This window comes from Zalophus californianus, chromosome 12 (genome assembly GCF_009762305.2).
Source record: "Zalophus californianus isolate mZalCal1 chromosome 12, mZalCal1.pri.v2, whole genome shotgun sequence".
NCBI classification, from domain to species: Eukaryota; Metazoa; Chordata; class Mammalia; order Carnivora; family Otariidae; genus Zalophus; species Zalophus californianus.
In genome coordinates this window covers 15345240-15633597 of record NC_045606.1, presented here as the reverse complement: position 1 = coordinate 15633597, position 288358 = coordinate 15345240, and the positions used below count along the sequence as shown (strand labels likewise).

The 288358-nt window shown below is 38.4% G+C and overlaps 1 protein-coding gene, 1 long non-coding RNA gene and 1 gene segment (V, D, J or C); 1 reads left to right on the top strand and 2 right to left on the bottom strand.

The window, feature by feature from the left end:
• Positions 1-101995: 101995 nt before the first annotated feature.
• On the bottom strand, positions 101996-226347 carry LOC113911471. Of its 2 annotated transcripts, none has more exons than XR_003516482.1 (3): positions 226293-226347; positions 224097-224220; positions 101996-102424 (listed from the first exon to the last, which is right to left on the bottom strand). It is a non-coding gene; the product is annotated as an uncharacterized LOC113911471 (long non-coding RNA). The 2 variants fall into 2 exon arrangements; XR_003516483.1 differs by having other exon boundaries at positions 226115-226303.
• Positions 226348-226585: 238 nt separating this feature from the next.
• Positions 226586-285055, top strand: STARD3NL (STARD3 N-terminal like). Of its 3 annotated transcripts, XR_003516481.1 has the most exons (11): positions 226586-226722; positions 227418-227472; positions 263178-263445; positions 268109-268186; positions 270832-270909; positions 273259-273312; positions 273426-273543; positions 273751-273846; positions 276253-276348; positions 283053-283128; positions 284296-285055. XR_003516481.1 is itself a non-coding variant. In XM_027574143.1 (9 exons), exons 2-8 carry the CDS (start codon positions 263221-263223, stop codon positions 283109-283111), a joined length of 708 nt encoding a protein of 235 aa, XP_027429944.1. In that variant the 5' UTR covers positions 226596-226722; positions 263178-263220; the 3' UTR covers positions 283112-283128; positions 284296-285055. The 3 variants fall into 3 exon arrangements, 1 of the variants encoding a protein (XP_027429944.1); XR_003516480.1 differs by lacking the exon at positions 227418-227472 and having other exon boundaries at positions 226596-226722; XM_027574143.1 differs by lacking the exons at positions 227418-227472; positions 276253-276348 and having other exon boundaries at positions 226596-226722.
• Positions 285056-288080: 3025 nt separating this feature from the next.
• The window catches only part of LOC118356123, a 15296-nt gene continuing 15018 nt past the window's right edge, over positions 288081-288358 (bottom strand). The window contains 1 exon segment of the C gene segment in view: positions 288081-288358. This exon segment is cut by the window's right edge and continues 330 nt beyond it.

The window sequence follows — 288358 nt, the reverse complement described above, 5'->3', positions numbered from 1 at the left end:
CTGGGACATGGGCAGTGGGCTATCTCTTTCAGTTCTTAACTGAACTGTTGGTGGGCTATTTAAATCAAATTCATGTATGTGCAGGATGGGAGTGAGCCCAGGAGTTCATAAATTTCCAGGGGTCACTTACTCAAGCTCCTCTACCTCCATTACCTATCTGTCACATTTTGGTTTCCTGTGGCTCCCTTTTTCAGTCTTCCAGACAGAAATCTAGGGTTTTATCCTCACTGCTCTGCTGCACACTTTCCATAGCCATACCTGTATTTCAGCTAAGAGGCAGGAGAACAGAGAAGAAAAAAAAAAGCAATGGGAATTCACCTCAGTCTCTTGAAGCCATGGGTCTTCTCATTGGAGAGTTAACATCCTCTTCCCTCAGAATTTAAGGCACCTGCAGGTCTCTGCTGCTGTGGCTGTCCTCACTGCCAATGCCATAGAGATGGGAATGTGAGAGAAAAAAATAAGACAAAAAGAAAGAAAAGTAAGGGATTTTCTCAACTCCCTCTGAGCTCTCAGACATCCATTTCTCATGTCTTAGACCAGAACTAGAGGACTTTTCCTGTAGCTCTCTCTGTGTCAACATCCACCTCTGGGTTTCAGGCTGTCTTGAGTCCAGACTGGGGGATAGTGGAAAACAAAAAATGGTAAACTCACTACTGGTTTTGTAGTGTTTCAAATTCTGGTCTTCCCCAATCTCCCTGCTATTTTCTACTTTCAGTATCTTCAAATAGCTGCTGCAGACATTCTGTACAAGTTTTATGGGTGCATTCAGTTGGAGAGATAGGGTGGAATGTACTCTGTCTTAGTCCAATATTTTTTTAATAACATGATACAACATAAAAACAAGAATGAAGTGAACAGTGTTGTATGCCAGAGTTAGTTGCAAGTAAAAAATTGACATTTTAGTTCTAGAAGCTAAAACTATTTGAATGTTTTGCTTTCTGCATGGTAAGTAGTGACAAGAGACAGATCTGGATTTCCTAGTTCCTCAAGGTAGTGGAATTCCCTATAAAACCCAGCATTCATTAGGTTAACTAAATTAACTTACCTGCTTAGGTATCCTGAGCAGTTTTGTCTTGCTTTGGATTTGCTCTCTGCTGGGCACTTTCTTTCTTTCTTTCTTTTTTTTTTTTTTTTGGTTTTTTGAAAGGATTGACAAAGTTAGGTTTGTTAACTAGGTTTCTTTTCTTTTTAATTTTTTATTGTTATGTTAATCACCATACATCATTAGTTTTTGATGTAGTGTTCCATGGTTCATTGTTTGTGCATAACACCCAGTGCTCCACGCAGAACGTGCCTTCTTTAATACCCATCACCAGGCTAACCCATCACCTCCCCTCTAGAAACCTCAGTTTGTTTTTCAGAGTCCATCGTCTCTCATGGTTAATCTCCCCCTCCGACTTACTCCCCGTCATTCTTCCCCTACAGCTATCTTCTTTTTTTTTCTTAACATATATTGCATTATTTGTTTCAGAACTACTGATCTGTGAGTCAACAGTCTTGCACAATTCACAGCGCTCACCAGAGCACATACCCTACCCAATGTCTGTCACCCAGCCACCCCATCCCTCCCACCCCCACCACTCCAGAAATGCTCAGTTTGTTTCCTGAGGTTAAAAATTCCTCATATCACCGAGGTCATATGATACACGTCTTTCTCTGATTGACTTATTTCACTCAGCATAACACCCTCCAGTTCCATCCACGTCGTTGCAAATGGCAAGATCTCATTCCTTTTGATGGCTGCATAATATTCCATTGTGTATATATACCACTTCTTCTTTAGCCATTCATCTGTCGATGGACATCTTGGCTCTTTCCACAGTTTGGCTATGGTGGACATTGCTGCTATAAACATTGGGGTGCACGTACCCCTTCGGATCCCTACATTTGTATCTTTGTGGTAAATACCCAGTAGTGCAATTGCTGGATCGTATGGTAGCTCTATTTTCAACTGTTTGAGGAACCTCCATACTGTTTTCCAGAGTGGTTGCACCAGCTTGCATTCCCAGCAACAGTGTAGGAGGGTTCCCCTTTCTCCACATCCCTGCCAACATCTGTCATTTCCTGGCCATTCTGATGGGTGTGAGGTGGTATCTCATTGAGGTTTTGATTTGGATTTCCCTGATGCCAAGTGATGTTGAGCACTTTTTCATGTGTCTGTTGGCCATTTGGATGTCTTCTTTGGAAAAATGTCTGTTCATGTCTTCTGCCCATTTCTTGATTGGATTATTTGTTCTTTGGGGGTTGACTTTGATAAGTTCTTTATAGATTTTGGATACTAGCCCTTTATCGGATCTGTCATTTGCAAATATTTTCTCCCATTCTGTCGGTTGTCTTTTGGTTTTGTGGACTGTTTCTTTTGCTGTACAAAAGCTTTTGATCTTGATGAAATCCCAATAGTTCATTTTTGCCCTTGCTTCCCTTGCCTTTGGCGATGTTTCTAGGAAGAAGTTGCTGTGGCTGAGGTCGAAGAGGTTGCTGCCTGTGTTCTCCTTTAGGATTTTGATGGACTCCTGTCTCACGTTTAGGTCTTTCAACCATTTGGAGTCTATTTTTGTGTGTGGTGTAAGGAAATGGTCCAGTTTCATTCTTCTGCATGTGGCTGTCCAATTTTCCCAACACCATTTGTTAAAGAGACTGTCTTTATTCCATTGGACATTCTTTCCTGCTTTGTCAAAGATTAGTTGACCATAGAGTTGAGGGTCCATTTCTGGGCTCTCTATTCTGTTCCATTGATCTATGTGTCTTTTTTTGTGCCAGTACCATACTGTCTTGATGATGACAGCTTTGTAATAGAGCTGGAAGTCCGGAATTGTGATGCCGCCACCTTTGCTTTTCTTTTTCAGTATTCCTCTGGCTATTCGGGGTCTCTTCTGGTTCCATACAAATTTTAGGATTATTTGTTCCATTTCTTTGAAAAAAGTGGATGGTATTTTGATGGGGATTGCATCGAATGTGTAGATTGCTCTAGGTAGCATTGACATCTTCACAATGTTTGTTCTTCCAATCCATGAGCATGGAATGTTTTTCCATTTCTTTGTGTCCTCTTCAATTTCTTTCATGAGTGTTTTATAGCTTTCTGAGTACAGATCCTTTGCCTCTTTGGTTAAATTGATTCCTAGGTATCTTATGGTTTTGGGTGCAATTGTAAATGGGATCAACTCCTTGATTTGTCTCTCTTCTGTCTTGTTTTTGGTGTATAGGAATGCCACTGATTTCTGTGCATTGATTTTATATCCTGCCACTTTACTGAATTCCTGTATGAGTTCTACCAGTTTTGGGATGGAGTCTTTTGGGTTTTCCACATACAGTATCATATCATCCGCAAAGAGTGAGAGTTTGACTTCCTCATGCCGTTTTGGATGCCTTTGATTTCTTTTTGTTGTCTGATTGCTGAGGCTAGGACTTCTAATACTATGTTGAATAGCAGTGGTGATAGTGGACGTCCCTGCCACGTTCCTGACCTTAGGGGAAAAGCTCTCAGCTTTTCCCCATTGAGAATGATATTCGCTGTAGGTTTTTCGTAGATCGCTTTTATGATCTTGAGGTATGTACCCTCTATCCCTATACTCTGAAGAGTTTTGATCAAGAAAGGATGCTGTACTTTGTCAAATGCTTTTTCTGCATCTATTGAGAGGATCATATAACTCTTGTTCTTTCTTTTGTTAATGTATTGTATCACGTTGATTGATTTACGGATGTTGAACCAACCTTGCAGCCCAGGGATAAATTCCCCTTGATCATGGTGAATAATCCTTTTAATGTACTGTTGGATCCTATTGGCTAGTATTTTGGTGAGAATTTTTGCATCCATGTTCATCAAGGATATTGGTCTGTAATTCTCCTTTTCGATGGGGTCTTTGTCTGGTTTTGGGATCAAGGTAATGGTGGCCTCATAAAATGAGTTTGGGAGTTTTCCTTCCATTTCTATTTTTTGGAACAGTTTCAGGAGAATAGGTATTAATTCTTCTTGAAATGTTTGACAGAATTCCCCTGGGAAGCCATCTGGCCCTGGGCTTTTGTTTCTTGGGAGACTTTGATGACTGCTTCAATTTCCTTAGTGGTTATAGGTCTGTTCAGGTTTTCTATTTCTTCCTGGTTCAATATTGGTAGTTGATACATCTCTAGGAATGCACCCATTTCTTCCAGGTTATCTAATTTGCTGGTATAGAGTTGCTCATAAATATGTTCTTATAATTGTTTGTATTTCTTTGGTGTTGGTTGTGATCTCTCCTCTTTCATTCATGATTTTGTTGATTTGGGTCCTTTCTCTTTTCTTTTTGATCAGTCTGGCCAAGGGTTTATCAATCTTGTTAATTCTTTCAAAGGACAAGCTCCTAGTTTCCTTGATCTGTTCTATTGTTCTTTTGGTTTCTAGTTCATTGATTTCTGCTCTGATCTTTATTATTTCTCTTCTCCTGCTGGGTTTAGGCTTTCTTTGTTGTTCTTTCTCCAGCTCCTTTAGGTGTAGGGTTAGGTTGTGTATTTGAGACCTTTCTTGTTTCTTGAGAAAGGCTTGTATTGCTATATACTTTCCTCTCAGGACTGCCTTTGCTGTATCCCAAAGATTTTGGACAGTTGTGTTTTCATTTTCATTGGTTTCCATGAATTTTTTAATTCTTCTTTAATTTCCCGGTTGACCCATTCATTCTTTAGTAGGATGCTCTTTAGCCTCCATGTATTTGAGTTCTTTCCGACTTTCCTCTTGTGATTGAGTTCTAGTTTCAAAGCACTGTGGTCTGAAAATATGCAGGGAATGATCCCAATCTTTTGGTATCGGTTGAGACCTGATTTGTGACTTAAGATGTGATCAATTCTGGAGAATGTTCCATGGGCACTAGGGAAGAATGTGTATTCCGTTGCTTTGGGATGGAATGTTCTGAATATATCTGTGACGTCCATTTGGTCCAGTGTGTCATTTAAAGTCTTTATTTCCTTGTTGATCTTTTGCTTAGATGATCGGTCCATTTCAGCGAAGGGGGGTGTTAAAGTCCCCCACTATTATTGTATTGTTGTCAATGTGTTTCTTTGCTTTTGTTATTAATTGCCTTATAAAAGTGGCTGCTCCCATGTTCGGGGCATAGATATTTACAATTGTTAGATCTTCTTGTTGGATAGACCCTTTAAGTAAGATATAGTGTCCTTATTCATCTCTTACTACAGTCTTTGTTTTAAAATCTAGTTTGTCTGATATAAGGATTGCCACCCCAGCTTTCTTTTGGTGTCCATTAGCATGGTAAATGGTTTTCCACCCCCTCACTTTCAATCTGGGGGTGTCTTTGGGTCTAAAATGAGTCTCTTGCAGACAGCATATCGATGGGTCTTGTTTTTTTATCCAATATGATAGCCTGCGTCTTTTGATTGGGGGCATTTAGCCCATTTACATTCAGGGTAACTCTTGAAAGATAGGAATTTAGTGCCATTGTATTGCCTGTAAGGTGACTGTTACTGTATATTGTCTGTGTTCCTTTCTGATCTTTGCTGCTTTTAGGCTCTCTCTTTGCTTAGAGGACCCCTTTCAATATTTCTTATACGGCTGATTTCGTGTTTGCAAATTCCTTTAGTTTTTGTTTGTCCTGGAACCTTTTTATCTCTCCTTCTATTTTCAATGATAGCCTAGCTGGATATAGTATTCTTGGCTGCATATGTTTCTTATTTAGTGCTCTGAAGATATCATGCCAGTCCTTTCTGGCCTGCTAGGTCTCTGTGGATAGGTCTGTTGCCAATCTAATGTTTCTACCATTGTAGGTTACATATCTCTTCTCCCGAGCTGCCTTCAGGATTTTCTCTTTGTCGGTGAGACTCGTAAGTTTTACTATTAGATGTCGGGGTGTTGACCTATTATTATTGATTTTGAGAGGGGTTCTCTGTGCCTCCTGGATTTTGATGCCCGTTTCCTTCCCCACATTAGGGAAGTTCTCTGCTACAATTTGCTCCAATATACCTTCTGCCCCTCTCTCTCTTTCTTCTTCTTTTGGAATCCCAATTATTCTAATGTTGTTTCGTCTTATTGTATCGCTTATCTCTCGAATTCTGCCCTCGTGATCCTGTAGTTGTTTATCTCTCTTTTTCTCAGCCTCTTTATTTTCCATCACTTGGTCTTCTATATCGCCGATTCTCTCTTCTGCCTCATTTATCCTAGCAGTTAGTGCCCCCATTTTTGATTGCACCTCATTAATAGCCTTTTTGATTTTGAGTTGTTTAGATTTTAGTTCTTTTATTTCTCCAGAAAGAGTTTCTCTAATAACTTCCATGCTTTTTTTCAAGCCCATCTAGTATCTTTAAAGTCATGATTCTGAACTCTAGGTCCGACATCGTACTAATGTCAGTATTGAGTAGGTCCCTGGCAGACGGTACTACCTCTCTTTTTATTTGCTGAGGTGATCTTTTTTCGTCTTGTCATTTTGTCCAGAGGAGAACAGATAAATGAAAGAACAAAATGCTAACAGGTTAACAACGTCCCCAGCAAATATACTCTATACAAATCAGAAAAGGCCTGAAACCAGGGGTAAAGAAAGGGAAAGAAAGAAAAAAGAAAGAGAAAAAAAAGAAAAAGAAAAAGATAAAAGCAAACAAAACAGAACAAAACAAAACAAAAAAACAGTATATAATCAAATATGATCAGGCTAGTGTATAGATCAGTGCCACACACTAGATTTTGGGTGTATTTTGGTCTGTTAGAAGAAAGTGCCTCCTAAAATTTTAAAGGAAGAAAGACTTATATATGTACAAAATAAGGGTTGATACAATGAAGGGATGGAAGATGACTGTAAAGATGAAACTTATAAAAGTTTTATAAACAGAATTGATAAGAAGTTGTTTGAAAGAAGAAAGAAGAAGATTTAAAAAAAAGAAAAAAGAAAAGAAAAAAAATGGGAGAGACTGTGATCAGGCAGGAGACTAGAACAAAGCCATACACTAGTGATTTAGGGTATATTTTGATCTGTTAGAAGAAACTGTATATCAAAATTTTAAAGAGAGAACAACTTATATATATATGCCAAAAATAAGGGTTACTACTATGAAGGGATAAAATATGACTCTAAAAATGAAAAATAAAAAAAAATTTTTTTAAGGGATTGATAAGATGTTGGTTGAAAAAATGAAAAAGAAAAATTAAAAAAAAACCCAAAACTGTTAAAAAAATTAACTTTGAAAAACTAATGAATCATGGTAAAAAAGCCATGAATTCTATGTGCAGTATTCCCCTAGCGCTGGAGTTCTCCCGTTCTCCTTGTTCTCCTTGTTTGGTAAACTTGGTCTTGGCTTGCTGGCTGTTCCTGCTGATCTTCTGGGGGAGGGGCCTGTTGCCGTGGTTCCCAAATGTCTTTTCCGGAGGCGGAATTGCCCCGCCCTTGTCCGTCTGGGCTAAGCAAGCTGCTTGGGTTTGCTTTCAGGAGCTTTGTTCCCTGCAAGCTCTTGGTATAACTTTGGAGGACCAGGGTGAAAATGGTGGCCTCCCACTCTCTGCCCGGAGGAGCCGAGAACTTGGGGCCCCACTCCTCAGTGCACCCCCAGAGAAAAGCAGTCACTCCCGTCTCCCCAGTCTCCGGCCACACTCCGTGCTCACCCGGCCTGTGACTGAGCGTTTCTATCTCTGGCACCCGACACCATGTGGAGTCTCCAAACCCAGCAGATCCCTGCGGTGCGCTCCCACGCTGCTCCTCCTTGGGGGGGAGGGGAGTCTCCCTGGCTCTGCTGCTTTTGGGTCCCTGCTGGAGGTGCAGTGGCCCTACTGGGCCGCGGATCACAGTTTATGGCAACCCCGAGCTGGGAGCCCGCGCCTCAGCTCCATCTCTGCAGCCGGCTTCCCCACTCCGATACCTAGGAGCTCTGCCACACTCAGGCACCCCCGGTCTTTCTCTGACCCCGAGGGTCCTGAGACCACACTGTCCCATGAGGTTTCCACCTCCCGCTTAGCCACTGGAGCGACGTCCCTCCGTGGAGCCGACTTCTAAAAGTTCCGATTTTGTGCTCCGCGGCTCTAGCACTTGCCAGAAGCGGCCAACGGAGGCCCCCTCCCCCGCCGTCTATCCTCCCGAATATCGCCTCGGATTCACTTCTCCGCACGTCCTACCTTCTAGTAAGTGGTCGCTTCTCTGTTCAGAGAGTTGTTGCTACTCTCTTCTTCGATCTCCTGTTGAGTTCGTAGGTGTTCAGAATGGTTTGATCCCTATTCAGCTGAATTCCTGAGACCAGACGAAATCCAGGTCTCCTACTCCTCTGCCATCTTGCTCTGCCCCCCGCCCCGGGCACTTTCATATACCAGAAATCATTTGATAATCACAAATCCCTGATTAGGTGGTGGGAATCACCTTCAGATTAAGTGACTTGTTTATTAAGTGGGGGTGTGTGATTGACCTACTGAGTGGAAATCTGGGAATAGAAGTAGGAGGATCACTAAGCCTTTTTCTCACCCATTGAATTAAGTGGGATTTACTTATTGGCATTTATTTTCTATAATAATGGGCAGTCTATATGCTGCAAACAGTATAAATGGATAGAAAACTAACTACCTCTACCGGATCAGAGTGCACTGACCTTGCTCACCACCCCAATTTTTCCTTGGACTTCTAGACTCTAAACTCTCCATGTCTGCTAGCTTCTCACTGCCTTAACTTGATCTGCTGTTTAAGATGATCGATTTCTCTAGCACTAAATGTTACTCAGTACTTAGTATTTTTTCATGGTCACTTTTGTTTAGTGTTTAACAAGAAAAAAAAAACTACTCTGGGTTAGAATTAAGTGCTTATGAAACCAATGAAAGCCTAAAGTAGAAAAAGTCAGTGGTTTTAGGTTTGATGCTACAGAGAGAGAGTTGCTGCCACCCAGTCAGCAATCTGCAGAAATCTTCCACAGGTTTCAGAGCTGCTTCATGGCATCTAGAATGGTGAATGGCAGTAGAATGCAGAAATTGCTACAAAAACTCATGCTTGGGAAATCCACACCTTCACGCATGCTCACAGAGTACAGCATGAAAATATATCTCATTGGTGGAATCTTGTACAAATTCAATACCCTGTTGGTAAGGGAGTCTTGGAAGTGTAGCTCCCTCCCAGGGCCCCTGGCCCTGGCCATATAAGAGAACTAAAGGGGAATGAAGAATATTGAGTGCCAGCAGTGAATAAAACTAGTAGTGTTTAATTCTAGGATGCAGCATTCTGTTTTTGGTGTTAAATGATCTGTCTGCTACCAACTGGTGTAGAAAACCCCTAAGATACAAGGAGTCTATAAATGAAATTAAATATCTGGAAAATAGTGGGAAACATCTGAATTGACTGTAAATTGAGTTAATGTGGATATTTGTGATAAACAGTTTTATTTAAAGTCAGTTAAAGAATAAAATTCACCCAGAATTCAGAGTAAAATATGCTAATTATAGAATTACCACAAAGAAAGCATGATGCATGTGTGTGTTTTTTCTGTGAATAAGGACAGTATTTTTTTTCAATTTTAAAAATCTGAGCAAAAATAAAGGAAAAGTATTTTAACTTGTGGGTATTTTATTCCTATAGCTGTACAAATTCCAGTGGTTTTGAGTAACACTCACTGCACACTTGAATTTAACCACTTAAAATCTATTATGATTTAAAATCTTGATAAATTAAAAATAATTAAAAATTATTCTAGCAACCTCAAAATAAATATTTAGATACTTTCTCAGTCTACTAAAGTAGGACAGTACCTCATTTTCTATTATATGAGAGAATTACTGGAACATTTAGTACAGAATGGAAGATGTTTATATATATATATATATATGTAATATGCAGGTGATTTTGAAATTAAAATACCTTCTGGAGGAATGTTAATACTGAAAATAAGATGTAGTGATTTCACTTCAATTAGAACAGTATAAAATAACATTTAGAAAGAATGGATATCATATTACTAAATTTATATGTACACTGATTTTTTTTAGGCTTTACATATCTTTATTTTGTTTACAGTTTGCTTCAATTTAGGGTCAAGGACTTCTACAGAAATATTTTTAGGGGTCCATGTAGGGGAAAGACTTCCGCAGAGATATTCATGTACTTTTTTTTATTATTATGTTATGTTAATCACCATACATTATATCATTAGTTTTTGCTGTAGTGTTCCATGATTCATTGTTTGCGTTTAACACCCAGTGCTCCATGCAGAACGTGCCCTCTTTAATACCCATCACCAGGCTAACCCATCCCCCCACCCCTCCCCTCTAGAACCCTCAGTTTGTTCTTCAGAGTCCAGTCTCTCATGATTCATCTCCCCCTCTGATTCGCCCCTTCATTGTACATTGATTTTTTATTTTTTTTATTTTTTTAAAAAGATTTTATTTATTTGACAGAGAGAGACACTGCGAGAGAGGGAACACAAGCAGGGGGAGTGGGAGAGGGAGAAGCAGACTTCCTGCCGAGCAGGGAGCCTGATGCGGGGCTCGATCCCAGGACCCTGGGATCACGACCTGAGCCGGAGGCAGACACTTAAGGACTGAGCCACCCAGGTGCCCCTGTACATTGATTTTTTAAAAGGGACTATAGCAACATGAAACATAATTTGTGTCTCTATAGATCAAAATAAACTAAGCAATGGACAAAAGTGTAAAAATTTTATTTTGGTGCAAATAGGTTCCTAGACTTTAACTTAAATAAAACTATACACAGCTTGACATTGTCTATTATATCTTGACTTAATTGATCTTGGCAGTTTGTTTATTCAATATGATCTTCACAGTAAAATTGCCTTCTGGAGTCATTTCATACTGTTTGCCCTAACCACTCTACAGCAAGTGTTGAATGATCATTTTCTACTCTGCATTACTAAAAGTCTAGGTGAGCCATACCTTGAGCAAATTGCTAAAGACCATTAAAAAGAAATTGTTACCCAAGTTAAAAAAAGCCCTTCAGGATACAACATATCAACCAAGACCGTACTAACTAAATGTGACCTATAAAAAAATTTCTTAAGTTAGTATGTCATATTTCACATTTTAAACTTCAGCTTATGCATCCCAAATCTTGCTACTGTGGTTATAGCTTGGAAATGAGGTTAGCAGAGTTGTTAAGATGGCATACAAAAATTAACATATTAATTCACAGAAATAGTCTCATATTCAAAATAGAATCTTTTGGATATACTTAACTAGAACTATTTTATGCTTCATGCTTCTTTAGTTCTCCCTGTGAAAAGGTCTATACATGCCATATCCACATGACTTGTGTTCTGTCTCTACTCTTCAATTTTAGTGGGTGGTCCACATCTACTAGGGTTTCAGAGCATGAAACTCAGAATTGAAGGGACTGGATCTGAAGCTAAAAGTTCTCATATGGCAGTCCAATAAATGGTGGTGGTAATCATCACTATTCCTTTAGGGACTGTTGGACTTCATGGAAAAAATCTAGCATGGGCCCAACCTATGGGTTGTGGTGTCAGTGCATCCACCTGACAATCATTATGCCCTCTGATTTATTGCTTAACCCAAAGACCTTCCTCCTTAATTTATAGATCTTAGTCCATCCAGGTAGGCAGAGCCCCTTGTAGCCTTACACTATAGACTTCTATAGCCTCAGCAGACCTAGCTCTGCCCCAGGCCTCCCAAAAGTTTGAAAACTCTGTTAGCATTGGTGGTGACAAAGAAAACATTTCAGATGAAAAGTGTCCTGTTTTTGTTTTTTTTTTTTTCAGAAATATGAGCATATAAAGTTTCAGTTAGAGGAGCCTTTTCTTCCCATTGATTCTAGAGATTCTGTGAGGCAAATGTTTACCTGATAACTCATCCAAGAAAGGGCGATAACTTAATTATCTGACATTAGATAGCAAATAATGGTTGGTCTTGAACACAGAGCTCCTAACTCAAAGATCTCATGATCTGTCCACCACTGATAGTGATTTTCAGATCTTGTTGCCATTTTGCTAACAACTCATATTTAAATCCACTGAAAGAGGCATTAATATTTCCCTACTCTACCTTTAAAAAATTCTCCTAAGAATTTCTTTTAAGAATACATGAAAACTACCCACAAGTCACAACTCCAATGAGGAATGCTTTTCTATCACATGAGGATGCCTCTAATCATGTTCCCAGTAGGGCTTGGGGAGTTATTTGGAATGTGTGTATAAAGCCAACAATCATGGAATTACTGTGGCTAGCCTCTCAGTCTTGACACATGATGACCTTCTACTCTACTCTGTAAACAGTACTTTGCTAAATTCCTGAATGTTACCCCTTTCCTTTGTACTTTTAGAAAGCTGTGGAGAGTTCACAGAATCTGGTTCAATGAAAATGAGCTCCTCAGCAGCAATGTAATTACACGATCAGAAGAAGCTGGCACTTCTAATTACCTTCCAGTTACCTTCTAATAACATAGTGATTAAGAATCCACGAGTTCTTCAGAATTCCCAGACCCAAATCAAGTTTTAGTCATGGCCTGCATTCATATTTTATTCCAACCTTCAATGGGAATATTTCCAATATTTTATTGTTAAGGATAATATTAAATGTTGACTGGTTCTTTATCATGTTAAGAAAAGAGCTCTCCATTCATTTTGTATAAAGTTTACAAAAGGAATGTTTGTCTTATCAAAGGCCTTTTTAGGATCTTGACTGACTTATACATTGTGCTAAATTCCTAATCCTAAACCATTTTAGTACTAAACCTTTACATAATCATATTTTCATTATTTTTTTAAAAAGATTTTATTTATTTATTAGAGAGAGAGAGTACGAGTTGGGGGGCAGGGGCAGAGGGAGAAGGGGAAGCAGACTTCCCACTCAGTGGGGGCCTGATGCGGGGCTAGATGCCAGGACCGCAGGATCAGATCAGAACCGAAGGCAGACGCTTAACCGACTGAGCCACCCAGGTGCCCCTCATATTTTCATTCTTTTAATATCCAGGTTCCTTTATGTCATTTGTGCCAGCTTCATGAAATAAGTAGGAAACTTCCAGATTTTTATATTCAGCAACATTTTCAACCTGAAATTTTTTTTTAAGATTTTATTTGGATGCAGTTGATATCAAAAACTAATGACGTATTGTATGGTGACTAATATAACATAATAAAATTAAATTAAAAAATAAAAGATTTTATTTATTTGTTTTTGAAAGAGAGAGTGTATGCGAGCTTGAATGGGGTGGGGCGGGGAGGGGCAGAGGGAGAAGGAAAGAATCTCAAGCAGACTCTGCACCGAGACTGGAGACTGATGCAGGGCTCAATCTCATGAACCTGAGATCATGCCCTGAGCCAAAATCAAGGGTCAGATGCTCAACTGACTGAGCCACCCAGGCGCCCCTCAACATTGAAATTATTGCATAAACATTACAAAGAATTCATCATTAAGTCTAACCTTGGTGTATTGGATGTGCTTTTTTGCTATTAATTGTCCAATTTACATTTTCATCCTTGCTTATTATTCTCCTGTATTCTTGCCTGAGTCCCATAATACTTTTGTTTTCTGAACGTTTTATTTATGCCTTAGTTTTAGGCTCTTCTTTTGGGGGAATCCAGTCTAAAACAGTATCTTTCAACCTAGCAGGAGACTGGATATTTTTATTCTTTAGAAAGAATGAACCAAATATGTTTTAGACCATACAGAGAAGGAGCAATATAGATAGTGTGAATAGAGATAGGATGGAAATAGAATGGGGTGGGAGAAAGAATAAGAGAAGAAGGAGTCAGAGAAATGTGGTTAAACAGAGAAAAGGAGAAAGAAGGAGAACATAGGGATGGGAGCAGAACAGTGAGGTAATGAGGGTATAAATCTACAGGGAAGAGAGTAGAGAAATTAAGTGAGGTAGAGAAGTAGAGGAACAGAGAGACAGATGGAGGAGCAGTAACAGATGTGGGAGAGACAAGAAGGGGAGTCAAAACAGGAAAATGGGCAGAAACAGAGACCAAAACAGGTGGGAAGCAGAAACAGATATTGAAAAAGAAAGTATTAAAAGAGAAAGAAGCAGGGAACCTGGGTGACTCAGTTGGTTAAGTGTCCAACTTTTGATTTTGGCTCAGGTTATGCTCTCAGGCCTGAGATTGAACCCCACCTCAGGCTCTGCACTGGGCTGGAGCCTGCTTAAGATTCTTTCTTTCCTTTATTCTCTCTCTCTCTGACCCTCCACTTGTGGGCTCTCTCTCTCTCTCCGTAAAAAAAAAAAAAAAAAAAAAAAAGAAGCATGGAAACAGAGTAAGAAAAACCAAAATAAGAAAGGGAAATCAGAGAGGGGAAGAAAACAAGCAAGGAAAAGAAAAAGAGGAAAATGGAAAAATGGGAGGAGGGGAACACATTAAGGGAAGAAACAGGGAGAAAATAGATTGAGGAAGACAATTTCAAATACACACACATATATATTCTACTAATAGACTAAGGTATTATTTTTTTAATAAACAGAGGGTTGGAAGATGAAGTGGAGGAAATTTTACAAAATGTACAACAAAAAGACAAAGAGAAGTAAAATAGGAGACAATATTACAAAAGCAACCCATGAAGTGCAACATTTGAATAATGGAAGTTCCAGAAGAAAAAAATGTGCAAAGGAGACAGGGAAATGAAATTATCAAAGAACTGATAAAAAAATATTTTCCCATAATTGAATGACATGAATTTCCAGATTGAAAGGGACCACCAGGTGCCTGATATGATAAATGAAAAATTACTAATAACCAGGAATGAATCAAGTAGATCCTCAAATCTTCCAGTGAGATAAAAGAGGTCTGTTTCAGAGGATCTAGAATTAGGATGGTTTTGAACTTAACAGCAACCCAGGAAGTAAGAGGACAAAGGACAAATGTTTGAAAATTTATACAAGCTAGACCTAGAATTCTAGCTTGTATAGAATCAATTCTATATCCAGCCACATGATCACTCAAGGGCAAGTGTAAATTAATGATATTTTGAAATACACACATTTAGAAATATTTACCTTCCATGTACTCTTTATCAGAAAGCTACTGGATAATAAACCCCAACAAGATGAGGGAGTAAACTAAGACAGAGAAAGGACACAATCCCGGACACTGGGACTCCAAGAAAGGAAGCAGGCAGAGGGAATTTCCAGGATGTGAATGAAGGGAAGCCCTAGAACAAGAGCTGTCTAGTTGGGTTCTGGTTAAATCCCCCCAGTGAAATTTCAAATAGACTGTTAGAAAAGTTTTAGACTTACAGAAAACTTGAGAAGAGAATAAGAGGATTGCCATATATCCTAGGGCCAGTGTTCCCTATTATTAACATGTTGCATTAGCATGGTACATTTGTTATAATCAATGGGCCAATATTGATACATTGTTACTAAGAAATGTCCATACTTTATTCATATTTCCTTAGTTTGTACCAAGTGTCCTTTTTCTGTTCCAGGGTACCATCCAGGATAGCACATTACATTTAGTTATCATGTCTTTTAGCTGTGGCAGATTCTCAGATTTTCTTGTTCTTGATGATTTTGACAGTTTTGAGGCATACTGAGTAGGTAGGTATTTCATAGGATACCTACTATTGGAATTTGTCTGATGTTTTTCTCATGGTAAGATTGAGATAATGGCTTACTGGGAAGAAGACATCAGAGGTAAAGTGCCATTTTTATCACATCATATCAAGGGTATTTATTACCCTACTAGTATGTTTATGTCGATGTTGACCTTGATCATCTGGTTGAGGTAGCGTTTTTCAGGCTTCTCCACTGTAAAGTTACTACCTGTCCCGTTTTCCAACTGCCCTCTTTGGAAGGAAATCACTATGTACAGCTCAGATCTAAGAAGTGAGAAGATATACTCTCCCTCCTTGAAGGTGGAGTATCTTCATATATTATTTGGAATTCTTCTGCATGGGAGATTTATTTTTTCTCCCACATTTATTACTTTATTTGATCACGTATTTGTATCAGTTCTGATTCATGGATGTTTATTTTATGCTTGGGATTATAATACAATACTCCTTTATTAACTTTGTTGCTCAAATTGTTCTGGCTTTGGCCATTAGGAGCTCTTTCAGTTGACTCCTGTGCATCTTTGGCATACCTCTGTCAATGTGTGTTTCAACATTTCCTTACTTTCTGCCTCTAAGAATGCTTCAGGCATGTCATGTATATTTTCTGCCCTATTCCAATATTCAGTCATTTCTCTAAGGAGCCCTGGTTCCTTTTATTGGAGAATGGTATTAGAACACAAGATCTGAGCACTGGGTGTGCTTGTTGCTAATGGGCTATCATTTATTTTGGGGCCTTTCAGCAGTAGCAAAGAAATATATGTATGTATACTAACCTGTGTATATATGCATATCTGTAAGTGTTTTATATGTAACTAATTGCATTTATAGTAAGTTAAACATGAGCTCATTCTGATGTCTCCAGCTCTACTCCCTTGCCACATGGATTGTTCAGGCCTCTTCCAGTTACTTATCTGTAAACTTCCATTCCAGCAGTGAAAAATCTGGCTCCCACCGTCTGCTATCCATTTACTCAGTTGTGTAATTCCAGGATATATGGGTAGCAGTATCAGAATTGTTAACTCATAACCCAGTGGAAAAAACTCTATCAACTGGAATACAGTTGTGTGCCTTTAGTCTTACAGACTCCTCTTGCTACCAAAGTTACTTATATCAGTACCTTTCCCCTCCGTCCCTGCAGTGAGATTGTTTCATATATTTTAACACAGTCAGATGCTCTTGTCACAGTCTGAATTCCTAGCATCCCCCAAACTTCTTATTTTTAAAAAATATTGTATATATTAATGTTCACTCTTTGTGCTTTAAAGGTCAATGGATTTTGACAAATGCACAGTCATGTGTCCACCTTACAGTATCACACAGAACAGGTCTATTGCCCTAAAAATCGCTTGTGCTTCCCCTATCCTAGAACCCTTGGCAAATACTGATTATCTTACTGTCTGTACAGTTTTCTCTTTTCCAGAATGTCATATAATTGGATCATACAGTCTTCCTTTGTGTGGTTTGCTTTGTTTTATTGCTGAATAATATTCCATTGTACAGATGTACCACAGTTTATTCATCCACTCACCTATTGAAGGACATCTTTCACTTTGGGGCAATTATATATATGTATATATATATAACATATATATATATATTTATAGCAAGAGACTGCTATAAACATAAGCATGTGGGTTTTGTGTAGGCATAAGTTTTCAAATATCTAGGCGTGTGATTGCTGGACTGGATTGTAATGAAACTGCCACACTGTCTCCCAAACTGTCTTCCCATTTCCAATAGTAAAGAATGAGAATTCTTTGTGACCTGCATTCTCACCAGTATTGTCAGTGTTTGCTATTGTCCGTTTTTAAAAATTTTAGCTTCTAATGGGGTGTAGTGTTATTTCATTGTTGCCTTAATTTGCAATTCTCTCATCACATATAATGTTGAATATCTTTTCATAAGTATTTGCCATCTGTATGTCTTCTTTGGTGAGGTGTTAATTCAGATACTTTGCCCATTTCTTAATTGGGTTGTCTGTTTTTTTATTGTAGAATTTTAAGAGTTCTTTGTATATTTTGGAAACAAGTCCTTTATCAGATATGTGTTTTACAAATATTTTCTTCCAGTTTGTGGCTTGTCTTTTGATTCTCTCTTAAAAGTATCTTTCACAGAGCGGAAGTTTTAAATAAAAAAAAGACTTTTATTTATTTATTTATTTGTCAGAGAGAGAAAGAGAGAGAGAGAGAGAGAGCACAAGCAGGGGGAGTGGCAGGCAGAGGGAGAACCAGGCTCCTCGCTGCACAAGGAGCCAAATGTGGGACTCGATCCCAGGACCCTGGGTTAATGACCTGAACCAAAGACAGATGCTTAACCTGCTGAGCCACCCAGGCATCCCAGAAGTTTTAAATTTTAATAAAGACAACATTTTATTTCATGGATTGTGGTTTTTGTATTGTATATAAAAACTCATCATGAAACTCAAGGTCTCTGAGGTTTTCTTCTAAAATTATATAGTATTGTGCTTTATATTTAGATCTACATTTTTAGTTAATATTTTGTGAAAGGTCTGTGTCTAGATTATTTACATTTGCATACAATTATTCATTGTTTCAGCATTTTGTTGAAAACATTATCCTTTCTCCATTGAATTATTTTTGCTCTTTTGTGAAGGATCAGTTGACTTTATCCATGTAAGTCTACTCTGAGTTCTTTACATTCTACCACTGATTTATGTGTCTATTCTTTTATCGGTACAATCTGACCTAAGTAAGCTTTGTAATAAGTCTTGATATTGGGTAGTATCAGTTTTCTGACTTTGTTCATCAGTATTATCCTGGCTATTCTGGGTCTTTTAACTTTTCTATATAAACTTTAGAATCAGTTTGTCAAAATACACAAAATAGCTTGATGAGATTTTAATTGTGATTAAAATGAATATATAGACTGAGTTGGGAAGAACTGACATCTGAATAATATTGAGTCTTCTAACCCATGACTATCTTTACATTATTTAGATCTTTGATTTCTTTCAGTAGAGTTTTATAATTTTCAGCATAGAGATCTTATACATATTTTGTTAGATTTATATCTAAGTGCTTCATTTTAGGGTGCTATTATAAATGGTATTGTTTTTAATTTCAAATTCCAATTGTTCAATGCTGATATATAAGAAAACAATTGACTTTTGCATATTAACTTGGTACCCGGCAAACTTGCTATAACCAGCTCTTAGTTCTAGGACTTTACTTTCTCTCTTCTTCTTTTTTTTTTTTTGGATTTTCTACAGAGACAATCATGTCATCTGTGAACAAAGACAGTTTTATTTCTTCCTTCTCAATAGATATACTTTTCTTTCTTTCTTTGTGTTATTGAGCTAACTAGGACTTCTAGTACTACATTGAAGTGGTGAGAGAAATTTTTTACCTCATTCCTGATTAGGGGGAAAACATCTAATTTCTCACTATTAAGTATGATATTAGCTGTAGGTTTTTTTTTTTTTTTTTTTGGTAAATTGTTTTTAATTTTATTATGTTAGTCACCATACAATACATCATTAGTTTTTGATGTGGTGATCCACGATCTTGGTAAATGTTTTTTATCAAGTTGGGGATGTTTCTGTCTATTCCTACTTTGCTGACAGGTTTTATTGTTTTTGTTTTGTTTTGTTTTGTTTTACTGAATGAATGCATGTTGAATTTGGTCAAATGCTTTTTCTTCATCTATGAATATATTATATGATTCTTCTTGTCAAATCTTCATTGTGCAAAATTTGGGGAGATCCTGGAGTTAAAACTCCTGAAAGTGTGGGGGAAGCCACTAAGACTGGACTGCCAGGATTTTTTATTTTTTTTAACTCTCAAGCTAGTTCATACTCAGCCTCCAGCAATTCATTAAAATTAACATTTTGATCTTGTTACTAGCATACAGCTGTAGCAGCTTCTGTTCTTAGAGAGTTGGTTTCAGCTATGATTCTTTATGTTCACCTGTCTCTCAAGATTTCTGTCTTAGAGTGGCAGTCTGCTCTGTGACCTTAGTTCTCTTGTGAGTCTAATAAAAGTCACTTTAGGGATGCCTGGGTGGCTCAGTCGGTTAAGCGTCTGCCTTCAGCTCAGGTCATGATCCTGGGGTCCTGGGATCGAGTCCCACATCAGGCTCCCTGCTCAGCAGGAGACCTGCTTCTCCCTCTGCCTGCTACTCCCCCTGCTTGTGCTCTCACTCTCTCTCTCTCTCTCTCTGGCAAATAAATAATTTAATCTTTAAAAAAAATTCACTTTGGTTTGTTTGGATTTTTTTGAATAATGTTATCACTGGTAAATCCTATCAAACATTTAAAGATTAATTCCAGTCCTTCTCAAACTCTTCCAAAAAATAGAAGAGGATGGTTCAATATTCATAAGTCAATTTGATATACCACATTAACAAAATGAAGTATAACTATCATATGATCATCTCAATAGATGCAAAAAAAGCACTTGACAAAATTCAACAGCCATTTATAATAAAAACTCTCAACAAACTGGGTATAGAGGGCACATACCTCAACATAATAAAAGCCATTTATGACAAGGCCACAGCTAATATCATACTCAACAGGGAAAAGCTGAAAACTTTTCTTCTAAAATCCAGAACAAGACAAGGATGTTCACTCTCACCACTTTTATTCAACAGAGTCCTGGAAATCCTAGCTGGAATGATTAGGTAAGAAAAAGAAATAAAAGACATCCAAATTGGAAAGGAAGAGGTAAAACTCTATTTGCAGATGACATGGTTTTATATATAGAAAACCTAAAGACTCCACAAAAGAACTGTTAGAACTAATAAATTCAGTAAAGTTGCAGGATACAAAATCAATATACAAAAATCAGTCACGTGTCTATACACCAGTAACTATTGGAAAGATAAATTAAGAAAACAATCCCATTTACAATTACATTAAAAAGAATAAAATCCCTAGGAATGAATTAAACCAAGGAAATGAAAGGTCTGTACACTGAGAACAATAAGACATTGATGAAAGAAGTTAAAGAAGACACAAATAGATGGAAAGATATTCTGTGTTCATGGATTGGAGGAATTAATATTGTTAAAATGTCCATATTACCCAAAGCAATCTATAGAGTCAGTGCATTCCTATCAAAATTCCCATGGCATTTTTCATGGAAATAAAAAAACATAATCCTAAAATTTGTATGAAACCATAAAAGACCCCAAATAGCTAAAGCTATCTTGAGAAAGAACAAAGCTAGAGACATCACATGTCCTGATTTAAAACTATACTACAAAGCTGTAGTAATCACAACAGTATGATTTTGGCATAAAAATAGACACAGAGATCAATAGAACAGAATAGAGTCCAGAAATAAATGTATACAGATAGGGTCAATTAATTTATGGCAAAGGAGCCAGGAATATACAATGGGGAAAGGATAATCTCTTCCACCAGTGTTGAGAAAAGTGGACAGCCACATGCAAAAGAGTGAAATTGAGCCATGATCTTACACCTACACAAAAATCAACTCAAAATGGATTAAATACTTGAACATAAGACCTAAGCCCATAAAACTCCTAGAAGGAAACATAGGAAACTCCTTGACATTAGTCTTGGCAATGATTTTTTGGACTTAACACCAAAAGCAATAATAAACAAATGAAGCTACATCAAACTAAAAAGCTTTTGCACAGCAAAAGAAACCATCAACAAGATGAAAAGGCATACTACCAAATGGGAGAAAATATTTGTAGACCACATATCTGATAAGAAGTTAATATCCAATATATGTAAGAACGCATATAACACAATAGGAAAACAAACAATCCAATTAAGAAATGGGCAGAGGAACTGAATAGACATTTTTTCCAGAGAAGATGTACAAATGGCCAACAGGTACATAAAAAGGTGCTCAACATCACTAATCATCAGGGAAATGCAAATCAAAACAATGAGACATCACCTCACTCCTGGTTGAATGGCTATCATCAAAAAAAAAAAAAAAAAAGACAAGAGGTAACAAGTGTTGGCAAGGATAGAGAGAAAAGGGAACTCTTGTACACTGTTGATGGGAACATAAATTGATATAGCCTCTTTGGAAAGCAGTGTGGAGGTTCTTCAAAAAATTAAAAATGGAACTACCATATAATTTTGTAAGTCCGCTTCTGGATATACCTTCAAAGGAAGTAAAAACAAATTATTGAAAATATATACCATATTTATTGCAGCATTATTCACAGTAGCTAAGATGTGGAAACAACCTTAGTGTCTGTCAACAGATGAGTGGCTAAAAAAGATGTGGTATATATAATGGAATATTATTCAGCCATGATAAGAAGGAAATCTTGTCATATGTGACAACATGGTTGGACCTTGAGGGCATTATTCCAAGTGAAATAAGCCCGACATAGAAAGACAAATACTGCATGATATCAATTATATGTGGAGTCTTTTTTTAAAAGATTTTATGTATGTATGTACATATGTATGTACGTATGTATTTATTTAGAGTGTGCAAGCTGGGGGAGGACCTGAATGAGAGGGAGAGAGAAATCTCAAGAGACTCCAGACTGTGTGCAGAGCCTGACAGAGGGTTTGATCTCAGGAGCCTGAGATCATGACCTGAGCTGAAATCAAAGAGTCAGCTGCTTAACTGACTGAGCCAACCAGGTGTCCCACATGCGGAGTCTTAAAAAAAATAAAAAGATAAGTGTATGAGGTGATGGATGTATTAATTAACTAGATGGGGGAATTCTTTCCATAATGTATACATACATCACCATGATGTACACTTTAAATATCTCATAATTTTATATACAATTATACCCCAATAAAGCTGAAATTTAAAAAAGAAAGAAGAGGGGCACCTGGGTGGCTCAGGTGTTAAGCGTCTGCCTTCGGCTCAGGTCATGATCCCAGGGTCCTGGGATCGAGCCCCACATCTGGCTCCATGCTCGGTGGGAGGCCTGCTTCTCCCTCTCTCACTCCCCCTGCTTGTGTTCCCTCTCTCGCTGTGTCTCTCTCTGTCAAATAAATAAATAAAATCTTAAAAAATAAATAAATAAATAAATAAATAAATAAATAAGAAAGAAGAGAAAATTAGAGAATCTGCAGTGATAATGCTTTTTAGAAGTATTTAGGAAGAGGTCCAAAAACTAGCATAAAGGATTCGTTAGATACTCAGTGTCATAAAGGAATTCTTTTAGTAGACACAATAGGGTGGTGTATCAGTCCTTTGTCTTCATTTCTAAGACCCTACTATGAATAGAGAAGGACTTCACAGTCTCTATGGGTGGCCATGATTTTTCCCATCTGGAGCTGACCAGAGCTGATCATCATGATCTAGAGATATAATTGTGATGTTTCCTGGGCTGTAGAGCAGTGAAAATTACACTGTTGTTAATGAGCAGTCAGGAAAACACCAGAGAACCAAGAAACATGTGTTTTCTCAGGCTCAAACCTCTGGAGAATCCTCCTAGATCTATAATGTAGTGATCATTCTAAACACCCCAATATGCTGAAACCTCTGCAAAAGTGGGTAGGGGCACATAATTCACATTTCTTGATAAGGCTCCTGGAAATCTAAAGTCATGATAATCTTATTTAGCTCATTCAGATGTTAAGCTTTTGTCCTGCCATACCTCTTTTATCTAAAATACTGCTGTATCGCTGCTCATTTCCTTCTTTACCTTTGTGTTACCTGGTGTGGTATCTTTTTTTCCTTAGTGTTAATCATGTAAGGAAAGTTTAAAAAGCTAAAGTAAATCTGTAGACATTGCTGCTTCCCCCAAATAAAAATCCCATACAACCCTAGACACCTCCATTATCTGGTGTCCCATCTATTCTTCCCAAGATCTTAATATATGTCATATATTGATCTCTGAAGATCTGCGTAAAGGCTCTTCCATATGAGGTAACATTTGCAATTTGCTTGCTCATTTTACAGCTTCTACATCTTCTTGCAAAAAACTAACTCTGGAAGTTTGATGAGATAAAATTTAAGAATCCCAAATCCAATCCTGTCACATTCTTTTTTTATCATATCTAGGTAAATGCCCATTTTGGCCTATCTATAATAGAGAAGGTAGAATATTTTTCAACAAAGGTGACATTATTTCAAACCCTTTATCTTCTGTGCTGTCTTCCAAAACACCACTAAATCACCTGTTCACACACATCTCTTCTTATGGAAAGAAAGTTATGATACAGGGCAGCATTTTAAGTGACTATTGAATTATTTCCTCAGTGTTTGATATTTCAATAGTAGTTGGCTTCAATATTCACAATGCTTTATCAGTGTCTCAAGTTATGTTTGAAAAAGAACTTGTCCAAATTCTCCACTCGCCTCCACATCATGCAGCTGGTGGTGTCATGGAAATTCTCTTCCAGGTAAACATGAATAAACACTAAGGGGATAATACTTGCCCTTCAGTTGGAGTAATTACCTGGCCTTTACCAATTGTAGACCTTTGGGTGTTGAGAGGAATCATTCGACAGGTTCTTTTTAAAATAGGCAATGATCTTTAAAGGATGAAACCCCATTTCATAACATGCAATTTTGTAAACCACTCTGTTTAGAAAACCGGGCTCCCTCTGATTTCCCAGCGCCGGTAGCTTCGCTTGACGCATGAGGCTGGGGCTGCGTCGGTCATGCCACTTTAGATTACTGGATCTCACAGGATGCTACAAGGCAGACACACCCCAGGCTGACTCACTGAGTGGGAAGTTTAAAAAGATGGTTTTCCTCAGCCATCAATTAGATAAACCACATTTTCCAGGAGAAAAACAGCATCTTGAGAAGTTCTTTACAAACAAAGCTCTCTTGCTCATAATCCTTTTGGTCATGTTTTCTTGTGAAGGGAAGTATGACTTTAACCTTAATTGCACTTAAAAATTAGCAAGTAAGATATAATGCCACCCTTTCCCCTTTCCTTCCTTCCTTTTTTTTTTTTTTTCCCGCAGCAGGAGACACTTTCATGATTTTAGCCCTGGTAAAATTAGAGCATTCTTCCTCTTTGCCTTTCTCCTCAAAGCTGTGGTTTTGACCAACCACGTGGTGAATAAGTTATAGATGCAGGCCCGGGTTCTGTTTCTTCTGTCCTGGTTACTCTTCTTTATATGTTTTCTTTCTACACTTTATTGCAATATTCTTGAAAAGGCATGCGGAGAAGGCATTTATAGACTGTGCCTTTTTGAAAATGGTGATTTGGATTTAAGATGTATGTCAGGTAGAATCAAGAAGCAAATAGTGATTTGAATCTTCTTGTCTCCTGTTTTTCCAGTGCTGGCTGCATGTGTGGAAAGTACTGGGTAAGACTCTTCAGGTATACTATACGATTCTCAAGGATATAGGACAGACATATTTGTGGTTTCTATCTCCTGGTGTACAATGTACCTAATGCACATTGAGTGACATATTCAAAAGCAGACCTTCTTTGTCATGTAAAAGAATAAGAGAAAAACCATGCACTCAAATATTTTGCACAAAATAGGACATAGGAAGCATTGTCCTCTTGGACAATAAATGGGCAATATAGTCACCTTGCAGTGGGTGCTTACCTGAAGGGAAGGATGACCCGTGGACATCCTTAGGTCAGCTCACAAAGGACTCCATGGTGCTATATGGTGCTGATAGAGCAAAGGCTGAGCAGACTTTAGATACTGATTTTGCTCCTTTCCTCCAAGTTTTGAAGGTCCGTCATAGGCATCCATCCTACCTGCCTCCATCTTTTTCTCTCTCCCAGCTAAGATATTCTACCAAATACTTACGATTAACTGATATGCTCTTCCAGGCAGCTGTAGGAGTCTGTTTTAGAAGTCAGTGCTGAACACTGTTTTTGATGAATGTTTCATCACAACCATCCTAATATTCTCCAAGGTAATAGATGGATTGGGGAAATTCATGAACAAGGAAAAGCAAAGGAAAAAAAGAAAGTCACATTAATAGGTTCTAAAATATCACAATGTACCCACGACTTCAGAGGATCTAACATAAGCTTTTTTCCACAATACATTTGATTTTGAGTAACATGATGTTAATCTCATGTTTTCAAAAATTGTTAGCTTCCCTTAGACTCTCTCCTGACTTTTGGGCCAGCATCCATAATTGGTTAAGACATCCACTAAGAGGTAACAGGTAGGTTTTTAAAAAGTAACTAAGGTGGTTTAGCAATAAATGGCAGCATTATTGGGTCCTGGACCCCAAAACAAAGACCTATTATTTAATGTTATGTCAAAGAAACAGGTGACCTTGATGAGGGACCTAGCTAAGACCTTAAATAGCTAAGACCTCTGACTGGGTAACTTCTCTTGCTAGTCAGTTAATGGTTACCTTTTCTTCCTAAAATGTTACCACTCTGGGTCATAACCTATTTTGAGTTGTCTATAGACTAAGTTTTCATTTTTCTTCACAATAGAATTTTGAAGTGTCCTTGAAAAGCACTACTGGATAATAAAGTGGGAAGAATGAAACAACTGACTGCCCATTCCCTTCCTGGGAGTTCCCTATACAGACCCTCAACACTGCTCACTCTACCATCCCAAATCTCAGATCCATCCAGTTGTGTGCTCCTGGAAATCTACATAATCAAGACAACTTGGCCCATTTAAAGCTTGTTGTCCAACTGCAACTTGATCCTGAATACTTTTGGAAACGATGTTCTACTCCGAACTTAGCATTCCTCCTTAGCCATCCTACTTGCCTGTCATCACTGTCATTTTGTTTGTCTTTCAGAATGAAGTTATAATATGACTTCCTTATTTGTTCTGGGTAAATTGATATAGATAAGATATATTAAGCACTTACTATGTTCTAGTAGCTATCATCAAAATGATGCTTGAGATAGGAACCATTATTATCCATATTTTACAGATGTGGAAGCTAGTTTCTGAAGGTCACTAGTAAGTGGCAGCTGGAAGTGGCAGAGTTGGCTTACTAACCATGGTTGTCCCTCTCTAGGATCCCAAGCTCTAAAGCACCTATTAACTATATGTATCCTTCTTTATTCTCTTCTAATAAAAAATAGATGTATCTTGAGGGCACATGTGGTGGTGAGCACTGGGTGTTATATGCAACTAATGAATCGTTGAACACTGCACCAAAAACTAATGATGTAATATATGGTGATTAACATAACAATAAATAAAAAAAAGAAGATTCAAAAAAATAAAATAAAAAAAACAAAAAAAAACCTAATGATGTATTATATGTTGGCTAACTGAACATAATAAAAAAATAGATATATCTTCTCTGAGCCCTGTATGTTACTTATATTTTTATTATATATTTGTTATCAGAATCCTGTTCCCTGAAATTCTTAGTAATTACATTTGTCTTTTGTTATGAAGTGATTTTTTTTTTTTTTAAGTAGGCTCCATGCCCAGCATATAGCCCAATGCAAGGCTTGAACTCACCATCCTGAGATCAAGACCTCAGCTGAGATTAAGAGTCGGACACTTAGTGGGCTGAGCCACCCAGGTGTCCCCTGTCAAGTAATTTCTAATAAGATGCTAGGAATTCTGCTATAGAAGCAGAAATATTCGGTAATCTCTAACCACTGTTGGTGGAAATTCAGTAAGTATATTCTCCCCCATAGATAATGATGTTGGTATAATTTGGTAAAGTAAAAGTACTATGATTCACCTGTCAGTGAATTAGTGTCTCAGAAAATACCAATTTTCCTTGAGTAAAGATGATTCAGAGTCAATAAAAATTTTTTCACAAAGAAAACATCAGACCCAGACAACTTTACAGAATAGTTCTACCACACATTCAAGGGAAAAATAATTTCAGTCTTTCACAAAACTCTTCCAAGAGAATAGAGAAAGAGAAAATACATCCCATCTCATTTTATGATGAGCATTTGGATGTTCAAGCCTGACCAGGACAGTCAAATTATACAAATGACATAAGAACTACACTTTTGAACAAAAATGCAAAATATTAGTAATTAAATAAAATATTAGCAATCTGTGTATAGTAAGATAAAGAAGTTAAAACGGGGGGGCGGAGCAAGATGGCGGAGGAATAGGAGACCTAGATTTCGTCTGGTCTCAGGAATTCAGCTGAATAGGGATCAAACCATTCTGAACACCTACGAACTCAACAGGAGATCAAAGAGGAGAGTAGCAACAACTCTCTGAACAGAGAAGCGACCACTTACTGGAAGGTAGGACGTGCGGAGAAGTGAATCCCAGGCGATATTCGGGAGGATAGACGGCGGGGGAGGGGCCTCCGCCGGCCGCTTCTGGCAAGTGCTAGAGCCGCGGAGCACAAAATTGGACCTTTTAGAAGTCGGCTCCGCTGAGGGACGTCGCTCCAGTGGCTAAGCGGGGGTGGAACCCTCGCGGGACAGTGGGGTCTCAGGACCCTTGGGGTCACAGAAAGACCGGGGGAGCCTGAGTGCGGCAGAGCTCCCAGGTATCAGAGTGGGGAAGCCGGCTGCAGAGACGGAGCCAAGGCGCGGGCTCTCAGCTCGGGGTGGCCATAAACTGTGATCCGCGGCCCAGTTGGGCCACTGCTCCTGCAGCAGGGACCCAACAAGCGGCAGAGCCGGGGAGACTCCCCTTCCTTCCCGGGGAGGAGCGGCGCGGGAACGCACCGCAGGGATCTGCTGGGTTTGGAAACTCCACACAGGGTCGGGTGCCAGAGATAGCAACGCTCGGTCACAGGCCGGGTGAGCACGGAGTGCGGCTGGAGACCGGGGACAAGGGACTGACTGCTTTTCTCTGGGGGTGCACTAAGGAGCGGGGCCCCGAGTTCTCAGCTCCTCCGGGTGGAGATTGGGAGGCCACCATTTTTGCCCTGGTCCTCCAAGGCTGTACGGAGAGCTTGCAGGGAAAAAAAGCTCCTGAGAGCAAACCCCAGCAGCTTCCTTAGCCCGGACCGACAAGGGCGGGGCAATTCCGCCTCCGGCAAAGACATTTGGAAACCAGAGCAACAGGCCCCTCCCCCAGAAGATCAGCAAGAACAGCCAGCAAGCCAAGACCAAGTTTACCGATCAAGGAGAAAGGGAGAACTCCAGCGCTAGGGGAATACTGCACATAGAATTCATGGCTTTTTTTTACCATGATTCATTAGTTCATCAAAGTTAATTTTTGTTAACTGTTTTTTTTCTTTTTCTTTTTCCCTTTTTCAACCAACATCGTATCATCTCTTTTTTTAAAAAAAAAAATTTTATTTTTCATTTTTAGAGTCATATTTTATCCCTTCATAGTAGTTACCCTTATTTTTGGCATATATATATAAGTTGTTCTCTCTTTAAAATTTTGAGATACAGTTTCTTCTAACAGATCAAAATATACCCTAAATCACTAGTGTATGGTTCTGTTCTAGTCTCCTGCCTGATCACATTCTCTCCCTTTTTTCTTTTTTTTTTTTAAATCTTCTTTCTTTTTTCAAACAACTTCTTATCTTATCAAGTCCTTTTATAAAATATTTTATAATTTTCATCTTTACAGTCATCTTCTATTCCTTCATTGTATCAACCCTCATTTTGTACATATATGTCTTTCTTCCTTTAAAATTTTAGGAGGCACGTTTTTCTAACAGACCAAAATACGCCCAAAATCTAGTGTGTGGCATTGATCTATGCACTAGCCTGATCATATTTGATCACATTCTGCTTTTTTTGTATTGTTCTGTTTTTGTTTTTACCTTTTTTTTTCTTTTTTTTTTTTTGTCTTTCTTTTTTCTTTCTTTCCCTTTCTTTTCCCCTCGTTTCAGGTCTTTTTGGATTTGTATACAGTATATTTGCTGGGGACGTTGTAAACCTGTTAGCATTTTGTTCTCTCATTCATCTATTCTCTGGACAAAATGACAAGACGAAAAAAATCACCTCAGCAAAAAGAACAAGAGGTAGTACCGTCAGCCAGGGACCTACTCAATACGGACATTAGTATGATGTCGGACCTAGAGTTCAGAATCATGACTTTAAAGATACTAGCTGGGCTTGAAAAAAACGTGGAAGTTATTAGAGAAACCCTTTCTGGAGAAATAAAAGAACTAAAATCTAACCAAGTGGAAATCAAAAAGGCTATTGATGAGGTGCAATAAAAAATGGGGGCACTAACGGCTAGGATAAATGAGGCAGAAGAGAGAATCAGTGATATAGAAGACCAAAGGATGGAAAGTAAAGAGGCTGAGGAAAAGAGAGAGAAACAACTACAGGATCACGAGGGCAGAATTCGAGAGATAAGTGATTCGATAAGACGAAACAACATTAGAATAATTGGGATCCCAGAAGAAGAAGAAAGAGAGAGAAGGGCAGAAGGTATATTGGAGCAAATAATAGCAGAGAACTTCCCTAATGTGAGGAAGGAAACAGGCATCAAAATCCAGGAGGCACAGAGAACCCCTCTCAAAATCAATAATAATAGGTCAACACCTCGACATCTAATAGTAAAACTTACGAGTCTCACAGACAAAGAGAAAATCCTGAAAGCAGCTCGGGAGAAGAGATATGTAACCTACAATGGTAAAAATATTAGATTGGCAACAGACCTATCCACAGAGACCTGGCAGGCCAGAAAGGACTGACATGATATCTTCAGAGCACTAAACGAGAAAAATATGCAGCCAAGAATACTATATCCAGCTAGGCTATCATTGAAAATAGAAGGAGAGATAAAAAGCTTCCAGAACAAACAAAACCTAAAGGAATTTGCAAACACGAAACCAGCCCTCCAAGAAATATTGAAAGGGGTCCTCTAAGCAAAGACAGAGCCTAAAAGCAGCAAAGATCAGAAAGGAACACAGACAACATACAGTAACAGTCACCTTACAGGCAATACAATGGCACTAAATTCATACCTTTCAATAGTTACCCTGAATGTAAATGGGCTAAGTGCCCCAATCAAAAGACACAGGCTATCAGATTGGATTAAAAAACAAGACCCATCGATATGCTGTCTGCAAGAGACTCATTTTAGACCCAAAGACACCCCCAGATTGAAAGTGAGGGGGTGGAAAACCATTTACCATGCTAATGGACACCAAAAGAAAGCTGGGGTGGCAATCCTTATATCAGACAAACTAGATTTTAAAAGCAAAGACTGTAATAAGAGATGAGGAAGGACACTCTATCCTACTTAAAGGGTCTATCCAACAAGAAGATCTAACAATTGTAAATATCTATGCCCCGAACATGGGAGCAGCCAATTATATAAGGCAATTAATAACAAAAGCAAAGAAACACATTGACAACAATACAATAATAGTGGGGGACTTTAACACCCCCCTGACTGAAATGGACAGATCATCAAAGCAAAAGATCAACAAGGAAATAAAGACTTTAAATGACATACTGGACCAAATGGACTTCACAGACATATTCAGAACATTCCATCCCAAAGCAACGGAATACACATTCTTCTCGAGTGCCCATGGAACATTCTCCAGAATTGATCACATCCTAGGTCACAAATCAGGTCTCAACCGGTACCAAAAGATTGGGATCATTCCCTGCATATTTTCAGACCACAATGTTTTGAAACTAGAACTCAATCACAAGAGGAGAGTCGGAAAGAACTCAAATACATGGAGGCTAAAGAGCATCCTACTAAAGAATGAATGGGTCAACCAGGAAATTAAAGAAGAATTAAAAAAATTCATGGAAACCAATGAAAATGAAAACACAACTGTCCAAAATCTTTGGGATACAGGAAAGGCAGTCCTGAGAGGAAAGTATATAACAATACAAGCCTTTCTCAAGAAACAAGAAAGGTCTCTAATACACAATCTAACTGTACACCTAAAGGAGCTGGAGAAAGAACAGCAAATAAAGCCTAAACCCAGCAGGAGAAGAGAAATAATCAAGAGCAGAGCAGAAATCAATGAAATAGAAACCAAAAGAACAATAGAACAGATCAACGAAACTAGGAGCTTGTTCTTTGAAAGAATTAACAAGATTGATAAACCCCTGGCCAGACTGATCAAAAAGAAAAGAGAAAGGACCCAAATCAACAAAATCATGAATGAAAGAGGAGAGATCACAACCAACACCAAAGAAATACAAACAATTATAAGAACATATTATGAGCAACTCTATGCCAGCAAATTAGATAACCTGGAAGAAATGGGTGCATTCCTAGAGATGTATCAACTACCAAAACTGAACCAGGAAGAAATAGAAAACCTGAACAGACCTATAACCACTAAGGAAATTGAAGCAGTCATCAACAATCTCCCAACAAACAAAAGCCCAGGGCCAGATGGCTTCCCAGGGGAATTCTATCAGACATTTCAAGAAGAATTAATACCTATTCTCCTGAAACTGTTCCAAAAAATAGAAATGGAAGGGAAACTTCCAAATTCATTTTATGAGGCCACCATTACCTTGATCCCAAAACCAGACAAAGGAGAATTACAGACCAATATCCTTGATGAACATGGATGCAAAAATTCTCAACAAAATACTAGCCAATAGGATCCAAGAGTATATTAAAAGGATTATTCACCACGACTAAGTGGGATTTATCCCTGGGCTGCAAGGCTGGTTCAACATCCGCAAATCAATCAACGTGATACAATACATTAACAAAAGAAAGAACAAGAATCATATGATCCTCTCAATAGATGCAGAAAAAGCATTTGACAAAGTACAGCATCCTTTCTTGATCAAAACTCTTCAGAGTATAGGGATAGAGGGTACATACCTCAATATCATAAAAGCCATCTACGAAAAACCTACAGCGAATATCATTCTCAATGGGGAAAAGCTGAGAGCTTTTCCCCTAAGGTCAGGAACGTGGCAGGGATGTCCACTATCACCACTGCTATTCAACATAGTATTAGAAGTCCTAGCCACAGCAATCAGACAACAAAAAGAAATCAAAGGCATCCAAATCGGCAAAGAGGAAGTCAAACTCTCACTCTTTGCAGATGATATGATACTGTATGTGGAAAACCCAAAAGACTCCACCCCAAAACTGCTAGAACTCATACAGGAATTCAGTCAAGTAGCAGGCTCTAAAATCAATGCACAGAAATCAGTGGCATTCTTATACACCAACAACAAGACAGAAGAGAGACAAATCAAGGAGTCGATCCCATTCACAATTGCACCCAAAATCATTAGATACCTAGGAACCAATTTAACCAAAGAGGCAAAGGATCTGTACTCAGAAAACTATAAAATACTCAGGAAAGAAATTGAGGAAGACACAAAGAAATGGAAAAACATTCCATGCTCATGGATTGGAAGAACCAACATTGTGAAGATGTCAATGCTACCTAGAGCAATCTACACATTCAATGCAATCCCCATCAAAATACCATCCACTTTTTTCAAAGAAATGGAACAAATAATCCTAAAATTTGTATGGAACCAGAAGAGACCCCGAATAGCCAGAGGAATCTTGAAAAAGAAAAGGAAAGCTGGCGGCATCACAATTCCAGACTTCCAGCTCTATTACAAAGCTGTCATCATCAAGACAGTATGGTACTGGCACAAAAACAGACACATAGATCAATGGAACAGAATCGAGAGCCCAGAAATGGACCCTCAACTCTATGGTCAACTTATCTTTGACAAAGCAGGAAAGAATGTCCAGTGGCAAAAAGACAGTCTCTTCAACAAATGGTGTTGGGAAAATTGGACAGCCACATGCAGAAGAATGAAACTGGACCATTTCCTTACACCACACACAAAAGTAGACTCCAAATGGTTGAAAGACCTAAACGTGAGACAGGAGTCCATCCAATCCTAAAGGAGAACACAGGCAGCAACCTCTTCGACCTCAGCCGCAGCAACTTCTTCCTAGAAACATCACCAAAGGCACAGGAAGCCAGGGCAAAAATGAACTATTGGGATTTCATCAAGATCAAAAGCTTTTGCACAGCAAAAGAAACAGTCCACAAAACCAAAAGACAACCGACAGAATGGGAGAAAATATTTGTAAATGACATATCAGATAAAGGGGTAGAATCCAAAATCTATAAAGAACTTATCAAAGTCAACCCCCAAAGAACAAATAATCCAATCAAAAAATGGGCAGAAGACATGAACAGACATTTTTCCAAAGAAGACATCCAAATGGCCAACAGGCACATGAAAAAGTGCTCAACATCGCTCGGCATCAGGGAAATCCAAATCAAAACCTCAACGAGATACCACCTCACACCCGTCAGAATGGCTAAAATTAACATGTCAGGGAACGACAGATTTGGCGGGAATGTGGAGAAAAGGGAACCCTCCTACACTGTTGGTGGGAATGCAAGCTGGTGCAACCCCTCTGGAAAACAGTATGGAGGTTCCTCAAACAGTTGAAATTAGAACTACCATTCGATCCAGCAATTGCACTACTGGGTATTTACCCCAAAGATACAAATGTAGGGACCCGAAGGGGTACGTGCACCCCAATGTTTATAGCAGCAATGTCCACAATAGCCAAACTGTGGAAAGAGCCAAGATGTCCATCGAAAGATGAATGGGTAAAGAAGAAGTGGTATATATACACAAGGGAATATTATGCAGCCATCAAAATGAATGAGATCTTGCCATTTGCAACGACATGGATGGAACTGGAGGGTGTTATGCTGAGTGAAATAAGTCAATCAGAGAAAGACATGTATCATATGACCTCACTGATATGAGGAATTCTTAATCCCAGGAACAAACTGAGGGTTGCTGGAGTGGTTGGGGGTGGGAGGGATGGGGTGGCTGGGTGATGGACATTGGGGAAGATATGTGCTACGGTGAGCGCTGTGAATTGTGTAAGACTGTTGAATCACAGATCTGTACTTCTGAAACAAATAACGCAACATATGTTAAGAAAAAAGAAAAAGAAGAAGATAGCAGGAGAGGAAGAATGAAGGGGAGTAAGTCAGAGGGGGAGACGAACCAGGAGAGATGATGGACTCTGAAAAACAAACTGAGGTTTCTGGAGGGGAGGATGGTGGGGAATGGGTTAGCCTGGTGATGGGTATTGAGGAGGGCACGTTCTGCATGGAGCACTGGGTGAATGAAGCACAATGAATCATGGAACAGTACACCAAAACAAATTATGTAATATATGGTGATTAACATAACAATAAAAAAATTAAAAAAAAAGAAGTTAAAACATCATCAGTAAGGAAAGTTAATCTTTGGGTTGCAATGTTGGTTTAATAATAAATCAATTAGTATAATTTATCAAACTGTTCAAGGGAGAAAGACAGATAATTACCTTAATAGATACAGAAAAAGCATTTAAGAATTCAATATCCATAAAGACCTAAATGTGAGTGCTGATATCACAAAATTTATATAATGTAATATTAATCTGCTATAAAAAATGAGATTTTGTCATTTGTGACCAGGTGGATGGAAATAGAGGGTATTCCGTTAAGTGAAATAAGTCATACAGAGAAAGATAAATGCCGTATGATTTCACTTATATGTGGAATCCAGAAAACAAAACAAATGAACAAACAAACAAAATCCAAAAATGTTCCTAAATACAGAGAATAAACTGGTGGTTTCCAGAGGGGAGGTGGGTGGGAAGCTGAGCAAAATAGATAAAGGGGATTAAGAGGTACACACTTCCAGTCATAAAATAAATAAGTAACAGAGATGAAAAGTACAGCATTGGGAAAGTAGTCAATAATACTCTAATAATGTTGTATTGTGACAGATGACTACATTTATCGTGGTGAGCACTAAGTAATGTATAGAATTGTTGAATTGATATGTTGTACATCTGAAACTACTATAACATTGTATGTTAATTATACTTTGATAAAAATGTTTATTATGCATACACAATTTAAAAAATATTTTGTAGCTATAAAATAGCTATAGATGCAGTGAACTTCCAATAAATATCACAAAAATAATTGTAGACAGCACTGTGGGGCTGCAGCGCCTAGTCAGCATGTATCAGCAGGAGGTGGCAGAAGACCCATGGAACTAGACTCTGCAGGTGCTGGATCAAGTGAGTCAGATTATAAAATTTGATAAGAGAGTTTTTTGATTTGCGAACACATTTCTACCTTACACAACCTAATCCCTTAACAAGGACTCTAGGAGACAATGTTAATACACAGCTAGGATAATTCTTGGATGCCTAGAAAAACCAACAGCACCTACCAAGTGAGGTAGACGTGCCAGAATTGCCATAGCAAGAAGTGGAGAAAGTGGTCAAAAGTTCATAGAAGTAGACACTCAAAAGTGGATATAGTATAAAGACCAAAAATCCTATCAGCTGACTATTTTACAGGACGGCCTATAGGACACTCCATTTATTAGAACAATAAAGAATGTGCTAATGAGATAGACACCAGAATCACTGAGAAGCTCTTTCTCTTTAAGTTTAAAGTTGTCATTACAGACCTGGGCTCACAGATAACAATGGGGATGATCCCAAAATACTAGAGGCCAGGAGGTGCGGCTTAACCATCAGAATGGAGGTGGGCACAGTTGTCACAAACAATGGCAGTTTACAGTGACAGCCAGGAGCAGCCGCAGAGATATTTAATAGAATCCAGTCTTCCTAGGTGCCCAAGAGATGGACACTACTCTGACCCAGACATAGTGGGCTTAAGTAGAGGCTGGGTGACTAGAAGATAGGATCCTACATCACCACAGCACTCAGTAGTCATTTTTCTAGTCTTGCCTCAAAAGATGTAAAAGCCATTTACCAGTGGGGTAAGGAGAAAACCGAAACATATAGAGGAATGTTGGGCACAGGGACTGAGTTGATATGAAGTGGTAAATAGTTCTCCTCTTGGGATGAGGACATATAAAAGTTAAGTAATAAAAGGAATCCTGACCCAGGTCCAGCTCACAGAATGTCCACTGAGTCTATGGATTCAGTCAGTACCCATTTCTCTCAGTCCTGAATTTAAAATGGAAACAGTGTACTTGGTAGTTGGCATAACCTTCACTTTGTTTTTTGATCTGTAGAAGGCCAAGGTGAAACCTTTGAATGTTCTCTCCTTTCTCCCACCAAAATAGCAAGTTACAAACAATATTGTGTCTTAGAGTTGAGGGCGGATGCCAGACATGAGTGCTGCCCTTAAAGTCCTAAAGTGTGCAGAGTTGCTGGTCTCTGCCATACACTAATTTTTTAAAGATTTATTTATTTATTTTATGGGGGGAGGGTGAGAGGGAGAGAGAGAGAATCCCAAGCAGACTCCCTGCTGAGAGTGGACTCCCATACGGGGCTCAATCTCACAACCCTGAGATCATGACCTGAGCAGAAATTAAGAGTTGGACACTTAACTGGCTGAGCCTGCCAGGCATCCCTGCCATACACTCATTTAATTCACTTTTGTGGTCCTTACAAAAACTAGATCGATCCTGGTGGATGACAGTAGTCCACTGCAAACTCAACCAAGGGGTACTCCCAGTCACAGATGCTATGTCAGATGAGGCATCTTTGCCTTAGGTACATGGTATTTTTTTAAAAAATTTTATTTTATTTATCTTTTAAAGATTTTATTTATTTATCTGAGAGTGAGAGAGAGAGCACAAGCAGGGGGAGCATCAGAGAGAGAGGGAGAAGCAGACTCTCCACTGAGCAGGGAGCCCAACTTGGGGCTTGATCCCAGGACCCTGGGATCATGACCTGAGCCAAAGGCAGCCGTTTAACTGACTGAACCACCCAGGCACCCCTGTATGGTATTTTAAATTCACATGATAACACCTATCAGTGAGCATTTCCAATATAAGAAATGCTAATGGCCAACAGATGAATGGTGTAAACAACAGACCCAGCCAGACTCTGCTATTGGTCACCTCAGTGTTAGCACAATGGGCTCAAGAATGAAGTAGTTTGTGGTGGTAGGGATAGAGGCTGTGCATGGGTCCAACACCAAGTGCTCTTACTCACCAAGGCTGGGCAAGCTACTGATGCTACCAGATGTTCAACCTTCTAGCAACAGAGAGCTATCCTAAACCCCCCAATTCATGGAGAACATATCATGGAGAACAAGCAGCCACTTGGAGGCAAATTGATTACAGTGGATCTGTTGTGGCTTGAATTGTGGTTCCCAAATATATATGTTGAGGTTCTAACATGTGGTATCTGTATATGTGTCCTTGTTTGGAAATATGGTCTTTGAGGGTGTAATTAAGATGTAAGATAAGACGAGGTGGAGTAGAGTGGGTCCTTAACCCAATACGACTGATATCCTTATAAGAAGAAACGAAGAGATACAGAGGCAGACACAGAGAGGAGAACACATGCGAAGACATAGACACATGGGGGTAAGATGGCCATGTGATGACAGAGGCAAAGATTAGGAGTTATATAGCTGTAAACTAAAGAACATGAAGGACTGCTGACAATCACAAGAAGATAGGAGAGAGACTTGCCACTGTTGTTCAACATAGTACTAGAAGTCCTAGCAACAGCAATCAGACAACAAAAAGAAATAAAAGGTATTCAAATCGGCAAAGAAGAAGTCAAACTCTCTCTTTTTGCAGATAACATGATACTTTATGTGGAAAACCCAAAACACTCTACCCCCAAATTACTAGATCTCATACAGCAATTCAGTAATGTGGCAGGATACAAAATCAATGCACAGAAATCAGTTGCTTTCTTATACATTAACAATGCAACTATAGAAAGAGAAATTGGAGAAACGATTCCATTTACAATAGCACCAAAACCCATAAGATACCTCGGAATAAACCTAACCAAAGAGGTAAAGGATCTATACTCTAGGAACTACAGAACACTCATGAAAGAAATTGAAGACACAAAAAGATGGAAAAACATTCCATGCTCATGGATTGGAAGAATAAACATTGTTAAAAATGTCTATGCTACCCAGAGCAATCTATACCTTCAATGACATCCCAATCAAAATTCCAAAGACATTTTTCAAAGTGCTGGAACAAACAATCCTAAAATTTGTATGGAATCAGAAAAGACCCCGAATCACCAAGGAAAAGTTGGGAAAAAAAAACAACATACAAACAAAGCTGGGGGCATCACGTGGCCTGATTTCAAGCTATATTACAAAGCAGTGATCACCAAGACAGCGTGGTACTGGCACAAAAACAGACATATAGACCAATGGAACAGAATAGAGAGCCCAGATATGGACCCTCAACTCTATGGTCAAATAATCTTCGACAAAGCAGGAAAAATATGCAATGGAAAAAAGACAGTCTCTTCAATAAATGGTGCTGGGAAAATTGGACAGCCACATGCAGAAGAATGAAACTCGACCATTCTCTAACACTATACACAAAGATAAACTCAAAATGGATGAAAGACCTCAATGTGAGACAGGAATCCATCAAAATCCTAGAGGAGAACATAGGCAATAACCTCTTTGACAGTGGCCACAGCAACATCTTTCAAGATACATCTCCAAAAGCTAGTGAAACAAAATCAAAAATGAACTTTTGGGACTTCCTCAAGATAAAAAGCTTCTGTACAGCAAAAGAAATGGTCAACAAAACAAGGAGGCAACCCACAGAATGGGAGAAGACATTTGCAAATGACACTACAGATAAAGGGCTGGTATCCAAGATCTATAAAGAACTTCTCAAACTCAACACCCAAAAAACAAATAATCAAGTCAAAAAATGGGCAGAAGACATGAACAGACACTTCTCTGAAGAAGACACACAAATGGCTAACAGACACATGAAAAAATGTTCATCATCATTAGCCATCAGGGAAATTCAAATTAAAACCACATTGATATACCACCTTACACCAGTTAGGATGGCAAAAATTGACAGGGCAAGAAACAATAAATGTTGGACAGGTTGTGGAGAAAGGGGAACCCTCTTACACTGTTGTTGGGAATGCAAGTTGGTACAGCCACTTTGGAGAACAGTGTGGAGGTTCCTCAAAAAATTAAAGCGAGAGCTGCTCTATGACCCAGAGGTTGCACTTCTGGGTATTTACCCCAAAGACACGGATGTAGTGAAAAGAAGGGCCATATGCACCCCAATGTTCATAGCAGCAATGTCTGCAATAGCCAAACTGTGGAAAGAGCCGAGATGCCCTTCAACAGATGAATGGATAAAGAAGATGTGGTCCATATATACAATGGAATATTACTCAGCCATCAGAAAGGATGAATACCCAACTTTTACATCAACATGGATGGGACTGGAGGAGATGATGCTAAGTGAAATAAGTCAAGCAGAGAAAGTCAATTATCATATGGTTTCACTTATTTGTGGAACATAAGGAACAGCATGGAGGACATTAGGAGAAGGAAGGGAAAAATGAAGCGGGGGAAATCGGAGGGAGAGATGAACCATGAGAAACTATGGACTCTGAGAAACAAACTGAGGGTTTTAGAGGGGAGGGGGATGGGCTATGGGTTAGCCCGGTGATGGGTATTAAGGAGGGCACGTACTGCACGGAGCACTGGGTGTTATATGAAAACAATGAATCGCGGATCACCACATCAAAAACTAATGATGTATTGTATGGTAACTAACACAATAAAATAAAATTTAAAAAAAAAAGAAGGTAGGAGAGAGAGCCATGGCCCTGAAATACCTCGATTATAGACTTGTAGCCTGCAGAATTGTGAGAGAATAATTTTCTGTTGTTTTAAGCCATCCAGTTTGTGATAATTTGTTACTGTAGCCCTAGAAAACTAACACAGGATCACTTTCACCCTTGGCAGGGGCAGCAGTTTATCTCATCTAGAATTGGTATATATTATGGGTATAGTTTACCTTTCCTGCCTGCAGGACTTTCGCCAGCACAGCTGAAGGCTCATAGCGACTGACCAACACAGAACAGAGAATACTACCTAATACTGTCTTGGATCAAGGGCTTGACTTTACAGCAGTAGACACATGTCCATGGGATCCACGGGTCCTATCACAAAATACACTCTCCAGAATAGACTTGTCTAGTAGAGCAACTGAATGGCCTTTTGAAGGTGCAGCTGAGGCATGAGCTTGAAGTTGATATCTACAAATGATCGAATGCCATCTTCCATAATATATCTCTGCAACTCGTAGGTCTAGAGTTTCTGTTTCCCGGAGGAGGAGTTTCCATTACAAAACAAACAGCTAGAGTTCAATTCAACTTTAAACTATGGCTACTGCCCAGTTCCTGAAGACTTCTTGTGTCAAGACAAGAGCGGACAAGAAAAAAGCATAATCAACTTTAATCATATTCAGAAGGAGGTAGGGCTGCTGTTATACATTCAAGAAAGAACAAGTTTGCACTTAGGTAAAACACTTTTGCAACCCCCTTACCCAGTTTTGACAGTAAATGGACAAGCATAGGAGCCACGTCCTACAAAGGCCTTGATAATCACAGTCTCAAATATTTATGGATAAGGGTCTGAGTGATGCTTTCTGTAAGTCACCTAGACTAGCAGAGGTGCTAGCAGAGGAGGACAGGAATCTAGAAAAGATGGTGGAGAAAGGGAATTATTAAGTTACATCTTCAAGTAACTTAAGTAGTTGAGTAATTAGCACAGTCTATAGTCAATTTCATTAGTCTTCCTTTTGGGAATTCCCTCAGAAAAGGGGACAAGCAGAATCCTGAAAGGGCTCAGCTATAGTGGATGTTGAAGTATACTACCTAAAACCACAAAGGCACTCATTCTCCACGCTGCTGGAGTATTGACAGCTGACAGTTTATAACTGGATCTCTCTGTAAGAATTGCTTTTGGCTTAAGGGAACTGCCTTACCCAATGTTATATTCCCTTTGCATAAGTAGTCTACATGTAACATTTGGTAATGTGGGCATTAAAAGGCTTGGTTCCTTTACCTCAATTGGGATAACTCTGAAGGACACCCTAGCTCCAGGGCTCCCCATGAGATCCACTGAGGCCTCTAACAAGCTGAACCACAATTAAACTTCTTCCTCTGCCCCATCCTGCTTGTCTTGCACCTTCTCAGGTATAGACAGCAAGGCATAAGCTCCTGCACATGAATTCCCATCTCAGAGCCTATTTCCCAAGAAAACCCAGGCAGGCCAAGATAAGATTTATTGTGTAGGAAAGATATTCCATGCTGATAGATTGGGAGAACAAATATTGTTAAAATGTCTATACTACCCAAAGCAAACTATAGATTTAATGCAATCCTTATCAAAATACCAATAGCATTTTTCACAGAACTAGAAAACATAATCTTGAAATTTGTATGGAAGCACAGAAGACCCTGAATAGCCAAAATAATCTTAGAACAAAACTGGAGGTATCACAATCCCAGATTTTAAGATATATTACAAAGCTGTAGTAATCAAAATAGTATGGTACTGGCACAAAAATAGACACATAGATCAATAGAACAGAATAGAGAGTCTATAAATAAACCCATATTTATATGGTCAATCTATGACAATGGAGGCAAGAATAAGCATTGAGAAAAAGACAGTCTCTTCAATAAATGGTGCTGGGAAAACTGGACAGCTACATGTAAAGGAATGAAACTGGACCACTTTCAGGAGGAGCAAGATGGTGGAGGAGTAGGAGACCTAAATTTCGACTGGTTCCAGGAATTCAGCTAGATAGGGATCAAACCATTCTGAACACCTACGAACTCAACAGCAGATCGAAGAAAAGAAGAGCAGCAACTCTCTGAACAGAAAAGCGACCACTTTCTGGAAGGTAGGATGTAAGAAGTGAATCCAAGGCGATATTCAGGAGGAGAGACGGCGGGGGAAGGGGCCTCCTTTGGCTGCTTCTGGCAAGTGATAGAGCAGTGGAGCACAAAATCGGAACTTTTAGAAGTCGGCTCCGCTGAGGGACGTCGCGCCAGTGGCAAAGCGGGGGGTGGAACCCTCGTGGGACAGTATGGTCTCAGGACCCTCGGGGTCACAGAAAGACCGGGGGTGCCTGAGTGCGGCAGAGCTCCCAGGTATCGGAGCAGGGAAGCCGGCTGCAGAGATGGAGCCAAGGCGCTCGCAGCTCGGGGTTGCCATAAACTGATCAGCGACACAGTCGGGCCACTGCTCCTCCAGCAGGGACCCAACAAGCAGGAGATCCGGGGAGACTCCCCTTCCTGCCCCAGGAGGAGCGGCGCGGGAGCGCACCGCAGGGATCTGCTGGGTTTGGAGACTCCACACGGGAGCCAGAGATAGAAATGCTTGGTCATAGGCCGGGTGAGCATGGCATGCGGCCAAAGACTGGGGAGACGGGAGTGATTGACTGCTTTTCTCTGGGGGCTCACTGAGGAGTGGGGCCTCCCAGTTCTCTGCTCCTCCGGGGCGGAGATTGGGAGGCCACCATTTTCACTCTCGTCCTCCAAACCTGTACGGAAAGCTTTCAGGGAAAAAAAGCTCCTGAGAGCCAATGCAAGGGCGGGGCAATTCCGCCTCTAGCAAAGACATTTGGGAACCACTGCAACAGGCCCCTCCCCCAGAAGGTCAGCAAGAACAGCCAGCCAAGACCAAGTTTGCTGATGATCAGTGAGAACGGGAGAACTCCAGCGGTAGGGGAATACTGCACATAGAAGCCATGGCTTTTTTCCCCCTGATTCTTTAGTCTTTCAAAGTTAATTTTTTAAATTTTCTTTTTAATTTTTCTTTTTCCGTTTTTCAACCAAAATCTGCTCAAATGCTTTTTTAAAACAATCTTTTTTACTTTTCATTTTCAGAGTCATATTCTATCCCTTCACAGTAGTTAACCTTATTTTTGGTATATATATATATAAGTTGTTCTCTCCTTAAAATTTTGGGATACAGTTTTTTCTAACAGACCAGAATATACCCTAAATCTCTAGTGTATGGCTTTGTTCTAGTCTCTTGTGTGATCACATTCTCTCCCCCCCTTTTTTTAAAATCCTCTTCTTTCTTTTTCAACCAACTTCTTATCAATTCTTTCTATAAAATCTTTTATAATTTTCACCTTTATATTCATATTCCATCCCTTCATTGTATTTACCCTTATTTTTGTACATATATAAGTTTTTCTTTCTTTAAAATTTTGGGAGGCAGTTTCTTCTAAGAGACCAAAATACGCCAAAATCTAGTGCATGGCACTGATCTATTCACCAGACTGATCATATTTGATCATAATCATTTTTTAATATTTTTCTTTTTTCTTTCTTTCCCTCTCTTTCCCCCGGTTTCAGGTCTGATTTCTTTAGTGTATATTTTTCTGGGGTCGTTGTTACCCTGTTAGCATTTAGTTCTCTCATTCATCTATTCTCCTCTGGACAAAATGACAAGATGGAAAAAATCACCTCAAAACAAAGAACAAGAGGCAGTACTGTCTGCCAGGGACCTAATCAATATGGACATTAGTAAGATGTCGGAACTGAGTTCAGAATGACGATTTTAAAGATACTAGCTGGGCTTGAGAAAAGCATGAAAAGATATTAGAGAAACCCTTTCTGGAGAAATAAAAGAACTAAAATCTAACCAAGTCAAAATCTAAAAGGATATTAATCAAGTGCAATAAAAAATGGAGGCTCTAACTGTTGGATAAATGAGGCAGAAGAGAGAATTAGTAATATAGAAGACCAAATGATGGAAAATAAAGAAGCTGAGGAAAAGAGAGATAAACAACTACTGGATCACGGGGGCAGAATTTGAGAGATAAGTGATACCATAAGACAAAACAATATGAGAATAATTGGGATCCCAGAAGAAGAAGAAAGAGAGAGAAGGGCAGAAGGTATATTGGAGCAAATTATAGCAGAGAATTTCCCTAATTTGGGGAAGGAAACAGGTATCAAAATCCAGGAGGCACAGAGAATCCCCCCTCAAAAGCAATAAAAATAGGTCCACACCCCGATATCTAACAGTAAAACTTATGAGTCTCAGAGACAAATTGAAAATCCTGAAAGCAGCTCGGGACAAGAGATCTGTAACCTACAATGGTAGAAACATTAGATTGGCAACAGACCTATCCACAAGGACCTGGCAGGCCAGAAAGGACTGGCATGACATATTCAGGGCACTAAATGAGAAAAATATGCAGCCAAGAATACTATACCCAGCTAGGTTGTCATTGAAAATAGAAGGAGAGATAAAAAGGTTCCAGGACAAACAAAAACTAAAGGAATTTGCAAACACGAAACCAGCCCTCCAAGAAATATTTAAAGAGGTCCTCTAAGCAAAGAGAGAGCTTAAAAGTAACGTAGACCAGAAAGGAACACAGACAATATACAGTCACAGTCACCTTACAGGCAATACAATGGCACTAAATTCATACCTTTCAATAGTTACCAGGAATGTAAATGGGCTAAATGCCCCAATCAAAAGACACAGGCTATCAGATTGGATAAAAAACAAGACCCATAGATATGCTGTCTTCAGAATACTCATTTTAGACCTAAATACACCCCCAGATTGAAAGTGAAGGGGTGGAAAACAATTTACCATGCTAACGGACACCAATAGAAAGCTGGGGGGGCAATCCTTATATGAGGCAAATTAGATTTTAAGCCAAAGACTGTAATAAGAGATGAGGAAGGACACTATATCCTACTTAAACAGTCTATCCAACAGGAAGATCTCACAATTGTAAATATCTATGCCCCTAACATGAGGCGAGCAGCTAATTATATAAGGCAATTAATAACAAAAGCAAAGAAACATATCAACAACAATTACAATAATTGTGGGGGAATTTAACACCCTCCTGACTGAAATGGACAGATCACCTAAGCAAATATCAACAAGGAAATAAAGACTTTAAATGGACCAAATGGACTTCACAGATATATTCAGAACATTCCATCCCAAAGCAACAGAATACATATTCTCCTCCAGTGCCCATGGAACATTCTCCAGAATAGATCACATCCTGGGTCACAAATCAGGTCTCAACTGGTACCAAAAGACTGGGATCATTCCCTGCATTTTTTCAGACCACAATGCTTTGAAACTAGAACTCAATCACAAGAGGAAAGTTGGAGAGAACTCAAATACATAGAGGCTAAAGAGCATCCTACTAAAGAATGAATGGGTCAACCAGGAAATTAAAGAAGAATTAAAAAAACTCATGGAAACTAATGAAAATGAGAATACAACTGTTCAAAATATTTGGGATTCAGCAAAGGCAGTCCCTAAGAGGAAAGTGTATAGCAATACAAGCCTTTCTCAAGAAACAAGAAAGGACTCAAATACACAACCTAACCCTACACCTAAAGGAGCTGGCGAAAGAACAGCTAATAAAGCCTAAACCTAGCAGGAGAAGAAAAATAATAAAGATCACAGCAGAAATCTATGAAATAGAAACCAAAAGAACAGTAGAACAGATCAACGAAACTAGGAGCTGGTTCTTTGAAAGAATTAACAAGATTGATAAATCCCTGGCCAGACTTATCAAAAAGAAAAGAGAAATGACCTAAATCAATAAAATCATGAATGAAAGAGGAGAGATCACAACCAACACCAAAGAAATACAAACAATTATAAGAACATATTATGAGCAACTCTATGCCAGCACATTACACAATCTGGAAGAAATGGATGCATTCTTAGAGATGTATCAACTGCCAAAACTGAACCAGGAAGAAATAGAAAACCTGAACAGACCTATAACCACTAAGGAAATTGAAGCAGTCATCAAAAATCTCCCAACAAACAAAAGCCCAGGGCTAGATGGCTTCCCAAGGGAATTCTACCAAACATTTCAAGAAGAATTAATACCTCTTCTTCTGAAACTGTTCCAAAAAATAGAAATGGAAGGTAAATTTTCAAACTGGTTTTATGAGGCCACCATTACATTGATCCCCAAACCAGACAAAAACCCCATCAAGGGGCGCCTGGGTGGCTCAGTCGTTAAGCGTCTGCCTTCGGCTCAGGTCATGATCCCAGGGTCCTGGGATCAAGCCCCGCATCGGGCTCTCTGCTCCGCGGGAAGCCTGCTTCTCCCTCTCTCACTCTCCCTGCTTGTGTTCCCTCTCTCGCTGTGTCTCTCTCTGTCAAATAAATAAATAAAATCTTTAAAAAAAACATCAAAAAGGAGAATTACAGACCAATATCCTTGATGAACATGGATGCAAAAATTCTCACCAAAATACTAGCCAATAGGATCCAACAGTACATTAAAAGGAATATTCACTATGACCAAGTGGGATTTATCCCTGGGCTGCAAGGTTGGTTCAACATCCACAAATCAATCAATGTGATATAATACATTAATAAAAGAAAGAACAAGAATCATATGATCCTCTAAATAGATGCAGAAGAAGCATTTCACAAAGTACAGCATCATTTTTTGGTCAAAACTCTTCAGAGCATAGGGATAGAGGGTACATACCTCAATATCATAAAAGCCATCTATGAAAAACCCACAGCGAATATCATTCTCAATGGGGAAAAACTGAGAGCTTTCCCCCTAAGGTCAGGAACATGGCAGGGATGTCCACTATCACCACTGCTATTCAACATAGTACTAGAAGTCCTAGCCACAGCAATCAGAAAACAAAAAGAAATAAAAGGCTTCTGAATCGGCAAAGAAGAAGTCAAACTCTCACTCTTTGCAGATGATATGATACCTTATGTGGAAAACCCAGAAGACTCCATGCCAAAACTGCTGGAACTCACACAGGAATTCAGTAAAGTGGCAGGATATAAAATCAATGCACAGAAATCGGTGGCATTCCTATACCTCAAAAACAAGACAGAAGAAAGAGAAATGAAGGAGTCGATCCCATTTACAATTGCACCCAAAACCATAAGATACCTAGGAATAAATCTAACCAAAGAGGGAAATGATCTGTACTCAGAAAACTATAAAATACTCATGAAAGAAATTAAGGAAGACACAAAGAAATGGAAAAGCTTTCCATGCTCATGGATTGGAGGAACAAATATTGTGAAGATGTCAATGCTACCTAGAGCAATCTACACATTCAATTCAATCCCTATCCAAATACCATCCACTTTTTTCAACGAAATGGAACAAATAATCCTAAAATTTGTATGGAACCAGAAAAGACCTCGAATAGCCAGAGGAATGTTGAAAAGAAAGGAAAGGCATCACAATTCCAGACTTCAAGCTCTATTAGAAAGCTGTAATCATCAGATAGTATGGTACTGGCACAGAAATAGACATGTAGATCAATGGAACAGAATAGAGAGCCCAGAAATCGACCCTCAACACAAGGGTCAACTAATCTCCGACAAAGCAGGAAAGAATGTCCAATGGAAAAAAGACAGTCTCTTCAACAAATGGTGCTGGGAAAATTGGACAGCCACATGTAAAAGAATGAAACTGTACCATTTCCTTATATCACACACAAAAATAGACTCCAAATGAATGACAGACCTAAATGTGAAACAGGAGTCCATCAACGTCTTAAAGGAGAACACAGGCAGCAACCTCTTCGACCTCAGCCGCAGCAACTTCTTCCTAGAAACATCACTAAATGCAGAGGAAGCAAAGGCAAAAATGAACTATTGGGACTTCATCAGGATAAAAAGCTTTTGCACAAAAAAAGAAACAGTCAACTAATGCAAAAGACAACCGACAGAATGGGAGAAAATATTTGCAAATGACATATCAGATAAAGGGCTAGTATCCAAAATCTATAAGAACTTATCAAACTCAACACCCAAAGAACAAATAATCCAATCAAGAAATGGGCAGAAGACATGAACAGACATTTTTCCAAAGAAGACATCCAAATGGCCAACAGACACATGAAAAACTGCTCAACATCACTTGTCATCAGGGCAAGCCAAATCAAAACCTCAATGAGATACCACCTCACACCCGTCAGAATGGTTAAAATTAACAAGTCAGGAAACGACAGATGTTGGCGGGGATGTGGAGAAAGGGGACCCTTCCTACACTGTTGGTGGGAATGCAAGCTGGTGCAGCCACCCTGGAAAACAGTATGGAGGTTCCTCAAAAAGTTGAAAATATTGTTACCCTACGACCCATCAATTGCACTACTGGGTATTTACCACAAAGATACAAATGTAGGGATCCGAAGGGGTACGTGCACCCCGATGTTTACAACAGCAATGTCCATAATAGCCAAACTATGGAAAGAGCCAAGATGTCCAATGACAGATGAATGGATAAAGAAGAATTGGTATATATATATATATATATATATATATATATATATATATATATATATATATATACAATGGAATATTATGCAGCCTTCAACAGGGATGAAATCTTGCCATTTGCAATGACGTGGATGGAACTGGAGGGTATTATGCTAAGCGAAATAAGTCAATCAGAGAAAGACATGTATCATATGATCTCACTGATATGAGGAATTCTTAATGTCAGGGAACAAACTGAGGGTTGCTGGAGTGGTGGGGGTGGGAGGGATGAGGTGGCTGAGTGATGGACATTGGGGAGGGTATGTGCTATGGTGAGCGCTGTGAATTGTGTGAGACTGTTGAATCACAGACCTGTACCTCTGAAACAAATAATACATTATATGTTAAAAAGAAAAAAGAAGAAGATAGCAGGAAGGGAAAAATGATGGGGGGAAATCAGAGGAGGAGACAACCCATGAGTGACTATGGACTCTGAGAAACAAACTGAAGGTTGTAGAGGGGAAGTGGGGTGGGGGGATGGGTTACCTGGTGATGGGTATTAAAGAGGGCACATACAGAATGGAGCACTGGGTGATATATGCACACAATGAATCATGGAAGACTACATCAAAAATTAATGATGTAATATATGGTGATTAACATAACGTAATAAAAAATAATAAAACCTTAAAAAAAAAAAAGAAACAGGACCACTTTCTTACACCACACCAAAAATAAATTCAAAATGGATTAAGGACCTAAATGTGAGACCTGAAACCATAAAAATCCTAGAAGAGAGCACAGACAGTAATTCTCTGACAATGGCCATCGTAACATTCTTCTAGACATATATCTAGAGGTAAGGGAAACAAAAGTAAAAACAAACAAACAAAACCTCTTGGGACTACAACAAAATAAAAAGCTTCTGAACAGCAAAGAAAGCAATCAACAAAACAAAAAGACAAACTACTGAATGGGAGAATATAGTTGGAAATGACATATCGGTTAATGGGTTAGTATCCAAAATATATAAAGAACTGATACAACTCAGTACCAAAAAACCCAAACAATCCAATCGAAAAATGGACAGAAGACATGAACAGACATTTCTCCAAACAAGACATACAGATCACCAACAGACACATAAAAAGATGCTCCACATCACTAATCATCAGGAAAATGCAAATCAAAACTACAATGAATTATCACCTCGCACCTGTCAGAATGACTAAAATCAAAAACACAAGAAACAAGTGTTGATGAGGATGTGGAGAAAAAAGAACCCTCGTGACTGTTGGTGGGAATGCAAACTGGTACAGTTCTGTGGAAAAGAGTATGGAGGTTCCACAAAAAATTAAAAATAAAATTACCATATGATTCAGTAATTCCACTACTGGATATTAAGTAAAGAATATGAAAACACTAACTTAAAAAGATATATGCACCCCTATGTTTCCTGCAGCATTATTTTCAATAGCCAAATTATGAAAGGAACCCAAATATCCATTGATAGATGGATACAGAAGATGTTGTATGTACGTTTGTATGTATATATTGAGTTTTATATATTTACATACACACACACACACACGCACGCACGCACACACTGGAATATTACTCTGCCATAAAAAAGAATGAAATCTTGCCATTTGCAACAACATGGATGAATCTAAAGGGTATAATGCTAAGGGAAATAAGTCAGTTAGGGAAAGACAAATACCATGTGATCTCACTTATATGTGGTATTTAAAAAACAAAACAGACAGACATAAAAGAGACAAACCAAAAAATGGACTTTTAATATAGAGAACAAACTGGTGGCTACCAGAGGGGGGTGGTTGGGTGCATAGGTGAAATAGGTGATTGGTATTAAAAATTACTTTATTGTGGTGAGCACTGAGAAATGTACAGAATTGTTGAATCATTATATTGTACACTTGAAACTAATGCTACTGTACATTAATTATATTGGAATTAAGTAAAAAAAGAAGAAAATATGGGACAATACATATGAATAAAAAGATTTACTGTGGAACTTGAGAAACTGATCCTAAAATTTATATTAAAGTGCAAAATCCAAGAATAATCAAGAAATTCTTAAACATAAACAAAATTGGGAAATGGGTGGTGGTGTTGAGGGGGACTGCACTATCAGATATCAAAACTTACTATAAAAATGTAGGAAATAAGACAGCTAATTTTGCTACAAATAAAATCCAAGTGGATTAATGATTTAAATGTGGAAGACAAAGCTATAAAACTTTCAGATGACAACATGGAGAATATCTTTATGAATCAGGGTATGGAAGAATTTCCTAAATAAGACACAGAAAAGCACAAACCATAAGGAAAAGATTAATAAGTTTTACTATATTAAAATTAAGAACTTCTTATTTACAAAAGTCACATAAAGAAAATGAGAAATTAATTCACAAACTAGAAAAACATAGTTGAATTCATACAACCTCAAAAGATTAGTATCCAGGATATATATACATAAATAAGTGTATAAATATATAATATTATATATAATATATAGATATATTTATACCTATAAATATATATTTATATCTCTCCAGATTATATATATCTATATATAATCGTATATATAGATATATTTATATCTATATTATATATACAAGTATATAATTATATTTGTATAATTATATCTATTCATATAAATATATTATATATTACATATAAAATATTTATAAATTTATATATAAAAGCTCTACATATATACATATATACATACATATAAACTCTACATAAATATATATTATATGTAATATATATTTATACATTTAGAAATTTATATATATAAACTCTACATATATATGTATATATAACATACATATAAAACTACATATATATAAACTCTACATATATGTATATATATATAAACTCTACTCTCTAGAGATACATAGAGACATATAGAGATATATCTATATAGAGATAATATAGATATATCTGTCTATATTATGTATATAATATATATATATTTAGAAATTTATACATATAAACTTTATATATAAGCTTATAGACCAATAAGAAAAATGAAAACCTCTATTTTGGAAACAAAAGACACGAGGAGGTATCATTTACAGCATGAATACAAATCTTTTAAAGATAATTTACAATAGATTGATAAGCATCTAAAACTTCTTATACCACCAAGATACATACAAGTTTAGCAAGAAAAGGTGTTTGTTGGTTTTCATACTCTGAATATAGACCACCACTTACATATTTTGTTTATCTATGTACCTTTCTTTACACTTTTCCCATGATTTCAATCCTCATTAAAATAGCCATCAGGGAAATTCAAATCAAAACCACACTGAGATACCACCTTACACCAGTTAGAATGGCAAAAATGTTGGAGAGGTTGTGGAGAAAGGGGAACCCACTTACAATGTTGGTGGGAATGCAAGTTGGTACAGCCACTTTGGAAAACAGTGTGGAGGTGCCTCAGAAAATTAAAAATAGATCTACCCTATGACCCAGCATTTGCATTCCTGGGTATTTACCCCAAAGACACAGATGTAGTGAAAAGAAGGGCCATATGCACCCCAATGTTCATAGCAGCAATGTCCGCAAGGTGTGGAAAGAGCCGAGATGCCCTTCAACAGATGAATGGATAAAGAAGATGTGGTCCATATATACAATGGAATATTACTCAGCCGTCAGAAAGGATGAATACCCAACTTTTACATCAACATGGATGGGACTAGAGGAGATGATGCTAAGTGAAATAAGTCAAGCAGAGAAAGTCAATTATCATATGGTTTCACTTATTTGTGGAACATAAGGAATAGCGTGGAGGACATTAGGAGAAGGGGGAGAATCAGAGGGAGAGATGAACCATGAGAGGGAGAAATTGGAGGGAGAGATGAACCATGACAGACTATGGACTCTGAAAAACAAACTGAGGGTTTTAGAGGGGAGGGGGGTGGGGGGATGGGTTAGCCTGGTGATGGGTATTAAAGAGGGCACGTACTGAATGGAGCACTGGGTGTTATATGAAAACAATGAATTGTGGATCAGTACATCAAAAACTAATGATGTATGGTGACTAACATAACAACAAAATAAAATTAAAAAATCATCTTAAAAATATTTGTAATATATTATTTAACTATTAAGCAAAATGTGGCTCCATTTCAACTAGATTTCAAGCACCATTCTTAAAAAATTAAAATGAATCAAAATTAATTTAATTACAATTCTTAGTCTTTATTGTGCTTAAGAATCATACACACACATGTGTGTGCATATAATGCGTGTATAATAGCTGTGAAAATCTATTTTATATGTTTATAGATTATAAATATTGGAATGGTTTTTAAAAATCAGCCCACAAAGAATCCTTCATTCAGTGGATTTCATGTATGGTATAAACTACCCAGAAATATCAACTAGATATGAGGTATCTGGCCATACCCCTCTCACTTCCCATTAGTCTAGAAATATCAAACATGTCACATATGTTCTGACTCTCCTCTCACACTCAGTCTGGGGCAGTTATCACGAATATTTAGCATCTTTTCTAGCAGGGTACCAACTCTCTGTCACAATTCTTTTCCACAGAGTGCTCCAGGCAGCCACTGTTAATTCCTCAGAGCTGGCAAGACAAATGAAACTTGTCATCTCTACTCTAGACCAAGCAGCATGAAAAAACAGACATTTTTCATTTTGTTTTTTAGAAACTGTTCTTGCAAATAACAGAGACAAAGTATTTGTCTCTCATCCATGTGCACCCCTCTTTGTAATCTTAAGCATCAAACCTGGAATCGGAAGGACTCCGGATGAACACTGGCACACACTGCCATCTTCGAATACTAGAAGAGTCTGTTTTTGTAAAAGCCAGTCTTATTTTAGTCCTAGTCACTTTAGTCACTGTAACCAAAATTATGTAAGCTTTCTAAATAGGCTAAATATTCTAAAAATACAGTGAAACACCAGCCTCCACACCAACCAAGTCACAATATGGGTGTCCGACCTAAACCCACAAAATGAGGATGATGGGAAGGTCATTTATCAAACTGCAGTGACCATCACATGCTCCCACCACTGTGTTAAAAACAAAGGCAACCAAATGGCTGTTACTCAAAGTTATCCCATTATCTTTGGGAAAGTATTTCATCCCTGCATACCCTCAAGGCTTATCATATTAGACCTACTACTTAAGTTCCATAATTATATCAACATGTGTTTTGAACATCTCCCCATAGTTTGAAAAATGGTAGAACTATTTCTAACTTTGTTACTATGTTTTCAGACTCTCCCTTGAAGAAATATGAGTGTGTTCCATGGAACAAGAATTTGTCCAAGATATTTGTTACCACTTATAGTGCAGCCTTGAGTATTCTGAACCCTAAATGAACTGCTTTGACCATTAGGAGTTGTGAAGATAAATACGTCAAACATTACGATGCAGGCACAGTTTGTCCACATTTGCTGCCCACCTGCAAATATAGGTTTCCCAAGGCCTTTTCTCTAAGCATTAATGCTATACACACATGAGCTTATGAACATATCCACTCAGCTGCCATATTCTGGCTGCTGTCTTTCTTTCTCCTCTCCTTCTATAGTCTTGGCTAATGGAGGCCCCATGACTGATGCCTTGAAATTACTGAAGCATATTCAGGAAAATAGAAAAATGTGTTTTGCTTTTTGTTGTCACTTGCTATTGGAAAAGCAGCAACATCAAGCCGCTGCCTTATACCTGCTATACTGTATTTACTTGACAATATTCCAGTTTGGATAATATGATGTATGTGTTAAAGTTATATGTAATCTACAATCTGGAGAAGCTGGTTAACATTTGAACTTCCCTACTCCTGAATTCACACTTTATGGTGGTCAGTTAGCCTTTGAGAAACCCTATCAAGTGTCCACTCTCCAGAAGACAATAAATAAAATACTTTCAATTGTAGTCTAAATCTCCATTATTGCATTTGCTGACTAGATATGAGTTTTCATTGGTGAAATGAGTGATCAAGATGTGTGATCAGCAAGGAAATTAATGTGGGCTCCTTTGCCCTTTCACAAATAGGGTATAAGAATCTGGTGAGCCCAACATACTAACACTTCCACAGCAAACAGAACTTTAGGGCTATAACTATATTTCCCACCACAGCCCCACCCTTCCACCACAACCACTTAACGGAGGATTTTGTCATCTTTACTGATTGAAAAAGAACTGATCTTGTTGCCAAAGTTTTTCCTGCATCTCCCTTGAGAAAACCTGTAAAGCAAGGTGCTCTCAGAGTGTGGTAAGGACAGAGAGTAGAAATTTTAGACTGTCTAGAGGAAGAACTAAACTGTTTTGGTGACTGTTAATAAAGGCACATGTGAAAAATTCAGTTTAAGATGTTTTCATTGTAACAGATCATTGTGAGGTTTGGAGGAAGGAGTCTTAGTTCACTCCCATCTCTAGCTGTTAAAGGCCACTCATAGTTATCAAAGATTAAGAAATTGTGACAGTTCTCAACAGCTCCTATATGACTATAAAAATAGAAAATGAGTGATATCTATTATTGATGCCATGGACGTGGTGGAAATATAAACAGTTACTATTTTTTTGGAAAACAACTAAAAATATCTATTAAAATTAAAAATTTGCATACACTTCAGCCCAATAGTCTGACTTTTGGGACTCTATCTTATGGGTCTGAATGTCAGAATATAGAAAGGAAAATGTATAAAAAATTATTGCAGCATTGTTTAAAGTGGCCAGAAAAAAGGTAAAATGTAAGCCAGATGAATGCCAACCAAATGGAAAACACTTAAATAAATAGTGCATGGAATGGTTATGCAACATTAGCAACTATTATTAAGGAATAATCAAGCTATGTGAACTGACCTGGGACTTGGAGGTATTCCAAAATGAGCTGAATGAGGAAAATGACCTGTAGGGAAGAGTATTTAATATTCCACTTTTGTAAAGTAAACAGTGACAAAAAGGTGTATGGAATGTGCAGCTACATTAAATTACAAAAGGATACAGAATGTGAGTGTGGGAAGGGCCATGAGAGCAAAGGATAGGGTAGGGAAGTGAGGTAAGCAGAAAATCAAAGTCGATGTAGTGTTCCATGACATCAAAAACTAATGATGTAGTGTATGGTGATTAACATAACATAATAAAAAAAAATGGAAGAAAAAGTAAGAAGTTCTACCAAACATATCATTTGCTAAATGAGGGAAGAGAAGGAAAGGAGGGAAAGAATACAGCAGAGGTAATGTCTGAAGAAACAAGTCTGATACTTTTTTTTAGAACTGGTGAAAGATGAATTCAGATTCAGAAAGCCTAAAGTAAGACAAAAAAAAAAAAAATGAAATCCAAGTTTATCCACACCATAGTGAAATTGCAGAACATCAAAGACAAATTCAAAATCATAAATGAACCCAGAAAGAAAAGAGTGATTACTTTCAAGAGGGGAACAATAAGGCTGGCAACTAACTTCTGTCAAAATGTATTAAGGAAACAACCCAAACCTGATTCAGAAAGCCATGAAGGGAGGGATGCCAAGCATGCACCACTCATCATGTCTTACACAGTCCAGCAGGAAGAAGGAAGATTTCCTCTAGGCCAGGCAAGAGCAAGCTGCCCTCACAAGCAGCCAATGAGAGGCCACCACCACTTTGATCACCTGCAGCCAATGAGAAACCACCAATACTTCAAACTCTCATTTTCCTCTAATGAACTTTTGTTCAAAATAACTCCCCAAATCTCCCCCTTTTCTCTATAAAAGGATGCTCCCCTTCTTTGTTCTCCAGACTTTCCTATCCTCATTTCTCTGCTATTGTTGAATAAATTTGATTTTACTGGCAAAAAAAAAAAAAAAAGAAAATCAAAGTTGAGGAAAGACTACTAATGAAGAGTCCATAATAGGATATGATGTGTATGAAATTATATGTGTATATATATGCTTACAAAAATTAGAACAAGATGGGTCTTTACCTACTGACTTATGAGGATGTCCATTATGTATTAAACAGAAAAAAGAAAGAAGTAATGGGTACTTTCTGGTTCTGCTTCAGGATAAAGGAAATAAACCGTACCTCTATACAGATATATCTATGGCTATATGGGTTTGCCTGAGAAGAAATAAGGGTGTGGAAAGATACGCAATAAGATCTTCAGGGGCTGACCTTAGGATGGGGTGGGTTAATAGGATTTGGCTGCTCGGGTGAGTGATTGCAGCTTTGCCCACTTTTGAACTGCATTATGTTATTTCACTATTACACAAAAGTATTACTTTTGCAGTTTGAAAAGAAAAGAGCCAAATGGTGGAAAGAGCCAAGATGCCCTTCAACAGATGAATGGATAACGAAGATGGGGTCCGTATATACAATGGAATATTACTCAGCCATCAGAAAGGATGAATACCCAACTTTTGCATCAACATGGTTGGGACTGGAGGAGATTATGCTAATAAGTGAAATAAGTCAAGCAGAGAAAGTCAATTATCATATGGTTTCACTTATTTGTGGAACATAAGGAACAGCATGGAGGACATTAGGAGAAGGGGGGAAATCAGAGGGAGAGATGAACCATGAGAGGGAGAAATCGGAGGGAGAGATGAACCATGACAGACTATGGACTCTGAGAAACAAACAGGGTTTTAGAGGGGAGAGGGGTGGGGGGATGGGTTAGCCTGGTGATGGGTATTAAGGAGGGCACGTGGGTGTTATACGAAAACAATGAATCATGGATCAGTACATCAAAAACTAATGATGTATTGTATGGTGACTAACATAATAAAATAAAATTAAAAAAAAGAAAATATGCAAATAATAGATTCTGGATATTTGAACAATTTTCTAACTAATTCTTGGGGAAAATAGTTCTTAAATATTTTTGAATAAATTTTTACTTAAATAATTTATTTTGAACCATTAGAGCTTCATTAAATTCACCCATGTGCTGAATCCTTATTGGAAACCCCTAAGTTCCTTATTTTGGTCAAAAGAGTTAAAGTGAATTCAAATATCGCAATGAAATTCTTAAACAATGACTTAAGCTCTCAAAGTAAATCATGTTCATTGTCATTTAATCTTATTCACTGTCATTTTTGCATAGGAGTAATAGTTCTGGCTTTTGAGAGCTATCAAAAATAGCATTTTATGGAGCTGTTAATATACGGCAGGCACTATGCTTTTTTTTGAGCTATAATTCACATACTATAAAATTCACCGGCTACTCCCCAAGAAACAGATGCCAAGATGGGAATAAGTATGCATTATATTAGCAAATGTTGTTGTTGTTTTTAATTTTAGCTCTTGTAATAGAAGTTTAGTTGCTTCCCATTGGTATCTTTTACATTCAGCTACATGAACAGCCCTATTCAGCAGGTGGGATCTGTACAGCAGATTTATGTTAAATAGCTTGCCAATGGCAACTCAAAGCTGGTTTGATCTTTCAAATGCTGCCTGTAACCACATGTGACCTATTGTCTCCAGGATCCTGAGTCTTCCTTCACTGATGGTTGGTTGTGCATGTGGTTTACTTAAAGGCTATGAGGCATGAAATATATTTCCTGGTTATTTCCTCAATTTAAGGAGGTGATCAATATCACCAAACCTTTTGAAGGCTTTTGCAGGCTTATCTTCGGGTAGTGGGATGACAGAAAATGTAAAGAAATAGAAAATAGAAGTGAAAAGTCATTCAAATCCTATTTAGTAAGCATGTAAGTTTAAACTGAGTTTGATGGAGGTTGAGGGAAAAAAATTACTGAAAAATAACATCAATAGTAAGCTGAGTGAGACTACTATAAAATGAGTTAAGTTTATCGAAATTTTCTCTTATGTGCTTCGTATGTAGTGATGACACATTAGCAAACATCCGTTTTTGTGTTTTAGGAGTATAGCATAAAATGCAGAAGAAACAAAGATGCATGAATGATGTTCAATCCTCTATCTTTATAATTCTGATTTTTGTTAAATTAGAAAAGTTCTACTGAAAACTAGCATTATTAATCATGATGTGACTTCTAAGGAATTTGTTTGATGGAAAGTGGGGTGGAAAGGAAGTTAAAACCTCTGTGGAGGTTTTCTTTGATGTCATTTCTTTTTTTGGTCTTTTGTTTTTGGCAGGGGTTAGAGTGCAGTTAGGGAAAATAAGTGGTAGAGAAATGGGACTGTGTGATTTAGGAATGAATAACCGAGTAATGTGGCCCCAGTGAGACCCAGAGGTTAGGGTTGGAGGGTGGGTGTGAAGGGATGTGAACTGAAAGCGAGTCCATTTTTACTTTGCGTATTTTTGCTTTTTTAATCTAGGGTTACATTTGAGGCTGTATTTATCTCTCTAGAAGATTATCAGTAGAATACAGAAACAAAGAATACAGAAACTAGGCTTTATTTCAGCCCTCTTGTGTGTGTGTATGTGTAAACTGGCAAGCTATAAGCTCTAATGAGCTTAGAAATGGCATACCAGCTTCTATCTCACCATAGCATCAATGTTTATCTACCTCTCCCACAATTAAAATCAGATGTCTGACCACAAGCAACGAGTGAGGCTTTGCTTACCTTAATAATGACTGCTTGTAACCTCGCTATGTGGCCACTTAAGTGCTACTGGCCCTGTGAATCAAATAAGCAGGGAGGAAGAAAAGTGTCAGTGTCAGAATCCACTTCAGCCATTTAAGCTGACTCCACAATTTACAAAAACATTCATATAAACAAATTCCAACCTCAAATATTTTTCTCCTACTTCAAGTCCATCAGATTGCAAGTTAATTACTAATTCTAGTTGACTGCATAACTCAACAGACCAAACACGTGTAATCATTTGCTTAAAGGGCAAATGATTTGGGAAATTTCACCTAGATGTTTTTATTCATGTCATGCAAAATTATGTATTATTCAGCATGTAATCATAGCCATTTTCTAAATAGTTTGAAATATCAAGTCAAATCTAAATTCTCTGTATTTTAAAGTGTTTAATTCCACTAGGAATAACAAAACAGGAAGAAATTATTCAGAGCTAATTTTGTAGACCATTGCAAGGAGAATGTAAACCGTATTTCCAATAGGTTTAAAATCAGAAGTTAATTTTATTTCTCAAGTGAACAAAACTTTTTATTAAAATGCCAATCTGTTCACAGAATCACAAACTTACTGTATGCTAGAAAAAGGCTTAAGGAATTAACACAAACAGTTAAAAGTAAATAGTTGACAAAATACAAAATGATGCATTCTAGATAAGTGATTCCATTCAATCACACATTTAAAATTTAGACACTTTGGATTCCCAAACATAAGCTTAATTTTTCCCTCCGATGTTTGGTCAACTTTGATTTAATAAGTACTGCATGCCTTATTCTACCTTTTCACCCTACTCGGATAGATATCATATTAATGTAAACTTAGTATTTGTTTTAATTCTGTAACACACCCTATCTTATAATATCTTTTGTCTTTATGCATCAAGCAAGAGAAAATTTGCAGACCTTAATTCTTGGTTAGGTGGATGGAAGCATTTCTCCAGAGATGTCTGATTTATGGTAACAAGCCCGTGACCAATTTGATAAATATTCACCAAAATACCTCAAGACATTTACCCATGTGGAAGAAAACACAGTGCATTATAGGAGAAAGAGAAAGAGAAGAAATAAAATGAAAGTAGCTCAGGGACACCTGGGTGGCTCAGTAGGTTAAGCGTCTGACTTTGGCTCAGGTCATCATCTTGGAGTCTTGGGGTCCTGAGGTGGAGGCCTGCATTGGGCTCCCCGCTCGGCAGGGATTCTGCTTCTCCCTCTCCCTCTGCCTCATCCCTCACTCATGTTCTCTCTCTCTCTATCTCAAATAAATAAATAAAATCTTAAAAAAAAAAAACAATTTAGGGGTCCCTGGGTGGCTCAGTTGGTTAAGCATCTGCCTTCAGCTCAGGTCATGATCCCAGGGTCCTGGGATTGAGCCCTGTGTCAGGGCTCCATGCTCAGTGGGGAGTCTGCTTCTCCCTTTCCTTCTGCCCCTCCCCCTGCATGTGCTCTCTCTCTCTCTCAAATAAATAAATAAAATCTTTAAAAAAATTAAAATTAAAATTAAAAAAATGAAACTAGCTTATATAGAAATAATTACTTTATTGAAGAAGTTTGTGTCTCGACCTATTTGGAAGACACTGGGACACTGTTTAGAATGATCGTATAGGAAGCAGCCTTCTTTCTAAAGTTACTGAACCCAATATTTGTAAAAACAGAGCTTAGTGTTTTTCTCCCTTTATTACATGATCTACACTTGTAAATGGCATCACTTCATTTTCAGTGATTGAGGTCTGTACTTAAATTCATCAGTTCATTATTAATTATATTTTGTCAAGATAAAGAAAAGCTTAGTATGATTCCAAAAGTGAATAATTCATTTTGATGTAAATCACTGAGAGTTTAAAATTAATCTAGAACAGAAGCTTCTGTTTTATTAATGAAATGATTAATAGAGGAACAATAGTTTTCACATTCTTTTTGCATCACAGATCATTTTTGGAATCAAAATCTGATGAAATGTCCAGACTTTCCCAGAAAAAAAAAAAAAATATATATATATATAGAAACTAAATTTTGTATACAATTTCTCTGCAAGCTTGTCCTTTGACACCAAGGTTTAAAAACTTTTGAAGTAAAAGCTGGGGCCTAGTTCAAGAATACATGCGTGTGTTAAGGATCCTGTCATAATTATGTTTATTATTACAAGACTGAGCCACAATTTGGCTCAGATTTCCTAGCAGCCATAAGGGTTATGGTGACTATCATTAGAAAAAAGAAACATAGGTCTTAGGGAAAATAAAGCTTTGCCCAGCAATGAATTATAAATAATTTCACCTGGAACTATTTTGTAAACTTTAGTTTAGTAACTGTGCATAATCTCAAATGCAATCATAAATTTCATATAATTTCTTATTTTAGCCACTTAGGAAAATAAGAGAACATAAGATTACATGTAGTCTGTTGGTTGTCTGAATCATAGGAGAATATGCATTCGATTCACCTGGTAATCATTCTATCTTTAGACTATGTTCCTTAACATTTTACTGCTCACTTAAAGTTGGGCTTTTAATAGGTACAGTTCAGGTAGAAGCCCTCTGGAAATCTCTGATACATTCAGCCTTATGAAAGATAGGAAAAGAAGAAACAACACATGTATAATAAAAGTCCCCAAAGAAGAAAACCAAATAATAGAACAATAAAACAAGAGAGATATGCTAAAAATCTATAATGAAAAAAAACTTTCCTAAAATTAAGAATATATAGAAAGTGCACACTGTGTACCTGGGAAAAGAGAATGAGAACAGTGAAGAAAGCCTACTGAAATTATTGGTCATTAAAGAAAGTGAGTAAACTCTCTTGACATCTGGAAAAAAAGTCTAAGTCACTTATAACTGAAAGAAAATAAAATTGTGAAGAATTTTCAGTAACAACACTGTATGCCTTCTAGGGTAAACCAAAAAAATAAAATCCAAGCCATGTGTTCTATATTCAGATAAGCTGCTTTTCTTTCTTTTTTTTTTTTTTAAGAATCACTGTTCTTTTTCTTTTTAAGTATTTTTTAAATTTATTTTTATAAAAGAGAGAGAGAGAGAGACCAAGCATGCATGAGTGGGGGGAAGGGGCAAAGAGAGAAGCAGGGAGCCCAGTGCGGGCCTTGATCTCAGGACCTTGGGATCATGACATGAGCCGAAGGCAGATGCTTAACTGACTGAGCCACCCAGGCACCCAATAAGCTGCTGTTCAAGTATAAAGTCAAACTCTTTTCAACATCCCATGAATTATTCCTGGGGTATCTATTAGAGAATAAACTTCAGACAATTAAAATGACTGGAGATATGTCAATAAAGGACTGTTGGTGGGCATTAGCATATAGTTAATTATAGCACTATGGATAAATGAAGGTAATAAGGGAAGAAATATAATATGTAACAGTTATATGTGCCAATCCTAAAGCTGACATCTCTCTTAAGGGTACAGAGTGAATAAGATGAATGAACAGGGATAGAAGGTAGACTTCTTTGCATTTATCTTGCTCTATGGAATTGACTTTGAAACTATGTAAGCATTTTATATAATAAAAAAATTAAATCCCTAAAAATTGAATTAAAATGAGACAAGTGAATCTAAATAGGTAACTAGTGCTGTCATAACCACCCAGAAACTAATCCAAATACCTTTTAAAAAACAGCTTTTGATTGTACATCTCTAATAATATATGCCTTAAGGGCAAAAAAATAAAAGCTAGAAAAAAATCATAAAGTTTTCAGTAATCCATAGCATAGGTGGAAGCAATGGTTTTGTAATTCAAGAAATGTTGTATTCATGAAGTTTAATTCTGCAATATTATAATATCCAGTGTCCTTCACAAGCAAGAGTCTTGGCAAGGGAGAAAGGAAAAACTGATGTTAGAAAGAAGAGATTAAGAGCTTTTAGTCCTGAATTTGAAGTATCAATATAAACTGACATTTTCTGCTTAAAAGAAACTATTTCTAATTTTTTCAACTGAAAAGTCCTAGAAACACTGATGCACCTAGTAGCAATAAGTACTTTTAGCACCCAGACTTTGGTGTTGAAATCCAATCTCCTTCTGAAAGGAACAAGAACTCCTTGGAGAAATGGTTCATTCTAGGTCCAGATCTGGGACAAGAAATATATGAGATTATCTTGGAAACTCTTGTCACATCAAATAATGAGGAAGCTATCAAAGATTAGTAACTCTGCGTCAAAGGCTTGAAAATCAACTAGCAGAGACTGCCAAAGATGAAGCAATATGAAGATCAATGAGGAAAAAACTTCAAAAGACTGAAATTCATCAAATAAGTTTAAATCCATGAGTTCACAACGATACTTAAAAAAAAAATTGGTCATCCATTGGAAGATGGTAGTGAACACATTATTTTGAAAATCTGTAAACAAAGAACCACTGGGTAATCAAACAGTAGATAAGAGTAAGATTTTCTTTATTGTGGTATGTCAGCAAATAAATGAAAAAGAAATGATAGAATTGGGATATCATCTGTTTGTAACCCAAAATGAGTTAATGGATCTAGGCATTAAGCATCAATTATTGCTAATATCAAAGAAAGATAACCAAATATTAGATGTCTCCTGATAGAAGAAGGAGTTTTTTTTTTCAAAAACTGAATCTGGTCAGTCCTCCAGATCCAATTACTAAATTGCAGACAAGTCACAGGAAAAAGGAACACGTAAAACTGTCCTATGGAGATGTAATCAGGACAAACAATCCTACAGGAGAAACAATCGAGTTTCTTCAGCAAATAAATTAAAAAGAGGAAAAGAAAGATGGAGGGGAAACCAATAGGTGAAAGAGACTTTAAAAGAATGTATTAAGCAATCATTACATGTAGGCCTTGTTTGGATCCTAATTCAAACTGGAAAACCTTGTGACATTAAAGATATAGTTGGAAATGTAATCACTAACCAAATATTTGATGACGTTTAGAATTATTCATTTTTAAAGATACTATCATGGTACTGTGGTTATGTAGAAAGAAAAGAGTCTTCTTTTAGAGTTACACATTGAAACATTTGTTTATAAAATTAAAAGTCTGAAATTTGCTACAGAATCATCTGGGAAGGCAAATGTGGGTGGGTAACGGTACCTATGAAATCATTTTGTTGAAGCTGTGTATTGGCACATGGGGAGTTTATTACAGTATTCTGTTTTATTTTTAAAAATAAGACATTTAAAATAAAAACATGCATTTGGTAGCTTTGCCGGCATGGCATCACTATGCCCTGAGGGCCCTTGAGAGACTTGATATTTTCTGTATCAGGAGATATTTCTTTTCCCTCTGTGTCTGTGAAAAGCAGTCCAGTGAGAGTTAAAGAGAGCTAGCAGCTGATACATCTGGGGAGCATTAACTATATTAAGGACAAGCCAGCATGAAAAGGTAACCGGAAGAAGCAGCTGAGTACTCTCTGGTCAAGCCTTGAGGTCATCTGAATTAAGGGATTGTGGTTCCCAGTCTAGCAAAGGACATGTATCATTTCAGCGCTCTGTTTTAAGCCCCAGCACAAGAGTTCCTTTGGTTTGGAGTTGGATCAAAACAGAGTTAAAGACTTGTCTATTTTCAATAAGCAAGTTTAAATGTCTTGTATCACAACACCTTTCAGGAAGGAATAGACAGGATTTACATTTAGAGTAACAAAAATTCCAGGTCTTTGGATTTTTCTGTTGCAAAATCTTCTATTAGCCATATACGTGTTAAACACTTCTTTTGACTGTCATATCAGCCAAAAGATACCTAAGTATTTATTATGTGGTGGTACTGTAGAAAGCATAAGAATTCCTATAAAGGCATGGTAGAATTATAGGGCTATCATAGCTTCAGGAAAAGCAGGACTTTAAAACCGAACTAAAATAGTCTTAAATCTGACTCTGCCATTTCTCAGCTTGTTGGGTTAGGCCATGTCTATACTTTAGTTCTCTCACTTGCCAAATAAGACTATAATGACGTTTAAAGATAATACAGAGTACACATTCAGTATGTGGAAGAACTGTCATTTGCACACTTGTTTTCTTACGAGCCACAGCTTCTGCTACTTGCCTTTGGGTAAAGGCATGTTTGAATATCAGACCTCTTTCACACTCATCTAGGCTACCAGCTCAATCTCTTTTGAAGAAAAAACTCAAACAGGTAAATAATTATTACAGATTAATTTTTCTTTTATGGTAAAACAATTTTTATTAAAAGTTAAAGGTTGTTGGTATAACAATGTGTCAGAAAGACTCAAGTACTGGTTTTAATCTAATACTAATTTAACTAAAAGAGGTGCAAAAGTAAGTGTAGTAGATTATGCTATTAGAGAAAACATAGTTCTGCCTCAGTCCTAATAAACACAGAATACTGAATATGCTACACTTCAGCCATCTATAGTTTGAACTAGAAGATGATCTCTCTTCTGGGTCCCGTCTTTTACACTTAAAAACAGCACTGAATATTTTAAACTTTTAGGCCATTTTGATGTAGTATTAATGCACATAACCTCATGTCATGCTTATAACCAGCCATATCTATATTGTGAATTTCATTTTGAATATATGATAAAATGAGCCCATTTCACTGTAAAAGCTAAGGCCAACAAGAGTTTTCCATCAACTAATCTGGCATTTGATATAGGACATAAGTTTCCAAAGCAAGAGAGTTGGTAGTTCAGACAACAGTAAGAAAGACCGTGAAGCCACTATGTAACACTGTGGACCTAATTCCCTTTCTACTAGTCATTTCTTTGACTAGAAGCTGGGACATTGGGAAATATACTTTCTAGTGTAGTCAGCATATTTAATATGAATCAATCCAAGTCCATTGCAGAAAAATTAGAAGTAGTAAAGAAAAACAAAATTGCCTAACGCCCTACCATTCATTATTATTACATATTGATGTATCTCTATCTAGATTTTGTATGAATATGTAAATATATTTTTATAAAAATTTGATCAAACAGGTGTGTTCCATAACTTTTTTTTCACTTGGTATTCTTTTGTAAATATTTTATGTAGTATTTAGTAAAGATCTATATTAAGAAGTGTGATAATGCAGTATTCTATTATATGGAAGATTCCTGTACTTAACCAACTTTCTGTTGCATATATGTTTTTGGTTTTTTATTTTTCTCTTATAAATGTGTCTTGAATATATATCTTTATACTAAGGAAATACCATGTATGAAAATTTCCACAAGTGAAATCTTAGTATGTTTTAAATTCCACTTCCTAATATCCCAGCTTGTGCTCCTTATAAAGATTAGTACTTTATTCACTTTCCATAGTGGACTTTCTTATTTCTATAACCGACTTTTCTATGTTAGCAACACAGCATGTTAATGGGAAAGGCCACAGAATTTTGATGGAAAGGGTATTTTTTTTTTTTGTCCATAATTCCTCTTGAACAGTTTCCTGTTAAATGAGAAAATATTTCTTCAAATCTATAGTGTGGCCACTGGTGACGAAGCTAGGGAACATACAAGAACATTGGGAGGAGATGCATGTGGTCTGGAGCTGTGGCTTCACAGGTGCATCTGAAACCATCTCTGTGCTTAAGAACGAGTCCATTTGACCAGGCATTTTAGCAAACTTTTCAGCAGCCAAAAGTTCAACTCAGATATAGCTTAGTTTTTACAAAGCCAATGAACCCTTTAGCCATCTTAAATTATATATATTAAATTTGATTTATCAAACATTGTAATTGGTACTTTGTGCATTATACATTTTTGGTTCTTATTCATAAGCTTCTAGCTTTCTATTTCTACTCTACCAAAGTCAGTCATTTCCCATGAAGAAAACCAGAATAAAATGTCTTGTTTCAATTTCAGAATCAGGTTACATTTCTGGTTTCAGTGATTATGCATAAGAAATACATTTTGGGTGACTGAAGCTCTGTAATTTTTAGTGACTAACTATAAAGAAAATATTTACAAAGAAAAGTTTTAGTGAATGTCTAAGTAGCTTATATACACTGATATCTCCCAGGATCTATTCTATGTGTGTTCTCATTTTATATTACATTATTGGCACTACCTACTTCAGGCACCAAATTCAGGAACAATCCACATGTCAAAGGAGTCAGTTTGTGGCCAAAATCAGGATGAGGCCAGATTCTCAACAGGCCACTCGTGTGAGCATCTCTGCTCATGGTTTGGATTCATCTGCGTTTGACAGGAGACAGTGCCAACCCTGGCAAGTGAGGAGGTAAAGTAAGAATCCCAGAGTATAGAAGAATATCAGGGTACCAGAAAATCAGGACAGGAGAGAAATGCAGAAGCACACACAAACAAGGTGGATGCCAACGTAAGTGTACTCTGGATCTGGTATCAGAACAGCTGCCTCGATAAAGAGTATCCTTTTTTGAAAAAGGCTTCAGGTCTGCCCTGTCTTGTTACTGCGACATGTATGCTCAGGGAAAGTTCAACCAACCATTTGCTGACCATTTGTTAGTTGTGTTAAAATTGATGACATATGTGCCTCTGGCAATACTTGGCTGGGGCACAGCAGGAAAGATGGAAGCATGACTAAAACAAAACAAAACAAAACAAAACATCAGTACTCCTGCAAAGGTCAGGCTCCTTTTCAATCCTGATTGGGCAGTGCACTGGTGAGCAGCTGGGGACATGGTTTGCTTGGCTATGGGAGTCTCCAGGGGCACTGCTGGTAGGAGTTTCACCAGGAGGAGGAGTCTCAACAAGTTAGGTGGGTACCTGAGCAGCCCTTGCAGCAGACAGCCACTGGTCACACTGTCACTGCTGCTGGCCTCACTCTACCTTGGTAGGAAAGCAGCAACTTGTGTTAAAGAAAAGGTCAGGAGAGATTTGATGTATCAGCTGGGTGGGTGTGCTTGAAGGAGGGATGCAGTCTCAAAGCAGGCAGGGCCACAGGTGCCTGAACTGAGGGCCTCGGGATCAAGCGCATGTTGAATCCATCAGTGGCATGGACCCACAGTGGGGGAAATCCCAGTTAGCTATGGGACTGGAAGCTGCAGCCCCTGAAATCTGATTGGTTAACATCATCCTAGAATTTGCTACTAGCATAGAGAATGACAGTTTCATTATTAATACACAACATCATGTTGACCCAAGAGAGGTAGTTAAGGGCCCAAAGAGGCAGAGGTAGCAACTAGGTAAAAGCATGGGTGAAGGATTTTGAAACTGACAAATAATCCAGGCAGTGCCCCTAAAATATGTAATGAACTGGTGTACCAAAACCAGTCAGGACATACTGTGCCTCCACTCAGCCCTGATGTCAATTATGGATCTGGAAAATTCCCTGGGCCCTCCAGGGAGGGAGTTTTACTGCCAAGGTAACCACCTGCTGGAATACAGAGCTCAGGCTGCACTGCAGGTCAGTCCAGGATGACCCAAGTGAAGAAGAGTGGTGGAAGCATACGACAGGGCTTTATAGAGACCAAAATCCAGGCTGCCCCATTGGATGGGAATAGATTTTGCACTGGCATCGCTGTGGTGGTGGTGAGAGGACTGAATACAGTCCAGACGAAGCCTCTGTTAAGGGCAAGCCCCTGGGAAGCCAAAACTTGTCCAAGCAGAAGAGGCAAAGTGGAGCCCACTAGTCAACCCTGAATTATAGTGGAGATGGAGGAGTTAAAGAAAGATCTATTTTTGACAATGAAAAAGTGAGGATAATCTGCCATATGACAGTGGTTACACCTCAGTGGGATGGTAGAGCCACCCAAGGACATTTTGAAAATTTTAGGAGGCTTTTTTTCCCTTTGTCACACTGATTGGGAAACACTGTGGACGTTCAGTGAGAGGGGTCAGGGATATGAGGTGTCCTGCAATCAGATAATTGTAACAGCTCCTGCACAACTTCTACTCTGTCTTTCTGGATATTTACATAGATGAAAGTATCTACCTAGAGCCTACCTTCCTTTATATTAACACAAACTATTTCTGTACAGTTTGGATATACATTGAATCTTCCAGTAATAACTGTAAATGGAGAGAAGATTGCATTTGGTTTCCCTGGAATGATTCCACAAACTGTTCATTATCTCAGAAAACCACAGCACTGACAGCAATGTTGTGCACGATTTTGAGGCCACCTACACAACACACCTGCATAGTCAAGAGTCTACAGCCTTCACATCCATGATGATTCTGCACATAGTTACAAATATCTGGATCCTGAATTACGTGTTATGGTGCCATCATACCTGAGTCATTATCAATTAAAAGTAATTCAATTAAAAGAAACAAGTAGGTAAAATAAAGCCAAAAGTTAATTCTGAGAAGAGATGAGTAAAATCAATAAACTCCTAGCAGGACTGGTGAAAAACAGAGAAAAGGTTCAAATTACCAATATCAGAAATGGAAAAGGAGACATCACTAGAAATCATGCAGGCATTAAGAAGGTAATAAGAGGCTATTATTTAGAACCCTTCATCAATTAATTTGAAATTTCATTTTTTAAAAAGGTCAAATTTCTAGATAATTCAAATTACCAAAGTGTCACATATAGAAAAAGAAGACACAAATAGTTCTGTATCTACTAAAATTTGAAGTTAAAACCCTTCCCACACTATAAAATAACGTTTTACTCAAGGTCTTCCAGAGAATAGAGAAGAACCCCTCCCAACTTCTGTAAAGAGCTGAGCATTTCCTCGACCTCCATAATCTATCAAGGACTTGTCCTTTTCTAAAAAGGAAAACTAAAACCTAAGCTCTCTCTTCAAGTTACGTAACAATTCTAAACAAAATAATTGCAAACATAATCAAGTTCTGTATACCAAGGATAATGTATCATAACCAAGAGGGAGTTATTCTGAAAATATAATGTTCGGTTAACATTTGATAGTCAAGCAATATAATTTAGCAATTAACAGAAAAGGAGGAGAAAAATAATATGGTCATCTCAGTAGAGACAGAAAAAGCATTTGGTAAAACTCAACACCCTTTTAAGATAATGACTTATAGTACACAAAAAATAGAAAGGTCTTCTTTATCTGATAATCTCACAAAAAAACACAAACCACAAAATTGTACAAATACAAACCAAAAAAAGAATCTTATCAAATTTAGAGCCACAATATTGAAAGCTTTCATCATGAGATTGCGAATGAGACATGGGTGCCTGCTATCACCATTTACAATATCAGGCAATCATCACAAACCCCAATGTCTGTATGGTTCATGGCAATAGGGAGGAGTGGGGTCTACAGAATTTGAGAAAGAATCTTCTGCCAAAAGTCATTCAAATTCAATTACAAAGCAAAACCAAACAAAACCAAGACAAAACAAAACAAAAATCACTGAGCCAGCCAAATAAAATATTTGCAGTCTGCAAACTGGTGAACTTTGTTGGGGTTGTTTTGGGCCCAGCTGATAGGATAACAAACTTCATGTCCTAAGTGAAAACAGTCATCAAGTATATTACTACCTGAAGGAGACCTGGTATTTTAATAGATGTCAAACCTCAAGCTAAACTTTATGTAATTTGGAGGAGAGAGAGCTGAAAAGGCAAGTCACACAATTGTCAGGGAGAATAAACAATACTAGGGGTGTAATATGGAAAGAGAGGCTTACACTGTGGGACTTCAGGAGGAGCGATATAACAGCAAAACCACCTGGTTATGAATTATTCCAAGAAAACCCCAGGGCACCTCTGTTTGAATTTGTCACATTGTACAAATATGAAAGAAAGACAGATTAAAAAATGCATTTGTGAGATGACTGGTTTTGCTTGTTAAATCCTCTTCTATGCTTTGCTATTAGAAGTACTTTGCATATAAGAGCCGCTGGTGAAGTCTTTGAATTACGAGTTCTCTCCTGATAGCTGCTATCTTAGATGCCCAACAATGAATAGGAAAGGTCCTCCATGCCCTTAGACTGATGTCATCAGCTTGCTCCTGGACTCAGAGTTGCAAATGCAGGAAGGCAGAAGGCATGCAGGCCATTGTGCTCTGGAAGAGCCACCTCTTGGGTGGTCCATTTTGCACATGTGTTAAGAAATGGCTTGACCCAGAACTGCCTGCCTCATTTCTGCAGGGAGAGGTTTATGGAATTTTGGTGCAGTGATTTTCTGAGTCTAAACTGACCTTGGGTTTTATGTTTCCTTGGATAACTGTCTGAGCTTTGCAAAGCAGATGAGCTCTCTGCCTCCTTCCCAGAATGAGGTGGAGATTGGAGAAGATAACTAAAACTTTAAACCGGATCCCTCTCTGGTGCCTTTGCTGCTTGGTGTGGGTTTCCCAGGTCAGCCAGTTAGACAGCTCCAAGAGCTCATCCCAAGGAAATCTTAGCTCTGAAGAAAGACTCATGTCAGTGGAGCCTCACAGAATGGACTGTCCACACAGTGGTCAGTCTGGCTGTCACCCACATGCCCAGTGCCAAGCGTGGCACCTGGATATGCCTATTTTCAGAAATGCCAGGGTTTGGGGAGTCCTTGACTGTGTTTGTATTTATGATCACAACTCTATATTTTAGATGATGTGGCTTGGATTCTTCTTTGTAGTTGTCTTCAGGCTTTCTTGCCCTTCAGATAACTAGGAACACTGGCTGCCACCGAGAGCCTAAGCAGGGGATACCAGGAAAAAAGGGAGAGAATTAAATGCTATTTCCTACAAACTCCAACTTACCTTTGGACTCAATCCTTGTAAACCGCCTCCAATCGTCCCTAATTAAGTTGCTTTTTGCTTCTTCCTGAAAAAAAGGGATGACTGAAGAAAACATTTTTTCTTTTACTGTAAGTTGTTTCAAGAACAGCGCCTGGCAGCGCCACGTGGGTTAGAGTTTCTGACACAGGCTAGTTTTAAAGATTTTATCACATTCACTATTTTAATTAAGTGGCCGAAACCATGCCTGGGTGTCAAGAATTCCTATTCATGTTCTGTTTACTAAAACATGACTCGAAACTGCAACTTTCTTGCTCTTTGTTATGAATGGTATTACTTGTATCAGACCACGTTTACTAGTATGTACCTTCAAATATAGCTTTGTTACCATGAAATACTGAAGTTGTGTTGATGAAATTTAAATTTCCTACATGGGGGAAAATCTAAATGAGGTTAGGGAGCGAAGAAATAGACCCCAAATTGGGGAAAGTTCAGAGACTCTAATTTACTTATTAATTAACATACCCTGTACATAAATAGTTAGAGCTTAACTGGCAGGCACTTAGTAAATGGCTGTCCAATGACGTTAGTGGTGGGGATCTTTACTTTTGGAGTTAAGGTATCTCATAAAGAATACTTTTGGGGATAAAAGTAGCCCAAAACAGGGGTGCCTGTGTGGCTCAGTTGTTAAGTGTCTGACACTTGATTTTGGCTCGGGTCATGATCTCAGGGTCCTGGGATCAAGCCCTGCAAGCCCCACATCTCAGCGAGGAGTCTGCTTGAGGGTTCTCTCTCTCTCTCTCCCTCTCTGCCTTCTTACCATTGGGTTATTGTGTCTAAATCTGTCATCCTCTGGGACAAGATTGCCACACTGAGCAAAAGTAAGTGCAGAATAGCTCAACACAGCTTTCCTGGGTCCTGGAAACCCTAGTCAAGATACTGCCCATGCAAAGTGGAGTCTAGCCAGATCTGAGAGCTTTACTTTGGAGGTCTGTTTCAAACTAGCTTTATAATAAATTTTGGTATCTGAGAATTGGTCCTCTTATCTTATGTTTCTTCTTTAAGAAAGTCTTGACTCTCTTAAGTCCTTTGCATTTCCTTATAGACTTTAGATTCTCCTTGTCAAATTAAAAAAAAATCCACAAGAGTTTAGATTACAATTGATTGAGCGTTCTAATCCATTCATATTTTATAACACAATTTAGATTTAGTTTTTCTTCAATTTTTTTTAGTGCTTACAGTTTTTTTTGTATAGAAGTCTAGCACAACTTTGGTTAGATTGATTCTAGGTATATGGTATCATGATGCTACTACATTTAATAAATTTTATTTCCTAGCACTTTCTAATATATAGAAAAGAACTAATTGCGAAATATTGATTTCCTATATAGCAACCTTGCAAAGCACTCTTTAAGTCTCGTGATATATCTGTGAATTATTTGAAATTTTCTTCATATATAAGCATATTATCTTCATATAGAAGTTCACTTTTATTTTTTCATTTTCAAACTTTAAATCTTTCATGTCTTTTTTGTTGACTTACTGTTCTACCATGAACTTGAGCAATTGTTGAATAGAAGTGATAACATCCCTGCCTTATTCCCAATTTCCAAGGGTCTAATTTCATTATTTCATCACTATATATGTTTGCTGAAGTTTTTTTGGTAGATATTCATTATTAGATTATTAAAAGTCTGTTCTAATCTGGTTTGCTAAGAGTATTTGTATTTTTAAAATTATAAATGAATGTTAAATTTCATCATGTACATTTTCTGCATCTGTCAAGATTTTCATGATTTTGTCCTTCAATTCACTAAAGGACATGTTACTAGGAGCCAGAAACCACTCAAGTGCTAAGGGTAAAAAACTTAAAAAGTTCTGCAAAGGGGCAGGGCTCAGTTTTGTCAAGGAGATGTCATATTGTTTGTACTAATAGCAGTTATAAATAAGTGCATATAAATCAGAACATAGGTTACAAGGTACTTTTCAAACACACAAGACCTGGATATAGTTGTTGAGAAGAAAAATTACAAAAAGCAAAGGCAATGGCATTTTAAAACATCTTATGAGAGCCTTAGTATTATTATAACTATTAAGTACTTACTACATGAATTATCTGTCATATCCTTAAAGCAACCCTATCATTTCCACTTAAGAGAGAGGAAACTGAAGCTCATTGTGGTTAAATAATTGCCCAATGTCACACAGCTAATATATGCTATTGATGGAATTCCAACTGGTTCCAAACCCAAACTCTTAAGTTTCTTTTGGAGGAAGCAATGTCATATAGTGGGTAAGGATTTATACAGGGTTTGGTTTTGATAAATAATGTTTTTATGTGACAGTCTTATAGATGGAAATAATCAACAAGAAGGAATTGTACTCTGAACTATTTTATAGAAATTATTCATGGAGCACTGGGTGTTATATGAAAACAATGAATTGTGGATCACTACATCAAAAACTAATGATGTATTGTATGGTGACTAACATAACATAATAAAATAAAATTAAAAAAATTATTCAGGTGAAGAATTATAAAGTCTGAAATTCTTTTATTCTGGATATTCTCTCATAAGTTTCTTGAAATGAAAGAACTTAATTGTGTGCCTTTGGGACTGTGGGTGGAGCAAAGTTGAATGCTTGCATATCTTGTGGTGAAATGAATTCTTCACTTCTCATTCCTTCCTATGTGAAAACTCTAACTGTGCTCTCAATATTCCTTAAAATAGTGTCACTTTGGACACTGTTAACTACTCCATACTTTGATGATTCCCTGTGATAACACCACATTCTTCTATTTTTCTTCTGCACTCTGTTCCTTCTAACTTCTTTGTGGGCTGCTCCATCCATCTCTTAAATTTTGATGTATACCTTCACTTCCTGGAAACCTTGTATTTTGGAATCTCAAACCTTATCTATCTAGTAGTTCAAACCAGAAAATAAAAGTGATGAAATTTACACATCATTATACATATGTGTGTGTGTGTATGTGTGTGTGCATATCTTTTCGATCCATATGGTTGTTTATTCTAAAGCTGGAAGCTACGGTGCCTACATTTTCACCAGAATGTTTTAATGAGAACAGGAAAGGAAAAAGTTACAGATGTAAACAATGACACAGTTACTTTAAAAAAAAAAAGGTAAACCCTTTTTACTAACCACTTCCAAGAATATTTACAGGTTATGCAAAAGCAATTTACAGTCTCCATGTGGTGTTTGTTTTTCTCATCTACTACAACAGCAGCAGATGTCTGATAATATATGTATTATATTTTACAATTACATTATTAATATTATATTACATATTGTAATATATATATAATCAGTATATATTTTTATATATAATAATACTGTTATGTACTGATATATTACATGCTGATATTATATGTATTATACTAGATGTGATCAGTACATAATATTATATATATATAACCAGTATTATAATCAGAATTTTTTTGCTAATCAGGCTTAATTTTTTGACTTAATTGTTTTAACTAAGACTTCATTTTTAAAAATTTTTTTATTGTTATGTTAATCACCATATATTACATCATTAGTTTTTGATGTAGTGTTCCATGATTCATTGTTTGTTCATAACACCCAGTGCTCCATGCAGAAGGTGCCCTCTTTAATACCCATCACCAGGCTACCCCATCCCCCTACCCTCCTCCCCTCTAGAACCCTCAGTTTGTTTTTCAGAGTCCATCATCTCTCATGGTTCGTCTCCCCCTCTGACTTACTCCCCTTCATTCTTCCTCTCCTGCTATCTTCTTCTTTTTCTTTTTTCTTAAAATATGTTGCGTTATTTGTTTCAGAAGTACAGATCTGTGATTCAAGTCTTGCATGATTCACAGCGCTCACCGTAGCACATACCCTCCCCAATGTCTATCACCCAGCCACCCCATCCCTCCCACCCCCAAACACTCCAGCAAAACTCAGTTTATTTCCTGAGATTAAGAATTCCTCATATCAGTGAGGTCATATGATACATGTCTTTCTCTGATTGACTTATTTCACTCAGCATAACACCCTCCAATTCCATCCACGTTGTTGCAAATGGCAAGATCTCATTCCTTTTGATGGCTGCATAATATTCCATTGTGTATATATAACACTTCATCTTCAGCCATTCATCTGTCGATGGACATCTTGGCTCTTTCCACAGTTTGGCTATTGTGGACATTGCTGCTATAAACATTGGGGAGCACGTACCCCTTCGGGTCCCTACATTTGTATCTTTGGGGTAAATACCCAGTAGCGCAATTGCTGGATCATATGGTAGCTCTAATTTCAACTGTTTGAGGAACCTCCATACTGTTTTCCAGAGTGGTGGCACCAGCTTGCATTCCCACCAACAGTGTAGGAGGGTTCCCCTTTCTCCACATCCCCGCCAACATCTGTCGTTCCCTGACTTGTTAATTTTAGCCATTCTGACGGGTGTGAGGTGGTATCTCATGGAGGTTTTGATTTGGATTTCCCTGATGCCGAGCGATGTTGAGCACTTTTTCATGTGCCTGTTGGCCATTTGGATGTCTTCTTTGGAAAAATGTCTGTTCATGTCTTCTGCCCATTTTTTGATTGGATTATTTGTTCTTTGGGGGTTGACTTTGATAAGTTCTTTATAGATTTTGGATTCTACCCCTTTATCTGATATGTCATTTACAAATATTTTCTCCCATTCTGTCGGTTGTCTTTTGGTTTTGTGGACTGTTTCTTTTGCTGTGCAAAACTTTTGATCTTGATGAAATCCCAATAGTTCATTTTTGCCCTGGCTTCCCATGCCTTTGGCGATGTTTCTAGGAAGAAGTCGCTGTGGCTAAGGTCGAAGAGGTTGCTACCTGTGTTCTCCTTTAGGATTTTGATGGACTCCTGTCTCATGTTTAGGTCTTTCAACCATTTGGAGTCTATTTTTGTGTGTGGTGTAAGGAAATGGTCCAGTTTCATTCTTCTGCATGTGGCTGTCCACTTTTCCCAACACCATTGTTGCAGAGACTGTCTTTTTGCCATTGGACATTCTTTCCTGCTTTGTCAAAGATAAGCTGACCATAGAGTTGAGGGTCCATTTCTGGGCTCTCGATTCTGTTCCATTGATCTATGTGTCTTTTTTTGTGCCAGTACCATACTGTCTTGATGATGACAGCTTTGTAATAGAGCTGGAAGTCCGGAATTGTGATGCCGCCAGCTTTGCTTTTCTTTTTCAAGATTCCTCTGGCTATTCGGGTTCTCTTCTGGTTCCATAAATATTTTAGGATTATTTGTTCCATTTCTTTGAAAAAAGTGGATGGTACGGTATTTTGATGGGGATTGCATTGAATGTGTAGATTGCTCTAGGTAGCATTGACATATTCACAATGTTGGTTCTCCCAATCCATGAGCATGGGAAGTTTTTCCATTTCTTTGTGTCTTCTTCAATTTCTTTCATGAGTATTTTATAGTTTTCTGAGTACAGATCCTTTGCCTCTTTGGTTAAATTGATTCCTAGGTATCTTATGGTTTTGGGTGCAATTGTAAATAGGATCGACTCCTTGATTTGTCTCTCTTCTGTCTTGTTGGTGTATAGGAATGCCACTGATTTCTGTGCATTGATTTTATAGCCTGCTACTTGACTGAATTCCTGTATGAGTTCTAGCAGTTTTGGGATGGAGTCTTTTGGGTTTTCCAGATACAGTATCATATCATCTGCAAAGAGGGAGAGTTTGACTTCCTCTTTGCCGATTTGGATGTCTTTGATTTCTTTTTCTTGTCTGATTGCTGTGGCTAGGACTTCTAGTACTATATTGAATAGCAGTGGTGAGAGTGGACATCCCTGCCGCATTCCTGACCTTAGGGGAAAAGCTCTCAGCTTTTCCCCATTGAGAATGATATTCACTGTAGGTTTTTCGTAGATGGCTTTTATGATATTGAGGTATGTACCCTCTATCCCTATACTCTGAAGAGTTTTGATCAAGAAAGGATGCTGTACTTTGTCAAATGCTTTTTCTGCATCTATTGACAGGATCATATGACTCTTGTTTTTCTTTTGTTAATGTATTGTATCACGTTGATTGATTTGCGGATGTTAAACCAGCCTTGCAGCCCAGGGATAAATCCCACTTGGTCGTGGTGAATAATCCTTTTAATGTACTGTTGGATCCTATTGGCTAGTATTTTGGTGAGAATTTTTGCATCCATGTTCATCAAGGATATTGGTCTGTAATTCTCCTTTTTGATGGGGTCTTTGTCTGGTTTTGGGATCAAGGTAATGGTGGCCTCATAAAATGAATTTGGAAGTTTCCCTTCCATTTCTATTTTTTGGAACAGTTTCAGGAGAATAGGTATTAATTCTTCTTAAATGTCTGATAGAATTCCCCTGGTAAGCCATCTGGCCCTGGGCTTTTGTTTGTTGGGAGATTTTTGATGACTGCTTCAATTTCCTTAGTGGTTATAGGTCTGGTCAGGTTTTCTATTTCTTCCTGGTTCAGTTTTGGTAGTTGATACATCTCTAGGAATGCACCCATTTCTTCCAGGTTATCTAATTTGCTGGCATAGAGTTGCTCATAATATGTTCTTATAATTGTTTGTATTTCTTTGGTGTTGGTTGTGATCTCTCCTCTTTCATTCATGATTTTGTTGATTTGGGTCCTTTCTCTTTTCTTTTTGATCAGTCTGGCCAGGGGTTTATCAATCTTGTTAATTCTTTCAAAGAACCAGCTCCTAGTTTCGTTGATCTGTTCTACTGTTCTTTTGGTTTCTAGTTCATTGATTTCTGCTCTGATCTTTATGATTTCTCTTCTCCTGCTGGGTTTAGGCTTTATTTGCTGTTGTTTCTCCAGCTCCTTTAGTTGTAGGGTTAGGTTGTGTATTTGAGACCTTTCTTGTTTCTTGAGAAAGGCTTGTATTGCTATATACTTTCCTCTCAGGACTGCCTTTGCTGTATCCCAAAGATTTTGGACAGTTGTGTTTTCATTTTCATTGGTTTCCATGAATTTTTTTAATTCTTCTTTAATTTCCTGGTTGACCCGTTCATTCTTTAGTAGGATGCTCTTTAGCCTCCATGTATTTGAGTTCTTTCCGACTTTCCTCTTGTGATTGAGTTCTAGTTTCAAAGCATTGTGGTCTGAAAATATGCAGGGAATGATCCCAATCTTTTGGTACCGGTTGAGACCTGATTTGTGACCTAGGATGTGATCAATTCTGGAGAATGTTCCATGGGCACTCGAGAAGAATGTGTATTCCGTTGCTTTGGGATGGAATGTTCTGAATATGTCTGTGAAGTCCATTTGGTCCAGTGTGTCATTTAAAGTCTTTATTTCCTTGTCGATCTTTTGCTTAGATGATCTGTCCATTTCAGTCAGGGGGGTGTTAAAGTCCCCCACTATTATTGTATTGTTGTCAATGTGTTTCTTTGCTTTTGTTATTAATTGCCTTATATAATTGGCTGCTCCCATGTTCAGGGCATAGATATTTACAATTGTTAGATCTTCTTGTTGGATAGACCCTTTAAGTAGGATATAGTGTCTTTCCTCATCTCTTATTACAGTCTTTGTTTTAAAATCTAGTTTGTCTGATATAAGGATTGCCACCCCAGCTTTCTTTTGGTGTCCATTAGCATGGTAAATGGTTTTCCACCCCCTCACTTTCAATCTGGGGGTGTCTTTGGGTCTAAAATGAGTCTCTTGCAGACAGCATATGGATGGGTCTTGTTTTTTAATCCAATCTGATAGCCTGTGTCTTTTGATTGGGGCATTGAGCCCATTTACATTCAGGGTAACTATTGAAAGGTATGAATTTAGTGCCATTGTATTGCCTGTAAGGTGACTGTTACTGTATGTTGTCTGTGTTCCTTTCTGATCTTTGCTGCTTTTAGGCTCTCTCTTTGCTTAGAGGACCACTTTCAATATTTCTTGGAGGGCTGGTTTCGTGTTTGCAAATTCCTTTAGTTTTTGTTTGTTCTGGAAGCTTTTTATCTCTCCTTCTATTTTCAATGACAGCCTAGCTGGATATAGTATTCTTGGATGCATATTTTTCTCGTTTAGTGCTCTGAAGATATCTTGCCAGTCCTTTCTGGCCTGCCAGGTCTCTGTGGATAGGTCTGTTGCCAATCTAATATTTTTACCATTATAGGTAACATATCTCTTCTCCCGAGCTGCTTTCAGGATTTTCTCTTTGTCTGTGAGACTCGTAAGTTTTACTATTAGATGTCGGGGTGTTGACCTATTATTATTGATTTTGAGTGGGGTTCTGTGTGCCTCCTGGATTTTGATGCCTGTTTCCTTCCTCACATTAGGGAAGTTCTCTGCTATTATTTGCTCCAATATACCTTCTGCCCCTCTCTCTCTTTCTTCTTCTTCTGGGATCCCAATTATTCTAATGTTGTTTCGTCTTATCGTATCACTTATCTCTCGAATTCTGCCCTCGTGATCCTGTAGTTGTTTCTCTCTCTTTTTCTCAGCCTCTTTATTTTCCATCATTTGGTCTTCTATATCGCTGATTCTCTCTTCTGCCTCATTTATCCTAGCCGTTAGTGACCCCATTTTTGATTGCACCTCATCAATAGCCTTTTTGATTTCGACTTGGTTAGGTTTTAGTTCTTTTATTTCTCCAGAAAGGGTTTCTCTAATAACTTCCATGATTTTTTCAAGCCCAACTAGTATCTTTAAAGTCATGATACTGAACTCTAGGTCTGACATCGTACTAATGTCCGTATTGAGTAGGTCCCTGGCTGATGGTACTACCTCTTGTTCTTTTTGCTGAGGTGATTTTTTTCGTCTTGTCATTTTGTCCAGAGGAGAATAGATGAATGAAAGAACAAAATGCTAAAAGGTTTACAACGTCCCCAGCAAATGTACTGTATACAAATCCGAAAAGACCTGAAACCAGGGGAAAAGAAAGGGAAAGAAAGAAAAAGAAAGAGAAAAAAAAAAAAAAGAAAAAAAAAGATAAAAACAAAAACAGAACAATACAAAAAAAGCAGAATGTGATCAAATATGATCAGGCTAGTGCATAGATCAGTGCCACACACTAGATTTGGGGCGTATTTTGGTCTGTTAGAAAAAATTGCCTCCTAAAATTTTAAAGGAAGAAAGACATATATGTACAAAATAAGGGTTGATACAATGAAGGGATAGAAGATGGCTGTAAAGATGAAAATTATAAAAGATTTTATAAAAGGACTTGATAAGATAAGAAGTTGTTTGAAAAAAGAAAGAAGATTTTTAAAAAAAAAAGAAAAAAGGGAGAGAATGTGATCAAGCAGGAGACTAGAACAGAGCCATACACTAGTGATTTAGGGTATATTTTGATCTGTTAGAAGAAACTGTATCTCAAAATTTTAAAGAGAGAACAACTTATATATATATATGCCAAAAATAAGGGTAACTACTATGAAGGGATAAAATATGACTCTAAAAATGAAAAATAAAAAATGTTTTTTTTTTAAAGAGATTGATAAGATGTTGGTTGAAAAAGGGAAAAAGAAAAAAAAACAGTTAACAAAAATTAACTTTGATGAACTAATGAATCATGGTAAAAAAAAGCCATGAATTCTATGTGCAGTATTCCCCTAGCGCTGTAGTTCTCCCGTTCTCCTTGATCGGTAAACTTGGTCTTGGCTTTCTGGCTGTTCGTGCTGATCTTCTGGGGGAGGGGCCTGTTGCTGTGGTTTCCAAATGTCTTTGCCGGAGGCTGAACTGCCCCGCCCTTTTCGGTCCAGGCTAAGGAAGCTGCTCGGGTTTGCACTCAGGAGCTTTTGTTCCCTGCAAGCTCTCAGTACAGCTTTGGAGGACCAGGGCAAAAATGGTGGCCTCCCAATCTCCACCTGGAGGAGCCGAGAACTCGGGGCCCCGCTCCTCAGTGCGCCCCCAGAGAAAAGCAGTCACTCCCGTCTCGCTGGTCTCCGGCCGCACTCCATGCTCACCTGGCCTGTGACCGAGCATTGCTATCTCTGGCACCCGATCCCGTGTGGAGTCTCCAAACCCAGCAGATCCCTGCGGTGCGCTCCCGCGCCGCTCCTCCCCAGGGAAAAAGGGGAGTCTCCCCAGCTCTGACGCTTGTTGGGTCCCTGCTGGAGGAGCAGTGGCCCGACTGGGCCGTGGATCACAGTTTATGGCAACCTGGAGCTGAGAGCCCACGCCTCGACTCCGTCTCTGCAGCCGGCTTCCCCGCTCCGATACCTGGGAGCTCTGGCGCACTCAGGCACCCCCGGTCTTTCTGTGACCCCAAGGGTCCTGAGACCACACGGTCCCGGGAGGATTCCATCCCCTGCTTAGCCACTGCAGCGACGTCCCTCAGCAGAGCCAACTTCTAAAAGGTCCGATTTAGTGCTCCGCGGCTCTATCACTTGCCAGAAGCGGCTGGCGGAGGCCCCTCCCCCGCCATCTATCCTCCCGAATATCGCCTCGGATTCACTTCTCCGCACGTCCTACCTTCCAGTAAGTGGTCGCTTCTCTGTTCAGAGAGTTGTTGCTACTCTCCTCTTCCATCTCCTGTTGAGTTCGTAGGTGTTCAGAATGGTTTGATCCCTATTCAGCTGAATTCCTGAGACCAGACGAAATCTAGGTCTCCTACTCCTCCGCCATCTTGCTCCGCCCCCCAAGACTTCATTTCTTTAGAGCAGTTTTAGGTTCACAACAAAATTGAGGGGAAGATACACAGATTTGCCATATACCCCCATTTCCACAAATGCACAGCCTCCCCCATTATCAGCATCCCCTACCAGAGTGGTCCATCCATCAGAGTGGTCCATCTCTTACAATTGATGAACCTACACTGACACATCATAATCACCCAGAGTCCACACTCTGGTGTTTTACATTCTATAGTTTTGGACAAATGTAAAATGACATAAATTCATCATTATGGTACCTTATAGAATATTTTCACTTCCCTAAAATTCTGTGTTCTGCCTTTGAACCCCCAACCCCTGGTAACCTGTGATCTTTCTGTCTCTAGTTTTGCCTTTTCCAATATGCCATATAGTTGGAATCATATAGTATGTAGCCTTTTCAGATTGGCTTCTTTTACTTGGTAATATGCACTTAAGTTTCCTCCATGTCTTTTCATGGCTTGATAGCTCATTTCTTTTTAGCCCTGGATCATATTCCATTGTCTGGAAGGACGAAGTTTATCCATTGACCTACTAAAAGACATCTTGACTGTTTACAGTTTTTGGCAATTATAAATAAAAGTACTATAAACATTCATGTGCAGGTAAAAATCTGTGTGGACATGTTTTCGACTCCTTTGGATAAATACCAAGGAGCATGATTGTTGGATCCCATTGTAAGAATATATTTAGTTTTGTAAGAAACCACCAAACTATCTTCCAAAGTGGCTGTTCCATTTTGCATTCCCATCAGCAATGAATGAGAGTTCCTGTAGCTTTATATCCTTATTAGCATTTGTTGTTTTCAGTGTTCAGGATTTTGGCCATGCTAGTAGGTATGCAGTAGTATCTCGTTGTTTTAATTTGCATTTCCCTGATGACATACAATGTGGAGAATCTTCTCATGTGCTTATTTGCCATCTGTATATTTTCTTTGAGGAGGTGCCTGTGGCCCATTTTTTAAATTGGGTTGTTTGTTCTTTTATTGTTGACTTTTAAGAGTTCTTTGTATATTTTGGGTAATAGTCCTTTATCAGATGTGTCTTTGGCAAATATTTTCTCCTAAGTCTATGGCTAGTCTTCAGTATTATTTTTTAATTCTTCATTACACAGAATTCAGAAGTTGCAGAAAATACAAGAATTACAAATAGAAAAAAGTTTAAATGCATGAAAAATAATGTCATACACACATTTATGGATAATTAAATATGACTTAAAAGCATTAAATCATATCTGGAAATGATAAACAGCAAACTGAGAATGGTTAACTCTGAGGAGAGAGACAGAGAATCAGTCAGTGAAGAGTACATAGGGTTTTAAAATTCAGATTAAAAATTATTGAATAAAATATGGTAAAATTTTATATCAAGAATGTTGGATTATGTTCTCCATTCTTTTCTATGCATTTAAAATAATTCATAATTTAAGGAGGAAAAACTGAAATCAGAATAGTTTCTAGTGTTTTGATACTGATGACATTAGTGAATCCATTACTTCTGTCTAATCTATTTTCAGGGTCAATTTCTTTATAAGATTCCTTTCTATTCTAATATTCTGAGAACACTTTTATTATGGTATGTTTCTTTAGTTTTTTTGGTATATCCTAATTAACAAAATATGAAACTTCAAAAGGTTTTCTTTAAGTCATACATTCGAATTATTTTATAAGAGGAATGCAAACACATTGTTACTGCAATATTTATTGTGTTGAAACAAGTGCCCTCATTGAATTTGGACTCTTCTGTTAACTTAGTAAATGAACTCTAAATATAGATGTGTTACATCATATCCAGATTGGGTCAACACTAAAAGGAGGTACGTACTAAAGAATTTTTCCCACTTGTCTTGGAAACACATATTTCCATTCGGCTCATAAGTCAGGGTTTTCCATATGTAGTGCACTTCACCCCAAGCTAAGATTTCTAGAAAATGTTTCCAAAATGATTTAGAAAATCATGACAACTACATTTCTAAATGGCCCATGGAGTGGACAAAAGAGAAAACATGGGCATCTGGGCTCTTCCTGACCGAGGCCTCCAGCCATAACCCAGGGCAGTTGGAGCAATTAACTGGGCTAGAACTTTCTTTCCCAACACTGACCCAAACTAGAACCACCTACAGCAATTGAGCCCTTTAAAATATTTCTGAAAGTGAAAGTTTACATAATGAAGCTGGGATGTGAAATGTTCTCACAGGGCCCAGATAGGAGGGACTGAAGAACTTCTGACACTGCTCAGTTTCTCAGCGAATAAGCCAGTCTCAGGGCATCCTGATTATCCTAGTCAGAACTTGCTTTCCATGGAGACATGAAGGAAATGATAAGACTCTTTTAATTGCCTACATGAAGGGAATCATTGAGGGCACTTGAGCTGATAAAAGGGAAAATGAGGGAAAAGAGAAAGACAATGGTGTGAGAGTTAGAATAAATCACTGGATGCTTTTTCTCTGTCCCCATGTTCCCACTCACTCCCATATGGATCCAAGATAGTTCATGTGTTGACCTCTATTGTTTGCTCATCGTCTCAGCAGGAACAGGTCCTTTTGAGGTTTTTCTTTGTTTGCTCTTTGTTCCGTCTGTCATCTCATCCTCTACCTCTTAAGTTCTCTAAACCCTAAAATGTTGACTCTCTTAGAAGTTTGGAGTGCCATAGCAGTTTGCATACGTTAAAAAAAAACCCAAAACACTTTAAATACAGTGACACAGTTGAGGGTCCTCAACAGATAGAGCAGGGAGAGTTTTAGTTTAAGAATAAAGCACAAGGGTTCTAAGCTACCACTTTCCATGATTTTTGCCAAGTGATGTTACTTAATTATTCCCACTTTGCCAACCTACGCTGTATACCTCATGTAGCTTTAAAGATGATAGGAAGTGAGGCCTTTAGTCAGCACTATTGTTTTATCCTTCCGTGCAAATTCAGGTTTCCCTTCACATTGGCACTCTATTCTCAATGACCTTTAGTAAATTGCTCCATTGTTTTCTTCACCGTGCTCTCCTTAAGAAACAAAAGGTTAATTCGGAATTTTTGTAAAATAGTGAAAAAATAACTTTGGGGATTTTATGAGGTGGCTTTCAAATCCAGGCACAGGACCCCAGTCTGAGTCTTTGTTTAGAGAGAAGTTTTTCACAAGTGGCACTTTGGTCCACAGACGGCACTTTGGTCACTTTATAGTGACCGGACCTCTCTCTGTGGGGAGACGATCATGTCGTGGCTCTTCCAGCCAAGCAGTTACATGGCTGTTCTTCCTGTTGATTTCAGGGAAGGAAACTCACATTACAGCTCAGTGTTTTCTTTTCAGTCTCAGCTTCCTACAGTCCCATCACGTGAAGTCTAATAACAAAGAGGGGCTGTTAGTTCTGGAATGTTAATTGTAGAAGAGCTAGAAAGCACACAAGCAAAAAGTTAATCACCCAAATTCAGCCACTGGGGTAATACTCTCTTATAGTGTTGGCGACTATGAGATAGCTTTCTATATATATATGAACTATATATATAACAATCTGAATCTCAGGCGTCCAAAGTGTATTATGTCTCTGTGAGATAGACACACACACACACATACATATACACATATTTGAATGTCTTGTGTGTTTTACAAATAGGAAACCCACATGACCTATCTTGTGTCTTTTTCTTTTCACTTAAGAACATGTTACATATTTCCTAGCCCAGGTGTCTGTAAAACAGGAGAATGGATGAAGAAACTGTGGTGCATTTATACAGTGGAGTAATACAGTGGAGTAGTACTCAGCAAGGAAAAGGAATAAACTACCCATATACACAAAAATATGGATGAATTTCAAAAAAATAATGCAGAGTGAAAGAAGTTTCCCCCAAGAGTATATATGTATGAGTTCATTCATATGAGTAGGGAAAGCTCATTTGTGATGAAAAAAATCAGGAAAGCGGTTGCCTTGGCAAAATGGGGCAGGGAGAGAGGAAGAGGCAAGAGTGAAATTTTGGGGTGGATATAATGCTCTATATCTTGATAGAAGTTTGGGTTACACAGTTGTATACATGTGTCAGAACTGGTCCACTTAATGGTCCACTTAAGATTTGTACATTTCATTGTATGCAAATTTTTACCTAAGGAAAAAACAACAAATATTGAACTCTGGTTAATAATATGCATGCTATCAGGGAAATCCAAATCAAAACCTCAGTGAGATACCACCTCACACCAGTCAGAATGGCTAAAATTAACAAGTCAGGAAACGACAGATGTTGGCAGGGATGCGGAGAAAGGGGAACCCTCCTACACTGTTTGTGGGAATGCAAGCTGGTGCAACCACTCTGGAAAACAGTATGGAGGTTCCTCAAACAGTTGAAAATAGAGCTACCATACGATCCAGCAATTGCGCTACTGGGTATTTACCCCAAAGATACAAATGTAGGGATCCGAAGGGGTACATGCACCCCGATGTTTATAGCAGCAATGTCCACAATAGCCAAACTGTGGAAAGAGCCAAGATGTCCATCGACAGATGAATGGATAAAGAAGAAGTGGTATATATACACAATGGAATATTATGCAGCCATCAAAAGGAATGAGATCTTGCCATTTGCAACAATGTGGATGGAACTGGAGGGTGTTATGCTGAGTGAAATAAGTCAATCAGAGAAAGACATGTATCATATGACCTCACTGATATGAGGAATTCTTAATCTCAGGAACAAACTGAGTGTTGCTGGAGTGGTGGGGGGTGGGAGGGATGGGGTGGCTGGGTGATAGACATTGGGGAGGGTATGTGCTATGGTGAGCGCTGTGAATTGTGCAAGACTGTTGAATCACAGATCAGTAGTTCTGAAACAAATAATGCAACATATGTTAAGAAAAAAGAAAAAGAAGAAGATAGCAAGAGGGGAAGAATGAAGGGGAGTAAGTCAGAGGGGGAGACGAACCGTGAGAGACGATGGACTCTGAAAAACAAACTGAGGGTTCTAGAGGGGAGAGGGGTGGGGGAATGGGTTAGCCTGGTGATGGGTATTAAAGAGGGCACATTCTGCATGGAGCACTGAGTGTTATGCACAAACAATGAATCGTGGAACACTACATCAAAAAATAATGCTGTAATGTATGGTGATTAACATAATTAAAAAAATAAATAATATGCATGCTAAAGTACTTAAGGAAAGGGAACTGATGTCTGTATTTTACTTTGAAATACATTCTTAAAAAAGATCAATGCATACAGAGATGGATAAATATGTGATAAAGCAGTAAAGTGTAAATTACCATATTTAGGTGGTAGTTGTGTGGGTGCTCTCTAAACAGTTTGTTCAATTTTCTGTAGGTTTGTAATTTTTTCATATTAAAATGTTAGCAAGAGAAAGAACATATGACATTTTCCCATGTCAAATATGCTTCCACAATGTTTTTTTTTTTAAATATTTTATTTATTTATTTGACAGAGAGAGACACAGCAAGAGAGGGAACACAAGCAGAGGGAGTGTGAGAGGGAGAAGCAGGCTTCCTGTGGAGCAGGGAGCCCGATGCGGGGCTCGATCCCAGGACCCTGGGATCATGACCTGAGCCAAAGGCAGACGCTTAACAACTGAGCCACCCAGGCGCCCTACTTCCACCATGTTTTAAAGGACTGATTAAATTGACATCTATAGATTGGAATATAATTCAATCACTGTTAAACATTTAGATTGTTTACATTTTTATAGTATAAACTGTATTATAATAATTATCCTTATACTTGGATATTTAGATACCTGTCTTATTAGATACTTAGGATTAATGAGCATAATTGCTAAATCAGTTAGGATTTAAGGACTTAGGTTCCTATTTTCATCCAGAAGATTTGGGACAATTTTCTCTCCCCTACTAAAGAGATGGATTCTATTTCCTTATAAGATTTCCAGTTACATAAAGATTTGGTTTTTGTTCATCTTTGCTAATCAGTTTGATATCTTTAATGGAATATTCTTATAATATATTTTCTGGTTATCTCCATCAGCACTTTAGGATCAAGGGAAAAACAGAAGAGAGAATTTTTTTCCTTAGTCAATCTAGCTGAAGTTTGTCAATATTTTTGATCTTTTTGAAGAACCATCTTTTAGTTTTTAGTTTGATTTTTTTCTATTATTTTCCTATTTTCATTTTATTTATCTCTGCTCTAATCTTTATCATTTTCTTCCCTTTGTTATACTTGGGCTTAGTTTGTTATTTTTTTTTTCTAATTTCTTAAGTTGTAAATTTAGGTTGTTGATTTGAGGTTTTTATTTTTATTTTTTATATTTTTAAACTTATTCAGTTAATTAACATATAATGTATTATTGGTTTCAGAGGTAGAGGTCAGTGATTATATATTATCCAGTGCTCATTACATCACATGCCTCCTTAAATTTCCCTCTCAGCAGTGCTCTCACTGCATTCTATAAATTTTGGTGGGCTGTACTATTATTTTCATTTGTACTTTAGTATTTTTTTAATTTCCCTTGTGATTTCTCTTATTCACTGGTTGTTTAAGAATGTATTATATTAATTTCCACAAATTTGTGGGCTTTACAATTTTCCTTCCTAACTTCATCTCATTGTAGTTGGAGAAGATGCTGTGGAAAGAGCCAAGATGTCCATCAACAGATGAATGGATAAAGAAGATGTGGTATATGTATACAATGGAATATTATGCAGCCATCAAAAGGAATGAAATCTTGCCATTTGCAACGATGTGGATGGAACTGGAGAGTGTTATGCTGAGCGAAATAAGTCAATCAGAGAAAGACATGTATCATATGACCTCACTGATATGAGGAATTCTTAATCTCAGGAAACCAACTGAGGGTTGCTGGAGTGGGGGTAGGATGGGAGGGATGGGGTGGCTGGGTGATAGACATGGGGGAGTGTATGTGCTATGGTGAGCTCTGTGAATTGTGCAAGACTGTTGAATCACAGATCTGTACCTCTGAAACAAATAATACATTATATGTTAAAAAAAAAAAGAAGAAGATAGCAGGAGGGGAAGAATGAAGGGGGGAAAATTGGAGGGGGAGATGAACTATGAGAGACAATGGACTCTGAGAAACAAACTGAGGTTTCTAGAGGGGAGGGGGGTGGGAGGATGGGTTAGCCGGGTGATGGGTATTATGCTTTGTATGACATAAGTATTTCTAAACCCACTGAGATTTAATTTGTAGCCTAATATGTTATCTATCTGTAAAATGTCCCATGTGCATTTGAGAAGAATGTGTATGCTGGTGTTATTGGGTAGAGAGATCTGTATGTGTCTGTTAGATCTAATTGATTTATTGTGTTGTCAAGTCCTCTGTTTCCTTATTTATTATCTCTGTCTTGTTCTATCCATTATTGAAAGTGGAGTATTGAAGTATTCACTTGTTATTGTAGAAATGCCAATTTTTCCCTTTAATTCTGTCAATTTTTTATTTATACATTTTGATAATCTGTTTAGTAGGTGCATTAATGTTTATAATTTTTATGTCATCTTGCTGTATTGAAGATTTTATTAATACATAATATAGACTTCTATCTAGTCCTTCTCTCTGTGGACATCTGATGAATGTACACAACATACAAGAATATGGGAGGTGTTTACTCTTCATGCCATGTCACCATTATGCGTCGAAAAATTATAATTTGGAGTTGTATGTTCTAGCACCTTTGGGTTATTAGCAAGCTGTATAAAAAACCAACAAATGTCAAGGTTGAATCACTCATATTTAAATGATGATTAGAAGCCCATAACTGTGCAGCAATTTGGTATGCCAGAAGGGGCAGCACATAAACAAAACACTCAGTTGGCTGCTCTTCTCATCCTGCTTATTGTGGTGTGGATTACAGTCCTGTTTTATTCCTTTCTCTTGGCTCTTTCAGCAATAGATGAAACCACTGAAGCCACTCAGCAGATAAACATGCCAGATCACGGGCCAGAAGACAATTTCCTTTTCCCAGCAGCAGCTCGGGCCCCTTCCCTGGACTTTCCAGATGACCTTTATAGCAGCAGCTGACTTCTTGAATAGTTTTTATTTTGATGGCCTAGAGCAAAATAACAATGTGATGTTGCCCAGTGAAAAGCTTGAGATTCAAATTTTAGGTTTCTCTCTCTTATGGCTTTGATTTGAATACAAGAGACTTTAAAAAGTCAGTAACAGTAATATATATGTGTATTCACACCTTATGGAGGTTTCACCAATTGGTGAGCAACAGGTGCCTTTTACAATTTCCAAAAATGATCATCAAGTGTCAAACAAGTTCTTAGTGTCAGTTATATCAGCTTTTAAATGGGTCAGCCCATTTCATCCATTTGAAACTCAAGTTAATTGATTCTTTATAGAAGTTGATACTGTTGACATACTGTTGGAATTTCATTTTCTGAAATCTTTTACATTGAACTTTTGAGTTTCCCAGCTACTTCTTGCAATGTGTATCTTGACTAGCTTATTTCATTTATTGCAGGACTTATAAATAGTTGCTACCCAAACTTCAGTCTTTAGTTTTATATTCTATATCTACTTTTTCCTATAACATTGGTAGAAAAAAATGTTTTTTGGATGGATTTGTAAAGGTGGAATTAAAGTTTAAAATTATGATAATATGTATCTAAATTGGTATAACTTGTTGATTTCCCACCACCTGCAGATAGTAGCAGTTTCCTTACATAGTTTTCAAACAAGTCCCTCCCATGCTCAATATTGTGTAGATTGATGGGTGAAAAAATGCTATCTCATCCAACCAGTCATATGGATGTTCAAGTTCTTTGTCCATTTTTAAATGGAAATGTTTATTTTTTTTCTTATTTATGTCTATTTTATTTATAATACAAATAAACCTTTGCCTATCATGGATATTACAAATCTTTTTTCCAGTTTCAATTACATTTTCATTTTCACTGTGTTGTTTTTGCATGTGAAGAACGTTTAATATAGTCAATTCAACTGAGTGTCAATTTCCTATGTAGTAAATGATGCGTATAGGGCCATGATGAGTAAGAAACTTGATGACAGTGATGAAGGCATAAAATAAATATTGTGAGTATGAGAAGAGTTAACTGGAGAAATATGAAAGAAATGGCAAGACAGTATTGAGATCCCAGATGACCATGGAGACACTGAATTGGGCACTAATCTGTATGGATTATTTTTAATCAGGTAGAGCCAGGGGTCTAGGTGTGTAATTACCAATTGTAGACATTTGGGTTGATCTAGGCTTGAGTTTTTGGAGGAAAAAGGAAGGATCAGTAAGTGAAGTAAGTGAAAATGTTAGTAAGATAATTTATATAATAGGTTATAAAGGCAATAAAAGTCACAAGATGTATATACAGAAATCCATATTATCTTAGTGAAAGACATATCAAGATTTAAGCATATGGATATATTCTGGGATTGGAAGAATTGCCATCATAAAAATGTTAATTTACCAAACAATATAAAATGTACTAAGATTTCATTAGAATTCTGATAAAGTTTCTTATTGGAATTGGATTAAGTTATCCTAAATTTTATTTTATTTTTTTATTTTATTATGTTACATTAGTCACCATACAATGCAGTTTTCCTAAATTTTATATGGAAAAAACTTCCAAGAATAGCCATGACAATTATAAAAAAATAATAGAAAAGGGGAGACTTGTTTCTGAGACTATAAGAACTTAGTACAAAGATATAAGGAAAACAAATATGATATTGGCACAGTTATGGACTGACTTATTACTCAAGGGGACAGAACACAGCCTCCAGAGATAGATCCCAGTATCCATAGTATATATGATACCTTAAATATTTGACTAAAGTCATTTTAGAAAATGACAAAAGGTGGGAAATTTAATACATAGTGCTATCACTACTAGCTATCAAAAATGAAGAATATTGGATCCCACTCTTAACCATTAAAAGAAACTTTCTGGGCATATTACATACACAAATGTAGTAGTAGTAGTAATAATAATAATAAAAATGATTTTACAATACAATCTATGACACTATGTATATAATCTAAGGAAAGGGAGATCTTAACCAGTATTGGAAACCCAGAAGCTATTAAAAATATATACATATATTTGAGCTTTCAATATTAAAATTTTATGACACTAAAACCAAAGATTAAAAAATAATGTAATGACATTTCAGTGATTAATATCTATAATTTAGAAAATGAGCTCTAACAAGTGGAAAATAAAAGATAAATAACTCAAAAGAAAAGAGTAAAATATGTAAATAGGCAATTTAAAGACGTTCAGATGACCAAGAAACATGTGAAAATATTAAATTACACAGTAATATGAAAATGCATATTAAAGTAATAATAAATCACTTTTCTCCAAACATACTGCAAAAAAAAATTGAAAGCTTTATCCTTGATGGTTAGCATAGATGTGGGGAAATGTATACTCTCAAATATTGATGATGGTAGAAAGAATTGCTGTAAATTTTTAGAAACAAACCACTGAATACTAAAATTAGTACAGGTGACCTTTGAGCAACACAGGTTTGAACAACATGAGCCCACTTACATTGCATGGATTTTTAAAAATAAATACATTACAGTACTGTAAGTGTATTTCCTCTTCCTCATGATTTCCTTAATGACATTTTCTTTTCTCTACCTTACTTTATTACAAAGAATACAGACTATAATACACATAACACACAAAACATTTGTAATCAACTTTTTATGTTATTGGTAATGCTTCTGGTCAATAGTAGGCTAGTCATAGCTGAATTTTGGGAGAAGTCAAAAGTTATATGCAGATTCTTCACTATCCAGGGAATTGGAACCCTTAACCTCTGAGTTGTTCAAAGGTCAAATATACATATATACAACTATAAATATAGATTATCTATACATATAGATACTGTATTTGTAAAGTTCAAATTGTAATTTCCTGTATAAATTATACATTTATATTTGTACTTATGCATTTTTGAATATTTATAAGGTACATGAAAAAAACCACATGCAAAGCAAAACTATTTACACGTACATTGCAAGGTAGGCACACTGATTTGGTATTCAAAATCCATGTCACTATCTTTCTAGTGTGTATTCTGGTTTGCAGAGTTTGTAAAATTAAAAACTACATTTTCACATTCCCTTACCAAAGCTAGATCTTGAATATGATTTACGTTTAGCCAATCAACTGTACTTGTATAAAAGATAGAGGGCAGAAGTGATTCTTCTCATGATGACATTGATTTTCTCTGTCTTTAAGTTTCAACAGTTTGCATATTATATATCTAGGTGTTTTAGTTTGCTTATTTTTGGTATTTACTCTGCTTGTTGTTCTGAGATTCTTGAATCTGTGTTTTGGTATCTGTCATTAATTTTGGAAAATTCTTGGTCATTGTCTCTTCTAATATTTCTTCTGCTATGCTCTTCCCCTTGTCTCTTTTTGGAAATACAATTACACATCTTAGATCATTTGATATTTTTGCACAGCTCTTGCACATGCTGTTGTGATCTTTTGATCCTTGTTTGTCTCTTTGTGTTTTCTTTCCTTGGCTATTGTTAAGCCTATTGAAGACATTCTTTATCTCTCTTACTAAGTTATGTTTGCAGATACACAATGTACAAATATGTAATTCTACGACATCAGTAACTGAAAAGGATGAAGACTATGGTATACATGAGTCCAGTTTTTTAAGTTTTTGAAATTAAGATGCTATAAATTCAAATTAGAATGTTATAACTCTATAGGATTTTAAGTGCAATGGTCATAGTAACCACAAGGAAAATAGAAAATACTTATAGAATACACACCAAAAAATTGAGAAGAGAATTAAAACATTTTACTATAAAAAATCAACTAAATGCAAAAGAGACAATGATGCAGAAAGAGAGGAACAACAACAAAATATAATGCATATAGAAAACAAATAGCAAAACTACAGAAGTTCCTCAATATCAGTAATTACTTTAACTGTAAATGGATTAAACTCTCCATTAAACTGCCAGAGGTTGGCAAAATGTATTTTTTTAAGTTGCACCTATAAGCTATTTACAACATTCTCATTTCAGATCCAAATGGAATGAAAGTGAAAAAAATGGTAGAAGATATCCAATGCAAATAGTAACCAAAAGAGAGCATAAGTGGCTATACTAATATCAGACAAAATAGACTTTAAATCAAAGAAGTTTATAAAAGATAAAGGATATTATGTATTAATAAAATCTTCAACACAGCAAGATGACATAAAAATTATAAACATTAATGCACTACTAAACAGATTATCAAAATGTATAAATAAAAAATTGACAGAATTAAAGGGAAAAATTGGCATTTCTACAATAACAAGTGAATACTTCAATACTCCACTTTCAATAATGGATAGAACAAGACAGTTAATAAATAAGGAAACAGAGGACTTGACAACACAATAAATCAATTAGATCTAACAGACACATACAGATCTCTCTACCCAATAACACCAGCATACACATTCTTCTCAAATGCACATGGGACATTTTACAGATAGATAACATATTAGGCCACAAATTAAATCTCAGTGGGTTTAGAAATACTTATGTCATACAAAGCATCTTCTCCAACCACAATGAGATGAAGTTAGGAAGGAAAATTGGAAATCCCACAAATTTGTGGAAATTAATATAATACACTCTTAAACAACCAATGAATAAGAGAAATCACAAGGGAAATTAAAAAAATACTAAAGTACAAATGAAAATAATAGTACAGCCCACCAAAATTTATAGAATGCAGTGAAAGCACTGCTGAGAGGGAAATTTAAGGAGGCATGTGATGTAATGAGCACTGGATAATATATAATCACTGACCTCTACCTCTGAAACCAATAATACATTATATGTTAATTAACTGAATAAATTTAAAAAATATAAAAAATAAAAATAAAAACCTCAAATCAACAACCTAAATTTACAACTTAAGAAATTAGAAAAAAAAATAACAAACTAAGCCCAAGTATAACAAAGGGAAGGAAATGATAAAGATTAGAGCAGAGATTAAATAAAATGAAAATAGGAAAATAATAGAAAAAAATCAGTGAAACTAAAAACTAAAAGATGGTTCTTCAAAAAGATCAAAAATATTGACAAACTTCAGCTAGATTGACTAAGGAAAAAAAACTCAAAATCATACTAAAATAATAAAAGAAAGTGGTAATATTACTACAGAAATAAAAAGCATTATAAGAAGGTACTATGAACAATCATACTCCAACAAAGTGGATAACCTAGATGAAATGGACATTTTTCAAGAAACACAAATCCTACCAAGACTGAATCACACAAAAACAGAATATCTAAATTGGCCTATAACCATTTAGGACATTGAATCAATAGTTAAAAAACCTTCCAATGAAGAAAAATCCTGACCTTGATGACTTCACTGGTGAATTCTACCCTTTAAAGCAGAACTAACACCAATCCTTCTTAAACTTCTCAAGAAATGTAGAGGGAACCCTTCCTAATTTATTCTATAAGGCCAGCATTACCCTGATACGAAAGCCAAGCAAAGATGCTACAAGAAAAAGAAACTATATAGCAATATACCTTATGAATATTGTTGCCACATCCTCAAAAAAATACTAACAATCTGAATTCAACAGCATATTAAAAGGATTATAAACCATGAGCGAGTATATTGTAAGCATATGAAAAGATGCTCAACATCACTAATAATTAGGGAAATGCATATAACCATAATGAGACACCATTTCATACCATTAGGATGGCTACTATCAAACAAAACAAAAGAAAAACAAAAACAAACCAGCGTTGGTGAGAACGTGGAGAAACAAACCCTTGTGCACTGCTGGTGGAAATGTAAAATGGAAAAGAATATGGTGTTTCTTCGAAAAAAGTAAACATGAAATTACCATATGATCTGCAATTCCATTTCTGAATATACACCCAAAAGAACTGAAAGCAGAAACTCAGATATTTATTTGTACAGCTATGTTCATAGCAGCATCATTTGCAATAACTAAAATGGGAAGCAACGCAATTATACATCAACAAATGAATGGATAAACAAAACACCACATATGCATACAATGGAATGTTATTCAGCTTTGAAAAGGAAAGAAATTTTGACATGCTACAACGTGGTGAACCTTGAGGACATTAAGATAAGTGAAATAAACCAGTCACAAAAAGACAAATACTGTATGTTTCCTCTTATGTGAGATCCTAGAGTAGTCAAAAAGTCACAGAATCAGAAAGTAGAATGGTGGTTGCCAGTGGGGAGGGGAGGAGAGAATGGAGACTTAAAGTTTCAAGGGCATAGAATTTGTCTTCCAAGATGAAAAGAGTTCTAGAGATGGATGGTGGTGATGGATGCACAACAATATAAATTGTACTTATTATCAATGAACTGCACATCTTAAAAGCATTAAGATGGTAATTTTATGAGTATTTTATCACAAAAAATTGAAAAAAGTTTCACTAAGAATTGCATATTTCAGTTGCAAAGAAAAGTTTGGTTGTATTTTCTCTGAGAATAATATGGGTGGTAGAGGGATTGGGGAGACCTTAATCCCATAAAGCCAATCCCCCATTCTGAATGGAATCATTACCTAGCCCTCTAGGTCTTGGTTTCTCTAACTTTAAACTCTGCATAACAGAGTTATTTAGAAGATTAAATTAGAAAGTGAATGAACATTCTAAATACAGTGTCTGCCTAGAGAGGGTAAAGTAGCATTTTAGTAACTAGAAAAATTTTTATTTCATGTATTTAAATAGAATGCTTTCTTAAATTTTTTTTGTTTGAGGAATATCCAAATATAGAGAATAATTTTCCATAAATAGTGATTGGCTTAACATGTTAGGCACAATTTTAACTGTCATCTCTTAACTGTCATCTTCTGCAGTCCTCAGCAAGGAACAGACTACCTAACTTCTGAAAGAAAAATGTCCCTTTAGACAACTTCTTCTGGGCTACCTCAAATCTTTAAATTCCTTCAACACAGAAATATACCAGTTCATCTTCAGAACAGCACTGTTGTGAGATTAAAGGGTTAAGAACTTCATAGGATATGGTTGACCTGAGTTTGTTATTAATGGCTGGTCACATGGGCTTTGGCAGGCCAAGTGGTAACACTGGCTTCCAGGAGAGAGGATGTTTTGGAAAATGATAATGTATGTGACTATCTGTTCCAGTCCACCCTGTGTTGGCAGAGCCTCCCATCCTACTGTCTGCTTCCTTTGGTTTGGTTTAACCCAGTTTTTAGTATCGTCAGTTCAAGCTCTTTCCTGGACTCTGGGAAGGGAGTTTCACTCTTTGCTTAGGATCATATGAGATTTTATTCCAAAACCTCAAACCATATTAAATTTGATTGTTCTGAAATATGCCATTGACTTTGAGTTCGGGGGATCTGCTTAAATATTGCCTCTTGGTTAAAACTTTTCCTTAAAGGAAGTAGACAATTTTTCTGCCTCCAAAATGACAGGCCCAAGTGGATAGGTCTTCATGAAGAGGCTGTTGCTTATAGTTACTTTTGTAATTCTATGATTTCTGTTAAAGACAAGGTCTTTGGGTACAGTATTTCCTATAGTCACCAGAATGTAATCTGGAACTATAAGATAGAAACTGTAGTATTTATAAGGCCTCATAATAGTTTCTGTTTCCTAGGGGCACCTGGCTGACTTAGTTGGTGGAGCGTCTGACCCCTTGATCTCAGAGTTGTGAGTTCAAGCCTCACGTTGGGTGTAGAGATTAATTTCCATTTCCTTGTTGCCAAGGCTCATAGAAGATATGAAGAGGAATCTGTGATAGCAATATTGGACTAATCATCTGTCCAGTTTTCACTCCCCAACTTAATGACAAGCTGTACTGCTACCATCAGTATGAAGGAATGAGAAGGGCATGATTATATCTCAGCACAAGCCCCATCACTTGGAGTTAACAGTCAGGGTCCAGAAATAATTTCATTCCCTATAAGTGTCATCTAGCATCATTATTAGGAGTTTATATACTTAGTAATGACAAGGCATCTTCTATCCATGAGATGATATAAGCATATATACAGTCACCTCTAGTATGACAAAGCTTGTGGGGGATTGAGCATGACAGGCCTAAGCAGGGACTACCATACTTGGGCAAGCTTTTTATGTCTGAGGAAACTCATGTTCTTCAAATATGATGGTACCTATCATTCAAGCTTGTTAAAAGGATTTGGAATAATAAATATGTGATATGTGTGAGGGTGTGAGTATCTCAGCTTCAGTCAGAGACTGACATATATGTGGTTGTTCCTGATGAGTCTGTGGGGTAAGACCACAAGAAACCCATTGGAACAGGACCATAGTACCTTAAAAAAAGATTCTTAAAGAAAAATCCAAGAATAGTAAGCATGATCCAGTAAGGCAGCCTTAGATACTACATTTTTAAAATCACTTAGAATCATTGAGATATGGTTTTACCTAGCTCACACATTGGACTCGTATCTAAGAACCTCACTGAGCTCAAGAGAGAAAAATTTAAAAAACAACAACTGTATCCACTGTGTGCACTGTATCCACCAGTTGAGTACAGTGCAGATAAGATGCAGACTATTTGTGAGTGTACCAGAGGCACTCAGGATTCTCCAAATTACCTGTCAGAGAATTTGGATAGTACTAGGATTTGTGTTAGAGAGACAAGAATATTAGTCAGTAAAATGTGGGTTATCACTGCTTAATCTTATCTAGTTTTCATCCATTGGCTAAAAACCTAGAGTAAATTTTACCATATGTAAAATACATAAAACATAATACCTTGAACATAGCTCATGGTATTAATATGTCATTTCCCATTAATTAATATTTGTTTCATAGATTAAGAGTATTTAACTCGGCTATGGAACACAAGAAAAACAAATGGGATGTATAAAGCTTGAAAGCCATGATAAGTATATAGATAATAAGTTAGTAGTTTTCAGACATAGGAGAGACCCATAAACTGTGTTAAATATAGATAATAAGTAATCAAATTGCTTTTATAACCCAAGAAGTACACATAAAATGCATAGCTACTCATTAGGCTAATTGGTGAACTATAGCTGTGACCCGTATTTGTCCTTTTATCTTTTTATTAGAGCAACTGTATGTATGGTTAACTTTGGGTACCTTCCATCTGCTTAACCCCCTTGCTCAACCTTAATTATGGTCCTCTGCTTTGAGTACTTGTTTTCTTTCTTCTTCTTCTTCTTCTTCTTCTTTCTTTTTTAAAGATTTTATTTATTTATTTGACAGAGAGAGCGCACAAGCAGCAGGAGCGGCAGGCAGAGGAAGAGGGAGAAGCAGGCTTCCTGCTGAGCAGGGAGCCTGACGCAGGGCTCCATCCCAGGACCCCGGGATCATGACCTGAGACAAAGGCAGATGCTTAACTGACTGAGCCACCCAGGAGTCCCTGAGTACATGTTTTCAATTTGAGAGGATAAATAGCTAGGAGAGGAATTGTGAAATCATGTATTCTATGTTTAACTTTTTCAAGAAACACCAAACTACTTTCCAGTGACTGCACCATTTTTTATCCCTATCAACAATGTACAAGTGTTCCATTTTCTCTAGCTCCTTGACAACACTTATTTTCTCTTTTCTTAATTATTGTCATCCTAGTGGGTGTGAAGAGGTATTTCATGGTGGTTTTTCACTTGCATTTCCCTAATAACTAATGATGTAGAATACTTTTTTATGTGCTTTTTGGCCATTTGTGTATCTTTTCTGAAGAAATGTCATTTTAAGTCGTTTGCATATTTTATTTATTATTTTTTTATTATTATGTTATGTTAATCACCATACATTACATCATTAGTTTTTGATGTAGTGTTCCATGATTCATTGTTTGAGTATAACACCCAGTGCTCCATGCAGAACGTGCCCTCTTTAATACCCATCACCAGGATAACCCATCCCCCGACCTCCCTCCCTCTAGAACCCTCAGTTTGTTTTTCAGAGTCCATAGTCTCTCATGGTTTGTCTTGCATATTTTTTTAAAGATTTTTTTATTTATTTGACAGAGATAAAGACAGCGAGAGAGGGAACACAAGCAGGGGGAGTGGGAGAAGCAGGCTTCCCGCCGAGCAGGGAGCCCGATGCGGGGCTCGAACCCAGGACCCTGGGATCATGAACTAACCCGAAGGCAGACGCTTAACGACTGAGCCACCCAGGTGCCCCCGTCTTGCATATTTTTAAAATTGGGTTGCTAATCTTTTTGTTGTTGAGATGTAGGAGTTCTTTATATACTCTGGATACTAGAGCCTTATCAGATACTTATCAGATATATGATTTGTAAATATTTTCTTCTATTCTGTAAGTAGTCTTTTTACTTTCTTAATGATGTTCTTTGGTGCACAAAAGTTTTTAATTTTCTTAAGGTCCAATTTATCTATTTTTTTCTTCTGTTGTGTATGCTATTGGTATCATCTGCAAGGATCCACTGCCAAAGCCAAGGTGCTTTTTTTTTGTTCTTCTGTACTTTTTTTTTAATTAAGTTTTTAATTTTAATTCCAGTATAGTTAACATACAGCGTTATATTAGTTCCAGGTGTACAATATAGTGATTCAACAATTCCATACATTAGTCAGTGCTCATCATGATAAGTATAACTCTTAATGCCCTTCATCTATTTCACCCATCTGCCACGCCCCCTTCCCTGTAAAAGGCTAGTTTTAGTTAAGAGGCTGTTTTTTGGTTTATCTCTTTTTTTCTTTACTCATTTGTTTTGTTTCTTAAATTCCACACATGACTGAGATCACATGGTATTTGTCTTTCTCTGAGTGACTTGTTTTGTTTGGCATGATACTCTCTCTAGCTCCATCCATGTTGTTGTAAATGGCAAGATTTCATTCTTTTTTATGGTTGAAGAGTATTCCATTTATACACACACACGTGTGTGTTTGTGTCTGATGTAGTGTGTATAATACATATAATAAATATATAACATATATATTTTTATCTTTATCCATTCATTTACTGATGGACACTTGGGCTGTTTCCATGATTTTGGTATTTAACTAAAGCTGCAATAACATAGGGGTGCATGTGTCCCTTTGAATTAGTGTTTTTGTATTTTTTTGTAAATATCCAGTGGAGTGATTACTGGATCATGGGGTAGTACCATTTTTAACTTTTTGAGGAACCTCCACACTGTTTTCTACAGTGGCTGCACCAGCTTGCATTCCCACCAACATTGCACAACGGCTCCTTTTTCTCCACATCCTCTCCAACATTTGTTGTTTCTTGTGTTTTTTATTTTAGCCATTCTGACAAGGTGTGAGGTGATATCTCATTGATTTGAATTTCCTAGATGATGAGTGATGTTGAGCACCATTTCATGCATCTATTGGCCATCTGGATGTCTTCTTTGGAGAAATGTCTGTTCACATCTTCTGCTCATTTTTAAATTGGATTATTTGTTTTTTGTGTGTTGAGTTATAGTTCTTTACATATTTTGGATACTAACCCTTTCACAGAGATGTCATTTGCAAATATCTTCTTCCATTCAGTAGGCTGTCTTTTAGTTTTGCTGATGATTCCTTTGTTGTGCAGAAGCTGTTTATTTTGATGTAGTCCCAATAGTTTAGTCTTGCTTTTATTTCCCTTGTCTCAAGAGATATATCTAGAAAAAAGTTGCTGCATCGACGTTGGAGAAATTATTGTCTGTGCTCTCTTCTAGGATTTTTATAGTTTCAGGTCTCACATTTAGGTACTTAATCCATTTTGAATTTATCTTTGTGTATGGTGTAAAAAAGTGTTCCAGTTTCATTCTTTTGCATGTAGCTGTCCAGTTATCTCAACACCATTTGGTGAAGAGGCTCTCTTTTTTCCCTTTGCATATTCTTGCCTCCTCTGTCAAAGATTATTTGACCATATAAATGTGAGTTTATTTCTGGGCTTTTTATTCTATTCCATTGATCTATGTGCCTATTTTTGTGCTGATACCATACTGTTTTACTACAGCTTTGTGTTATAACTTGAAATCTCGAATTGTGATACCTCTAGCTTTGTTCTTTTTCAAGATTGTTTTGGCTAGCCAAATCCAAGTTTGTTTTTGTTTTTGTTTTAAGATTTTTGTTTATTTATTTGACAGAGAGAGACAGCGAGAGAGGGAACACAACAGGAGGAGTGGGGAGGGAGAAGCAGGCTTCCCGTGGAGCGGGGAGCCTGATGTGGGGCTCGATCTCAGGACCCTGGGATCATGATCTGAGCTGAAGGCAGATGCTTAACGACTGAGCTACCCAGGCACCCCTAAATCTAAAGATTTACTCTTAAGTTTTCTCTTAAGAGTTTTACAGTTTTAAATTATATATTTAAATTATATATTTACTACTTATATATATTAGGTTGTTTCATCATTTATATTTGGATTGTTTTCTGTACTCTAAATTCTATTCCACTGGTCTATATGTCCATATTTATGCCAGTAACACAGTCTTGATTATTGTAGCTTTGTAGTAGATTTTGAAATTGTGAAGTATGACCCTTAATATTGTTCTTCTTTTTCAATACTGTCTTGACTTTTGAGGGCCTCTTGAAATTACACACGAATTTGAACAACAGCTTTCCCATTTCTGAAAAAAAAAAAAGATTATTGAAATTTTGATAGGCATTGTACTGAATTTATAGCTTGTGGTATTATTGTCATCTTGTGTCTTGTCACAGTGAAAAATTACCCTTCTATTCCTAGTTTTCTAAGTGTTTTTCTTTCTTTTTATCATGAAAAGGTGTTGAATTATGTCAAATACTTTTCCTGCATTGATTGAGATGATCATATAAGCTTTCCCTTTGTTATATTAATGTAATATATATTACACTGGTTGATTTTCCTATATTGAAATACCTTTGCATTCCTGGGATAAAACCCACTTGGTCTTTTTCAATATGCTGTTGGATTCAGTTCATTAGTCAGCATATTTGGGGAACTATATTTGATTTTGGCATCTATATTCATAAGAATCGTTGGTCTGCAGTTTCTATTTTGTTAATATCTTTGGCTTTGGTATTAGAATAATGTTGGCCTCACAGAACAAGTTAGGAAGTATTCCTTTCTCTTCTAGGTTTTGGAACAATTTGAGGACTGGTGTTAATTCTTTAAATGTTTTGTAGAATTCATCAGTGAAGCCATCTAATACTATGCTTTTCTTTGTTGGAAAGTCTGATTACTCATTCAATCTCTTTACTTGTTATTGGTAGGTTCATATTTTCTATTTCTTTCCTCTTGAGTCAGTTTTTGTAATTGTACATTTCTATCCATTGTTCCTGTCCATTATTGAAAGTGGGATATGGAGTCTCCGGCTAATATTGTAGAATAATATTGTATTATTTCTGTCTTAAATTCTGCTCTTTTGTTTTACATATTTTGAGGCTCTATTGTTTGATGCATATATGTTCATAGTTATTATGTCTTCTTGATGATTTGACCTTTATCTTACTAGATAATATCCTTATTTGCTGCTTGCAACAATTTTTTTTTAAGATTTTATTTATTTATTTGAGAGAGAGAGAGAATGAGAGATAGAGAGCACAAGAGGGAAGAGGGTCAGAGGGAGAAGCAGACTCCCTGCCGAGCAGGGAGCCCGATGTGGGACTCGATCCCGGGACTCCAGGATCATGACCTGAGCCGAAGGCAGTTGCTTAAACAACTGAGCCACCCAGGCGCCCAACAATTTTTGACTTTAAAGTCTATTTTGTCTGATATTAGCATAGCCATCCTGCTTTCTTTTGGGTACTATTTGTATGGAACATAGTTATCTCCAAGCACAAGAGATGATTTTCTCAATCCATTCTGCCAATCTTTTTTAATTGATTGGTTTAATCTATTTACACTTAAAGTGATTCCAGATAAAGACTTACTTCTGCCATTTTGCTATTTGTGTTCTATATGTCTCATATCTTTTTTGTGACTCAAATCCTCCAACACTGCCTTTTTTCATCCTAATTTTTTTAGTGTAACCTTTGATTCTCTCCTCATTTCCTTTTTTTTCCATATTTTTTAGTACATGGTTACCTTGGAGATTACAACTAACATCTAGAAGCAAGTCACTACAACATTTAAGTGGATAAATCCCTCCTTTTGGAAATATTGTTCTTTTTTGGCTTTCATGACACATTGCCTTTGGATCCATTTACTTTCATTCTTCTAAGGCAATTATTTCTTAATTAGACATTTCATTCATAGTAATACATTATCAATTAGGAATTAAGTTAGACATTAAAAGAGATCTGTCTCCAGTGACTTAAATGCACAAGGGTTTACATCTATATTTTTCTTATGTAATGAGAAGTCTAACAAGGATTGAAAATGTTTGCTGGCATGATTCAGTGATTCAAAGATATCAGAATCAAAGGTTCTGCTCTTTTGGTCTTTCCCTCATGGTCCAAGAGGGTTCCTATAGTTCCAGTCATAATATATTTATTCCATGAAAGGAAAAGGGAGAAAAAGGATAATTTTTTTTGAAGATTTTATTTATTTATTTGAGAGAAAGAGATAGAGAGCACAAGAGGGAAGAGGGTCAGAGGGAGAAGCAGACTCCCTGCCGAGCAGGGAGTCCGATGTGGGACTCGATCCTGGGACTCCAGGATCATGACCTGAGCCGAAGGCAGTCGCTTAACCAACTGAGCCACCCAGGTGCCCGGAGAAAAAGGATAATTAAAAATTATTCCAAATACCTGAATTAGCCCTCTTAAAGAAATTTCATAAGTTATACCCAACAGCTCCCTTTACAGATCATTTGTCATCCATATCTATAAGGGAGATTTGGAAATGTAGTTTTTCTTTTAATTGAGAACATTGCCACCCCTAAAAATGCAGGATTTCTGTTGCTAAAAAAGAAGGGGGAGCATGGATATCAGCAAGGCAACTGTCTTATAATTATTTGTTAACATTTATACGACAGGTATTATGTGCCAGATGTTGTTCTAAATGCCTTATATATATTAGCCCATTTAGTCATCACAGCAATCCTGGAGGATAAGTTCTTTTATTATCTCCATTGTACAGATGAGAAAACTGATTCAACAACAGGATGGTAACTTTCTTAATACCTCAGACTTAAATATTAGAGCCAGAATTACAACCTGGTTATCCTCCAGATCTCATTTTTTAAGCCCCTCTGCTATATTGTTCTGCATTAAAGAGAAAGTGAATTCAAAATGTATACACATATATTTTTTCCTTTTCCTTTCATAATCATCTGTTAATGTTTAGATGCCACCTAAGTTCAATATGATTAAAACTAGCCTTTATAGCTGGTTCCTTAACTGGCTTCCTACATCTGCAGCTTCCATTGCTATTTTCCTTTATTATCAAGGATTGCTGCTCATAATGCCTGCAAGCAACAGAAAACCCATTTTAATGGAAAAATGTGCAGGAAGTTGTGGTTCATTGGTTCTTCATTGGCTCTCTCATTTACAGTTTATCTCTAATGTCTATCCTAGTTTTTGATCACTGCAATGGCTTCCCACTCGGTACCCTCACCTCCATAATACAGATTAATTGGTGAGCAGTGGGAAGACATTGAATGCCAGTCTGAAAGTGAAAGTCTTCAACTTTCTTAACATATTTTGCAAATCCATCACATGAAATGTCTCTTTATGTCCAGTCAAAATTCCTTGGGTTGAAATTTAATGTTCTCAACTAGGCTCAACTTCTTTACAACTTTATTTTCATGTACTTCTCTATCTCCAATATGTCTCTATTTCTAATATGTTCACAGTCACCTAACCATTCCTAGCAAAAGCAAAACGGTAGAAAGGAGTAATACGTCCTCCTCTGTCTGACAACTTCCCCTTCTTACCAAGTTATTTACTGACCCTCTCAGGTCTTACCACTTCAGCTCATGGCAAAATAAATAACTGTGACAGAAATAACTAGAGATATTTGCAAATGTCTTATCAGATAAAGGGCTAGTATCTAAAAATCTATAAAGAACTTATCAAACTCAACATCCAAAGAACAAATAATCCAATCAAGAAATGGGCAGAAAGGGTGCCTGGGTGGCTCAGTTGGTTAAGCATCTGCCTTCGGTTCAGGTCATGATCTCTGGGTCCTGGGATCAAGTACCATGTTGGGCTCCCTGCTCAGCAGGGAGCCTGCTTCTCCCTCTCCTTCTGCCCCTCCACACCACTCATGTTCTGTCTCTCTCTCTCAAATAAATAAAATCTTTAAAAGAAAAAAAAAAAAGAAATGGGCAGAAGACATGAGCAGACATTTCTCCAAAGAAGACATACATATGGCCAACAGACACATGAAAAAATGCTCAATATCACTCGGCATCAGGGAAATACAAATCAAAACCCAATGAGTACCTCCCCCACTGATCAGAATGCCTAAAATTAACAAGTCAGGAAATGACAGATGTTGCTGAGGATGCAGAGAAAGGGAAAATCTCTTATGCTGTTGGTGGGAATGCAAGCTGGTGCAGCCACTCTGGAAAACAGTATGGAGGTTCCTCAAAAGGCGAAAAAAGAGCTACCCTACAACCCAGTGATTGCACTACTAGGTATTTACCTCAAAGATACAAATGTAGTGATCTGAAGGGGCACCTGTACCCCAATGTTTATAGCAGCAATGATAGCCAAACTATGGAAAGAGCTCAGATGTCCATATACAGATGAATGGATAAAGAAGATATACCACATCTTCTATATACACACACAATGGGATACTATTCAGCCATTAAAAATGAAATCTTGCCATTTGCAATGACGTGGCTAGAACTAGAGGGTGTTATGCTAAGCGAAGTAAGTCGATCAGAGAAAGATAATTATCATATGATCTGAGTCATGTGTGGAATTTAAGAAACAAAAGAGGATCACAGGGGAAGAGAGGGAAAAATAAAACAAGGTGGAATCAGAGAGGGAGACAAAACCTTAAGAGACTCTTAATCATAAGAAATAAACTGAGGGTTGCTGGAGGGGAGGGGGTAGGGTATGGGGTAACCTGGTGATGGACATTAAGGAGGGCATGTGATGTATTGAGCCCTGGGTATTATATAAGACTGATGAACCACTGAACTCTACCTCTGAAACTAATAATATACTATATGTTAATTAATTGAATTTAAATTAAAAAAAGAAAAAACTAGAAAATCAGAAAACAGTCATTTGATGCTTTTGAAAAAGTTTTTTTTTAATTTTTTATTGTTATGTTAATCACCATATATTACATCATTAGTTTTTGGTGCAGTATTCCATGATTCATTGTTTGTTCATAACACCCAGTGCTCCATGCAGAACGTGCCCTCCTCAATACCCATCACCAGGCTAACCCATCCCCCTACCCCCTCCCCTCTAGAACCCTCAGTTTGTTTGAAAAAGTTTTTAACAATAAAAAGTAAAATGAATTTTTTCACAGTAAGGGAGCTTTTACTTTCTCTATATCCTAAAACAAACTGTTTCAATTGTCTACTGTTGCATATGATTATTTATTTGCTTATAATTCTGTAACTTGAGCAGTACTTGGCAGTGACAGCTCTTCTTGGTGCCATGTAATTTTGATAAGGGCAGCTCAGCTAAGGCTTAACTCATATGATTCCAACTGCCTGGAAGGGACTGGGCTGGCCATCCCTCTTTTTCTTTTTTCTCTTTCTTTTCTTTTTTCTTTTCTTTCCTTTTCTTTCTTTCTTTTTTATGAGAGTGTGTGCATGTGCCCTTAGAGGGGGAATGGCAAAGGGAGAGGGAGAGAGAATCTTTTTTTTTTTTTAAGATTTTATTTATTTATTCATGAGAAACAGAGGGAGAGAGAGAGGGAGAGAGAGAGAGAAGCAGAGGGAGAAGCAGGCTCCCAAGGAGCAGGGAGCCCAATGCGGGACTCGATCCCAGGACCCCGGGATCATGACCTGAGCCGAAGGCAGACGCTTAATCATCTGAGCCACCCAGGCGCTCGGGAGAGAGAATCTTAAGCAGGCTCCACACTCTGCAGGGCCTGACGCAGGGCTCAATCTCACAATCCTGAGATCATGACCTGTGTGAAACCATGAGTTGGGCACTTAACCGACTGAGCCACCCAAGCACCCCATCCCTCTTTTTCTCTGTTTATAATCTCTTTTCCTCCAATGCCTCTCTTTTCATGTGGTTTCTCTTTCTTGCAGTGTATTTGACTTTTTTTTATATCATAGCTGGCATCCAAGAATGTAAAAATGAATGCTGCAAAGCTTCTTAAGACCTATGCCCATAAAATCATACCAAAGAATTTCTGCCACATTTGGCTGATCAAAGCAAGTCAAAGAGCCAACCTAAATTCAAGGGAAGAAAGAGGCTCCTCTTTTACCGGGATGGGAGTAATCACTGATAGCATACTTTACAATCTACCACACAAGGTTTTGCTCTTGTTCTGCCTCAGTAAGATGTAACAAAGGTGTTTCCCAATAAAAGAATGGTGTGAAAACCATCATCATTGCTTTTTTTCTATAGCTTCATAGCAGTTTGCCTACAAATGTACATCCCACTCTGTTTCTTAAAATTCCAAATATGTGAAACTTTAGTGAACAATAAATCAGGTAGAAAGGATTCCTTCATGAGTTATGGTTTGAACATGGCCCCTAAAATTATGTGTCCAAGCCCTAACCCCAGAATCCATGTGTGTGACCTTTTTTGGAAAAAGAGTCTTTGTAAATGTAATTAGGTAAAGGATGAGGTTATCCTGGATTAACTGGGTGGGCCCTAAATCTAATGACAAGTGTACTTGTAAGAAGAGAAGACTCGGGAACACAGGGAGAAGAATGCCATGCGAAGACAGAAGCAGAGACTGGAGTTATGTTTCTACAAGCCGAGGAATGCCTGGAGCCTCCAGAAGCTAATGAGACTCACAAGGATTCACTCTTAAAGCCTTGAGAGGTAGTATGGCCCAGCTGACATATTGATTTCAGACTTTTGGACTTCATAACTGTGAGAGAATAAATTTACATTGTTTTAAGCCAAGCAGTTTGTGGTAATTTGTTATGGCAACCCTAAGAAACTACTACATAGTTCTTTATCAAACTCTTACTGAAAATACTTTATAATATACTATATTAAAAATTTCCACTTCTAGTTCATCTGACTTCAGATGATCTTCACATTGCAGAAAAGAATGAAAGGCTGAAAAAAGTTTCGTTTACTTCAAACTTAGTAAGAGCGCTCTTAACAAAATTTAAACATTAATTCCTGAATTGTGCAGATTTCCCTCATTGGTTTTGTATCTATAGATATAGTGTCCAAATTATCTCATCATTTATATTGGCTGGATGCTTACACTGATCCATCCAGACCCTCACAACACCTTTCTTTGACCCATACAGCATTTCTGTAGTCTTTAATATTTATGGCAAGAAATTAAAAGTAAAATATTTAATCATTATCATGGCTTAAATCAGTGGCTTTCAAAGAATGGCCCCTTATCAGCAGCAGCAGCATCACTTGGGAACTTGTTGGAAATGCAACTTCTTGAATCCCTACCCCTGCCCTACTGGGGCAGAAACACAGCAATTTGCATTTGAATAAGCCTTCAAGGCAATTTTGATACCACTAATATTTGAAACTGCTGAGGATTCTGCTACTTGCTAAGTATGCCTATTATTCCAATTATGCTTTCTGGAACTGGGGAAATAATGAGAGGATGAGTTCAGGGACCTATTTGTACCCACTATGAGAGAGACTTGAGCTGAAATTCCATTGATCATCTTGATCTCCATAAGCTTCTGCTCTCACTGGTGGACCACCGTGACATTCTGAATCTCCTTGAATTGATATCAGTTCTAGAGGCAGTGTCCAGTAATCTTACAAAAATCTAATTATTTCCGGGGCGGAGCAAGATGGCGGAGGAGTAGGAGACCTAGATTTCATCTGGTCTAAGGAATTCAGCTGAATAGGGATCAAACCATTCTGAACACCTACGAACTCAACAGGAGATCGAACAGGAGAGTAGCAACAACTCTCTGAACAGAGAAGCGACCACTTACTGGAAGGTAGGGCGTGCGGAGAAGTGAATCCGAGGCGATATTCGGGAGGATAGACGGCGGGGGAGGGGCCTCCGCCGGCCGCTTCTGGCAAGTGATAGAGCCACGGAGCACAAAATCGGACCTTTTAGAAGTTGGCTCGGCGGAGGGACGTCGCTGCAGTGGCTAAGCGGGGGGTGGAATCCTCCCGGGACAGTGTGGTCTCAGGACCCTCGGGGTCACAGAAAGACCGGGGGTGCCTGAGTGCGCCAGAGCTCCCAGATATCAGAGCGGGGAAGCCGGCTGCAGAGACGGAGCAGAGTCGTGGCCTCTCAGCTCGGGGTTGCCATAAACTGTGATCTGTGGCCCAGTCAGGGCACGGCTCCCCCAGCAGGGACCCAACAAGCAGTAGATCCGGGGAGACTCCACTTCCTTTCCAGGGAGGAGCGGTGCGGGAACGCACTGCAGGGATCTGCTGGGTTTGGAGACTCCGTGCGGGGTCGGGTGCCAGAGATAGCAACGCTCGGTCACAGGCCAGGTGAGCACGGAGTGCGGCCGGAGACCGGGGACAAGGAAGTGACTGCTTTTCTCTGGGGGCACACTGAGGAGCGGGGCCCCGAGTTCTCAGCTCCTCCAGGCGGAGATTGGGAGGCCACCATTTCTGCCCTGGTCCTCCAAAGCTGTACGGAGAGCTTGCAGGGAACAAAAGCTCCTGAGAGCAAACCGGAACAGCTTCCTTAGCCCGGACCGACAAGAGCGGGGCAATTCCGCCTCCGGCAAAGACATTTGGAAACCACAGCAACAGGCCCCTCCCCCAGAAGATCAGCACAAACAGCCAGCAAGCCAAGACCAAGTTGATCGATCAAGGAGAATGGGAGAACTCCAGGGCTAGGGGAATACTGCACATAAATTCATGGCTTTTTTTTTTTTTTTTTAACCATGATTCATTATTTCATCAAAGTTAATTTTTGTTGACTTTTTTTTTATTTTTCTTTTTCCCTTTTTCAACCAACATCTTATCAATCCCTTTTTTTTAAAAAAAAACATTTTTTATTTTTTATTTTTAGAGTCATATTTTATCCCTTCATAGTAGTTACCCTTATTTTTGGCATATATATATAAGTTGTTCTCTCTTTAAAATTTTGAGGTACAGTTTCTTCTAACAGATCAAAATATACCCTAAATCACTAGTGTATGGCTTTGTTCTAGTCTCCTGCCTGATCACATTCTCTCCCTTTTTCCTTTTTTTTTCTTTTTTTTCTTAAATCTTCTTTCTTTTTTCAAACAACTTATCTTACCAAGTCCTTTTATAAAATCTTTTATACCTTTCATCTTTACAGTCATCTTCCATCCCTTCATTGTATCAACCCTTATTTTGTACATATATGTCTTTCTTCCTTTAAAATTTTACGAGGCACTTTTTTCTAACAGACCAAAATACGCCCAAAATCTAGTGTGTGGCACTGATCTATGCACTAGCCTGATCATATTTGATCATATTCTGCTTTTTTTTGTATTGTTTTGTTTTTGTTTTTATCTTTTTTTCTTTTTTTTTTTTCTTTTTCATTTCTTTTTTCTTTCTTTCCCTTTCTTTTCCCCTGGTTTCAGGTCTTTTCTGATTTGTATACAGTATATTTCCTGTAGACGTTGTAAACCTGTCAGCATTTTGTTCTCTCATTCATCTAGTCTCCTCTGGACAAAATGACAAGACGAAAGAAATCACCTCAGCAAAAAGAACAAGAGGTATTACCGTCAGCCAGGGACCTACTCAATACGGACATTAGTACGATGTGGGACCTAGAGTTCAGAATCGTGACTTTAAAGATACTAGCTGGGCTTGAAAAAAGCGTGGAAGTTATTAGAGAAACCCTTTCTGGAGAAATAAAAGAACAAAAATCTAACCAAGTCGAAATCAAAAAGGCTATTGATGAGGTGCAATCAAAAATGGGGGCACTAACTGCTAGGATAAATGAGGCAGAAGAGAGAATCAGCGATATAGAAGACCAAATGATGGAAAATAAAGAGGCTGAGAAAAAGAGAGAGAAACAACTACAGGATCACGAGGGCAGAATTCGAGAGATAAGTGATATGATAAGACGAAACAACATTAGAATAATTGGGATCCCAGAAGAAGAAGAGAGAGAGGGGGGCAGAAGGTATATTGGAGCAAATTATAGCAGAGAACTTCCCTAATGTGAGGAAGGAAACAGGCATCAAAATCCAGGAGGCACAGAGAACCCCTCTCAAAATCAATAATAATAGGTCAACACCCCGACATCTAGTAGTAAAACTTATGAGTCTCAGAGACAAAGAGAAAATCCTGAAAGCAGCTCGGGAGAAGAGATATGTAACCTACAATGGTAGAAACATTAGATTGGCAACAGACCTATCCACAGAGACCTGGCAGGCCAGAAAGGACTGGCAAGATATCTTCAGAGCACTAAACGAGAAAAATATGCAGCCAAGAATACTATATCCAGCTAGGCTATCACTGAAAATAGAAGGAGAGATAAAAAGCTTCCAGAACAAACAAAAACTAAAGGAATTTGCAAACACGAAAACAGCCCTCCAAGAAATATTGAAAGGGGTCCTCTAAGCAAAGAGAGAGCCTAAAAGCAGCAAAGATCAGAAAGGAACACAGACAACATACAGTAACAGTCACCTTACAGGCAATACAATGGCACTAAATTCATACCTTTCAAGAGTTACCCTGAATGTAAATGGGCTAAGTGCCCCAATCAAAAGATACAGGCTATCAGATTGGATTAAAAAACAAGACCCATCCATATGCTGTCTGCAAGAGACTCATTTTAGACCCAAAGACACCCCCAGATTGAAAGTGAGGGGGTGGAAAACCATTTACCATGCTAATGGACACCAAAAGAAAGCTGGGGTGGCAATCCTTATATCAGACAAACTAGATTTTAAAACAAAGACTGTAATAAGAGATGAGGAAGGACACTATATCCTACTGAAAGGGTCTATCCAACAAGAAGATCTAACAATTGTAAATATCTATGCCCCGAACATGGGAGCAGCCAATTATATAAGGCAATTAATAACAAAAGCAAAGAAAAACATTGACAACAATACAATAACAGTGGGTCACTTTAACAACCCCCTGACTGAAATGGACAGATCATCTAAGCAAAAGATCAACAAGGAAATAAAGACTTTAAATGACACACTGGACCAAATGGACTTCACAGACATATTCAGAACATTCCATCCCAAAGCAACGGAATACACATTCTTCTCTAGTGCCCATGGAACATTCTCCAGAATTGATCACATCCTAGGTCACAAATCAGGTCTCAATCGGTACCAAAAGATTGGGATCATTCCCTCCATATTTTCAGACCACAATGCTTTGAAACTAGAACTCAATCAAAAGAGGAAAGTCGGAAAGAACTCAAATACATGGAGGCTAAAGAGCGTCCTACTAAAGAATGAATGGGTCAACCAGGAAATTAAAGAAGAATTAAAAAAATTCATGGAAACCAATGAAAATGAAAACACAACTGTCCAAAATCTTTGGGATACAGCAAAGGCAGTCCTGAGAGGAAAGTATATAGCAATACAAGCCTTTCTCAAGAAACAAGAAAGCTCTCAAATACACAACCTAATCCTACACCTAAAGGAGCTGGAGAAGGAACAGCAAAGAAAGCCTAAACCCAGCAGGAGAAGAGAAATCATAAAGATCAGAGCAGAAATCAATGAACTAGAAACCAAAAGAACAGTAGAACAGATCAACGAAACTAGGAGCTGGTTCTTTGAAAGAATTAACAAGATTGATAAACCCCTGGCCAGACTGATCAAAAAGAAAAGAGAAATGACCCAAATCAACAAAATCATGAATGAAAGAGGAGAGATCACAACCAACACCAAAGAAATACAAACAATTATAAGAATATATTATGAGCAAATCTATGCCAGCAAATTAGATAACCTGGAAGAAATGGGTGCATTCCTACAGATGTATAAACTACCAAAAGTGAACCAGGAAGAAATAGAAAACCTGAACAGAGTTATAACCACTAAGGAAATTGAAACAGTCATCAAAAATCTCCCAAGAAACAAAAGCCCAGGGCCAGATGGCTTCCCAGGGGAATTCTATCAGACATTTCAAGAAGAATTAATACCTATTCTCCTGAAACTGTTCCAAAAAATAGAAATGGAAGGGAAACTTCCAAACTCATTTTATGAGGCCAGCATTACCTTGATCCCAAAACCAGACAAAGACCCCATCAAAAAGGACAATTACAGACCAATAACCCTGCTGAACATGGATGCAAAAATTCTCACCAAAATACTAGCCAATAGGATCCAACAGTACATTAAAAGGATTATTCACCATGACCAAGTGGGATTTATCCCTGGGCTGCAAGGCTGGTTCAACATCCGCAAATCAATCAACGTGATACAATACATTAACAAAAGAAAGAACAAGAATCATATGATCCTCTCAATAGATGCAGAAAAAGCATTTGACAAAGTACAGCATCCTTTCTTGATCAAAACTCTTCAGAGTATAGGGATAGAGGGTACATACCTCAAGATCATAAAAGCCATCTATGAAAAACCTACAGCGAATATCATTCTCAATGGGGAAAGGCTGAGAGCTTTTCCCCTAAGGTCAGGAACGCGACAGGGATGTCCACTCTCACCACTGCTATTCAACATAGTATTAGAAGTCCTAGCCACAGCAATCAGACAACAAAAAGAAATCAAAGGCATCCAAATCGGCAAAGAGGAAGTCAAACTCTCCCTCTTTGCAGATGATATGATACTGTATCTGGAAAACCCAAAAGACTCCACCCCAAAACTGCTAGAACTCATACAGGAATTCAGTCAAGTAGCAGGATATAAAATCAATGCACAGAAATCAGTGGCAGTCCTATACACCAACAACAAGACAGAAGAGAGACAAATCAAGGAGTCGATCCCATTTACAATTGCACCCAAAACCATTAGATACCTAGGAATAAATCTAACCAAAGAGGCAAAGGATCTGTACTCAGAAAACTATAAAATACTCATGAAAGAAATTGAAGAAGACACAAAGAAATGGAAAAACGTTCCATGCTCATGGATTGGGAAAATAAACATTGTGAAGATGTCAATGCTACCTAGAGCAATCTACACATTCAATGCAATCCCCATCAAAATACCATCCACTTTTTTCAAAGAAATGGAACAAATAATCCTAAAATTTGTATGGAACCAGAAGAGACCCCGAATAGCCAGAGGAATACTGAAAAAGAAAAGCAAAGCTGGCGGCATCACAATTCCGGACTTCCAGCTCTATTACAAAGCTGTCATCATCAAGACAGTATGGTACTGGCACAAAAACAGACACATAGATCAATGGAACAGAATAGAGAGCCCAGAAATGGACCCTCAACTCTATGGTCAACTTATTTTTGACAAAGCAGGAAAGAATGACCAATGGCAAAAAGACAGTCTCTTCAACAAATGGTGTTGGGAAAATTGGACAGCCACATGCAGAAGAATGAAACTGGACCATTTCCTTACACCACACACAAAAATAGACTCCAAATGGTTGAAAGACCTAAACGTGAGACAGGAGTCCATCCAAATCCTAAAGGAGAACACAGGTAGCAACCTTTTCGACCTTAGCCACAGCAACTTCTTCCTAGAAACATCGCCAAAGGCACGGGAAGCCAGGGCAAAAATGAACTATTGGGATTTCATCAAGATCAAAAGCTTTTGCACAGCAAAAGAAACAGTCCACAAAACCAAAAGACAACAGACAGAATGGGAGAAAATATTTGCAAACGACATATCAGATAAAGGGCTAGTATCCAAAATCTATAAAGAACTTATCAAACTCAACACCCAAAGAACAAATAATCCAATCAAGAAATGGGCAGAAGACATGAACAGACATTTCTCCAAAGAAGACATCCAAATGGCCAACAGGCACATGAAAAAGTGCTCAACATCGCTCGGCATCAGGGAAATCCAAATCAAAACCTCCATGAGATACCACCTCACACCCGTCAGAATGGCTAAAATTAACAAGTCAGGGAACGACAGATGTTGGCGGGGATGTGGAGAAAGGGGAACCCTCCTACACTGTTGCTGGGAATGCAAGCTGGTGCAACCCCTTTGGAAAACAGTATGGAGGTTCCTCAAACCGTTGAAATTATAGCTACCGTTCGATCCAGCAATTGCACTACTGGGTATTTACCCCAAAGATACAAATGTAGGGACCCGAAGGGGTACGTGTACCCCAATGTTTATAGCCGCAATGTCCACAATAGCCAAACTGTGGAAAGAGCCAAGATGCCCATCGACAGATGAATGGATAAAGAAGAAGTGGTATATATACACAATGGAATATTATGCAGCCATCAAAAGGAATGAGATCTTGCCATTTGCAGCGACATGGATGGAACTGGAGGGTGTTATGCTGAGTGAAATAAGTCAATCAGAGAAAGACATGTATCACATGACCTCACTGATATGAGGAATTCTTAATCTCAGGAAAGAAACTGAGTGTTACTGGAGTAGTTGGGGGTGGGAGGGATGGGGTGGCTGGGTGATAGACATTGGGGAGGGTATGTGCTACGGTGAGCGCTGTGAATTGTGCAAGACTGTTGAATCTCAGATCTGTACTTCTGAAAGAAATAACGCAACATATTTTAAGAAAAAAGAAAAAGAAGAAGATAACAGGAGAGGAAGAAAAGGGGAGTATGTCAGAGGGGGAGATGAACCATGAGAGATGATGGACTCTGAAAAACAAACTGAGGGTTCTAGAGGGGAGGGGGTAGGGGGATGGGTTAGCCTGGTGATGGGTATTGAGGAGGGCACGTTCTGCATGGAGCACTGGGTGTTATGAACAAATAATGAATCATGGAACACTGCACCAAAAACTAATGATGTAATATATGGTGATTAACATAACAATAAAAAAAATAAAAAAAAATCTAATTATTTTCTTTTCTTTTTCAACGCACAGTCAACTCAGTACATGATGTCATATCGGGGTTGTATCCCTGCCGCTGGCTGACTGAGTTCTCAGCAGTGGCTGAAGCCAGGTCAGCCTTGGTAAGTGGAAATCAATGTCACTTCCAGGGATTATAGACTTCAAATTTTGAGTTATTACTATCTAGTAAATAATAAAAATTTTAATTTGTTTCTATCTGAACATAGGTTTCTCCCAATTGATATCTTCTTCAGATTTCCTTCCCTTTTTAACCTGCCTCATGCAGCAAGTGTTTTTACTAAGATGGCTGCTGTCCAACATCTGGACCTGAAAGGAAACTACAAAAATCCATCAAAACACATTTGCCTGATTCCTGTGGGTTTCTGGGTGGGGAATGAGTTTAAACTCTCTGTGAACCTAATGAGGATAAAATAAGCAAGGACAGAAGAATGAAACATTGGATTGGGACTGCAGAAAACCAACAGAAAAACTGTTAGGCTTGTGTCTGTCTATAACAGCCATGCTGCTGGGTCCAAAGGAAATGGTGTGCTCCGCATCCTATCTTGCACTGCAAATACAGGTATTCATAATGTCATAAACATCCTGTAAGCATCATTGAAATCTTTCTTTTGCCTCTTTGGATGGAAAGAGCAACATAATTAACAGACCCAATCCCATTCACGGGGTGAGTCTACAAAAATAAACTCTCTCTCTCCCTCTGAATCCATACTCATGATTTAAGGAATGAGGCATGGGGCAGAATTTAACAGAAGCTAGACTTAGAAGTGATGCATAGAAGTGTAATGAATTTACCAAAAAAGTTCCAGAATCTACTACCAATTATGTGAATTATGGAATTTTGTTATTCTTTCCACACTAGATTTTCAGTCTAGTTGCTCTGCTTCTACAAACATGTATATAGGAATCATATATCTGAAGAAATGGGAGATTGGAAATAGAGAAATTCATTTCTAAGCACTTGGTAAAATATTTATCTAGTCCCTTCCAAAGGTTAAAAGTTAATTGATGTTTTGTAATATGTGCTAATAAGCTCCAAGTCCAGAGCAAAGAAACTCTTCATATTTTTTTTAATTTTTTTATTGTTATGTTAATCACCATATATTACATCATTTGTTTTTGATGTAGTGTTCCATGATTCATTGTTTGTTCATAACACCCAGTGCTCCATGCACAATGTGCCCTCTTTAATACCCATCACCAGGCTAACCCATCCCCCAACGCTCCTCCCCTCTAGAACCCTCAGTTTGTTTTTCAGAGTCCGTCATCTCTCATGGTTCGTCTCCCCCTCTGACTTACTCTCCTTCATTCTTCCTCTCCTGCTATCTTCTTCTTTTTCTTTTTTCTTAAAATATGTTGCGTTATTTGTTTCAGAAGTACAGATCTGTGATTCAACAGTCTTGCAAAATTCACAGCGCTCACCGTAGCACATACCCTCCCCAATGTCTATCACCCAGCCACCCCATCCCTCCCACCCCCAACCACTCCAGTAACACTCAGTTTGTTCCTGAGATTAAGAATTCCTCATATCAGTGAGTTACTATGATACATGTATTTCTCTGATTGACTTATTTCACTCAGCATAACACCCTCCAGTTCCATCCACGTCGTTGCAAATGGCAAGATCTCATTCCTTTTGATGGCGGCATAATATTCCATTGTGTATATATACCACCTCTTCTTTATCCATTCACCTGTCGATTGACATCTTGGCTCTTTCCACAGTTTGGCTATTGTGGACATTGCTGCTATAAACATTGGGGTGCATGTACCCCTTCGGGTCCCTACATTTGTCTCTTTGGGGTAAATACCCAGTAGTGCAATTGCGGGATCGAATGGTAGCTCTAATTTCAACTGTTTGAGGAACCTCCATACTGTTTTCCAGAGGGACTGCACCAGCTTGCATTCCCAGCAACAGTGTAGGAGGGTTCCCCTTTCTCCACATCCCCGCCAACATCTGTCGTTCCCTGACTTGTTAATTTTAGCCATTCTGACGGGTGTGAGGTGGTATCTCATGGAGGTTTTGATTTGGATTTCCCTGATGCCAAGCGATGTTGAGCACTTTTTCATGTGCCTGTTGGCCATTTGGATGTCTTCTTTGGAAAAATGTCTGTTCATGTCGTCTGCCCATTTCTTGATTGGATTATTTGTTCTTTGGGGGTTGACTTTGATAAGTTGTTTATAGATTTTGCATACTAGCCCTTTATCTGATATGTCATTTGCAAATATTTTCTCCCATTCTGTCGGTTGTCTTTTGGATTTGTGGACTGTTTCTTTTGCTGTGCAAAAGCTTTTGATCTTGATGAAATCCCAATAGTTCATTTTTGCCCTGGCTTCCCGTGCCTTCGGCGATGTTTCTAGGAAGAAGTTGCTGCGGCTGAGGTCAAAGAAGTTGCTACCTGTGTTCTCCTTTAGGAATTTGATGGACTCCTGTCTCACGTTTAGGTCTTTCAACCATTTGGAGTCTATTTTTGTGTGTGGTGTAAGGAAATGGTCCAGTTTCATTCTTCTGCATGTGGCTGTCCAATTTTCCCAAAACAATTTGTTGAAGAGACTGTCTTTTTTCCATTGGACATTCTTTCCTGCTTTGTCAAAGATAAGTTGACCATAGAGTTCAGGGTCCATTTCTGGGCTCCCAATTCTGTTCCATTGATCTATGTGTCTGTTTTTGTGCCAGTACCATACTGTCTTGATGATGACAGCTTTGTAATAGAGCTGGAAGTCCGGAATTGTGATGCTGCCAACTTTGCTTTTCTTTTTCAAGATTCCTCTGGCTATTCTGGGTCTCTTCTGGTTCCATACAAATTTTAGGATTATTTGTTCCATTTCTTTGAAAAAACTGGATGGTATTTTGATGGGGATTGCATTGAATGTGTAGATTGCTCTAGGTAGCATTGACATCTTCACAATGTTGGTTCTCCCAATCCATGAGCATGGAACGTTTTTCCATTTCTTTGTGTCTTCCTCAATTTCTTTCCTGAGTATTTTATAGTTTTCTGAGTACAGATCCTTTGCCTCTTTGGTTAAATTGATTCCTAGGTATCTTATGGTTTTGGGCGCAATTGTGAATGGGATCGACTCTTTGAATGTCTCTCTTCTGTCTTGTTGTTGGTGTATAGGAATGCCACTGATTTCTGTGCATTGATTTTATAGCCTGCTACTTGACTGAATTCCTGTATGAGTTCTAGCAGTTTTGGGGTGGAGTCTTTTGGGTTTTCCAGATACAGTATCATATCATCTGCAAAGAAGGAGAGTTTGACTTCCTCTTTGCCGATTTGGATGCCTTTGATTTCTTTTTGTTGTCTGATTGTTGTGGCTAGGACTTCTAGTACTATGTTGAATAGCAGTGGTGAGAGTGGACATCCCTGCCGCGTTCCTGACCTTAGGGGAAAAGCTCTCAGCTTTTCCCCATTGAGAATGGTATTCGCTGTAGGTTTTTCGTAGATGGCTTTTATGATATTGAGGTATGTACCCTCTATCCCTATACTCTGAAGAGTTTTGATCAAGAAAGGATGCTGTACTTTGTCAAATGCTTTTTCTGCATCTATTGAGAGGATCATATGATTCTTGTTCTTTCTTTTGTTAATGTATTGTATCACGTTGATTGATTTGCGGATGTTGGACCAGTCTTGCAGCCCAGCGATAAATCCCACTTGGTCGTGGTGAATAATCCTTTTAATGTACTGTTGGATCCTATTGGCTAGTATTTTGGTGAGAATTTTTGCATCCATGTTCATCAAGGATATTGGTCTGTAATTCTCCTTTTTGATGGGGTCTTTGTCTGGTTTTGGGATCAAGGTAATGATGGCCTCATAAAATGAGTTTGGAAGTTTCCCTTCCATTTCTATTTTTTGGAACAGTTTCAGGAGAATAGGTATTAATTCTTCTTGAAATGTCTGATAGAATTCCCCTGGGAAGCCATCTGGCCCTGGGCTTTTGTTTCTTGGGAGATTGTTGATGACTGCTTCAATTTCCTTAGTGGTTATAGGTCTGTTCAGGTTTTCTATTTCTTCCTGGTTCAGTTTTGGTAGTTGATACATCTGTAGGAATGCACCCATTTCTTCCAGGTTATCTAATTTGCTGGCACAGAGTTGCTTATAATATGTTCTTATAATTGTTTGTATTTCTTGGTGTTGGTTGTGATCTCTCCCCTTTCATTCATGATTTTGTTGATTTGGGTCATTGCTCTTTTCTTTTGGCCAGGGGTTTATCAATCTTGTTAATTCTTTCAAAGAACCAGCTCCTAGTTTCGTTGATCTGTTCTAATGTTCTTTTGGTTTCTAGTTCATTGATTTCTGCTCTGATCTTTATTATTTCTCTTCTCCTGCTGGGATTTGGCTTTATTTGCTGTTCTTTCTCCAGCTCCTTTAGGTGTAGGGTTAGATTGTGTATTTGAGACCTTTCTTGTTTCTTGAGAAAGGCTTGTATTGCTATATACTTTCCTCTCAGGACTGCCTTTGCTGTATCCCAAAGATTTTGGACAGTTGTGTTTTCATTTTCATTGGTTTCCATGAATTTTTTTAATTCTTCTTTAATTTCCTGGTTGACCCATTCATTCTTTAGTAGGATGCTCTTTAGCCTCCATGTATTTGAGTTCTTTCCGACTTTCCTCTTGTGATTGAGTTCTAGTTTCAAAGCATTGTGGTCTGAAAATATGCAGGGAATGATCCCAATCTTTTGGTACTGGTTGAGACCTGATTTGTGACCTAGGATGTGATCAATTCTGGAGAATGTTCCATGGGCACTAGAGAAGAATGTGTATTCCGTTGCTTTGGGATGGAATGTTCTGAATATGTCTGTGAAGTCCATTTGGTCCAGTGTGTCATTTAAAGTCTTTATTTCCTTGTTGATCTTTCACTTTGATGATCTGTCCATTTCAGTCAGGGGGGTGTTTATGTCCCCCACTATTATTGTATTGTTGTCAATGTGTTTCTTTGCTTTTGTTATTAATTGCCTTATATAATTGGTTGCTCCCATGTTCGGGGCATAGATATTTACAATTGTTAGATCTTCTTGTTGGATAGGCCCTTTAAGTAGGATATAATGTCTTTCCTCATCTCTTATTACAGTCTTTGTTTTAAAATCTAGTTTGTCTGATATAAGGATTGCCACCCCAGCTTTCTTTTGGTGTCCATTAGCATGGTAAATGGTTTTCCACACCCTCACTTTCAATCTGGGGGTGTCTTTGGGTCTAAAATGAGTCTCTTGCAGACAGCATATGGATGGGTCTTGTTTTTTAATCCAATCTGATAGCCTGTGTCTTTTGATTGGGGCACTTAGCCCATTTACATTCAGAGTAACTATTGAAAGGTATGAATTTAGTGCCATTGTATTGCCTGTAAGGTGACTGTTACTGTATGTTGTCTGTGTTCCTTTCTGATCTTTGCTGCTTTTAGGCTCTCTCTTTGCTTAGAGGACCCCTTTCAATATTTCTTGGAGGGCTGCTTTCGTGTTTGCAAATTCCTTTAGTTTTTGTTTGTTCTGGAAGCTTTTTATCTCTCCTTCTATTTTCAATGACAGCCTAGCTGGATATAGTATTCTTGGCTGCATATTTTTCTCGTTTAGTGCTCTGAAGATATCTTGCCAGTCCTTTCTGGCCTGCCAGGTCTCTGTGGATAGGTCTGTTGCCAATCTAATGTTTTTACCATTGTAGGTTACATATCTCTTCTCCCGAGCTGCTTTCAGGATTTTCTCTTTGTCGCTGAGAGTCGTAAGTTTTACTATTAGATGTCAGGGTGTTGACCTATTATTGATTTTGAGAGGGGTTCTCTGTGCCTCCTGGATTTTGATGCCTGTTTCCTTCCTCACATTAGGGAAGTTCTCTGCTATTATTTGCTCCAGTATACTTTCTGCCCCTCTCTCTCTTTCTTCTTCTTCTGGGATCCCAATTATTCTAATGTTGTTTCGTCTTATCGTATCACTTATCTCTCGAATTCTGCCCTCGTGATCCTGTAGTTGTTTCTCTCTCTTTTTCTCAGCCTCTTTATTTTCCATCATTTTTTTCTTCTATATCACTGATTCTCTCTTCTGCCTCATTTATCCTAGCAGTTAGTGACCCCATTTTTGATTGCACCTCATCAATAGCCTTTTTGATTTCCACTTGTTTAGAATTTAGTTGTTTTATTTCTCCAGAAAGGGTTTCTCTAGTAACTTCCATGCTTTTTTGAAGCCCAGCTAGTATCTTTAAAGTCATGATTCTGAACTCTAAGTCTGACATCGTACTAATGTCCGTATTGAGTAGGTCCCTGGCTGACGGTACTACATCTTGTTCTTCTTGCTGAGGTGATTTTTTTCGTCTTGTCGTTTTGTCCAGAGGAGAATAGATGAATGAGAGAACAAAATGCTAAAAGGTTTACAACGTCCCCAGCAAATGTACTGTATACAAATCCGAAGAGACCTGAAACCAGGGGAAAAGAAAGGGAAAGAAAGAAAAAAGAAAGAGAAAAAAAAAAAGAAAAAAAAGATAAAAACAAAAAGAGAACAATACAAAAAAAGCAGAATGTGATCAAATATGATCAGGCTAGTGCATAGATCAGTGCCACACACTAGATTTTGGGTGTATTTTGGTCTGTATAAAAAAAGTGCCTCCTAAAATTTTAAAGGAAGTAAGACATATATGTACAAAATAAGGGTTGATACAATGAAGGGATAGAAAATGACTGTAAAGATGAAAATTATAAAAGATTTTATAAAAGGACTTGATAAGAAGTTGTTTGAAAAAAGAAAGAAGAAGTTTTAAGAAAAAAAAAGAAAAAAGGGAGAGAATGTGATCAGGCAGGAGACTAGAACAGAACCATACACTAGTGATTTAGGGTATATTTTGATCTGTTAGAAGAAACTGTATCTCAAAATTTTAAAGAGAGAAAAACTTATATATATATGCCAAAAATAAGGGTAACTACTATGAAGGGATAAAATATGACTGTAAAAATGAAAAATAAAAAGTTTTTTTTAAAAAAAGAGATTGATAAGATGTTGGTTGAAAAAGGGAAAAAGAAAAAAAAACAGTTAACAAAAATTAACTTTGATGAACTAATGAATCATGGTAAAAAAAAAAGCCATGAATTCTATGTGCAGTATTCCCCTTGCGCTGGAGTTCTCCCGTTCTCCTTGATCGGTAAACTTGGTCTTGGCTTGCTGGCTGTTCATGCTGATCTTCTCGGGGAGGGGCCTGTTGCTGTGGTTTCCAAATGTCTTTGCCGGAGGCGGAATTGCCCCGCCCTTGTCAGTCCGGGCTAAGCAAGCTGCTCGCGTTTGATGTCAGGAGCTTTTGTTCCCTGCAAGCTCTCGGTACCGACTTGTAGGGCCAGGGCAAAAATGGTGGCCTCCCAATCTCCACCTGGAGGAGCTGAGAACTCAGGGCCCCGCTCCTCAGTGCGCCAACACAGAAAAGCAGTCACTCCCTTGTCCCCGGTCTCCGGCCGCTCTCCACGCTCACCCGGCCTGTGACCGAGCGTTGCTATCTCTGGCACCCGACCCCGTGTGGAGTCTCCAAACCCAAGCAGATCCCTGCGGTGCATTCCCGCGCTGCTCCTCCCCGGGAAGGAAGGGGAGTCTCCCCGGCTCTGCCGCTTGTTCGGTCCCTGCTGGAGGAGCAGTGGCCCAACTGGGCCGCGGATCACAGTTTATGGCAACCCCAAGCTGAGAGCCCAGGCCTCGGCTCCGTCTCTGCAGCCAGCTTCCCCGCTCCGCGACACCTGGGAGCTCTGGTGCACTCAGGCACCCCCGGTCTTTCTGTGACCCCAAGGGTCCTGAGACCACACGGTCCCGGGAGGATTCCACCCCCTGCTTAGCCACTGCAGCGACGTCCCTCAGCGGACCCGACTTCTAACAGTTCCGATTTTGTGCTCCGCGGCTCTATCACTTGCCAGAAGCTGCCGGCGGAGGCCCCTCCCCCGCCATCTATCCTCCTAAATATCGCCTCGGATTCACTTCTCTGCACGTCCTACCTTCCAGTAAGTGGTCGCTTCTCTGTTCAGAGAGTTGTTGCTACTCTCCTCTTCGATCTCCTGTTGAGTTCGTAGGTGTTCAGAATGGTTTGATCCCTATTCAGCTGAATTCCTGAGACCAGACAAAATCTAGGTCTCTACTCCTCTGCCATCTTGCTCCGCCCTCTTCATATTTTTTATGTCATCTCTTTATGCAGCAATTTTATGAACTACATTTCATTGAAACTATGATGCTATAAGTTATAAAATGTATCATTGTTTTATACACCATTAGAAAAAAAAAGTTGCTAATTATATCATAGATTTTTAATTTTACATTCATTTAAAGAGCTCTTTTGGACATATTTAGACCTAGATTTCTATCATATATAACTCTCATGCTTACATTGTAAGAAAAATGTTACCAAAATTAGTTGCTTACCATTCCTAAAGCTTCTTCCCCTACAGAGCCCAACTCTTCCGAATTAGAGGTGTTGATGCCTATGTTTTCTTCTATACCACCTTGGCGGCATCAGGAGATTGCTGCTACATCACATACTAAGAACAGGGTCTACTCTTGGGTCCAGGCTTTTCTTCCAGACTAGTGACATCTGCTTTTCAAGCATTAGATGCTGACATTAAAAAGTCTACCAGAAGGAATCAGTGGAAGGTTTTCAAACAATTAGGGCTCACATTATTTTTTAAATGAGCAATTAATATTTGTTGGCTAAGGTGTTCAGAGCTGCAGCTGTTTAGTCATGCCATCAGACATAGCAACAAAGTCTTTGTAATTATTGTTGAGCTTTTTCCTTTTGCTTTCCCAGTGCATGTCCACAAAATTAAATAAAAAGTAGCATGCTTGATCAGTAAGGAAGGACTTCTAACCCATCAATTTCATACTTGATAGGTACCCCACTTCACTGTCCCACCCACAAACCCTAGAGGAGTCTCTTTCTGGTCAGAGAAATACCTTTCTTGTTTCATGTTCCTTTGAGGGAGGGATTCTGTTCTGTTTCTTTCTCTCCCTCCACCTGGCTTTTGACTAGTAGTGTATTTGTATAACTGACATGACCAGGTGAATTGCTATGCCCAAGTTCACTCATGTGTAGGCAATGACAATGATTTCCCAACTGCATCCTGGTCCTCAGTAACTATAAGTGATGTCATCGGCTAGATGGCTGGCATAGCTCAGGGCTACCAATTTTAGATATTAAATGTCAAAATGTGGGGAAAAGTGAGACTTTTAGAATATGTGAAAAAAGTAATTGCTTGATTTTAGATTTTCTCAAGGGCAGTGATCATGACTTATGCACTTCTGTATCTCTGGCACCTAATGGTGATGTGTTTATTATTCAGAGATCAGTAATTATGTTTGTTGAATGAATAAAGTGTTCACCCATGGCCAGAAAAATGCTGATAATGCATATCAACAAAGCATGAATCCTGCTTTTGCTTTCCTAATGATAGAAAATAACAAGTATTTAAGTCAGATTTTTCCTTAAATAAGAATATTTATTCCCATAGCAGTCATGTATTAACAGTAGAGCTTTTTTTTTTTAAAGATTTTATTCATTTATTTGACAGAGAGAGACACAATGAGAGAGGGAACACAAGCAGGGGGAGTGGGAGAGGGAGAAGCAGGTTCCCCGCTGAGCAGGGAGCCTGATGCGGGTCTCTATCCCAGGACCCCAGGATCGTGACCTGAGCCGAAGGCAGACGCTTAACGACTGAGCCACCCAGGCACCCCTTAAAAGTAGAGCTTTAAATACTATCCTCAAAATAAGTGGTGAAAGCACCATTATGAGAAGGAGCCCCTTGTTACAATGTCCCTCCGGCACTCTCCTGACAAGGCCTAACACTGTCCAGCTGGCAAGGAGAAATGTTTACAGGGTCCAGCCCCGTATCACAAAGCAGGGCAAGTGGGAGTAGATTTGGAGCTGGCATAGCATAAAATTATATTTATTAACATATAAAAACAATCTGGCTAAATATAATTTGTCAAAACATCTCATATATCCTGTGAACTTTCAAGCAAGTTGGAAAGAGGCAAATTTCTGCAGATGTTTTGTCACTGTTAATATGGGAAGAAAATCCACGTATAACAATGTACTTTTGCAAAACTATTAGCCACAATGATGGCTCTCCAGGTCTCTTATGTGGACATTCGATAGTTCCTTTTACTTTTATTCCTAGTGAATTGGTCATCTTTATATTCAAATAAACCACTATTTGTCACTGAGTGTAGGGAGAAGTAGTTATTCAAGTTGACCAAATTTCCTGCCTCATCTTACCCTCAAATAATTTATCTCATTATTCAACCTTCTGTGAATATAGATTTTAACTTATTCAAATTGCTATTTTTGAAGAAAACTTTCTCAATTAGTGTAATTATTCAGGATGAAGTAAGAAGGTAAAACTATACCAGTGATTACTGTGGGCAGGGCAATTTTAACATAAAAACATAGTAACAGGGGATTAACTACAAAGAGGAATAAAGAGAACTCTAAGAAATAAGCAGTGTAAGGAACAGCCACCACTCTTGGACTATGGGAAACAACTCAAGAAAGAAACAAACTCAGAAGAGCATCCCACCCCGCCCCCAAGCACTGACTAGACTTGCCAAGAAGCCACCCACTGGGGTCCAGCACATCACTGATAGAGAAGCTGCCCAAGTCCAGGAAGTGTCCTTGATAAGGAGGCCACCCTCAGCAGCTATACCTCAGGATCAAGAAGGAAACCATCAGTATAAGGAGAAGAAGCCCCTTACAGAAGGACCCCTTTTACAGTGTCCCTCCAGCACTCTCCTGACAAGGCCTAACATTGTGCCAAAGGGCTAGGAGAAATGTTTACAGGGCGCATCCCCAGTATCACAAAGCAGGTCAAGAAGGATTGATTTGGAACTGAAAGACAATAAATTGACAACTGGCATAATTAGCTTAACTTTTTTGTTCTTCTACACATGTTACAAAAACTCTAACTTTAGAGCCATTCAATACCCAGTACATAAAGACTGGTGGAGAAGGGGAGAAATTACAGCTTTATAGATCACGGTTACTGCAAATCTATAGTATCTAATTTCACCTGGGCTTTAGCTGTCCAGCAATGAGGTCATGTTCATGACCATCCCATCTCTTCCCCATTCCCTGAAAATAGCCATTTTAAAATTATTTCCTCGTGTCTCTACTCTTCAGCCTTGCCTGTTGTTTTTAATAAATGATTTTGTTGCTTATTTTAAAGAGAATTAAAGAAACTTCAGAACAAAACTCACTCATCTTTGTATGCTTACTGTAAACAGGTGCATCTATTGGAAACCTTGCTCCTAACCCTCCTGTCATAGAGAAACAAGTATATTCTTCTTTTTTATTTATTTTTTTTTTATTTTTTTTATTTTTATTTTTTTAATTTTTATTGTTATGTTAATCACCATATATTACATCATTAGTTTTGGGTGCAGTGTTCCATGATTCATTGTTTGTTCATAACACCCAGTGCTCCATGCAGAACGTGCCCTCCTCAATACCCATCACCAGGCTAACCCATCCCCCTACCCCCTCCCCTCTAGAACCCTCAGTTTCTTTTTCAGAGTCCATCATCTCTCATGGTTCGTCTCCCCCTCTGACATACTCCCCTTTTCTTCCTCTTCTGTTATCTTCTTCTTTTTCTTTTTTCTTAAAATATGTTGCGTTATTTGTTTCAGAAGTACAGATCTGTGATTCAACAGTCTTGCACAATTCACAGCGCTCACCGTAGCACATACCCTCCCCAATATCTATCACCCAGCCACCCCATCCCTCCCACCCCCGACCACTCCAGTAACACTCAGTTTGTTTCCTGAGATTAAGAATTCCTCATATCAGTGAGGTCATGTGATACATGTCTTTCTCTGATTGACTTATTTCACTCAGCATAACACCCTCCAGTTCCATCCACGTCGTTGCAAATGGCAAGATCTCATTCCTTTTGATGGCTGCATAATATTCCATTGTGTATATATACCACATCTTCTTTATCCATTCATCTGTCGATGGGCATCTTGGCTCTTTCCACAGTTTGGCTATGGTGGACATTGCTGCTATAAACATTGGGGTACACGTACCCCTTCGGGTCCCTACATTTGTATCTTTGTGGTAAATACCCAGTAGTGCTATTGCTGGATCGAACGGTAGCTCTAATTTCAACTGTTTGAGGAACCTCCATACTGTTTTCCAGAGGGGTCGCACCAGCTTGCATTCCCACCAACAGTGTAGGAGGGTTCCCCTTTCTCCACATCCCCGCCAACATCTGTCGTTCCCTGACTTGTTAATTTTAGCCATTCTGACGGATGTGAGGTGGTATCTCATGGAGGTTTTGATTTGGATTTCCCTGATGCCAAGCAATGTTGAGCACTTTTTCATGTGCCTGTTGGCCATTTGGATGTCTTCTTTGGAGAAATGTCTGTTCATGTCTTCTGCCCATTTCTTGATTGGATTATTTGTTCTTTGGGTGTTGAGTTTGATAAGTTCTTTATAGATTTTGGATACTAGCCCTTTATCTGATATGTCATTTGCAAATATTTTCTCCCATTCTGTCGGTTGTCTTTTGGTTTTGTGGACTGTTTCTTTTGCTGTGCAGAAGCTTTTTATCTTGATGAAATCCCAATAGTTCATTTTTGCCCTGGCTTCCCGTGCCTTTGGCGATGTTTCTAGGAAGAAGTTGCTGCGGCTAAGGTCGAAAAGGTTGCTACCTGTGTTCTCCTTTAGGATTTGGATGGACTCCTGTCTCACGTTTAGGTCTTTCAACCATTTGGAGTCTATTTTTGTGTGTGGTGTAAGGAAATGGTCCAGTTTCATTCTTCTGCATGTGGCTGTCCAATTTTCCCAACACCATTTGTTGAAGAGACTGTCTTTTTGCCATTGGACATTCTTTCCTGCTTTGTCAAAAATAAGTTGACCATAGAGTTGAGGGTCCATTTCTGGGCTCTCAATTCTGTTCCATTGATCTATGTGTCTGTTTTTGTGCCAGTACCATACTGTCTTGATGATGACAGCTTTGTAATAGAGCTGGAAGTCCGGAATTGTGATGCCGCCAGCTTTGCTTTTCTTTTTCAGTATTCCTCTGGCTATTCTGGGTCTCTTCTGGTTCCATACAAATTTTAGGATTATTTGTTCCATTTCTTTGAAAAAAGTGGATGGTATTTTGATGGGGATTGCATTGAATGTGTAGATTGCTCTAGGTAGCATTGACATCTTCACAATGTTGATTCTCCCAATCCATGAGCATGGAACGTTTTTCCATTTCTTTGTGTCTTCTTCAATTTCTTTCCTCAGTATTTTATAGTTTTCTGAGTACAGATCCTTTGCCTCTTTGGTTAAATTTATTCCTAGGTATCTTATGCTTTTGGGTGCAATTGTGAATGGGATCGACTCCTTGATTTGTCTCTCTTCTGTCTTGTTGGTGTATAGGAATGCCACTGATTTCTGTGCATTGATTTTATATCCTGCTACTTTACTGAATTCCTGTATGAGTTCTAGCAGTTTTGGGGTGGAGTCTTTTGGGTTTTCCACATACAGTATCATATCATCTGCAAAGAGTGAGAGTTTGACTTCCTCTTTGCCGATTTGGATGCCTTTGATTTCTTTTTGTTGTCTGATTGCTGTGGCTAGGACTTCTAATACTATGTTGAATAGCAGTGGTGAGAGTGGACATCCCTGCCGCGTTCCTGACCTTAGGGGAAAAGCTCTCAGCCTTTCCCCATTGAGAATGATATTCGCTGTAGGTTTTTCGTAGATGGCTTTTATGATATTGAGGTATGTACCCTCTATCCCTATACTCTGAAGAGTTTTGATCAAGAAAGGATGTTGTACTTTGTCAAATGCTTTTTCTGCATCTATTGAGAGGATCATATGATTCTTGTTCTTTCTTTTGTTAATGTATTGTATCACGTTGATTGATTTGCGGATGTTGAACCAGCCTTGCAGCCCAGGGATAAATCCCACTTGGTCGTGGTGAATAATCCTTTTAATGTACTGTTGGATCCTATTGGCTAGTATTTTGGTGAGAATTTTTGCATCCATGTTCATCAAGGATATTGGTCTGTAATTCTCTTTTTTGATGGGGTCTTTGTCTGGTTTTGGGATCAAGGTAATGCTGGCCTCATAAAATGAGTTTGGAAGTTTCCCTTCCATTTCTATTTTTTGGAACAGTTTCAGGAGAATAGGTATTAATTCTTCTTGAAATGTCTGATAGAATTCCCCTGGGAAGCCATCTGGCCCTGGGCTTTTGTTTCTTGGGAGATTTTTGATGACTGTTTCAATTTCCTTAGTGGTTATAGGTCTGTTCAGGTTTTCTATTTCTTCCTGGTTCAATTTTGGTAGTTGATACTTCTCTAGGAATGCACCCATTTCTTCCAGGTTATCTAATTTGCTGGCATAGATTTGCTCATAATATGTTCTTATAATTGTTTGTATTTCTTTGGTGTTGCTTGTGATCTCTCCTCTTTCATTCATGATTTTGTTGATTTGGGTCATTTCTCTTTTCTTTTTGATCAGTCTGGCCAGGGGTTTATCAATCTTGTTAATTCTTTCAAAGAACCAGCTCCTAGTTTCGTTGATCTGTTCTACTGTTCTTTTGGTTTCTAGTTCATTGATTTCTGCTCTGATCTTTATGATTTCTCTTCTCCTGATGGGTTTAGGCTTTCTTTGTTGTTCTTTCTCCAGCTCCTTTAGGTGTAGGGTTAGGTTGTGTATTTGAGACCTTTCTTGTTTCTTGAGAAAGGCTTGTATTGCTACATACTTTCCTCTCAGGACTGCCTTTGCTGTATCCCAAAGATTTTGAACAGTTGTGTTTTCATTTTCATTGGTTTCCATGAATTTTTTTAATTCTTCTTTAATTTCTTGGTTGACCCATTCATTCTTTAGTAGGATGCTCTTTAGCCTCCATGTATTTGAGTTCTTTCCGACTTTCCTCTTGTGGTTGAGTTCTAGTTTCAAAGCATTGTGGTCTGAAAATATGCAGGGAATGATCCCAATCTTTTGGTACCGATTGAGACCTGATTTGTGACCTAGGATGTGATCAATTCTGGAGAATGTTCCATGGGCACTAGAGAAGAATGTGTATTCCGTTGCTTTGGGATGGAATGTTCTGAATATGTCTGTGAAGTCCATTTGGTCCAGTGTGTCATTTAAAGTCTTTATTTCCTTGTTGATCTTTTGCTTAGATGATCTGTCCATTTCAGTCAGGGGGGTGTTAAAGTCCCCCACTATTATTGTATTGTTGTCAATGTGTTTCTTTGCTTTTGTTATTAATTGTCTTATATAATTGGCTGCTCCCATGTTAGGGGCATAGATATTTACAATTGTTAGATCTTCTTGTTGGATAGACCCTTTAAGTAGGATATAGTGTCCTTCCTCATCTCTTATTACAGTCTTTGTTTTAAAATCTAGTTTGTCTGATATAAGGATTGCCACCCCAGCTTTCTTTTGGTGTCCATTAGCATGGTAAATGGTTTTCCACCCCCTCACTTTCAATCTGGGGGTGTCTTTGGGTGTAAAATGAGTCTCTTGCAGACAGCATATGGATGGGTCTTGTTTTTTAATCCAATCTGATAGCCTGTGTCTTTTGATTGGGGCATTGAGCCCATTTACATTCAGGGTAACTATTGAAAGGTATGAATTTAGTGCCATTGTATTACCTGTAAGGTGACTGTTAACTGTCTGTTGTCTGTGTTCGTTTCTGCTCTTTGCTGCTTTTAGGTTCTCTCTTTGCTTAGAGGACCCCTCTCAATATTTCTTGGAGGGCTGGTTTCGTGTTTGCAAATTCCTTTAGTTTTTGTTTGTTCTGGAAGCTTTTTATCTCTCCTTCTATTTTCAATGATAGCCTAGCTGGATATAGTATTCTTGGCTGCATATTTTTCTCGTTTAGTGCTCTGAAGATATCTTGCCAGTCCTTTCTGGCCTGCCAGGTCTCTGTGGATAGGTCTGTTGCCAATCTAATGTTTCTACCATTGTAGGTTACATATCTCTTCTCCCGAGCTGCTTTCAGGATTTTCTCTTTGTCTCTGAGACTCGTAAGTTTTACTATTAGATGTCGGGGTGTTGACCTATTTTTATTGATTTTGAGAGGGGTTCTCTGTGCCTCCTGGATTTTGATGCCTGTTTCCTTCCTCACATTAGGGAAGTTCTCTGCTATAATTTGCTCCAATATACCTTCTGCCCCTCTCTCTCTCTCTTCTTCTTCTGGGATCCCAATTATTCTAATGTTGTTTCGTCTTATCGTATCACTTATCTCTCGAATTCTGCCCTCGTGATCCTGTAGTTGTTTCTCTCTCTTTTTCTCAGCCTCTTTATTTTCCATCATTTGGTCTTCTATATCGCTGATTCTCTCTTCTGCCTCATTTATCCTAGCATTCAGTGCCCCCATTTTTGATTGCACCTCATCAATAGCCTTTTTGATTTCGATTTGGTTAGATTTTAGTTCTTTTATTTCTCCAGAAAGGGTTTCTCTAATATCTTCCACGCTTTTTTCAAGCCCAGCTAGTATCTTTAAAGTCATGATTCTGAACTCTAGGTCTGACATCGTACTAATGTCCGTATTGAGTAGGTCCCTGGCAGACGGTACTACCTCTTGTTCTTTTTGCTGAGGTGATTTCTTTCGTCTTGTCATTTTGTCCAGAGGAGAATAGATGAATGAGAGAACAAAAGGCTAACAGGTTTACAACGTCCCCAGCAAATATACTGTATACAAATCAGAAAAGACCTGAAACCAGGGGAAAGGAAAGGGAAAGAAAGAAAAAAGAAAGAGAAAAAGAAAAAAAAAGAAAAAAAGATAAAAACAAAAACAAAACAATTCAAAAAAGGCAGAATATGATCAAATATGATCAGGCTAGTGCATAGATCAGTGCCACACACTAGATTTTGGGCGTATTTTGGTCTGTTAGAAAAAAGTGCCTCCTAAAATTTTAAAGGAAGAAAGACATATATGTACAAAATAAGGGTTGATACAATGAAGGGATGGAAGATGACTGTAAAGATGAAAATTATAAAAGATTTTATAAAAGGACTTGGTAAGATAAGTTGTTTGAAAAAAGAAAGAAGATTTAAGGAAAAAAAAAAAAAGGAAAAAGGGAGAGAATGTGATCAGGCAGGAGACTAGAACAAAGCCATACACTAGTGGTTTAGGGTATATTTTGATCTGTTAGAAGAAACTGTACCTCAAAATTTTAAAGAGAGAACAACTTATATATATATGCCAAAAACAAGGATAACTACTATGAAGGGATAAAATATGACTCTAAAAATGAAAAAAAAATAAAAAATGTTTTTTTTTTTTTAAAAAAAGGGATTTATAAGATGTTGGTTGAAAAAGGGAAAAAGAAAAATAAAAAAAGTCAACAAAAATTAACTTTGATGAAATAATGAATCATGGTAAAAAAAAAAAAAAAAAAAAAAGAAGCCATGAACCTATGTGCAGTATTCCCCTAGCGCTGGAGTTCTCCTATTCTCCTTGATCGATCAACTTGGTCTTGGCTTGCTGGCTGTTTGTGCTGATCTTCTGGGGGAGGGGCCTGTTGCTGTGGTTTCCAAATGTCTTTGCCGGAGGCGGAATTGCCCCGCCCTTGTCGGTCCGGGCTAAGGAAGCTGCTCCAGTTTGCTCTCAGGAGCTTTTGTTCCCTGCAAGCTCTCGGTACAGCTTTGGAGGACCAGGGCGAAAATGGCGGCCTCCCAGTCTCCGCCCGGAGGAGCCGAGAACTCGGGGCCCCACTCCTCAGTGCGCCCCCAGAGAAAAGCAGTCACTCCCGTGTCCCCGGTCTCTGGCCGCACTCCGTGCTCACCCGGCCTGTGATCAAGCGTTGCTATCTCTGGCACCCGACCCCGCTCGGAGTCTCCAAACCCAGCAGATCCCTGCAGTGCGTTCCCGCACCGCTCCTCCCCGGGAAGGAAGGGGAGTCTCCCCGGATCTGCCGCTTGTTGGGTCCCTGCTGGGGGAGCCGTGCCCCGACTGGGCCGCAGATCACAGTTTGTGGCAACCCAGAGCTGAGAGCCCGCGACTCTGCTCCGTCTCTGCAGCCGGCTTCCCCGCTCCGATACCTGGGAGCTCTGGCGCACTCAGGCACCCCCGGTCTCTCTGTGACCCCAAGGGTCCTGAGACCACACTGTCCCGGGAGGATTCCACCCCCCGCTTAGCCACTGCAGCGACGTCCCTCCGCCGAGCCAACTTTTAAAAGGTCCGATTTTGTGCTCCGCGGCTCTAGCACTTGCCAGAAGCGGCCGGCGGAGGCCCCTCCCCCGCCGTCTATCCTCCCGAATATCGCCTCGGATTCACTTCTCCGCACGCCCTACCTTCCAGTAAGTGGTCGCTTCTCTGTTCAGAGAGTTGTTGCTACTCTCCTGTTCGATCTCCTGTTGAGTTCGTAGATGTTCAGAATGGTTTGATCCCTATTCAGCTGAATTCCTGAGACCAGACAAAATCTAGGTCTCCTACTCCTCCGCCATCTTGCTCCGCCCCCCAAGTATATTCTTCTTTTATGCTTTTTCTACCACCTAATTCTCTAGACCCCACCCCTCCCATACCTCTATGCATTAGGTTTTATCAATTTTATTCTTGTTTACTTTCCCTCTACTGAAGTATTTCTAAAATTGTGGTCTTTCCAATCCACACCTCACATTCACCTGGCATATTTAAAAACAGATTCCAGTGCTCCACCTCAAACTCACTAAATCAGCAACTCTATGAGGCAGAACTCAAATCTCTTTTATCTGAGTGTCCTTGGCAATATATTTGCACATGCTAAATTTTGAGAACCAGTGCTATACTATCTTTTTCTTTTTTTTTTTGTTTGCATGCATGCTTACTACTTCTCACTCATTAAAAATACCCCCTGACTCTTCCCTCCTCTGATTTTTATTTTTTCTTTCGTTTCCCTTTCACAACAAAGTTCCTTTAAAAGTACTGTTCATAGTGGCTTGCAGAGTAGACCAAGAATCATTGTCCAGCCTTCACCTCTGAGATGCTAGAAATGTCCTTCCAGGTCATCATGACATTTTTGTGATAAATTCAAAAGATTTTTTTATACTTTCAACTGTTCTGTAACTAGATTTCTGCAGTGTTTGACACTGATCTTTCCTTTACATTGGCCTTTATTTTTTTTTCTTAATTTCATCCTACTTCTTTATCTTATGCCTTTATCCTATGCCTAAGCTCTGACTTATCTGTGTATCTCTTAAATACTGATAGATCTATGGTTCTACATCTGACAGTTTCCTTCTCTTCCTACACACTTCCTAAGTAACCTCTTGATTACGTTATCTTTATCTACCACTTACATAATAATGTCAGCTAAGATCTCTTTCCTAAACTTCATATCCCTGTTAAATTCAACAAAATCCTGGATAGCTTTACCTAGATGTTCCATTTTAAACTCAGTGAGTTTCAGTTTTAGGCCTGGCTTTCTTCATTCAAGCCCCAATGTTTCTTCCTCCACCTTTGTGAATAATACTATAATCCCTCCAGATATTAGAGCAATCATGAATTCTTTCCTCTCCCTCAGCTCAAGTCCAATAGTCACACAAGCTATGAAATAGCTCTCTTTTAACTAATTTTTTTTGCATTGCCACAATTTTATATTGGACTACATCATGTGTGCTATGCAGAAGCCTACTACATTTTTTGGCCCCCCACAAGCTTGCTCCTCTTCTAATATATTTTCCAGGGGCGCCTGGGTGGCTCAGTCCTTAAGCATCTGCCTTCGGCTCAGGTCATGATCCCAGGATCCTGGGATCGAGCCCCGCATCAGGCTCCTTGCTCCGTGGGAAGACTGCTTTTCCCTCTCCCACTTCCCCCTTCTTGTGTTCCCTCTCTCGCCATGTCTCTCTGTCAAATAAATAAATTAAATTAAATAAAAATGATATACTCTCCACATTGTCAACAGTTTTTTCTAAATATCAAATGTGGTTATGTCATATCCCTACTTAAAAACTGTTTCCATATACTGTACCAACAAGAAATACAAGATAAAATTTTGCAAAACATACAATTTTGAAATATAATTAAAAATAGCAAATACCTAAAAATAGTCTGAATGATGTGTAATATCTCTATAGAGACAAATATTATTTAGAGAAAAACAGATAAGACCTAAAGAAATGGAAGTATATGGATAGGAAAGTTCAATACTTTATAAACTTGTCATCTCTCCCAGAATCAATCCATACATTCATACAAACCCAATCAATACCTCAGGGTTGTTCTGTAAAAATTTACAAGCTGTTTCTAAAATTTATGAAAATGCAAAGATTCAAAAATAGCCAAACAGTCTTAAAAAACATGTTGAGATAATTTTTTCTACTTTTATTCAAAACTTGTAAAACTAGAACAAGACAGTGGAATGTTAGTTGAAGAACAGATGGGTACACAAATATTGTTTGGTAATAAAACCATTTGCACTCTCATCATTGATATTGATAAGTTCTGCCTTTCTCTTCTTTTTTTCTTGATTACTCTTGCCAAAGCATATCAACTTTGTTAGTCTTTTTAAAGAACATACTTTTGGTTTATTTATTTCCTATTTTCTAGTTTACATTTATTTTCTAATTAATTAAAAGTGAGTTTAATTTGTTCATTTTGTATGTTCTTGAGATACTTAGATAGCTTGTTGTCAGCCTTCTTTTCTAATTTATGTATTTAAAGCTAAATATTTTCTCTAAACTCAGCTTTACCTATGTCACAAATTTTGTTATTTTCATTCATTTCATTTAGTTCCAAATACTGTCCAGTTTCCTTCTGATTTCTTCTTTTACTCAAGATTTAGAAATATGTTATTAAATTTCTAAATATTTGGGTAACTATATATTCTATAGTGACCTTTTGTTATTGATTCCTAGAGTACCTAAAGTGTGGTAAGGGAACATCCTCTGAATGATTTAAATCCTTTGTAATTTGTTGGAAATTGTTTTATGGCCCAGCACATGACCAATTTTGGCAATTGTTCCATATGCCCTGAAAAGAATGTGCATACTGTCATTGCTGGGTGCAGTTTTCTGCATATGTCAATTAGTCATTATGGTTAATCATGTTTTCAGATATTTATATGCTTACTACTTTTTTTAAGGTTGGTCTATCAGCTACTGAGAGAGGCATGTTTAAGTTCACCACTTGTACCTATGAATTTGTCTTTTCTCCTTTAAATTTTGCCAATTTTTGTTCTAAAGTGATTAGGTACCAGATACATACAAATTTTGAAGTGCTTTCTTTCTGGTAGATTTACATGTTTAGCAAAATCAAATGTCTCTTGTTGACTCTATAATATTTTTGGCCCTGAAGTCCACTTTATCTGATATTAGTAGAGCTATATACATAGAATACCTTTTTCTAACTACTGCAATCTTTTTATATCCTTTCATTTAAAACTTGTATCTTTTAAGTAGCATAAGTTTTGTGCTGTTTTCTTATTCAGTCTGAAAATCTGTTTTTTAATTTGAATATTTAGTACATTCATAATGCAATTATTGATAATATTGCTTTTATATCTACCAACTATTTGTTTTCTAGTTATGCAATTTGTTTTATGTTCCACTGATCAAGTACTTTATTATTCTAATTTTCCCTCTATTAACTTGTAAGATATGTAAATACATGAATATATGTATATATTTTATGTAGCTTGCTATATCTAAATATATTTACATATATAGTTATACATTTACAAAAAGATAGGTACAGTTACATTATATATTTATATCTATATATCTCTATTTATCTATACATATAGTATATATATGTATATGTACATACAGTTACCCTAGAAATTACAATATGCATCCTTCAAAACTTTAACTTATCATCTAATACTTTTTACTCTACTTAACAATGAGAAAAGTTATGATTTTTTAAACTTCTTTTAACACTCTCTGACATTTTGTTATTATGCATTTAATTCTCTATATGTAAAAATCCCAAAATATTACTATTTAATTTTTATTATAAATATTATTTTATATTTACACATGCATTTTCCAATACCAGTGATATTTTCCTTCTTGCATTTTTGGCTTTTTGTCAGGGATTATTTTACTTCTGTCTGAAGAATCCCCTGTAGTGTTTACTGTAATATTTACTGATGGTAAATCCTGTTTCTGTCCATTTGAAAACTCTTTTATTTCATTTGCAATTATTTTTTTTTCCTTTGGTAGGTACATTTTTAATTTTTTTAAAGTGTATTTTCATTTAGCAGGAATTTCTAAAGCAGTTTTTTTCTTTCATCATTAAATATGTCATTACATTGTCTTCTGGCTTCCATCATTTCTGTTAAGGAATCAGGTGTCCATCATATTGTTACTGTTTAAAAAGTAATGTATCTTTTTCAGCAGTTTGACTCTGATGTGTCAAAGTGTGGCTCTCACTGTATTTACCCTGCTTGGGCTTTATACATTTCTTGAATATAGTACTTACTATCTTTGGTCAGATTTATAAAATTCTTGAAAGATTATCTTTTGAAATATAACTTCTTCCCTATCCTTTATTTTTTCCCTCCTGGATCTCCAATTTCTCATATGATAGACCTTCACTGAAACATCTTTTAAGAGATGTATTTCCAGGAGAAGTAAATGCAAACTAAGGGAAGAACTTCAAAGCAAGAATCAGTGGTAAATAAAGGAACTGACAAACATTGGAGTAAATATAAAGGAGAATTTATTATATAGAATATTATTATAATTATTATTTACAACCTATTTGAAGAGTATAAAAATAAGTCAAAATTAAAATAAGGAAATGTTAGATCTGGAGAATGTGGCATTTAAGTGTTCTAAGAATTTGTGCTTTTCGAGTAAGAGATAAAAATATTGATTAAGGGGGCGGAGCAAGATGGCGGAGGAGTAGGAGACCTAGATTTCATCTGGTCGCAGGAATTCAGCTGAATAGGGATCAAACCATTCTGAACACCTACGAACTCAACAGGAGATCAAAGAGGAGAGTAGCAGCAACTCTCTGAACAGAGAAGCGACCACTTACTGGAAGGTAGGACGTGCGGAGAAGTGAATCCGAGGCGATATTCGGGAGGATAGACGGCGGGGGAGGGGCCTCCGCCGGCCGCTTCTGGCAAGTGCTAGAGCCGCGGAGCACAAAATCGGACCTTTTATTTATTTATTTATTTTTATTTTTTTTTTTTTAAAGATTTTATTTATTTGAGAGAATGAGATAGAGAGAGAGCATGAGAGGGGGGAGGGTCAGAGGGAGAAGCAGACTCCCCACCAAGCAGGGAGCCCGATGCGGGACTCGATCCCGGGACTCCAGGATCATGACCTGAGCTGAAGGCAGTTGCTTAACCAACTGAGCCACCCAGGCACCCAAAATCGGACCTTTTAAAAGTCGGCTCCGCTGAGGGAGGTCGCTCCAGTGGCTAAGCGGGGGTGGAACACTCGCGGGACAGTGGGGTCTCAGGACCCTTGGGGTCACAGAAAGACCGGGGGAACCTGAGTGCGCCAGAGCTCCCAGGTATCGGAGCGGGGAAGCCGGCTGCAGAGACGGAGCCAAGGCGCGGGCTCTCAGCTCGGGGTTGCCATAAACTGTGATCCGCGGCCCAGCCGGGCCACTGCTCCTGCAGCAGGGACCCAATAAGCGGCAGAGCCGGGGAGACTCCCCTTCCTTCCCAGGGAGGAGCGGCGCGGGAACGCACCGCAGGGATCTGCTGGGTTTGGAGACTCCACACGGGGTCAGGTGCCAGAGATACAAATGCTCGGTCACAGGCCGGGTGAGCACGGAGTGCGGCCGGAGACCGGGGACAAGGGAGTGACTGCTATTCTCTGGGGGCGCACTGAGGAGTGGGGCCCCGAGTTCTCAGCTCCTCCAGGTATTGATTGGGAGGCCACCATTTTTGCCCTGGTCCTCCAAGGCTGTACGGAGAGCTTGCAGGGAACAAAAGCTCCTGAGATCAAACCCGAGCAGCTTGCTTAGCCCGGAACAACAAGGGCGGGGCAATTCCGCCTCCGGCAAAGATATTTGGAAACCACAGCAACAGGCCCCTCCCCCAGAAGATCAGCACGAACAGCCAGCAAGCCAAGACCAAGTTTACCGATCAAGGAGAACGGGAGAACTCCAGCGCTAGGGGAATACTGCACATAGAATTGATGGCTTTTTTTTTTTTACCATGATTCATTAGTTCATCAAAGTTAATTTTTGTTAACTGTTTTATTTTCTTTTTCTTTTTCCCTTTTTCAACCAACATCTTATCAATCTCTTTTTAAAAAAAATTTTTATTTTTCATTTTTAGAGTCATATTTTATCCCTTCATAGTAGTTACCCTTATTTTTGGCATATATATATAAGTTGTTCCCTCTTTAATTTTGAGATACAGTTTCTTCTAACAGATCAAAATATACCCTAAATCACTAGTGTATGGTTCTGTTCTAGTCTCCTGCCTGATCACATTCTCTCCCTTTTTTTTTTTTAAATCTTCTTTCTTTTTTCAAACAACTTCTTATCAAGTCCTTTTATAAAATCTTTTATAATTTTCATCTTTACAGTCATCTTCTATCCCTTCATTGTATCAACCCTTATTTTGTACTTATATGTCTTTCTTCCTTTAAAATTTTAGGAGGCACTTTTTTCTAACAGACCAAAATATGCCCAAAATCTAGTGTGTGGCACTGATCTATGCACTAGCCTGATCATATTTGATCACATTCTGCTTTTTTTGTATTGTTCTGTTTTTGTTTTCATCTTTTCTTTTCTTTTTTCTTTTTTTTTTCTCTTTCTTTTTTCTTTCTTTCCCTTTCTTTTCCCTGGTTTCAGGTCTTTTCTGAATTGTATACAGTATATTTTCTGGGGACGTTGTAAACCTGTTAGCATTTTGTTCTCTCATTCATCTATTCTCCCCTGGACAAAATGACAAGACGAAAAAAATCACCCAGCAAAAAGAACAAGAGGTAGTACCGTCAGCCAGGGACCTACTCAATACGGACATTAGTACGATGTCGGACCTAGAGTTCAGAATCATGACTTTAAAGATACTAGCTGGGCTTGAAAAAAGCGTGGAAGTTATTAGAGAAACCCTTTCTGGAGAAATAAAAGAACTAAAATCTAACCAAGTCGAAATCAAAAAGGCTATTAATGAGGTGCAATAAAAAATGGGGGCACTAACGGCTAGGATAAATGAGGCAGAAGAGAGAATCAGTGCTATAGAAGACCAAATCATGGAAAGTAAAGAGGCTGAGAAAAAGAGGGAGAAACAACTACAGGATCACGAGGGCAGAATTCGAGAGATAAGTGATTCGATAAGACGAAACAACATTAGAATAATTGGGATCCCAGAAGAAGAAGAAAAAGAGAGAGGGGCAGAAGGTATATTGGAGCAAATAATAGCAGAGAACTTCCCTAATGTGAGGAAGGAAACAGGCATCAAAATCCAGGAGGCACAGAGAACCCCTCTCAAAATCAATAAAAATAGGTCAACACCCCGACATCTAATAGTAAAACTTACGAGTCTCACAGACAAAGAGAAAATCCTGAAAGCAGCTCGGGAGAAGAGATATGTAACCTACAATGGTAAAAATATTAGATTGGCAACAGACCTATCCACAGAGATCTGGCAGGCCAGAAAGGACTGGCAAGATATCTTCAGAGCACTAAACGAGAAAAATATGCAGCCAAGAATACTATATCCAGCTAGGCTGTCATTGAAAATAGAAGGAGAGATAAAAAGCTTCCAGAACAAACAAAAACTAAAGGAATTTGCAAACATGAAACCAGCCCTCCAAGAAATATTGAAAGGGGTCCTCTAAGCAAAGAGAGAGCCTAAAAGCAGCAAAGATCAGAAAGGAACACAGACAACATACAGTAACACTCACCTTACAGGCAATACAATGGCACTAAATTCATACCTTTCAATAGTTACCCTGAATGTAAATGGGCTCAATGCCCCAATCAAAAGACACAGGCTATCAGATTGGATTAAAAAACAAGACCCATCCATATGCTGTCTGCAAGAGACTCATTTTAGACCCAAAGACACCCCCAGATTGAAAGTGAGGGGGTGGAAAACAATTTACCATGCTAATGGACACCAAAAGAAAGTTGGGGTGGCAATCCTTATATCAGACAAACTAGATTTTAAAACAAAGACTGTAATAAGAGATGAGGAAGGACACTATATCCTACTGAAAGGGTGTATCCAACAAGAAGATCTAACAATTGTAAATATCTATGCCCCGAACATGGGAGCAGCCAATTATATAAGGCAATTAATAACAAAAGCAAAGAAACACATTGACAACAATACAATAATAGTAGGGGACTTTAACACCCCCCTGACTGAAATGGACAGATCATCTAAGCAAAAGATCGACAAGGAAATAAAGACTTTAAATGACACACTGGACCAAATGGACTTCACAGACATATTCAGAACATTCCATCCCAAAGCAACGGAATACACATTCTTCTCGAGTGCCCATGGAACATTCTCCAGAATTGATCACATCCTAGGTCACAAATCAGGTCTCAACCGGTACCAAAAGATTGGGATCATTCCCTGCATATTTTCAGACCACAATGCTTTGAAACTAGAACTCAATCACAAGAGGAAAGTCGGAAAGAACTCAAATACATGGAGGCTAAAGAGCATCCTACTAAAGAATGAATGGGTCAACCAGGAAATTAAAGAAGAATTAAAAAAATTCATGGAAACCAATGAAAATGAAAACACAACTGTCCAAAATCTTTGGGATACAGGAAAGGTAGTCCTGAGAGGAATGTATATAGCAATACAAGCCTTTCTCAAGAAACAAGAAAGGTCTCTAATACACAATCTAACCGTACACCTAAAGGAGCTGGAGAAAGAACAGCAAATAAAGCCTAAACCCAGCAGGAGAAGAGAAATCATAAAGATCAGAGCAGAAATCAATGAACTAGAAACCAAAAGAACAGTAGAACAGATCAACGAAACTAGGAGCTGGTTCTTTGAAAGAATTAACAAGATTGATAAACCCCTGGCCAGACTGATCAAAAAGAAAAGAGAAATGACCCAAATCAACAAAATCATGAATGAAAGAGGAGAGATCACAACCAACACCAAAGAAATACAAACAATTATAAGAACATATTATGAGCAACTCTATGCCAGCAAATTAGATAACCTGGAAGAAATGGGTGCATTCCTACAGATGTATCAACTACCAAAACTGAACCAGGAAGAAATAGAAAACCTGAACAGACCTATAACCACTAAGGAAATTGAAGCAGTCATCAAAAATCTCCCAAGAAACAAAAGCCCAGGGCCAGATGGCTTCCCAGGGGAATTCTATCAGACATTTCAAGAAGAATTAATACCTATTCTCCTGAAACTGTTCCAAAAAATAGAAATGGAAGGAAAACTTCCAAATTCATTTTATGAGGCCACCATTACCTTGATCCCAAAACCAGACAAAGATCCCATCAAAAAGGAGAATTACAGACCAATATCCTTGATGAACATGGATGCAAAAATTCTCACCAAAATACTAGCCAATAGGATCCAACAGTACATTAAAAGGATTATTCAGCACGAGCAAGTGGGATTTATCCCTGGGCTGCAAGGCTGGTTCAACATCCGCAAATCAATCAACGTGATACAATACATTAACAAAAGAAAGAACAAGAATCATATGATCCTCTCAATAGATGCAGAAAAAGCATTTGACAAAGTACAGCATCCTTTCTTGATCAAAACTCTTCAGAGTATAGGGATAGAGGGTACATACCTCAAGATCATAAAAGCCATCTACGAAAAACCTACAGCGAATATGATTCTCAATGGGGAAAAGCTGAGAGCTTTCCCCCTAAGGTCAGAAATGCGGCAGGGATGTCCACTCTCACCACTGCTATTCAACATAGTATTAGAAGTCCTAGCCACAGCAATCAGACAACAAAAAGAAATCAAAGGCATCCAAATTGGCAAAGAGGAAGTCAAACTCTCCCTCTTTGCAGATGATATGATACTGTATGTGGAAAACCCAAAAGACTCCACCCCAAAACTACTAGAACTCATACAGGAATTCAGTCAAGTAGCAGGCTATAAAATCAATGCACAGAAATCAGTGGCATTCCTATACACCAACAAGACAGAAGAGAGACAAATCAAGGAGTCGATCCCATTCACAATTGCACCCAAAAGCATAAGATACCTAGGAATAAATTTAACCAAAGAGGCAAAGGATCTGTACTCAGAAAACTATAAAATACTCATGAAAGAAATTGAAGAAGACACAAAGAAATGGAAAAACATTCCATGCTCATGGATTGGAAGAACCAACATTGTGAAGATGTCAATGCTACCTAGAGCAATCTACACATTCAATGCAATTCCCATCAAAATACCATCCACTTTTTTCAAAGAAATGGAACAAATAATCCTAAAATTTGTATGGAACCAGAAGAGACCCCGAATAGCCAGAGGAATACTGAAAAAGAAAAGCAAAGCTGGCGGCATCACAATTCCGGACTTCCAGCTCTATTACAAAGCTGTCATCATCAAGACAGTATGGTACTGGCACAAAAACAGACACATAGATCAATGGAACAGAATCGAGAGTCCAGAAATGGACCCTCAACTCTATGGTCAACTCATCTTTGACAAAGCAGGAAAGAATGTCCAATGGCAAAAAGACAGTCTCTTCAACAAATGGTGTTGGGAAAATTGGACAGCCACATGCAGCAGAATGAAACTGGACCATTTCCTTACACCACACACAAAAATAGACTCCAAATGGTTGAAAGACCTAAACGTGAGACAGGAGTCCATCCAAATCCTAAAGGAGAACACAGGTAGCAACCTCTTCGACCTCAGCCGCAGCAACTTCTTCCTAGAAACATCGCCAAAGGCATGGGAAGCCAGGGCAAAAATGAACTATTGGGATTTCATCAAGATCAAAAGCTTTTGCACAGCAAAAGAAACAGTCCACAAAACCAAAAGATAACCGACAGAATGGGAGAAAATATTTGCAAATGACATATCAGATAAAGGGCTAGTATCCAAAATCTATAAAGAACTTATCAAACTCAACACCCAAAGAACAAATAATCCAATCAAGAAATGGGCAGAAGACATGAACAGACATTTCTGCAAAGAAGACATCCAAATGGCCAACAGGCACATGAAAAAGTGCTCAACATCGCTCGGCATCAGGGAAATCCAAATCAAAACCTCAATGAGATACCACCTCACACCCATCAGAATGGCTAAAATTAACAAGTCAGGGAACGACAGATGTTGGCGGGGATGTGGAGAAAGGGGAATCCTCCTACACTGTTGGTGGGAATGCAAGCTGGTGCAACCCCTCTGGAAAACCGTATGGAGGTTCCTCAAACAGTTGAAATTAGAGCTACCATTCGATCCAGCAATTGCACTACTGGGTATTTACCCCAAAGATACAAATGTAGGGACCCGAAGGGGTACGTGCATCCCAATGTTTATAGCAGCAATGTCCACAATAGCCAAACTGTGGAAAGAGCCAAGATGTCCATCTACAGGTGAATGGTTAAAGAAGAGGTGGTATATATACACAATGGAATATTATGCAGCCATCAAAAGGAATGAGATCTTGCCATTTGCAACGACGTGGATGGAACTGGAGGGTGTTATGCTGAGTGAAATAAGTCAATCAGAGAAAGACATGTATCATATGACCTCACTGATATGAGGAATTCTTAATCTCAGGAACAAACTGAGGGTTGCTGGTGTGGTCGGTGGTGGGAGGGATGGCGTGGCTGGGTGATGGACATTGGGGAAGATATGTGCTATGGTGAGCGCTGTGAATTGTGTAAGACTGTTGAATCACAGATCTGTACTTCTGAAACAAATAACGCAACATATGTTAAGAAAAAAGAAAAAGAAGAAGATAGCAGGAGAGGAAGAATGAAGGGGAGTAAGTCAGAGGGGGAGACGAACCAGGAGAGATGATGGACTCTGAAAAACAAACTGAGGTTTCTGGAGGGGAGGAGGGTGGGGGGATGGGTTAGCCTGGTGATGGGTATTGAGGAGGGCACGTTCTGCATGGAGCACTGGGTGTTATGAACAAACAATGAATCATGGAACAGTACACCAAAACAAATTATGTAATATATGGTGATTAACATAACAATAAAAAATTAAAAAAAATATTGATTAACATTCAACCTTTCAAAGTAACATGTGTTTAAAATGTAAGACTGTTTAAGAAGAGAAGTATAACAAAAGCTTTAAAAGTATTATTGGGTTGTTAAATAAGACAATCTACTAAAAGCCTGGAAGGAGGTAAAAATGGTGCACAGAGTAAAAACAGATAAAGAAATCACAAAATAAGATGGGAAAAATAAATGATGAATACACGTTTAATTGAATTTGACAGTTAAATGAAAAATAAGGTTGGATTAAATAAAATGAAGCAACAGTCCATTTAAAAGAGACACATTTAAAATATGAGTATGCAGAAAGATTGTAAGTAAATGGATGGCGAAATATATACCACGCATTCAGTAATCAAAAAACATTTTACTGAAGGAGTCAGAAAAATTTTTCTGTAAAGAGCCAGATAAGAAATATTTTTGGCTGTATGTCACAACTGCTGAACTTTGTGATTGTAGTAAGAAAGCAATCATAGGCATTATGTAAACAAATGAGCATACATGTGTTCTAATAAAACTTTATTTACAAAAACATGTGGCAGGCCATATTTGGCCCACGGGCTATATAGTTTGCTGACCTTTGGTCTATTGAAAGGTCATCATCATGGGTCTCATAGATATATGAAGGAATATTTTAAGATACAAAGAAGTGAATTAAAATATCATGGTTTTATAAGAAAAATCCATCTCAGAAGCTGGAATAGGCATTAAGTAAAAACAGAGGAAAGGGAACTGGACAAAAATGGTAGATAGCCTGAGTTTTTACTCCCTTACCCATCATGTTAACCCATCATTTCTTTCCTTTTCCCTCACTCCCACGTCATACAAGTTCTAGACAAAGTAAAAATTAGGACAAAGGCTTAAGATAGTGATTTCAGACAGCAGAGTTTATAAGGATAGAATCCCCAAAAAGCATAGGATGGAAGGTAAGTGATCTTACAGTTAACAGTTCTGGGATAGTGCTTATGCAGCCACTTTCATATCACAGCTTGTGATAAAAAAGGTTCCCAAAACTAACTGACTCCACTAACATTCATGGATAATTATTTAGGAAAAGATTAGAGGACAACAATACCATTTATACTTAGCATTATTAATAATAAGCTATAAACAGCATGTAAGTTACTTACGGCCTCTTAATCATAATTCTTACCACTAGGTGGCACTCATCCAAAGCTGTATTTACCCAGGAAGATGACTTGGAAGTTGCAAACTGACATGGCCTGACTCTGGCCCACAAATGTGTTTTGACCGGCCCATGATGTTTTCAAAAATTTGTATTACTGGTCTATGTTTAAGATGAGAGAATTCCACATTCTAAAACTATGTCTCTTGCTTGTCCACCTGCCAACAGCCTCTACCAGGTGCTTGCAGAGTAGACTAAGAATCATGAGGCCTGCTTATTTTTCTCATCCTGTCAGCTTTAATCATTTATAGTCCCATCTGGCCCCATAGGTGTTTAACTGTGTGATCTTTACATTACAGTTGCACTAGAAAGTCTCAAGCAGTGGCTGTTTACTCAACGAAACAAAGCAAAATCTAAGAAAAATATAATTTAATACTGAAATGTATTTCAGAAATATAGATGTAAAGTTAAAAGAGAAGAAATAAGAGAAGAAATAAGGGCACCTGGGTGACTCAGGTCATGGTCCCAGTGTCCTGGGATCGAGTCCCACGTCGGGCTCCCTGCTCAGCAGAGGGCCTGCTTCTCCCTCTCCCTCTGCCTGCCGCTCTGCCTACTTTACTTGTGCTCTCTCTCTGTCAAATGAATAAAATCTTAAAGAAAAAGAGAAGAAATAAGACAGAAATTAAGATCTGGTTACTACCTTATGGAATAAATACTGAGTTAATGAAAGTAAAGGAAGCTTAGAGCCAAGTAAGCAGCAAAACAGCATAAAAAGGTAAAAAAAAAGAATAGCATCCAGCAAATGTCAGTTGACTGGGTCCAGTACTCGGTTAAGCACTTGATGTAGATTCATGTATTAAATTCTCAAAATCATTCTGTGAGGTGTGTTGTTTCCTTTCCACTACACAGATAAGAAAGGTGTAGCCCAGAGTTACATAACTTCTCCAAAGTCAAACATAGTAAGTGGCAGAGATGTGTTTAAGTCCAGTAAGTCTGAGGCAAAGCCCAAGCTCTTAGCTTCTACTCTAAGGCCCTTGCTGTAGAGAAATTATGTGGCAATTTGTCTGGCATGTAGTTTGGTTTGTTTTGCCATTCACACTGAATCTTGGTGAGCCCTAAAACTGGTTATCCTGATTTTCCCTGTTGAGTGAAGAGATAATTCTTGAAGGCAGACAGTAGATGAGTGCTCCTTTGTCTTCTCCATTTTGAAGGAGGGAGGTGAAGGCTCCCTTTCAGATAGTGCCATGGTCCATTTGGATACAATCATTCTTTTCCTTCTCTCTCAGTGTTCTCCTTCCTGTGAGAACTCCAAAACTCCCAGGGACGCTTACCCATGCTGAAAGAACCAGAAAACCTGCTCCCTCAGTGGCAGAGGCCATTCTTTTTACAGTTGCTGCCACACGGTGTCGCTATTGAAACGCAGGGAACACAGCCACCCAGGTAGGGTCCCTGCTGCCCCAGGTCGTTGCTGAGTCCCAGGCAGGTGCTGTGGCTGGTGACCACTGCAAAGAAAAGCCCAGAATTACCACTCTACCCTCCTACCTTCTTTACCAACTCCGATTGTCAAAGAACTTACTCTCCATCTTTGTCCCAATGACCATCCCCTTTTTTATCCAAGGAAGAACAACATTCCTTTATGGCAACACCTGACCTTGTTACAAAAGCGTGGTCCATTTGGATTCAGTGACCTTAATGCCTGTAAATCTTTCTATTGTTCACAGAATTACTCTGCATGGATTAAATCACCTTGGTTTCCGAGATTGGATGTGGACTGACCACGTGAAGCATCCTCAGCAGTTCAGTGCCAAGTAGATGATCCCCAAATCCCTTCTTGGTAAAAAATAACTGATGTGATTATTTACCATCTAAAAGCTAGGGGAGCATGCAATGGAACAACAAATAATACTTAAATAATGTTTCCAATTCAGTAAGATATTTTTCTCTTATAATCCCACTGTATGCCAATGTTCTTTCTCATGAAAATATTTCTTTAAGTACAGATATGAGATAAAGAGTAAATATGAAGAAAATGCTGAGCATGGGTTTGAGGATAATCAAATGATTAGCCCAGAAATGATCTTGGTAAATTGTCCATTTTGTTCTGGACATATAGTAATATAGACATATATTCAACTCTCAACTAATCTGAACAGAGAGAAATTCACAAATAACCCAAAGTCACAGTTGAAATAAACCATGCACCGTCTTCTACTGCTTCCCAGCTCCCTTCTACTGACTTAGAAGCCGCCTATCCCCAAGGCTTGGCTCAAATTATCCTAAAGCCACCATCTCTGCTCTGGTCATCAGGGGAAAGGAGAGGGCACTCTAGTGAACAGCAAATGGCAACAAGTAATACATACCTATTGCCTAAATGTTGCCTACTTCTTCATTCCCTTCACCCCATCGGACCTGAGAACCATTTGCATCCTAATCTCTAAGATCCTCCAGGAAGTAGAACTGCATATCCCCTCTTGTCAATCAGTTCTAGAGGTAATTAGCCAAGGAAATAATTTTTTAAAAATTAGTACATTGATTAATTTCCTTAGGAATTAAGAAAAATAATTTCCTGACAGGTCATATTTCTTTAAAATGGAGGGTATTAAATAACTAGTACTTTTTACATCAGTGATACAACTCCTCCTAAAGCAAAAGGGAAAGTTTAGAGTTCTAGAAAGGTCTTTACCATGAAATTCAAACTTTGACTTTTTCACTTACAGACAAGGAAACTCATTGCAATCACCATTAATTTTCTCATCTGTTGAATGAAGGGCTCCAAATGATTTGACCTCAATTACAGGGTTAGTTACTAGGGTGGAAAAAAAGCTGAAATTCCTATCTAAGGCACTTTCTATTACCACCCGCTGCATTAGAACTAATCAGTCATTGTCTTCTAAAACCACTTTCCCCCCTGAAGTCAATGATATTCCACATTAGAATTCCAGAATACAGCTTTTAGAACATTTGGCTGGAGCTGAGAAGGAAAATTGCTGGCATTGTGGCTATTCTTTTGTGGTTTACAGGCAATCCAAACAGTTGTGTGCTGTTATATTTCAGTTCTCAAAGACTGGTGGGATCCCATGTTATGGTATGCTTAAAATAAAAACACAGAGACCTCCTTTCTGAGGCTGTGGGATGACAAGCAGTTTTGTGCCACTTCATCAGAACTTGGGTCTTTTGACCAGAGCGTTTATTACAAAGTGCAGTAAAGCACAACACACAACCACAAGAGAAACATTAGAGCTCTCTCTCCCTTGTGAATTAGTCTGAGAAGATTTTCCTTCAGAAATCACGTGTCTGCATCAGTACTCACTATGCCCTGACCTCTGTCTCACTGAATTAATATCCCATAGGCTTCTGCAAAGAAGAAACCCCACTGAGTTGGGAATCTTGGAAATACACATTGGATAGCCTCTTCCATTGAATGTCCACCCTTCTTTGCAATGCAAACTATTATCAAGTTATCTTTAGGGGTGAGAGTTGGGTTGGCAGAGATGTACTCAGATTTAGTCCCAGGGAATTTGAAGTGTGGGACAGGAAGATCTCCTTTGGCGACTAGGAAAAAATTGAGCAAGTATAATATTTTGGAGTTAGAAAAACTGAAATAAAGGAATTTACTGTATGTGGAGTTAACTCATATATGCACAGAAGGCTTCTGAAAATGTCACCAGCTTCCCAATTAGTTCCTGTCCCACCCTATTGGTTTAGCTTCATGATGCTCTACTTCGCATCTCTGTTCTTTTTCTGTGATCCTGAGATGGTTAAGGACTGAAAAGGATTTCAATTTGCCTTTTTTATTTTTAATCTTTATTTTTCCCTTATTCTTAAAAAAAAAAAAAAAGAACGTTGCACTTGGCTGAAACTTCTATTACAGAGTTGCCTGAGGCTGGGTTGGAGCTGGAAAGTTGCAAAATAAATCAAAGCAAGCTGTGCTCTTGTGTTTCTAAATTATTAAACATTTACATTTGACTGGTCAAACAATATCTTTTTTCTAAATGTATACACTCTTGATTGAGCAGCAGAGTTTGGTGTCAGTAATTTGGAGGATACCTTATTTTAGGCCCAATTCAGCTAAACTTTGCTGATGGAATAGAAAATTTAAGTACAAGGGTGGACTTCTTAAAAAACTTATACCCGTAGAGTATATAAACACTCTAAACCAGCAAAGCAAAGAAAATGATGTGTTTATGATGCTAATTACTGAACTTCACCAGCTCAGTCCAAGATATATTAAAAAGTTGCTTAGACTGGCAATGTACCTTGTTCCATTGTTAAGCTTTAGCTTTATTTTCCCCAGAAAGGTCAGAGCACCAACCCTGAAGAAAGAGGCCAGAAAATCTGAATAATGTTATAAAGTGATCCAAGAATAAAAGAATGCTTAAAGGTAATTTTTACTCTTTCGGGATCCTAGGGTCATATGCTTTTTAGGTTGAAAAAAGTTCATGAAGCTTTCAAAGATGACAGATCTATAACCAAAAGAGAAATGGAGTATAGTGTACTCTAGTTCATGTGTGAGTTGTAGGTGATAATATTTAAGGGTACAATGGAAAACCAAGGTAAATGCTAATAATCTGCTCTGGAAAAAAAAATCATTTAGATTAGCTACATCCTTGCTGCCATTTTCCAAAAACTTTTTTTTTTTGTGAATATTCTACAATTTGCATACTTTGCAGATTGGGAAATACAGTGGTTATCCACAATAGTTAATGAGAACAACCCAAGATTTCCATTTTTTCCATAGTGTTTCAAAACCTCTAGGCTAAGTCATCCTCTCTTTGACGTATCTTTAAACATTACACCTAGTATCAGATTATTCCATCACATAGCATTTTGTTGAAATATATTGAAACAAGTATATAATATGATATTTCCTGTGGTACAATATTCCCACCTTGCAGATGTTCCCACTAGAGACCACTCATAATCACATTATGTCTGACTAGTGATTGAGGGAATGTCTAATAGATTAACTTTCCCATTCTCCAGCATAGTCAGCTCTTCCCAGGCTCCCATTAATGGTTGCTTTTAACCAGATTTCTCTTGAATGATAAGATAAAAGGGGCAGGAATCAGAAAAGTTGTAAATAGATAACACACTGTGCTGCTCTAGCCCCCAGTATTGATCTGGGGCATTGATGAAGAGATAGTTACATGGGATAGAAGTATAGAAGTAATTCTTTGGGTCTTCATCTTCTGTCCTGAAACCCCAAAACCAGTCTGTCCAATTTTAGTCTGAAGAATGTGTTCAGGCCTTAGAAATCATAGATTCCAATATCCCACATGCTTACCACCACCTCCTGACCTTCTTCTTCTCAGAGGATCTCCTTGTCTTTAACCCCCAAGACCTCCCTCTCCTCAGTTCCTCATCTCACCTCACCCTACTCTGTAGCTTTCCAACCTGCCCTGAACCTCATGATCTTCTCTACCTTCTTACCAGCCCCTCAGCTTACCTACAATCTATCCTCCTGCTACCCACTCTGCATACTACCTGACCCTTGGATAAAAGACAAGGAATAATCCAATTTTTCTCCTACTCTATCTAGGGGACTGAGACCTAAATTGAACAACACTGCAAACTGATAAAACCAGACTTCTAGGCTCTGATTTCACAAGCCACTGGTGTCTCCTATCTGCACTTCTAGCTAATGTTGTTTTCCCTTCTGTTCCATGCAATGACTCTTTTCAACGTAAACCATGACTTTTCTTTTGCCATTAAATTCACAAGCTATCTTCTTGTCCTCACACATCTTCTCAATGTTACCTTCTACTCAGAGTATCCTCAAAACCATCCTTTCAGTGGTTTGAGTGCTTTTTAATTTTTTTCTCATTCTGAATTTTCCATCCTATCTACAAATTTATTTACTACCAATCCATTTTTACCTTCTTTCCTCTGGTCTAAGTTCTCCCTACTCAGGTGATGGTCAACCATCCAGCCCTTGACCTCATGCACTTCCTTTAATTATCCACTGTCTCTCTTATATGTTCGATCTCTTCTGTTCTACCCACTCCTTCACCAACCCTTCTCCCCCAAAAAAGCACCATAATTAGTGATCCACAGATCCTGAGTTCAAGGGTGAGATGTGCAATGTATTTGCCATCCAGATCTTCTGAATTCTGGCTCCTACTCTCAGCACTCCATTGAAGTTGCTCTCGTTGGGGTCCATAATAACATTGTCAGCAAATTTAATAGTCATTTTTAGTTTCTATCTTACTGGATCCCTCTATTTTATATAATACTGTTAATGTTATTCTTTTTAAAATGTGTTTATGCCCTTGTTCTCCAAGACACACTACTTTCTTATTTCTATCCCCATTTCTATGATTGAATCTCTTTCACATGTTCTTTAATTTTGGATTCTTTTCTCAGTTCTCTGCCATAATCATAGACAAAAAGTATGTAAAATTAACTCATCTTCTATCATTTTAAACTATCATCAGTATGCTTTTGGCTTCCAAATCTATACTTCCAACTCAACTTCCTCCCCCTTCTTGAGATTTTCAGTAGCTGGATGGACCCAATCATTAATTTTTGAGAAAACCTAAATCCAGCATTTTCTAAAAGTAATCTCTTCCCACAATACTCTTTCCTGAAGCACTTTTCCATAACCCAATATGCACTGGCTATACAAGTGGTCACCCTAACTCAAGCTTAAAATCTGGTGTATCTTTTAGCTCCCTACTCCCTCACTGTTTATACCATACTCTTAACTTAGTCATGGATTATATCTTAAAATATTCTGGTACTGGAACTCTCTTCTTCAGCCACACTTCTATTGCTAGGCATCAGGCTGCTATCATAACCCACTTGGATTTGCAAAAGATGCCTACATACTCTCTCTGTTACTCGTTTTGTCCCTTCATTTTCATTTTCCACAAAGTTTCTAATCACTCTTCTTAGATGAAGACTGATCACATCATTTTCATGTTTAATACCCTTCAGTGACTGCCTACAGAATAATGCCTAGGCAACTTACTGTGGTACTTCCTCATGATCTAACCCTTGCCTACCTCTTCAGCTATGAATGTCAGAAACCCCTACCTCAAACTTGCTGCTACTGCAGCGACATGCAATGGATGGTATTTTGAACACTCTCTCAAAACTGTTTCTCTCTTTGTTGCTTTCACTCACATGATATCTTTTTCCTTTTTTTGTGGAAGGTTTATAAGGAGTATATCCAGTAGAAATTGTATTGGGAAAGATTTCCATAAACAGTGGGAGTTAGAGGTAAATGTCCTCTGATAATCTTTTACCTTTTGTCCTCCAGGATTCAATTACATACCTGCCCTCTATTATTCTTTTTCTATAAAATGAAGCTATTCAGCAAAAGTTTATCATTATTTTGTGAGAATAATTTCCCCTAGTGAATACACACACACACACACACACACACACAAATTTCAGCATGCACTGAATCTAATAATGATTGAGAAGTTATAATCCTCTTCTGAGATGTCTGCTAAAATCCAGATCCTTCAGTACTCATGGGAGAAAAGAAACTATGACAGACGTCCCAAGACAAATGTCCCTGCTACAGGTGAAGACAGCGCGTGTTACTAGTTCCTTCCCTATCCCCTAATGCTGGCCCACTTTCTCACTGCCATGTCGTGAATTTTAACAGTGTTGGACAGATCCTGAAATAAGGACATAATGCCAAAAAAATGACAATTAGAAGAGAGTTTGGGTATTGTTTTTAAAATCTTGGTCTAAAATGTATTCCTTTGAATTAGATTTAAGTGCTGTGAGGAACTGTTGTCACTTGAGGCTCATTTGGATAGGTTATTGTCTTTGTAAATGCAGGTAACAGCAAGCAGGACCTGTCTTTGCTTCTATTAAGCTTCTCTTATGTCTCATACGGACCATAACTGTGGAAGGAATCTAACATCTTTTGCCTGAAATTTCCTACCTCATTCCCTATATCAGATGCCACTTGTGCCTGCCTTACACCTTCCTAGCTTCACCCCTGATTTCAGCCATGTTATGGCAAAGAACTCCATGAACATTTTGTCTCATGACATACTAACATGACTAACACCTCAGGTGTGCATGCTCCCTGCTCAGGACTTCTCATTGTTGCAGCACAGGACATAAACGACTGCTCTGAATGAATACATTTGCAGCCCAAAAGCTCAGGAGTATTAGCAACCTGTTGAGGAACCCTCAACCAATGGGGGTCAGGAAGTGATAGATAACAAATGTTCTATGTTACTCCTCAGGAGAATAATCCTGAGAGGCATCTACACACTCCTTAGGGATCCAGCCCCAGCAACTCATGGAGATGATTTATGACAGTTGAGCACACAGCAGTAGTACCTGTGCCTGACAAAAAAGAGTGATCGGGACTTTTATTAAAAATCAGGTTGGTGCCATGTTAGCAAAACAAGAATGGTGGGAAAAATCACATAAAAGAAAACTAGCTATTAGCCATGCCATCTGTCAGTACATTGCATCCCTTCCTTATAATCAAAAGAGGAAGACTGCAGTAAAACATGTTATGTCCACAGAAATGCAACTAAAGATGAGCACACAACCAGTAATCACAATATATCTGTGGGAAAACTACTAAGTAATAGAATTAATAAAGCAAACCAAACTAAACTTTAGAAAATGTATAAATGGAGCCAGCTTCCCCCCTAGAGACATTCAGGAAGATTTTATATCCATCAAATACTCAAATAGAGATCTACACAATTAAAAAACTGATTAGTTTATGCTGGAGTGGTGGGGGGTGGGAGGGATGGGGTGGCTGGGTGATAGACATTGGGGAGGGTATTTGCTATGGTGAGCGCTGTGAATTGTGCAAGACTGTTGAATCACAGATCTGTACTTCTGAAACAAATAATGCAATATATGTTAAGAAAAAAAAAGAAGATAGCAGGAGGGGAAGAATGAAGGGGAGTAAGTTGGTTGGGGAGATGAACCATGAGAGATGATGGACTCTGAAAAACAAACGGAGGGTTCTGGAGGGGAGGGGGGTAACGTTAGTCTGGGGATAGATATTAAAGAGGGCACATTCTGCGTGGAGCACTGGGTGTTATGCACAGACAATGAATCATGGAACACTACATCAAAAACTAATGATGTAATGTATGGTGATTAACATAACAATAAAAAATAAAAAAAACTGATTAGTTTAAAAGAATACTCTAGAGATTGGATAAACAGAAAAATGAACAAAGCTAAAAGACAAATTAGTGAGCTAAAAATCAATCTAAGGAATTCTCTCTAAATGAATTCCAAAGGAATCAACTGACAGAAATCATGGAAGAAAGGATAAGAGACATAGCATGTACACCTCTAGAAGTTTCAGAGGCAGTTCCAGAGGAAGACAGCACAGAGAACAAAGGCAGGGGATGGTACATAAAATAAATTAAAAAAAAATAAAAGAAGAAAATGTGTGAGAACTGAAAAGCTTAGTGTAAGATTGAATGAGACTGCTTAAGTGCCAAGCAGAGTAGATTAAAAATAAATCAAATAGAAAGCTCCAACTTCTGTACACACAGAAGTAAAATATCAAAGCATCAAGGAAAAACTCTAAAACGTAAAGAGAAGAAAATATAAAAATACCTAGTTATAAAATAGTAAGTATTAATTTTCCTAGATGATAAAAGGATTGTGACTCCTAGAAGATTGTCCTTATTCTTTAGAGAAGTATGCTGAATAATTAAAGGTGAAATCCTATGATAGCTGCAACTTACTTTCAAATGGTTAAGCAAAAGAGCATACACAAATGTAGAGAGGGGATACCAAACTAATGTGGCTAAATGCTCATGTAGGTGGCAAGTACATGGGTATTCCCTATACTATTCTTTCAACTTTCCTATCTGTTTGAACAGTTTCTTACAATAAAGTTAGGGAAAAGTTCTCAAGATCTTGTTGACTGTCAATTAACCAAAAATTACCTATAAACAACCAGGTGTCAGATTGAAATCAGACATCTTATTACTAACACTCAATACAAGAGGATAATGGAATGGTATCTTCTAAGTTCTGAGAAAAATATCTTTTGACTTTCCCAGCCAGACAATCTATTATTCAAATATGAAGGCAAACTACATTCCAATAATATTAAAATTAATGAATGCAAGATGAAGTCAAATTAAGTATTAAATATATGGAGTCAGTAAACTATTCATTTAATCTCCTCCCTAAAAATCCCCTAAAAATAACATTAAATAGAAAAAAACTGGGAAATACAAAGAAAACAAGGGAAGGGGGAGAGCAACAGAGGAAGAACTTCCAATCAAGTTCTAGAAAACAACATATATGGATTTAATGAGACTGAGGAAGCTATGATCACAAAGCTGGATAGTACATGCAGAGTGACAGCTCACTTACTAGGACTGGGAAGGGCTTAGAACTAGGAGAATCAAAGTACAGAGGAAAGTGATAAGAAGTCAAGGCAAAATTGAATTTCTGTAGACACTACAAAAGTTGTATACAGTTAACTCCTTCACCCTCCTTCCTGAGCTATACATTGATCTAAGCTCCTCCCATTTCCCCACCTTAGGCAAGAGATTGGCAATTTTTTCTTTGCAGAACTTAGTAGTCCTTGGGATATACCTTTACCTGTTTTTGTAGAACAAGAAAAACAGCCAATGAGCGAGCAGTCATCAAGCTAAACCACACATGGCTTTCGATTGGCTTTTCAGAGTCTCACTATGAAATATTCATGGGAATGAAATTTTATGAGGCATTTAAGAAATGGTTCCTGTATGAAAGAAAGATAGCACAATAGGGGAAAAAAACAACCTTGGAGTTTTTTAAAGACTTTCTTCAAACTGTTAGCTTTATTTAATATCCTCAGAGCAATCAGAGAAGATAGTCTATAAAACAAGAAGAGAATGGTATGGAAAATGAAAAACTGGAGAACAAAAAGGGCTCTTAGAACTATTTAAAGGACAATCCAAGGATTGAAAGATAAAAATTAGGAAAATTGCTCGAAAAGCATGACCCAAACTCAATGATGAGTGGGAAAATGTGATAAAAAAGACAATCAATTCTCAGAGGCCTAATATCTTATTGATAACAAGTTCATAAAAAGAGAAAAATGAAAGGGATACAATTTTTTAAAGGATTTTATTTATTTATTTGCCAGAGAGAGAGAGAGTGCATGAGAGGGAACACAAGCAGGGGGACCACAGGGCAGAGGGAGAAGCAGGCTCCCCACTGAGCAGGGAGCCCCATGTGGGACTTGATCCAGGGATCCTGAGATCATGACCTGAGCCAAAGGCAGACATTTAACCGGCTGAGCCACCCAGGTGTCCCAAAAGGGATAAAATTTTAGCACAGTAATGCAATCAAATTTCCTGAAGAAATTTTCCCAAATCAAAATGGCCCACAAAGTATCTAGCATGACAGGTGGCCATTTACTTAATATTTTATATTCAATTAATATGTTAGGAGATATAAAGGAAAATATTAAGTAAATTTCTTAAAACTTATAAGTAAATTTGAATCACTTTAACAAATGTACCTTCTAAAATTGAGAATTATAGTATTTTAGTTTTTGAACATCAAAAAATTTTCAGAAAACTAATCTTTCATAGTTAACAAACTAAAACCTCTAGGCCAAATCCAATTTGCAGTCATTTTCATATAGCCTGGAGCAAAGGTTTTTACATTTTTATTTTTTTTTAATTTTTTAAAGATTTTATTTATTTATTTGACAGAGAGAGAGAGACACAGCGAGAGAGGGAACACAAGCAGGGGGAGTGAGAGAGAGAGAAGCAGGCTTCCTGCGGAGCAGGGAGCCTGATGTGGGGCTCGATCCCAGGACTCCGGGATCATGACCTGAGCCGAAGCCAGACACCTAACGACAGAGCCACCCAGGTGCACTGGGCTTTTACATTTCTAAATAGAAACAAAACAAAATGACAAAGAATATATGACAGAAACCATATATGGCCCACAAAATCAAAAATATTTGCTACCTTGGTTTGCTAACCACCTATATTAAGCATAATAATGAAGTTATATGCTGTCCCTCCATTATGCTAGTCCTCTTCCAGAACATGAAAGAGATTCTAAAAGACTCCATCACTAAGAAATTGAGAAATAGGGGTATCTTAAATTCGTGTGGATGTCTAAATAGCTTCTGCCAAGTGGTACCTTATACCACAGGAAGTCCCAGTACAAAGGATTTGGTACTGGGTTTGTTAGTTACATGGGAAACCACCTAGGGTTGTCAAATGTCCAGGAGCAGTGTAGGCGCCAGTGAGGAACTAGAGAGAACATATTTGAACTAAAGACATTCAGATTAAAAACACCAAAAATGTGCTGTGTCGACCAATCAATAGATCCTATTTGTATAAATTAGTGTGATTTGTACTAAAATCATTGTTGTAAGGATAAATGTCATGTTCTAGAATTTCTGCTTCTTCTGTAACTTTATTTTATAATTTTCATAGATAGCTAAGAACAAAATTTTTACTTATACTGAGGCAACCTCCTCTTCTCACATATTTGTAAATTTCTTGGCTTAACATGTTTCTGGTCAAACCAAAATATGCCCAAAATCCAGTGTGTGGCACTGATCTATGCACTAACCTGATCATATTTGATCATATTCTGTTTTTTTGTTTTGTTCTGTTTTTGTTTGTTTTTATCTTTTCCTTTTTCTTTTTTCTCCTCTTTCTTTTATCTTTCTTTCCCTTTCTTTTCCCCTGGTTTCAGGTCTTTTCTGATTTGTATACAGTATATTTGCTGGGGACGTTGTTAACCTGTTAGCATTTTGTTCTCTCATTCATTTCTTCTCCTCTGGACAAAATGACAAGACAAAAAAAATCACCTCAGCAAAAAGAACAAGAGGTAGCACCGTCTGCCAGGGACCTACTCAATACGGACATTAGTACGATGTCGGACCTAGAGTTCAGAATCATGATTTTAAAGATACTAGCTGGGCTTGAAAAAAAGCGTGGAAGTTATTAGAGAAACCCTTTCTGGAGAAATAAAAGAACTAAAATCTAACCAAGTCGAAATCAAAAAGGCTATTAATGAGGTGCAATCAAAAAAGGGGGCACTAACTGCTAGTATAAATTAGGCAGAAGAGAGAATCAGCGATGTAGAAGACCAAATGATGGAAAATAAGGAGGCTGAGAATAAGAGAGTTAAACAACTACAGGATCACGAGGGCAGAATTTGAGAGATAAGCGATACGATAAGATGAAACAACATTAGAATAATTGGGATCCCAGAAGAAGAAAGAGAGAGAGGGGCAGAAGGTATATTGGAGCAAATTATAGCAGAGAACTTCCCTAATGTGGGGAAGGAAACAGGCATCAAAATCCAGGAGGCACAGAGAAACCCTGTCAAAATCAATTAAAAATAGGGTCAACACCCCGACATCTAATAGTAAAACTTACGAGTCTCAGAGACAAAGAGAAAATCCTGAAAGCAGCTCGGGAGAAGAGATATGTAACCTACAATGGTAGAAACATTAGATTGGCAACAGACCTATCCACAGAGACCTGGCAGGCCAGAAAGGACTGGCATGATATCTTCAGAGAACTAAACGAGAAAGATATGCAGCCAAGAATACTATATCCAGCTAGGTTGTCATTGAAATTAGAAGGAGAGATAAAAAGCTTCCAGGACAAGTTAGAGTTAATAGTTACTCTGAATGTAAATGGGCTCAATGCCCCAATCAAAAGACACAGGCTATCAGATTGGATTAAAAAACAAGACCCATCCATATGCTGTCTGCAAGAGACTCATTTTAGACCCAAAGACACCCCCAGATTGAAAGTGAGGGGGTGGAAAACCATTTACCATGCTAATGGACACCAAAAGAAAGCTGGGGTGGCAATCCTTGTATCAGACAAATTAGATTTTAGATCAAAGATTGTAATAAGAGATGAGGAAGGACACTATATCCTACTTAAAGGGTCTATCCAACAAGAAGATCTAACAATTGTAAATATCTATGCCCCGAACATGGGAGCAGCCACTTTTATAAGGAAATTAACAAAAGCAAAGAAACACATTGACAACAATACAATAATAGTGGGGGACTTTAACATCCCCCTGACTGAAAGGGACAGATCATCAAAGCAAAAGATCAATAAGGAAATAAAGACTTTAAATGACACACTGGACCAAATGGACTTCACAGACATATTCAGAACATTCCATCCCAAAGCAACGGAATACACATTCTTCTCTAGTGCCCATGGAACATTCTCCAGAATCGATCACATCTTAGGTCACAAATCAGGTCTCAACCGGTACCAAAAGATTGGGATTATTCCCTGCATATTTTCAGGCCACAGTGCTTTGAAACTAGAACTCAATCACAAGAGGAAAGTCGGAAAGAACTCAAATACATGGAGGCTAAAGAGCGTCCTACTAAAGAATGAATGGGTCAACCAGGAAATTAAAGAAGAATTAAAAAAATTCAGGGAAACCAATGAAAATGAAAACACAACTGTCCAAAATCTTTGGGATACAGCAAAGGCAGTCCTGAGAGGAAAGTATATAGCAATACAAGCCTTTCTCAAGAAACAAGAAAGGTCTCAAATACACAACCTAACCGTACACCTAAAGGAGCTAGAGAAAAAACAGCAACTAAAGCCTAAACCCAGCAGGAGAAGAGAAATCATAAAGATCAGAGCAGAAATCAATGAACTAGAAACCAAAAGAACAGTAGAACAGATCAACGAAACTAGGAGCTGGTTCTTTGAAAGAATTAACAAGATTGATAAACCCCTGGCCAGACTGATCAAAAAGGAAAGAGAAATGACCCAAATCAACAAAATCATGAATGAAAGAGGAGAGATCACAACCAACACCAAAGAAATACAAACAATTATAAGAACATATTTATGAACAACTCTATGCCAGCAAATTAGATAACCTGGAAGAAATGGATGCATTCCTAGAAATGTATCAACTACCAAATTGAACCAGGAAGAAATAGAAAACCTGAACAGACCTATAACCACTAAGGAAATTGAAGCAGTCATCAAAAATCTCCCAAGACAAAAGCCCGGGGCCAAATGGCTTCCCAGGGGAATTCTACCAAACATTTCAAGAAGAATTAATAACTATTCTCCTGAAACTGTTCCAAAAAAATAGAAATGGAAGGAAAACTTCCAAACTCATTTTATGAGGCCACCATTACCTTGATCCCAAAACCAGACAAAGACCCCATCAAACAGGAGAATTACAGACCAATATCCTTGATGAACATGGATGCAAAAATTCTCACCAAAATACTAGCCAATATTATCCAACAGTACATTAAAAGGATTATTCACCATGACCAAGTCGGATTTATCCCTGGGCTGCAAGGTTGGTTCAACATCCACAAATCGATCAATGTGATACAATACATTAATAAGAGAAAGAACAAGAATCATATGATCCTCTAAATAGATGCAGAAAAAGCATTTGACAAAGTACAGCATCCTTTCTTGATCAAAACTCTTCAGAGCATAGGGATAGAGGGTACATACGTCAATATCATAAAAGCCATCTACGAAAAACCTACAGCGAATATCATTCTCAATGGGGAAAAGCTGAGAGCTTTTTCCCTAAGGTCAGGAACGCGGCAGGGATGTCCACTATCACCACTGCTATTCAACATAGTATTAGAAGTCCGAGCCACAGCAATCAGACAATAAAACGATATCAAAGGCATCCAAATCGGCAAAGAGGAAGTCAAACTCTCACTCTTTGCAGATGATATGATACTGTATGTGGAAAACCCAAAAGACTCCACCCCAAAACTGCTAGAACTCATACAGGAATTCAGTAAGGTAGCAGGATATAAAATCAGTGCACAGAAATCAGTGGCATTCCTATACACCAACAACAAGACAGTATAGAGAAAAATTAAGGAGTCGATCCCATTTACAATTGCACCCAAAACCATAAGATACCTAGGAATAAATTTAACCAAAGAGGCAAAGGATCTGTATTCAGAAAAGTATAAAATACTCATGAAAGAAATTGAAGAAGACACAAAGAAATGGAAAAACGTTCCATGCTCATGGATTGGAAGAACCAACATTGTGAAGATGTCAATGCTACCTAGAGCAATCTACACATTCAATGCAATCCCCATCAAAATACCATCCACTTTTTTCAAAGAAATGGAAGAAATAATCCTAAAATTTGTAGGGAACCCGAAGAGACCCCGAATAGCCAGAGGAATCTTGAAAAAGAAAAGGAAAGCTGGTGGCATCACAATTCCGGACTTCCAGCTCTATTACAAAGCTGTCATCATCAAGACAGTATGGTACTGGCACAAAAACAGACACATAGATCAATGGAACAGAATTGAGAGCCCAGAAATGGACCCTCAACTCTATGGTCAACTCATCTTTGACAAAGCAGGAAAGAATGTCCAATGGCAAAAAGACAGTCTCTTCAACAAATGGTGTTGGGAAAATTGGACAGCCACATGCAGAAGAATGAAACTGGACCATTTCCTTACACCACACACAAAAATAGACTCCAAATGGTTGAAAGACCTAAACGTGAGACAGGAGTCCATCAAAATCCTAAAGGAGAACACAGGCGGCAACCTCTTCAACCTCAGCCGCAGCAACTTCTTCCTAGAAACATCGCCAAAGGCAAGGGAAGTCAGGGCAAAAATGAACTATTGGGATTTCATCAAGATAAAAAGCTTTTGCACAGCAAAAGAAACAGTCCACAAAACCAAAAGACAACCGACAGAATGGGAGAAAATATTTGCAAATGACATATCAGATAAAGGGCTAGTATCCAAAATCTATAAAGAACTTATCAAACTCAACACCCAAAGAACAAAAAATCCAATCAAGAAATGGGCAGAAGACATGAACAGACATTTTTCCAAAGAAGACGTCCAAATGGCCAACAGACACATGAAAAAGTGCTCAACATCGCTTGTCATCAGGGAAATCCAAATCCAAACCTCAATGAGATACCACCTCACACGAGTCAGAATGGCTAAAATTACCAAGTCAGGGAACGACAGATGTTGGCGGGGATGCGGAGAAAGGGGAACCCTCCTACACTCTTCGTGGGAATGCAAGCTGGTGCAGCCACTCTGGAAAACAGTATGTTGGTTCCTCAAACAGTTAAAAATAGAGCTGCCATATGATCCAGGAATTGTACTACTGGGTATTTACCCCAAAGATACAAATGTAGGGATCTAAAGGGGTACGTGCACCCCAATGTTTATAGCAGCAATGTCCACAATAGCCAAACTGTGGAAAGAGTCAAGATGTCCATCGAGAGATGAATGGATAAAGAAGAAGTGTTATATATACACAGTGGAATATTATGCAGCCATCAAAAGGAATGAGATCTTGCCATTTGCAACGACGTGGATGGAACTGGAGGGTGTTATGCTGAGTGAAATAAGTCAATCAGAGAAAGACATGTATCATATGACCTTAGTGATAGGAGGAATTCTTAATCTCAGGAAACAAACTGAGGGTTGCTGGAGTGGGAGTGAGGTCGAGGGATGGGGTGGCTGGTTGATAGACATTGGGGAGGGTATGTGCTATGGTGAGCGCTGTGAATTGTGCAAGACTGTTGAATCACAGATCTGTACCTCTGAAACAAATAATGCAATATATGTTAAGAAAAAAAAGAAAAAGAAGATAGCAGGAGGGGAAGAATGAAGGGGAGTAAGTTGGAGGGGGAGAGGAACCATGAGAGATGATGGACTCTGAAAAACAAACAGGGTTCTAGAGGGGAGGGGGGGGTGGGGGTATGTGTTAGCCTGGTGATGGGCATTAAAGAGCGCACATTCTCCGTGGAGCACTGGGTGTTATGCACAAACAATGAATCATGGAACACTACATCAAAAGCTAATGATGTAATGTATGGTGATTAACATAACAATAAAAAAATTAAAAAAAGGAAATAAATGCAAATATATATATATTTCTGGTCAAAGATTTTCATGAGACGTGGTAGAAAAAAAATCTTAATGCAAAAGAAAATGTGGCTTTGGGCTGAAACGTAGAATGACCTAATGCAATAGACCAACTTCCCAGATGACCCCCTATAATCCCTGCCTCCTGGTAGTCATACTCTGTATAATGCCCTCTCCTGGAATGAGGGCTGGACCTCTGACTTGTGTCTAGTGAGTAGAATACCTTTATAGATTAGGTTTCAAAAATGATGACTTCTGTCTTACTAGCAGACCCCCTTGCTGGCTTTAACATGTCTGAGAAGCCCACATGACTAGGAATGGGGGGCAACCTTTGGCCAACAGCCAGCAGTGAACTAAGGCCTTTAGTACAATAGCCAGTGAGGAATTGAAACCCACTGGCAACCACCAAAATAGCCTAAAGTGGGCCTGCCCGGATGAATGTGGAGATGGCTGCAGGCAACACCGTGGTTATAGCCTTGTGAAAATCCCTGAGCCAGAGGACCCAGCTAATCTAGACCCAGATTCTTCCTGATCAATACAGACTGTACATTCTGTTTTAAGCCTCTACGTTTTGGCATGATTTGTTACACAGCAATAGATGACTAATATACATTATGACAGGAAGAAAATGTTTTCCGTGTTGTTCCAGGGTCAGTTTGTGGTTCTGCCAGCATCTTAAGACAGTGAATATTCTACAGTACTTATGAGGGGCCATGCCAAAACCAAGTAAATTCTGCATCCAGACATTTCTTCCTCTTTGACTTATCCATTTTTCTTATTACTATAACCCACATATCTAAGATTAAAAAAAATAAGAGTCATCTCTAGTCTCAGTAGAAATTCATTTGTTTTTTTGAGAAGTGAATTAGTACTTTGCCAGATCCCCTTACCAAATAACAGATCCTGTGATAACTAGAAACATTTATTTTAGAATACTTTGTTACTCTTTAAATAAATAAGTAGATAGTATTATCAAGTAATATTCATTCAAAACATTTTAATATTGAAAAATATTCAGTAATTTTTGTTTTTCCAATCACATATTTGAAAGCTTAATAAGAAACATCTGAGAGATAATATTATTTTATTCTTTTCTTCTGTTTTAGAAGATGAAAGCCCACAGTACAAGACTTTTCACATGTTTTTGCTTTTTAGATTACATTTATGTCAGTTTCATATCATTTAAAATGATAACTTATTTAATGAGATCAAAGTTGATTAAAATTTTTATTTAATGACATGATTCTGCAATTTGCTACAAAATAATGTGTGTGGTGGAGGGAGAAGAAGAATGGCTCAGGGGCTACATTAGAAAACACTAGCCATGAGTTGATGGTTGTTGAAGCTGCTGGTGGATACATTATACTATTCTCTCCACTTTTGTACACATTTGTAACTTTTCATATGTGTGACAAACTTCTATATAAATATTTCATCTTTCCCAAGGATCCTACTGTAGTATTATGTGAAATTTTTTTCTATAAAGCCACATGCTGCTTTCAAGTTTCTTTGCTACACCAACCAGCAACACAAACATGTTTAACATTTTCTATTTCCAACAGGACTGCTCATTTTGAAGGAGACATGCTGTAGAGACATTTTTAATAATAACAACTTTTAATAATGACTAAATTTTACTGGTGACTAACAATGAAATAGACATTATGCTATGTGCTTTACATGAATTATTTCACTCGAGTCCACACAAGGATAGTTTTATCCCTGGGGTGAGAGGTTACTAGGAACTTATCTGCATAATTTACCTGAATAAGTTACTAGTAAAATGTAAATGAGAAACTCATCTCACAAGTTGAATATAAGTCAGAATCTCTATGAAAGCCAGTACACATTCTAAAGCACTGTATGCTACATTGTGGCATTATTTTCTCCGATTGTAATGCTTCTCTAAAAAGTTCTTTGATGTCCTACCAAGTTTGGTATCTTTTGTTTAAATACTTGATAAATTGTGCATCAAAATACTTCCTGACACAGATTCTGGTAGACATTTACAATTTATCTTTGAAGGGTAAAGAACATTCTCACTGAGATCCTGCTTAGGGTTGTATTAGAAAATTATAAAGCTGAATGGTTTGATTTAACATTGGTTAAATTATAGTCAACACAAGAGACCACTAGATTTCAAAATAGTTAAAAAGAAAAATCTGAAACAATAAGAAGATAGTTAATATGAGGATCTGTAGAATTCAAAGCAGTGGGCAAGGTATTGAGAGAAGCTGGAAAATATTTAAGGCCCATTATTCTGTATTCTGACATAAAATTTTGACTTTGCTTTTCCAAGAAATTTTCCTATGGTTTGCTTCTGCATAACAAAAGACCAGAAGACAAAGATGTTTGTTTTTGGGGGACACTGTATTGTCATTGTTTGTTTGCTATAGTTAAACTTACTCATTACCCTTGTAGAATTCAACCCACTGCCTATGATGTCACTGATGTTGCTATAATCAACACAACCGCCAATACAAAAGCAGTGTAGATTCTCTAGGAGTTAAAATAAGCATTGGTAAGCTTTTTCTTTCTTGCAAATATTATGGCAAATTTGTTTTTAAAATACAATATAAGTTCTCCAACTTTCATCTCCATTTAGTTACTGAGTTAGCTGTTCTAATAAATTATCTGGGTTTGGATATTGGCCCACCTTATACTCTAGGGCCTTGGGAAAGCCTCTTTGCTTTTCCCAGTCTGCTTCTCAATCAGTAAAATGCAAATCCAGGCCTTGATTTGAAGATAGTTATATGGCATATGGCATAAGAATCACAGTAAGTGCTCAAAAAAAAGATCATTTCCTCCCTTCATATAATTTTCCTTTTTTATTTCTATAGAAATTTTTCTTTTAAAAAAATAATAACAGTGTTTCATAAGGAATTACTTAAAATTCTCATTTAGTTAAAAGATGCTGGTTAGGCAATTCAATATGATTATATTCTTATTATAGAAGATGAGACAGAGGGGAAACTTTATGGGTATGAATCTGATAAATCATCATCTTCAAACTTAGAAAAGATTTAAGGTATCAACTAGACATTCCTTACTTAAAAAATGTGTTTAGTCAATGGGATAGTTATTTCTAAATACACGTTATATTATTTGTAAGTTGAGTGCTCTATTATTTTTTTCTCAGAAATATTTCCCTATATCTGCTCAATGTTTCCAAATTTTTCTGATCATGAGCTCTCCTAAATTAAAAACCAATGTTCAGATCCCTGCCCCTGGAGAGGCTGATACACTGGGGCTAGGGCAGAAATCTGTACGTTCAACTATTGCCCCAGGTGGTTCATCTGCTCAGGCAAAGATAGGAAAGGGTGCATCAGTTGATCTTCCCATTTTGCTGATTGGGGGAAAGTGTGTATGTGCAAGCCAAGCACTAAAACTACATTTTTCCAAGTCATAGCATGCTTAAACTCAATCACTGATTCCTCAGTTAACAGTGGGTTAGCAGCCTGCAGGGCTGAAAACTGAATCACAGAGAAGATTGAGAAGGTGATTTTGCCTCACAGTCTTTTGGAGCCAGGGTTAGATTTCAGAGTTAAGATATATGTTTTCCAAAACATTCCCCTCCGCAGTGTTTTCTTGATGGTACACTGAGGATCTCTCTTCCTTCCTTTCCACCCTCATTTTCTCCTTCCATCTTTCCTTCCATCCATCTACCCATCCATCCACCAAACACCAAAGTAGAAATAAAGACTAAAGAAGCTGTCTTGGTCTGTCTGGGCTGCTCTAACAAAATACCATAGACTGGGTGGCTTATAAACAACAGAAATGTATTTTTCACAGATGTGGAGGCCAGGAAGTCCGAGATCGAGTCTCCAGCAGATGTGACTCTGCTGAGGGCCTGCTTCCTAACAGAGAGCTGTCCTCTCATTGTATCCTCACATGACAGAAGGGGCGAGGGAGATCCTGGAGTCTCCTTCGTAAGGGGACTACTCCCATCCAGGAGGGCTCCACCTTCACGGTGTCAGACCCTCCCAAAGCCTTTACCATCACAGTGGGCATTAGGTTTCAATACGAATTTTGCGGGGACACAAATTAAATTCAGTCTGTACCAGAAGCTTCTGGCTTCAGTGTCACAGTAAGGTTGAGAGTTATGGTTGCCAAGATCAGATCAACATAGAAGGAAGAGAGAGGAAGACAGATAATAAAAGGGGATGGGGAAGGAGTGTCAGACTGAGGGAAACAGAATATATACTCTCTGTCAAGTCATTTTGTTCCTGCCCTCCATTCAATAACACATTTATGCACCAATTATCAGTCTGATTGCCCTTTATAGTAACATTTGTGTGTAAATGCCATATTTGTGTCTTGCTAAAATGCTAGAAAGCCCTAAAAGACATGGCATCCTCCATCACTGTATCTGCAGAGCTACTCAGTAGATGAACTGGCACATAAGAGATGGTCTCATGTTTTTGCAAACTTTAAAGGGCTACACAAAGTGGTTCACATCATTAAATGTGAAATAAAAATGTTAATGATTATCTCTGCCTCCCTGGCTTCCAACTTCCACAATCCCCTCTCTCACCCGGACCCCAATATTATGGCACTAGAATAATTTCTAACCTTGGCCACAATGCCTTCTCTCTTTTGCTAATAGCTGCTTTGGCAGTAAGTGATCCTTGATCTCACTTCGGTTCTGACCTTTTGTCCTAATTCTTATGACTGGACTTCTGTCTTATTCTTTGTTCTCTAGAACATTTCTAGGTAATTTGACTACTACTTCTCCAGTACCTCTAGGACTGGGCTTAGTCTTTGTTACAGGTTGAGCTGTGGTCCCCTATAAAGATATGTTGAAGTCATAACCCCCCAAACCTCAAATATATCACCTCCAAATGTGACCTTATTTGGAAATAGGGTTGTTGCAGATATAATTAGTTAAGATGAGGTATTACTGGAGTAGGATGGGCCCCTAATCCAAAATGATTAGTGCCCTGATAAGGAAAGCAAGATGCCTGAAGACAGATACATAAGGAGAGCCCATGTGATGACAGAGGCTGAGACTGGAGTGACACAGTTGTGAGCTAAGGAACACCAAGTATTGTGGCAGCCACTGGAAGCTATGAAAAGGGAAAGAAGGATATTCCCTAGAGCTGGGAGAGTGAGCAAGTTCCTGCTGACACTTTGATTTCAGATTCCTAACCTCCAGAACTGTGACATAATATATTTCTATTGTTTTAAGCCACTCAGTTTGTGGTACTTGGTTGGGGAGCCCTAAGAAACTAATGCAGTCTTGTTGCTAGTTTCTTTGTAGACATTACAGACAAGTGCTGAGCATCCTGCGTAGCAATCGCTATGCCTACCCCATGCATATACATCAGAACACCCATATAACTAAGGAAATCTGGGTGAGAAATCTATATTTGTAGGAGTACTCCTTAGATATCTGCTGGTCAAAATATCTTTTCTTCAATTTCCACAATAATTCTGTTCTTTAAGTATGTCACAAATTCCATGGGGAGTTGGTCCAATTCTAAGTCCCATAAAATATTAAAATAATGTCTCGCCATGTATCAACACATGTTTTCTTTTTCCTTGCTAATCGTTATTAGTAGACTTAAAGTTAGAAGAGCAAGAAGAAAGCACACAAGAAAAAAACAACAAACAAATAAAAAGGATCGCCTACATGAAAGGAAGCCTAATTAGTCAAAGATGGATTTGTAATTCAATAATAGCTCTGTCCTTTAACTTTTTGAAATGTGATATGCTACATTTTCATTAATAAATGTGATTTCAAAAAAAAAGAAACACTGCATCCCTTTCTTTGAGAGAATGGAAATTATTGGAAATTTTATGGAATATATATATGTATATAAAATTTCCAATAATGGAAATTTTATATGCATTTATTGGAAATTTTATATGCAGGGAAAATGATAAATAACTGTTGCACAGATGTGAAAATCACAATGCATTTTTTTTTTATAGTAAATCGAATGTTCCTAGTGAAGTTGATAAACTGATGGCTCAGCACATCTGGGGACTTGTTTACTCTGGTCTGCAACTGTCCTTGCCACAAAGGCTAAATTTTGCTTTCTCATGGTTTGCAGGATATAAGAACATAAAATAGATTTTGTAACTCATGGGTCACAGAAATCCCCTCCTTCTTGTATATAACTATAAAACCCTTAGGACTAGGCTAATGTGGAATACACTCAATTATTTGTGTACGTGTGTGTAGATGCAGGGGGGGACACTTGTGTATGTGTATTGTAGTGGTGGTGGGATAATCTTTTTTTAAAAAGTGTTGAAATATATTGTAAACACACATACGGATGTGCACTAACACATGTACCCACCCACACATACACCCTGCTGCATGCAGCAACAGTAAAATAATTATTTAAATTTGAATATTGTAGTAAATTACTTTTCACATGAAGAAGACCATGTGGTGACAAAGAAACCAAAGCAGTTGCTGGAGAACCAGTTTGTCCCACCTGTGAGAACTTTCTCACAGTTTTCAGATAAACATGCTAAGTAGAGTACATTACAAATATTTTATACTGAGGTGAAATTTTAATATGATTTAGAGATGTAAATCAAGGATTATCAAATATTTATTTATATGTCCTGATACATGAATCAAAAAAAAAAAAAAGAGAGAGAGAGAGATAAGTTCCTTATTTGAAGATTGACTGAAGGATACCATTCTCACTATAAAAGCTGACCACAGGGGTGCCTAGGTAGCTCAGTTGGTTAAGCATACAACTTTTGATTTCAGCTCAGGTCATGATCTCAGTGTGGTGAGATGGAGCCCTGCATTGGGCTCTGTGCTGAGCATGGAGCCTGCTTAAGATTCTCTCTCTCCTTCTACCTCCTGCTCACACTTTAAATAAATAAATAAATAAAATAAAAGCTGACCACATTCTACTCTACATTCTAGAGTTGAGAAACTGCTTGGAAACTCTTGAAAAGTGGAAGCTCGAGAAACACAGAAGCATGTATATTAAACTTCAGGCAGAGAGACTAGTAGAATATCATCCCCCATCAAATTTTCTTGGGCGAATTATAGGTAAATTGTGGATGTAAGTCATGTTTGAGAAAAGATAGATAGGGAGAGGTAATTGAAAAAGGGAGGATAATGATATTGTGATAGGTGGATATTTGAAAGCCTGAGTCATGTCAAAAACCTGGAGGTTAAAGCAAAATGGAATAGAGAACTAGAAAGTACCTAACATATATAATGATCAAGATTTATTGGAAAAGATGGTCAAAGCATATGTATGACCTTTCTCCTTTCCAATGGCATTCTTTTAAAAGTACCCAAAAAGTGTGTGTGTGTGTGTGTGTGTGTGTGTGTGTGTGTGTGTGTGTGTAGCAAGGGGGAGAGAGTATAACCTGCATTATTAGTACAAGAAGTTGATAAGAAATGCCAGCCCCAGAGAGTAGGCATTTGCTAACAGCTATCCTTGATATAGAAATCTCAAGAATATATAATACACACAGTGCCAATCAAACCAGATTGGAACAAAGAAATAAACAGAAATGCTCCTGAGTTCCAAAAAGTTACTATAGTTATGAAGGGCAAAGGCTGGAGGCAGGGTTTGAAAGAGACACTCGGACCAACTGGCTTGGCCGTGGTGAAGGGAAATTTACTACATTTGGTAGTAAAGTCAGATGCAGCAAAGGCTTTCCTGAGTAGCAGGAAATGGGGGCAGCAGTTCTGGAGAAGTGTCCCAAGTGTCCCTAGCTGACCCACCAGCAAGTGCCTTGTTTGAAGTCAGACCCCAGGGAACAGGCATTTACTAAGAACAGCAGGCCATGGACAATGCAGCAACGACTTTGAGGTATGGTGTTCCCAGGTGATCAGGGTATATGGCTAGTATATTGAAGAGCTTCTTGGTAAGTTAAGCATGGGACTGAGTATATGTGTTGTAACACCATAAAACAGGCCATCGCCAGTGGTAGAGCAAGGACTGTCTTCCTCAAAAGACAAGGCTACTCTACACTAATAAAGAGGTCTGTGCACACTGGGCCTAGAACTGGCAAGGTAACTTGACCAAACAGGAAACGGATGGTTGGAAAAGGACAAGCACTAACAGATGCATCATTGGTCCAAGTCTCTTTCCTACCTGTCCAGGCAATGCTGGAGAACTAAGAGAATTCCTAAGATAGCATCAAAATGGAAAACGAGAATCCAGGAAGAATCCACTCATGTGAAAAAACCAGACCAAGGCAGAAAACTCATTTAAGAATAAGAATGAAAAAAAGCAGGCTATGGAAGAGGTTTTGTGGCTTAAAGAGCACCTAAGAAAGGACATATAAATGACTAAAGAAAACAATTTTTTTAATATAAAAAAAGAGGTATATTTATTTTTCAATTTTCTCCAGCTGGTGGTTTAAATACAAAGTATGTAGTCTGATTTCCATAAACGGCAGTCGCAAATCAGTCTCATTGCATTAGTGCAATTATGTCATGTATAATGCAGAAATTAGAGGTTTACATAAACATGTAATCAAATACATTGCAAGAATAAAAAAAACTTTAAAAAAGTTGCTTTTCTTCTTATGTATAGGATATTTAAAAACTATTTCACCTCTCTCAGTCCTGGTTTCTTTTTTTTTATTATGTTATGTTAATCACCATACATTACATCATTAGTTTTTGATGTAGGGTTCCATGATTCCTTATTTGCATATAACACCAAGTGCTCTGTGCAGAAGTGCCCTCTTTAATACCCATCACCAGGCTAACCCACCCTCCCACCCCGCTCCCCTGTAGAACCCTCAGTTTGTTTCTCAGAGTCCATCGTCTTTCATGGCTCATCTCCCCAGCCTAATTTTCCCCCTTCATTCTTCCCCTCCTGCTATCTTCTTCTTCTTTTTTTTTTTAAACATATAATGTATTATTTGTTTCAGAGGTACAGATCTGTGATTCAACAGTCTTGCACAATTCACAGCGCTCATCATAGCACGTACCCTCCTAAAGGTCTATCACCCAGCTGCACCATCCCTCCCACCCCCCACCACTCCAGCAAACCTCAGTTTCTTTCCTAAGATTAGGAATTCCTCATATCAGCGAGGTCATATGATACATGTCTTTCTCCGATTGACTTAATTCGCTCAGCATAACACTCTCCAGTTCCATCCACATCGTTGCAAATGGCAAGATTTCATTTCTTTTGATGGCTGCATAATATTCCATTGTGTATATATACCACTTCTTCTTTAGCCATTCATCTGTCGATGGACATCTTGGCTTTTTCCATAGTTTGGCTATTGTGGACATTGCTGCTATAAACATCGGGGTGCCCGTTCCCCTTTGGATCCCTACATTTGTATCTTTGGGGTAAATACCCAGTAGTACAATTGCTGGGTCATATGGTAGCTCTACTTTTGACTTTTTGAGGAACCTCCATACTGTTTTCCAGAGTGGCTGCACCAGCTTGCATTCCCACGAACAGTGTAGGAGGGTTCCCCTTTCTCTGCATCCCTGCCAACATCTGTCATTTCCAGACTTGTTAATTTTAGCCATGCTGACTGGTGTGAGGTGATATCTCATTGATGTTTTGATTTGGATTTCCCTGATGACAAGCGATGTTGAGCACTTTTTCATGTGCCTGTTGGCCATTTGGATGTCTTCTTTGGAAAAATGTCTGTTCATGTCTTCTGCCCGTTTCTTGATTGGATTATTTGTTCTTTGGGTGTTGAGTTTAGGAAGTTCTTTATAGATTTTGGATACTAGCCCTTTATCTGATATGTCGTTTGCAAATATCTTCTCCCATTCTGTTGGTTGTCTTTTAGTTTTGTGGACTGTTTCTTTTGCTGTGCAAAACTTTATATCCTGATGAAGTCCCGATAGTTCACTTTTGCCCTTGCTTCACTTGCCTTGGTGATGTTTCTAGGAAGAAGTTGCTGTGGCTGAGGCTGAAGAGGTTGCTTCCTGTGTTCTCCTTTAGGATTTTGATGGACTCCTGTCTCACATTTAGGTCTTTCAACCATTTGGAGTCTATTTTTGTGTGTGGTGTAAGGAAATGGTCCAGTTTCATTCTTCTGCATGTGGCTGTCCAATTTTCCCAACACCATTTATTGAAGACACTGTCTTTTTGCCATTGGACATTCTTTCCTGCTTTGGCGAAGATTAGTTGACCATAGAGGTGAGGGTCTATTTCTGGGCTCTCTATTCTATTCCATTGATCTATGTGTCTGTTTTTGTGCCAGTACCATACTGTCTTGATGATGACAGCTTTGTAATAGAGCTGGAAGTCTGGAATTGTGATGCCGCCAGCTTTGCTTTCCCTTTTCAACATTCCTCTGGCTATTTGGGGTCTTTTCTGGTTCTATACAAATTTTAAGATTATTTCTTCCATTTCTTTGAAAAAAGTGGATGGTATACTGATAGGCATTGCTTTGAATGTGTAGATTGCTCTAGGTAGCACTGACATCTTCACAATATTTGTTCTTCCAATTCATGAGCATGGAACATTTTTCCATTTCTTTGTGTCTTCTTCAATTTCTTTCATGAGTATTTTATAGCTTTCTGAGTACAGATTCTTTGCCTCTTTGGTTAGATTTATTCCTAGGTCTCTTATGGTTTTGGGTGCAGTTGTAAGCGGGATCGATTCCTTCATTTCTCTTTCTTCTGTCTTGTTGTTGGTATATAGGAATGCCACTGATTTCTGTGCATTGATTTTATATCCTGCCACTTTACTGAATTCCTGTATGAGTTCTAGCAGCTTTGGCATGGAGACTTCTGGGTTTTCCACATGAAGTATCATATCATCTGGAAAGAGTGAGAGTTTGACTTCTCCTTTGCCAATTCGGATGCCTTTTATTTTTGTTGTCTGAATGCTATGGCTAGGACTTCTACCAATATGTTGAATAGGAGTGGTGATACTGGACATCCCTGGCGTGTTCCTGACCTTAGAGGGAAAGCTCTCAGTTTTTCCCCATTGAGAATGATATTCGCTGTGGGTTTTTCATAGATGGCTTTTATGATATTGAAGTATGTGCCTTCTATCCCTATACTCTGAAGAGTTTTGATCAAGAAAGGATGCTGTACTTTGTCAAATGCTTTTTCTGCATCTATTGACAGGATCATATGGTTCTTGTTCTTTCTTTTATTAATGTATTGTATCACATTGATTGATTTGTGGATGTTGAACCAACCTTGCAGCCCAGGGATAAATCCCACTTGGTTGTGGTGAATGATCTTTTTAATGTACTGTTGGATCCTATTGGCTAGTATTTTGGTGAGAATTTTTGCATCCATGTTCATCAAGGATATTGGTCTGTAATTCTCCTTTTTGATGGGGTCTTTGTCTGGTTTTGGGATCAAGGTAATGGTGGCCTCATAAAATGAATTTGGAAGTTTCCCTTCCATTTCTATTTTTTGGAACAGTTTCAGGAGAATAGTTATTAATTCTTCTTGAAATGTTTGGTAGAATTCCCCTGGGAAGCCATCTGGCCCTGGGCTTTTGTTTCTTGGGAGATTTTTGATGACTGCTTCAATCTCCTTAGTGGTTATAGGTCTGCTCAGGTTTTCTATTTCTTCCTGGTTCAGTTTTGGTAGTTCATACATCTCTAAGAATGCATCCATTTCTTCCAGATTGTGTAATTTGCTGGCATATAGTTGCTTATACTATGTTCTTATAATTGTTTGTATTTCTTTGGTGTTGGTTGTAATCTCTCCTCTTTCATTCATGATTTTATTGATTTAGGTCATTTCTCTTTTCTTTTTGATAAGTCTGGCCAGGCGTTTATCAATCTTGTTAATTCTTTCAAAGAACCAGCTCCTAGTTTCATTGATCTATTCTACTGTTCTATTGGTTTCTCTTTCATTGATTTCTGCTCTGATCTTTATTATTTCTCTTCTGCTGGGTTTAGGCTTTATTTGCTGTTCTTTCTCCAGCTCCTTTGGGTGTAGGGTTAGGTTGTGTATTTGAGTTCTTTCTTGTTTCTTGAGAAAGTCTTGTATTGGTATACACTTTCCTCTTAGGGACTGCCTTTGCTGCATCCCAAAGATTTTGAACAGTTGTATTTTCATTTTCATTTGTTTCCATGAATTTTTTAATTATTCTTTAATTTCCTGGTGGACCCATTCATTCCTTAGTAGGATGCTCTTTAGCCTCCATGTATTTGAGTTCTCTCCAACTTTCCTCTTGTGATTGAGTTCTAGTTTCAAAGCATTGTGGTCTGAAAATATGCAGGGAGTGATCCCAGTCTTTTGGTACCAGTTGAGACCTGATTTGTGACCCAGGATGTGATCTATTCTGGAGAATGTTCCATGGGCACTGGAGAAGAATGTGTATTCTGTGCTTTGGGATGGGATGTTCTGAATATGTCTGTGAGTCCATTTGGTCCAGTGTGTCATTTAAAGTCTTCGTTTCCTTGTTGATCTTTTGCTTAGACGATCTGTCCATTTCAGTGAGGAGGGTGTTAAAGTCCCCCACTACTATTGTAATTGTTGTTGATGTGTTTCTTTGCTTTTATTAATTGCCTTATATAATTGGCTGCTCCCATGTTAGGGGCATAGATATTTACAATTGTTAGATCTTCTTGTTGGATACACCCTTTAAGTTGGATATAGTGTCCTTCCTCATCTCTTATTACAGTCTTTGGTTTAAAACCTAAATTGTCTGATATAAGGATTGCCACCTCAGTTTTCTTTTGGTGTCCATTAGCATGGTAAATGGTTTTCCACCCCTTCACTTTCAATCCGGGGGTGTCTTTGGGTCTAAAATGAGTCTCTTGCAGACAGCATATTGATGGGTCTTGTTTTTTAATCCAATCTGATAGCCTGTGTCTTTTGATTGGGGCATTTAACCCATTTACATTCAGGGTAACTATTGAAAGATATGAATTTAGAGCCATTGTATTGCCTGTAAGGTGACTGTTACTGTATATTGTCTGTTTTCCTTTATGATCTATGTTAGTTTTAGACTCTCTCTTTGCATAGAGGATCCTTTTCAATGTTTCCTGTAGTGTTGGTTTCGTATTTGCAAATTCCTTTAGATATTGTTTGTCCTGGAAGCTTTTTATCTCTCCTTCTATTTTCAATGACAGCCTAGCTGGATATAGTATTCTTGGCTGCATATTTTTCTCATTTAGTGCTCTGAATATATCATGCCAGTTCTTTCTGGTCTTCCATTCTCTGTGGATAGGTCTGCTGCCAATCTAATGTTTCTACTACTGTAGATTACAGACCTCTTGTCCCGAGCTGCTTTCAGGATTTTTTCTTTATCTCTGAGACTTGTGAGTTTTACTATTAGATGTCGGGGTGTTGACCTATTTTTATTGATTTTGAGGGGGGTTCTCTGTGCCTCCTGGATTTAAAATAATTTTTTTTAAAGATTTTATTTATTCATGAGAGACAGAGGAGGAGAGAGAGAGAGAGAAGCAGAGGGAGAAGCAGGCTCCCAAGGAGCAGGGAGCCCGATGTGGGAATCGATCCCAGGACCCCGGGATCATGACCTGAGCCGAAAGCAGATGCTTAACCATCTGAGCCACCCAGGCGCCCTAAAATAATTTTTCATTGTTATGTTAATCACCATACATTACATCATTAGTTTTTGATGTAGTGTTCCATGATTCATTGTGCATTAACACCCAGTGCTCCACGCAGAATGTGCCCTCTTTAAAACCCATCACCAGGCTAACCCATCCCCCCACCCTCCTCCCCTCTAGAACCCTGTTTGTTTTTCAGAATCCATCGTCTCTAATTGTGCCTCCTGGATTTTGATGCCTGTTTCCTTCCCCACATTAGGGAAGTTCTGTGCTCTAAATTGTTCCAATATACCTTCTGCCCCTCTCTCTCTTCTTCTTCTGGGATCCCAATTATTCTAATGTTGTTTTGCTTTATGTTATCACTTATCTCTCAAATTCTGCCCCCATGATGCACTAGTTGTTTATCTCTCTTTTTCTCAGCTTCTCTATTTTTGGTCTTCTATATCACTAATTCTCTCTTCTGCCTAATTTATCCTAGCAGTTAGAGCCTCCATTTTTGATTGCACCTCTTTAATAGCCTTTTTGATTTTGACTTGGTTAGATTTTAGTTCTTTTATTTCTCCAGAAAGGGTTTCTCTAATATCTTCCAGGCTTTTCTCAAGCCGAACTAGTATCTTTAAAATCGTCATTCTGAATTCTAGTTCCAACATCTTACTAATGTCTATATTAATTAGGTCCTTGGCAGTCAGTACTGCCTCTTGTGTTTTTGTTGAGGTGAGTTTTTCCATCTTGTCATTTTGTCCAGAGGAGAATAGATGAATGAGAGAACAAAATGCTAACAGGGTAACAACGTCCCCAGAAAATATACACTAAACAAATCAGAAAAGACCTGAAACCAGGGGAAAAGAAAGGGAAAGAAAGAGAAAAGAAAAAGAAAAAGATAAAAACAAACAAAAACAAAACAAAACAGAATATGATCAGATATGATCAGGCTGGTGCAGAGATCAGTGCCACACACTAGATTCTGGGCATATTTTGGTCTGCTAGTAGAAAGTACCTCCCAAAATTTTAAAGAAAGAAAAACTTATATATGTACAAAAATGTGGGTTAATACAATGTAAGGATGGAATATGACTGTAAAGATCAAAATTATAAAAGATTTCATAAAAGCAATTGATAAGATAAGAAGTTCGTTGTAAAAAGAAAGAAGAGGATTAAAAAAAAAAGAAGAGAATGTGGTCAGGTAGGAGACTAGAAGAAAGCTGTACACTAGAGATTTAGGGTATATTTTGATCTGTTAGAAGAAACTGTATCCCAAATTTTAAAGAGAGAACCATTTATATACATATACCAAAAATAAGTTAACTACTACGAAGGGATAGATCATGACTCCAAAAATGAAAAATGAAAAAGATTTTTTTTAAAAAGAGATAAGATGTTGGTTGAAAAAGGGCAAAAGTAAAATTAAAGAAAAAAAAAAGAAAGTTAAAAAAATTAACTTTGAAAGACTAAAGAATCATGGGGAAAAAACCATGAATTCTACATGCAGTATTCCCCTAGGGCTGGAGGTCTGCCATTCTCATTGATCGGTAAACTTGGTCTTGGATGGCTGTTCTTGCTGATCTTCTGGGGGAGGGGCCTGTCGCAGTGGTCCTCAAATGTCTCTGCCGGAGGTGGAATTGCCCCACCCTTGCCGGGTCCAGGCTAAGTAAACTGCTCAGGTTTGCTCTTGGGAGCTTTTTGTTCCAGGAAAGCCTTCTGTACAGTTTTGGAGGACAAGCAAAAATGGTGGCCCCCAATCTCCGCCCCAGAGGAGCCGAGAACTCGGGGGCCCACTCCTCTGTGAGCCCCCAGAGAAAAGCAGTCAATCACTCCCCTCTCCCCAGTCTGCAGCCGCACTCCGTGCTCACCCGGCCTGTGACTGAGCATTTCTATCTCTGGACACAACCCCGTGTGGAGTCCCCAAACCCAGCAGATCCCTGCGGTGCTCTGGCACCGCTCCTCCCAGGGGAGGAAGGGGAATCTCCCCAGATCTGCTGCTTGTTGGGTCCCTGCTGGAAGAGCAGTGGACTGACTATGCCACGGATCATGGTTTATGGCAACCCCGAGCTGAGAGCCCACTCCTTGGCTCCGTTTCTGCAGCTGGCTTCCCCGCTCCAATACCTGGGAGCTCGGCTGCACTCAGGCAGCCTCGGTCTTCCTGTGACCCCGAGGGTCCTGAGACCACACTGTCCCAGTGAGGGTTCCACCCCCCCACTTAGCCACTGGAGCGACGTCCTTCAGTGGAGCAGACTTCTAAAAGTTCCGATTTTGTGCTCCGCTGCTCTATCACTTGCCAGAAGTTGCCAACAGAGGCCCCCTCCCCCACCATCTGTCCTCCCAAATATCGCCTCGGATTCACTTCTCTGCAGTTCTACCTTCCAGAGAGTGGTCACTTTTCTGTTCAGAGAGTTGTTGCATTCTTTTCTTCAATCTCATGTTGAGTTTGTAGGTGTTTAGAATGGTTTGATCCTTACCTGAATTCCTGGGACCAGATGAAATCCAGGACCCCTACTCCTCCGCCATCTTGCTCCCACATCATTAGTTTTTGATGTAGTGGTCCATGATTCATTGTTTGTGTATAACACCCAGTGCTCCCTGCAATATGTGCCCTCCTTAAGACCCATCACTGGGCTAACACATCCCCCGCCTCCCTCTACAACCCTCAGTTTGATTCCCAGAGTCCACAGTCTCTCATGGTTTGTCTCCCCCTCTGATTCCTCCCCCCCCATTTTCCCCTTCCTTCTTCGATTGTCCTCCATGCTATTCCTTATGTTCCACAAATATGTGAAACCATATGATAATTGTCTTTCTCTGTTTGGCTTATTTCACTTAGCACAATCTCCTCCAGTTCCATCCATGTTGATGCAAAAGTTGGGTATTCATCCTTTCTGATGGCTGAGTAATATTCCATTGTATATATGGACCACATCTTCTTTATCCATTCATTTGTTGAAGTGCATCTCGGCTCCTTCCACAGTTTGGCTATTGTGGACATTGCTGCTATGAACTTTGGGGTGCATATGGCCCTTATTTTCAATACATCTGTATCTTTCAGGTAAATACCCAGTAGTACATTGCTGGGTCATAGTGTATCCCTATTTTTAAGTTTCTGAGGAACCTCCACACTGTTTTCCAAAGTAGCTGTACCAACTTGCATTCCCGCCAACAGTGTAAGAAGGTTCCCCTTTCTCCACAACCTCTCCAAAGTTGTTGTTTCTTGCCGTGTCAATTTCTGCCATTCTAACTGGTGTAAGGTGGTCTCTCAGTGGTTTTGATTTGAATTTCCCTGATGGCTAATGATAGTGAAAATTTTTTCATGTGTCTGTTAGCCATTTGTATGTCTTCTTTGGAGAAGTGTCTGTTTATGTCTTCTGCCCATTTTTTGACTTATCTGTTTTTTGGGTGTTGAGTTTGAGAAGTTCTTTATAGATCTTGGATACCAGCCCTTTATCTGTAGTGTCATTTGCAAATATCTCCTCCCATTCCGTGGGTTGCCTCTTTGTTTTGTTGACTGTTTCCTTTGCTGTGCAGAAGCTTTTTATCTTGATACAAGTCCCAGAAGTTCATTTTCTCTTTTGTTTCCCTTGCTTTGGTGATCTGTTTTGAAAGAAGTTGCTGTGGCCAATGTCAAAAAGGTTACTGCCTATGTTCTCCTCTAGAATTTTGATGGATTCCTGTCTCACATTGAGGTCTTTCATAAATGGATCAAATCTGCACTTAGAAGTTGTAAATTTTATGTACACTATAATTCAATAAATTTAACTATCTCCCAACACAAAACTAGTGAACCAAACTGTTCATCAATGTAAAAACAGAACTGCACAGGAAAAATATAACTGTTTCAAGTAATTTCTAATATATTACTCTGGTCACATATGTTGATGAATAAGAATAAATCTTAAACATCATATTGAGTAAAAGAAGCAAATAGAAAAATAAGCAGTTCACTTACATTGCCTTCAAAAATAGACAAAACTTACAAACATAGGGAAAAAAAGCAGTAAGAGTCAGGAAATAAGGAATTAATACAAATTCTTATACATTGATTATCACTAAAAAGGAGGGAAGGAGTATAATCCACGAGGGTCCCATAAATAGATTCTAGGGCATGATACCATTTTTCTTTTTTGGTCTGGGTATAGGTAAAGATGTGGACATTTTATAATTGTTCTTTAAACAAAATGAATATATTCTCATACACTTCATTGTTAGAATGTTATAGTTCTCTGCATTTAAAAAAACTTAATGATAGCCATTAAAGAATAGAAATACAATATAAAGCTTCCAAATTAATAAAGGGGAAAAAGGATTATAAAAATTTAATTGATTCAAGGTCAGGGAAGATAAAATATAAAAAGACACAGCTGAGACTGAAAACAAGATAAACATCTTTCTGGATCAGAAATTGAAAAAAAATTGCAAGTGGTCAGCAGGGCTGCACCTACAGGCCTGCTGAGCTCTGGGTGTGGAAGCAAAGTCTGGGAGTTTTAGCTATGTAAGGTAACATACCAGAAAAAGATCCATTCAAGACAAGAAATTAGACAGCTAGACTCACGACTCAATGCCAGGGACTGGGGTGGAGTTGTCCTGGTCATAAAAGGGCACCAAGAAGGGAAAAAACCCAACAAACTGTGGCTGACAAACACAGCCTGTGGCTATAGCTTTTAAGAAGTTATGGCCTAAGGAAATGGGAAGACATGTAAACAGCCTCATAAACAAGAATGGAAACCAACCACCTGCTGGCTCAGATCTTGATCTGCTTTATGTCTCTGTCACAGAAGAACAGGAGCATTAACCCCTCATGATAGTACACAGATCTGGTTCTAGATTGGGAAGCCATATGGTTCTACTGGAGTCAACCTCACACCTGAGACAAAGAGACTGAGGGAGAGAGAGAGAGAGACCTTTCCACTCCAAATGAAGCTGCAAACTAAATTCTAAAACATGAAATAACTGAAGACAGTCAACAAAATCATTAATCAGAATGTTTTGACAAAAGCTTTAAAATCAGTTGGTCTTGAACACACCTGAAAGTAAAAAGGAACAAAGTTCTGACACAAGCTATGATACAGATAGACCTCTAAGATGTTAGGCTACATAAAATAAACCAGATGCAAAAGGATGTACGATTCCATGTAGGTATCCAGAATAGACACATTAATGGAAACAGATAGTAGATTAGTCAGTATCAGAGCCAGGGGAGGAGGAATGGGGAGTTATTGCTTAATGGTTATGGAGTTTCTGTTTGGACTAATAAAAAGTTTTGGAAATAGCAGTGATGGTTACATAACATTGTGAATGTAATTAATGACATTGAATTGTACTCTCAGAAATTGTGAAAATTATAAATTTTATGTTATATATCTTATCACAATAAAAGTAAAATATACAAGGCAAAAATGGAGCTACAGGGAAAGAGTAAACATCCACAATTATAGTGGGGAACTCTTACATGCACCTATCATAAAATGATAGAGATAGTGAACAAAAATTAGAAAGGATACAGTACACTTAAATAACAGAACTAAACTGCTTGATTTGGTTTATTTACATAAATGTGTATATAAAGATTGCTCCCCCAAAAAACATAAAATATATTATTTTAATGTGTACATGGAATATTTAGAAAAGCAGCAATGCATTGCTGGTATCTGGTCAAAGAATCATTAGCATATAAATTATGACCTTTGTAATACAATAAAATTATAAATAAATTTAAGATTGTTTAAAAGGAAAATTTCCTTTAACCCTCCATATTTGAAACCTTTAAAATGTAGAGAGGATACCATAATAGAATAATCATAAATGAACATCTATGATAGTACTATATCAAAGTTTATGAGATGTGGTTAAGTGGAGTTTAGAGGAAAATATACAATTAAATGAATATATTTAAAAAATGAGATGATTTAAAATTAATTAGCTCAATATTCAAATAGACATTAGAAAAGGAACAGAATAACACAAAGAAAATAGAATACAGAAAATAATAAACTTGAGAGCAAAAATCAATGAAATAGAAAATAAAAAAAGACGGAATTCATGTTGCCTTTGTTTTTTGTTTTTGTTTTTTGTTTCAGGTGTAGGATTTAGTGATTCATCACTTACATACAACACCCAGTGCTCATCACAAGTGCCCTTCTTAATACCCATCACCCATTTAACCCATCCCCTCATCTTCCCTCTAACAACTGTCAGTTTGTTCTCTATAGTTAAGAGTCTGTTTTATGGGGGTGCCTGGGTGGCTCAGATGGTTAAGCATCTGCCTCTGGCCCAGGTCATGATCTCCAAGTCCTGGGATCGAGCCCCACTTTGGGCTCCCAGCTCAGCGGGGAGTCTGCTTCTCCCTCTCCCTCTCCTCCTACCTGTGCGCGCTCTCTCAAATGAAAAAATAAAATCTTTTAAAAAAAAGAGTCTGTTTTATGGTTTGCCTCTTTTTCTTCCCCTTATGTTCATCTGTTTTGTGTTTTATATTCCAAATATGACTGAAATCATATGGCATTCGTCTTTCTCTAACTGACTTATTTGGCTTAGCATAATACTCTCTAGCTCCATCCATGTCATTGTGAATGGCAAGATTTCATTCTTTATGGTTAATGTTCCAGTGGCTGTGTGTGTGTGTGTGTGTGTGTGTGTGTGTGTGTGTGTGTGTGTGTGTGTATGTACCATATCTTCTTTATCCATTCATCAGTCGAAGGACGTTTGGGCTCTTTCTACAATTTGGCTATTGTTGATAATTCTGCTATAAATATCAGGGTATGTGTATCCTTTTGAATCAGTATTTTTGTATCCTTTGGGTAAATATCTAGTACTGCAATTGCTGGGTCATAGGGTACTTCTATTTTTAACTTTTTGAGGAACCTCCATACTGTTTTCCAGAGTGGCTGCATCAGCTTGCATTCCACCAACAGTGTAGGAGGGTTCCCCTTTCTCCACATCCTCGCCAACATCTGTTGTTTCCTATGTTGTCAATTTTAGCCATTCTGACGGGTGTGAGGTGATATTCCATTGTAGTTTTGATTTCTATTTCCCTGATTATGAGTGATATTGAGCATCTTTTCATGTCATATTGCCTTTTAACATTATTATGCTCATTAAAACAATAAGAATAGTAAACATGTGATGCAAGAATTGAGAAATAAGAGCCAAAACTGTTTTTGTTTCAGATTCTATTATTGCCTACATAGAAAATTCAAGAATATCTACAGATAAACCCTTAGACTCAGTAAGAGTGGTTAGTGATATTGCTAGACACAAAGAAAAGAATCTATAGTATCCTCATATATGTCCAGTTATATATTAGACTATTGTCTACTACTATTAGGGTAGTAGAAAAAATATTCCACTTATAACAGTGACCAAAATTTACGGGTGCCCAGAAAGAAATCTAATGATTTTTTACAAAGTAAACCAAAAAACATTTTTGAAGATGGGAAAGAAAACCTAAATTAAGAGGAAAAAGTACCAGCTCCCAAAACTGGAAGCCTCTCCAGAAATTCTCTTCAAATAAATCTACAAATTAAATATAAGCACAAAGTCTCACCAGAATTTTCCATGGAAACTGACAAAGGACCAAAAATCTCAAAGACAAATTTGAAGAAAAGGAAGGGAAACATGTTATAAAGCCATAGTATTTAAGACTGTCTAGTATTAGTTCAGGGACAGATAAATCAAGCAAATAAAACAAGTGAGCAGTAGACTCAAAATAGCCCTTCTCTCACATATATATGGAAATCATGAATGACAAATACGTGAAAATGGATTGACCATTCAAAAAAGAGGTTGGTCCAACTGATTATGAATACAGAATAAAATTATACTACTACTTAACATAATACAGAGAATAAATCCCAGTTGAAAGAATACCTAACTACAAAAGGTAAACTAATGTTAAAAAAGATAACATCTTTATGACATTATTGATATTGATAATTTTTATTTACATTGCAAGTAAAGACTTGTGATAAACGAAGACTTTAAGATAAAATGACAGTATACTGACATCTTCTAGCTCTTCTATTGTAGTGACACTTTTGAACATGTGGCCTTTGAAGTTGCCAAGAAAGGAGAGCGGAGAGACATCAAAGTTCCCCAGCTTTTAGCTGGCTTGGAAGTAACATGTAACTTCCACTTCTACTCCACTGGCCATGATTAGTCCCAACTTCACTGCAAGGGAGCATGGTAAATGTAGGGATGCACTTGGAACCTGGGTCGTAGGGGTGACTAATACCTGGCTCTCCCACAGGTTATTGATCTATGGTTTCTATTTCATTTAATCAAATGCTTATTAATTTTCTATTGTTGCTGTAACAAATTACCAAAAACTCAAAGCTTCAAAACACCCCAAATTTACTGCATTGCACTTCTGGAGGTCAGAAGTTCCAAATGGATTTCACTGGTCAGAAACCAAGATATTGGCAGGGCCATGTTCTATTGGAGAATTAATTTTTCCTTGTCTTTTTGATCTTCTAGAGGCTGCCAATATTCCTTGAACCATGGCCCTGACCAGCAATCAGATAATTTCAATTTCTGCTTCTATCATCACATCTGTTTCTCCAACTTTCATGTATTCCTCTTTCATTTATAAGGACCCTCAGGATTAATTGGACATACCCAGATAGTATAGGATAATCTCCCCATCTTGGGATACTTAACTTAATCACATCTGCAAATTCGCTTTTGCCAGGTAAGGTCACATTTACAAGCTGTGAGCATTAGGATGTGGACATATTTGTAGAGCCATTATTCTGCCTACCACACATGGTATGATCCCATTTTTGTAAAACATACGAACAACACACAAGCACATACATAACTGGAAATCTATATGTGCCTATAAATGCAATTCTATATGTGTAAGCAGGATGTTAAATTTAAATATATGAGGTTATATTCTAAAAGACTTACTAAAGAATGTTCATTATTTGAAATAGGGCAAGTAAAACTGATTAAAGCTGAGAGAAGATTTTGCTAGAAAGTTCTTTAGAACAAAATATACATGTCCGTCACATATGCACCCAAGTGGAAGGGTGTAGGCTATTTTAGAGGATACTAACTTTCCCAAGAAGGAGTCCTGTAAGAGCACTCAGAGGGCATGATATAAGTTCTCTGGGAGTTGTGTGGTTGGGTGTCACAGAAAACTAATATCTGGCAAAGCCCTCAGGACTCTAATGGAGAGGGGCTGTAGCTATCATCCTGGGGTTGCAGAACTAAACTTACACTGCTGTGGTGCAAAGGATGCAAGAGTATTTCCTGTGGATCACAACACAAAGGAGAGAGAGCTAGCCTGCAACCTTTAAAAATCCTACTCATGAGATTGACCTTGAGATGGGATCCCAGAAGACCATCAGAAAGGAGTGCACACTAAAATAACAGAGTGAAGAGTATAGAGACCCAAAGATAAGAATGCATTACTAGCCTTATAGATACAGCAATTTTATATGTGTAAACAGGATGTGAAATTTGGAGATAAAATAGATGTATATTCCAAATTACTTACTAAACTATATACAGAATTTGAAATAGAGAAAGTAAAATTGTCAGTGAATGAAGAACATGTAAAGAACAACCATGCCCAGGACTGACACCAGCATGATGGTGGAATAGGAAGCCCCAGTCCTCTGTTTCCCTATAGAGACACCAACTCAATGATGTATAAGCTAAATTGCCTTTGTGAGAACTCAAGACACCAGCTAAGAGTTTATAGCACCCCTGATGAGGGCAAAGCCAAGAAAAGCCAAAGGAAGCTGGTAAGAAAGTTTGTTGCATTGACCTACCACAATCCCTCCCCTTCTGCAGCACAGAATAGCACACTGGTAGAAAACTTCCAACTCATGGGTTTTCCCTAGAGTGGAATGTCTATCAAACACATTGATCTTTCAGAGGGCTTTCCCAAGGGCTAGTTTTTGTTTCACTTAGCTCTGACAGGAACCAATATAGTTGGGATGCCTAGGGGCCATCTAGAACAAAGGCTAGGATGGTGGCTTGTTGCAACACCAGAGAGACTACATTACCACAGACAGGAACCAGGGAAAGCAAAATATTACAAGCTCCTGAAAAAGAAACAAGGTCAAGCTTCTTTAACATAGAAATTACATGTATAATCCCAGAGAAGTCACATACATATGAGAGAGTTGGGATGCTCCAGAATCTCTAGTCAGCTTGATTGTTGAAGATCTTCCCCTGTACAAAGCCAGTCTGTAAAGACTGGGAGAGGGTACTGTATTTTCGAAATGCCCCAATTTCAATAAAATCACAAGACATACAAAGAAACAGTTAAATACAGCAAAGTCAAGGGAATAGAATAAATCTCCAGGAACGAACCTTAAAGAATTGGGGATCTAGAATTCCCCTGAGAAGCCATGTGGCCCTGGATTCTTGTTTGTGGGGAGATTTTTGATTATTGCTTCAATTTCCTACTGGTTATGGGTCTGTTTATGTTTTCTATTTCTTCCTGTTTCAGTTTTTGTAGTTTATACATTTTTAGGAATGCATCCATTTCTTCCAGATTGCCTAATTTGTTGGTATATAGTTACATAAAATATGTTCTTTTTATTATTTATTTATTAAAATTTTGTTAAGTTTAATTTTTGATGTAGTGTTCAATGATTCATTAGTTGTGTATAACACTCAGTGCTCATCACATCATATGCCCTCCTTCATACCCATCACCCAGTTACCCTTCACCCCCCTCCCTTCTGTAACCCTCAGTTTGTTTCCTGGAGTCCAGAGTCTCTCATGGTTTATCTCCCTCTCTGATTTCTTCGCACTCAGTTTTCCCTCCCTTCCCCTAGGGTCCTCTACCATATTCCTTATATTCCACAGATGAGTGAAACCATATGATAATTGTCTTTCCCTGCTTGACTTATTTCACTTAGCATAATCTCCCCCAGTTCCATACATGTCAGTGCAAATGGTAGGTATTCAATCTTTCTGATGACTGAGAAATATTCCATTATATATATGGACCACATCTTCTTTATCCATTCATCTGTTGAAGGACATCTCAGCTACTTCCACAGTTTGGCTATTTAGAACATTGCTGCTATTTAACATCGGGGTGCATGTGCCCCTTCTTTTCACTACATCTGTATCTTTGGAGTAAATACCTATGTTCTTATAATTGTTTGTATTTCTATGGTGTTCACTGTGATCACTCCTCTTTCATTCATAATTTTATTAATTTGGGTCCTTTCACTTTTCTTTTTGATAAGTTTGTACAGGGGTTTATCAATCATTAATTCTTTCAAAGAACCAGCTGCTAGTTTTGTTGATCTGTTCTGTTCTTTTGGTTCTATTTCATTGATTTCTGCTCTGATCTTTGTTAATTCTCTTCTGTTGCTGGGCTTAGGCTTTATTTGTTGTTCTTTCTCCAGCTCCTTCAGGTGTAAGGTTAGGTTGTGTATTTGAGACCTTTCTTGTTTCTTGAGAAAGTCTTGTATTGCTATATACTTTCCTCTTAGGACCACCTTTGCTACATCTCACAGGTTTTGAACAGTTGTGTTTTCATCTTCATTTGTTTCCATGAATATTTTTAATTCTTTTTAATTTCCTGGTTGACCCATTCATTCTTTAGTAGGATGCTCTTTAACCTCCATGTATTTTAATACTTTCCAAATTTCCTCTTGTGATTTAAAGTTTCAAAGCAGTGTGGTCTGAAAATACACAGGGAATGATCCTAATCTTTTCGTACTGGTTGAGACCTGATTTGTGACCCAGTACGTGACCTACTCTAGAGAATGTTCCATGTGTACTCAAGAAGAATGTGTATTCTGTTGCTTTAGGATACAATGCTCTGAATATATCTGTGAAGTCCATCTGGCCCAGGGTGTCATTCAAAGCCCTTGTTTCCTTGTTGATCTTTAGCCTAGATGGTCTGTCCATTACAGTGGGTGGGGCGTTAAGGTACCCTACTATTACTGTATTATTATCAATGTGTCTCTTTAATTTTGTTATTAGTTTATGTAATTGGTTACTCCCAAATTGGAGCATAAATATTTACAACTGTTAAATCTTCCTGTTGAATAGACACTTTAAGTATGATATAGTGGCCATCTTCATCTCTTATTCAGTCTTTGGTTTAAAATCTAATTTGTCTGATATAAGGATTCCTACCTCAGCTTTCTTTTGATGTCCATTAGCATGATAAATGATTCTCTACAACCTCACTTTCAATCTGGAGGAGTCCTTGGGTCTAAAATGAGTCTCTTATAGACAGCACATCAATGGGTCTTGCTCTTTCATCCAATCTGATACCCTGTGCCTTTTGATGGGGCATTTAGCCCATTTACATTCAGAGTAAATATTGATAGATATGAATTTAGTGTCATTGTAAAACCTGTAAAGTTACTGTTTCTGTGTATTTTCTCTGCTCCTTTCTGGTCTATGTTACTTGTGGGCTCATTCTTTTTTAATTTTATTTTATGTTATGCTAGTCACTATATATTATATCATTAGCTTTCGATGTAGTGTTCCATGATTCATTGTTTGTGTATAATACCCAGTGCTCCATTCAGTACGTGCCCTCCTTAATACCCATCACCAAGCTAACCCATTCCCCACCACCCTCCCCTCTAAAACCCTCAGTTTCTTTCTCAGAGTCCATAGTCTCTCATGGTTCATCTCCCCCTCCAATTCCCTCCCCTTCATTTTTCCCTTCCTACTATCTTCTTTGTTTTTCTTCTTTTTCTAAACATATAATGTATTGTTTGTTGAAGAGGTACAGGTCTGTGATTCATCAGTCTTACACAATTCACAGCGCTCACCATAGCACATACCCTCCCCAATGTCTATCACCCAGCCACCCCCACCCCCCACCCCCAACACCCCAGCAACCCTCAGTTTGTTTCCTGAGATTAAGAATTCCTCATATCAGTGAGATCATATGATACATGTCTTTCTCTGATTGACTTATTTCGCTTAGCATAATACCCTCTAGTTCCAACCATGTCATTGCAAATGGCATGATTTCATTCCTTTTGATGGCTGCAAAATATTCCATTATATATATATATACCATATCTTCTTTATCTACTCTCTGTTGATGGACATCTTGGCTCTTTCCATAGTTTGCTATTGTGGACATTGCTTCTATAAACACTGGGGTGCATGTACCCGTTTGGATCACTACATTTGTATCTTTGGAGTAAATACCAGTAGTGCAATTGCTGGGTCATAGGGTAACTCTATTTTTAACTTTTTGAGGAACCTCCATACTGTTTTCCAGAGTGGCAGCACCAATTGCAATCGCACCAACAGTATAGGAGGGTTCCCTTTTCTCTGCATCCTCGCCAACAACTGTTGTTTCCCGACTTAATTTTAGCCATTCCGACCAGTGTGAGATGGTATCTCATTGAGGTTTTGACATGGATTTCCCTGATGCCGAGTGATGTTAAGCACTTTTTCATGTGTCTGTTGGCCATTTGGATGTCTTCTTTGGAAAAATGTCTATTCATATATTCTGCCCATTTCTTGATTGGATTATTTGTTCTTGTTGAGTTTGATAAGTTCTTTATAGATTTTGGATACTAGCCCTTTATCTGATATGTCATTTGCAAATATCTTCTCCCATTCTGTCGGTTGTCTTTTGCTTTAGTTGACTCTTTCTTTTGATGTGCAAAAGCTTTTTATCCTGATGAAGTCCCAATAGTTCATTTTTGCCCTTGCTTCCCTTGCCTTTGGCGATGTTTCTAGGAAGAAGTTGCTGTGGCTGAGGTCGAACAGGCTTGCTGCCTGTGTTCTCCTTTAGGATTTTGATGGACTCCTGTCTCACATTTAGGTCTTTCAACGATTTTGAGCCTATTTTTGTGTGTGGTATAAGGAAATGATCCAGTTTCATTCTTCTGCATGAGGCTGTCCAATTTTTCCAACACCATTTGTTGAAGAGACTGTCTTTTTTCCATTGGACATTCTTTCCTGCTTTGTCTAGATGAGTTGACCATAGAGTTGAGGGTCCATTTCTGGGCTCTCTATTTTGTTCCACTGATCTATGTGTCTGTTTTTGTGCCAATACCATACTGTCTTGATGATTAAAGCTTTGTAATAGAGCTTGAAGTCCAGAATTGTGATGGCCGCCAGCTTTGCTTTTCTTTTTCAATATTCCTCTGGCTATTCGGGGTCTTTTCTGGTTCCATACAAATTTTAGGATTATTTGCTCCATTTCTTTGAGAAAAGTGGATGGTATTTTGATAGGGATTGCTCTGAATGTGTAGATTGCTCTAGGTAGCACTGACATCTTCACAATATTTGTTCTTCCAATCCATGAGCATGGAATGTATTTCCATTTCTTTGCGTCTTCTTCAATTTCTTTCATGAGTATTTTATAGTTTTCTGAGTACAGATTCTTTCCCTCTTTGGTTAGATTTATTCCTAGGTATCTTATGGTTTTGGTGCAATTGTAAATGGGATCGACTCCTTGATTTGTCTCTCTTCTGTCTTGTTGTTGGTGTATAGGAATGCCACTGATTTCTGTGCATTGATTTTATATCCTGCCTCTTTACTGAATTCCTGTATGAGTTCTAGCCGTTTTGGGGTGGAGTCTTTTGAATTTTCCACATGAAGTATTGAGTCATCTACAAAGAGTGAGAGTTTCACTTCTTCTTTGCCAATTTGGATGCCTTTTATTTGTTTTTGTTGTCTGATTGCTGTGGCTAGGACTTCTAGTACTATGTTGAATAGCAGTGGTGATAGTGGACATCCCTGGCATGTTCCTGACCTTAGGGGAAAAGCTCTGTTTTTCACTTGTGAGCTCTTTCTTTGCATAACGGATCCCCTTTAATATTTTTGGCAGGGTTGACTTAGTAATCACAAATTCTTTTAATTTTTGTTTGTCCTGGAAGCTTTTTTTCTCTCCTTCCATTCTGAATGACAGCCTTGCTGGATAAAGTACTCTTGGCTGCATATTTTTCTCATTTGGCAACCATGAATATATCATGCCAGGCCTTTCTGGCCTGCCAGGTCTCTGTGGATAGGTCTGCTGCCTGTCTAATGTTTCTACCCTTGTAGGTTATGGACTTCTTGTCCCCAGCTGCTTCAGGATTTTCTTTTGTCTCTCAGATTTGCAAGTCTCACTATTATATGTCGATGTGTTGACCTTTTTTATTGATTTTGATGGGGTTTCTCTGTACCTCATGGACTTGAATGTCTGTTTCCTTCCCCAGATTAGGGAAGTTCTCATCTCTAATTTGCTCTCATATACCTCTGCCCCCCTTTTCCTCTTCCATGGGATCCCAATTATTCTAGTATTGTTTTGCTTAATGGTATCACTTATCTCTCAAATCCTCCCCTCATGATCCAATAGTTGTTTATCTCTCTTTTCCTCAGCTTCTTTGATCTCCATCATTTTGTCTTCTGTATCACTAATTCTCTTTTCTGCCTCATTTATCTTAGCAGCTAGTGCCTCCATTTTTTATTGCATCTCATTAATACCCATTTTATTTCGACTTGATTAGATTTTAGTTCTTTTATTTTTACAGAAAGGGATTCTCTAGTGTCTTGTATGCTTTTTAAGAAGAATTAATACCTATTCTTCTGAGGTGGTTTTAAAAAATAGAAATGGAAGGAAAACTTCCAAACTATTTCTATGAGGCCCAGCATTACCTTGATCCCAAAACTAGACAAAAACCCCTACTAAAGGGAGAATTACAGACCAGTATCTCTGATGAACATGGATGCCAAAATTCTCACCAAGATACTAGCCAATAGGATCCAACAGTACATTCAAAGGATTATTCACCAGGATTATTAACCATGACCAAGTGGGATTTATTCCTGGCCTGCAAAGGTGGTTCAACATCTGCAAATCAAGCAATGGGATATGCTATATTAATAAAAGAAAGGTCAAGAACCATATGATCCTCTCAAAAGATGCAGGAAAAGCATTTGACAAAGTACAGCATTCTTTCTTGACTAAAACTCTTCATAGTGTAGGATTAGAAGGAACATAGCTCAATATCATAAAAGCCATACATGAAAAGCCCAAAGCGAATATTATTCTCAATGGGAAAAACCTGAGAGCTTTTCCCCTAAGGTCAGGGCTGTCCGCTATTACCACTGTTGCTCAACATAGTACTAGAAGTCTTAGCCTCAGTAATCAGACAAGAAAAAGAAATAAATGGCATCTGAAGTGGCAAAGAAGAAGTCAACTTCTCACTCTTCACAGATGACATGTTGCTCTACGTGGAAAACCAAATAAGACTCGACCCTCAAAGGGGTGCCTGCGTGGCTCAGTCAGTTAAGCGGCTGCCTTTGGCTCAGGTCATGATCCCAGGGTCCTGGGATCAAGACCCATGTCAGGCTCCTGCTCAGTGGGTAGTCTGCTTCTCCCTCTTCCTCTGCCTCCTGCTCTGTCTACTTGTGTTCTCTCTCTATCTCTCTGTCAAATAAATAAATAAATAAATAAGTAAAATCTTAAAAAAAAAAAAAAAGACTCCACCCTCAAATTGCTAGAACTTGTACAAGAATTCAGCAAAGTGGCAGGATATAAATCAATGCAGAGAGATCAATTGCATTTCTATACACTAACAATGAGACAGAAAAAACAGAAATTAAGGAGTCCATCCCATTTACAAATGCACCCAAAACCATAAGATATCTAGGAAAAACCTAACCAAAGAGGTGAAGGATTTGTACTCAGAAAACTATAGAATACTCATGAAAGAAATTGAGGAAGACACAAAAAAAATGGAAAATGTTCCATGTTCATGGATTGGAAGAATAAATATTGCAAAAATTTCTATGCTACCTAGAGCAATCTATACATTCAATGCAATCACTATCAAAACATCTTCAATTTTTTTCCACAGAGCTGGAATAACGTTAAAATTTGTATAGAACCAGAAAAGACCCTGAATAGGCAGAAGAATGTTGAAAAAGAGCCAAAACTGGTATCATCACAATTTTGGACTTCACTTTCTATTACAAAGCTGTAATTATCAAGATAGTATGGTACTGGCACAAAAACAGACACATAGATAAATGAAACAGAAAAGAGAACTTAAAAATGGACCCTCAACTCTATGGTCAACTAATCTTTGACAAAGTAGGAAAGAATATCCAGTGGAAAAAAGACAGTCTCTTCAACAAATGGTGTTGGGAAAATTGGACAGCCATATGCAGAAGAATGAAACTGGACCATTCTCTTGCACCACACACAAAGATAAATTCTAAATGGATGAAAGATCTCAATGTGAGACAGGAATCCACCAAAATCCTAGAGAAGAAAACAGGTAGTAACCTCTGTGACCTTGGCCGCAGCAACTTCTCACTAGATATATCTCCAAAGGCAAGAGAAACAAAAGCAGAAATGAACTATTGGGACTTCCTCAAGATAAAATGTTTTACAGCAAAAGAAACAGTCAACAAAACCAAAAGACAACCAACAGAAAGGGAGAAGATATTTGCAAATGACATATCAGATAAAGGGATAATATGCAACATCTATAAAGAACTTATCAAACTCAACACCCAAAGAATAAATGATCCAATCAAGAAATGGGCAGAAGACATGAACAGATATTTTTCCAAAGAAGACATCCAAAGGGCCAAGAGACATATGAGAAAATGCTCCATATCACTCAGCATCAGGAAAATACAAAAAAAAAAACAAACAAGAAAACAAACAAACAAAACACCCACAATAAGATACCACCTCACACTGATCAGAATGGCTAAAATTAACAAGTCAGGAAAGACAGATGTTGGGGAAGATGTGGAGAACCCTGTTACACTGTTGATGGGAATGCAGGCTGGTGCAGCCACTCTGGAAAACAGTATGGAGGTTCCTCAAAAAGTTAAAAATAGAGGTACCCTATGACCCAGAAATTGCAATACTAAGGATTTACTCCAAATATACAAATGTAGTGATTCGAAGGGGCACCTGCACCCCAGTGTTAATAGCAGCAATGTCCACAATAGCCAAACTATGGAAATAGCTGAGATTTCCATCGACAGATGAATGGATAAAGAACATGTGGTATGTGTGTGTATATATATATATATGTGTATATATATATATACACACACATACACTGGAATACTACTCAGCTATTAAGAAAACGAAATCTTGCCGTTTGTAATGATGTGGATGGAAGTAGAGGGTATTATGCAAAGCAAAATAAGTCAGTCAGAGAAAGACAATGATCATATGATTTCACTCATATATGGAATTTAAGAAGCAATACAGAGGATCATAGGGGAAGGGAGGGGAAAAATAAAAGAAGGTGAAATCAGAGAGGGAGACAAACCTTTAGAGATTCTCAACCATTGGAAAAAACCGAGGGTTGCTGGAGAGGAGGGAGGTGGGGAGATGGGGTAACTGTATGATGGAAATGAAGGAGGGCACATGATATAATGAGCACTGGGTATTATGTAAGACTGATGAATCACTAAACTCTACCTCTGAAACTATTAATTTAGTATATGTCAATTAATTGAATTTAAATTAAAAAGAAAATTTAAAAAGAAAAAAAGGGATCTATAAATTATCTGAGAAGGAACCATTAAAAATAGCCATTTTAAATCGCTTGATGAGCTAAAAGAGAACACCGATGGAAAACTAAATGAAATCAGGAAAATAATGCATGAACGAAACAAGAATATCAACAAAGAAATAGAACCTATTAAAAAAGGGATCAAAGAGAAATTCTGAAGCTGAAGTATACAAAAACAGAATGAAAAATAGACTAGCAAGATTCAACAACAGTCTTGATCAAGCAGAAGAAAGAATCAATGAACATGAAGACACATCATTTGAAATTATGAGTCAGAATTTTAAGAGAAAAAAGAATAAGAGAATTGGTAGGAGCCAAGGGACTTATGGGACATGATCAAAAGAAGTAATATATGCATTATGGGAGTCACAGAAGAGACAGGAAAAAGTACAAAAGGTCTATTTGAAGACATAAAGGCCAAAAATGTCCTAAATTTGAGAAAGGAAATGGATATACAAGGTCAAGAAATAAAAAGAACTCCAATTGGGATAAACACATAAAGGGTCACGCTGAGATGCATGATAATCAAATTGTCAAAAGTCCCAAAGAGAGAAGCTTGAAAGCAGCAAGAGAAAAGTGACTCATCACATATAAGGGAGCTTCCATGAGATTATCAGTGGATTGCTCAACAGAAATCTTGCAAGCCAGGGGTGTAGGATGATATATTCAACATGGTGAAAAAAGAAAACTGCCAAACAAAAACACTGTATCTGGCAAAGCTGTCTTTCAAAAATGAAAGAGATATTAAGACTTTCCTAGACAAAGAAGGGCTTTAGAGGCTCATTGCTATAAGAACTGCCCTACAGGAAATGCTAAAAGAAGTTCTTCAAGTTGAAGCAAAAAGATATAGAAAATTACAAAGCTCTTTGATAAAGATAAATATATAGACAAACATAGAGTCTTCAAGTACTGTAATGTCATCACATAAATCACTTTTATTTCTGGTATAGAATTAAATGACACAGGCATTAAAAATAACTATAAATCTATATTAATGGATACACAGTGTAAAAAGATGTAATTTGTGACATCAAAAACATAAACTTGGGTGAAAAAAGATGTAAATGCATAGAGATTTTGTATGCAATTTAAGGTAAATTGTTATCAGTTAAGACATTGTTATGGGTGGGGGCAATGGGTGAAACAGGTAAAGGGGATTAATAGTAGGATTAAGAATACTTTTTCATGAGTCTTGAGTAATGCATAGAATTGTTGAATCACTGTATTGTACACCGGAAACAAATACAATACCGTGTTAACTATACCGAAAATAAAATTAAAGAAAAATAGAAAAGTATAATAAATGGATTTTTATAACTTTAAGATGCTTTATGTAATCTCCAGGGTAACCACAAATAAAATCTTTTTAAGTATAGAAGATACGTAAAAGGAAATGAGAAAAGAATCAAAGCATGTAACTACAAAAAAAGTTAATGAAACACAAAGGAAGGTAGTAAGAGAGGAAGAGGGACAAAATAGGTACAAGACATATAGGAAACCATTAACAAATGGCCATAGTAAGTTCTACCATATTATTAATCACTTTAAATGTAAATAGATTAAACCTTCCAATTAAAAGACATAGAATTATTGAATGAGCTGAAAAACACAAGACCCATCTATATGCTGTCTACAAGAAACTCACTTTAATATCTAAGGGCATACACAGGCTGAAAGCAAAAAGATAGGAAAATACATAATGTGCAAATAGTCAATAGGTGGGGTGGCCATAATTATAACATAAAATAGGTAATTCAGAAACTGTCACAAGAGATAAAGGACAATTTATAATGATAAAAGGCTCAATTCATCAGAAAGATATAAGAATTATAAATATATGCACTTAACATCAGAGCTCCCTTATATATATGAAAAAAATTGACAGAATTGAAGAGAGAAATAGACAGCAATACAATTATAGTAGGAAATTTCAACAGTCCTCTTTTAATAATGGCTAGAATAACCAGACAGAAAATCAATATGAAACAGAGGTCTTAAAAACAGTGTAGACCAATTAGACCTAACATGCATATACAAAACATTCGACCCAAGAAGAGCAGACTACACATTCTTCTCAAGTGCACATGAAACATTCTCCACAACAGACCAAACGTTGGGCCACAAAACAAGTTTTAACAAATTTAAGAAGACTTTAATCATGCCAAAGATCTTTTCCAACCACAATGAGATGAAGTAGAAATCAATAACAAAAAGAAAAACTGGACAAGATGGTGGAGGAGTAGGAGACCTAAATTTTGTCTGGTCCCAGGAATTCAGCTAGATAGGGATCAAACCATTCTGAACACCTACGAACTCAACAGCAGATCAAAGAAAAGAATAGCAGCAACTCTCTGAACAGAAAAGCGACCACTTTCTGGAAGGTAGGATGCGCGAAGTGAATCCGAGGCAATATTCAGGATAGAGGGCGGGGGGAGGGAGCCTCCATCAGCTGCTACCAGCAAGTGATAAAGAGCAGAACACAAAATCAGAACTTTTAGAAGTCTGCTCTGCTGAGGGACATCGCTCCAGTGGCTAAGCAGAGGGTGGAATCCTCGCTGGGACAGTGTGGTCTCAGGACCCTTGGGGTCACAGAAAGACTGGGGGTGCCTGAGTGCAGCAGAGCTCCCAGGTATCGGAGCACGGAAGCCGGCTGCAGAGACGGAGCCAAGGAGTGGGCTCTCAGCTTGGGGTTGCCATAAACCGTGATCCACAGCACAGTCGGTCCACTGCTCTTCCAGCAGGGACCCAACAAGTGGCAGATCCGGGGAGACTCCCCTTCTTCCCCCGGAAGGAGCAGTGCAGGAACACACCACAGGGATCTGCTGGGTTTGGAGACTCCACGCGGGGTCATGTGCCAGATATAGAAACGCTCAGTCACTGTCTGGGTGAGCACGGACTGCGGCCACAGACTGGGGAGACGGGAGTGATTGACTGCTTTTCTCTGGGGGCTCACTGAGGAGTGCAGCTCCGAGTTCTTGGCTCTTCCAGGGCGGAGATTGGGAGGCCACCATTCTCACTCTCGTCCTCCAAATTGTATGAAAAGCTTGCAGGGAACAAAAGCTGCGGAGTGCAAACCCCAGTAAATTACTTAGGCTGACTCCTGGCAAGAGCGGGGCAATTCCACCTCGGGGAAAGACATTTGAGAACCACGGGAACAGGCCCCTCCCCCAGAAGATCAGCAAGAACAGCCAGCCAAGACCAAGCTTATGATCAATGAGAATGGCAGAACGCCAGCCCTAGGGGAATACTGCACATAGAAATTATGGCTTTTTTCCCCATGATTCTTTAGTCTTTCAAAGTTAATGTTTTTAATTTTCCCTTATTCTTTTTCTTTTTTTGGAATTTTTCTTTTTCCCTTCTCCAACATCTTATCAATCCCTTTTATAAAAAAACATTTTTATTTTTCATTTTTATAGTCATATTCTATCCAAGTTGTTTTCTCTTTAAAATTTTGGGATACAGTTTCTTCTAACAGACCAGAATATACCCTAAATCTCTAGTGTACGGCTTTCTTCTAGTCTCCTGCCTGATCACATTCTCTTCCTTTTTTTTTTTTAAATCTTCTTCTTTCTTTTTTCAAACAACTTCTTATCAATTCCTTTTATAAAATCTTTTATAATTTTCATCTTTACATTCATATTCTATCCATTCATCATATTAACCCTTATTTTTGTACATATATATAAGGTTTTTTTCTTTAAAATTTTGGGAGGCACTTTCTTCTAACAGACCAAAATACGCCCCAAATCTAGTGTGTGGCACTGATCTATGCACCAGTCTGATCATATTTGATTATATTCTGTTTTTTCTTTTTGTTTTTGTATCTTTTTCTTTTTCTTTTCTCTTTCTTTCCCTTTCTTTTCCCCTGGTTTCAGGTCTTTTCTGATTTGTTTGTGTATATTTTCCTGGGGTCGTTGTTACCCTGTTAGCATTTTGTTCTCTCATTCATCTATTCTCCTCTAGACAAAATGACAAGGTGGAAAAAATCACCTGAAAAAAAGAACAAGAGGCAGTACTGACAGCCAGGGACCTAATCAATACAGACATTAGTAAGATGTCAGAACTAGAGTTCAGAATGACGATTTTAAAGATACTAGCTGGGCTTGAAAAAAGCATGGAAGATATTAGAAACACCCTTCCTGGGAAAATAAAACAACTAAAATCTAAACAAGTCGAAATCAAAAAGGCTAATAATGAGTGGCAATCAAAAATGGAGGCTCAAACTGCTAGGATAGATGAGGCAAAAGAGAGAATTAGTGATATAGAAGACCAAATGATGGAAAATAGAGAAGCTGAGAAAAAGAGAGATAAACAACTACTGGATCACGGGGGCAGAATTCAAGAGATAAGTGATACCATAAGATGAAACAACATTAGAATAATTGGGATCCCAGAAGAAGAAGAAAGAGAGAGGGGGGCAGAAGGTATCTTAGAGCAAATTATAGCAGAGAACTTCCCTAATTTGGGGAAAAAATAGGCATCAAAATCCAGGAGGCACAGAGAAATCCCCTCAAAATCAATAAAAATAGGTCAACACCCTGACATCTAATGGTAAAACTTACGAGTCTCAGAGACAAAGAGAAAATCCTGAAAGCAGCTCGGGAGAAGAGATATGTAAACTACAATGGTAGAAATATTAGATTGCCAACAGACCTATCCACAGAGACCTGGCAAGCCAGAAAGGATTGGCATGATATATTCAGAGCAGTAAATGAGAAAAATATGCAGCCAAGAATACTATATCCAGCTAGGCTGTCACTGAACACAGAAGGAGAGATAAAAAGCTTCTAGGACAAACAAAAACTAAAGGAATTTGCAAACACGAAACCAGTCCTATAAGAAATATTGAAAGGGGTCCTCTAAGCAAAGAGAGACTAACCAGGAAGAAATAGAAAACCTGAACAGACCTATAACCACTAAGGAAATTGAAGCAGTCATCAAAAATCTCCCAACAAACAAGAGCCCAGGGCCAGATGGCTTCCCAAGGAAATTCTAAAAAACATTTCAAGAAGAATTAATACTGATTCTTCTGAAACTGTTCCAAAAAATAGAAATGGAAGGAAAACTTCCAAACTCGTTTTAGGAGGCCACCATTACCTTAATCCCCAAACCAGACAAAGACCCCATCAAAAAGGAGAATTACAGACCAATATCCTTGATGAAGATGGATGCAAAAATTCTCACCAAAATACTAGCCAATAGGATCCAACAGTACATTAAAAGGATTATTCACCACAACCAAGTAGGATTTATCCCTGGGCTGCCAGGTTTGTTTAACATCTGCAAATAAATCAATGTGATACAATACATTAATAAAAGAAAGAACAAGAACCATATGATCCTCTTAATAGATGCAGAAAAAGCATTTGACAAAGTACAGCATCCTTAAAATTCTTCAGAGTGTAGGGATAGAGGGCACATACCTCAATATCATAAAAGCCATCTATGAAAAACCCACAGTGAATATGATTCTCAATGGGGGAAAAACTGAAAGCTTTCCCCGTAAGGTCAGGAACATGGCAGGGATGTCCACTCTCACCACTGCTATTCAACATAGTACTAGAAGTCCTAGCCACAGCAATCAGACAACAAAAACAAATAAAAGGCATCCAAATTGGCAAAGAAGAAGTGAAACTCTCACTCTTTGTAGATGACTCAATACTTCATGTGGAAAATTCAAAAGACTCCACCCCAAAACGGCTAGAACTCATACAGGAATTCAGTAAAGTGGCAAGATATAAAATCAATGCACAGAAATCAGTGGCATTCCTATACACCAACAACAAGACAGAAAAAAGAGAAATTAAGGAGTCGATTCCATTTATAATTGCACCCAAAACTATGAGATACCTAGAAATAAATAACCTAAGAGGCAAAGAATCTGTACTCAGAAAACTAAAAAATACTCAGGAAAGAAATTGAGGAAGACACAAAGAAATGGAAAAACGTTCCATGCTCATGGATTGGAAGAACAAATATTGTGAAGATGTCAATTCTACCTAGAGCAATCTACACATTCAATGCAATCCCCATCAAAATACCATCCACTTTTCTCAAAGAAATGTAAGAAATAATCCTAAAATTTGTATGGAACCAGAGAAGACCCCGAATAGCCAGAGGAATGTTGAAAAAGAAAAGCAAAGCTGGCGCCATCACAATTCTGGACTTCCAGCTCTATTACAAAACTGTAATCATCAGACAGTATGGTATTGGCACAACAAGAGACACATACATAGATTAATGGAACAAAATAGAGAGCCCAGAAATGGACCCTCAACTCTATGGTCAACTAATCTTTGACAAGGAAAGAATGTCCAATGGAAAAAACAGTCTCTTCAACAAATGGTGTTGGGAAAACTGGACAGCCACATGCAGAAGAATGAAACTGGACCATTTCCTTACACCACACACAATAATAGACTCAAAATGGTGGAAAGATCTAAATGTGAGACAGGAGTCCATCAACGTCCTAAAGGAGAACACAGGGAGCAACCTCTTCAACCTCAGCCATAGCAACTTCTTCCTAGAAACATCGCTAAAGGCAAGGGAAGCAAAGGCAAAAATGAACTATTGGGACTTCATCAGGATAAAAAGCTTTTGCACATCAAAAGAAAGAGTCAACTAACGCAAAAGACAACCGACAGAATGGGAGAAGATATTTGCAAATGACATATCAGATAAAGAGCTAATATCCAAAATCTATAAAGGACTTATTAAACTCAACACCCAAAGAACAAAGGATCAAACCAAGAAATGGGCAGAAGACATGAACAGACATTTTTCCAAAGAAGACATCCAAATGGCCAACAGACACATGAAAAGTGCTCAACATCGCTCGGCACCAGGGAAATCCAAATCAAAACCTCAATGAGATACCACCTCACACTCGTCAGAATGGTTAAAATTAACAAGTCAGGAAACGACAGATGTTGGTGGGAATGCGAAGAAAGGGGATCCCTCCTACACTGTTGGTGGGAATGCAAGGTGGTGTACCCACTCTGGAAAACAGTAGGGATGTTCCTCAAAAAGTTGAAAATAGAGCTACCATACAACCCAGCAATTGTACTACTGGGTATTTACCCCAAAGATACAAATGTAGGGATCCGAAGGTACGTGTACCCCGGTGTTTATAGCAGCAATGTCCACAATAGCCAAACTCTGGAAAGAGCCGAGATGTCCATCGACAGATGAATGGCTAAAGAAGATGTGGTATATATACACAATGGAATATTATGCAGCCATCAAAAGGAATGAGATCTTGCCATTTGCAACAATGTGGATGGAACTGGAGGGTATTATGCTGGGTGAAATAAGTCAATCAGAGAAAGACATGTATCATATGACCTCACTGATATGAGGAATTCTTAATCTCAGGAAACAAACTGAGGGTTGCTGGAGTGGTGGGAGGCGGGACGGATGGGGTGTCTGGGTGATAGACATTGGGGAGGGTATGTGCTATGGTGAGCATTGTGAATTGTGCAAGACTATTGAATCACAGACCTGTACCTCTGAAACAAATAATACATTATATGTTAAAAGAAAAAAAAGAAGAAGATAGCAGGAAGGGAAAAATGAAGGGGTGGAATTGGAGGGGGAGATGAACCATGAGAGACTATGGACTCTGAGAAAGAAACTGAGGGTTCTAGAGGGGAGGGGCGTGGTGGGATGGGTTAGCCTGGTGATGGATATTAAAGAGGGCACGTACTGAATGGAGCATTAATAAAAGAAAAGAAAAAAAAAGAAAAACTGGAAACTTCATAAATACATAGAACTTAACACACTCAACCATGGTCAAAAATGAATACAGTATCTTGAGGCAAAAAAAAAAAAAAAAAAGGAATGAAAAACAGCATACCAAAACTTATGGGATGCAGTGAAAATAGTGTTAAGAGGGCACTTTATAACAGTAAACAATTACATTAAAAAATAAGAAATACCTCAAGTCACTCAAACGCACAACCCGATCTTCTACTTTAGGAACTAAAAAGTAACAAACTTATCCAATTTAGCAGAAGGAAGAAAATAATAAAGATTAGAGAAGAAATAAATGAAATAGAGAAGAGGAAAATTGAAAAAAAAATCAACAAGACATACAGTTTTTTTATTTTATTTTTTTTTAATTTTTTATTGTTATGTTAATCACCATATATTACATCATTAGTTTTTGGTGCAGTGTTCCATGATTCATTGTTTGTTCATAACACCCAGTGCTCCATGCAGAACGTGCCCTCCTCAATACCCATCACCAGGCTAACCCATCCCCCTACCCCCCTCCCCTCTAGAACCCTCAGTTTGTTTTTCAGAGTCCATCATCTCTCATGGTTCGTCTTCCCCTCTGACATACTCACCTTTTCTTCCTCTCCTGTTATCTTCTTCTTTTTCTTTTTTCTTAAAATATGTTGCGTTATTTGTTTCAGAAGTACAGATCTGTGATTCAACAGTCTTGCACAATTCACAGCGCTCACCGTAGCACATACCCTCCCCAATGTCTATCACCCAGCCACCCCATCCCTCCCACCGCCAACCACTCCAGTAACACTCAGTTTCTTTCCTGAGATTAAGAATTCCTCATATCAGTGAGGTCATGTGATACATGTCTTTCTCTGATTGACTTATTTCACTCAGCATAACACCCTCCAGTTCCATCCACGTCGTTGCAAATGGCAAGATCTCATTCCTTTTGATGGCTGCATAATATTCCATTGTGTATATATACCACTTCTTCTTTAGCCATTCATCTGTCGATGGGCATCTTGGCTCTTTCCACAGTTTGGCTATTGTGGACATTGCTGCTATAAACATTGGGGTACACGTACCCCTTCGGGTCCCTACATTTGTATCTTTGTGGTAAATACCCAGTAGTGCAATTGCTGGATCGAACGGTAGCTCTAATTTCAACTGTTTGAGGAACCTCCATACTGTTTTCCAGAGGGGTTGCACCAGCTTGCATTCCCACCAACAGTGTAGGAGGGTTCCCCTTTCTCCACATCCCCGCCAACATCTGTCGTTCCCTGACTTGTTAATTTTAGCCATTCTGACGGGTGTGAGGTGGTCTCTCATGGAGGTTTTGATTTGGATTTCCCTGATGCCGAGCGATGTTGAGCACTTTTTCATGTGCCTGTTGGCCATTTGGATGTCTTGTTTGGAGAAATGTCTGTTCATGTCTTCTGCCCATTTCTTGATTGGATTATTTGTTCTTTGGGTGTTGAGTTTGATAAGTTCTTTATAGATTTTGGATACTAGCCCTTTATCTGATATGTCATTTGCAAATATTTTCTCCCATTCTGTCGGTTGTCTTTTGGTTTTGTGGACTGTTTCTTTTGCTGTGCAAAAGCTTTTTATCTTGATGAAATCCCAATAGTTCATTTTTGCCCTGGCTTCCCGTGCCTTTGGCGATGTTTCTAGGAAGAAGTTCCTGCGGCTAAGGTCGAAAAGGTTGCTACCTGTGTTCTCCTTTAGGATTTGGATGGACTCCTGTCTCACGGTTAGGTCTTTCAACCATTTGGAGTCTATTTTTGTGTGTGGTGTAAGGAAATGGTCCAGTTTCATTCTGCTGCATGTGGCTGTCCAATTTTCCCAACACCATTTGTTGAAGAGACTGTCTCTTTTCCATTGGACATTCTTCCCTGCTTTGTCAAAGATAAGTTGACCATAGAGTTGAGGGTCCATTTCTGGGCTCTCGATTCTGTTCCATTGATCTATGTGTCTGTTTTTGTGCCAGTACCATACTGTCTTGATGATGACAGCTTTGTAATAGAGCTGGAAGTCCGGAATTGTGATGCTGCCAGCTTTGCTTTTCTTTTTCAAGATTCCTCTGGCTATTCTGGGTCTCTTCTGGTTCCATACAAATTTTAGGATTATTTGTTCCATTTCTTTGAAAAAAGTGGATGGTATTTTGATGGGGATTGCATTGAATGTTTAGATTGCTCTAGGTAGCATTGACATCTTCACAATGTTTATTTTCCCAATCCATGAGCATGGAACGTTTTTCCATTTCTTTGTGTCTTCTTCAATTTCTTTCATGAGTATTTTATAGTTTTCTGAGTACACATCCTTTGCCTCTTTGGTTAGATTTATTCCTAGGTATCTAATGGTTTTGGGTAAGACATACAGTTTTTTTAAAGAAATCAACAAAATTGGCAAACTCAGCTAGAGTGAGAAAAAAAGAGGACCCACATAAACAAAATAAAAAATAAAAGAGGGGTGCCTGGATGGCTCAGTTGATGAAGTGTTCAACTCTTGGTTTTAGCTCAGGTTATGATCTCAGAGTCATGAGATGGAGCCCCATGTAGGGTTCCCTGTTGGGCATTGAATCTGCTTAAGTTTCTCTTCTTCCTCTTCTCTTGTCCCCCCCCCCAATGTTCTCTTTCTCTCTAAAAAAGTTTAAAATAAAAGTAAAAATTAAATAAATAAAAGAGGAGATATTACACCTGATGCCACAGAAAGTAAAAGGATTTTAAGAGACCACAATGAATGGTTAAACACCAACAAATTGGATAATCTAAAGGAAATGGATAAATTACTAGAAAGACAGACCCTAACAAGACTGAATCATAAAGAAAAAAAATCCAAACAGACTTATAATTACTAAGGAGACCGAAGCAGTAATCAAAAATCGCCCAAAAAATAAAACCTCAGAGTCAGATGGCTTCTCTGGAGAATTCTACCAATATTCAAAGAAGAAAATATGAATACTCTTCAAACTCTTCCAAAAAATTGAGGAAGGATCACTTCCAAACTCAGTTTAGGAGGCCAGCATTACCCTGAAAACAAAGCCAGGGAAAGACACTACAAGAAAAGAAAACAAGAAGCAAGTATCTTTGATTAATATTGATATAAAAATTTTCAACAAAATACTAGCAAACTGAATTCAACAGGACATTAGAAGCATTCCACAGTGACCAAGTGGGATTTATTCCTGAAATGTCAGGATGGTTCAACACAGGAAAACCAATCAATTCAATATATAACATTAACAGAATGAAGGAAAAAAAACCCCACATGATCATCTCAATTGATGAAGAAAAATCATACAAAAAATTCAACACACTTTCATGATAAAAACACTCATAAAACCAAGAATCGAAGGAAATTACCTCATATAATTAAGGCCATATATGAAAAGCCCACAACTAACAGTATACTTAATGGAGAAAAACTGAAAGCTTTTGCTCTGATATAAGGAATGAGAGAAGGATGCCCATTCTCATCTCTTCTATTCACCATAGTACTAGAAATTCTAGCCAGAGGAATTGGTCTGGAAAAAAAAGACGTCTAAATAGGAAAGAAAGAAATAAGATTATCTCTGTTTGCCAAGTGACATGATCTTATATGTAAAAACTAGAGAATAAACACAGACACACACAGAGACACATGCATACAAATGCTGTTAAAATAAACAAATTCAGCAAAGTAGCAGGATATAAAAATAACATCCCCAAATCAGTTGTGTTTCTATACATTAACAATAAACAATCCAGAAAGGAAATTAAGAAAACAATCCCAACTACAATAACATTAGAAAGAACAGAATACTTAGAAATAAACTGAACCAAGATGGAAAAAGACTTGTACATTTAAAACTACAAAGCATTGTTAAAAGAAATTAAAGAAGACACAAATAAATGGGAAGACGTCACATGTTTATGAATTGGAGGACTTCATATTGTTAAAATCTCCATATTACCCAAAGCAATCTACAGATTTAATGCAATCTCTATGAAAATCCCAATGACAACTTTGTAAAAATAGAAGAAAATCCCAAAATTCATATGGGATCTCAAAGCACCCCAAATAAATCTTGAAAAACAACAAAGTTGGAGGCCTCACACTTCTTGATTTCAAAACATTTCAAAGCTACAGTAATTAAAACATAGTGCTATGCAAAGACAGACATATAGACCAATAGAACAGAATAGAGAGGCTAGAAAGAAATCTGCATGCATTTGGTCATATGACCTTGGACTAGGTTGCCAAGACTACACAATGGGATTAGAACAGTCTTCAACAAATGATGCTGGGAAAACTAGGCATCCACATGTGTTCTATATGGATAGATGTTTCTGTGATTTGTCCCGCATACCAATCACCTGGACCTGCACGTACACAGGCAGGCTAAGAAATGTTTGTGAGACTCATGTTGTGTGAATAACCTTGGGAGCCCGGTTATTTAAAATATATTATTTGGCTTCCAGGTCAGAACTGGCTCTTCTATTTTGGATGCCAAGAACTACAAAGCTTGTCTCACATCCCCTTCTGCTCCAGGCTGGGCTGGCCCCCCAGAACGGAATCTGGGAGGGGAGGCAGACACATATAGCCCAGGCTACTTGAAAATATTAAAAACATGATAACATAGAAATGCAGCTCACTCTAAACTGCACGTAGGCAAACAAATGTTAAACTTCAAACCCTGTCATTTGCCCTATAAATATGGCCCTTATGGGGATGGTCAGTTGGAAGTCTCATTTGAGGTGAGGACACTCTGCCCAGGCCTCTCAATCAGGACTCCGGCCTGGCTGTTTCCACAGGGTTTCCCCAGCTGATGAGGTTTAAGTACCTGATCTGATGTAACTTTGCCTTATTCTCATTTATTGCCTACTATTACCTTCATCCATGTGTAGATTCCTTTCTTCTTCTCTTTCTATTAGGTTTCTATAATAATAATAATAAAGACTTCTTTTCTTTTCAAAACCAAACATGACTGTTGTGAATCTTTTGTTCAGAACAAGATGCAAAAGAATGAAGTTGGAAATTTACCTTATAGTATACATGAAAATGAACTAAAAATGTATTAAAGACCTACAGGTAAGACATAAATCTGTAAAACTGTAAAAAATATGGGAATAACTTTGTGGCAATGGATTTGGCAATAATTTCTTAGCTATGACACCAAATGCAAAGGCAACAAAAGCAAAAATAAATAAATGGGATTACACCAAACTTACAAACTTCTGTCCATCAAAGGAAGTAATTAACAGAGTGAAAAGACAACCCACAAAATAGGAGAAAACATTTGCAAATCATATATATGATAAGGGGTTACTATCTATAATATACGAGGAACTCCTATGACTCAATAGCAACAACAAAACCCTGATTTTAAAATGTGCAAAGCACTTGAACAGACATTCCCCCAAAGAAAAATATACAAATGGCCAACAAGCATATGAAAAGATGTCGACCATCACTAATTATTAGGCAAATGCAGCAAGGTATCAATAAAAAACCAGAAAATAACAAGTGTTGGTGAGGATGCAGAGAAATTGGAACCCTATGCACTGTTAATGGGAATGTAAAGTTTCTCAAAAAATTAAAAATAGAATCACCATATGACCCAACAATCCCATTTCTGGGTATTTATCCAAAAGAATCAAGACAACAATTGAAGACATTCTGCACATTCATGTTCATTGTAGCATTATTCACAATAGCCAAAAGTGGAAGCAACCCAAATGTCCACTGAAGAATGAATGGATTAAAAAAAGGGGGTATATACATACAGTGAAATATTATTCAACTGCAAAAAAGAAGGAAATCCCAATATACTCTACAACATAAATGGGCCTTAAGGACAATGTGCTAAGTGAAATAAGTCAGTCACAAGAAGAAAAATAGTGTATGATTCCACTTACATGAAATGTCCCAAGTAGTCAAACTCATACAAACAGAAAGTAGAATGGTGGTTGCCAAGGGATGGAGGAAAGGGGACATGGGGAGCTGTTGTTCGATGGGTACAGAGTTTCAGTTTTGCAAAATGGAAGAGTTCTAGAGAGCAACAGCACAACAATGTGAACACAGTTAACAGTATGGAATGGTACACTTAAAAATGGTTAAGATGGTAAATTTTATTTTTTTTTAACCACAATTAAAATAATACAAAACACCCAGGCCTAAAGACCACGGAGCCTTCTTATAAAATTCCATAAAAGTTAACACTTTCCTACCTACCTACCTCCCACACCCATCTCTTTTTCCTCCCTATTTCCCATCCCTCTAGCTCCAACTAGAGTGGGTCAAATATCACTGCCAGTAAGAGGGAAAGAAGTACTAAAAAGAGGGGAGAGGAGGGACACCCTTTCTCCAGCAGGTGGTTCATTTGTAGTAAGCCCAGTCAGGGAAAGGAGGGATGGCTTGTGTTTGGGAGACCGAAGTGCTGATCAACATACAGTGTTTAGCATTCTAATTTCTAAGATAGGACTATAATTTGTAATTTAGTTAACTAGGAAGGAGAAGAGTCAATAGATATGCCCAGTTTTAACCTATTGGCAGAGAAAGAAATTTCCCACTGAGCCTGTTTAAAGATACAACAGGGAAACAAAAATAAAGATGTGTTCGATGTATAGCCAATGTGTTTTACCTGTCCAGTATACTGGTTTCAAATGCTAATGTATATCATGTTAATACAGAGAAAAAGTTGGGAAGGCTGTATACTAAATGATTAAGAGTAGGCATCTTTGGAGAGCATTTGAAAGATTTTTATTCTTCACTCACTCTACATCTGTAATATTTGAATTATTTGCAAGGAGTATGTATTCATATATAACTTATGTAAGTGATATGGGGTTTTTAAAGTCAGAATTTGGAATTAACATATTATGCAGGTTTATTTTATACAGGTAATGACTTTGCCTAAATACTGTCCACTTTGTTATAACCAGACAGAGAATTTCACGGGAAAGACTAACTTTCTTTGAAATTATTGGTATCCAGCATTAAAAACAAGGCCTGGTGTGAAAACTGTGTTTTCTAACTTTTTTTCCTTTTTCTGTAGCAAAAAGAGGAAGAAGGAAATAAAAAAGTAAAGGACAGAAGGAAGGAAGGGAGCATGAGGTAATTCTAATCTTCTTTTCCCTATAAATTCTTAAACAGAAAAGAAAACAAAAAAACAATACCAAAACCCTTACTAACTCTATCAGTTTCTGTTGATAGTGAATTTCACCAAGAGTGAACATTAGCATTTTAGTTTTGTCTGTATTATTTATCTCTTTTTAAAAGCCTCTTTATGGATAACACAATTTTATGGAGAAATTTTACATCAACATGGCGCTTTTAAGAATTACTAACAATGCCTTTATTTATTTATTTTTTTAACACAGAAAGGACATCAGCTTACTGCCACTTATAAAAAGACTAAGAAAACCTCCAATAGGTCAAAAAAGCAATCTGGAAAACTTTCTTTGAAAAAAAATAATGAAAAATGATAAACATTGCTTTCCTGGATATTCTGCCATTACTTTGGCCCTTCCTCACATGTTATCACTAGAATCTTATAGGAGCTGCTTCCTGCCAACATAAGCATTGTGTGAAAACTTTACAAACATCACTGGGAAGAATAAACCAATGACCTCTGTATGACTTCTTAGCAACTTTGCAAGACAGAGGCCTAATTTGACATGTGGATTTGGTGGTTTGCCCAGCCTTGGCTAACATCAGGTCCACATGGAAGAGGGGTGTGCAGTGGCTCCAAACCCCAGGGAACCAGCTCAGTCTCATGTGCCATGACTCACAGTGGCAGAAGAAAGCCTCCTTCCTGGCTGTCTTGACTCACTGTGGAGCAGAAGAGGACGCTCATTGGGGTTGTGGTCCTGTTACGTGAGAGACCGCGGTGAGCTAAACAACTTCACCAAGATGCAACCAAATCCCTCAAATTAGGAGAGAACAGGATGAGAAAGACCAAATTCACTGATGGTTTGAGTTGGCAAAATTCTATGAAGTTCTAACATTAGCTCTGGGCTCATAAATCATGTTTTCCTTTGTCTTCTCGACTTCTAGTAATTAAATTGCTACAACCAAGTCGTCTTTTCAATAAATTCTACAGGAATTTCCATTCTCTTTAAGAGTGAATCAACATTTAAAGCCTATCCTGAATCAGACCCAATGTCCCAACTTGCTTCCAAGCCCATGTCTCTTCGGACAGTACATCTACTGCCCTTCCCAACAGCCATCCACTGTTGCGTTCTTCTCCAGGACTAGCGTGTTGTTTTTTTAAATCGAAACCTCCAATCCCAGATTTTTAACACTTTTACTTATATGGTAGTATCATTTTATGGGAACTAAACTATACTGTATACTCATGATTTGTCAAATTCCTAAATTACTAGAAAGATTGTCCCTTTAGATAAACTCCTTAAACTGTTCTAGTTGCAAACTAATAAATAATAAAGGGAATATAAGGAAAACATTAGACAAAATGTGTTAATCCTTCTTTTCATCATATGACCAAACATAGCCTCTCTCAGAATCTAAAGTGATTTATCAGCTTAGATAATAAAGGAAGCTATAGTTTCATGTACCATTAATAGTCAAGGCTACCCTCAAGGCTGCTCACACATTGCTACCTCTGTTTCTTTTCCTAAAATGCTTGTCCTTCTCCAACTTCCACTTACTTTCTTACTGCTTTATATTACATCCTTAAGACCCAAGTTACAATTAATCTCATATATATATTAATATTTATTTATTTGAGAAAGAGAGAGAGAGACAGGGAGAGAGCATGAGTGGGGGGGTGGGGCAGAGGGAGAGAATCTTCAAGTAGACTTCCCACCAGCAGGGAACTCATAACCCTGATGCTGAACTGGATCTCATAACCCTGAGATCATAACTTGAGTTTTCAAAACCAAGAATCAGATAATCAACTGACTGAGCCACCCAGGGCCCCCCCAAGTTACAATTAATCTCTTTAAGTAAATATTGGCATAGGTGCCTCACTCTGCTAGGATTTCTATTCTGTATTCCCTTTTTATTATTATTTTTGAGGTATGATTAACATACAATGTTGTATTAGTTTCAGGTGTACAACACACTGGTTTGACAATTCTATACATTACTTAGGGCTCAGAGAGTCACCATATATGTTATTACAGTATTATTGACTATATTCCCTGTACTTTTCACCAACTTATTTATTTTGTAACTGGAAGTTTGTACCTCTTAATCTTCTTTATCTATTTCACCCATCCCCTCACTTACCTCCTTTCTGGCAACCACCAGTTTGTTCTCTGTATTTAAGAGTCTGTTTGTTTGTTTCTTTGCTCATTTGCTCTGTTTTTTAGATTCCACATACAAGTAAAATCATATGGTATTTGTCTTTTTCTGTCTAACTTATTTCACTTAGCATAATACCTTCTAGGTCCATCCATGTTGTCACAAATGGCAAGCTCTCATTAATTTTATGATATACAAGACATACAAATGGCCAACAGACACCTGACATGGGGCTCACATCACTAATCATCAGGAAAATGCAAATCAAAACCACAATGAGATATTACTTCACATCTGTCAGAATGGCTAGAATCAAAAAGCCAAGAGGTAACAACTGTTGAGGATGTGGATGCACTGTTGGTGGGAATGTATACTGGTGCACCTTCTGTGGAAAACAGTATGGAGATTCCTGAGAAAATTAAAACTAGAAATACCCTGTGATCTGGTAATTCCACTACTGGATAGTGCCACCCAAAAAAACAAACACTAATTTGAAAGGTATATTCTGTATTCTCTTAATCTTGCTCGCTCTGACTTAAATCTTTACCACTTCATTTTCCAAACATGGTTTTCTCTAGTCGCTCATGACTCTTTTCCTGGTACTTCTCTGATCTCTGAATTCACTGTGTCTAAGTTTCCTTTTGGTCTTTTCTGCTTTCACCTACTCCTTACCTGATGATATTCCCCAGGATTCTGCCCTGGGTTGTCCTCCCTTTTCAATCTGTACTCCTCTTGAGTGATACCATCCTGAAGTGTCTCTCCTGAACTATCTAGGTTTATTTTATTTTTTTTAAAGATTTATTTATTTGAGAAAGAAAGAGGGAGGGGGGAGAGGGAGGGAGAAAACCTTAAGCAGACTCCCTGCTGCGTGCAGAGCACCACACAGGGCTCCATCCCAGGACCCCAAGATCATGATCTGAGCCAAAATCAAGAGTCAGACACTCAACTGAGTGAGCCACCAGGCGCCCCTGAACTCTCTAGGTTTATAATCTAGATGCCTACTAGACACAAAATTCCAAATCAACCACACCTATTTCAAACATAAAATGTTCAAAAGGGAGTTTATAACACAGACCCTATCCAATCCAGCTTTCCACCTGAATTCTTGATGAAGTTAATGGTGAAATCCCCTCTTCCCTATTCTTATTTTCCCAAATAAATAGTCAAATCTTGTCCATTTTATTTCTTTAATAGCTTACATACATAATCATTGCTTCCTTTCCAATCCATATGAATGCATTTTACTGATTTCCTTATAAACATAACTACTGCAAGCCTGCATATCCCATAGAGACTAACTAGTGGCAGCATAGAGGACAGATTAAATGGGAGCACTGTATTGCATGAACATTGTAAAATGCTTATTCGTTGTATCATCATTCAGCAAATATTTCTAAAAACCTGATCTGGGACAGAAAAAAGGTGTAGCTAGCCAAATGGAAAGTCGGACGAGGCATGGCAGATGAGTTGGGCAGAGAGTGGTAGAATTTTCTGTATTAAGTTCTATATTTACATTTACATAGCTTTGGTAGAATGCTGTAAATATGTTTCATGTAATTTCGATAATTCTCTCATATTTAAAATAGCTATAGGTCTCTCCACTACCTCAAATCCATGGATGTTTTCTTTGGAGCAGGAATAGGTCAGTGAATTGCTATTTTTTTAAACTGAAGTGAAATTCACATAACATAAAATTAACATTTTAAGTAAACAATTCAGTGGTGTTTATTTAGTGCACTCCAAACATTGTGCAACCACCCTCTATAAAGTTCTAAAACATTTTTGTTACTCCAAAGGAAAAACTCTTATCCCTCAAGCACTTGTTCCCATTCTAGTCCCCCTTCCCTGATAAACATAAATGTACATTCTCTCTATGGATTTACCTATTCTGGATATTTCATATAAATGGCATCATACAATACATGATCTTTTGTGTTTTATTTTTTTCACTTAGCATAATGTTTTCAAGGTTCATTCACATTGTAGCATGTTTCAGTACTTCATTCCTTTTTATGGCTAAATATTCCATTGTATCTATTTACCAAATTTTGCTTACCCATTCATTTATTGATGGATGTTTTAGCTGTTTCCACCTCTTGGCTATAGTGAATAGTGCTGCTGTGAATATGTGTGTACATGTATTTATTTGACCGTTTTTTTTTTTTATTTTGTGTATACACCTATAAGTAGAAATGTTGGGTCATACTATGTATAACTTTTGGAAGAACACCAAATATTTTTCACAAAAAATGCATCATTTTACATTCCCAGCAACCATGGACAAGGGTTCCAATTTTTCCACATCCTTGCTAATACTTTTTTTTAAAGTTTTTATTGTTATGTTAATCACCATACATTACATCATTAGTTTTTGATGTAGTGTTCCATGATTCATTGTTTGTGCATAACACCCAGTGCTCCATGCAGAATGTGCCCTCTTTAATACCCATCACCAGGCTAACCCATCCCCCCACCCCCCTCCCCTCTAGAACCCTGTTTGTTTTTCAGAGTCCATCGTCTCTCATGGTTCGTCTCCCCCTCTGACTTACTCCCCTTCATTCTTCCCCTCCTGCTATCTTCTTCTCCTTTTTTTTTCTTAACATATATTGATTACTTGTTTCAGAGGTACAGATCTTGTACAATTCACAGTGCTCACCATAGCACATACCCTCCCCAATGTCTATCATCCAGCCACCCAATCCCTCCCACCCCCCACCACTCCAGCAAACCTCAGTTTGTTTCCTGAGATTAAGAATTCCTCATATCAGTGAGGTCATATGATACATGTCTTTCTCTGATTGACTTATTTCACTCAGCATAACACCCTCCAGTTCCATCCAGGTCGCTGCAAATGGCAAGATCTCATTCCTTTTGATGGCTGCATAATATTCCATTGTGTATATATACCACTTCTTCTTTAGCCATTCATCTGTCGATGGACATCTTGACTCTTTCCACAGTTGGGCTATTGTGGATATTGCTGCTATAAACATTGCGGTGCACGTGCCCCTTCGGATCCCTACATTTGTATCTTTGGGGTAAATACCCAGTAGTGCAATTGCTGGATTGTATGGTAGCTCTATTTTCAACTGTTTGACGAACCTCCATACTGTTTTCCAGAGTGGTTGCACCAGCTTGCATTCCCACCAACAGTGTAGGAGGGTTCCCCTTTCTCCGCATCCCCACCAACATCTGTCGTTTCCTGACTTGTTAATTTTACTTTGCTAATACTTTTATTTTCCCTTTTTATTGGGGGGACTGTTTTTGTTTTGTTTTGTTTGCCATTCTAGTGGGTGTGAAGTGGTACTTCACTGGGGTTTTGATGTTCATTTCCCTAATAATTAATGATGGATATTGAGTATCTTTTCATGTCTCATTGGCCAATCGTGTATCTTCTTTGAATAAATGTCTATTCAAGTCCTTTGCCTATTTTTTTATTTGTCTTTTGTTGCTGAGTCATGGAGTTCTTTATATAATCTGGATACTAGACTCTTATCAGATACATTATTCGCAAATATTTTCTACAATTCTGAAGGTTATTTTTTCACTTTCTTTTTTTTTAAGATTTTATTTATTTATTTGACAGAGAGATAGACAGAAGAGCACAAGCAGAGGGAATGTCACGGGGAGAGGGAGAAGCAGGCTCTGCACTGAGCAGGGAGCTTGATGTGGGACTCGATCCCAGGACGCTGGGATCATGACCTGAGCCGAAGGCAGATGCTTAACCATCTGAGCCACCCAGGTACCCTCACTTTCTTGATATTGTTCTCTGACGCACAAAACTTTTTAATTTTGATGAAGTTCATTTTATTTATTTTTGTTGTTTTTCAAACTTTTGTTGTCAAATCTAAGAATCCACTGTTAAGTCCAAGGACGTAAAGATTTACCCCTATGTTTTCTTCTTAGAGTTTTATGGTTTTACCTCTTATATTTAGGTTATTGGCTCTTTCTGAGATAATTTTATATATATATGTATATGTACATATATATACACACACAAAAATATATGTATCAGTGAGTCAGGGGTCCAATTCTATTCTTTTGCATATATATGCCCAGTTGTCCCAGAATGATTTGTTGAATACACTATTCTTTACCCTATTGAATGGTGTTGGCGTCTTTGTTGAAAATCACTGTGCTACAGATGTTTGGGCTTATTTCTGGACTCTCAATTCTATTCCATTGATCTATATGTCTCTATTCCAGTATCATACTTTCTTTATTATTATAGCCTTGTTGTAAGTTTTAAAACCAAAAAGTATGAATTCCCCAAATTCATTCTTCTTTTTCAAGACTGATCTATTTGGACCCCCTTGCAATTCTATATGAATCGGAAGATCAGCTTTTCCCTTCCAAAAAAATGCTATTGACATTTTGGTAGAGATTGTACTGAATCTGTAGATGACTGAGAAGTACTGCCATCTTAATAATACTGTTTTCAATCTATGGACATGAGATGTCATTCCATTTATTTAGTTCTTAAATTTCTTTCAGAAATGTCTTATAGATTCCAGTATAGAAGCCTTTCACCTCATTGGTTAAATTCATTCCTATTTTTTTTATGCTCATGTAAATGGAATTGTTTTCTTAATTCCATTTTCTTATTGTTTATGCTAGTGTATAGAAACACCTGATCAGAAACACACCTGATTTTTTGAGTTGATGTTGTACCTGCAACTTTGCTGAAATCATTTATTAGCTCTAGTAGGATTTTTAAAAAATTCTTTGGATTTTCTATATATAGGGTTATACTGCCTGTGAATACCTATAGTTTTACTTCTTCCTTTCCAATTTGGATACCTTTTATTTCTGCTCTGTTCTTTTTCTACCCAGGGACCAGGGTCCCATACTGGGAATAGAGGCTCCCATCTTCAAGATCACTACAGAACCAGGAGGGGCCTGGTCAAGGGCAAGTAAAAACACCCGAAACTATTTTACAATTACAAAGTTGCCTTTTCCTGAATTCAACAGGTGCTTGTGTTGTAAACTTTTGTCTGTTTTCCAGACTTCTGAGAGAGTTGATTCCGACAGTTTTTGCCTAATTTTTTAATGTTTCTGTGGACGAGTAGGTTATTGGAGCTGCCTACTCCACCATTTTCACCTTTGTCATTCCAAATATTTTTCTTGTGGGGCACATCACTATTTTAGGCTATGGGACACCAAAATAATATTATTCACACCTGTCAACATACTCAATCCATTTTGAGCTATAACTGACTATTTGGTATCAGACCAACTTCCTACCAAGAATAACCACAATACTGGATTAAGTATGAAAAGAAAACAGTTGCATCAATGAGTAACCAGGAGAGACAGCATAGGTATCTCATCTTAGATAGTGTAGTAGAGATTTTTGGCACCAGCAGACATACTCCAAAACTTAGCAAAGACTGCAATAATTTCAAATGTAATCCCAAAAAAGCAAAAAGTAATAAAAGACAAAGTAAAGGAAAAATATATGGATAAATCTAAATTCCTCTATATGAAATAAAATAATATTTTGTTGGGTTCTTAAATTTAATAGAATTTAAAATACATGACAAAAATTGCCCAAAAATCAGGAGTTGGGTAAATGAAATTAATGTTCTAAAGTCCTTGAATTTTCCAGAAATTAGAAAAAGTATTAATTTGTAGTACATTCTAGTAAAATAAATATTTTATAATGATCAAGGAAGCCACAGAGGAAGAAAAATACACACAATACATATATCTGACATAGGAATCATATCTAAAATATAGAAAAACCTCCTTGAAATGACACAGGTGGTCTATTTTTTATTTATTTTATTTATTTATTTAAAGATTTTATTTATTTATTTGAGAGAGAGAGAATGAGAGATAGAGAGCAGGAGAGGGAAGAGGGTCAGAGGGAGAAGCAGACTCCCTGCTGAGCAGGGAGCCCAATGTGGGACTCGATCCCGGGACTCCAGGATCATGACCTGAGCCGAAGGCAGTCGCTTAACCAACTGAGCCACCCAGGCGCCCCAGGTGGTCTATTTTTTATTATTTTAAAATAATGTTATTATACGTTTCACGGGTATGTCTGTGATTCATCAGTCTTACACAATACACAGTGCTCACCACAACACATACTAATTTTAAATTGAGCAAAAGACTTGAACAAGTGGCATATAGACATATGAAAAAGTGCTAAACTCTTTTTGTCATACAGGAAATGCAAATTAAATCTACAATGTGATGCCCCCATGTACGCATCAGAATGTTTAACATCACAAAAAGACTTCCATGCTGTTTTCCATAGTGGCTGTACCATTTTACATCCCCACAGTGTACACAAATCCTAATTTCTCCACATCCCATCAGCACTTGTTATCTTTTGTTAATATCCATCCTAACTGGTATGGGGTGTGTATCTCATAGTGATTTTGATTTGCATTTCTCTGATTAGTGATGTGAAGCACATTTTCATATATCTGTTGGCCATTTGTATGTCTTCTATCAAGAAATGTCTATTCAAGTCCTTTGCCTCTTTTTTAATTGGGCTATGTTTTTTTAATTAAAGAGTTGTAGGAGTTTTGCAGGGAGGGGGACTATATAAGGAGTTCCGTATATGTATTTTGTGGGGAGGGGAGCTAATACCTTATAAGATATGTGGCTTGCAAATATTTTCTTCCATTTTTAGGCTGCTTTTCCATTGTGCTTTTTCCCTTTGTTGTGAAAAAGCTTTCGTTTTGTTTTGTTTTTGATATCCAGTCCATATAACTATGAAATCATTGCTAAGACTAACATCATGAAGTTCTTCCCCTGTTTTCCTCTAGAAGTTTTACAGTTTCAGGTCTTATATTTAAAGTTTTAAACCATTTTGAGTTGGTTTTTGTGTTTGTTGTGAGATGGGAGTTTATTTTCATACCTCTACATGTGGATATCTAGTTTTTCCAACCCCATTTGTTGGAGACATTATGCTTTTCCCATTGTGTATTCTTGACACCACTGTTTAAGATTAGTTGCCTATATATGTGTGGGTTTATTTCCAGGCTCTCTAGTATGTTCTATTAGTTTATGAGTCTTTTTATGCCAGTATCATATTAACTATGGCTGCTTTGTAATATATTTTGAAATCAGGAAGTGTGATGCCTCCAGCTTTGTTCTTCTTTCTCAAGGTTGCTTTGGCTATTCTGGGTCTTTTGTTGTTCTACATAAATTTTAGGATTATTTTTTCTATTTCTGTATAAAATGCCATTGGAATTTTGAGGAGACTAGCACTGAATATGTAGATTGCTTTGGTAGTATGTCATTTTAATAATATTAAGCCTTTCAGTCCATGAACGTAAAGTGTCTTTTCACTTTTTTATGTATTTTTTTAAAGATTTTATTTATTTATTTGAGAGAGAGAGAGAGAGAGTGTGCATGTATGAGAGAGCACAAGTGGTGGAAAGGGAGAAGGAGGCTGCCCATTGAGCAGGGAGCCCGATGCAGGGCTCCATCCCAGGACCCTGGGATCATGACCTGAGCCAAAGGCACATGCTTAACCAACTGAGCCATCCAGGTGCCCCTGTGTTTTCTTTAATTGGTTTCATTAGTGTATTATAATTTTCAGTGTACAAATCTTTCATCTCCTAAATATTTTGTTGCTTTTGATGCTAATGTAACTGAGAACATTTACCTAATTTCCTTTTTGGATAATTCATTGCTAGTGTATGGAAACGCAACTGATTTTTTTTTAAAGATTTATTTATTTACTTGAGAGAGAGAGAGGGCGCACAAGCAGGGGGAGTGGCAGAGGAAGAGGGAGAAGCAGGCTCCCTGCTGAGCAGGGAGCCCAATGCAGGGCTCAATCCCAGGACCCCAGGATCATGACCTAAGATGAAGGCAGATGCTTAACGTACTGTGCCACCCAGGTGCCCCAGCAACTGACTTTTGTATGGTGATTTTTATATCCTGCAACTATCCTAGATGCATTTATTCATTCTAACAGATATGTGTGTGTGCACGCACATGTGTGTGTAATCATTAGGGTTTTATATATATGATCATATAATCTGCAAACATAGACAATTTACTTCTTTTCCAACTTGGATGCATTTTATTTCTTTTTCATGTCTAACTGCTCTGGCTAGGACTTCCAGTAGTATGTTGAATAGAAGTAGTGAGAAAGGGTACCTTTGTCTTGTTCCTGATCTTAGAGGAAAAGTCTTTAGTTTCTCACTATTAAGCAGAGGTTAGCTGTAGGCTTGTCATATATGGCCTTCATTATGTTGCAGTGTATTCTTTCTATACTTGAGAGTTTTAACATGAAGGGATATTGAATTTTGTCAAATACATTTTCTGCATCTATTGAGATGATCATATGATTTTTATCCTTCATTCTGTTAATATGTTTATTGATTTGCATTCTGGCATCCCAGGAATAAATTTTATTTGATCACAGTATATGATCCTTTTAATATGCCATTGAATTCTGTTTGCTAGAATTTTTGTCCCAAATTTTTGCATCTAGAATTTTTTTTAGATTTTTGCATCTATGTTCATCAGATATGGACCTGCAGTTTTGTTTTCTTGAAGTGCCTTTTTCTGGTTTTGGTATCAGTGTAATGCAGGTCTCGTACCATGAGTTTGGAAGTGTTGCTTCTCTTTAATTTTTTGGAAGAATTTGAGAAGGAATGGTATTAATCCTTTTATGTGTTTGATAGAATTCACCAGTGATGCCATCTGGTCCTAGGCTTTTCTTTGTTGGGAGGTTTTTGATTACTGATTTAATTTCCTTACTTGTCTATTAGTCTGTTCATATTTTCTGTTTCTTCTACCATATGATCCAATAATTCCATTCCTGAGTATATATCCAAACTGAAATCAGGATCTCAAAGAGATATCTGCACTGCCATGTTTATTGCAGCATGATTCACAAGAGTCATGATTTAGAAACAATCCAAATTACCATCAACAGATGAATGAGTAAAGACAATGTGGCAGATGCATACAATACAATGTTATTCAGCCTTAAAAAAGGAAGGAAATTCTACCATTTGTGACATCATGCATAGACTAGAAAACATTATGCATTTTTCAAGCATTTAAAAATAATGCATTATCTATACCTCTACATTTTTATCAAAATTCATTTTTCATTTTAAATGTCCTTTTATCTAAGTAACAATTGCTTTGAAGCAAAAGCTAAACTGTTAATCCATGCATTTCTGGCCTTACAAATTTAACTGGGTAACAAATGATTGCATTATCTAGTTCTAATTGCTTAAAAGTCATGTGATAGGCCAGTTGCACAACCAGAGACATGTTCTTACTCTGACATTGTTTCACTTAGTTCAATCATCACTTTTTTTTTACAGCATCTGTCTTGCCCAGACAATTCTTAGGGATTTCTGGAATACAAAATCCAGGGCAAGAGGGGCTGCAGACAGAAAGGAGTTGAAGGTGACCCATAGTCACTGCAGCATCTCTTACCTGCTGTGGTCCCCTCACGATGATTATCCTCAGGGCAGACACTGAAGACCAGCCCAGTTTGGGGCTTTCATGAGGTTTCGTGTGAGGAACAGGAGACATCGTATCACCATGGAAAACATTATGCCTGGAAATAAGTCAGTCACAGAACAAATCCTGCATGATTCCTCTTATATGAAAAATCTATTTTAGCACATAGTTAACAACAGGGTGCTGTGCACTTAAAAACTTGTTAAGAAGGTAGATCTCATGCTATGTGCTCTTACCAACAAGTACAACAACAAAAGCAAGGGGATACAAGAAATATTTTAGTGGTGATGGGTATGTTTATTATCTTCTTTGTGGTGACGGTATATGCATATGTCTAAACTCCTTAAGATTTATATGTTAAATATATGAGACTTTTTGTATATTCAATTTGTCTCAACAAAATTGAAAACAAAGAAAAAAAGAGGATGAGCACAAAACAAAACTGAGAATATGCATTGGCAAAGATGTAGAGCAACTGGAATTTTCATTCATTGCTAGTGAGTTGTAAATTGGTAAACCAAAACACTATGTGGCAGGGTCTACTAACAGTGAATATATGCATATCCTGTGGCACAGTAATACTACTTCTAGGAAAATCAAATGTGTAACTATGTGCATCAACAGAGATCTACAAGAATATTCATAGTACTATCACTTGTGGCCACCCCAAACTTCAAACAACTTAACGTCAAGCAATATTAGAATAGAGAAACTTTGGAAGTATATACAACAATGAAAACAAACTACTAAATTCTTTAATATGAATCAATATTACAAACATATTATTGAGCAAAAAGAGCCACACAAGAGTACATATTACCTGTGTCCATTTACAAAGGTTCAGGCAGGCAAAACTAATTTTGGTGGTAAAATTCAGAATAGTAGCTATTTGTGTGTAGCAATGCAATGACTAAGACAAGTATGAGGAGAGATTCTATATTCCTGATAAATTTTCAAAATCTTCGTCTAGGAAATGCTTACACAAGTTCATTCATTTTCCTACCACGGCATACACTCATGATTACTGCACTTCTTTGCACACGTTATCCCTCAAAAATTTTTTCACACTGATCAATCCAGAAATTTTTTGAAGTTATATTTTTTCTATTTTAGCAAGGGTGTAGGGAGTTGCTCATATATTAGAGGTAGGAATGTAAGTTGTAACAGCTACTTAAAGGAGCAAATGAAAGAATCTACTATGAAGATTTAGAATCTACTATGAAGAATCTACTATGAAGATTCTCTATCCAGCACGTTCACTTGCTAGTATTTCTACCCTGGAGAACACTTGGATATAGGTACCAAAAGGAGCATGCACTTAATTTTGAATGTGGCAATGCTTCTAATAGAAAAACAAAAAAGAAATGAAGTACATATCCAAGGGTAAGGAAATCATAAACTGTATCTATTGGTTCCGAGGACTACTATGCAGGATTTTAAAAGAATGAGGTAGATCTATATAGAATTAAGGAAAAATCTCAAGGATATAATGTTGATTTGAAAAAAGGTCTACACGTATGTAAATGCATAGGAACTAGGAGTCATCATATAGGGAATGGGTTTGTAATTAGTGCCTGAAAAGGATTTTAGCCTATTTCCAACGTTTACATTTATTATTATGTGTAACTTAATAGCACTTAGAAGTCTTCTTTGAAAAGACTATCTAACCAGAAAGTAATAGTGGTTCCCTTCAGCGGAATAATTTTCACTATATGACCTTCAACACCTTTAAATATTTGAACGATATAACTATAGCACCTATTGGTAAAAAGTTCAGTTAAAACTTAAAGGTAATTTGAATTAAAACATAATTAAAAAGCGCCCCACTTCGTGGGAAAACATACAAATATAATCAAATGTGACTACTATTAAGATCGGACTGTTAATTATGCGACAGGATCACAGAGAAAGGGGTCTCCTAAATAAGTCTGGGGACGTGAAGGGAATTCAAAGTGGAGGTGACGCTTGAACAGAGAAACGGAAGGTCCTACTTTTTCATTCCTGGAGAGCTCAGTGCGAGGTGCCTGGGGCCCTGAAATCCAGGCCAAGACTATTTTCCACGAACCGGAACCTAAATTCCCACCAAGAGACTGCAGGGAAGGGAAAGAAGCAGAATCCCCAACAAGGGGTAAGCGGCTGCTTAACAAAACGGTGTGGGACAACACTCACTCAAGTCCAACCGGCTCGGGGCTTTCAGAACGAATTCCCGATTACCACCCTCCCCTCCGGCCAAACCAGCCCGCCCTCTCCCGCCTTCCCGTGTCGCTTACTGGGCAGCAAATGATCGACAGACCCATCCACCAATCGTCGGCTCTGTTAGGGGGTCCTGCAGGCCCCAGCCTAGTCTTTGGTCCCTCGGGCGAGATGAGCCTCGGTGCGTCGACGTCAGCGTGTTGACGTCACGGGCCGGGTACTCGAGGAGGACAGCGGGTGGCTGGCTGACTGCGGGTGGTGGGCTGCGCGTCGGCTGCGGGGCTTGGTCCCGGGTCCCGCCCCGCCAAGCCCCGCCCCTCCGCCCGCTAGGACTCCCGCGGGCGCAACCACGGAACTGCTGTCCCCGGGCCAGCCTGGGGCGGCCGGCCCGAAACCACCCGATAAGGTAGGCTGGGTTTCTCGTCACCCTATTTGACAGATTGGAAAACTGAGTCAGCCGGGAACAGATGACTTGCCCGGGGCTCACGGGAGACCCGTGAACGCAGGCCAGAGCCCGAGCGTCGGGGTGTTTGCCGAGTGCTGCGCGGTCCTCGGGGAGGAGGAGGGGCTAGGCAGGCTGTGTTTATAAAGGATGCAAAAGTGAAGCTGTAGAATGCTGAGTCCCACCTCGTTCCAGTGCTTGGGCTGGGATGCTGGGACTGGATGCAGGTAGTGAGGTCTGCATTCCTTCGCCCTGCGGACCCCGAGGAGTTCTCCGTGGGGTCCCGCCCAGTGCTGGCGCCATGGGCCCTCCAGAGTTACCACAACGGTGACTAGGGTGATGTGTGGGTTATACAGACGAGGTCGATCATTGGCCTCTTTTATTCATTAAGAAAATCTGTGTTCAAAACAAAACAAAATTTAAAAATCAAAGTACAAGTTATGAGTGTTGTGGCCCTAGTTTCATTTCACTGCCTTGCCCACTCATGGTATCCAGCCATATTTTGAAATCTCCGTAGCATGCTTATTTTTGCTTAGGATTTTCTAGAAAGAGACTTTTTTTTCTCTTTTGTTCAAATATGGGTTAACATTGTGGAACTTTTCTGACCCTTCCGTTAATGTGCCAGTTATTCACCGTGTCATTTGTCTTCTGTTTCACAGATGGAATCACTGAATTCATCACTTGACTCAGTAATAGTTGGATAAGTTTAGCAAGGTAACGAAGTAACAGGTCTTATCTCTCAAATATACTGGAATTAGTTCAGATTGTTTACCTCAGAATCTTTGTTGAAAAGGGTTCTGAAAGATAATTCCCATCTATATACCATCTACCCATCCACCCTCTTTCTAAAAGCAGGATCTCCAAAAATAAAACTTTTACTATGCTTGCTTTATTTATAGACTCATGCCCATAAAGTGAAAATGTGCAGTGTACGATATATGCGTACATATATATTTTCATAAAAAAATTCATTCTCTTTAAATCTTGCTATCTAAAACATTGAACTTTTAAGCCTGCATGATTGCGTAAAACTGCATTGAAGAAGTGAAATTGAAGTCACTTTGGGGGACTTTTTCTTACTTATGTTCACATGATGGCAATTTTAATCATTTCAATTTATTCTTTGAACAAGTTTACCAGATGAATACCTCATATATGCCACATATTGGTTTAAGGTGTTGGAGATTGATTGTTGATTACTTAGGGTTCCTGCCCTCAAAGACCTTCCATTTTGGTGGAGACACAATAAACATGTAAACAAAATGACTATTTTAGATAATGATAAATGATAGAAAAATAGTTCAGGATAAGGGGATAGAGTGTGACTGGGATGTGGGGGAGAAGAGGGAATTTAGATATGGTGATCAGAGAAGGCTTTGAGGAAGTCACGGTTTCATGAGACCTGAATGTTTAGAATGAGTCAGCCATGGGAAGATCTGGTGGAAGTTTCCAGGCAGACACTGCAGTGCAAAGGAGCTAAAGGAAAAATGGGCTTAGCATGTTCCAGGGGTAGAAGAGAAGCCATTTGGAATGGCGTGAACCTCGGAGAGAGTGAGGTGGGGGGAGATGACACTTGAGAGGTGGGCATGAGCTGCATCATCGGAACCCGGTGCAGACAGGCAAAAGGCCTAGGATTTGTGTATTGCCAAATCCTTCTTTATTTAATGATGCTCATAGACTCTAGCCAGCTCTCTGTTTTATTTTAGTTATGAAATCATTACAGCAATTCATTATATATATTTTTTCACCAGTAGTCTTCTCTCTTAATGAAAATATGTCTTCCCTCGAGCACTGTGTCCCATGCTGTTTTTTTCCTGTTCATTATTATGTGCAGGACTCTCAGCCTCTGCTTATCTTCAGCTCCCTGCTTTTATCCTTCCTTCCTATGAGTCCTCCAGGATTGTCTTTATGTGTTCGCCCTTTGGAAAGGACTGGCAGTCAATCCCTGCTCTTGTCCAAGCTGAGTTCTAGGAAACTGCATTGTCAAGTGGATTACCATTTTCCATCAGAACTTTTAACTGATCAGAGACTTAATGTCTGCCTTTATTTAGTGCCCACACTGTGCCAGGTGCATTACATACATTCTTTCCTTCCAACATATTGCAAAGGTAAATATTACTCCTTCTTGAGCAGAAAGGAAGCTTGTACTTCAGCCATCCAGCTAGTACTGAGTGAGCATAGATTTGAACACTCCAATTAGCCTGAAACCGAAGCCTAATCCATGTTACTCTACCTCACTGCTTCCCTGAATACATAGCAGCAGCTACAAATCTCTATTATTTGAAATTATATTTTTTGAAATGGCATTTTAGAGATCATGATTCAGGCCTCTCATTTTATAAAGGTGTTATTTATTTATTTATTTGAGAGGGAGGTAGAGAGAGAGAGAGAGAGTAGGGGGAGGGACAGAAGGAGAAGCAGACTTCCCACTGAGCAGGGAGCCTGATGTGGGGCCTGATTGCAGGACCCGGAGAATCACCACCCCAGCCTAAGGCAGATGCATAACGGAATGAGCCACCCACACGCCCCCAGTCCTCTCATTTTATTTTTTATTTTTTTAAATTTTTATTGTTATGTTAATCACCATACATTACATCATTAGTTTTTGATGTAGTGTTCCATGGTTCATTGTTTGTGCATAACACCCAGTGCTCCACGCAGAACGTGCCCTCTTTAATACCCATCACCAGGCTCACCCATCCCCCGACCCCCCACCCCTCTAGAACCCTCAGTTTGTTTTTAAGAGTCCATCGTCTCTCATGGTTCATCTCCCCCTCCGATTTCCCCCGCTTCATTCTTCCCCTCCTGCTATCTTCTTTTTTTTTAACATATATTGTATTATTTGTTTCAGAGGTGCAGATCTGTGATTCAACAGTCTTGCACAATTCACAGTGCTCATCATAGCACATACCCTCCCCAGTATCACCAGTCCTCTCATTTTAAAGTTCAGGCTGTGAAAGCCCAGATTTTCAAGGCATAACTGGTACCAAATTCTCACCTTACTGATTCTCAGCCTAATATTTTTTTCTGTTATACCTCATAAAAGTTCCATCACAACGGGTTTCTACATATATGAAAATACAATATTTCTTTTTTTGAGAGAGAATGAGTGAGGGCAAAGTGGGGGGGGGGGTGGCCTGGGCGGGAGGGGCAGAGAGAGAGGGAGAGAGAATTTTAATCAGGCTGCAAGCTCAGTGCAGAGCCTGAGGTGAGGCTTAATCTTATGACCCTGAGACATGACCTGCAAGAGTCAGATGCTTAACTGACTGAGCCACCCAGGCACCCCTGAGAATACAGTATTTCAACATGATGGATTTATTGTTCGTAAACTCATACAAGGTAGTAATATTTCTTGGGCTAATATAATCCATTGCTTTATTTTCCTTCCCTTTTCTCAGCAGGGAGCAGGTGTAAACTTTCTGGGTAACAAAAATCAAAGATTTTTGTAGACAGTGGTTTCAAAATGACTATATCTTTTAAAGATTTTATTTATTTATTTGACGGAGAGAGAGCAAGTGAGCATGCACGCAAGCAAGGGGAGCAGCAGGGAGAAGGATGCGGGGCTTGATCTCAGGACCCTGGGCTCATGGCCTGAGCTGAAGGCAGATGCTTAACCAGCTGAGCCACCCAGGCGCCCCTAATTGCACACATCTTTGAAAGGGAGTTCAAAACTTGTTACTGAATTCCTAGCTTTAGCCTTGTGCTTACAAGTATGGGAACATTGCCTAGAGTTGCTGGCTCATACTTTCTGTTAGCAGGGGGAGTTTCTTCCTAGAATTGAGGAAGCCCTTGGGTCAGCTCAGCTTTCTTGGTACTATGTAATCATTTAAAAAAATTAAGTAAAAATCAATTCATGAATTTTATGGCTGAAAAATGGGTTACTGTGTTCCTACAATTTAAAAATGCTCATTATTTCCAAACTTTGCTTATTATGACTGGGATATGGTAGGTGAATAATAGTAAACTTACAAATAGTTTGATTTACTTTCTGGTGACTTTCTGACTCCTATAATGTAATAGGGATTGTCTTTCATTAGTTGAATTAGAATTATGTCAATGGAATTACTTTCTTTCCTACATGTTGGAAAGTCTTTAAATTTAGGCAAAAGAGAGCTTTTGATCTTTAAGCCATTCACTGGGTATTTTGACTGAGTTTCTCTGTCCTTCAGGATTGTTCGTGCAACTGATGTCCATGTTCTGAAGATCTAGGCTGTCATGATTTGGTCTCAGACTCTAGCGCCATCCTTCCACCATGAACCCAGTGCCCCAAACTGAACTGGCTATTTCAACTAAAGTGCCTTTGCTTGTGTTCTGCCTGGAATGCCTCATAGACGAACAGATCCAGCCAAAGTTCTGCCCGTTCTTCCATGTACATTTGTGCTGCTTATTTAATGAGATATTTCCTGTATCTTTACTGGAAGCCTTTTCTTTCATAGCGCTTTTGGGAGTCTTTCTCTGTGATGCAGTTTACCAATCCTGGTATCTTTGGTAATACACTCTTTTATACATGGGTGTTTAAATATATGTTTGCTTGAGCTTAAAAGACACTTAACAATTCATTTTACACATGCAAAGTTTTTTGTAGATTGTAGGGCCCTTTAGTTTTATTTATATTTTTATCTCATCTTTGAGAGAAGCACTGTTAATGCTTTTCTTGGCTTTGATACAACAGAACTTCTTTCCTGTTTCAGTTAAGGGTCTGACTTCTGCAGTTACCAAGGGATCCCTTAAGAGGAACTCAAATCTTTGGGGTGTAAATGGCGAAGGCACATTGTCACAAGTAAAAATCGTTGTTGCCTGTGTTTATTAGAAAAAATAAGAGCAATTCCACTTTTGAATATTAAAGATTAGAAAAGGCCCAGAGAGCCCAGCTAGGGGTGCGTGTGGTGCTGGGCTAAGAAGCCTGGCCCATATTCCTGGCTCGAGGCAGCTGGGGCTTGCACCGGCTGTCGTGGGTTCTGATGTCCTGCAGAGCTCGAGCCTTTCTGAGCTATTTCACTTCCTTTGCTTGTTCTCGATCTGGATCTGGAAGGTACCTGTTGTGGTAACTCCACATCAAAGCAGGACCTTTCACCCAGAATCCCCACCTGAGCTGGGCATCCTCAGTGTATAAAACTTGGAGTTGAGAGGAATTTGGCCTAGTACCTTCTAAGTTGTGGTAATCACTCATTCTCATGGCCCATGTTTTCCAGGACAGTATGCTTTTCATATATTGTGCATTATTGCTCACCAAGGTGTATTCTTGTTTGCTTTCTGTTTTAGGAAAATATATTCTCATGTTTTTGTTTTTGTTTTCTTTAACCACTTGCTTGTTGAGCTAATGATGTGGAACCAGAGTTTCAAGTACATTTTCCTATTTGTGTCATAGTTAAATTCATCAAGCAAGGCGCTCCTGAGCTATTAGAAATTTCTCCAGCCGAGATAGGAACACCAGCCAGTACTTGCTGTGGGCGTTATTGCCAAGAACTAACACTTAAGGAGGGCTTCCTCTGTATTAGCTGCTGTTCTGCTTGCTTTGTGTCTGGATTGCTCATCCTGTTGACATTTTGGGCTGGATATTTTGTTGTTGTTGTGGGGGCTGTCCTGCAGTATTCCTGGACTCTACCCACTAGATGTCAGGGACACCTCCCCGAGTTGTGACAACCAAAAATGTCTCACCGGCCCCAGTACCTGGAGAACCGCTGCTTTGTAGAAACTAATGTATTCCTCACAACAGCCCTCTGAAGTACAATTGCATTATTATTGTCCTCATTTTACAGAAGGAGAAGCTGGGTAAGGTTATACAACTAGTAAGCAGAGGACTGACACCAGGCAGTGCTCTTTGTGAACCCTGTCCTCACACAGCCAGCTGAGACTGGGCCCCAACTATTGGCAATCCAAAGACCGTGTAAACTAGAAGCCCAAACAAATGCCAAGAAGGACCAGGCAGGGCTCTAAGTAAGTAAGGTGGCCGGGTGGCAAACTGGGGGGCTGGGGAGTATTGCCAGGATTGCCTATATTGGAAGAGAAACTAGAAATTTGGATTTGTGTGGGGAAACGCTCATATTTTAATATTGGCAATTAATTTGGTGTTTATAAGACATCATGCAAGACAACAGACAAATAAACACTATGTATGTATAAGGTTTGGTCCTGGGGCATCAATTTGCAGTCTTTTTTTGTGCAAACTTTGCAGCAGTGTGACATTATAGAGAAGTGTGCGTGCATTTGATGGGGGAAATGTAGTTTCTGTGTGGAGGGCGAGTTTCCCTTTGAAGGCTCTGGAAATGAGGGTGGGTGGGAAGGGGCTTCCAGACTAGAAGGGGCTGTCTTGCTGTTTTTTAAACCAAAGAGTATGAGAATTAAAGCTGGCCGTCTGATACCTTTTGAACTTTTAGTGCTCTGCTGTCCAGTGCAGACCATTTGAAAGTTCTGGACTCATGCCCTTCAGCATCATTCGTACCTCTTTCTCTCATGCCCTCTGCTTGTCCAGGTGTTAAAATACATATTTTTATAGGACATCGAGAAAACATAAATTCTGGAATCCCAGAATGGCTATATCCTGGAGGAGCAAACCACAATTAAACCTCACTTTGTTGGCAGCCAGAAACCCATTGAATCCGGTTTAATGCTTTGAAGGGCCAGCATCTCTGCCTGCATTTCAGTAGCCAATGGACGGCTGTGGCCTTCGGTGCATGTTCCTTGTCCTCAGACTCTGGCCACCTTAGTCGAGCCTTTGTGCCCTCATGCCTCTGCTCATGGTGTGAAAAGTGAGCTCACGCTCTGGTGCTGACCCTCCATGGCCCTTGTCACCTGTCCTCCTTCCTGGTCCAGCTGCTCCTTCTGACACTTGCTCACGTGGGGCCCCTCCCAGACCGTCTGTGGCTCACTGGTCTGGACGTGCTTGTGCGCCTCTGTTTTTAATTTACTCCAGTCTTCCTCTTACTCTCAGTATGTATTTCCTTTACATTTCTTGCAAAGTCATACATTTTCTCTTGGGGCAGCTTTTTCATGAAGCCTTTTCTGGTCACCACAACCTAAAGTTCAATCTTCTCTGTATTATAATTACCTTAGGCTTTGATTTCTAATTATTTGTATAACCATTTTACCTCCTTTATAAAACTTTTCTACTTGAGGATCAGGGTCGTGTCTTTCCCATCTTAGTTTTCCTCACAGCTTCTAGCATGGTGTTTTACTTGTGGTAGATAATTACATATCTGTCTGTTTGGGTCCCCTTCATATAGTGGGGTTTCTTTCTCTTTTTCCAAATATTTGTATCAGTTTATGTAGTATGTTGTTGGAGCAACTTCAGTAAATAGCATTCAAAATAATTGGAAAAAGAGATGACCAAATTAATTAATTTGGGTGCATTTTGATTCAGTGTTTTGTCAGTTATAGTAATTAAAGAAAGTTCAGATATTCTTGGTTCATTTAATGTAATATATTGAAACTCCAGATGTGTGTAGACTTGCCTAATTTTGATTAAAAAGCACCCAGACCCCAGACTTTTATACGGTGCTATTTGTGATTCATTAATTGAACAAAAAAATCAAATGCCTAACACATGGCCAGTCATTTCCGTAGGTGAGAAGGTTATAGACATGTCTTGTAGGAACTCTTGGTTTAACACTGAGAAAAGGACATGTTAACAATGTGTGAAAGATTAGAGGTGCCATTAAAGATATATGACGTGTGTCATCCAATGGGGTGACAGAAAGTTTCTTTGAGGAAGTGGTACTTAAGCTTCCTTAAACAATGCATTGGCTTATTATTGCTGTTGTTTAAGTGCTCCAATGAAAAGGCTCTCCAGGAAGACGGAACATTAGGGCAAAGGCATGGATGGTGAAACTTCCTCCTATACAGGGAACTAAAAATAGGGCCCTATGGCTACAGCCCTGGGTGTGAGAGAAATGGAGTTTGGAGTAGAGGGATGAAATGGTTCATTCAAGTTTTCATTTTTAAAAAAACTAGCATGATACCAGCATGGAGGATGTTTTGGAGATGAGTGAGTGTGAATTATGGGAGTAATGTGAATGAGTGATAATTGTGAAAACTGGAAAAGTCCAATAAGAGATATTAGGGAAATGACATGGTCACCAGTTCAGAAGATGGAGCTCACAGCAGAATCAAATTTAATGCATTGTCTTCATAATAAAAGCTGTACCCAAGAAATTATAGGTTATTATTTGTTAGTTTTTCCTACCTTTAACATTTTTGAAGTATTTACAGGTAGTATATATGGTATACATCAATATCTGTATTTTTAAGTCATTCTTACAATTTTCCTTTTGACTTTGTAATTGCTTATCTTTTGTTACATTATTTGAGAGCAAATAATGGAGCTGGTTTCAAGCCTTTATCGAGAACCTTGAGAGCTTAAAGAGATGCTACTACTTTTATGATGTCCTCTGCCTCTGTAACGTTCTCTGAATCCATTCTCATTATGAGGCTATAATTCCGTTTTCTGAGTATACTAGCCTATAGTTGCATTGAGTCTTATAATTAGTGGTCTTTGTTTTTGTGATTGTTTTCTTTTTCTTTTTTTTTTTTTAAAGATTTTACTTATTTATTTGAGAAAGAGAGAGAGAGCATGAGCAGCGGGGGAGAGGCAGAAGGAGAGGGAGAAGCAGACTCCCTGCTGAGCAGGGAGCCTGATATGGGACTTGATCCCAGCACCCCGGGATCATGACCTGAGCCGAAGGCAGCCGCTTAACCGACTGAGCCACCCATACACCCATGATTCTGTTTTCTGAAGCATAAGCTAAATTGATAAAATCATGTGATGCTGATCTCGGGAAGGTCAGTTTCCTGTGAGACCACCTAAGAAGTCTGATGAAAAAAGAAAAGGCTACTGTTTTGTTTTTTTTTTTTAAATCCAGGCATCAAGATTTTACTGTTGATTTCCTTATCTGTCACATGTACCAAGCCGATCTTCATCCACCATAGAGATCGGTAATTATGTTAGGAACTGTGTGCCATCTTTGTATATCAAAGTGTAGGAGATAACATATGTAACTTCTGCCTGTTGTTAGATATTCCTGGGCAAAGACGTGAATGACATTTCCTTTTATTGGTTTGCTCTGGTTTGTGAATTAGGAAGTTGGCCTTGGATAACACCATGGGCAGTTGATATTCTGTCTTTCCTGGCATTACTCTTGATGCACCACTTCTCCCAGTGTTGAAACCACTAAGGAGCAGTGAGTAGAGGATGGCTTTGTCAGCTAGAGTGACGCTTGGCAGAAATGCTTATTTCTTCTCCTTCACAGGAGGAGTCTTGTGCTGTTGAATGAAGAGAAACCCCGCTTGCTTCTGAATAGCCACCTTAGCTTTGCTGTCTACTCATCAGCTGGCTACTTGGAATTTAGCTTCAGGTCTCCCCATGTAGAGGAGATAAGTTTGGGGAGGCCTACGGAGAATGTGTGATGAAGACATTCCTAATTCTAGTCATTGAGATGAAGAGAGATGGTTACTAAAGAGAAGGGTCCACTTGTAACCACTTGCCTATGATTCCTGGGAGATCAGTGGGCTCACTGCCTTGGGATATTACTGATTTTCAGATCTAGATCAATAAGATCATAGTTCTGTCCTGAGAATCGAAAGCCTCTATTTGAAAATTGCCTGCAGTAAGCACTGAAGAAATGGCATTAACTGGTGCAGATATGTCTTCATATGCGTTGGAGAATGTTTCAGGTTTCTTAACTGAAGGATTTTGTTGGTTTACAGCTTCCTCTGGAGCTTCTGGAGTGTAATCTGAAACTGGCCCATGTGTGTGCAGGGCAGGGACAGAGTGAAGAAAGAGGCAGACCACTTCACATTGGCCGTGGTGGTTGTAAGGAACAAAGGAACTTACTTACAAGGCTTGTCTTGAGCAGCTGCAAGATGAGTAGTTTTCCTCACCCGGCCTCCAGAATCTTAAAATTTTATGTCGAGGCCTCAAGCAAGTTCAGTCAATCACATACCCAGTCCAGATGGCGTCAGCACCACAGTTCTATTTCAAGGCTCTGTCTTTGGAGCAGCTTCTGGGAGTGGGGAAGACAAGCAGAATACACATTCCAAGGACAGGAAAGGGGGTGGGGAGCCTCCAGGTGGCCAGGTCGAGCTCACAGGTTGGCTGGTGGTCATGTCTTCTTGATGATCTCCTCCAACAGACCTCATCTGTCTAGGAAGCAATATGATGGTTGACTCCATCATTGCTAAAGCTGGCAGCACATCCCTAAGAGGACGTTTTAAATATTCATGAGAATGTGTGCACTAAGGAGCAACATGGTTGCTCTGAATTACCATCTACTGATGGTTGAGAGTACTAATGAATTCAAAATTGGGAAAAATAGTGCTAACTCCATACTAACCATAATAACTGATTTCCTGTGATTTTTTAGGAAAGCTAAAAGTAGATTTTGTTCTGTGGGAAGAAGAAAAAGTTCTGGAAAATGGTGGGTAGTCAGCAACCAAAAAAATCAGCAGTCTTTTATACCTGTGGAAATGACTTTGTTTGACTCATGAATGGAAATGGGGTTATGTATAGCTTCTCTGACCTAGAAGATTAAAATAAAGTTGTTTCCAGGTGAGCTGTGAAGGAAATACGTGAGTATAGAAATTAGAGCTGAAGCTGAGAAGTGGAGAAAAGCTGTAAAATCTATTTGAGCACCAGAAGAGACCTACTAGGAGGAGAATCAGAGTTTGGAGAGAGACAGTAGAAGTTGAAGGAAGGTAGCTATAAAGACTACGTTCTAGTTATTCTGGGCCACCTGATAGCAGTTTCTGAAAAAGATGAATATTCTTGTTCGCCAGAGTCCATATTGAGAGAGATTTTTTTATTTGAACAGTGATGGGATATGGCTGTAACATTCTAGCCATTTGACTCAGTCAGTGCTGGGGCATAACTGGCTACCAAATTGTCAACCCCTGTGGAGGTAGTGAGCTAACAACATGAACTACCCAACATGACTGGGCCACTCCATGGCATGCTGCCATTTTGCCAACCTGTGATCTGTGGAAGAACAAATCTACATTGTCAAATGTCCTTCCTCTCTGGGTGGCTCATCTTCCCTCGGACCAGACAACACTCAGGGGCGTGATTGTTGTCAGGAGTGCACACTTGACTTCCTTCCTTCCTTTCTCTTCAGTCATTCCCTTCTATTATTTATCTATCTGTCTCCTCAACTAGATGGAAGTTCTGCCGAGAGCGGGGGGACACTTGCGTTGCTTTTTGAATCCTTTTAAATGTCCTTGGGGTTTTACATTTTGTAGGTGTTCAGTGCTTATTATTTAACAAAATGGGAACTTTTAGTGGACTGAAAGAGGGCCCCCCCCTTTACTCATCCTTTATGGAAAGAAGGGAGAACATTCAAATTTCTGTTCTATTGCATGGTTTTAACTTCCGTCCCTATGCTACCTACCAACTCTCAAATTTCTCCCTCTAGCTCAGACCTCTTCCCTGAACTCCTCACTTATTTCCAGCTACTTACTTTAATAATAATAATTACTATCCACTTGGATGTTAATAAGCATCTTACACTTTATGTGTCCAAACTAAACTGTTCTTCCTCAAAGTTGCCCCTCCACGATCTTCTCCATTTCAGTAAATAGCAACTCCATCCTTCTATTTCCCCAGGCCGTAAACCTGGAAGTTCTCCTTTTGTCCTTCCTTTATCCCATACCCAGGCCATCAAAAATGCTTTTGGCTCTGTATTTAGAACCAGTCCGTTATCACCACCTCCATGCTACCACGCTAGTCTAAGTCAACCTCTTTCCTGCATTGTTACCATATCTGCTGATTGGTCTTCCTGCTTCTATGGTTCTCTCAGCTAGAGAGCCTCTACTGAAAACCTTCCAGTGTCTTCCTGTCTCATTAAAGTTTTTACGGTGGTCTGTAAGGTCCTCCACCCCTTCTCTCTTATCCTCTCCTTCTGCTCTCCAGCTCTGTTACTTAGCTCCAGCCAAGCTGAAAGCTAGCGACGTGTCTGCACTCTTGCATGGCCAACTCCACCCCACCTCAGGACTTTGCCCTTACTCTTCCCTCTCCCTTCAATGCTCTTTGCTCCACCTTCTCAGTGAGGTCATCCTGACCATGCAGTTTAAACATACAGTGCTTTTTTGTTTATCCTCTGCTCCCTTATTTTAGGAAGTCTGCCTTTAGCTCAGGTCATGATCTCAGGGTCCTGGGATTGAGCCCCGTGTTGGGTTCCCTGCTCATTGGGGAGCCTGCTTCTCCCTCTCCCTCTGTGATCTCTCTCACTCTTACTCTCTCTCAAATAAATAAATAAATAAAATCTTTTTTAAAAAATAAAAAAGAAAGTAAGCTCTGTGAGGTAGGAAATATTTTTGATTTTGTTCATTGCCACATCCACAGTGCTCAGGAAGACCTGACACAGCTTTTTGGTGCTTGACACATAGTTGTGGAGTAAATAAAGTAGACGTGGTATATTCCTGGCAAACTTTGAATTTTCAAAAATTATCAAATGCAATTTTAAAATTTTGTAGTACACATCCAGATTCAGTTTCTCAGTATATATGTTTTAGTTTGCCTCATAAGTTATGAAAACATCAATATGCATTTAGCTGGCCATTGGTATATCTTAATATTTCTATGTTAAGGGTCAAATAAAAGTTCACTAATATTTTTATCATTGCTATAGAAATAGATTGCTTAGAAATGAAGTTTCTATAAAAACAGGTTTGGGCTTGGGAGATAAATTAGTGTTGTTAGAAGACTGACTTAAAAATACCATAACATATTTGTTCTCTGCTTTAATTTTTCCAAGTCATTGATATTAATTTCTAAATAAATCTTAGTCTTAAATTATATTGATAAAGAGTTAAATCCTGTTTATGCACACATGGTTACTTTGATTTGCTGATATAAGCAGAAATTGAGTGAGACAAGACTGCAAGAAATGACAGAGGGTTTTAATAGAAAGCCTTGAATATGTGTGTTGGCGGGGAGGAAAAGGGCAGAAAGCAGCAAAGAGTGAGCGATTTATCAGGGTGGACTAAAAGCTTTCATTACATCTCAGGTGAGTAAACAACACTAGAAAAAACCTAGAAAATAAATATTTGGAATGAAACCATGGAAACTATATAGAGAGATATTACTACGGAGTCAGACATTCTAAATTCTTAAAGAGAAGTAAGAGAAAGAACAGAAGGAAGTGGTGTTGAAGTGTAGCAATCAGTGTAGTATAATAAATCAGCTGCATGAATAAAACAGCATCTGGTATACCCGAGCCTCAGTGGATGAGGCCTCGTAAAAAATCTCTTTCCCCAAGTGTCTGGGAAGAGTTTGGGTACTAATATACGGAACCAAATGAAGAACAGATTTGACTTGTAAAAGCTTATAGAAAAGTGATTATCTTGTGCACATTTTCACTAAACACCGGAGCAGACTTTAGAGCCCAAACTGTTGCTCAGTATACCTTCCCCTGTTTCATTTAGGCCTCAGGACAACAACAAAAAAGGCCATTATTAGGGGTTTGACAGTGGCTGAACATTCAGACAGAATGAGTGCTATCTGCAGTCACAAGGACTTAGGAAGTCTTCAATCAATTTTCATTTGTGTGGGAATAATTTGATAGTTACATAAAGGGCAAAATGATTTGGATGCCTAGAGATCTTACAGAGATTTTCCTTTTAGTCTGTCACTGTCTCAAACCGTCACGTAGAAGAATTATGCAAATGTGTACAAAATCCACGTGCATTCTGTTTTATAGAATGGTTTAAGTGGTTTTCTAGGATGATTCTGGTTCCTCCGTGCTCATAAAGGTAGCTCACACTGTAGCAAAGTTAACTTAATGATTTTTTGTAATGAAAATTTGCCTTTGCTCTCTATAATATCTGTATGCTACATATGTGTATGTATTGTATATATATTACATTTAAATATATATCATATGTATGTTTATAGATAATGGATGGATAGATAAAATAGGTGACTCTATTACAAAACATCTTTCTGTCCTTCTGTTTTTCTGAACTATTCATAAGTTAAGCCATGTACTTCATGACAGTTACTACTCAGTACTTCAGCATGTGTCTCCTAAGAATAGGGGCATTCTCCTACATAACAAGAAGACTGAACTATAATCAATTACCCAATTGTCTTCTGTGCTTTTTTGTTTTCTCTTTTCTTTTCTTTTGTCTTTCCTTTCCTTTTCTTTCTTCTTTTCTTTTAAATTCAAGATTCAATCTAGGCTTGCGCATTGCATTTGATAGTTGTGTCTCTTAATGTTTTTTTAAGTTCGAAGAGTATCCACAGCACTTTTCCTTCTTTCTGTTCTTGTTTTGTTTTTAACCACATTGACTTTTTTGAACAGCCCACAATACCTATCTTGGAGAACATCCCAAAAGCTATGTTTGTCTGATTGTTTCTTTATGACTAAAATCAGGTTAAACATTTTTGCAAGGATATGTCATGATAGATAATTGGTGTTATGTACTTCTTAATGCTTCACATTGGAAGGTATATAATAATGTCAGCTTATTCCAGTATTGGTAATGCTGTTTGATTGGGTACAGATGGTGGCTGCCAGATCTCTTCACTATAAAGGTATATTATCCCCAATGGAATTATTAGATAATCTGAGGGATAATACTTTGAGACTGTGAAGATCCTATTTCTCAACAACCTCTTAATTTTTAGCATCCGTTGGAAGATTCTTTCATGGCTCAGTTACTCCAGCTGAGTTACAGTTACTAACCCTCCAGTGGGTTACAAGTTGTTGATTTTTCTAATTTTATTATCTCTTCTTCCTTTTTTATCTGACATTTTTTTTCAGAAAGGAAAAAGAGAGAACTTCTACCTCATCTCTGTCTCTCACTTTTTTTACAATACTGTGGACTTCTGTAGCTTTTATTTTTTTAAAAGATTTTATTTATTTATCAGAGAGAGAGCGAGCACAAGCAGGGGGAGCGGCAGGCAGAGGAGAAGCAGGCTTCCCGCTGAGCAGGGAGCCCAATGTGGGACTCAAATCCAGGACCCTGAGATCATGACCTGAACTGAAGGCAGACACTTAACCAACTGAGCCACCCAGGGGTCCCAGACTTCTGGAACTTTTAAATTTTTCCAGCATTACTGCTATTGCTTATTTTCATGCTCAGGTTGTCCCACATTGTCCAGTAGGAACCCATAAGACAGCCTATACAATTTTTTTTTTTTTTTATGATTTTGGTATTTTGTGTCTTCTGTAAGAAATCTTTGCCTACAAAAATACTCTGCACATTCTTGGGACACCTGGGTGTCACAGTCAGGCGTCTGCCTTCGGTACAGGTCATGATCCCGGGGTCCTGGGATCGAGTCCTGCCTTGGCTCCTTGCTCAGCAGGGAGCCTGCTTCTCCCTCTGTCTGCTGCTGTCCCTGCTTGTGCTCTCTCTCTCTGACAAATAAATAAATAAAATCTTAAAAAAAAATTCTCCTACACATTCTTATTTTTTACATGGTGTGAGTCAGGGTTCAAAGTTCTTTTTTTTTTCCCCCTTCAGTTTTGATATCTGGTTGTCCTGGCATCATTTGTTGAAAACAAACTTTCTTTTTACCATTGGATTGCTCTGACATCTTTGTCCAAAGTCAGATGATCATATACGTGCAGTTCTATTTCTAGGCTCTCTGTTATGTTCCAATGATCTATTTGCTGATCTTTATGCTAGTACCATACTGTTTTCATTACTGAAGCTTTATAGAAAATTTTTAAGTTAGGCAGTGTGAGTCTTCCAATTTTGTTCTTCTTTCTCAAGATTGCTTTTGATATTCTCATTTCTTTGCATTTCTATATATTTTAGAATTAGCTTGTCAATTTCTGCCAAAAAAACTTGATGGGATTGAGTTGTATCTATAGATTGATTTGGGGAGAATTGAAATATTAACACTATGATTTCTTCTAATCCATAAACATAATATATCTCTCCACTGATTTTCATCTTTATTTTCTAAGCAGTGTTTTTTAGTTTTCAGTGTTCAGATCTTGCATATATTTTGTTAAATTCATTTTAATGTTTTTGATGCAATTTTAAATAGTCTTTCTGTCTTTATTTTTTTAAAAGTTTATTTAATTTTGAGAGAGAGAAAGAGAAATAGTGCATGCAGAGGGAGGGGCAGAAGGAGCCAAGCAGACTCCCCGCTCAGTGGGGAGCTGGATGCGGGGCTCAATCCTAGGACCCTAAGATGACAGGAATCCAAATCAAGAGTCAGACGCTTAACCGACTGAGCCACCCAGGTGCCCCATGTCTGTCTGTTTTTAATTTCTTCCCATTCTCACTGTCCAGAATGAAGGGACTGGTAAATAGGTGAATCCCAACATTTTAAGCAAACTGTTGCTTTAAAAAAAAATGAAGAGCAAAAATAATCTTGTTGCAGCATAATAAATATCATTATAGAAGTCTGTTTATGCTGTTCTCTGCTCAGGGCAGAGAGGTGGGGAAGAGTGGGAAGAAGCCAAAGTTTCCCTGAGAAAGTAATCTTTGAGTTAAGGCTTACAGGATGAGCAAGCCATAGAGGTAAGGAGATTAGCACTCTGGGTAGAGAAAAATACAAGTAGAGCTTCCCAGAGAATGTGATTCCTTTAGGGAAGTGCTTATGATTTCTAGCATGAAGTGGTTCTGGAGAGGGAAGCAGAAGTGTAGACCATGTGTTAGGTTAGGCAGGATTAAAGATTTGAGGTCTGTCTACCTGAAGGTCCCAGGAAACTATTAAACTAATAAATGATCTCATGCCTCAAATTTGCTTCTCTAAAAAATTTACAGGTGTTGGATGAGAATTCTATTTTTATTAGATTATCAATAAATTTCTTTATCTTGTGTGCCTTGTCTTTGCCCATTTTTCTGATTGAATTTTAAAGTTTTCATTATGTCTTTAATCACTTGTAAGTTTCACTTCTAATGCAAGGTGGATAGGAAAGCTTTTGATTTTTATGTATTCAGATGTTTCTCTTTGTAGATGTTCTTATAAATTCCTCATCCTAAAAACATTTATTTCCTTGCAGTTTCTTCTACTGTATAACCCGTGCAAATGGTTTTGTTTCATTAACTTTTAAATGGAATCTTCAGTATATTTTGATGTGTAGATTTCTTTCTCCATGAGCCAGAATGACTAATAGTTTCATTCTTTTGCAACTGAATTTTGATGGCATCTTTATCATCTGTAGATATTTTTTGCAGGAAAGCTTAAAAGCGCAAGGCTAGATGGCTAATGAGTTTTCATTGATCTTTAGTGGTTTTATTTTTTTTTAATTGAACTAATACTTGGTATTCGGTTAATTTCCTATCACAGTTCAGATTTCTGACTTCTGATAAATCATCATTGTGGCCTCTGTGCCCACCTACGTGGCCCCTGAAGATGGGCACACACTCCTCTCCTGTCTGCCTCTTGTTCCTTGTCTCTGGGCGCTGATTATCCCTTGCCATTTTTTTCTTTCAGTTTACAGTTGTTTTTCTTATATCACTAGGATATTTCCCTATATCTCGTTCAAAACCTGGAGAGTAAGAGACATGAAAGGGCCACATTTTAAGGAAAGTGGAAGATAACAGATGTCAATATGGAGAGGAGTCCTACAAAGTTTGAAATTATGCCAGTCCCCCCAAATTGAAAACCAGTCAAAATTTACATAATTTCAAAGCTTTTTGACCCACATGAGTCATAAGTTGTGTTCATGCATGCTTTTGAAATGCAAAGAAACATTTTATTGGGTAAACAAATATCTGCCTCCTTATTAAGGTTTAGCTTTTATTTATATGAGTTTTGACTTATTTATGCAATGTTTCAGGAATACACTCGAATATGGGAGTCTACTCATGAGAGCTGTTGTGAGGTTTAAATGACTCTAAGTTAACTACTCAGCCCTGTACCTGACTCAGTCTGCGCTAAGGAAATTACTCATTTTGCTATTAGATTAATATGTGGTATATACAGTGTTGTATAATATATAATAACATGTTCATAGGTGGGATTAGTTTATACTTGTGTTCTTTGTTCTTGTGTGTTCTTGGACAGATAATGTCAGGATTATGTTAGCTTTATTTAATGGTATGATAGCTTTTTTTTTTTAATGTTCTGCAACAGTTTGCGAGATTTTATCTTTTTTTTTTTTTTTTTTTCAAATTTTGAAATACTGAGCCAACTCTCTGACTCCAGTTCCTTTGCTAGGTAGTTCTTTGTCAACTAAAATTTTTTACTTTTCTTTTTGGGATGGTTCGTTCAGGTCAGGCCGTCTACATCTTGATAAATCAAGAATACTAAAGTATTTCCAGAGTATTAACTTTATGATTCTCAAACGTAATTAGTGTTAAGTATCACTTACAGCTTGAGAAATAACCCCCCCAAAGTGGTACTTGTACTCCTTTCTTAATCTCCCCCTCCCCAGTCTAGGTTTACCTATTTGCCTATTTCTTGGATTTATTTATATATTTTAAATTCATGGAAATATTCATCCATGTACAAAAGTAGAGAGTTTAGTACAATGAATCACATTGGACCCAATCCCCAGCTTGGAACATTTATCATTCTCCTTTAGGACTAACTTATTAATCGTACTCACTGTTTTTCTTTTTTGATATTTTTCCCTATAAGATACTTGTAGTTTTTGTAACCTTAAAATTTAAGTGCCCATTTTTAAAATTTTATTCTTTATTTAAAAAGTAATTAAAGTACTTTAAGGAAGTGAATTTGATGATAAGCACAACTTCGACAGCTTTCCACTGCTTTTACTGTCATTTTTTAAGTTATTCAATCTAATTTTTTTTTTCAAGGTAAGATGTTTTACTTCCATTGGCTCTACCTCTCATCCCTGAAAGGAGAAAATGGGTATTTACATTGAATATGAGTTTGACATGTTCTTGCCTAAATGCTTCATTAGTAAGACGTTTTCAGAATTCTTTTTTTTTTTTTTTTCAGATTTATTTATTTGAGACAGGAGAGAGCTGGCACGCACAAGCAAGGGGGTGGGAGGGGCAGAGGGAGAGAGAATCTCAAGCAGACTCTGGGCTGAGTGTGGAGACTGACCCGGGACTCGTTCCCAGGACCCTGAGATCATGACCTGACCCAAAATTAAGTCAGATGTTTAACCGACTGAGCCACCTAGGTGCCCCTTAGGATTCTTTTATAAACATCTCTCTAAACATTTTCCTAAGATCTGTCATTTTTTAAATATTATTTAAAAATTTTTAAATATATTTATCTCAATATTTTAGAAAATACTGCTATGAGTGTTTATTTTGCATTGTTTTCTCTATGTACAGTTCCTAATTGCAAGACTTTTTGAATTAGATTTTATGTAGTAGTATAGTTTTATGGTAAATTTTTTAAGCATAACATATCATATCCTCAAAATAGCATATCATTTGTGACTGAGGGGCTAAAAAAATGATTATCCATCTCTAAAAAATTATGTATTCAAATAATTTGCATGCGTATGTATGTCTTTAAAATGCCAAATAGATTTTTTTTTAAAATAAACTGTCAAGATACTTGGCAAGATGGTGGAGGAGTAGGAGACCTAGATTTCGTCTGGTCTCAGGAATTCAGCTGGATAGGGATCAAACCATTCTGAACACCTATGAACGCAACAGGAAATCGAAGAAAAGAATAGTAACAACTCTCTGAACAGAAAAGCGACCACTTTCTGGAAGGTGGGATGCGTGGAGAAGTGTTCTGAGGCGATATTCGGGAGGATAGACGGCGGGGGAGGGGGCCTCCGACGGCCGCTTCTGGCAAGTGATAGAGCCGCGGAGCACAAAATCGGACCTTTTAGAAGCTGGCTCCGCTGAGGGACGTCGCTCCAGTGGCTAAGCGGGGGGTGGAACCCTCACGGGACAGTGGGGTCTCAGGACACTCGGGGTCGCAGAAAGACCGGGGGTGCCTGAGTGCGGCAGAGCTCCCAGGTGTCGGAGCGGGGAAGCCGGCTGCAGAGACGGAGCCAAGGCGAGGGCTCCCAGCTCAGGGTTGCCATAAACTGTGATCCGCGGCCCAGTCGGGCCACTGCTCCTCCAGCAGGGACCCAACAAGCGGCAGAGCCGGGGAGACTCCCTTTCCTCTCCTGAGAGGAGCGGCGCAGGAGCGTATCGCAGGGATCTGCTGGGTTTGGAGACTCCACATGGGGTTGAGTACCAGAGACAGAAATGCTCGGTCACAGGCCGGGTGAGCACGGAGTGCGGCCAGAGACCGGGGACACGGGAGTGACTGCTTTTCTCCGGGGGCGCAATGGGGAGCGTGGCCCTGAGTTCTCGGCTCAACCCAGGCGGAGATTGGGAGGCCGCCATTTTCACTCTCGTCCTCCAAAGCTGTACGGAAAGCTTGCAGGGAATAAAAGCTCCCGAGAGCAAACCTGAGCAGATTACTTAGCCTGGACCGGCAAGGGCAGAGCACTTCCGCCTCGGGCAAAGACATTTGGGAACCATGGCAACAGGCCCCTCCCCCAGAAGATCAGCAAGAACAGCCAGCCAAGACCAAGTTTACCGATCAACGAGAACGAGAGAATTCCACAGTGCTAAGGGAATACTGCACATAGAATTCATGGCTTTTTTACCATGATTTTTTAGTCTTTCAAAGTTAATTTTTTTAACTTTTTTTTTAATTTTTCTTTTTCCATTTTTCAACCAACATCTTATCAATCCCTTTTTTTAAAAAATCATTTTTATTTTTCATTTTCAGAGTTATATTCTATCCCTTCATAGTACTTACCCTTATTTTTGGCACATATATATATATATATATATATATATATATATAAGTTCTCTCTTTAAAATTTTGAGATACACTTTATTCTAACATACCAAACTATACCCTAAATCTCCAGTGTATGGCGTTGTTCCAATCTCCTGCCTTATCATATTCTCTCCTCTTTTTTTTCTTTCTTTCTTTCCTTATTTTTTAATCCTCTTCATTTTTTTCAAAAACCTTTTTATCAATACATTCTTTAAAATTTTTTATAATTTTCATCTTTACATTCATATTCCATCCCTTCATCATATCAACCCTTACTTTGTACATATATGTCTTTCTTTCCTTAAAATTTTAGGAGGCACTTTCTCCTAACAGACCAAAACACCCAAAATCTAGTGTGTGGCACTGATCTATACACCAGCCTGATCATATTTGATCATATTCTCTTTTTGTTTTGTTTTGTTCTGTTTGTTTTTATCTTTTTATTTTTCTCTTTTCTTTCTTTCCCTTTATTTTCCCCTGGTTTCAGGTCTTTTCTGATTTGTTTAGATTATATTTTCTGAGGACGTTGTTAACCTGTTAGCATTTTCTTCTCTCATTCATCTGTTCTCCTCTGGACAAAATGACAAGACGAAAAAAATCACCTCAACAAAAAGAACAAGAGATAGCACCGTCTGTTAGGGACCTAGTCAATACAGACATTAGTGCGATGTCAGACCTAGAGTTCAGAATCATGACTTTAAAGATACTAGCTGGGCTTGAAAAAAGCATGGAAATTATTAGAGAAACCCTTTCTGGAGAAATAAAAGAACTAAAATCTAAACAACTCGAAATCAAAAAGGCTATTAATGAGGTGCAATCAAAAATGGGGGCACTAACTGCTAGGATAAACGAGGCAGAAGAGAGAATCAGCAATACAGAAGACCAAATGACGGAAAATAAAGAAGCTGAGAAAAAGAGATAAACAACTACTGGATCATGAGGGCAGAATTCGAGAGATAAGCGATATGATAAGACGAAACAATGTTAAAATAACTGGGATCCCAGAAGAAGAAGAAAGAGAGAGGGGGGCAGAAGGTATATTGGAGCAAATAATAGCAGAGAACTTCCCTAATGTGGGGAAGGAAACAGACATCAAAATCCAGGAGGCACAGAGAACCCCCTCTCAAAATCAAAAATAGGTCAACACCCTGACATCTAATAGTAAAACTTACGAGTCTCAGAGACAAAGAGAAAATCCTGAAAGCAGCTCGGGAGGAGATATGTAACCTACCATGGTAGAAATATTAGATTGGCAACAGACCTATCCACAGAGACCTGGCAGGCCAGAAAGGACTGGCATGATATCTTTAGAGCACTAAACGAGAAAAAAATGCAGCCAAGAATACTATATCCAGCAAGGCTGTCATTGAAAATAGAAGGAGAGGTAAAAAGCTTCCAGGACAAACAAAAACTAAAGGAATTTGCAAACACGAAACCAGCCCTCCAAGAAATATTGAAAGGGGTCTTCTAAGCAAAGAGAGAGCCTAAAAGCAACATAGATCAGAAAGGAACACAGACAATATACAATCACAGTCACCTTACAGGCAATACAATGGCACTAAATTCATACCTTTCAATAGTTACCCTGAATGTAAATGGGGTCAATGCCCCAATCAAAAGACACAGGCTATCAGATTGGATTAAAAAACAAGACCCATCCATATGCTGTCTGCAAGAGACTCATTTTAGACCCAAAGACACCCCCACATTGAAAGTGAAGGGGTGGAAAACCATTTACCATGCTAATGGACACCAAAAGAAAGCTGGGGTGGCAATCCTTATATCAGACAAATTAGATTTTAAAACAAAGACTGTAATAAGAGTTGGGAAAGGACACTATATCCTATTTAAAGGGTCTATCCAACAAGAAGATCTAACAATTGTAAATATCTATGTCCCTAACATGGGAGCAGCCAATTTTATAAGGAAATTAATAACAAAAGCAAAGAAACACATTGACAAAAATACAATAATAGTGGGGGACTTTAACACCCCCCCTCACTGAAATGGACAGATCATCTAAGCAAAAGATCAACAAGGAAATAAAGACTTTAAATGACACACTGGACCAAATGGACTTCACAGACATATTCAGAACATTCCATCCCAAAGCAACGGAATACACATTCTTCTCTAGTGCCCATGGAACCTTCTCCAGAATAGATCACATCCTTGGTCACAAATCACTTCTCAACCGGTACCAAACGATTGGGATTATTCCCTGCATATTTTCAGACCACAATGCTTTGAAACTAGAACTCAATTACAAGAGGAAAATCAGAAAGAATTCAAATACATGGAGGCTAAAGAGCATCCTACTAAAGAATGAATGGGTCCAGAAGGAAATTGAAGAATTAAAAAAATTAATGGAAACCAATGAAAATGAAAACACAACTGTTGAAAAACCTTGGGATGCAACAAAGGCACTCCTGAGAGGAAAGTATATAGCAATACAAGCCTTTCTCAAGAAACAAGAAAGGTCTCAAATACACAACCTAACCCTACACCTAAAGGAGCTAGAGAAAAAACAGCAAATAACGCCTAAACCAGCAGGAGAAGAGAAATAATAAAGATCAGAGCAGAAATCAATGAACTAGAAACCAAAAGAACAGTAGAACAGATCAATGAAACTAGGAGGTGGTTCTTTGAAAGAATTAACAAGATTGATAAACCCCTGGCCAGACTGATCAAAAAGAAAAGAGAAATGATCGAAATCAACAAAATCATGAATGAAAGAGGAGAGATCACAACCAACACCAAAGAAATACAAACAATTGTAAGAACATATTATGAGCAACTCTGTATGCCAGCAAATTAGATAACCTAGAAGAAATGGATGCATTCCTAGAGATGTATCAACTACCAAAATTGAACCAGGAAGAAATAGAAAACCTGAACAGACCTATAACCACTAAGGAAATTGAAGCAGTCATCAAAAATCTCCCAACAAATAAAAGCCCAGGGCCAGATGGCTTTCCAGGGGAATTCTACCAAACATTTAAAGAAGAATTAATACCTATTCTTCTGAAACTGTTCCAAAAAATAGAAATGGAAGGAAAACTTCCAAACTCATTTTATGAGGCCACCATTACCTTGATCCCAAAACCAGACAAAGACCCCAACAAAGAGGAGAATTACAGACCAATATCCTTGATGAACATGGATGCAAAAATTCTCACCAAAATACTAGCCAATAGGATCCAACAGTACATTAAAAGAGTTATTCACATTACCAAGTGGGATTTATCCCTGGGCTGCAAGGTTGGTTCAACATCTGCAAATCTATCAACGTGATACAACACATTAACAAAAGAACCAGAATCATATGATCCTCCCAATAGATGCAGAAAAGGCATTTGACAAAGTACAGCATCCTTTCTTGGTCAAAACTCTTCAGAGTATAGGGATAGAGGGTACATACCTCAATATCATAAAAGCCATTTGTGAAAAACCTACAGCCAATATCATTCTCAATGGAGAAAAACTGAGAGCTTTTCCCCTAAGGTCAGGAACGCGGCAGGGACGTCCACTATCACCACTGCTATTAACATAGCGTTAGAAGTCCTAGCACAGCAATCGGACAACAAAAAGAAATCAAAGACATCCAAATCGGCAAAGAGGAAGTCAAACTCTCACTCTTTGCAGATGATATGATACTGTATGTGGAAAACCCAAAAGACTCCACCCCAAAACTGCTAGAACTCATACAGGAATTCAGTAAAGTAGCAGGCTATAAAATCAATGCACAGAAATCAGTGGCATTCCTATACACCAACAACAAGACAGAAGAGAGACAAATCAAGGAGTCGATCTCATTTATAATTGCACCCAAGACCATAAGATACCTAGGAATAAATCTAACCAAAGAGGCAAAGGATCTGTACTCAGAAAACTATAAAATACTCATGAAAGAAATTGAGGAAGACACACAGAAATGGAAAAACGCTCCATGCTCATGGATTGGAAGAACCAACATTGTGAAGGTGTCAATGCTACCTAGAGCAATCTACACATTCAGTGCAATCCCCATAAAAATACCATCCACTTTTTTCAAAGAAATGGAAGAAATAATCCTAAAATTTGTAGGGAACCAGAAAAGACCCCGAATAGCCAGAGGAATCTTGAAAAAGAAAAACAAAGCTGGTGGCATCACAGTTCCGGACTTCCAGCAGTATTACAAAGCTGTCATCATCAAGACAGTATGGTACTGACACAAATATAGACACATAGATCAATGGAACAGAATTGAGAGCCCAGAAATGGACCCTCAACTCTATGGTCAACTAATCTTTGAGAAAGCTGGAAAGAATGTCCAATGGAAAAGAGACAGTCTCTTCAACAAATGGTGTTGGGAAAATTGGACAGCCACATGCAGAAGAATGAAACTGGATCATTTCCCTACACCACACACAAAAATAGTCTCCAAATGGTTGAAAGACTTAAATGTGAGACAGGAGTCCATCAACATCCTAAAGGAGAACACAGGCAAAAACCTCTTCGACCTCAGCTGCAACAACTTCTTCCTAGGAACATTGCCAAAGGCAAGGGAAACAAGGGCAAAAATGAACTATTGGGATTTCATCAAGATAAAAAGCTTTTGCACAGCAAAAGAAACAGTCCACAAAATCAAAAGGCAAACGACAGAATGGGAGAAGACATTTGCAAATGACATATCCGATAAAGGGCTAGTATCCAATATCTATAAAGAACTTTTCAAACTCAACACCCAAAGAACAAATAATCCAATCAAGAAATGGGCAGAAGACATGAACAGACATTTTTCCAAAGAAGATGTCCAAATGGCCAACAGACACATGAACAAGTGCTCAACATCGCTCAGCATCAGGGAAATCCAAATTCAAACCTCAATGAGATACCATCTCACACCAGTCAGAATGGCAAAAATTAACGAGTCAGGAAATGATAGATGTTGGCGGGGATGCGGAGAAAGGGGATCCCTCCTGCACTGTTGGTGGGAATGCAAGCTGGTGCAGCCAGTCTGGAAAACATTATGGAGGTTCCTCAAAAAGTTAAAAATAGAGCTACCATACAATCCAGCAATTGCACTACTGGGTATTTACCACAAAGATACAAATGTAGGGACCCGAAGGGGTACATGCACCCCAATGTTTATAGCAGCAATGTCCACCATAGGCAAACTGTGGAAAGAGCCAAGATGTCCATCGACAGATGAATGGCTAAAGAAGAAGTGGTATATATACACAATGGAATATTATGCAGCCATCAAAAGGAATGAGATCTTGGGGCACCTGGTTGGCTCAGTTGGTTAAGCGGCTGCCTTCAGCTCAGGTCATGATCCTGGGGTGCTGGGACTGAGCCCCACGTCTGGCTCCCTGCTCAGTGGAGAGCCTGCTTCTCCCTCTCCTTCTGCCTACCTCTCTGCCTACTTGTGCTTATTCTCTATCTGTCCAATAAATAAATAAATTCTTTAAAAAAAAAAAGGAATGAGATCTTGACATTTGTAACGACGTGGATGGAACAGGAGAGTGTTATGCTGAGTGACATAAGTGAATCTGAGAAAGACATGTATGACCTCACTGATATGAGGAATTCTTAATCTCAGGAAACAAACTGAGGGTTGCTGGAATGGGGGTGGGGTGGAAGGGATGGGGTAGCTGGGTGATAGACATTGAGGAGGGTATGTGCTATGGTGAACGGTGTGAATTGTGTAAGACTGTTGAATCACAGATCTGTACCTCTGAAACGAATAATGCAATATATGTGAAGGAAAAAAAAAAGAAGGTAGCAGGAAGGGAAGAATGAAGGGGGGGAAGTCAGAGGGGAGATGATCCATGAGAGACGAACTCTGAAAAACAAACTGAGGGTTCTAGAGGGGAGGGGGTTGGGGGGATGGTTTAGATGGTGATGGCTATTAAAGAGGGCATGTTATGCGTGGAGCATTGGGTGTTATGCACAAACAATGACTCATGGAACACTACATCAAAAACTAATGATGTAATGTATGGTGATTAACATAACAATAAAAAACTTAAAGTTAAAAAATAATGGAAAAAGTATACTGTCAGTGCTTCCATTTTGATTATAATCTATCATTTTCTTAGCTTTTTTTACATGTTTGATTAAAATATAAGCATTTAATAAAACTGTTACAATAGCATACAGTATATATTATAATGAAAAATATGTCAGGAAAATAATGAATTCTAGACTTAAAATTGTACTTTACAACAAGGTACTTAACACATTGAAACAGTATAGTAAATTTCTGAAAGAATGCAACAGGCTACCTCTCATACCTTGTAATGATATTTCTTTTATGAATATACTGTAACATAACCATACATTTTGCAGCATTAATCATTGCATAGGAGGTAAATTAAATTTACATTTTCTTCATTTTTAAGATGGATTTTTTTCTCTGTTCTTTCTGTTAAGGCACATGTTATTGATATTGAGTGTTAAATCTTAAGCCTGATTTCAAATGTATTATACTTCTCAACTTTTAGAAATCCAAATATTAGCTATACTTGCCTAGTTTGGAGGAATGAATGTGTCAGAATCTACGTACTTATTAAGAACCGTTAGCTGAACTTCCCCTACTTTTTAGTGGTTATGAATTAGTAATCATACTCAAATACTTGTAAGTCAGATTTTATAAAAAAGCAGATGTACTGTATTACCATTACAAAGTCAAGTTCAGTTATTCTAGCTCTGTTTTGAGCCTGGTAACTGTGGTCCTCTTAATAATTTACTTACAGAAAATTATTTTTTTATTTTATTTTATTATGTTATGTTAGTCATCATACAATACATCATTAGTTTTTGATGTTACTTGTAGAAAATTATTGATAATTGTATGTAAGTCTACAAATCAATCAATGTGATACACCACATTAATAAAAGGAAGGATAACCATATGATCCTCTCAATACGATGCAGAAAAAGCAATTGACAAAATACATCATCCTTTCTTGATAAAAACCCTCCACCATGTAGGGATTAAGGGAACATACCTCAAAATCATGAAAGCCATATACGAAAGACCCACAGCAAATATCATCCTCAATGGGGGAAAATCTGAGAACTTTTCCCCTGGGGTCAGGAACATGACAGGGATGTCCACTGTCACCACTGTTGTTCATCATGTGAGTTTATAAAGAGATAGTGGAAGAATACTGAAGTGAGGTGAAGTACAACTTTCTGTAATTCTCTTTTGTTTTTGTATCATAGGTCAATTGCCTATGATACACAAAATATGCTAATATTTAAAGATGACTATCAGGAAGGTGGTATCTGAATGGTGTCTCTAGGAGTTCTCAAAGAGCAATGCTTTTGCGGGTCATCAGGAGACATCCACATCCACTTCCCCAAAAGTTTCTCAGTGGCATCACACTGACTTTGTTAGTGTTACAGTCCAGCCCTCTTTCCTGTTGACCAAGAAACCTGATTTGTCACCATCTGTTTCCAGAGCCCCGTGGAGAGTGGCTCTGCCTCCCGTGGGTCAACTCACATCTCAAAATCTGCAGTGAACACGGCATCCGCTATGTAGACTGAGTGTTTATTTCGAGCTGATTGGTCTCTTGTTTCTCTACCTACACTATGACATTTTAATAAGAAACAATTTTAAAAAGGTGGTGGGAGGCATGCAGGGAATTATTAAATTGTTCAGTGACAAAGGCCACTGATGATACCCTTGCGCCATTATATAATCATAGGAATAATCTGGCCCACGGACTGGAGATGCTTGAAATCCAACAGGCAAGGTCCTCCCACTTGAAGATGCCAGGCTAGGCACAGCTTCCATTTGCTGTGACACTCCTGTTCCTGTACTTTCTGGGCTGGCCCATCCCCTTTCTGGTGGGCACATTTACTCTTCCACTCTTGAGAGCTGAACACATGTCCTGTCAATGTCCTCCTATCTTGGCCTGCTAACCATTTTGCTTCTTTAGGGACACCGTACTCTACTCTGATTCATTCTGTGTTGAATTTATAGTTGAACTCTCAGAGAGCAGTATTACTTTGTTTCACAGTTCTCCCTTCTGCTCCCTCATTGTAGCCCTGATGATATGGGCAGATCTGTAAAAAGCCTTGCAGACTTTTGTACATGCGCATGCATTGTTTTCTTTTTCTTTTTTAAATATTTCACTCAGTTGTCAAATTAATAGGGATCTACTGGCAAAATTTGACTCCTTGACTGAGGAGAGGTTTTTTTTTTTATTTTTTTATTTGTACTGAATAATAGGGTGATGTTATTTAAATGTTTTATAGAATTTTTCACTTGTTTACAATAACTGATTTTTGGCCCCAGATTTCTCTATCTGGTAATCTCCTATTGTGTCTCTCTATCCAGTGATTTCCTCTTATTTCAACTGCTAATTTGAATGTGATAGGTATTTTGAAATTCAATCCAATATTCATCTGTTTTGTTTCTTAAATTCCACATATGCGTGAGATCATAATGGTATTTATCTTTCTCTGACTGACTTATTTCGCTCAGCATAATACTCTCTAGCTCCATCCACGTTGTTGCAAATGGCCAGATCGCATTCTTTTGATGGTTGCATAGAATAAACTGAGGCTGCTGGAGGGGAGGTGGGCGGGGGATGGGCTAGATGAATGATGGCATTAAGGAGGGCACTCGTGATGAGCACTGAGTGTTGTATGTAAGTGATGAAGCACTGAAACCAGTATTGCACTGTATGTTAACTAGAATTTAAGTAAAAACCTGAAACAAAAGATAGTAAAATACAATCCAATAGCCTAGATTGTAGAAATATTTTTAGACACTGTATTTAGTTTGGAGTTTATATGGCATAAAGTAAGCCAAGACTGTTTTGAAATGTGACATAGTGGTAGTGGGCAATTTGCCCAAAAAAAGGTTGGTTTGGTCTTGGTTTTTATTAAACTTCCTGTAGTGCTTTGTAATGCTGGTTCTCTAGCTCAGGAAGCTGAAGTGTTGCACAAAGGCATCAACTCCCTTAACTTTGTCCCCTGCAGTCTTTCTAAAGCCACTTTCATCAGCGTTCTAACCAGCGCCTTTACTTTCCAGGTAGAATCAACAACATGAAGAAGTACAGGACAATGCAATCGTACTTTTTCCTTTGTTTAGAACATCTTATCCTGGGGCACCTGGGTGCTCAGTCATTAAGCTTCTGCCCTTTGGCTCAGGTCATGATCCCAGGGTCCTGGGATCCAGCCCCGCATCGGACTCCTGCTCTGCGGGAAGCCTGCCTTCTCCCTCTCCTCCTCCCCCTGCTTGTGTTCCCTCTCTGGCTGTCTCTCTCTCTGTCAAATAAATAAAAAATCTTAAAAAAAAAAATCTCATCTACAAACAACTTTGGAGGTTTTAAAAAATATAAGCAGCTTCATTTAAGCAACATTAAGTAGAAATTTTTATTTTATGAAAGGTTAATAATTGATTGAATTTGACATGTGGGATATTCGGCTCTTCTTAGGCGTGGCAGAACTTTGCTCATCTCATACTGATATCCTTAAAATATGAAGGTTGTTTTACTCTGTTTTTTTGATACTTCAAAATTAGCTATAGCTTCCTTCCCATATTCTCTCTTTCTGTGTATATTTATTTTTTAAAGCCTCTTGTTTCTTAGTTACCATGCCTCTTTCTCTTACTGGCAAGGTGTTTTTGTAAATGTGAGGTTATTTCCTCAGTGTTCCCCATTCGCCAGTTCTGGCTGTTTCATCTTGGAACCTTTAGGCTCTAGACAGGACTTCTACCATCGTAAACTAGGTCTTTTCCTGTGTGGGCCCTTGCTAGAGGATAGCCAGCTCGGGTTGCCCCCTGCTCCCAAAGAAACCCAGTCCTAGGATAGAGTGGGCACAGCTGAGGCAGCCTGTGTCTTTAGGACTCTCAGATTCAATGCCTGCATCCCCAGGTCCATTTAAACACCTGCTGATGTCCCTTCTATATCCTTCTAGTTACCTGGGAGGAGGCTGAGTGACGGAGAGGGAAGAAGTAGAAGACCTGAGTTTTAATCCTAAAATATATCTTAAAACATCTCTTAGATGGGCACGTCCCTATAATCCACATAGGCCTCAGATTCTTTCTTCTTTTTTTTAAATCTTTAAACATGCATTAATTTTATAGGCAAGAATAACTTTGATAACAAAGATGAAGAAAACTTTGAGCAATATGATGAGACAGTCTTCAGGTGTTAATGCATCTCTTTGCCTTTAAAACAAGGGAGTGGAAATAGATCAGAGTGGCAACTCCACATGCCTCCAGGAAAACCTGAGGCCAAGTGGAAAGTGCATCATACCCACCTCTAAAGAGGTCAGCACCTTCAGGGCTTTATTGTTATGGTAAGGAAATGCAGGCCTACTGATTCCTATTTTTTAACTCTTCAAGAAAAGCTGGAAGTCTGGATTTTTACATGAAAATGTTAGCAGTTAATTCAAAATCTTGAGCAATACTGTGCAAGACGAAGCAAAACATGTCTATAAGCCAACTCTGCTCCCTAGGCCTTTGGTTAAGGTGATGACTAAAGTCTGTCTGAATTAAATGGTTTTAGTGTCTGTTATCCTGACACTCTGTTCGAGGAGAACATACAATGTCCTGGCTGTTTTGCCAGAAGTAGTACCGAGAAGGAGGCTGGTGGTTGGGGTTGAAAGAAGTGGTTTGATGCACCAGTGGGTGCCCAGAGGCCTCTCTCTACTCCTCGTAGGAAGGTACAAGAAACGGTGGGACTCTGTATGACACTAGCAGTGGGTAGCCAGCGCTCAGAGCAGCTGCTTTTACCATCTGGATAGTATCAATTCTGTGCTGAAGCAGATGGAGTTTGAAGTTCTGGCTCAGCTTCGCACCCAGCCTGGGGATGAGTGCCATAGAAGAATCCCAAGATGTAAGCCAGTCCTCTTGGAAGCAGAAAGGATCTTAGTTTCTTTTATTTATTATTTTTTTATTTTTTTCCACGTGGGAAGGATAGCATCATTTAAGAAGCTGTCAACAGATGGGACAGAATTCTTCTCAATTCTTGGTAGTGTGGAATTAAGGAAAGAGAATTAAGTCAAAGAGCAGCATGTTGATGCTGTAAGCAATGCTGAAGTGGCCCCAGGGGAGCCGACATACGGTGTATCCCTAACCTGTGGTGTCACCAGAGCAACCAGTGGAAAAATTAGAATGAATTATAGGTTTTTGCCAGTCATACAATCAGAGTATGCATTGGAAAAATGAATATTCATCATTAGCCTATTTTTGCTAATCTAAACAACTCTAAATCTCGCTTGGGTCTCCTTTGTGAAGCTAATGAAAGCAGTAATCTCTCTTTCTAGAAAAATGCCCATAGTAAAGTATGGTTTCTGGTGGGGCAGTTCACCTCTGCCGTCTTAGTGTGACAGCATCCATAGACCAGAAGAATGGTGGGGGTGGTGTTCTGATAAAACCTGATACTCAAAAACAGGCTATAGTTTGTCAACCCCGGGTTTAGAACATTGATAGCTATGCTAGATTGGAAAATTAATCAAATATGCACTTACGTTCTCCTTCTCTTTCAGTGGAGTGTACATGCGAGCTCTGCTGCCTTGGGCCTGGCCTTGAGCTATACTTTGGCTGATAGAATAGGACAGACATCATGTATACAGAGATTTTAAATGTATTTACATGTTCTAGCTTGTCTCCTGTGGTCTTGCCACTTGCTGTGAAAAGAACATGACCCAGATAGTCCTGGTCCAAGGAGGAAGATAAAGATCAGATCTAGATCCAACACACAGTTTGAAGCCGAGTTCTGCTGCCCCCAGGAGCAGAGTTGCCTAGCTGAGCCCCCACTGGAGCAGCTGAACTTCAGGCAACCTGTAGACCCGTGGGCTTGAGGATAAATGTAGATTGTGTTAAGCCACTGAATTTGGGGCAGTTGTTAATACAGCATAATTGTAGAAATAGCTGGCTAATTTTAGAGTACAGAGGAAGATAGTTATTCATCTAGAGAGGAAGACATGAATCTCATTTTCAAAAACTGAAATAACAAAAGGAGATTCTCATTTCCTCACACAAATCCCAGAAAAAGATAAGGAGATGTTTTTCTTTTTTTCTTAATAATTCTCTGCCCCACTCCTCATCCCCCATACTTTCCCCACGGTTGGAATAAATCTTGAATTGTAGATTTAAGTTCCTGTGCATATAGCTAATCAGTGCTTAACACGCTCTTTAGAGAGGCTTAGTCTTCCTTAAGCCAACCCCAGAGAGGTTCTCAGTACCAAGAACTGAATATTTAATACTTCCAAAATTACATCTGGAAGAATATCCACACTCTTCCTTAGAAAAAAGTAGTTGTGGTCTCTTCAATTCAGAGAATTTTGAAAGCCAACTCTGCTGGTCTCTGTGATAGATGGTAGAATTAAATTAGTCAACCAGTTGTTTTGTTCCTGCTGTGTGCCGTATATTGTGGTGGTTCCTGGGGTACAGGAGTGTGCAAATCAAATTCAAGGCCTTCACAGAGCACACTGACTAGCTAGAGAGACAGGCGAATGAATGGATAATTAGGGCACATTGTAGTAAGCAAGAAGTGGCATATCCACAAGTCCTAGGGGAACTTGGAGGAGATGTACTTGACCCTGCCAGGGATTAGAATGTGGGGAGCATTTCAGTGAAGTCTTCCTGAAGGAATTCACACTTGAATCTTTTGGCAGGACAAGGTTAGCATGAAGTCCTATGATTGTAGAGCAGAAAGGGGCTTTATGTAGTTTCCTTCTCTTTTATACATTTAAAGGAGGCTCTCTCTCCCTTTTAAAAGTTCCTCTGTCCTAGGGAGGGATCAATCTGCTAGGAGTCCGCTCACAACAATCTGTGCTTTGGGTAACTATTGTTGAAAGTATGCAAATATCTATAAATTCTAGCTAGTTAGCAGTTCTGTGCATGCATCTGAAAAACAATGTAATGATTTTCATTTCTCAAGGCAGTTGTATACCATTGTATGATGTCATGTTTTAGTTTGAAATAGCCTCAGATTTCTATGGTTGGTGTTTTGCTTTGTTACCATTTTTTATTCATGAGGAGTGGGCTCAGGGAAGGAGGAATGGATGACACTAGAAAATGATCTAATTACCTCGGAAGCTATTTTCTTCCTAAAAACAGCCCCGAGTTTCAGTTATGAATTTGTTGGATGGTCTATACAGTTTAGTAGACTTCAGAATTTAAATTAATTTTTATATATACTTGCTAATACGATATTAGATTGGCTTAAAAACTACTTGGATTGCTTTTTCTTACTGTAGAATGCATGGTTATAGAAATATGTCTATATTTATCCAGGTTTAAATTTAGAGAGCGACTCCGGTATCTTTTTGAACTTTGAAATGTGTGTTTCATCACAGAAAACACAGTTACACTCCTTTTTACTCACTGTCCAGAATTAACTCTTAGAAGCCTGGAAGATAAATTTCATGTTTTGCAAGCTTTGTTTTTAAGAGCAGCTGTACTGGGGAATATGCCATTGGTATTCCTTCCCCTAGGATGGTAATGATCTCATTGAGAAAGAAATTGTGTAGAAATGCTTCGAGTTTTGGAATTTTATATTTTATTTTACAAAGCACTGAAGTGGGGGCGCCTGGGTGGCTCAGTCGTTAAGCATCTGCCTTCAGCTCAGGTCATGATCCCAGGGTCCTGGGATCGAGCCCCGCATCGGGCTCCCTGCTTGGCGGGGAGTCTGCTTCTCCCTCTCCCACTCCCCCTGCTTGTATTCCCTCTCTTGCTGTCTCTTTCTCTCTCTCTGTCAAATAAATAAATAAAATCTTTAAAAAAAAACAAAACAAAAAAACAAGGCACTGAAGTGGACTCCTATTGAACTTTTCAAAATGTCCAAGATGCGGTTATCTACTGTCACCCAGATGTGTTGAGAAGGGAGGGAAGGGCCTCATAAAGTCCTGAGGCATCCGTCCAGGAATATAACAATTTTACATTTGAATTTAATCCTTCCTGTTGTAAATACTGTATGTGCAAAATAGGAAGTCTGAAAATATGGAAAAGGTAAATGCAGGAGGGCATATAATATCAGGCAGAGATAATCAGTATTAACATTTGGTATGTTTCATAGGTACATTCCTCTAAAAATTTGGTTTTATTTTTACAAAATTGTGAACATACTCTGTGTTCTGTTTAATATTCAGATTTTAGTTACTATTATAACAAGCAGTTTTCTAAGTTATACTTTCTAAGTATTTTAATGACTACTGTGGCTGTACTATGATTTATCTAATCCCTTTTTGTTAGATACTTAGATTGTTTTCTAGTTGGAACTATTATAGATATATAATGATAAAGTCTACTTCACAGAGACACATACACAATTCCTATATGTGTACATGTACCTGAGTGTACAGTATTTTGAATCTTCACAAATCACACCACTGAAACTACTACCTACATCAGTAAATTATCACTAAGTGAGCATAGCCATGCTAGCACTACTCAGGCCAAGAAATGGAATTTGACCAAACTTATGAGCTCTAGTCACTCTTCCCTCCCTCTTGCTCAAAGGTAATCACTAAGCCGACCTGTAATGACAGATCAGTTTTTGTCCTGAAGGTCTACAGTTCATTTTCTTTAGATTTGCAAAGTAGATTTACTAGCCCAAGAAGTATGAATATTTTAAAGCATCTTAGTTCACGTAACCAAATTGCTTTCCAAAATGTTATGTCATTTTATCACCACATTGTATGAAAATGTGGGAAGGACTTTTGTTCCTGAATGTGGGAAAGGAGAGAAGTTCTATTAAGGAGACAGTTCTGGACTGTGACAGGACCAAGCAGGACCACAGTGCTTTAGGGAAACCTCAGCAGTCTGTTTCCAAATTCTGTTTTACCCACCTTGAAAATGCTCTTTATCTGGCCATTGCCAGTTGCTGTGGCAAAAGCAAGAACAAGTGCATGGTTCCTAGATCTGGATGCAAGTGGCACCCAAACTTCTGCTTGCATTCCATTGGCCAAAGAAAGGCACATGAAGTCGGTAGAACCAGGGGTATAGAATCTCCCATGGGGAGAAATGCTCTAGGAGGGAAACAGGAATATTTGGCAAACAATAATATCACCGACCATACTGTTTGATGACTTTGCGTCATCCATGAGATCAGACCACTTAGATTACTAATCTTTTACTTGTAGAAGCACATCTTGGTCTTGGGGAGAGGAGTTCCTGGATCTCTAGATAGAGCTGTAACCTATTTAATTAGCACAGAGGTATTTGTATAATGCTGAACTTTGGGGGGGGGGGGGGGAGGATGTACTTTTTTCCCAAGAAGAGACCTGGAAACATGCTTATTCATTATGAGGTGATGGGGAAATGCTAAAATCAGCTTATTAGATACTTTTGGTGGAAAGCAATTCCTCTTTAGGAAACATGTTTTTCCTGTCTCATTTACACATTCTGGTTACATGCCCTCTGGGGAGCTTTCAGGAAATGGTTTCCTGGTTCAGGAGTAACAACACAGAGTTGGAGAGGTTTTCTCCGGGGCCCAGCAAAGGAACCGGCCATCTCCAGGTTATCAGTGAGACCTTTCTTGATGTGGTTAGCATCCTGTCTTCTCTCTTTAATTCTGTAAATTTGCATTCTTCTTTATTTCATTCATTTCTGTAACAGCTCTTTTGTAATATTGATTGATAACATCAAGGATTGCTTCTCTTCACTTTCTGTTTATGTCTTCATCAGAAGAAATGTCTTCAGTTAAGACACTGTTGCTCAGAGAAACAGTTGCCCTGTGGTGGGGGTAGCATGGTGGTCTTAGGTGAGCTCTAATTTAACACAAAGCTCTCTTCTCTCTAGGGATGGTGAAGTTGGAGAAAGGCTCCTTTACCCCTCCTCCAGGATGAACCCCCTGCAAGAAGACATGGAGAGCGCTCTCACAGGGAGTCAGAGCCCTCACACTTCTTTGCGCGACGTTCATTCCATCAACCCCACACACCTCATGGCCAGGATCGAGTCTTACGAAGGAAGGGAGAAGAAAGGCATATCTGATGTCAGGAGGACTTTCTGTTTGTTTGTCACCTTTGACCTCTTATTTGTAACATTACTCTGGATAATAGAGTTAAATGTAAGTGATTTTGCCCATGACTTTATATAAGAATTGTTTCCACAGACAAGAAACAGTTTTCTTATTTTTCTCATCATTTCCGTCTCATTTAGTGAATTCCGTCTTTTTTCCAGAGGCGATATTTCTCTTTTCCACCTGATTTTGACTTTTCTTGTTCTGTACTGTCATGTTTTAAAGCAAAGCTAGTTCATTTAGAACTCACTTTGAAATTTGAATTTGTGGTGTTTTGCTCTATACCAGGAGTTAGCAAACTACAGCCTGGGGGCCAATTCAGCTGGCCTGTTTTTATAAAGCTTTATTGGAACACAGCCCTGCCCATCTGTTTACCTATTGTTTATGGCTGGCTTTTGTGCTGAGTAGTTGAGTTGAATATTGGCCCACAAAGGCAAAAGTGTTTATTTCCTGGCCCTTTTCTTGCTCCAGAAAATGTAGCATGCCTCTGGAATATGTTTTAGATGTTACATCTACTTTTCTAATCTCCATGTTGAAGATTTTTCATACATTTATTCTTTACTTTTTCACAAAGAGATTTTTCATATTTTATTGAAAAAAATGTTCTAGAACCATTTGGAGGTTCATCTCCATCTTATCAGGTCTTTGCGGTTATATTGCCAAATAATTGTCTAGGCCAGTACTGTCCAATGGAAATATAATGCAAGCCTCGCAGATAAGATTAAGTTCCCTAGTTGCTACATTAATAAAGGTAAAAATAAACAGGTGAAATATATTTTAATAACATATTTTATTTAACCCAATATGTCTGTTTCCCCCCAAAGCCGTGGTTGGCTCTATTTATATTCCTTACCAGCAAATAGGTAACTCTTCCAGAATGCTTTCCTCACAGGCAAGAATTGTTTAAACCAAACAAGCCAGTGATAGGACACAGTAATTTAGAGTATCTCTTTTTATTATTCTGCATATATACATTAAAGACAATATTTAAGTTAATATATATTTCAAAAGAGTAATGTGTTCAAAACTAAAAACTGTGTTTTCAAAACTAATACATCTTTTTTTTTCTTAAGATTTTATTTATTTATTTGAGAGAGAATGAGAGAGAGAGAGCATGAGAGGGGGGAGGGTCAGAGGGAGAAGCAGACTCCCTGCTGAGCAGGGAGCCCGATGCGGGACTCGATCCCAGGACTCCAGGATCACGACCTGAGCTGAAGGCTGTCACTCAACCAACTGAGCCACCCAGGCGCCCAAAACTAATACATCTTTTATTTTTTTTATTTTTTATTTTTTAATTTTTTTAAAGATTTTATTTATTTATTCATGAGAGACAGAGAGAGAAAGAGAGAGAAGCAGGCTCCCAGGGAGCAGGGAGCCCAGTGTGGGACTCAGCCCCAGGACCCTGGGATCCTGACCTGAGCCGAAGGCAGACGCTTAACCAACTGAACCACCCAGGCGCCCCTACTAATACATCTTTTAACAGGAAAGCATAGCAGCTTAGTGACAGCGGAAAATCAAAGCATTTATTGGTTTACCGCTAATATCACTCCCTGCTTTTAAGTGAGGGAAGTCATGGGGTGGAGCTGTGGTGGGGTTCATGGATCACACTCACTTCCCTCCTTTCTTATTGCTTCAACGACATTGAAATGGAAGTGAAGTGGACTACATGCTATTTTTGTGCATCAGGGGGGATTGGTGTTCATCAGAGGGGATCAGTTTTCATCTGTGTGCAACATGTTATAAATGAAAAATCACCAGACGTAGCAATTAAGAAATGTATTTCTGTTTAATTTTTTATTAAAGTATAATGAACACATACAGTGTTACCTTAGTTTCAGGTGTACAACATAATGAGTCAGCATTCCTGTATATTACTCAGTGCTCACAATCAGTGTAGTCTGTCACCAAGCAACCTTACTACTGTCTCACTGACTGTATTTCCTATGCTGTATGTTTCATCTCTGTGACATATATTTTGTAACTGGAAGTTTGTAACTCTTAATCCTCTCTATCTGTTTCACCTATCACCCCGCCCAACCTCCCCTCTGGCAACCATCAGTTGGTTCTCTGTATTTAAGAGTCTGTTTTTTGTTTGTTTCTTGTTTCTTTGTTCATTTGTCTTGTTTCTTAAATTCCACATGTGAGTGAGATCACTTAGTATTTGTCTTTCTCTGACTGACTTATTTCACTTAGCATTATCCCCTCTAGGTCCATCCACATTGTTGCAAATGTCAGGATTGCATTCTTTTTTATGGCTAATACTCTGGGGGGTGTGTGTGTGTGTACACCACATCTTCTTTATCTGTTCATCTGCTGATGGACACTTGAGTTGCTTCCATATCTTGGATATTGTACAATGCTGCAGTAAACACAGGGTGTATATGTCTTTTCAGATTAAGAAATGTGTTTTAAGACTCACTTTTCCACGGACTGTCAGTTGCCCCAGTTGTAAAATAAAAAGATCATACGAGAACATATGATCTTTAGGATAGCACATCTTGACTTTTTTTAGCAAGGTTTTATTTTTTTTTATTTTTAAATTTTTTTTTAACGTTCAATTTCTAGTTCTTTTTGTTTTAGATTGTCAGTCCTGACCTGGGGTTTTCACTGCACGCCATCCCTTTACTTTTGTGGTCTATCTCTGTAAATCATTAGGGACAGATTGGCTCTGAAGCTATGAAAGGAGTCCCGTGTAGGGTGATGGGAGTAGCAAGGAAAAAGCTGATCTGAGAGACATACTCAAAAATAAGTATGCTAATAGACTTATTGATAGGGTGGTTTTATCATCCTTGGTATCCAGAAACGAAGCTTAGGCTCTCTAGTGATGGAACATAGGAGATCAGGACCAGCTCCGTCAGAACAGGGAGAGGAGGCTCCATGAAAAACTAAAGATGAGTCTGTGCGGGGCACATCTTGAGACAAAGAGTTTGAAATAGGAATTTAGAGTACAAGTTTAAGCTACAGATGTAGATTTTAAATTTTTCTATTTAAATTTAGGCAACACAAAACCAGGGTCTTATTTTATTTTGTTTTGTTTTTAAGATTTTATTTCTTTATTAGAGAAAGAGAGAGAGCACACAAGCTGGGGGAGAGCCAGAGGGAGAGGGAGAGAGTATCCCAAGCAGACTCCATGCTGAGTGTGGAGCCCGATGCGGGGCTCGACTTCACAACCCTGAGATCACGATCTGAGCTGAAAACAAGAGTCGGCTACTTAACTGACTGAGCCACTCAGCCCTCCCTCCCCCAATCAGGGTCTTTTAAAGTGTGCAGATACCATGGAAAGCCTTTTTCTACTGGCTGTTTATTGAAGAACTGTATCAGCAGGTTGACTGCTGTTCTCTCAGCCAGGAGGGTAGTCTCTGCAGTAGAGAACCCCTCTTTGCTATAGGTCATTTGGAATAATCATTGTTTTAATATTTTGGACAGTGCTAAATTTCCTTAGTCTGGAGAGCCACAGTGATAAGACTACATTAGTTGGTTGGCTTTTAATAATTATTTCTCTTTGTTCCCAAGTTTTCTGTTCTATTCTCTTGTAAAGATCTATATTCAAGCAGGTCAATAGGCAATCTGCACAAATTATGCAGAAATCTAAACCTCCTTAAGGGATTTTTAAAGTACCCAATGGTGTTTTATGGCATACTTTCATTTGAATAACAAATATAAATACTTGTAAAGGTTTCCAAGCCAAGAGGATCCTTTCCTTGTGGCAACTTTAATTCCAGTTTGACCAGTTCACAGGCCTTGCAAAGGTGTTCCTTATTAATTTTCTCCCCCTTTATCCAGGTCTTGGGTCCATCGCCCTTCACTTTGTCCTTTTTTCAGATCATCTCCATCAGTTTGCCAGGACAAACAATGTCTGTACTCCAAATTGGAAAGGTGAATTTACTGTTGCATGTCATGCTTCCTAATCCCTGACTGGTCTAGTGTCTGCTTGGCTGCTGCGTGAGCTGTCGGACACAAATTCCATTAATTGATTTTTTTTTTTTTAATATTTTCTGTAAGTGTAATACGTAGAGTTCTGAACTTGCTCACTTAAAAGTCATCTTGATAGGAGAATTGGGAGAGGACAGAAAGTTTGTCGTCTTAGGTCTGATTTTCATCACTTACTGTAACTTCTGCACATACGATTGTAGGTCTGGTCTGTCCCTTATTTCATTATCTATCAAATTAAAAATTTTTATGAAAGTTGATGAGAGTGCAGGATTTTCAAATGCCAGGAGCAAATAAAAAAGAAAAACCAGAGAGAATATCCACACTTGTATCTCGTGTCATTGATCTTTGCTAAGATCAGAGGAGTTGTTGGCCATCCAGGAGCTGAAACTTGGAGGGTGGTCAGACAGTGAGGGCAGAGCTGGATGAATGTGAATTGTCTTCCTTAAAATTATACATTGGTTTGATTGAAGACTTTATCTTAGAAGAGAAAAAGAATCGTTTTTTTAAACATTTTAGTTTGCCAAAATAGGAACTACAAACAAAGCATTACTTTTCATTATGCATTTGTATTTGTCGAATGAATGAATTCAGAGTTAAAGTGGGAAATGCTCTTCAGCATTTTTCTATTAGAGTTAGGAGTGTTTTGTTCCTCCTATTTCAACATTACAGGCTTCTGAGAAGGTAGGTAGAAAAGTGCTTACAAAACCTGACTTGTATGTGTTCTTGTATTGTTTTCACGTGTGAATCTCTCATTTTTACTTCTCACTCTCCTTCCCAGGTGAATGGAGGCATTGAGAACACATTAGAGAAGGAGGTGGTGCAGTATGACTACTACTCCTCTTATTTTGATATATTCGTAAGTATTTCCTGTTTTACATTTCATTTCAGATATGATGAATCTGTAACCAGCAGGTAAATTTCCTCCGAAAAGATCGCATGTTCTATGCCATTCACTTTCCCTCTCTCGAACACTGGCCTTCCTTTTCCTCAGTTTCTGGCCCAGTCCGTACACTCTTCTTTGTAAGAAACTGTCTGGTCACAGGAAGGAAGGACATGATTAGTGAGAGACAAGGAAGGGCAGCAGAAGGAGCCATTCTGCTTTTCTTGGAGGAGAGCCTTTATTCTTTTCATAGAAGCCAGCGACATACCCTAATCACTAACAGGAAAATTCCCCTTTTTATATAATAACACTATGAAAATGCCATTCCTTTTCTGCCTTGAGATAGATTTCCAAGAGTACTTTTAAATACTGTGTTTTAGTTTTTCTATAATTGGAGTTTTTGAGGAAAGTGATCTTTTGGTAATCCTGGGCAACATCAGCCAGTTGCAAAATTGCACATATGCAATTCTCTGTTGATGAGGGCTTCATTTCATTCAAAGGAATGCTTACAATCTTTCTAGGACACACTGTGACTCTCACTGGGCTTGGTACATCTCCCTGGTATCTCTTTATAGTTGATGATGTAAGTAAATCAGATCCTAACATTGTGTTACATGCAGTGTAGGCAATATTCACAGTGAATTCCTCTAAATTCAGTTTACCTACTTTCTTCACTACCTTTAGAAGCTTTATGCAGAGTGGTTTAAGAGCAGGACCCTTAAAGTCAGAAAAACCTGGGTTTGATTCACAACACTGTCACTGTTTCTTTTAATATATTGGGTCTAAACTTCAGTTTTTTCATATGTAAAATGAGATCATCCTAGTTCTGAAAAGTAAATGAAGTAATGCATGGAAAACATTTAGCCCAGTGAGCGATATATTCTAGATGCTCAGAGAACTGTCTGCAGTCATTACCATCACCATTATTTTTGGCTGAGAATTTTAATGATTGAGTAATTACATTTTTAGTGGTTTTCGAACTACACTAGAAAGGCTTTTTGTTGCTGTTTTATTTCCGAAGGGGCCTGCAGAAGTGTGTATGGGGAAGGAGGTGGGACTCCTTTATAGAGGTTAGGGTTCCCTGTCATAAGCCCCATTCAACACAAGTAGTTCTGTTTTTATCTGTACAGTATGTTTCCAATAAGATTGTGTTGAAGAAGTGTTTGGTTACTACAGAATATTTGGAAAACCACTAATATAATTTAATCCCCTCATTTTTCCAAACAAGGAAATTGAGTTTCTTTGGTTCAGTGTCTTGACCCACCCCAGGTCATTGAAGTTGGGGGCAGAGCATGTTAGATCCCAAATCTCGACATTTCTTTCTTCCTAAAACTATTGACATATAATAGCAAGATTGATTTCTCTTTTTTCTCTTCTTTGTCTTGCTGAATTTATCTTAAAATAGCCTCAGCCAAGAAACCAGGCTAATCTACCAGCCAGATCTCTGAGGGTTGTCTGTCCTTTATGCTTGGGGAGTCAGTGGTACTGGCCAGATAGGCAGGGCCCATTAGTTCAGACTGGAAGGACTGGCATGTGTGGCCTGGGAAATGGACACAGCTTCCAGGAAACCTCAGGACCTGGGAGACTTTGAGATAGAGGGCTGATGAAGACTTACCCTTTTGCCAAACCCAGAATTCAGGGATAGAGCTGGAATGAATAGAGAGGCTAAACAGTTCACAAACTGTTGGAAAACACATTTTTAATGAAAACAGCAAATTAAAAACAAAATCTAACTTGTGACCTTCATTTACGTAAAAGAATCGTAAGTGTTGGTCCTCTGGTCAATGGCCGCAAAAAGGCTGTCAGCCTCCAGCCTTTCAGCAGTTTTGATTAGTGAGGAACTTTTGGCAGAAAGAATCCTGCCTTCAGGCACTGCTCAAGAGTCACCTGACTTCTCCCTACCCACGATAGGCATGTCTTCCAAGGAAAATCGGTAAAATCTTATTCTATGTGTATTTCTTGCTAGATGAGAATTACAAGGACAGCTGTGACATAGTGGTTCAGTAGAGTCCAGCCACCGGGGTTCAAATCCCGGCTTCCTCACTAAGGAGTTGTTTGACTGTGCAATTTTTCTATCCACCTTATGTGCATAATGGGATTAATGGTAGTTGATGCATGGGATTGTTGAGGAAGGGATTACATGGGATAATAATACACATAAAAGGTTTCACAAAAGTCCCAGAGCCACCCTAAATAACTGGGTGGTAGCTACTCGGATAGAACTGTCCCAATACCCCCACAACCCAGAGCTTTATGGTAGACTTGACTAAGAACCTGGTATCTTCCAGAGGTGAGTGTTTGTACCAGGAGTGGAAAACTCAACTTTCAGAACATTTTCTCCGGTCTTAAAAGGATATCAGAAATATATGTGCACTCAAATAGAAAGGAAAAATAAAACATGTAATTATATATTCTTGTGTTGATAATGGGATGTGAATTTGAACCCTTATTTGGGCAGCATTGCACAGATTCTAAAGCAGGGATCTGAATACAGGTCTACAGCCCAGTGCCAGTCTTCAGTTAAGTCAGAATAATAAAGATGCTTTGGTGAGTTCTTCATAAAACTCAGTTATTTGTTTTGTTTTTTTTTTAAACTTATCTTGTCTCTTTTTTTAATATAGCTTTTGGCAGTTTTTCGATTTAAAGTGTTAATACTTGCATATGCTGTGTGCAGACTGCGCCATTGGTGGGCCATAGCGGTGAGTATGTTTGTGTGAGTGGTTTGTCTCCTCCGATGCTGCTCACAACAGGGATAGGCTGGGAGAAAATGTGCTTTTCATCTGGGTTGAACTCTGCTAGCTTCTCCTGAGTCCCCTTCCTCCACGCTTCAGTAGGTTCAACATGCTGGGGCAGCTTTCCAGTGGTCAGTGAGTAACTAGCTTCGTCTCGGTGGATACTGAGCCAGATGAGGAACATAGAGCACCAACAGTGATTCTTGGCTAAGCACCAACACACCCTCTACCTCATTTTGCAAATGAGTGTTGAGATCAGCACCTGTGTTGCAAAGATACTTGGAAAATTTCTCCTTTGGTTGAAACTGCTTGGTAATTTTTCATGACTCGCTCTCTGCTTATTTTGATAATTGCCTTTCTTGCTATTTTATCCCCTCCCTCCAATATTAAAGGAAAAAGTTCCCATGCTCCTTTTTATTGTTGCCTTCAGGCTTCCTGGGAGCAGTGGTGTTTTTAAAGATTTATTTACTTTAGAGAGAGAGAGAGAGAGCATGCAAGGGGAGGGGGAGAGACAGAGAACCTGAAGCAGATTCCCTGCTGAGCTCCAAGCTGGATGCGGGGCTTGATCTCTCAACCCTGAGATCATGACCTGAGCCAAAACCAAGAGTCAGATGCTTAACCAACTGAGCCACCCAGGCACCCCAAGGGCGGTGGTGTTTTTGCTCATCTCTGTTTCTTTGCATCTGTCACGGAGCTTTGGCACATGCTCTTCACTGTCAGTAAATATTTACTGGTTAAAAGAATTATAAGCCTTTCTGCCTCAATTATTTTTGCCATTTCCGCAGATATCTGAACACTTGCCTTTCAGAGAGCTCTAATAAGGCAGGTGTATGGGGGGAATGTTGAGCTCCCCCAGCTGGAGAGAACTGCTCAGGAATACCTGCAGTCCTGCTTCTCGAGTGAGGCCTCGGGGTGTGTGTGGGTGCCGGCATGGCTAGCCCAGCTGAGGACAGACTCTCTCCTAAGACACAGTCCACTGGGAGCCACATCGGCCTGGGGCTTCTCTTCCAAGCATCCACAGAATCATAGGACTGACATCAGACCATCAGCTGAGCCACATGCTAATGTGTCTCAGATGTAGGCTGACAGTATTAGCCAGACTTGACTCCCTTTCCTGAATACATTTTTGCTGGTAACAAATTGCTGTGATTGTCCGTTCTGTTTTCTATAGCCGTCCCATTTGAAGCATTCTACTCCAGAGTCTCCTTAACGTACACTAGTGTTTGTCAGACCATCTGTCTCAGTATTTGTTCCAGAAGAGTGAGTGACTTTCAGTGAGTTTTTAGAAAGTATCTTCAATATCTATTTTTTAAGTTTTTAAATTTTTTTTTAAAGATTTTATTTATTTGTCAGGGAGAGAGAGGAGAGAGAGAGAGCACAAGCAGGGGGAGCTGCAGGCAGAGGGAGAGGGAGAAGCAGACTCCCCACTGAGCAGGGAGCCCAATGAGGGACTCAATCCCAAGACCCTGGGATCATGACCTGAGCCGAAGGCAGATGCTCAACCGACTGAGCCACCCAGGCACCACAAGTATCTTCAATATCTTAACCAAATTATGAAGTGATGGATCATGATTAGCACATCCATTTGATTATTTTTGATTTTTCTTTTTAAAAACATTTGCAGAGAGGCATCAGCCAGCTGGAAGGAGGACTAACCTAGTACCTAAAAAGGTACTGTGAGCCTATAAAGTTAGTTAGTGTCAGAATGTAAAATGCCTCCTCTTGCAGAAAGCTCACTGGCTGCAGGGTGTGTGTGTGTGTGTGTGTGTGTGTGTGGTGATTTGCTAACCAATACTGACTCTGCAGCTGTGTTAATACTTACACAGCTTCACACCCGATGTCCCCTGACTCCATTCTGTCAGTCAGGCTCCTGTTGGCATCACTCTGGGCAGGTGTCATGTTGCTAGGAACCCTAGTTGGGGGATGAGGGACAAGGTCCTGTGGGATGATTTCTGGGCTCCCAACCACTAGGGGGAGCCCCGCCTCTGCATTTCAGGGGTCCCTTCTGTGGGGAGAGGGCCTTTGCAAGTTGCACCTAGTGGGGGACAAAACTTAGGTTCCCAGCACACTAGCCTGCTAGACCCTGGGAGGAGGGAGAGCATCAGGAGCCAGGGAGGGATCGGGCGCCACAGAGAAGCCCACGTTGGCCCAGTGCACGTTCAGGGGCCGGAGACAGAGTGATGTGGGCAGGAGCTGGGCCTGGCTGAGCTTTTCCAGGCATTAGGAGTTTCTGGTTCAGACAGGTGTCTTTGGGGGCAGGTGTCTTCCCCACGTAAAATGTCTAATTTGAATGGTTCTGGATTATGTGTCTTTCAGCTGACGACAGCAGTGACCAGTGCCTTTTTACTCGCAAAAGTGATCCTCTCAAAGGTATAGCCTCCCACGTTTTCTTACAATTACCATCTATAATGGCGAAGCTTCATTTTCCAGTGTGAGCTCCTGGTAACTTCATTTCCCTCTCCTGGTCACCTCTGTCCTTCCAGCTTTTCTCCCAAGGGGCTTTTGGCTACGTGCTCCCCATCATTTCATTCCTCCTTGCCTGGATTGAGACGTGGTTCCTGGATTTCAAAGTCTTACCTCAAGAGGCAGAAGAGGAAAATAGTAAGTGTCCCCCAGGTTAGGCTCCTGAGAGCGGCTAGGGACTGAGCTAGAAGGAAGACCCTGGAAGTGCTGATTGGAATGGAGCTTAGCTTTTTGCTAAGACTTCTTTTCAATGTAACGTTAACAGCATTTTATTGTGGCTAACCTTGCCAAGAAGCTACCAGAATTGTGACATCAGCCCCAGCATCTGAATTTCTTCTCTTCCAGGACTCCTGATAGTTCAGGATGCTTCAGAGAGGGCGGCACTTATACCTGGTGGTCTTTCAGATGGTCAGTTTTATTCTCCACCTGAATCTGAAGCAGGTAAAAAAATGTGATTATCATTTGTGTTTTCATCCATCACTCAATAGCTCGGCCCTCCCTCCCTCTCTGCTCCCTCTGCTCTCAAAACACTGAGCAGACATTGAACGCAGCAGACACCGAGGATACGACAGTAACTGAGACGTGGTCTTGCTGTGGGACCCGTGGTGAGACCCAAAGTGTAAGGTCAATGTACCCGAGGGCCACAGACCCTGTGACGTGCGATGTGCATCTCAGAAGACAGGCAGAGCAGGGGAAGGGTCTTGATGCTCTCTTATTCCCTGCCACCCCCTCACCTGACCGTCCTCCAGGACCCCCCTGTGTGAGGAGGGATCTCAGTCCACCCAGTTGCCCATGACAGAGATCAGAGCCTCCCTGGGGACCTGCCCTTTTCAGGGCTCCCATCCCATCGCTCCCCCTGCCATTTCCATCCTCTGTATTCCTGCCTCCAGGGTCTCATGCATTGTACCACCTCCTGTCTCCTCCACATTCAGCCTTTCCTGCTGTGGTTCCTGCACCAGCCTCCTGTGTCCCTGCCTCAGTCAGCCTCTCCCAGCCCGACCAGAGAGCCATGTGACATAGAGCACTTGCATTGCTCCCTGGGTTCCTCAACCCACTCTAGGAGGTGAAAGTCTCATTATTCCTGTTTCAGAGATGAACAGATTGAGGCACAGAGGGGGGAAATAATTTGTGCAGGGTCCCTGGAAAAGTAAAAGGTAGAGATAGGATTTTAACCCTGGCTCAGTGCTGGAGTCCACGCTCACAGCTAATCCATCTGTGGACTTTCAGTATTAATGGAAATGCAGCATTGATCACATCTTCTGCCCAAAAGCCTTCACTAGCGGAAGGGATTAAGGAAGTCATGGTCCTTAGCCTGGCAGCAAGCACCAGTTTGACCTCACCAGTTGTCCGACCTCCCAGTACTGTCTCCCTGTGTTCCCTTCTTAGCTTTGCTGAAAACATTGCATGCCCAAACCCTCAAGCCATTGCTCGGCTTGCTTTCCTATCCTTCACACTGTTGCTCTGCATTCCTACTCTCCACTCACAGGAGAGAAGGCTTCTCCCACCGCACCCCCACCTGCTGGCTGCTGGGGAGGGTGTTCTCTGCATTTCCTCAGGGACTTTCCCCCAACCCTGTCATCTCTGCTGGCTGCACTGCCCTCAACCCTGACCTGGCCTGGCGTGTTTCTACCACTGGGACTGCAGACTGATTTAGAGACTGCATTATTTTATAAACACTCCCACTATAAGATAGTAGAGCAGATTCCAGGCAGAAAGACTCATGTGAGTGATCAGAGGCACAGCAACGGGACAGCGAATCAGGGGAACTCCAAGTAACCTGATACTCTGAACTATTCGGGTTGGATCTAAACGCAGGGTAAAACACGAAAGCACAGAATTAGATGAAATACAGATATGAGCTAGCAGAAGATCTCTTTCTCAGCCAACAGTAGCTCAAATAAGCATTACACTTTTGCATACCTCATTATGAGAATTATTTCCTTGAGTTTTTTTTGTCATAGGACTCATTCTTTTGAATAAGGAGGTTCACTTTGTTGTTCATGCTTTTATATAGATTTTATTTTTCTAAGTAATAAAGGTTCTCAGTAGTAATGTATTTACTTGCTTAGAAGTTCAGAGCAGCAGGATAATAATACAGGAAGAATACCACTTAGACATTCTTCATCAAGCTTCAGTTCTGAATCCATTGGCTTCCTGCCTCTGACTTTTACCCCCTCCTAGTGGTGGTTGGGAGCATTACCATTTCATTGGATCATGAAGCTGAACTAGAACTAGAACGTTGTCAGGGTGTTGTGCTGGGTACTGCTTTGTTCAAGACAAAATGCAGGTAAGTTGCAGGCAGAGAAGGAGTGTTCAAAGTGACTTACTTTATTGTATTATATTTTCACTCTCGGAACATTCATGTTAGGAAAGAATTAAAATTAAAAACTATTAATGGAATCGATGTGCCTAGAACGTAAGATTTGACTCTAAAGCACAGCTGGCTCATTTGGGCAGTGGCTACAAATGAAACAGAACAGGAGTCTGTGCTCCTGCTGCCCTGGGATGGATCCAGTGCTGATGGGCCCCTGGTGGAGGAGAGGGCGTCTGGGGGCTGCTTGCCTTCTCCTGACTTTCTCCAGCACCTAGTGCAGAGCTGTCACAGAGTAGATGTATAGCTGTGGAAGGAATGGGCGAGAAGAGAGAAAGAAAGACATCAGAGGCACCAACAATTAAAATTAAAATATTAGCATTTTTCCTTGTAAATTTCTTTGAAATTTAGTATCTTAGAGATTTGGAAAACTAGCACCTTTTGGTAGATGTAATTTTAAAGGATATAAAGGTGGTGTGTTTGCAGGTTTGCATGTTGGTCTAACTGTGTCCTGCTTCCCCGTGTATTCAATGAAGGAAGGAGGAAGCACAGTCCATTGTCAGATGATTGGGCTGAAGGTGTTATGTGTGGTCAGACAGCTGAAGTGAACCAGTCGTGATGCTGAGGAAAAGGTAGTTACCTCGTAAATCATCGAAAGACTTAATTTGAAGAATAGTTCAATTGCATCATATAATCTGTGCTAAGCAAATCTAGAGAAAAACACTGTAATTCTAATTTTACACTTTCTAATAGTAACCAGCCATACATGCTGGTTTGCCCTGGACAGTTTTGGCTAACTCCTGGGGTTCCATGCAATTATTATTAGAACTTCTTTGATCTCTAGGAAATGTTCTTGTTTAGATGATCAATTCTATGGTCACCTGATGTGTAATCAACAGATTTGAAACACAGTTTTTCTACTTTTTATTAAAAATTTTGAAGTGTATTAAAACGTCACCACTGAGGATATTATCTAACCTTGATTTAAAAAAAAAGAATAGCTTTAATGAGTTATAATTTGCATACTATAAAATTGACCCATTGTAAATAGGTAATTGCATGATTTTTATACTTTTAAGCCAACATCACAGTATAATTTTAGAGCACTTTTATCATCCAAAAATATTTTGTATCTAATACTTACTCCTGTTTCCAGTCCTAGATAAACCACTGATCTACTTTCTGTCTTGAAAATATGCCTTTTTTGGACAATTAATACAAATATCACAGAATATGTAATTTTTACATGTGGCTTCTTTTACTTAGTATAATGTTCTTGACAGCCATTCATGTTGTGACATGTGTAAGTCATTTGTTCCTTATGTGACTCAATACTATTCCATTTTATGGGCATACAGTGTTTTCTTTATTTATCAGTGGTTAGACATTGGAATTGTTGGCAATTTTTGCTATTATGACTAATCCTATGAACTTTTATGTGCATGTCTTTGTGGGGACATTTGTTTTATTTTTCTTAAATTCCTAGGAGAGGACTTGCTGGATATTACGGCAAGTTTCTGTTTAACATTTCAAGTGATTGCCAAAGTATTCTCCAAAGTTGCTGTACCATTTCACATTCCCTCCAGCAGTATGTAAGGATTTGTTTCTCCATGTACTCACCCACACTTGGCAGAGGCTTTTTGATTATAGTTATTCTGGCAGGTATGAAGTGCTATCTCCTTGTGGTTTTCACTTGCCCCTAAGGACTGGTGACCTTGCGAACTTTTCATGAGCTTATTAATTATTCATTTATCTTCTTTGGAGAAATGTCTATTTTACCACCTTTTTTCAAGTTACGTTGTTTGTCTTATTGAATTTTAAAAGTTCCTTAGACGTTCTAGATAAAAGTCCTTTAAATGATGCACAAATATTTCTTCCCCAGGCTGTAGACTTTTCATTTTCTTCGTGGAGCCTTTTGAAGCACATGTTTTGAATTTTGATGAAGTCCAGTTTATCAGAATGTATTCTTTTATGGATAATGTGTTTGTGGTCATATCTAAGAGCTCCTTGCCTTAATCTTGTATCTTTCCTGTGTTTTCTTCTAGAATATTTTATAGTGTTAGCTCTTCTACTAAGTTTATGGTCCATCGTGAATTAATTTTCATGTATGGAGAAGGTAGGGAATTAAGTTTATTCTTCTGCTTTTGGATATCCAGTTGCTGCAGTACAATTTGTTGAACAGACTATCCCCTCCTGCACTGAATTTGCACATTTGTCAAAAACCACTTGACCATAAATGTAAGGGTTTATTTCTGGACTCTCACTTCTCTTCCATTGACTTGTATGCTCTCTTAGCATGAGTACCACACTGGCCTTATTACTGAAACTTAATCTTTTTGTAGCTTTGAAATCAGGTGCTGTAAGGCCTTGCTTCAAAGACCCACCCTGCTGTCCCCAGAACCTCATGTGTCAGTGATAAAGCTTTCCACACCCTCTGTGTGTGTGGCAACATCAGTCTCAACATCTAAATCAAATTTTGGGTGGGTCCCTCCCCCCACTGCTTCTGCAAGGTGACCACATCAGTTCTCCAACTTTGTTCTTTTTCAACATTGTTTTGTCTATTCTAGGTCTTTTGGGTTTTTATGTCAATTTTGGGATGAGCTTGTTAATTTTTGTGAGTAAAGCCTACTACATTGGGTTTATAGATGAATTTGGGAAGAATTGCCATCACGACAATATTGAATCTTCTAATCCATGAACATGGACCTCTCTGCATTTATTTAGATATTCTTTAATTTTTCTCTGCATTGTTTTGTAATTTTCAGCATACAAGTTTTGCTTTTCTTTTGTTGAATTAATTCCTAAGCATTTTATCCTTTTTAGATCTATAGTAAATGGAATTGTTTCCTTAATTTCATTTTCAAATTTTCCATGCTAGTATATAAAAATTCCACTACTATTTTGTGTATGGAATGTGTACCTTGTGACAGTGCTAAGCTTGTTCATGAGTTCTAGTTTTGGTTTTGTGTGTATGTAGATTCCATGACATTATCTGCATACAGGATCATGTCATCTGCAGTTAAAGACTTTTTTACTTTTAATTTTCACTCTGTTAAATGTATTTTATTTTTTAGTTGCACTGTCTAGAACCATAATACCATGTTAAATAGAAATGTCAAGAGCACACATCCTTGGTCTTGTTCCTGGTCTTTCGGGGGATGCAGTCAGTCTTTCAACATTAAGTATGATGTTAGCTGTGGGTTCTCACAGATGCCCCTTATCAAGTTAAAGAAGTTTGCTTTTATTCTTAGTGTGAGAGTTTTTATCATGAATAAGCATTAAATTTTTTACATGCTTTTTATGCATCTATTGAGATGATAGTATGGTTTTTATCCTATATTCAATTGATATGATGATGTACATTAAGTAATATCGATATATCACATCAACTGTTTATATAGGATAAATCCCACTTGGTCATGTTGTATAATCCAGTATTATTTTTCTGGATTTGACTTGCTAATATTTTCCTGAGAATGTTTGTACATATATGTACATGTGAAATATATGCTTATGATATTTTACTTACTGGATTGTAGTTCTCTTATTATGTCCTTGCCTTTAATATCAGTAATGCTGACCTCATAGAATACATTAGGAAGTCTTTCCAAACACACTGTTTTCTGATTGAATTCTTCTTATGAATGATTAATATTATTTTTCCTTTAAATGTTTGATAAATTCATCAATGAAACCATCAGGAACAAGAATTATCTTTGTGGAAAGACTTCTAATTACTAACTAAGTTTCTTTACCTATTATATATAGATGTACTCAGATTTTTTATTTCTTGAGTTTATTTTGATAATTTGTGTCTTTCTAAGAATTCATTTCTTCTAAATTATTTGTTGATGTAAATTATTTATAATATTCCCTTATGATCATTTTTAACTTCTGCAGAATTGGTAGTGATGTTCTTTTTTTCTAGTTTCGGTAATTTGTGTCTTCTCTCATTTCCTCTTTGTAACTCTAGGTTGAGGTTTATCAAGCTTGTTGATATTTTCAAAAAACTGGCTTGTTTACATTGGTATTTCTCTCTTGTTTTTCTCTATTCTGCTTCAGTTATTTCTATTTCAGTTTTTATTTCCTTTATTCTGTTTGGGTGGGTTTAGCTTGCTCTTATTTCCCATGTTTGATTTTACATTTTTCTTTTCTGATGTGGGCATTTTTAAAGCTATAAATTTTCTTCTAGGCATTGCTTTAGCAACCTCTTATGAGATTTGATGTGTTATGTTTTTAGTTTCATGCACTCTTGGCTTTCAGCAGTTGCCTATGAGGTGAACCTAATTGTATATATCCCAATCGGTATTTCTTTACTTTATTAGATTTGTAGATTAATATTTCTCAGCAAAATTGGCCCAAACTCTTAACCATAAGGAAGTTTGGGCCATTGTTTCTTCAAACATTTTTCCTGTTCTTTTTTTTTTTTTTCTTTCTGCTCTGTCTGGGAGTCCCATTCCATTAATGCTATCTCATTGGTCTCTGAGCTCTGTTCAATTTTTCTTGTTTTTTTTCTCTGTTACTCAGCTTGGATAACATACAGCGCTATTTTCAGGTTCACAGATTATTTCTTCTGCCAATTTGAATATTCTCTTAAACTCCTCTACAGAATATTCCACTTAAATTATTATATTTTTCTATTCCACATTTTACTTTTAGGTATCTTTTCTTTTTTATAATTTATCACATCCTTTAGAATATCTATTTGTTCATTTATTGTTGTCAGACTTATTTAAAAATGGCTTTCTATGCTTTCTTGAACATATTTATAATAGCTGCTTTGAAGTCTTTGTCTGCTAAATAAAAAACCTGGACACACTCAGAGAGTTTCTATTGAATTGTCCAGGTTTCCCCTGCGCCTGAGAATAGTCACACTTTTTGATTCTTTGCCTTTTTTTTAATTGAAAAATATTTTGTTGAAAAAACATGGTAGCAACTCTAGAGTCTGATTTTTACCCCAAAAGGTTGCTTTTATTGTTATTTTTTCAGAAAAAATGCTTAGGCTAAATCTGTGAAATTATGTCCCTTGTAGTATGTGGCTCTTGATGGTTCTACTCAAGGTTTTGTTTTGTTTTGTTTTTTTAATTTTAAGCCTAGCTGCCCAGGGACCACCTCTGTGTCTGCATAGTTTAGTGGTAGCCAGTGATTGGATGGAGATTGTGCTTAAGCACCTTGATAAGACTTCCAGCCTCTCTTATGTGAAATAAATCAGAGAAAGATAAATACCATATGGAATTTAAGAAAGAAAAAAAAGACAAAGAAAAAAACAGACTCTTAAATACAGAGAACAAACTTGTTACCAGAGGGGGAGGTAGGTGGGCAGATAGGCGAAATAGGTGAAGGGGATTAAGAGTACATTTATTGGGATGAGCACTGAGTAATGTTTGGAATTGGTGAATCACTATATTGTACCCCTGAAACAGTATACATTAGTTATACTGGAAATTTAAAAAAAGACCTCCATCCTCTGACAGATAGTTACGTGTATATATTGAGTAGCATATTCAGATTTTAGGGAATTTAAGTTTTCCTCTCCTTGTACTCTTCGCTGAGTCTTTTCACATCTCTGCATATATCCAAAGCCTCAGGATTGACCAGGAGGCTCTTTTGGGTGTCTGCTAAACATGCACACAGCTTCAGCCAAGCACATGCTTGCAGGAGCCACGACCCCAGCCGCAGACCAGCAGAGCCCCTGGCCTTCCTGCTTGCACACCACACAGCTTGTCAGCTCACCTTCACGTCACTCCCCACCCCAGATTAACTCAGCTCTTCACACTGTGTAACTCTGTTTCCAGTCCTCATGGGCTGTCCTATCTTGGAAGAACCTTCATGCCTATTGAGCTGAGTACTGGGAGGTGGGAAAGGAATGGGACCAACTCTAGGCAAGAGCACTACTGTTGTTTCCTACCTTCAGCTTTTCAAGCGTAAACACTTGTAGATTTTTGTATGTCTTTGGACATTTCCCAACTGCTAACATGGTTAGTTTTATTTATCTAGTCCAGTTTTATAGTTGCTTTTCAAGGAGATTTGTTAACTTCACTTGACCATAACCAGAAGGCCTTACTAGCTTATTTTTAAATTATGTAAAACATACATATTACTATGTTTTAATTAAAACTTTGGCTTTATTTAGGAGTCCCAAATAATTCCAAGACACGTCAGCTTGTTGTGGCTCAAATGCCATTAGTCTGACGGGTGGAAATAAGTCCAGAAACAGAAAGATTTGATATGACGATCTTCCTCAGACTCATTTCCAAGTGAGAACGCATTAATCCACCCCAGGGTGATAATGATTTACGGCAATTTAGTAGGATGGAAAGTGAAGCCTTCTGATCACTATACCTTTATCTATTTATGTTACCACTAGCTTAACCTGAGCCGTGTGACGTTTATGAGGTTAAGATGTGGGGCACGATCTTAAGTTTCTCTGCTATTCATTTTCCTGCAATAATGCAGGCAGACATTCTCAGAAGAAAAAATGTGCTGTTTGAGGTGCATTATCTGACCGGGGGAAGCAGCTCTAGCTTTCAACCGGCTCCTCCTGAGGCAGGCTCCTTCCTTTGTGTGTGAGAAGGCTCTATCCCTCACCTGCTACCTTGTCTTCCCATGGATCTTGTTTTATGTCCCTTCCCTGGTTGTGAGAGTAACACTCGCCTTTTATAAAAATGTGCACAGAACAGCAAGCACAGAACCTGTCCTTCAAACTCTGTGCCACATCAGTGTTGACAGCAGTTCCTCTCCTGCTCGTTTTGTGTTTGTTTGTTTATTTTTTCATCTTTTTTATTATGTTAATCACCATACATTACATCATCGTTTTGTGTTTGTAATTCCACATAATTGTGGCTGTACTGCTAGTATTATTTATACCCTTTTTTAAAATTATAATTTAAAAATTATGAAGTCAGTTTGTTGTACATATTTTGGAACATTCAGAAATGATTCAAGTCATCTGGTTATTTTCTTGTAGGCTTTCTGATTGGCACATATGTACTTAAGTTTTTATTTTTGTAATTATCCTATGGGATATCGTTCTTTTCATTACATATTTGCTTTTACTTTATAAAATGTTCATTTTCCATGCTGTAATGAGCTATGTAAATATAAGTGGATACAAGATATTTGTGGAAATAAAATAATTTTTAAACTTTTCTTCTAGCCTCAGACATCTAGACTTTTTTTCCTGATTTTTAGCAAAATCCACTTAATGGAAAACACGTATCATTTCATCAGACGTATTTCCTAAACAGATAATTCCGGAATGAAATGGTAGGCTCAAATATACGAATAATATAAGGTTCACCTTTCTTTTTTTTCTTTCCTTTTCCCTACCTTGTAGGATCTGAAGAAGAAGCTGAAGAAAAGCAGGACAGTGAAAAACCACTTTTGGAACTATGAGTACTACTTTTGTTAAAGTAAGTGTTTGAAAGTGAAAGTGTAATAAGAAACTAGTTAAATATGGATCATTTCTTTGAGTCGATTCAAGGTCGGGTTTAATAATATGAATACAAATATATAGCCAGATTTATCCTAGTCACATGAATATATAGTTATATTTTATTCATATAAAATTTAACATTCTTTTGCATAGGTGTGAATTTGTAAAGTATGAAAAATACCTCAGAGTTCAAATTTCTCTTTTTTCCCTTGAGGTAAAATTAGCATATAACATTAGGTAAGTTTCAGGTGTACAACATTAGAATTCAGTATTTGTGTACACTACAAATCACTACTGCAGTGTGATCACCATCATAAGTCTAGTTACCATCCACATTTCTACAGAATAAGGATGAGTTCATTATTGTTTACTTAGCCAGAACGTCTCCATGTCAGATGTTGTTCAGTTACAAACCCTCTGTGCATGAGGGTAGCGGTCCCAAGGGATGTGGGTACCAAGTGTCTCTGTCTACACCTGAGCACGCAGGACTAGAATGGTGAGTGACCGTCCCAGGTGGCACAGCTAGCAAGGGGCAGAGCTAGGACTCAGGCCCCCCCAGTCTAGTACCAGGGTCCACCCTGGCCCTGCACCCAGATGTCCCCCAAGTGCTGTGGAGCTTCCATGAAGAAGCATGTGGTCCAATCAGAGCAGGAGGTGATGGGCCTCCAGGTGGGGCCTTTTGTTCAGTCACTTCAGATCATCAAAGGAAAACACTTCAGCCTCAGAAATGCCAGCAAATAAACACAAAGTGAATTGTAGTAGCAGCAGCTCTGCCTAATTATGTGAGGACAGAAGGAAAGTGGTGTTCGGCTCGGAGCTGCTGAGCAGCTGGGACAGGTGGGGACTGGCCGCAGAGCAGCCTGGACCGGTGAGTGGGCCCTGTTTCTCCACCCCCAAGGCCCCAAAACACTCCAGACCTGCTTTCTGCATCAGTGGTTGAGACGCAGTAAAGATAGGGGTCTGTGAATAGTAAAGCTCTAAAATGCCTTAAAATAAATTCTTGTGTGGCCTCACCCAGGTCCTTTTGTGTCTGTAACAGCCCATTTCAGCACACAAACTTTCTCATGAAAATATAAGGCAAAACGTAGCACTTTACTTTTTAACACTGTAGCTCAAATTTTTTTATGTTCTCTCTTTTTCTAAGTGTGAAAATCCATCATTGAAAGTCACTGGAGGGAAAAAAAAAAAGGACCAGAGCTGGGTCTTCCTATTGAAAGTTGAAGGTGACATCCCCTGCTGACTTTAATGAATGGCTAATAAAGAATTTATTTATTGTAATACCTCATAGACATTGTACCAGATCACGTACATTTAGGACCTGCCTGTGGCTGGTAAGATAATGTGATGATCCATCCCGTGTTAGTGAGACTGAGTCTGATCTGTTTGTGAATAGTTGGAGCAAAGTCTTGTGCTGTATTCCCGATCAAAAGACTTCTGAATATATTGGAATAACACTTTTTTAGTAAGCAAAATATCTTTTTATTTGATTCGCAGTTTGGAATTTTTTGTTTCATGTCTCAGATTTCGTTTGTATTTCTTTTTTAACATCCAACATTTCCCTTGTGTTTTTTAACTCACGCTTATGCGCTCTTTGTACAATTTTAAAAAGTAATAAATACCAACATATCAAAATGGTTCATTTTATTTTACTTGTTTTGCATTATGTATTTGGCTTGAAGTATTGGAATTACCAAAGGGGGGCCAGGAGGGAATGTGAGTACATGTACAGCATAACCAGACATTTTTGTATTATTTTCATTATGAAATAGCATCTTTCTCTGAGAAGTATGGTTCTGAAATGGTGTGAGACTCTTTATTTTGAACCTACAGTCTGAAATCATGGCCATCATTTCTCTTTGTGTGGCTAATTTGAATTAAAATAAACTAAATTATATTGTGAACTCTTTCTTTCCAACATGAGTATTTCCCTCAATGCTTCATGCGAAGATAGTGTGTCTCTTAGTTTTCTTTCCTTTTTCATTGTGTCTTTCAAGAAAAACTCAGTTATGAGTACTGACTGGTGCTGGTTTGGCTGGAAAGTAGCCATTTGTACAGGTCAGATCAACTCTGTTGGACCCTCAGCACACTTACCTGATGTGTATGTCTTCTGTGGATCCTTGCTCAGTCTGACTACTGCAGGGACTGAGATGACTCAGTCTATGACATTCAATGACACAGGTAAACTCAGGGCCTCCATAAGGCTATGTTCTTGTGAGGGAAGAAGCACCTGCTGTTGTGATGTCTACAGTCTACCTGTGCTAGTAGCTTCATGGGCACAGGTCTCATGTCACCCTGTCCACACTGACAAAATGAGACTGAAGATAGGAGCCTCAGTAAATCACCTGCCATGGAAAAGTGCAGATCCTGGCAGAATGTGGGGGATCACCTAGTGTTACAAGAAGTCTGCGTGCTGTTTCCTTCAGAACAGTGTCATTGGAGTGGACTGAGGGAGCAGCGTCTCAACAGTCCTGGTCATATGATCCCAACTCATGTAGCAGGTGCTGGAATGAACTTGGTATAAACTAGGGGGACCCTCACCCACAGCCTCACAGTATGTTTGACAGCAGGAGCGTGAGTACACAGGTGGATATGTTCTTTCCATTAGCTGTGGCCCTCTGGAAGTGAGCAAAGTCAGCTGTGGTTTAACTGTCCTTATTTCATCTCACAACACCCGAGCCACCGCTTGCACAGCCCCAACCAGCAGGGGCTGGTTTGACTTCAAGCATTTTCCACGAATCAACCACATTGACAGAGCACATCGACAAAACAAGCCTGAGAATATAGAACGCCATCACCACACCAGCGCCTCCTGCCACCCACACTGTCCCCTGCACCACCACCCTCCCCTTCTGTGCACCTCCCAGTCCAGGGCAGCCCAGGGCCCGTTGGGGAAGGAAGGTGCTAAGGAGTTGGAAGCCACAGGAAACACTGCCTAGGAGCCCCAGCAGTGACATCAGCCCACACAGCTTTCGGTCATTTGCTAGTTCCCCTCTGTGCCTCTGTGCTTTCCACGTGCAGTAACAGTTCCAGATCACTCAGTAGAGGCTCAGGCATTTGTCCTAAGAGTTCTGATCACATTCTTGAGAATCAAGGAGTAAATCAAAATTAAATTTCCATTTTCTTGTATCTGGTGGGTCTTAGGTTGTTTCCACATGGGAACCTCTACTTGGTTTCCAACAGGACCTGTTTCACAGAAACTGAAGCTGATTGTAAGTAAACAAAAAATCCTTCCCAATTTTAAATGAGACATTGTTTTATTCTAATATATAAAAACTTCTACTTCAAAAGGATTCATTAGAAAAGAAGAAAAATAATCACTTTCTTGTTCACCTACTGACCATGCATTGAACATTTTGTTTTACACACATGTTTGTAAAGATACACATATTATTACTCAATAGAAACCATGTTCAAAGGACTGAACAAATACTGCACACAAAAAAATATAAACAGACTCAATATATGAAAAGATGGTTATCCTCATCAGTGAAAAACAAACTCAAACCTTGGTGGAATACTGTTTCACTTGTAAGATTAGCAAAATCCTGATGTTTGACAGCAGTGTCCTGACATTCACCTACATGTGGTAGAAATGCACAGTGGTACTCTCTCTCTATTGGGTAAGTTGGCAGTACCTATCAGAATGGCCAGTCCACATGTCCATAGTGACATAAAGCAATATTATAATTTCAGTGTATTTTATAATAGTAAAAGATTGGAAATAATCCAACGGTCTATCACAAGAAACTGATCTTATAAAGTATAGAGTCACCAGTGAAATACTTTGCAGCCACCCTGTATACTGACATAAAAAAACTTAAGGATGTATAAATGAGAAGTGCGGAATAATGTATGTTGTATACTACATTTGTGTTGGAAGAAAATCCGATTTCTGCACTTATTTTTTATATGTACATCCATATTGGATACATTAAAACTGGAAGGATGCACAAGAAACAAAAGTGTGACCTGTAAGTAGGTGGGGAGGTAGAGACAGTGGTTGAAGGAAGATTTCCAATTCTGTTTTTAGAGTGTTTTCATTTTGGAACCATGTGAAGGTGTACTCTAAGAATTTTAGGGTCCTGACGTGCATAGTTCTTCAACAACATTTTCTGATTAATTTTTCATTTCTTTGACAATCTACATTTTTTGTAGATGCATACTACTTCATCATATGACATCATTTAGTTTGTTTTAGTTTCTTACTGGGCAGTTAATTTGGGACCTTTGTAAATGGTAGTATGGTACTGCACATAAATTTTAGTGCATGCCTTTTGTGTGTGGGTGTGTGTATGCGTGCACACACGCATGTGTGCAGGAGTGTCAGCTATTATTTCTAAAGTAGAGCTGCCAACAGTAGTTGCTAATGCTGCTGAGGACTCAACATGTGCCCCCAAAATTAACTCCTCTCATCCACATCACTCCAGGAAACAGGACACACTGTATCTCCTTATTACAGATGAGAAAATTATGGCACAGAGAGTTCAAATAGCTATAGACCCAAGATTTCAATCCAGGCACTTGGCATTCAGAGTCCAAGCACTTAAGCCCTCCCCCACCGTACCTTTCCAGTGTTAGTGGGGCTCTTACAGTGTTCTTGTGAGATCAGGAAACATGGTGCCAGTGACACACTGAGCACACCCACCAGTCATGCGACATGTTATACTGTCACCACAGAACGTCTTAAACCAAATGATCTGAATCTGCTGATCTTTGAAGGAGAAATAACATGGGCATCTTCACTGGCTGTGGTCCCCTGGGGCCAGTGCCCCAAAGAAGACATCATAAGGAATATCTCAGGGTAAGAATTAGAAATGTGGAATTAACCATTATTACAATCACTGCTGAATTGGAAGGCTCAGTTGTCATGCTGTCCCTTACCTTGGACTCTCAGATTGCACCAAATGAAAGTACACAGAGGCCAAAGTAGACATTTAATTGTTTTTATTATGCCTATTTTGTAAAACAGTACAAAATTCAGGCAGCAAAGATTGCAGCTTCTGGATGTGCAGAATAAAAGGCTTCCAGGTAGTTATCTGGGGAAGGAGCCCCAGGGGACATGACTAGAAGTTGCATGTGGGCTATACTCAGAGGCATGGGGACTAGGTGCCTGAGGAGCTGGCGGACATTAAGGAGAGAGGTGCTGAAGCCCCTATGGATGGCCCCCTAGCCCCACCCCTGGGTCATGGCAGAATTTGTTCTTTTGG

What these genes read in the sequence shown, in the direction of transcription:
- STARD3NL (XM_027574143.1), top strand. Translation starts at nt 263,221, where the DNA reads ATGAACCCCCTGCAAGAAGACATGGAGAGCGCTCTCACAGGGAGTCAG. An exon ending in CCTCTTATTTTGATATATTC is followed by an intron (nt 268,187 to 270,831) that starts GTAAGTATTTCC and finishes TTTTTAATATAG; the next exon opens with CTTTTGGCAGTTTTTCGATT. An exon ending in TCCACCTGAATCTGAAGCAG is followed by an intron (nt 273,847 to 283,052) that starts GTAAAAAAATGT and finishes CCTACCTTGTAG; the next exon opens with GATCTGAAGAAGAAGCTGAA.